At 62.9% G+C, this 235,830-nt stretch overlaps 17 protein-coding genes and 5 long non-coding RNA genes across 69 annotated transcripts; 9 read left to right on the plus strand and 13 right to left on the minus strand.

Annotated features, from left to right (window-relative positions):
• Positions 1–984: 984 nt before the first annotated feature.
• Positions 985–2,068, minus strand: LOC112663748 (interferon-induced transmembrane protein 1-like). The gene is made up of 2 exons (XM_049096414.1): positions 1,740–2,068; positions 985–1,304 (listed from the first exon to the last, which is right to left on the minus strand). Exons 1-2 carry the CDS (start codon positions 1,923–1,925, stop codon positions 1,110–1,112), a joined length of 381 nt encoding a protein of 126 aa, XP_048952371.1. The 5' UTR covers positions 1,926–2,068; the 3' UTR covers positions 985–1,109.
• Positions 2,069–25,888: 23,820 nt separating this feature from the next.
• On the plus strand, positions 25,889–26,759 carry LOC125752888 (uncharacterized). Its single transcript, XM_049096288.1, has 2 exons — positions 25,889–26,470; positions 26,559–26,759. Exons 1-2 carry the CDS (start codon positions 25,889–25,891, stop codon positions 26,757–26,759), a joined length of 783 nt encoding a protein of 260 aa, XP_048952245.1.
• B4GALNT4 (beta-1,4-N-acetyl-galactosaminyltransferase 4) lies at positions 26,487–38,166 on the plus strand. 2 transcript variants are annotated; one of them, XM_025452615.3, is made up of 20 exons: positions 26,487–26,940; positions 29,700–29,803; positions 30,161–30,256; positions 30,339–30,434; positions 30,531–30,621; positions 30,698–30,798; positions 30,978–31,045; positions 31,232–31,310; positions 32,401–32,467; positions 32,585–32,719; positions 32,810–32,919; positions 32,992–33,092; positions 33,167–33,267; positions 33,358–34,204; positions 35,780–36,093; positions 36,390–36,543; positions 36,654–36,726; positions 36,823–36,976; positions 37,271–37,397; positions 37,740–38,166. In XM_025452615.3, the coding sequence occupies exons 1-20, from the start codon at positions 26,790–26,792 to the stop codon at positions 37,861–37,863; spliced, it is 3,093 nt and encodes a 1,030-aa protein (XP_025308400.3). In that variant the 5' UTR covers positions 26,487–26,789; the 3' UTR covers positions 37,864–38,166. The 2 variants fall into 2 exon arrangements, with proteins under 2 accessions (XP_025308400.3, XP_048952539.1); XM_049096582.1 differs by having other exon boundaries at positions 29,700–29,800.
• Positions 38,167–44,944: 6,778 nt separating this feature from the next.
• PKP3 (plakophilin 3) lies at positions 44,945–54,181 on the plus strand. Of its 2 annotated transcripts, XM_049096360.1 has the most exons (15): positions 44,945–45,093; positions 45,217–45,316; positions 46,477–46,672; positions 48,266–48,342; positions 48,453–49,072; positions 49,152–49,275; positions 50,822–51,026; positions 51,329–51,503; positions 51,894–52,011; positions 52,083–52,253; positions 52,335–52,520; positions 52,775–52,928; positions 53,139–53,331; positions 53,477–53,564; positions 53,836–54,181. In XM_049096360.1, exons 2-15 carry the CDS (start codon positions 45,299–45,301, stop codon positions 53,869–53,871), a joined length of 2,361 nt encoding a protein of 786 aa, XP_048952317.1. In that variant the 5' UTR covers positions 44,945–45,093; positions 45,217–45,298; the 3' UTR covers positions 53,872–54,181. The 2 variants fall into 2 exon arrangements, with proteins under 2 accessions (XP_048952317.1, XP_025308390.3); XM_025452605.3 differs by lacking the exon at positions 45,217–45,316 and having other exon boundaries at positions 44,976–45,093.
• Positions 54,182–54,997: 816 nt separating this feature from the next.
• SIGIRR (single Ig and TIR domain containing) lies at positions 54,998–59,025 on the minus strand. 3 transcript variants are annotated; one of them, XM_025452613.3, is made up of 9 exons: positions 58,882–59,025; positions 57,782–57,980; positions 57,245–57,378; positions 56,987–57,139; positions 56,732–56,875; positions 56,231–56,333; positions 56,016–56,166; positions 55,607–55,796; positions 54,998–55,314 (listed from the first exon to the last, which is right to left on the minus strand). In XM_025452613.3, exons 1-9 carry the CDS (start codon positions 58,886–58,888, stop codon positions 55,151–55,153), a joined length of 1,245 nt encoding a protein of 414 aa, XP_025308398.1. In that variant the 5' UTR covers positions 58,889–59,025; the 3' UTR covers positions 54,998–55,150. The 3 variants fall into 3 exon arrangements, with proteins under 3 accessions (XP_025308398.1, XP_025308399.1, XP_025308397.1); XM_025452614.3 differs by having other exon boundaries at positions 56,987–57,127; positions 57,782–57,983; XM_025452612.3 differs by having other exon boundaries at positions 57,782–57,983.
• Positions 59,026–63,135: 4,110 nt separating this feature from the next.
• ANO9 (anoctamin 9) lies at positions 63,136–77,133 on the minus strand. 4 transcript variants are annotated; one of them, XM_025452611.3, is made up of 24 exons: positions 77,072–77,133; positions 73,093–73,165; positions 72,882–73,007; positions 72,552–72,697; positions 71,502–71,548; positions 71,360–71,418; positions 71,200–71,273; positions 70,942–71,076; positions 70,642–70,738; positions 70,440–70,500; positions 70,269–70,351; positions 69,444–69,548; positions 69,203–69,364; positions 69,081–69,117; positions 68,819–68,930; positions 66,134–66,191; positions 65,955–66,052; positions 65,671–65,810; positions 65,389–65,541; positions 64,551–64,698; positions 63,975–64,076; positions 63,796–63,889; positions 63,577–63,689; positions 63,318–63,485 (listed from the first exon to the last, which is right to left on the minus strand). In XM_025452611.3, the coding sequence occupies exons 2-24, from the start codon at positions 73,141–73,143 to the stop codon at positions 63,458–63,460; spliced, it is 2,229 nt and encodes a 742-aa protein (XP_025308396.3). In that variant the 5' UTR covers positions 73,144–73,165; positions 77,072–77,133; the 3' UTR covers positions 63,318–63,457. The 4 variants fall into 4 exon arrangements, with proteins under 4 accessions (XP_048952316.1, XP_048952315.1, XP_048952314.1 ...); XM_049096359.1 differs by lacking the exon at positions 63,577–63,689 and having other exon boundaries at positions 63,136–63,485; XM_049096358.1 differs by lacking the exons at positions 63,577–63,689; positions 69,081–69,117 and having other exon boundaries at positions 63,136–63,485; positions 66,134–66,255.
• A 5,512-nt stretch (positions 77,134–82,645) lies between these two features.
• On the minus strand, positions 82,646–90,560 carry LOC112663540 (uncharacterized). 9 transcript variants are annotated; one of them, XR_007403602.1, is made up of 8 exons: positions 90,195–90,209; positions 90,133–90,163; positions 89,757–90,101; positions 86,142–86,286; positions 85,048–85,252; positions 84,792–84,885; positions 83,725–83,839; positions 82,646–83,046 (listed from the first exon to the last, which is right to left on the minus strand). It is a non-coding gene; the product is annotated as an uncharacterized LOC112663540 (long non-coding RNA). The 9 variants fall into 9 exon arrangements; XR_003139325.3 differs by lacking the exons at positions 90,133–90,163; positions 90,195–90,209 and adding an exon at positions 90,311–90,560 and having other exon boundaries at positions 89,757–89,904; XR_003139322.3 differs by lacking the exons at positions 90,133–90,163; positions 90,195–90,209 and adding an exon at positions 90,311–90,558 and having other exon boundaries at positions 89,757–89,856.
• Positions 90,561–90,849: 289 nt separating this feature from the next.
• On the plus strand, positions 90,850–111,737 carry PTDSS2 (phosphatidylserine synthase 2). Of its 2 annotated transcripts, none has more exons than XM_025452597.3 (12): positions 90,850–91,040; positions 98,424–98,525; positions 104,806–104,888; positions 107,622–107,689; positions 109,006–109,140; positions 109,417–109,467; positions 109,634–109,747; positions 109,837–109,955; positions 110,214–110,328; positions 110,402–110,547; positions 110,646–110,831; positions 110,938–111,737. In XM_025452597.3, exons 1-12 carry the CDS (start codon positions 90,865–90,867, stop codon positions 111,095–111,097), a joined length of 1,455 nt encoding a protein of 484 aa, XP_025308382.1. In that variant the 5' UTR covers positions 90,850–90,864; the 3' UTR covers positions 111,098–111,737. The 2 variants fall into 2 exon arrangements, with proteins under 2 accessions (XP_025308382.1, XP_025308383.1); XM_025452598.3 differs by lacking the exon at positions 90,850–91,040 and adding an exon at positions 92,058–94,845.
• On the minus strand, positions 111,688–121,416 carry RNH1 (ribonuclease/angiogenin inhibitor 1). 5 transcript variants are annotated; one of them, XM_049096316.1, is made up of 10 exons: positions 121,309–121,416; positions 116,234–116,351; positions 114,843–115,013; positions 114,256–114,426; positions 113,603–113,773; positions 113,280–113,450; positions 113,020–113,190; positions 112,773–112,943; positions 112,058–112,228; positions 111,688–111,893 (listed from the first exon to the last, which is right to left on the minus strand). In XM_049096316.1, exons 2-10 carry the CDS (start codon positions 116,317–116,319, stop codon positions 111,806–111,808), a joined length of 1,371 nt encoding a protein of 456 aa, XP_048952273.1. In that variant the 5' UTR covers positions 116,320–116,351; positions 121,309–121,416; the 3' UTR covers positions 111,688–111,805. The 5 variants fall into 5 exon arrangements, with proteins under 5 accessions (XP_048952273.1, XP_035557327.2, XP_048952271.1 ...); XM_035701434.2 differs by lacking the exon at positions 121,309–121,416 and adding an exon at positions 120,565–120,586; XM_049096314.1 differs by lacking the exon at positions 121,309–121,416 and adding an exon at positions 117,616–117,757.
• A 669-nt stretch (positions 121,417–122,085) lies between these two features.
• On the plus strand, positions 122,086–128,571 carry LOC125752931 (uncharacterized). The gene is made up of 2 exons (XR_007403561.1): positions 122,086–122,375; positions 127,198–128,571. It is a non-coding gene; the product is annotated as an uncharacterized LOC125752931 (long non-coding RNA).
• On the minus strand, positions 122,499–138,419 carry LOC112663537 (uncharacterized). Its single transcript, XR_003139320.3, has 4 exons — positions 137,650–138,419; positions 126,622–126,815; positions 124,636–124,747; positions 122,499–123,111 (listed from the first exon to the last, which is right to left on the minus strand). It is a non-coding gene; the product is annotated as an uncharacterized LOC112663537 (long non-coding RNA).
• An 88-nt stretch (positions 138,420–138,507) lies between these two features.
• On the plus strand, positions 138,508–149,647 carry LOC112663535 (USP6 N-terminal-like protein). 10 transcript variants are annotated; one of them, XM_025452583.2, is made up of 13 exons: positions 138,508–138,562; positions 139,157–139,240; positions 139,554–139,623; positions 141,589–141,628; positions 141,890–141,970; positions 142,305–142,382; positions 142,783–142,892; positions 145,558–145,675; positions 146,314–146,465; positions 146,651–146,716; positions 147,236–147,335; positions 147,602–149,407; positions 149,515–149,647. In XM_025452583.2, exons 3-9 carry the CDS (start codon positions 139,558–139,560, stop codon positions 146,433–146,435), a joined length of 615 nt encoding a protein of 204 aa, XP_025308368.1. In that variant the 5' UTR covers positions 138,508–138,562; positions 139,157–139,240; positions 139,554–139,557; the 3' UTR covers positions 146,436–146,465; positions 146,651–146,716; positions 147,236–147,335; positions 147,602–149,407; positions 149,515–149,647. The 10 variants fall into 10 exon arrangements, with proteins under 10 accessions (XP_025308368.1, XP_025308372.1, XP_025308371.1 ...); XM_025452587.2 differs by having other exon boundaries at positions 146,352–146,465; XM_025452586.2 differs by lacking the exon at positions 146,651–146,716.
• Positions 149,534–152,463, minus strand: HRAS (HRas proto-oncogene, GTPase). 3 transcript variants are annotated; one of them, XM_049096581.1, is made up of 6 exons: positions 152,227–152,278; positions 151,242–151,402; positions 150,885–151,063; positions 150,602–150,761; positions 150,425–150,506; positions 149,824–149,966 (listed from the first exon to the last, which is right to left on the minus strand). In XM_049096581.1, exons 2-5 carry the CDS (start codon positions 151,350–151,352, stop codon positions 150,444–150,446), a joined length of 513 nt encoding a protein of 170 aa, XP_048952538.1. In that variant the 5' UTR covers positions 151,353–151,402; positions 152,227–152,278; the 3' UTR covers positions 149,824–149,966; positions 150,425–150,443. The 3 variants fall into 3 exon arrangements, with proteins under 3 accessions (XP_025308378.1, XP_025308379.1, XP_048952538.1); XM_025452593.3 differs by lacking the exons at positions 150,425–150,506; positions 152,227–152,278 and adding an exon at positions 152,332–152,463 and having other exon boundaries at positions 149,534–149,966; XM_025452594.3 differs by lacking the exon at positions 150,425–150,506 and having other exon boundaries at positions 149,534–149,966; positions 152,227–152,271.
• Positions 152,464–153,665: 1,202 nt separating this feature from the next.
• On the plus strand, positions 153,666–169,202 carry LRRC56 (leucine rich repeat containing 56). Of its 8 annotated transcripts, XM_025452576.3 has the most exons (14): positions 153,693–153,824; positions 154,225–154,320; positions 155,916–156,154; positions 156,543–156,730; positions 158,277–158,364; positions 159,120–159,180; positions 164,736–164,832; positions 164,905–165,105; positions 165,803–165,986; positions 166,354–166,530; positions 166,611–166,675; positions 166,881–167,026; positions 167,208–167,326; positions 168,383–169,202. In XM_025452576.3, exons 4-14 carry the CDS (start codon positions 156,554–156,556, stop codon positions 168,718–168,720), a joined length of 1,653 nt encoding a protein of 550 aa, XP_025308361.1. In that variant the 5' UTR covers positions 153,693–153,824; positions 154,225–154,320; positions 155,916–156,154; positions 156,543–156,553; the 3' UTR covers positions 168,721–169,202. The 8 variants fall into 8 exon arrangements, with proteins under 8 accessions (XP_048952522.1, XP_025308364.1, XP_025308360.1 ...); XM_025452579.3 differs by lacking the exon at positions 154,225–154,320 and having other exon boundaries at positions 153,667–153,824; positions 156,540–156,730; XM_025452575.3 differs by lacking the exon at positions 154,225–154,320 and having other exon boundaries at positions 153,667–153,824.
• LOC118351344 (uncharacterized) lies at positions 159,607–163,074 on the minus strand. Its single transcript, XR_007403548.1, has 2 exons — positions 161,734–163,074; positions 159,607–161,307 (listed from the first exon to the last, which is right to left on the minus strand). It is a non-coding gene; the product is annotated as an uncharacterized LOC118351344 (long non-coding RNA).
• Positions 169,203–169,251: 49 nt separating the features above from the next.
• Positions 169,252–174,109, minus strand: LMNTD2 (lamin tail domain containing 2). 2 transcript variants are annotated; one of them, XM_025452568.3, is made up of 15 exons: positions 173,993–174,109; positions 173,531–173,738; positions 173,300–173,452; positions 172,802–172,889; positions 172,512–172,667; positions 172,180–172,251; positions 172,011–172,099; positions 171,467–171,762; positions 170,961–171,072; positions 170,657–170,846; positions 170,467–170,571; positions 170,183–170,379; positions 169,864–170,033; positions 169,695–169,747; positions 169,252–169,445 (listed from the first exon to the last, which is right to left on the minus strand). In XM_025452568.3, the coding sequence occupies exons 1-15, from the start codon at positions 174,030–174,032 to the stop codon at positions 169,314–169,316; spliced, it is 2,061 nt and encodes a 686-aa protein (XP_025308353.3). In that variant the 5' UTR covers positions 174,033–174,109; the 3' UTR covers positions 169,252–169,313. The 2 variants fall into 2 exon arrangements, with proteins under 2 accessions (XP_025308353.3, XP_025308356.3); XM_025452571.3 differs by lacking the exon at positions 173,993–174,109 and having other exon boundaries at positions 173,531–173,775.
• A 1,538-nt stretch (positions 174,110–175,647) lies between these two features.
• On the plus strand, positions 175,648–178,044 carry RASSF7 (Ras association domain family member 7). Its single transcript, XM_049096619.1, is given in 7 exon segments — positions 175,648–175,844; positions 176,086–176,211; positions 176,399–177,108; positions 177,189–177,317; positions 177,393–177,432; positions 177,435–177,474; positions 177,557–178,044. Coding segments are annotated over 6 exon segments (1,230 nt in total). The 5' UTR covers positions 175,648–175,844; positions 176,086–176,087; the 3' UTR covers positions 177,744–178,044.
• A 1,629-nt stretch (positions 178,045–179,673) lies between these two features.
• LOC112663747 (uncharacterized) lies at positions 179,674–181,133 on the minus strand. The gene is made up of 2 exons (XR_003139350.3): positions 181,064–181,133; positions 179,674–180,623 (listed from the first exon to the last, which is right to left on the minus strand). It is a non-coding gene; the product is annotated as an uncharacterized LOC112663747 (long non-coding RNA).
• A 4,226-nt stretch (positions 181,134–185,359) lies between these two features.
• PHRF1 (PHD and ring finger domains 1) lies at positions 185,360–214,060 on the plus strand. 3 transcript variants are annotated; one of them, XM_049096311.1, is made up of 19 exons: positions 185,360–185,475; positions 185,771–185,897; positions 188,524–188,639; positions 189,516–189,602; positions 193,699–193,922; positions 196,508–196,591; positions 198,142–198,260; positions 201,407–201,504; positions 201,621–201,796; positions 202,419–202,545; positions 205,768–205,895; positions 207,299–207,480; positions 207,883–208,002; positions 208,522–208,676; positions 209,643–212,237; positions 212,481–212,638; positions 212,792–213,052; positions 213,142–213,270; positions 213,679–214,060. In XM_049096311.1, the coding sequence occupies exons 3-19, from the start codon at positions 188,546–188,548 to the stop codon at positions 213,820–213,822; spliced, it is 4,881 nt and encodes a 1,626-aa protein (XP_048952268.1). In that variant the 5' UTR covers positions 185,360–185,475; positions 185,771–185,897; positions 188,524–188,545; the 3' UTR covers positions 213,823–214,060. The 3 variants fall into 3 exon arrangements, with proteins under 3 accessions (XP_048952268.1, XP_048952269.1, XP_025308348.3); XM_049096312.1 differs by having other exon boundaries at positions 207,886–208,002; XM_025452563.3 differs by lacking the exon at positions 185,771–185,897.
• A 506-nt stretch (positions 214,061–214,566) lies between these two features.
• IRF7 (interferon regulatory factor 7) lies at positions 214,567–217,464 on the minus strand. Of its 2 annotated transcripts, none has more exons than XM_035701438.2 (9): positions 217,070–217,464; positions 216,832–216,994; positions 216,553–216,757; positions 216,205–216,260; positions 215,899–215,977; positions 215,633–215,728; positions 215,054–215,554; positions 214,850–214,968; positions 214,567–214,765 (listed from the first exon to the last, which is right to left on the minus strand). In XM_035701438.2, the coding sequence occupies exons 1-9, from the start codon at positions 217,087–217,089 to the stop codon at positions 214,610–214,612; spliced, it is 1,395 nt and encodes a 464-aa protein (XP_035557331.1). In that variant the 5' UTR covers positions 217,090–217,464; the 3' UTR covers positions 214,567–214,609. The 2 variants fall into 2 exon arrangements, with proteins under 2 accessions (XP_035557331.1, XP_035557330.1); XM_035701437.2 differs by having other exon boundaries at positions 215,899–216,106.
• A 1,096-nt stretch (positions 217,465–218,560) lies between these two features.
• On the minus strand, positions 218,561–224,719 carry CDHR5 (cadherin related family member 5). Of its 6 annotated transcripts, none has more exons than XM_049096706.1 (15): positions 224,580–224,719; positions 224,308–224,483; positions 223,975–224,025; positions 222,732–222,824; positions 222,518–222,619; positions 222,297–222,407; positions 222,052–222,222; positions 221,611–221,701; positions 221,381–221,478; positions 221,103–221,303; positions 220,916–221,029; positions 220,755–220,842; positions 220,333–220,422; positions 219,661–219,824; positions 218,561–219,441 (listed from the first exon to the last, which is right to left on the minus strand). In XM_049096706.1, exons 1-15 carry the CDS (start codon positions 224,632–224,634, stop codon positions 219,022–219,024), a joined length of 2,025 nt encoding a protein of 674 aa, XP_048952663.1. In that variant the 5' UTR covers positions 224,635–224,719; the 3' UTR covers positions 218,561–219,021. The 6 variants fall into 6 exon arrangements, with proteins under 6 accessions (XP_048952663.1, XP_048952662.1, XP_048952661.1 ...); XM_049096705.1 differs by having other exon boundaries at positions 219,661–219,827; XM_049096704.1 differs by having other exon boundaries at positions 220,333–220,659.
• Positions 224,720–225,820: 1,101 nt separating this feature from the next.
• On the minus strand, positions 225,821–226,873 carry SCT (secretin; the record flags this gene model as incomplete). The annotated part of the gene is made up of 4 exons (XM_025452807.2): positions 225,821–226,064; positions 226,162–226,254; positions 226,361–226,462; positions 226,824–226,873. Coding segments are annotated over 4 exons (369 nt in total), but the record flags the coding sequence as incomplete, so codon positions are not given.
• Positions 226,874–235,830: the final 8,957 nt, after the last annotated feature.

Genomic DNA, 235,830 nt, shown 5'->3' on the forward strand with positions numbered 1-235,830 from the left:
GAGGAGCCACCCCAGGCAGCCGCCCCCACACACCCAGACCAGCCTGGCAGCGCCCAGAGCATGTCCCTCCTCCTCCCCACCAGGCAGGAGGCGCACTGCTGGGCTCCCGGAATTGGCCCGGGATCCCAGGCAGCCGGCAGCCCAGGGCCCTGCACCAGGGAGGTTGACACAGGGGGGTGGGCCTTGCCAGGTCCCTCCTCCGGGTACAGGTACGGAGGGAGCACAGAACCAGGCCTGGAGGCTGCTGAGGGAGGGAGCCGGGCCGGGGCTGCCCCACTGTGGACCTGGCAGCCTGGACATCCCAGGCAAGGCGCCTGACAGGGTCCCACCCGGACACCCGCCTGCGGCCCCCCCACTCCCGCACCTTCTGCAGGCTGCCTGTAGACCGGGCCCAGCACCCACCCCCTCTGGGGCCTCCCACACCACTGCCTTAGCCAAGCGCCTGCTGCCCGGGGCAAGGAGCCGAGGACGGACCCACACACCACGCCCACACCCCATGTGTGGCCCAGGCTCTGGCCTCAGCTCACACCCAAACCCCACGACCCCCAGTGGCCTGGAGACCCTTGGCGGGGCCCTGGGCAGCCGCTGCATCCTGCGGGGCCGGGCCACAGTGGGGCGACAGGTCCCTCCTCTCAGGCTTCCTGTCCACGGGCTTAGTCGCCGGGTGTGGTTGTCGCTTCTGCCGTCAGCGCACAGGGGAGAGCTCTGTGCCCCCCCAGCCCAGCCCCGCGGCTCCCACACACCTGGGAGGCAGAGCCTCACCCTCAGGACCCAGGCTGTGCTGGATTCACGGCGTCCTTGGGTCGGGGACCCCCCAGGACCCCAGCAAGGCCTTGCTCCTCACAGGCGGCCAGCAGCCAGCCCAGCCTGAGGACGTGCCCACTCCCTGGAGCCCCACACTGGGCAGGGGGCCGGTGTGCTCAGGCCCAGGGCACAGGGGGCTCCCCGCACACACCCCCACTCCGGGAGGGAGGTCACAGCGAGTCACACACATGGCACTTTATTGAAGTCGGCTGCACACAGGCCGGTCTGTACACCCGGAGCAGAGGGCTGGGCGTTGGGGCCCAGCCGGCGGGCGAGGAGGGGCCCGGGGCGTCCTGCTGGGGCGCCTAGTGGTAGCGACTCCTCTCCTGCATGACCTGTAACAGGGCCCAGTAGGCCGCGCCAAAGGCTATTCTCAGAAGGACAATGGATATGATGCCCAGGATGATGCCCACGACCAAGGCCGAGATGTTGAGGCACCTGGCGGTGGAGGCGAAGCTCTGCGCCCCGGTCAGGTCGCCCACCATCTTCCGGTCCCTGGCCTGGGGACGACACGCGGACATGGGGTGAGGGGCGGGTCCTCCCAGACCAGGGACTCAGGGGCGCCCTGGCAGGCCCTGCCCTTCACCCCTACCCGGGACCCCGTCCCCCTCCCTGGAGCCTGAGCAGGTCGGGGCCCCAGGGCCTGTCCCTCCTGGGGCCTCCACGTCCTTCCTCGGCCCTCGGCTCCCCCTGGACACCCCGGGGTCGCCCCTGCCCGGCTCTGGCCCCTCCCTGGCCTCAGTTTCCCCCGAGGTCCTTTCTTCTTCCTGTGGGGGCTTGGGGCCACACGGAAGCCCAGGGATGTGGTTTCTAGTATCGGTCAGTAGGGGAACCTGTGGGACCCTGGGCGCAGGGCTGCTGCAGCTTCCCTGCAGGTACAGGCGCCCCCACCCCCGCCCCGCACCCCAGGGACTCCCCCTCCCACCCCCACCCACCTTCACGGAGTAGGCGAAGGCCACGATGCCCAGGCAACACCAGTTCATGAAGACAGTGTTGAACAGGGACCAGACGATGTGGTCGGGCACGACCGTGTCACTGCGGATGTTGATCACGGTGGTCGTCACGGGAACCATGCTCTGGGGGGCTCCAGTTTCAGGAACCTTGTACTGGTCTTGGTCCATGTTTGAGTTTTGGGGATGTTTGTGTGTGGTTGCCAGGCAAGAGGAGCTGGGAAGTGCTGCTAGGTGGCCAGAGCCTTGACCATTATGGGGTGAAGCCTGGGTGCAGGAGGTGGGCCCTGGAAGAGCTCGGCCCCACCTTCTGGTCCCCTGTCCCCATCTCAGCTTCCTTCTGCTTTCTCAGAAATTCCTCTTTCCTACTGTTTTGTAACTGGGTGACTGGGCTGGCAGGAGGTAGACCCAAGGACTCACTATCAGCATACACCTGTGCTGGGCAGGTGCCTGGCGGGTGCTGGCGGGTGCTGGGTGGGTGCTGGGCTGGTGCTGGCAGGTGCTGGGCTGGTGCTGGCAGGTGCTGGGTGGGTGCTGGGCTGGTGCTGGCGGGTGCTGGGTGGGTGCTGGGCTGGTGCTGGCAGGTGCTGGGTGGGTGCTGGCAGGTGCTCGCGGGTCAAGGGCTGAGGTCTCTGGGGGGTTCCCTGTCCCAGGCTCTCTATCAGGTGCTGTCCCCGCTGCCCCACCTCCTCATCCAGGGCTCAGGGTGGCCCCAGGACCTCTCGTGGCCTGTGAGGCTCCCCCCTCGCCCCCATCCAGACTCCAGGTGCTGCAGGGTCCCCACAGCTCACAGCAGGCCCCTCAGGCCCCACACAGAGAGCCCCCAGTTCCCCAGGCCGCATCCCAGGGGTCGCAGTCCTCCTGTCTGGAATCTTCCCCTTCCTGCCCTGGAGTCCGTGGTGGGGAGGGGGTGGGGTGTTGTGCATGCCCAGGTCAGGACCCAGCAGGCGGAAGGGGCATCCAGCTTGTGTCAAGGGTCCATGTGGCGGCCCCGGGGGCACAGGCCAGCAAGGTCACGCACCCCGCCCCCATCGCATCAGGGGAAGTGTTGGGGAAACACACAGGGGTGGCTCTCGGAAGGGGCTTGCCCCACTCCCAGCCCTTCCTGAACTTACAATGTTTCTTCTTCCTCAACAATCCCCTCCTCCCCCAGCAAGATGGGTCAGCAGAGCAAGAGAAAGGTCTTGCTTGCGGTGAGCGACGCTGTGTCACCGCCATCCACCTCCGTGACCACTGCACCAGCCCCTTCACCGCAAGGAGCTGTGACGGAGGCCTGGCCCTGCTCCGGCCGGTGGTGTTCAATGGCAGCATCCCTCCAGGTCCCCTGCTCCCCTCCTGGACCGGGTCAGGATCCATCCGGACACCCCGGGCTCTTCCAGGACCCCGGTGCCTCCTCCCTGTCCTGCTGTGCGGCCCTGCCCTCCTCACCGCCCCTGCCCCTCGGTGTCCTCCGGGTGGGTTCCCAGTCCCCTGGGACTTCCCGGCTGGCTGAGTCCGTGGCCTCCCCATGGCCACGCTTGAGTCCCAAAGGAGAAGAGCAGTAAGTGTAAAACACCAGTAGTTTCGAAGACTTGATGAGAAAAAAAAAAATTTGGTAAGGTGTAATGTATTTCATTGATGATATTTTTTACTGTTTTTTTTTTTTTTTTTTGAGATGCATTTTGGATTTTGGCTCAAATAAAATAGATCATTAAACTAAGTCTTACTCATTTCCTTTTGCTTTTTTTTTTTTAATGTGATTGATTGATGAGAGACACAGAGACACAGAGAGAGGCAGAGACCCAGGCAGAGGGAGAAGCAGGCCCCCTGCAGGGAGCCGATGCGGGACTCCATCCCGGGACCCCGGGACCCCCACGTGCTTTCCCAGCGGAATTCCACAGGCGCGAGCCCTTCCCATCACTACCTTCTGTTGGCCGCTACCTGAGACACCCGGGTCCGGGTCCGGGGTATTGGGGGCACCCTGTTGGCCGCTGCTCACTGTGACATTCAGCGCACACTCAGCAGAGTGCGTTAGCGGAGGCCTGACAGCCCCGAGGGTGCAGGAGCCTGGGAAGCTAGCTACCACCTGCCCCCCAGCACCCGCCCTCCCTGGACTTTCCGGGGGCCCGTCCTTGCCTCTCCTCCAAGTGCTAAGCCCTGTACGCCCCAAGCGTAGGTCACACAGAGGCTCGGTGAGCTCAGGCCTGCCCTGGACACCGCAGCTCGATTCTGCCTGCTTGAGCTGGCACAGAGGAAGGCCCTGGTCCCTTCGCTCGGGGTCCCGTCGGGAGTCTCGCCCCTGTGGGGCCGCCCGCTCGTGCTCCTTTCCATGCTGCGCTGCCCGCACCCGCGCGCGGCTCCTCTGTGCCCTGCACCCCGGGCCTTGCCCCCGCCTGCAGGCACCTCTCCTGCCTGTGGATCTGCGTTTCTGCTGGGTGCACGCTGGGTCACAGGGACGGGCCTTTGGAGTGGAGGTGGGGCCCTGAGCCCACGGCCAGGGAAGAATCCGTGAGACGTCTCAGGTGCAAAACGGTGGTCATGCTAAAGTACCGGGACAGGGGCCGTGGGCTGAGAGGGCTGCCCTGGGTCCTGAGAGGGCACTGGTCACATACGTGTGGGGTGGGGGAGGCGAGGACACGGGGGCGTCAGAAGGACCTTCGTGTGCTGCAGACGACTCTCGGGATCCCGGAGGCCCGGCTACTGTCAAGCTAACAGGCCTGTCCCTCAGCGAACGAGAAGGCCCCCGGTGTGGAGGGGATGGCACAGCTGCAGGAAGCGGAGACTAGGGGTCTCTGCAGTTGGACACTTGACCCCAGGGACGCGAGTTCCCGAAATCTCGTGGGCTGGGCCAGGCTGCAGCCCGCAGCAGCACGCAGGGCCCCCAAAGCCCCTCTCCCAGCAGCTTCCCTGTGCGGGTCCTGTGTTGCTGGAGAACCAGAGTCCCCGGCTGTGGGCGACAGGCGGGCTTGGCAGGGAGGGGCCGGCAGGGGCCCCAGAGCTCAGGGAGCGCCCCAGACCTCCCCACGACCACCACGGTGCCCGAACCCCAACCAGGAGGGAAGCCGGTGGGATGTCCTCGCCCAAACCAGGACAGTGCGAGGATGATGATGTCACAAGCTCCCGGGCCAGGTCTAAGGAAGAGACTGTCGGGGGACCCCTGTCGCCCCGAGAGCTCTGGCTCCTGCTCCATACACTGCCGTCGCTCTCCTCACTCCCCCTTGTCCCCGAGATTCCTTCTTTGGCTTCATGAGCCCAGAGCCCAGCACTCCCGCCTCAAGGCCTCTGACAAGCCTCCGTGGCCTCCATCACTGCGGTCAGCTACGGGGGGCGGGGAGTCAGCTACGGGGGGATGGGGGTCAGCTACGGGGGGCGGGGGTCAGCTACGGGAGGCGGGGGGTCAGCTACGGGGGATGGGGGTCAGCTACAGGAGGCAGGGGGTCAGCTACGGGGGGCAGGGGGTCAGCTACGGGAGGCAGGGGGTCAGCTATGGGGGCAGGGGGTCAGCTATGGGGGTCGGGGGGTCAGCTACGGGGGATGGGAGTCAGCTACAGGGGGTGGGGGGTCAGCTATGGGGGATGGGGGGTCAGCTATGGGGGAGGGGCAGTCAGCTACAGGGGGAGACCATGAGCTACGGGGGGGTCAGCTACGGGAGGAGGTGACAACTCCTCTGTCACTCAGGGTTTGTACTGTTTAGGAGGCTCTTTGCCCATGACGTGCTTGAACTCACAACCTTTGGCCCAGGGGTCACGCACTTTTGGGAGCCCGCCACGTGCCCTGTGTCCTGACGCCATGCCGGGGTCCCCACCGAGGCCTAAGTCCCGACCGGCCTCCCCGTCCCGCTGATCGGTGTGCAGGAGGCAGGGGCCAGGCCCGGTCCAGCCCTTGCTGGGGGAGGGCACCGGGGCCCCTCGGCTTCCGTGCAGGACTGTGTGCCCGCGAACCTCCCAGACTTCCCCTGACCCTGTGGCATCTCCGCTTCGGCTGATGTTCATTATCGTGTCTTTTCCCGTCTTCACCTGAGAGCCCGGGGAGTCCACGCTCTTCCTAACCTCTTACCGGTTGCTTCATATATTACAACATGACTCCGGTTTCTGAGGACCTGAGGCCAGTAGGTGCTTCCACCCACTTGACACACGAGGACACCGAGGACCCCGGAATGACAGCGACCTCCCTCCTGATTACGCATCGTTGCTGTGCTCTTTGAAATTTCCTAACACACCGGGTTGTGTCACCGTTCGGTGTGGCTGATACTCACTTCCTACTGACCACACGCAGCGGTGCTCACCCTCCGTCCCCGCCGCTGCTGCATCCACACTGCCGACTCCCGAGCCGCCGGCTCGCCTGACGCTGACCCAAGCCCCTCCGTTTCAGTTTCCCCGGAAATATCTTCGCTTTGCCTTCTGTTTTTTTTTTTTTTTTTTTTTTTTTAATTTATTTATCTGACATAGAGCGAGAGCATGTGTGGCGGGGGCAGAGGGAGGCGCAGCCTGCCTGCGGGGAGCCCGGTGCGCCCCGTCCCGACCAGGGTCACGCCCTGGGCCCACGCTCCACCGCCGAGCCGCGGGCGCCCCGCTGTCTGTCTTGAGTATTTCCACTTGGTAGAGGTTTAGGTCGGCACCGAAGACACCGGCCCACGGGCTTCTCAGCTGCAACGTTAACTTTTACCCCTTACTAGAAAACCTGGCTTATTGTAATCAGGCTGCTTATGATTTATTTTGTCTGTCTTTGGTGTTCTGCAGTTTTGCTCCAACGCGCTGAGTGGCGTCATTTCTATTTATCCTACTACAGACTTTTGGGTTTCTTAAACCCGGAGCTGAAAGTCTTCCAACTGTTTTGGAAAGTTCTCACCCATTAAGTATTGAAATAATGGTCCCCCCACCCCCACCCCGTTCTTCATCCTTCTCATCCTGGAACTCGGATTAACACAACGTGGGTCGCTCTCACTCTGTCCTCGGTGTCTCCCATGCACCGTGGCTATGGCCCCGTCTGGACTGTCCCTTCCTCTGTCCCCTCGAGACGATGCCCTGGAACCGCAGCATCCACCCCAACAAGCTCCCAGGGCCTGGCATCACCTGAGCTCGGCAAACCCACACATGAGTTCTTCATTCTGGTTACTGCACCTTCTGATTCTAGAACTTCTAGTTAGTTCTTGTCCACGTTTGCAATGTCACTCTTTATGGTTTTTTTTCCCTAAAGATTTTATTTATTAAAGATTTTATTTATTTATTCATGAGAGACACAGAGAGAGGCAGAGACACAGGCAGAGGGAGAAGCAGGCTCCGTGCAGGGAGCCTGACGTGGGACTCGATCCCAGGTCCCAGGGTCACGACCTGAGGTGAAGGGAGACGTTCAACTGATGAGCCCCACAGGCGTCCTAGAATTAAACTTTTTTTTTTTTTTAAAAAAAAGATTTTATCTATTTATTAGATAGAGAGAGAGACAGAGAGAGGCAGAGGGAGAAACAGGCCCCATGCAGGGAGCCTGACAGAGGACTCGATTCCAGGACCCCGGGGTCACAACCTGAGCCAAAGGCAGATGCTTCATCAACCGAGCCCCCCAGGCACCCCTCTTTTGATCTTTTTTTTTTTCTTTTTTTTAAATTGGAGTTCAATTTGCCAACATAGAGCCTATCACCCAGTGCTCATCTCATCCAGTGCCCCCCTCAGTGCCCGTCACCCAGTCACCCCCACCCCCCACCCACCTCCCCTTCCACCACCCCTAGTTCGTTTCCCAGAGTTAGGAGTCTCTCATGTGCTGTCTCCCTTTCTGATATTTCCCACTCATTTTTTCTCCTTTCCCCTTTATTCCCTTTCACTCTTTTTTATATTCCCCAAATGAATGAGACCATATAATGTTTGTCCTTTTCCGATTGACTCACTTCACTCAGTATCATACCCTCCAGTTCCATCCACGTTGAAGCACATGGTGGGTATTTGTCGTTTCTTTTTTTTTTTTTTTTTTTTGTATTTGTCGTTTCTAATGGCTGAGGCATATCCCACTGTATACACAGACCACAGCTTCTCTATCCATCATCTGTCGATGGACACCAAGGCTCCTTCCACAGTGTAGCTGTTGTGGACATTGCTGCTAGAAACATCGGGGTGCAGGTGTCCTGGCGTTTCATTGCATCTGTATCTTTGGGGTAAATCCCCAGCAGTGCAATTGCTGGGTCGTAGGGCAGATCTATTGTTAACTCTTTGAGGAACCTCAAACCTTGGAGGCTTTTTTATTTTTCTTTTTCGTCTTCCTCCCTTGATAGAAGCGCGAGCCCTTTTGTGTGTAGCGCGCCAGCTGTTCCCTCTTTAAATCTCAGGCCGAGTCCGTAGGTTTACAGGAGGGTTGAAAGTCACCCAGGGAAGGTGGTGGGGACAGGTGACCGGGGATCCTACTCTTCCACCATCTTGCCCCACCCCCCCTTTTGATCTTTTTGACAGACTTTCCAAAATACATATTCTGGCTACAGTCTTTTTGACCTTGAACTAACTTTTAGTCTTACCGGAGGGTCCCTGAAATATCTAAAGATTTGTTCTCTGTCCCTACAGAGAGGAGATCCTAACTAACTTGGCTTAGCTGATGCGGCAGATCACGCGGGAAACGCTGTCCAGGAAGAAGTAATGCTAAGCCGTCCTCGTGTTATGTCTGCACAGGTCGCTTTACATTATGAATGTTCCAGAAATCACGTGAAAGTTCTGGATCTCTGACCTGTCCTGATATAACGCCATTAGTCATAATTTTAAAATGTCTCACAGGCGGCGCCTGGGGGCTCAGCGGGTGAAGTGTCTGCCTCAGCTAAGGTGGTGGTCCCAGGTCCTGGGGCTCAGGCCCCGCGTGGGCTCCCGTTCCGGGGAGCCTGCTCCTCCCTCCACCCCTGCCCCTCCTCCTCCTACTTGGGCTCTCTCTCAAATACAGAAGTAAAATCTTAAAAAAAAATGTGGGGTTCCCCGGGGGGCTCAGCGGTTCAGAGCTGCCTTCAGCCCAGGGCGTAACCCCAGGGTCCCGGGATTGAGTCCCACGCCAGGCTCCCTGCGTGGAGCCTGCTTCCCTCTGCCTGTGTCTCTGCCTCTCTCTCTCTCTCTCTCTCTCTGTGTCTCTCATGAATCAATCAATCAATCAATCAATCTTAAAAAAAAATGTCGCAGAAATAGGCAAACCCCGTTGTCAGCCGGGTCCCAGTGAGTCCCCATCAGATCTGCGATGACGGGCGTGTGGGCCTTTTGTCCCCTGCGACCACCACTGTTTTACTGCGATGCTTTTGCCCAAGGCTCCTGCGGGGAGACGTCCTCAGCGCCGCTCGGGCACCCTGGGGACCCGGAACCACAGCAGCGAGTTGGATGCAAAGGCACTACTTCCCTCAAGCTATTTGTGCTGTAGGACGATTCCGGAAGGCTCTGTGGAAGCTAGAAGACCAGTCCCTCTTCCCCGACCGGCCCTCCAGGATGCGGCCCTTGAGTACTTTGTCTTGCTGTGATACACTCGTTCCGCCGCACATGGGCAACAGCCACCCGTGGTCCTTGTGGGTGGGCCACCGCCTCGAAGGCTCAGGTCCTAGCTGCCCCCCAACCCTTGAGCTTCCTGGCTCTGGGGGAACCCACTCTGCTGGTTGGCATGCACCCCCCTCAGTCCTCAGGGCTAGTCGTCCCGAATGGCACCATTTAGACTCAAGTGGCCGCATTCAGGGGGAGCCTCCAGACGCCCCAGCCCAGGCACCATCACAAGTCCCCGATCCCGGGTTCACCCCTTGGAGGTCAGAGCTCGCACCGGGCGGTGCAGCTTGGGGGGGCACATGCCCCCAGCGCAGCTGCTGCCACCCTTAGTAATCAAGGGACCCGGGCTTTACCATGGCTTGGGCCTGATTGCTTCTGCTGGAAAGGAGCACGCTGGCGGCGCCTGGGGGGCTCCATCGGGGAAGCTGCTGGCTCTTTGATTTCGGCTCAGGTCGTGAGCTCGGGGTCCTGGGCTTGAGCCCCGCATCGGGCTCTGCACTCAGCAGAGGCTGCTGGAGACTCGGCCTCTGTCTCCCCTCTCCCGCTGCTCACACGCGTTCATGCTCTCTCTAAACTAAATAAATACGATCTTTTTTTTTTTTTTAAAGAAATAACCATGCTTTAAGGAAACAATCCTTTTGCAGACACAGAGATGTTAGGCCTCACATCTAACAACCCAGAGACGCCGTTGCTGGAAACGACAGTTCGTCCAAAACGCTCTTCAGCCGGCTGCAAAGTCCTCTCCCAGGTGCCGCTCCTTGTCTTATTTCCTCTTTTTCTTGGGAGGATGGTGCTCCTGCCCTCACTTCCCGATCTACGAATCGCAAAAAGGGAAAGGCTTTCCTGCAGTTGGCCCCATTATCAGAGGCTCCGATCTGGTCAGCCTCCGAGACCTTTGGTCTAACCCGCAGCTAATTTACCTTTAGTCTCAAAGGCCACTGCTGATTATCCCCGTGAGCCCGGACGGTGCCCACCGGCGAGGCCACGCCAGGGTTCCCGAACTCTGTTCCGGCTTCTCACCAGCGCCCCCATGCCACTCGGCCAGGTCCCTCCCTCCGCCCATGGGCCGCCTTCGCCCCCCACCCCGAGTTCTTTCCGTAGCTAAGCATGATCTCTGTCCCCACGCCCAGGGCAAATGCAAATTAATGTATGCCTCTCTGCCAGGCTTTCAGAAAAGCCCCCTTGAGGAGGAGATGGCGCCCCAGAGCGTCACCCAGACTTCTCCGACCCACAGCTCGAAAGGGGCAGTTGGGAAATTGTGGCTAATGAGTCAGGAACGAGGTCTGGGCTGGAGGCCTCCGCACGCCATCTCGTGTGGTCTTTGCCTGCAGTGGACGGCATCTCCTGGGAGTCCGTGGAGACCTAGGTGGCCAGCCAGTTGGAGGTCACCACTCATGGGACACTTAACCATCCCGTGAACAGCCGTGATAAACCAGGCACAGGGCCCCTGGGTTTGCCTGCAGAGGGAGCCTGTCCTGCAGGCTTGGGCCAAGCAGAACGCCACCCTGGCTTCGGAGGACCAGCCGGAGCCAGCGGCGCAGCCCACGGCAGCAGGCCCGCTGGCAAGGGAGCTGCAGCCACTCCGCAGTCCTGCTGGCCCGCTGCATGGGCCCGCTGCATGGGCAGGCTTCCCCTGATGTGCAGATAATCGCCTCTGGGGAGGGAGCATCGCACTCACCGGGGCCACAGCAAACCCGCTGAGGCTCCATCCCCGTGGCCGCCCTTCCCTGTCTGGGCTCCCAGCCCGAGCCGCACCAACCGGGCTTGTCCTACTACTGAACCATGACCGTTCCTGAGCCTCATGCCAGCTGGGAACCCCACACACCGGGTGGCGACGCACTCCCACGGCCCCTCCGGCTCACTCCGAGCCCCCGTGCTGCTGGCTCGCCCACCCGAGTCCCGGGATCTGTTGCACAGCTGACCTACTTGCTCTGAGACGCAGAGCGAGGCGACGAGGCCTGGAGGACCAGCCTCCCTGGGATGGTCCAGCTGGGGCATCGCCACACCGGCCGCCGAGCCTGCTCCTGCTGCTGGCCGCCCTCCCTCTGCCGCCCTCTGGGGCCACGGGGCTCTCGGGCGTCGCTCGCCCTCCTTCGGGCTGCCAGCTTCCGGGACAAGCAACCCTTCCTTTCCCACCATCGCTTCTCTCCATGTTGATTTTGAGCCGCGAGCCGCTGAACCCGAGTTCGGATCCGGCTCCCGCCCGGTGCCTGGAAAGGCAGCCTGTGGCGGGAGAGCCTGAGGTGGGCCTCCGACCTGTCCTCGCGCCCCACAGGGCCTGGATGTGCGGCCCTGTCCCTGTGACACAGGACCTGGCGGCCGGGACCCGTCAGCGATGCTCCCAGGAGAGCTGCTGACCAAGGGGAACCAAGGAAATAACTGAAGGGGACCTCAGGGAACCCATGTGGAGTCAGGGGGGCCGAGGCCCTCCCCCGGGCAGGAGCACGAACACAGCATCCTGACGAGCTCATCTCCCCGAGGGTCTCCCCGCGACGACCCCACGCCGCCTCGGGGCCAGGGACACACTCAGCCTCCGACTGACCATCCTCAGTGAGCGGCTCCTGCCCACGGCGACCCCAGCGCAGGCCTGGATCCGCAGGTGCGGCCGCCTGGTAGGAAGGTGACTGGTGACCTCACGGACCGGCTGGACGCGCCCAGGCTCCAACCCGCTTCGCTGCCATCCCCTGTTCCCGGCGCCTTGTCCCCATAATTACGTCAACACGCTTTTCTTCCTGTGACGGGATCCCACGGATTCCTTTGAATGTGGTCAGCTGGCCAATCTCCTTAGGTCCCCCCAGCCCGGCTGTGAGGCCCCGCTGCCCGTCCCTGGGGGCGGCTGTCCTCCAGCCTCGGCAGCTCCACAGGGGACAGCAGGGGGACAGCGGGGGACGGTGGGAGGTCAGCGGGGGGACAGCCGGGGGCTCAGCACGGTGACACCAGGTGACGGAGGCCTGGAGTCCCAAGCGCCCCGTTTCTACAACGTGGGCTTCACTCCGTAGTAAAGCAGGCCCAGGATTCCAGGGGACGTTTCCTGGCCTGGTTGCGTGGCCTCTGCGTGGCAAGGACGGGGGAGCAGCACGGTGAGGGGGAGGGGGGAGGCGGGAAGCTACGGACCAGCCGCGGGGGCTCTCGGCTCTCAGCGCTTGCAGCTTGTGTTGAAGTTGCCACGCAGTGACTTCTGTCCTGAAAGGTGGTCCTCGAGCCGTCGTCGCGTCTGAAGAAGCTCACAGTTTGCTGCCAAAGCCCCTCTGCTCCACTGGGGGGGGGGGCCTGGGGGTGGTCAGCAGGTGCAGGTCTCCAGGCTGAGCAACCCCTGACCAGCTTAGGAACACAGGCCCCTGTTGACGCGAGTTACTCCATCTTGCTCTTCGACTTCGTCTGAACCAAGCACGGGTTCCCTTCCTTCCCCCTGGGTGTCCCCAGTCCCTGCTCCTGGAGAGCCCTGGGTGCCCCCACCCCCAGACCTGGGAAAGCCGGAAGGCCCAGAAAGATCTGGAAGCGGAGAAGGTCTCCCACAGCGTGTGTGGGCGGGTCTGATGCAAGGACCCCACCTCTCCCAGTGCCCTTTCATAGGACAGACACTCCGGGGTGCTGCCCCTCCCACTGGGCGCTGAGGGGCCCACAGCTGCCCTCCCTCCCTGCCCTCCGTCCTAACCCCCCAGCCCCCAGCTGCCTTCCTTTTCCCCTCCCTCCCCTCCCGGGCCCCCCCCAGCCTCCGGTGGGTGCGACGGGGGAACACAGGGCTAGCCCAGGACAAGGCAGGAGCTGACCAGGCCTGGACACAGGCAGGGGCCCTTCCTCTAGGGACTCTGCTGCCTCCATGTTCATACTGTGCTGAGCGCAGGAGGCCAGCCCAGCCCAGCCCCAGGAGCCTGTGACTCAGCTTTAACATGTAAAACTCCCTTTAGAAATGTCCTTTGTGGGAACCCCGGTGCCTCAGAGGTTGAGCATCTGCCTTCGGCTCCAGGCATGACCCCGGGGTCCCGGGATCAAGTCCTGCATCGGGCTCCCTGCAGAGACCCTGCTTCTCCCGCTGCCTGGGTCCCTGCCTCTCTCAATCTGTGTCTCTCAGGAATAAATTAATAAAATATTAAAAAAAAAAAAAAAGAAAAAGAAATGTCCTTTCTCTCTACCCCCTGAGATCCGTGTTGGCGATCACCCCCAGCACGTGGCCCACGATGCACATCTGCAGGGTCTCATGACTCAGGTTTTATTAGACGGTAATCAGTGCCCTTTTCCCAACAACAGCTCGTAGCCCCTTCCAGGTCCTGGAGACCTTGCTCCCAACATTCTTCAGAGGGCACGCTGTCCCCAAGCCCCCCCAACTCCCAGGTACATCGTCAGCTTCCCGCCCCCGCGTCCCGTCCCCGGGGCTTTCATAAAACCACCACTTTGCACCACAGACGCCTCAAGAACTGTTTCCCGGTCCTGGCCCCGGACCTCACCTATACTCCAGATCTTCATCAGGTGGGGCCATAAAGAGAGAAAGATTTAAAATCAAAGAGGCTCAGGACTGTTAGGGCGGAAGCAAAGCTCAGGCCCCGAGCCTGCACCCAAGGCTCACTGCAAACATGCAGACTCCCTGTGTCAAGGTGGGGGGAGGGCGGGTCTCGGGCCGGGGAGCCCTCCCTGCGCTGCCAGCCCAGCACCCACCCTGGGAACCCACCAGGCGGCCCGGGCAGAGCAGGGAAAATGCCTGGGTGGTGACCGGGACCAACAGCAACAGAACTCCTTGATTTTGGCCACTAACTCCCGTTCCTCCCCACGTCTGGGGCCGTTCTCCTCCTGAGTACTTGAACCCTGTGGACTTGAACTTAGGGATTTCAGTTCAATCTCCGAGGCTCAGCTTACTGGGGGATAGGATTAATTCCTGAATAATAATTTCTCTTGGGTACTGGATATTGGAAAAGGGTTTATATTCAAATTGGGGCATCTTGATGCTGCGACGACAGAACCCGAGCTTCTGCGTGCTCTCCTTCTGGTCTCGGTGTCGTGGGTGACAGAGGAGGAGCCCCGCGGGGGCCCGACGCAGCCGCAGCCCCTCAGATCTCCAGGCAGCGCCAGCGAACACAAACCGCGCTCAAACTCAAGGCCAGTGCAGCGGCCCCGCAGGCTGAGCACCTGAGCCCGGGGCTCCCCCCGTCTGTGCACTTTGCGTGGACAGCAAGGTGGCAAAGGACGCGTGGGGTGGGAAACACGGGGGGCACTGGGGCCCACGTGCGCCACGGTGCTGAGCACAGGAAGGGACACCAGGCCACCAGCAGCAGGGAGGGTCTCCACGGGGCAGCAGCCCCCCATGGGCCTGTTCTGGGTCTGCCGATGGGGAGCACAGCGCAGGCACGGGGACGTGGGAGGGGCTCTGGGGAGGGTGGCAGCTGATCGTGCGGGAGCCGGGGCTCTGGGTTGCCCTCTTTGGAGCAGGCGGGGAATTCTGTGTGGACAACGGGTCTGGGGACTCCTCGCCTCCCAGATGAAGCCGCGGGTTTCAGAGGGTGGGGGCCTGGGTCAGAGCAGAAGGCGGTCGGCTCCCACAGCAAGCGCAGCGGCCGGTGTCACGCCTGAGGCCTGGCGAAGGCAGAGGACATCGGGGGCTCCCGGAGGGGACTCCTGGGCACGGAGAGCCTGACGCGTCCACATGGGCTGCGATGAGGCTACACAACACACAGGGCCACCCCTGCTCCGGCGAGTGCTCCCGGACTGTCCGGGGGAGGATGTCCTCAGAAGGACAGTGTGGAACCAGGGGACAAGCCGCGGCCAGGGTCTCGCAGGCCTTGCCGCTGCCCCAGGCCAGGGGCCAGGCCTCGTTCCACAGGCAGGTCTGGGGCCGGCCTCTCCCGCAGCAAGTTTGAGGGGGCTGCCCTCTGACTGTGGGGCTCAGGGGACAGTCTCCCCAGGGCTCAGACCCGAGGGGCACGGGAGCCCCACCTCTAGCCGCTCCTCTAGGCCGGGCTCCCTGTGCAGCAGCGGTCACAGGCTGCAGCACAGGTGCGTCCCGTGCCTGCCTCCCCCTGCACAAGGCCACACCCCTTGTGTCTCAAGGCGCTCAGGTTCTCCTCCCACAGTCGGGCTCATCCTCCCTCGGGCACATCCCAGATCTCCTGGTCCCGGGGTACCCACGCCCTGACCCATCCCACGCAGCCCCGCAGGAGCCCGCCCCCCACTTCAGGCAAACGGAGAAGCCGGGAGTGATGTGAGAGACAAAGAGAGAAATTATCGAGTGTCCTTACTGCTCAGAGCCCACGGACGAGTCCTTGCCACGGCAGTGACCTTCCTCTAGGGACTCAGTGGTCCCCGTGTGGACACTTTGCAGAGGGCAGAAGGCAACCTTAGCCTGACCCTCACAACCCTGTGACTCTGCTTTAACGTATAAAAGTCCCTTTGGAAACTTCCTTTGTTCCTACCCCCCAAGATGGTGTTGGCGATCACCCCCCAGCACATGGCCCTCGATGTCCATCTAAAGGGGCTCGTGACGAGCTTACTAAACACGATGACTGACCTGTCCTAACAGCAGCTAGCCCCTCAGCATCCGCGAACCTTGTTTCCACAGCCTCGGAGGCTGGTGCTCTCCTTCACCCCTCCTACCTTGAAAGCACGTAAGGGACCCCTCAGGACCCAGTGCAGCTCTTTTGTCCTCAAGCTCCAATAAAACCACCTTTGTGCACCAAAGACTCTCAAGAATCCTTTCCTAGAACTCAGCTTCGAACCCTAACGTCTTTCCTACATCAGGGAGGATCCAATGGAGCAACTTTGGGCCACCCCAGTCCCCGTGGTCACCCCAGTCCCGCTGCCACCCCAGTCCACAAGGTCGTCCCAGTCCCCACGGTCATCCCAGGTCCCCTGCCCTCACCCCAGTGCCACTGCCACCCCAGTCTCCACAGCCACCCCACTCCCCATGGTTACCCCAGTCTCCATGGTCACCCTAGTCCCCACAGTCACCCCAGTCCCCACAGCCACTCCAGTCCCCGTGGTCACCCCAGTCCCTGTGGTCACCCCAGTCCCCACAGTCACCCCAGTCTCCACGGCCACCCCAGTCCCCATGGTCACCCCAGTCCCTGCCCCCATCCCAGCCCCCGCACTGCCCACCCTGACCCTCCCACAAGCTCCTGCACACATCCTCAGCCCCCATCTGCCCCTGCCCCAGCCCCAGGCATCCCCACTCTGAGTCCCTTTCGGTCCTCTGCCCCCTCCTGTGGTCTGGAGGGATGACAATACACTTGGGGCTCCCTAGGAGCCCTCTGGACAACCACACCCCAGCTGGTGACCCCCAGCCACAGAGTCTTATTGGGAGCATCACGTGCCCTCCACCACCCACCCACCCCACCCTACCCCACCCCCGAGCGCCAGGAAACGTGCTGCCGCCTCCCGACACACCACTGGAGCCACTCGCTTGACCGTAGGCCACCTGGGTTCCTGCAGGGTGCAGACCCTCACCTTGGCTGGGCACCCACCCTTCCCCATGTCACCCCTCTGGAAGGAGGAGCCCAGGACCTGACACCTGACACTGCAGATGAGCCTGCGACACCACCTGGTGGGCACCTGGGCAAAATGCGGCCACAGGGAGTACAGAGAGGGGCAAGGAGTATGCTTAGAGAGGAGGGTCCACCCAGAGACCTAGTCCCTCAAGCCCAAGGAGAATCTGGAATCCCAGAGGTCTTGGCGCCAACGTAACACTAATTCTGGTCCTGATTGATCTCCATCGCAGTTCTGTTTTGTTGTGCTTTTTAAAGATTTTATTTATTGGGCAGCCCTGGTGGCTCAGCAGTTTAGCGCCACCTTCAGCCCAGGGCCAGATCCTGGAGACCCGGGATTAAGTCCCACCTCGGGCTCTCTGCATGGAGCCCGCTTCTCCCTCTGCCTGTGTTTCTGCCTCTGTGTGTGTGTGTGTGTGTGTCTCAAGATTAAATAAAATCTTTAAAAATAAATAAAAATAAAAGGAAGAAGAATCTAAAATGCTTTTTTTAAAAAAAATATTTTATTTATTTGACAGAGCATGAGCAACAGAGGGAGGGGGAGGAGCGAGGGAGAGGGAGAAGCAGGAGGAGGGAGAAGCAGGCTCTGCTGAGCAAGGAGCCCACTGACTCAATCTTGGGACTCCAGGATCATGACCTGAGCTGAAGGTCGATGCTCAACCACTGAGCCACCCAGGTTCCCCCCTCCCCATCAAATTTCTGACTAGACTAAAGCCCAAATTAGGACCTGCTTTAACCAGGGAGCTGGGAGCAAAGGCTTTGGACCCAAACATGAGGGTTCTCATTTTAACCTGCAGCCATCAAGTTGGCCCCGAGCAGATGGAGACCGAGGCACAGGGATGGCAGGAATAACATGTGACTGGGCATTAAATTCTATAAAAAGTCCCAGGAGAAATTGTAAAAATAACTTGAACTAAGTTAAAATGAAAACACAACTTACCAAAATTTGTGAGATGTAGCAAAAGCAGTGCTTAGAGGGGACTCCATAGAATCAAAGGTATATTCAGAAAGAAGAAAGACCTAAAACCTCAATCTTAGGAAGCTAGAGAAAGAAGAAGCAATATAAGGCCAAAAAGAGAAGAAAATAAACAATAAAAATTAGAGCAGAAATCAATAAAATTGAAAATAGCACTCATTAGGGGAAAAAAATCAACAAAACCAAAAGCTGGTTATTTGGGAGACAAGTCAATAAAATTAGTAAACTGCTACACAGGATAACAAAATTAAAAGGAGAAAATAATTACTACAATGAGAAATGGAAAAGGAGCCATCACTACAGATCCCATGGACATTAAAAGGATAATAAAGGAATACGATGAACAACCACACTAACAAATTTGATAACTTAGATGAAATGGACCAATTCCTTGAAATACATAGACTATCAAAACTCACATAAGGAGAAATAGGTAAACTAAATAGGCCTATATTTATCAATGAAATTGAATCAATAATTAATAATTTCTTGCCAAACAAGAAAGCACCAGGTACAGATGGCTTCATGGGTAAATTGTACCATTTATTTAAGGGGAAAAATAATGCCAATTCTTTGCAATTTTCTCCAGAAAATAGAAACAAAGAATGCCTCTTAATTCATCCTGAGGCAGCATTACCCCCAATAAAACCACAACCAGATAGACATAAAGGAATATTGTAGCTCAATATCTCTCATGAGCATAAAGGCAAAAATCCTTAACAAAGTATTAGCAAGTCCAATCCAGCAAGGAATTATACATCACAAAAACATCTGTTCCCGTAACCAAGTGGGATTTATTCTAGGTCTGCAAGGCTCCCTGCTCAGCCTGACACAGGGCTCGATCCCAGGTCCCCAGGATCACAACCTGAGCCAAAGGCAGATGCTTAACCCATTCAGCCACCCAGTGCCCCCCAAATAATATGATCTTATCTACTGATGTTGAAAAAGCATTTGACAAAATCCAATACTCACTCATGATTAAAACTTTCAAGTAACTAAGAATAGAGGGGGATTTCTTCACTTGATTAAGGATCGTCTATCAAAAAATGTATAGTTAACACATTTCCTAATTATAAGGAACTAGGTACTTTGCCCTTAAGATCAGGAACAAGGCAGCGTAGCTGGGTGGCTCAGTAGGTTGCACATCCAACTCTTGATTTTGGCTCAGGCCATGATCTCCAGGTTGTGAGATTGAGCCCCGTGTAGTGTTGGGATCCACACTCAACAGAAGGTCTGCTTCTCTCCCTGTCCCTCTCCCTCTGCTCCTCCTCCTGCTTGGGCACTTGCTCCCTCTCTCTGTCTGGAATAAATAAATAAATCTTTAACAAAAAAAAAATCAGGAACAAGGCAAGAATGTCCCCTCTTACCACTGCCATTGAACATTGTACTGAGAATCTAGGATGTGACATAAATAAAATATGTACAGATTGGGAAGGAAAAAATAAAACTATCTTTGTTCACAGATGATATAGTTGCTTATGTAGAAAACCCAAAATATTATCAACAACAGAAGTCCTAGAATTGATAAGCAATTATTATGAGGTTGCAGGATACAAGGTTAATATACAAAAATCCATTGCTTCTCTATACACCAGCCATGAACTGTAGATATTTGACATTTAAAACACAATGCCAGGGGTACCTGGGTGGCTCAGTCAAGTAAGCAGTTAAATGTCTGTCTTAGGCTGGGGTCATGATCCCAGGGTGCTGGGATCGAATCCTATCTGAGGCTCCCTGCTCAGCGGGGAGCCTGCTTTTCCTCCCTCTGCCGCTCCCCCTGCTTGTGCTCATGCTCGCTCGCTCGATCTCTCATAAATAAATAAATAAATAAATAAATAAAATCTTTTTTTAAAACCACACAAGGGCATCCTAGGTGGCTTAATGGTTTAGCGCTGCCTTCGGCCCAGGGTATGATCCTGGAGACCCGGGATCGAGTCCCACGTCGGGCTCCCTGCGTGGAGCCTGCTTCTCCCTCTGCCTGGGTCTCTGCCTCTCTCTCTCTCTATGTCTCTCATGAATAAATAAATTAAAAAAAAAACACACAATATCATTTACATTAGCACTATAGAAATGAAATACTTAGGTGTAAATCTAACAAAATATGTATAGGACCTACAACGAGGAAACTATAAAATGTTGATGAAAGAAATTAAAGTTCTAAATAAATGGAGAGATACAGCATGCTTATTGATAGGACCTCAACATTTCTAAGAGGTCAGTTCTTCCCTGCTTGATCTATAGATTCCGTGTCATTCCAATGTACGCACCCTAAGAAGTTATTTTGTAGACGTTGTGAAACTGATGCTAAAGCTTATATGAAAGGGCAAATAGGGGCATCTGGGTGGCTCAGTCGGTTGAGCATCCGACTCTTGGTTTTGGCTCAGGTCAGATCTCAGGGTCATGGAATCAAGCCCCCAGTCGGGCTCCACACTCTGCTGGGAGTGTGCTTGAGGTTCTTTCCACCCACCCATGTACTCTCTCTCTCCAGAATAAATAAACAAATCTAAAAGAAAAAAAAAGAAAGGAAAGAAGGAAGGAAGGAAGGAAGGAAGGAAGGAAGGAAGGAAGGAAGGAAGGAAGGAAGGAAAGGCAAACACTTGGAATTGACAACACCATGCTGAAAAGAACACCAAGACTGCAGGGCTGGTACTACAGGACTTCCTAGAAAGCTACAGGAATCAAGACGACCTGGTACCGACAAAAGACCAGACAAATACACCAACGGAACATAACAGGGAGCCCAGAAATAGATCTGCACACATATAGATCCTTGAAAAAGGAGCAAAGGCAACACACTCAAGTCTGTCTTTTCACAAATGGTGCTGGAACAACTGAACATCTGTAAGCAGAAAGTGAGTCTACACACAGACTAGAATTAACTAAAAAGTTGGTCATAGACCTAAATATAAACTGCAAAGTTTAAGACTTCTAGGAGAGAACAGGAGAAGATCTAAGTGAGCTTGGATACGGCAATGATTTTTTTTTAAAGATTTTATTTATTTATTCATGAGAGACACAGAGAGAGAGAGGCAGAGACACAGGCAGAGGGAGAAGCAGGCTCCATGTAGGGAGCCCGATGTGGGACTCAATCCCGAGACTCCAGGATCAGGCCCTGGGCCGAAGGCAGCGCTAAACCCCTGAGCCACCCAGGGACCCCCTGGCAATAATTTTTTTAGATAAAAAGTCATTATGAATGAAAAATGGTTAAGTTGGACTTCATTAAAACTTTAAAATTCTGCTCTGCTAAATATACTGGTATCACAGAAAAAAGATAAGCCACAGATTAGAAGAAACTATTTATAAAACATATACCCAATATAGGCCTGTATCTAAATTCACAAGGAACTCACAGCAATCAACAATAAGAGAACAACTTAAAAATGGGCAAAACTGGGGATCCCTGGGTGGCTCAGCGGTTTGGCGCCTGCCTTTGGCCCAGGGCCTGATCCTGGAGTCCCAGGATCTAGTCCTGCATCGGTCCTCCTGCATGGAGCCTGCGTCTCCCTCTGCCTGTGTCTCTGCCTCTCTCTCTCTCTATCATGAATAAATAAATAAAAATCTTTTTAAAAAGTGGGCAAAAGATCTGAACAGACACCTCACCCAAGAAGATGTACAGATGGCAGATAAGAATTTGAAAAGATGCTCCACATCATGTATCATTAGGGAGTTACAAATAAATAACATTTAATAAGAAATAAATAGTAAGATTTCAACACAATGACTAAAATACAAAGAAATCTGACAATACCAAATGCTGGCAAAGATGTGGGGCAATAGGGCCTCTCATTCATTGCTGGAGGGAATGCAAAAAATTTTTTGAGATTTTATTTATTTGCTCCTGAGAGACACAGAGAGAGGCAGAGACACAGGCAGAGGGAGGAGCAGGCTCCCTGCAGGGAGCCCGACGTGGGACTCGATCCCAGGCCCCCGAGGTCACGCCAGGGCCCAAGGCAGACGCTCACCCGCTGGGGCCCCAGGTGTCCCTGGAAGGAGTGCAAATGGATGCAGCCAAGTTAGAAGACATCCAGCAGTGTCTTCCAAAGCTAAGCATAGTCTTAGTACACGATCCCCTCACGGCAACACTCGGGTATTTATCCAATTGAATTGAAAACTTTGTTCACAAATATTTGTAGCAGCTTTATTCATGATCACCAAAAACTGGGAGCAACCAGGATGTCTTTTAAAGGTGAATGAACAGGGCAGCCCAGGGCGTGACCCTGGGGTCCCGGGATCGAGTCCTGCGTCGGGCTCCCTGCATGGAGCCTGCTTCTCCCTCTGCCTGTGTCTCTGCCTCTATCTCTGTCTCATGAATAAATAGATAAAATCTTTTTTTAAAAAAGTGGTGTTGCATTATAAACCAAAGTATAAAATAAGCATCCACGAGTCCACGCTGATGTCAATAAATGGTGGAACACATTAAGTGGGAGGGAAGAGACAAACCTCCCACTGAAGCGTGTGGCTACGCAGAGGGGGAGGCACTGCCCAGCAGCCCTTTAGCGCGGGCTGCGCAGAGGGCCCTCCTCCCAAAGAGCACGGGATGGAAGAGGGGGCGGTGAGCAGCGTCACGCAAGAGGCCCCGACGAGCACGCACAGCCAGGCCATCCAGGGCGGCACCACTTGCTGAGTCACGGCGACGTGCACACCTGTGACACGATGTGATGCAAGTGGCACTTGGCTTCTGCGCACATCCTCCCAAACCCCACAAACCCAGCCTAATGGGGAGAAAAACCGCCGACACATTGCAATACCGCAACCTCCTACAGCATACCCGACCCGGCCTCCTCCAGACTGACAAGGTCATCAAAACCCGAAAGCATGAGAAGCTGTCACAGCCCAGAGGGACCTCGGGAGACACGAGGACTGAACGTCATGTGGGGTCCTGGGTGAGGTCTTGGAATAGGAAGAGGACATTAGGGGGAAACTGAGGAAATCCGAATAGAGTGTGGACTTCAGTTAATAATGATGCATCAATATTGGGTCATTAATTGTGAGAAATGGACCCCACTGATGCACGATATTAACAGGGAAACTGGGATTGGCAGCCTATGGGGACTCTGTGCTGACACCCGCTCACTATTTCTGTAAACCTAAAATTGTTAAAGAAGTAAAGTATTCTGTTTAATGCCGCATGAGTGGTCGTTTGTATCTGCTCTTCCCTCCTAGCTGCGCCCCTGGGGTGACCCAGAGGACCCTCCTCCTTTCCACCGCAGAGAGAGGGGAGCTTCCCCGAGGAGCTCTGTGGGCCAGGAGGCACCTCGGGAACCACTGCCCGAGATGGGGTTTCTGAGGACATTGGTGTGGCAGGGCCAAGGGCACCCCCAAGCCCCAGAGACCGGGGGTGCGGTCACTGTGGGGCCAACGCACAGCCCGGATGCTTGACCTGCAGAAATCCTGGAAACCCTGGGGCTGAGTGTCCCTTGATGGTAGAAGCAGAAAAGCTCTCGACATGACACGGGAAGTACAAGCGAATGAAATGCCATGGGCCACGGCACCTGGTGACAGGGGTGTTTGCTCCGTTCCGGAGGCTGGATGTCCCCGGCCGGGGTGCCGGCGCTGGGGTTCTGGCGCGAGCTGTCGGGCTCCACGCTGTCGGGTGCCAGCACCTCGCCACACACGGCCTCTCCTAGGTGCGTGTGCGTGTGCGTGGAGGGAGAGCGAGGAGCCTTCCATCTCTTCCTATTAGCACATGATCCCCTAAGGCCAAAGCTCCCCCGTCACGACCTCCTCTGATCCTAACCACCTCCCCCAATCCCATCTCCAAACGCCGTCACACTGGGGATTAGGGCTTCAACACATGGACCTAGGGGATGCCAGCATCCGGTCCACACGAAAGGTTGTACTTGAATCGCTGTGATCCAAAGCCCTGGGCTCCCACCAACTCCCGGGTTTATGCCAGTGCACAGACCCCAAGCCCCCGGATGCGGAGCCACTTACCACGGGGCTGTGATGGGAAAGAAGAAATCCCAGGCTTTTCGGGGACACTGGCTCTGAGCCGACGTTGATTCCTGAGACCCATAATGGCCCCGTGAGCACCAGTGAGGGCAGAGGCTTCCAGAGGGTAGGTGACCCATGGTGCTCTGGTCACGTCCATCTCACCGTGGGTCCAGAGGGTCCCTGACCCTACCTGGCTAGCACCCCATTGCCGAATACATAACTGGCGGCTAGCAGAAGCCCACGCTGGTTTCCTGGCCCCTGGGATGGGGGTGGTTATGGGGGGAAGGCCACTGCAACCTCAGAACCGCCCCTACCGGGGAAAGTCATCCAGCAAGAGCAGTGAGGCACCTGCAGGGCGAGTGCAGAGATCAGTGCCACTGAGGAGAACGGGAAACAAGCGGGGTGGCGACTCCCCCCTTCCTATTGGAGGCCAACAGTGCACCGTGAGCCTGGCCAGGCGGGGCCTCCAAGCATCCGCTGCTCCTGCCCCGGTTTCACTACCCAGGGCTGCCCCTGGGGACCTGGACGGCTTTTCCTCTCCACGGACCTCACGCTGGCCCGTTACACAGGTGACGTCACACGGACTGAAGCGCGGAGCAGAAAGCAACTGTCCTCTGCCCCTCACGTGTGTGCCAGACAGTGAAAAATAAATTCCATATCAAGTGCAGGGCTTTCGGCCTCTGAAACATGTCGGGGCCCAGCAGCCTGGCAGCGCCTGGACGTTCCTTCCTGGAGAGCAAGTGGCTGCCTCCAGTCCCTTGTACCAAGAAGCAGACAGGTGACCGGTCCACCTTGCTTCCTGGGACACAAGCTGCCTCACCTGGCCGAGCTATTGCAGCGCCTCGGCCGGCAAAGCCCGGGCGCCAGCAGGTTCTGCGGTCGGTCCAGGCCGCCTCATGGTCCAGGCCGCATGCATCCGTCCCTGCAGCCCTGGCCGGCCCCATGCGAGCAACAGCACCCGCGCCGCGGCCCTGCTGCCTCCCGAAGGCCGCTCGCCTGCCAGTGGGCATGGACACACGCGGTTTGGAGAAGAGCCGAGAAACGTAGCTCACTGATGCTGATGTTCACAACATGGGCGATTTGGTCTGTTTAATGTGTGCAGATAAATCTGAAAAGTGGACTGGAAGAGGGCAGGACAGGAACAGGGCGGGGGGTGACGAGGTTTGAAGGGCAGCATCATCCACAGCATCGGGGACAGGATGCCGGGACGGTGGGATGTGGTCTGCTTGATTCTAGGTCCTGCAGCTAACAGGGAAGGACACAAGAACAGTGCAGCATGTCACAGCCAGACTGCAACCTCCTGCACAATGTGTCCAGGACGCAGTGGGGTCCACATCCCTCCTCCGAAACCTGGGTGGCGCGTGACAGCCTGTGGCATAACCGGCGGGCGGGGACCCAACAGGCGCTTTGCCCTCGGGGCTCCAGAGGCCGCATGCGGGCGCCCTGGGTGACCTGCGGTTTGAGCACCTCACAAGAATGCAGCCGCCCCGGCTCTGCCGGCAGGGTCACGGCAGGGTCACGGCGGCATCTATTCCTTCCCCCTGAGGCCGACCACATCATAAAGCAGGGACAGGCTGTGGGGCCCTAACACCCTGACCCACAGAATCCACGGACACCAGCAGCTGCCTCACAGCACTCACGCTGGGCTGCTGTGGTTCGCAGTGACGTGAAGCTGGGACACACAGAGGAAGCAATAAAGGGAGAAGGTTGAGGCTGGCGGCTGGTGGGGACAGAGGGAGGAAGGGGCAAAGCCCATCATCCACCCACAGGGCCTCCCACCCCCAGCCCTGCGGCAGCCGCACCCCAGAGCCCAGCCCTCACGTCCCAAGTGGAAGTGGAAGAGATTTGCTGTGCACCCCCCTTGCGTCCTGCCCGGCCACCTGCACAGCTGCTCTCCACCTCGACTCCGCTGTCACTGGAGGCCACCCCCTTGCCCTCTGCTGCCCATCCACCTGGGCCAGGAAAGGCCTGGCCCCCCAGGATGAAGCCATGTGCTTCTGAGAGCCTCCCATTTCTCACTCCCTCGCAAGCCCCCCACCTCTCCTGCCCACTCACCCACCACCATCACCTACCACCTGTGTCTCCCCAAAACTCCCTTCCCCTTTCCAGCCCTTTGAGCCCCAGTCCTTCGGGGTTGCTCTATTTTCCAGAGCCTTGCTTCGACTCCAAGACCAGGCTGCAGCCTTCGGCCAGCTTTCCCCCCATCCCCTGAGGCCCTGGTGTCCCCTGCTTCCTCTCTGGAGTCCTCTGCTCCCTGTGTCCCCACCCCATAACCAGTGCTTCCATCCCCACATGCCCGCTCCCCCAGGCCTCTGCAGCTCCACTTCCCCCGCGTGCCCCTGGGGGGACTCTGCACCCACGGCCAGCCACCAGGTCCGGTCCTCTGCCCCTCCCGTCCCCACGCCCGACCCCCTGCACCCCTGGCCTCCGCCCCTGGGTCCCCGGGTCCCCGCGCCCCCGGACTCCCGCGCCCCTGCACCCTCGAGTCCCCGCGCCCCCGCGCCCCCCGGGGCCCCGCCCCCCTGCGCTCCCCTGCGCTCCCCTGCGCCCCCGGACCCCCCGCGCACCCCCGACCCCTACGCCCCCGCGCCCCCGACCCCCTGCGCCCCCGGACCCTGTGCCCCCGGGTCCCCGCGCCCCCGCGCCCCCAGACCCCTGCGCCCCAGGACCCCCAGACCCCCGCGCCCCCGCCCCCCTGCACCCCCGCGCCCCCGGACCCCCAGGTCCCCGCGCCCCCGCGCCCCCCGCGCCCCCGCGCCGCGCGCCCAGGTGGATGCGCGCGCGTTGCGTGGAGACGAGCGGCGGGCACACCCTACCCCGGCGGCCCCGCCCCCCGCGCCGCGGATTGGCTCCCCGCGGGCTGCCCGGGCCCCGGTTGGCTGGCGCCGCGCGGCGGCCGGGCCCGTTTCACGGTGGGTAGCACCGCAGCGTGGATGCTGCTCGGTCCCGCCGCGGCCCCCAGGAGCGTGGAGCCAAGCGGCCGGGCGGGGCCGGGCGGGGGCACCGCCGGAGCCGCTCCGCCGCCCACCCCGGGCCCGCGGCCGAGGGCAGCCCGGGGTCGCGGCCGCGCCGAGTGGCCGCGGGCGGCGGACAAAGGGCCATGCGGGGCCGGGAGCCGCGGCGCGGGGCGCGCGGGAACCGGGGGCCGCAGCGGCGCCGCTGAGCACGCCCGAGGCGGGGCGGGGACGGCGCGATGCCGTGGTTCCCGGTGAAGAAGGTCCGCAAGCAGATCAAGCTGCTGCTGCTGCTGCTGCTGCTCACCTGCGCCGCGTGGCTCACGTACGTGCACCTGAGCCTGGTGCGCCAGGGCCGCGCGCTGCGCCAGCGGCTGGGCTACGGGCGAGGTAGGGAGGGGGCGCCGGGGGGGGCGGGGGGCGCGGCTCGGCCGGGCCAGGAGCCCAGTGACGTCAGCAGTGACGCGCGCGACCCTCCCGGGGAGCGTCCCCCCACCTAGGCAGACTCGGGCATCCGACCCGGAGCCAGGAGCGACGGGGTTTCCCGAGGGCTCTGGGAGGCCCCGCCCCCAGGCCCCGCAGGCTGGGATTTTCGAGAAGGCCTGGCAGGTCCGCCCCTCGCCCCCTTAGCGGAGCCTCAGTCTACCCATCTGCCCGGGAGAGGGCCGGGTGGGTGGGGAGGGGCTTGGAGGGAGCTGACTGGCGCTGTAGGGCCGTCCTGGCCGGGATGCCCCAGGCAAACCTCTCACAGGGGCCTGAGATGCTTTTGTGCGGAGGGGAAGCAGGGAAAGGGGGATCCAGCCTGGGGACCCCTCAACTGCCTGGAGTGAACTTTCCCAGGCTCCTCCAGCTCACACTCCAGTGGGGACAGTGAACCCACAAAACAAGTCAGGCCCTGGGGAGTGTTGGGAGAGACAGCAGGGGAGGGTCGGGCTCCTGGGCTCCTGCAGTTCAGGGGATGCCTCCAGGGATGCGATGGCCTCTTGAAGGTGGTGACACACCTGGAGGAACGGGACTGAAAAGCCGGTGGGGAGAGGAGAAGCAGAGAGCCTGGAACCTGGGCGGGGTGGGGGGGACAGGAGAGGGAAGGACCTCGGGGCAGGCGTGACCCCCCACACACATCCCGGGGCAGACTGCCCCGACCCTTAAGGAGGCAGGGTGCTGTGTGTCCTTGTGATGGGAGGCAGGGAGACAGAGTCTTGCTTCCTAAAGACTCAGGCCCATGACCGTGGCTCACAGCAGCAGGGCGCTCTCCACCCAGGAGTCCAAGCCTTCCTGTTCCCACTCCTGCCTCCCAGCTGCCGAAGCCACGGCCACCTCTCCTGTGCCTAGACATCGGGCCCCCCAGATCTTCCAGGCCCAGAGCTTGGAGCTTGTCCCAACCCCCTGAGTCTACACACCTCACAGCCACCACACTCTTGAGAGGCTGAGTCCCTAAAAGAGGCCCCCCTCCCCCAGCTATCAGCAAACAAGGCAAGACCCCAGAGCGTGACCCAGTGACACAGAACAAGACCGGCCTCCCTTCCCCAGCCACCTCTGTGGCTTCTCAAGCGACCACAGTCCTCCCCAACTTGACTTCCTGAGCAGCTGGGGAGTCTAGCTCAGCAACCGGGAGGGGGTGGGGGTGTGGGAACCCCATTTCTGAGTCCCTGTCTGCCCTCAGCTCCCCCAGCAGAGAGGCTGGGACACTGGCCAGACTGCCCTTGCTGCTCCTGGGTGAGCAGGAGCCGCTCCGGGTCCTGGAAGGTCAGACTCCCACGTGGCACCTTCCAGGAACAGCCGGCGCCCTCGGGTCTCGGCTCTGGCCAGCCCCACCTCGGGCCAGCCTTGGGCTCCCCCGGGGGCAGGGCTTGTGAGAAGCCGAGCAGCTAGACGTGCCCGGGGCCTTTTCAAGTGTTGGGGTCAGTGCTATGTTCACTGACAACTGGGAGGCAGCGTCGGAGAGGGGCAGGGGGGCTACTTCCCTGGTGTCCCGCAGGGCGCCTGTGTGGCAGGTGGCCCTGTGTCCCTGCAGGACGGTGGCGGCAGCCTGGGCTGGGACCGCACTGCCGAAGGCCCCTAATACCCATGGACTGAGCTTGGTGGGCAGGGAGCATCGGGGCCAGGCTGTGGGGATTTGGCCCTGAGCCTCTTAGGGGCTCATCTCCCAGCTGGACAGAGGGCGGCGAGGGAGGAACCCAGGAAGAGCAGGTGGGCAGGCACCACGGGCACCCACAGGCCAGAGACCAAGGGCAGCTGCCCTGTCCCGGAGAGGGGGCTCAGGCCATGTGTCCACACAGGAATTCAGCTCCCGGGGCTGGCTCGAAGGAAGGCCAGGGGGGTTGAAACCAGGCTTGCCCTGGAGCAGAGGCTGGGCTCCTGGATGGGGGAGCCCTGGGTGGGAACACCAGGAGAGGCAGAGGTGGGGTACAGTAAAGCCTCCCTTCAGAGCCTCAGGTCCCGGGGTGTGGCACCCACCCCCACCACCCAGGGGACAGCACGGGACGTTCAGGTCCACAGCTCGGGCAAGAGGTCCAGGAATCTGAGGGAGTTGGGGGCCTGGACGTGGTCTGCTGCAGGCTAGGGCGTGGGGGGTACACAGACAGACCTAGGAAGGGGTCCCCCGGGGGACAGTCTCCCTCCAGAGTCCCGATGGCCCAGGCCTCCACAGCCAGACCAGCGTGTGCAACCCCCTTCTGTCCAGACTGGTCAGGGCTCCTTTGGTCCCGAACCCCCACTCAAGGGCGGCCCGTGGCACCTGTGCCATGAGCCGGGCCCGGCCTCACCTTATGGCACAAGCGCCGGCTGTCCCAACAGCAAGGCCCGGCACTGACCCTTGGCACACGGTGGGGGGGGGGGGCAGGGGAGCACAAAACCCCATGAGGGACAAGAGCTGAGGGTGCAGCGCGGTAGAGCTGGGGGCCTTGCTGGGGACACAGCCCGGTGGGGCGGCCAGGTGAGTGTGGACCTGTGGACCTGGCGTGGGCTTGACGGGGGCTGCCTGCCCGCAGAGGTGTGGAGGGGGCCCGGCAGGGAGCAACTGCACAGCAACGGGGCGGTGGGTACCGGGAGCAGCTGACGCGGAGGGGCCGCAGCGGGAGGCGCCAGTGCCCCCGGCGGACCCCGGCAGCGGGGGCTGTGCCCCATGATGCCCCACGTGCTGCCCACAGACGGTGAGAAGCTGAGCGGAGTGACCGAGGGCAGGGGCGTCCGCGCTGCGCTGTCCACGCACAGGGCGGAGGACTCCAGCGAAAGCCGAGAGGAGGAGCAGGTGGTGAGCGGGGCCGCGGGCAAGAACATGCTGCGCCGTGCCCAGGCCCCGAGGCCACGCAGGGGCCGGTGTGTGGATGCAGGGGTGCGGCTGGCTGGCACCCGCGTGGCCTGGCCCGAGTTCCATCCGTGCGGACGCAGGTGGTGCCTCGCGGGCTGGCCCAGGGTGCGGCTGGCAGGCGTGACAGGGCCGTCGGGACGTGTCACCTGGGGGACGGTGGACTTGGGGCTTTCCAGCTGGTGGCGTGCAGGGCAGTCCTTGTGCGGTTTGTGTCGGGCTGTGTGTGCTTGTGTGACCCCTCCCTGCCCTCCGTGTCTCAGCGTTGACCCCGTTGACCCCGGTGCCTTTTCTCTCCTGGAGCCTGAAGGCCGGGACCCAAACCTGCCGTTCCCTGCGGGGGCCAGAAAGCCGCCCCCCGTGAACCTCACTCGTCAGGTGCCCCCGTGGTGGGAAGAGGTGAGCGCTGCTTGGCTTGCGGGGCTGCGGGGGCACGCTGGGGGGGACTTTGCCCAAGGTAAGGCCCCCTCCCGCCCCTCAGTACAAGGGGCAGGCGAACCTGCACGTCTTTGAGGACTGGTGTGGAGGCGCCGTGGGCCATCTGAGGAGGAACCTGCACTTCCCGCTCTTCCCCCACGTGAGTGCTGGGGGCAGGGCGCGCCCCCTTGTGGGGAGGGCATGCGGGGTGCGGAGGGCGTGCGGGTGCTTTGACGTCACAGGCCCCTGCCCCTAGACCCGCACCACCGTCAAGAAGTTGGCCGTGTCCCCCAAGTGGAAGAACTACGGACTACGGATTTTCGGCTTCATCCACCCGGCGAGAGATGGTGCGAGGGTGGGGGTGTGCCGGGGAGGGAGTCAGAAGGGCCGCACGCCCCCCTGAGTCCTTGTCCTGTGGCTTAGGAGACGTCCAGTTCTCTGTGGCTTCAGATGACAACTCTGAGTTCTGGCTGAGCCCAGACGAGAGCCCGGCGGGCGCCCAGCTGGTGGCCTACGTGGGCAAGGTACCCTGGACCCCACAGCGCGCCCGCCCCGGCCCTGCACCCACACGCCCGTCTGTCTTCAGCGGGCCTCCTGCCGCCTCCGTCACCTCCAGCTTCTGAGGGACGGGGACTGGATGAGGCTGGTGCCCCCAAGGAGAGGGTGAACCCCCACCCCCCACCCCCTCTGTATCGCTCCCCAGACTGGCTCAGAGTGGACGGCACCTGGAGAATTCACCAAGTTCAGCTCCCAGGTGTCCAAACCCAAGCGGTGAGTGCCTGGGCGGGGCGTGCGCATGAGTGAGCACACGTTAGCACACACAGCACACCTGAAACCACTGCCCTCATCCTGTCCTGGCCAGACAGCGCTGGGGGCCATCCCGGAGCGCCCCATCTCTGGGCTCCCTGTTCTTGGGGCACGGTGGCCACATGTCCCCCTGACTCCTCATGTCCCCAGGCTCATGGCCTCCCGGAGGTACTACTTCGAGCTGCTGCACAAACAGGACGACCGAGGCTCGGACCATGTGGAAGTGGGCGTGAGTGTGACTTGCCCTCCGTGGCCTCCTAGAGCATCGCCTCCCTGCCCCTGCCCTCCCTGCTCCTAGCAGTCCCCGAAGGGCAGTGGTGCGGACCCTCCCGCCCCCCCACCACCGTGTTCCCGTCCAGTTGGCAAAGCAGACCCCCAGGGACGGCCCCCGCCTGCTTGGAGAGGCTTCGTGGAGGAAGTGGGGCTTGAGTAGTCTTGAGAGATGACACGTTCATGGGGGGATGTCCTCTTCAGGAGAGAATTTGGGACGGGCTGCATGGGGTGAATTCCAGATCTCAGGAAGGCAGAGGATGGCAACACCCAGCATTCCTCCAGAACTCCAGGGGGTAGGGGGTGGGGACAGCTCTGGCTTTGTCCTGAGGACGGTGGTTATTGGGTTTACATTCCAGGAAAACCCCTTCAGCCCTGGAGCCTGGGGGAGGGATGTCTTGTGCAGTCCCTGAACCAGGGAGGTGGGAAAGGAGGGGGGGCAGGGGTGCACAGGACAGAGGGCCCGACCGGGCTGCGCATGGGGTGATGACTAGAGTGGGATGGGGGTGCTCAGCGCAGCCCGTGGGAGGTCGCCTGTGTCCAGCATATGTGACAGGCATCACCCCAGCCCAGCTGGCACGGAGTGGGGTGACCTCGTGGAAGCTGAGGACGAGCTGGGAAGGGAAGAGGCCCTGGAACAGCTCCTGGGAAGTCCAGCCTGGGAGGAGGGCAGAGGGACAGAGCCTGCGGAGGAGACTGGGAGACAGAGGGGGACCCTGGTCTCGTGAGGGGGGGGTATGCGAGCCCTGGGAGGGTCCGCAGTGACCTCCAGGAGAGCCGCGGCTGCAGAATGGGGAAGCAGGCCGCAGGGGGGTGCCCAGGACTGGGGAAGCAGGCCGCAGGGGGGTGCCCAGGACGTCAGGAGGGGCCTGGAGGGAGCAAGGGGAGGGGGTCCTTACCTGCCTCCCATCCACCCTCCAGATTCCCTGCACCCTTGAAGGGGCTGTCCCGACTAGGTCCCATGCCCACATCAGAGAAGACCTGTTCCTTTGAAGCTGTTCCTGTCCTCACCCCACACCTTGGTCCTGACTGCTCTCTCCCTCCCCCAGTGGCGAGCCTTCTTGCCAGGCCTGAAGTTTGAGGTCATCGGCTCTGCTCACATCTCCCTGTACACAGGTGAGGGGCCCAGTGCCTCGGTGGGGAGGGGGGCTCTGGATGCGGATGCGGGTGCGGAGAGCTGAGGAGTGGTCTCTGGGCACTCCTGGGGTCCCCCGTGCCTCTCTGTGCCCCCAGATGAATCATCCCTGAAGATGGACCATGTGGCACACGTGCCCCAGTCTCCAGCTAGCCACGTGGGGGGGCACCTGCCGCAGGAGGAGCCCAGAGCTGACATGCTGCGCCCAGACCCCCGAGACACCTTCTTCCTCAGTGAGCCGGGACCCCCCAGCCGCGGGGGCGGGGCTTGGGAGGTGGGGCAGGGCGCTGCCTGCCACTCACGCTGTGGCCACGCCCCCACAGCACCCCGGGTGGAGCCTTCCAGCCTGGAGAATGTGCTGGAGCCCTGCGCCTACGCCCCCACCTATGTGGTCAAGGACTTTCCCATTGCGAGATACCAGGGCCTGCAGTTTGTAAGTGCCCGCGAGCCCCCCGGGACCCAGGCCGCCTCCCGGGGTCCCCTGAGCCCTGCGCCCCGCCCGCAGGTGTACCTGTCCTTCGTCTACCCCAACGACCACACGCGCCTCACTCACATGGAGACTGAAAACAAATGCTTCTACCGGGAGTCGCCGCTGTACCTGGAGAGGTGGGTGGGGAGGGTGGGGGGCGCACTGGCGGGGCGGGGGGCGGGGTCCGCGCTGATGCCCCGCCCCCCCGCAGGTTCGGGTTCTATAAGTACATGAAGATGGACAAGGAGGAGGGCGAGGAGGACGAGGAGGACGACGTGCAGCGCCGGGCCTTCCTCTTTCTCAACCCCGATGGTGAGGCAGGCGCCCCGGTGCCCCCAGCCTGCGGCCTACCCCCCCCCCCCCCCCCCCCCGGGGCCGGCGGCTCACTCGTGCCTCCCGCAGACCTCCTGGACGACGAGGACGAGGGGGAGCTGCTGGATAGTCTGGAGCCCACGGAGGCGTCCCCCCCGCGCGGCGGCCGCCTCCCCTCGACCACGGCCCCCACCCCGCCGAGCCCCAGGCGCTCCCGGGCGCTGAGCTGGGCCGCGCGCCCCCCGCCCCTCCTGCTGGGCCGCGCCCCGCGCCCCCGAGCCGCGCCCGCGCCGCCCAAGGTGTACGTGACCCGCGTGCGCCCCGGGCCGCGCGCGCCCCCTCGGGCCCTGGCGCCCCTGGGCCCGCGCAGCCCCCCGCGGCCGCCCTTCCCCGGCGTCTTCCTCCGCCCCCGGCCGCTCCCCCGCATGCAGCTGCGGGCGCCCCCCCGGCTGCCCCGGCCTCCAGGCCACAGGACCGGCCGCCCCCAGGCCGTGCAGCCGCGGACCCCTGCCCGGGCTCAGGCCACGCAGGGCAGCCGGGAGGCCCAGGCGCGCGTGCCCGCCCTCGCCGCGGCCACCGCGGGCTTGAACTCGTCGTCGGAAGCACAGCCCGTGACTTCCTTCCTGAGCTTGTCCCAGGTGTCCGGGCCGCAGCCGCCTGGGGAGGACGAGCAGGAGGAGGAGGAGGAGGCGGACGAGGACAGGGCCCCGGGCGCGGAGGACAGCGACGAGGCGGCGGGGCCCCCGCGGGGCCGCTGGCGCGAGGACGCCATTGACTGGCAGCGCACGTTCAGCGTGGGCGCCGTGGACTTCGAGCTGCTGCGCTCCGACTGGAACGACCTGCGCTGCAACGTGTCGGGGAACCTGCAGCTGCCCGAGGCCGAGGCCGTGGACGTGGTGGCTCAGTACATGGAGCGGCTGAACGCGCGCCACGGCGGGTGAGGGGGAGGGGGCGAGGGGGTGCAGGGGAGGGGAGGCCCTTGTGGGTATGCAGAGAGGGGGCACAGGGGAGGGCAGGCCCTGGTCTCTGGAAGCCTGCAAACCGGGGGTGATGGGCTCCGGGAGTGGCGAACACGCTCCCTGGGGGAGAGTCTTATATGCCTGTCTCCTCTGGGGCTGCTTATGGTGCAAGTTCCCTGTCCACTGTTAGAAGCCTGACCCCCACACACACCCGGGACCGGCTCCCCTGTCCTGCACCTCCAGACCCCACCCTCACCTTGGGCCTGAACCCAAGAACGAATCTGAGCCAGCCGGGTCTGTCCTCAAGGGACAGACACAGCCAAAGGTCAAGCCCAGAGTCCCCGGCTCCCTCCTCTCCTGGCACCATGCCACTGGGTCTTCCAAGCGGGAAGACTCCAGGGAAGGACCCAGCGCTCCTGCCTGTTGCTGCCTCTGGTCTCCCCCAGGCCGGGAGATTCCAGGCCTGTCTCCACTCCCACCCCCACTCCCTCATAGGTAGTGCTGTGGAGAGTGGGAGGCCCCGTCTGGGCCCCCAGGAGAGCCTGGAAAGTTCTGAGCCGTGTGAGCCCTGAAGGAGGAGCAGGATCTGCCCAGCTAGCCACGGCACGCAAAGGCAGGGTGCCCGCTGTGGGCCTCGAGCAACCTGCCTAGCACCCCTCTTTCTTGCTTGCAGTACAAGGTTCTGGGCAGGACAGGGGTTCGACTTGTTTGGGTTGGAGAACGGCGTCTCCCCTCCTTGGAGAGGAGTAAACAGGATGGGAAGCCCAGAGGAGCCACGAGTGACAGGCTGTGATGGGACGGACGGCATGGCGGGCGGGGGTGGGCTTCTGGGGGGCCCTCAGCTTCCCGAGAGCGGCAGATGGGTGGCCCCAGGACCAAGGATGTGGGTAGACCCAGGGCGTCTGCAGCAGAACGTCCATGATGCTGGGGAGAACTCGCGGGGAGGGCAGGGTGGACAGGAGGGGTGGGCACCCCTCGGGGGTCACACAGGTAGGCGCCACGGTGAGGGGCGCTGCCCGCGCAGGGAGGACAGGCGGGAGGGAGCAGCAGGGCAGGAGCCCGTTTTCCCGGGATGACCAGCCTCTGCTTGAAGACAGGGCAGGGGACAAAGGACACTCAGCGGGGCAGGGGCAGGGGCAGGCCCAGGCACGTCCTCAGGGCCTCCGAGCGGCAGGCGAGCGCCGGAAGCCGGTTGGAGGCTCCGCGCAGAGGCGGGCGCCAGGAAGGGGGCTCAGCCCACATAAGGGCACGTGGAGGGCAACTTAGGATCTGCTTGCGGCCCTCCGAGGCCACCTGAAGACCTCGACCTCGTCCTGCGGCCGCTGGGGGCCCTGAAGTCCCCTGAGCGCGTTCTAGAGGAGCGCATCCACTGGGGAGGCCCGGTGGCGGGGAGGGCGGACGGGGCTGCCCCCCGCAGGACGGAGGCGCTCCGCGTGGCCTGCCTTCTCCAGCTCCCGGGAAGCCTGGCCCTCTGGGGGGGGGGGTCACCGAGCAGAGGGGGGACCGCCCGTGCCCAGGCCAAGGGCGCTGACCCAGGCCGCTCGGCTTACCAGGCGCTTCGCGCTCCTGCGCATCGTGAACGTGGAGAAGCGCCGAGACTCGGCCCGCGGCAGCCGCTTCCTGCTGGAGCTGGAGCTGCAGGAGCGCGGGGGCGGCCGCTGGCGCCTGTCGGAGTACGTGTTCCTGCGGCTGCCCAGGGCGCACGCTGGGGACGGGGACGCAGACGCCGAGTCCGACGCGGAGCCCGACGCGCCGAGCCCTGAGCCTGCCCCCGTCGCCTCCACGCGCCCCGATGGCCGCCCCGAGCTCTGCCGGCCGCTGCACCTGGCCTGGCGCCAGGATGTGACGGTGCACTTCATCGTGCCAGGTGCGGGGGGGGGGGGGGGGGGGGGGGGGGGGGGGGGGGCTGGTGAGGGAGCCCAGGGGCGGGGGGCGGGGGTCCTGGTGAGGGAGCCCAAGTGGGTGACGGGAGGGGGGGCTGGTGAGGGAGCCCAGGGGTGGGGGGGTGGGCCTGGTGAGGGAGCCCAGGTGCGGGGGTGGGTGCTGGTGAGGGAGCCCAGGTGCGGGGGGGGGGGGGGGGGGGGGGGGGGCGGCCGCCTCCAGGACGGGGTAGCTCTGGTGAGCAGAGGCCGCTTGGGATGGACTCAGGCCCGTCTCCCCCAGTGAAGAACCAGGCGCGCTGGGTGGCACAGTTCCTGGCGGACATGGCCACGCTGCACGCCCGCACCGGGGACTCGCACTTCAGCGTCATCCTGGTGGACTTCGAGAGCGAGGACATGGATGTGGAGCGGGCCCTGCGCGCTGCCCACCTGCCCCGGTAACCGCGCCCGCACCCCCGCCTCCTGGGGGCCGCGGGGTTCCCCCTGCACGCCGGGGCTGCGCCTGTGACTTCCCGCCCGCTCTTCCTCGCCCCTTCAACCCCCCCAGGTACCAGTACCTAAGGCGAACCGGAAACTTCGAGCGCTCCGCGGGCTTGCAAGCTGGCGTGGACGCCGTGGAGGTGCGTGGGAGGGAGCGAGGGCAGGAAGCCGAGGGAGGGCTGGGCCTAGGGGGACGGTGCCGGGACCTCCATGATCTCCGTGATCTCCACCTCCAGGACGCCAGCAGCATCGTCTTTCTGTGCGACCTGCACATCCACTTCCCGCCCAACATCCTGGACAGCATCCGCAAGCACTGTGTGGAGGGCAAGCTGGCCTTCGCGCCCGTGGTCATGCGCCTGGGCTGTGGAAGCTCGCCGGGGGACCCGCACGGTAATGCCTTGGGCGGCCCCAGAGCGCTAGAGCTGCCGCCTGCGCCAGGGTAAAATCAAGGCCCCGGAGGCAGGCCTGGGCCTGTCGGTGCCCCTCCTGGTGCCCAGGTCCCCCCAGAACCTCCAGGGTCATGCCTGACCCCCAGGAGCCTTCTCCAGCACGCTAGTCACGAGCTCCGCAAATGGGTGCCCCCCCGGGAGCCGCTCCAACGTGGGACCCCGTCCCAGACCCACTCCTGCAGCTGGGGAGGAAGGCTCGCGGGGCCAGGGGTCTGAGGGGCACCTTCCTGCCCAGGTTACTGGGAGGTGAATGGCTTCGGCCTCTTCGGGATCTACAAGTCAGACTTTGACCGGGTCGGAGGCATGAACACCGAGGAGTTCCGCGACCAGTGGGGGGGCGAGGACTGGGAGCTCCTGGACAGGTGAGCGCCTCCCCAGCCCTCAGGGAGACCAAGGACGCTTCCATAGCTTCCCTTGAGTGGGGAGGGTGAAGCCCAGGGGATCCTCCCGGCTGCGGGGACTGTGTCCTCCTGCTTGGTCTCTGCCCGAGGAGAGACCCTTTGACTCCACCCCAAGTCCCCAAGCCCCTTCTTACTTCCAGGGCCCTACAGACTCTGTCCCCAGACCGCGCCGCCCCCGTGGTGCCCCTGGGCCCCCATTGCCACCAGGTCCCAAAGCAGTGGGAGCCCTGACCCCCCAGATCCTACAGGCTCTGGGGCAGCGCTGCCACCCCGCCCTGGCTCCTGACACCCCTTTCTGCCCAGGGTCCTGCAGGCAGGGCTGGAGGTGGAACGGCTCCGACTGAGGAATTTCTACCACCACTACCACTCCAAGCGGGGCATGTGGGGCACGCGCAGCCGGAAGGGCTCCCGCGGGGGGAGCCCGTGACCAGGCCGCCCGCCCGGCTGCGCCCTGAGGTGGCGGCTGGGGGCCAGGCCCCGGGCCTGGTCCCGGGTGACACGGGGCGCCTCGCAGGGCACCGCCACCACCGTGCCTGGCCCTCGCGGCCACCCCGCGCCCCTCGCCGCAAGGCAGCCTTCACAGCTGCGTGGGGCGCACCGGTCTCCACACCCTGTGCGATGATTTCTGTGAAATTTTGCCGTAGCGACGACATTGTTTTCAGGATTTCCAAGAGTTATGTCTGTTCCGTTTTTTATTCAGAATGAAATGAAATATTTTTTTTAGTTCTGACTTGTCCTCTGCCTGGTTGTGTCGGGAGGGCAGAAACGGTGCCCGGCGACAGCAGGGAGCCCGCCGGCCTTGGGTACCCGGAGCCCCTGCCCCGAGGGCCTGCTCATGGCTGCAGCCGCCACACCGCCCCCTGTGCCCCTTGCCACGCTCGGGAGCCTCGGCTCCGGAGGTGGGCTGACCTCCTTCCCACCCCCCCACCCCCGGTGCGGTGGAGGCACGCAGCCTTGGGCAGGGGCACTGCCTTGGCACCTGCCGGGAAGGAGCAATTGGCCATCGCACTGCCTTCCCTTTTGAAAACAGAACTTGGGTGTCAGTCCCGACCCCGTCGTCCCAGGAGGGGAAGGTGAACGGGCAGGGCCCTAGGACCACGCTGGGGGCAGCACTTAGCTGAGCTGCCAGAAGCAGAAAACCCCCCTCAAGCTGGTTGACACTGTGATGGGGGGAGGGGAGCTGGGAGCTGATCTGACTTCTGTTCACGTAAGTGGGAGTTCAGGCTCTGGGCGCTCCGGGTGAGTACTGACAGATGAAGATGCTCTCGAGGCCTGGCTCCTCCTGGGGGTGTCAGCGGTCGGAAGCTGGGTCCCAGCCCCAGGAGGGAGGCTGGTGCTCTGCCTGTGGGAGATCTCTGTGGCCGGCACAGACAGCGGAGAACATCTCATAGTTCTGGGGGTCTGAGGTCCTAAAGCCAAGGTCTCTACAGGCTCGAGCTCCTGGAGGCTTTAAGATCAAACCGGCTTCACCGTCGGCACACTGAGAGGCTGCTTGGGTTCTGGGCTCAGGGCTTCTTCCTCTGCCCTCAAGCCAGCAGCTTGCTGTTTTCACAACAGCCACTCCGGAGCTCCCGGCGTCTCCCCTCTGCTTCCATTGTTGCATCTTTCCTCGACCCTCCTAACTCTGTCCCGTGAGGACACCTATGACTACGCATTCACCAGGATAATCTCTCATCTCGATCAGTATTCTTTATGTAACCACATCTGCAGAGTTCTTCTTGCCACGTAAGGTGTCGGTCACAGGTTTCAGGGATTGGGGCCTGGATGCCTTTGGGGCCGTGATTCTTCCTCGTTCACATTCAGTGGGAAGGCCGTCCAACCCAGCAGCCCAAACAGTCCTCGTGAGGTTGACCCAAGGTGTCATCTCAGGTTGTACCTCGCCATGAACACGGGGCAGCAGGAACCATCCCAGGGAGAGAAGAACCAGATGGACACCACCCTCTGGCCCTGAGAAGATTCTAGAAATGACCTTGCTGGAAGGGACATTCAGCCCTGCCACCGCTGAGCAGAGTGGCCAGCAGATGCTTGTGGACACTAAGTCACCTGTGACCAGCTTCACAACAGGTGCTGCTGGTCCAGAGAGCACAAGTGCCTACAGGGCAGGGGTAGCAGCTCACCCGCCTCATCTCTGCTCGGAAGCTACCAGGGCCCTTCGTTCATGCTGCCCTCCTCTCCCCCAGTGTGAGCTCAGATGGCATTTTCTCTTTTTCATAACAAGAAAACTAGTGCTGGATGCAGAAATACATTCTCCAAAAGGGAGAGGAGGAGAGAAGAGAAACATCAACAACAGGCAGGTGAAGCAAACACCTCAGAGAAATTATGTCAGGAAGCAGGAGGAGATTTCAAGCGAAACCCCATGTAATCTGAATTATACATATGCCATAATTTATTAACCCATTTTAATAATTATTTATTGAGCACACAGTACATGTTGAGCAGTTAAGCATGAAGGGAAAAGAAGTGAACACGAGAGACAAGAATTGGCCCTCTTGGAACTTTACCTTCCGGCGAAGGGTGAGGGGAGCAGACAATAGACACAACACAGAAAATGTCTAGTATGTTAGCTGGTGGCAGCTGTTGTAGAAAATAATTAAGCCCTCTCCCCCAAAAAAGAAAAAGAAGATAATTAAACCCTGAAAGAGAACAGTAAGTTTGAGCAAGCCCGCAGTTGTAAACAGTGCTCAGAAAAAGCAAGCCTGAGAAGCAGATGTCCCAGAGAACACCTGCAGGCTGTACAGTGGCTACGGTCAGAGGTGGCACTTGAAATTGTTTTTTTCTAATTAGTGATTAACGCCTGTCACCACTCCTCAATGTCATACTGGAAGTACAGTTGACCCTTGAACAATACAGAGGGGTTAGGGCAGCAACCCCCTGCATAGTCAAAAATCCCTATATAACTTTTGCCCCCAAAACCTGGCTGCTAAGAGCCTACTGGTGATGGGAAGCCTCACCAATAACACAAAACTGTCAGTTGACACATATTTTGTTATTATTGTTTATTTTTTTATTTTTTGACACATTTTATATGAATTATGTACTTTTTTAAAAATAAGCTGGAAAAAAGAAAATGTTAAGAGAATCACAAGGAAGAGAAACTACACTTAGGGTACTGCACTGTATCAAAAAAAAAAAATCCACAAATAGGTGGACCTGCACCATTCAAACACATGCTGTTCAAGAGTCAACCACATTAGCTAATGCAATAAGACAAGAAAAGGAAATAAGTTAGACATATGGGAAATTAAAGGGATGCACGCATAAAGGGCTTTGTTTGCAGATGATCAGCTATGTAAGAAATCCAAAAGAATCAGCGAAATAACAACAAACCATCCTGGAACTAATAAGCAATTGCAGCAAAGTTGCAGGATATAAAGTTAATACACCAAAGTCACTTGCTTTCCTATAGATCAGCAATGAATAATTAGAACTTGAAATTTAGGGGCACCTGGGAGGTTCAGAGGTTGAGCATCTCCCTTTGGCTCAGGGCGTGACCCCAGGGGTCTTGGGATCGAGTCCCACATCGGGCTCCCCGCAGGGAGCCTGCTCCTCCCTCTGCCTGTGTGTATTTTATTACTTTATACTTTATTTAAGTATTTTATTTATTTTTTTGAGAGAGAGAGTACAAACAGGGGAAGAAGCAGGCTCCCTGCAGGGAGCCAGATGCAGGGCTCAACCCCAGGGTCCAGGATCATGGCCCGAAAGGAAGGCAAACACTTCACCACCTGAGCCACTCAGGTGCCCCAGAACTTGAGATTCAAAACACAATACCATTTACATTAACCAAAAAAAAAAAAAAAAAGCTTATGTATAAAATAACAAAATACACCAAAGATCTATATGAGGAAAACTGCAAAAACTCATGAACGACCTCGAAGAAAAGTTAAATAAATGGAGAAATGTCCTGTGTTCATGAACAGGAAGACCCTGTATTACCAGGATTCCTGCTCTTCCCAACTTGATGTGTAGAGTCCGTGCAATCCCAACCACGATTGCAGCAGGTGATTTTGTGGATGTCAACAAATTGATTTGAAAGTTTATGTGAAGAGACCAAAAAGACCCAGAAAAGCCAACACGATATTGAAGGAGAAGAACAAAGTTGGAGGGCGCTGCCCGGCTTCAAGGCTGGCTGGGGAGAGACAGCGATCAACACCACATACAGATGAAAGTAGACAGATCAAGGGAACAGAATAGAGAAGTCAACCCCACACGGGCACCTGGGAGGCTCTGTCAGGGAAGCACCCGCCTTTGACGCAGGTTGTGATCTCAGGGTCCTGGGGTCGAGCTCCGGGTCGGCCTCCCAGCTCCTTGGGGAGCCTCCTTCTCCCTCTCCCTCCGCTGCAGCTCCCCCTTCTATGCTCTCTTGCTCTGTTAAATAAATAAATAAAACCTAGAAAAGAAAGAAAGAAGCCACATACGTGTGGCCAACTGATCTTTGACAAAGAAGCAAAGGCGGGCAGCCCGGGTGGCTCAGCGGTTATCGCCGCCTTCAGCCCAGGGTGTGATCCTGGAGACCCCAGGATGGAGTCCCACTTCGGGCTCCCTGCACGGAGCCTGCTTCTCCCTCTGCCCGTGTCTCTGCCTCTCTCTCTGTGTCTCTGTCTGTCTCTCATGAATAAATAAATAAAATCTTTAAAAATAAAAAAATTTAAAAAATGGTCCCGAGACCTTAATGGGCACCTCACTGAACAGGATGCACAGATGGCAAACAAGCACATGCAAAGTTGCTCCACATACGACCCACGAGGGAAATGAGAGCATCAAGACACCGATCCCTCCGCACGCCTGCTAAACAGCCCGGATCTGGGACATGACGTCACACGCTGACGACACACGGAGCGGCGGCGGGCATGCAGGGTGCGCAGCCGCTTCGGAAGACGCTTGCCGGCTTCTCACAGAACCAAACCACTTCTTCCCGGAATCCAGCACTCACGCTCCTGGATAGTTACCCCGATGAGGTGAAAACTTGTGTCCGCACAAAACCTGCGCACGGGGGGTCACAGCAGCTTTGCTCATAATTGCCCCAAACTGGAAGCAGCCAGCATGCCCTTCAGTCGGCGATGGTAACCTGCGGTTCTGTGCAGACCACAGAATGGTATTCGGCACCCACAGCAGAACACACACACACACACGCACACACACCCCTAAATGCTTATCGCCAAGTGAAAGAAGCCGCTCTGAAGAGGTTGCGTGCTGTGTGGCTCCATCCAGGACGTTCTCGTAAAGGCAAACCTACAAGACCAGACAAAGGCCAGTGGGAACCAGGGGTCAGGCAAGACTGGGGGTGGAGAGGCAGGCGGAGGGCTTCAGGGCAGGGAAGCCGCTCCGTGCCATACTCTGGCACATCCGTGTCATCACCTGTGAGCCCAGGCCCACGGCGCACAGCCCCACCCCCAGCCTGAGGCACACCGTGGGCGTGGTGGGGCCTGTGGGGCTGTGCAGGCTCGCTGAGCAACCCGCCAGGTGGGAGATGCCGGGGCGGGGGCGGGGGCAGGGGTAGGGGCTGGGGCAGGGGCTGGGGCAGGCACAGGGGCAGGGGGCAGGGGCAGGGGGCGGGGGCGGGGGAGGGGAAGTTTCTGCACCTGCCTCTTGGTTTTGCTGTAGACCTAAAACTGCTCTGAAAATTAAGTCTGCTTTAAAAATCAACATTAAGGGACTCCAGGGCGGCTCAGCGTGGAGCATCCGCCTTCGGCCCAGGGCGTGGCCCCGGGGTCCCAGGATCCAGTCCCACATCGGGCTCCCTGCAGGGAGCCTGCTTCTCCCTCTGCCTGTGTCTCTGCGTCTCTCTGCGTCTCTCAGAACAAATAAAATCTTTAAAAAATAATTTTAAAAAATCAACAATAAAAACAAAGAAAATCAAACTCTGACAACACTCGGAGAGCAAATGGAAGAGAAAAAGGAAACCGTTACAGGAATAAAGGCCACCTTAGGAATTTCAGAAGCTAAGAGCAGCTGCCACTTTGAAAGCCCAGCGAGGAAGCCAAGTCGTGGACCCGGAGGAAATGGAATGGGGAGGATGGAGCTGCCCGCGGTTCCTGGGAAGACAGGACGTGGGACAAGACGAGAGACACGGGTGAAGGGTTGAGCAGGGGGAGACCCTCCCGGAGCAGACACAGACAGGCCACCATCTGGCGCTCGGGTGCCCACCCGCCGAGCACCGGCGCACCGAGTCGGGGGCAGCGGGGTGGCCGCAGGGGTCAGGTCAGCGCCCTGGTCACACCGCCTTCCCCTGCGGCACCCAGTGCGCACAGGTCCTGGAGCAGGTGGGCGGCCCGTGGGGGTGCACGCGAGGTGCCGGGGCCGCGGGGCACCTATGCACTCAGCCCAGGCGCAGGAAGGAGGTGGGGGCGCGGCGGGTGCCAGGTCCCAAGAGTGCCACACGGGATCCCCGGGGGCTGGGCGTGGGGGCCACCGGCCCACAGGCTCAGGCAGTGGCGCCGCGGCGGGTCCAGGATGGACTGTGGAGGAGTCCAGGCCGTGGGAGGCTGGGAGGTGCAGGCGGGACACAGCCAGAGGAGGTGGGCGGGCGCCGGGGGGGGCCCTCTGTGGGCTTGCCCCCTCATGGCCACCTGCAGGCCCCACCCCCCGGGCTGTAACGTCTTGGCGCTTTCCTGTCTCCTGCTCCTTAGGCCCCAGCGCCCAGCTCCCGGACCCTGAGGCCAGGTGAGGGGTCCTCCCTCCATTCCAGGTCTTCGTCCCTCGCCCACCTTCAGAGACCTTTCTGGGAGCGGGATCCCCAGGGGCTGGCGGGCGGGCGACCTCCCAGGATCCAGGTCCCCTGGCCCAGGCGGGTAGAGGAGTGCGAAGTCCCGGCCCCCCCGCTAGGAGCCGATCTCGGGCCCTGGCCCTGCCACATAGACGGCTCCGCTCTCTGCCTTCTTCCTTCCCTGGTGGATCTTCCTTGGTCACAGACCCACCTCCTCCAGGAAGCCCTCCTCAAGCCTAAGCGTGAATTCTCCTGCGCCCCCTCCCCAAGCACTGGCTCCAGGGAAAGAGAGCTCTGGGGCGGACAGAAGGCGGGCGGCCGGGGCCACGGGGCTCCCAGCCTGGGGCTGAGTGGTGGTAGCAGGTCCAGGCCAGGACCAGAGCCCCCCGCCCTGCAGGGGTCAGAAGGAGTGCACCCAAGACCCGAGGATTTCAGAAACAGGGAGCTGCAGAGGTCAGAGGTCAGGGAGGCCCCACTCAGCTTTGGGGCAGGGAAGGCCGCCTGGCCGTGCCCCCCAGCACGGCTCCTCCATCCTCTGTGGCTCCGGCCTGCCGCCCGGGGCCGCCCCGCAAGCCCTTTGAGACCCCACCTGCGGCCTGGAGGCTGCCAGGCCTGGCCTCTGCGGGGCCCCAGTGGGCCCGGGGAGCCCCCAGATGCAGGGCGGGCCCCAGCCCCGTGCCAGGCGTGTGCCTCGAGGTGCACTCGGCGCCGCACAAACTTGTCTCCCAGGATTTTTCCACACAAAACACGTCTCCCAGGAAAGCAACCGGTCTGATGAGCTGGGCGTGCAGGCGTTCCCACCCCGCCCTCCAGGGCCCCCACAGGACCATCCTGCAGTGAGAGGCCGCCCCTGTCGGACGCGCTGGGCCTGGGATGGAGACCGGGACCCCTTGGCCCACAGCCGTGGCCTCCGGGACGAGCCACGGGGCCAGCAGCATCCGGACCACCGGCACGGTAGGTCTCCCACCTGCACACCACCATCCCCCGGCCCAGAAGCCCCACCCCCAGCCTCACCTCGGCCTTCTTGGGGACCCTCCCCTCCCCTCCATCCTAACCCACCTGGCCCTTCCTCTCCAGCGCTGACCACTCCTAGGACCCCCAAGCACCATTCCCACCAGGGACCACATCTCCTGAAAAGGCCCATCATGGATTAAGGCAAATGTCGTCAGGGCCCAGGGTAAGGGCCTCCCGCAGAGAGAGTGGGCCCCACAGGGACTTCTCGGGAGGCCCAGGAGGTACCTGAGGTCACCCACCCCCACCCTGCCACCCCTCCAGCACTGGGCGGCTCAGCCCCCACCCCCCTCGTCCACCAGGGCCCCATGCTGGGCTCAGTCCAGGCCTACCCAGGACGCCCGGCAGGTGCTGGTCCAGCTGGGTGGGAGCACGCAGGGAAACCTGGGGGCAAGCCCCGCCAAGCCTGGCCCCGCTCCCCACCCCCGGGGCCGACCCCTCACCCCTCTCTGGCAGGCCCCTGGGTTCTTCCTCCCCCAACACACAGCCCAGCTCCCGCACCCCCAGACCGGGCGGGAGGCTCCTCTGAGTCAGTGCCCTGCAGCAGTCCTGTGGAGCTGAGCCCCAACTCGAGCTGAGCCCTGACTCATGTGTAGGGAATGGCCTTGTGCTGCATGGCCGGGGGGCAGGAGCCGGGAGGGTGCCAGAGAGGCCCGAGCCAGCGCTTTGGAGGCCTCTGCAGAAGCTGGGGGTCGGGCCAACTGCTGGAGTCCACAGGCCGGAGACCTGGAGGGTCATGAGCCCGGGGCTGTGCCAGCCTAACCGTGTGCTTCTGGGGTCTCTTGGGCATGGGGTGAAGGTCCACAGGGCCCTCCTCTACCCCAAAACTCCACCCAACCCCCACCCTGAGCGCCACCCCGGGACCCTTGTGCCCCTGATGCCGACCCCTGCCTCGCTCAGGACTGGCCCCAGACCCCCTCCCCTCCGGACTCCCGGAGGTGCCAGAGGCTCCCCAGGGGCCTGGCCTGGGCCTTCCCAGGATCGGGAGGGCACCTGCCCCAAGGGCCCGGACCCCTGCGGCTCTGTCCCAGGATGTGGGGAAGGAATGGGAGGGAGGACAGTGACGTGGGCCTGTTCTTCCGCCCAAATTCCACCTTAAGCAAGCGGTGGCCCCTCCCTCTCACCTGGCCCAGGTGTCCCCGCCCCTGCCGCGCCGGGGCTGGGCCGCGTCTGTCTCCGGCGGCTCTGGGCGAGGCCAGTGGGGAGGGGACTCCGACAGGCCGGTTGGTGAAGACGCTTCAGGCCCAGGAGGCCCCGGCGGCCCCGCGGACCCAGGGCGCACCTGCCGCCATGCAGGACGGTAACTTCCTGCTGTCGGCCCTGCAGCCCGAGGCCGGCGTGTGCTCCCTGGCGCTGCCCTCCGACCTGCAGCTGGACCGGCGCGGCGCCCCGGGGCCCGAGGCTGAGCGGCTGCGCGCCGCCCGAGTCCAGGAGCAGGTCCGGGCCCGCCTCCTGCAGCTGGGCCAGCAGGGCCGCCACAACGGGGCCGCGGAGCCCGAGGGGGCCCCCGAGGCGCCCAGAGGTAAGCGGACGCCCGGGGTGGGCACCGGGCGGTGGGCACGGCTGCGAGGGGCCGCGGCGGGTGTGGCGGCGCGAGGGCCAGAGGCCGCAGGGCTGGCGCCGGGGCTCAGCGCCCTGACTCACAGAGGCCTCGCCCTGAGTCACCGCCCCGCCCCACCGGGTGTGGGAGCAGCCCTGGGCGCGGCCTCCCAGCAGCGGGGACCCCGGGCCCCCCGGCAAGCCCGCCCGGAGCGCCACCGGCACATGGCAGGCCCGCCAGGCCTCGCTGCCAGCCAACCCGGGACACGCGCGTCAGGGCCGCGTAGCGCGGCTCTCACACGGCCTCAGAGGCGCGACACACACGTCCATCCACGGGGACGCGGACACCCAGACTCGGGAAGCACACAGACCTGGGAGGGGGCGGGTCCGGGACACCTGGACCAGGGACACCTGGACGTGACCCAGATGCTCTCGATGGGAACGCAGGAGGGGGTGCTCCTCAGTGCCAGGCAGGCCGCGTGGGTGCGCGGGGTGGGCGGACGCGCGTTAAGGGGCCTCCCACACGGCGCGCTCGGGCAGCTGTTCTGGAGACACCGTCTCTACCTTTGCCAAACTGCAGCGACAGTGACAGAGGGTAGATGGTGAGACGCACGTCCCAGGAGGTCGGGAGCCCGGCCCCGGCGCTCCGTGCTTTTCCCACCACCTCTGGAGGGTCCCTTCCCACACAGCGTCAGGGTGCTGGCCAGCTGGGGGCAGGGTCACCCGAGCAGCCGGGGTTCCCGGGCCCCCCCACACCCCAGCCTGGGCCCCAGCCTTCTGTCGGCTAAGTAGTCGGGTGCCCAGGGGTCATGGGGTGGAGGAGGGAGGAGGGAAGGGTTAATTACCACCCTGGCTACCCTACCAATTAGGGGGGGAGTATAATTTGGAGGTGGGAGTAAGGTCCCCCCAGGCTGAGGTTCACCAGCGTCAAAGGGTTAATAGCCCCTGCCCAGAAGCCTCATTAACCTGGGCGGGTCTGGGGAGCGCACTGGGAGGGGAGCCCCCCGAGGCCGGCTCCACAGCCTGAGGCCCTCCAGGAGGTCACCCCGAATGGCAGGGGGACGCGCGACCCCAGCAGGGACCCTACGGGGCGGATCTGCCCTCTGTCCAGAGACCCTGGAGCCCACCCAACCCCGTGCTGTGTCCGCCTGATTTTCTACCCCAGCAGCCACCCACCTGTCCACCGCCCCTCTCTCCTCCCTGTCGCCCCTCCCCCCTTCCCCCACTGCCCACCCCGTCTGTCTGTCCACTCACCACAGTCAGGCTGGCGCCAGCACCCCCAGCTTCCAAGCAGCCGGAGGGGCAGGCGTGGCTCCTCCAGGTGGGAGAGGGACACTCCTGTGTGTCCGCAGCCCAGGCCGGAGCGCACAGGAGGTCAGCGTGGCTTCCTGAAGGCGGGGGCCGGGAGTGCGCGCTGGCCGGCCCGGAGAGCTGACGCTGTCCCTGGCACACTTCCCAGGCAACCAGGCAGCCGGGGGGGTCCAGCTGGTCGGGAGGGGGCTCCGGAGAGGTCCGGCCAAGGCTGAGGCTGGAGGAGGCCCTCCGGCTCAGCCCCGACACGCCGTCCCGTCGGCAGGCCCGGCCCGCGGTCACTACCACACCCTGCAGGCTGGCTTCAGCTCCCGCTCCCAGGGCCTCGGAGGGGACCCCTCGGTGAGTGACGCTCTCTCCATCCTCAGGGGTCTCTGGGGGACGAGGGTGGCTCCAGGGTCGGGCGGGAGCAGGGCGCCCCGACGCCCCCTCACTGCCGACCCCCCCCACAGACTTTCTGGCCCATCGCCAAGCCCACCTACAGCCCTGCCTCCTGGTCGTCCCGCTCGGCCGTGGATCTGAGCTGCAGCCGCAGGCTGAGCTCTGCCCACAACGGCGGCAGCACCCTCGGGGGTGCGGGGTACGGGGGCCCCCAGCCTGCGGCGCCTGCCCGGCCCGTATCCTTCCACGAGCGCGCCGGGCCGGGTGGCCGGGCCGACTACGACACCCTGTCCCTGCGCTCACTGCGGCTGGGGGCCGCAGGCCTGGACGACCGCTACAGCGTCGTGTCCGAGCAGCTGGAGCCCCCGGCCGCCTCCGCCTACAGGGCCCTCGCCTACGAGCGCCAGGCCGCCTGCGGCCGCATGCAAGGCCCCGACTGGCCGGACGCCAGCGAGGGGCCGCCCGGCCGCCCCATCCGCGCACCGGCCATGCGGACCCTGCAGCGGTTCCAGAGCAGCCACCGCAGCCGTGGCACAGCCGGGGTGGCGCCAGGGGCGGCCCTGGAGCCTGTGGCCCGAGCACCCTCCGTGCGCAGCCTCAGCCTGAGTCTGGCCGACTCTGGCCACCTGCCGGATGTGCGAGGACTGGACAGCTACGGCGGCCACCGCAGCCTGCAGAGGCTCAGCAGCGGGTGAGCGGGCCGGCTTGGGAGGGACCGTGCCCGGCCTGGCCCCCCGGGCCCCCGCTGACCCCCACCCCCACCTCCCTAGATTTGATGACATCGACCTGCCCTCAGCGGTCAAGTACCTCATGGCCTCGGACCCCAACCTCCAGGTGCTGGGCGCAGCCTATATCCAACACAAATGCTACAGCGACGCAGCGGCCAAGAAGCAGGTGACGGCCCCCTTGCCGACCCCTCCCCGCCCCCGCAGCTGTCAGGCTTCTGCAGACGCGTGTTGACATGTGCAAGTGTGTGCAGGGGCACAGACATGTGCAGAGATGGACATGCAGACCCCTCCCCAGGTCCCCGAGCACCTCTCACCCGCCCCCACGCTGACTGGGCACACGCCGGGTGGACTCCCCGGCAGACAGCGGGGAGGAGCGTGTGACGTGCATACACACAGCACCCCTGCTCACTCTGCACGTGTCCATGCCCCTACACATACCTACACACCCCTACACACCTCTGCACATGTCCGTGCCCCTGCACATGCCTGCACACGCCTGCACACCTCAGCACGTGTCCATGCCCCTGTACACGCCTGCACACCCCTGCATGTGTCTGTGCCCTTGCACATGTCTGTACACTTTTGCACATGCCTGTACACCTCTGCACATCCGTGCCCCTGCACACATCTGTACACCTCTGCACATGCCTGCACATGCCTATACATCTCTGCACACCTCTGCATGTGTCTGTGCGTCTGTACACGTCTGCACACGCCTGGACACCTCTGCACGTGTCCACCCCCCTGCACACGTCTGTACACCTCTGCACATGCCTGCACACCTCTGCATGTATCTGTGCTCCTGCACACGTCTGTACAACTCTGTCCATGCCTGCACATGTTTGTACACCTCTGCACGTGTCTGTGCCTTTGCACACATCTGCACACGCCTTCTGCATGTGTCTGTGCCCTTGCACACGCCTGCACACCCCTGCATGTCTGTGCCCCTGCACACGCCTGCACACCCCTGCACACTTCTGCACGTGTCTGTGCCCTTGCACATGCCTGCACACCTCTGCATGTGTCTGTGCCCTTGCACATGTCTGTACACCTCTGCACACGCCTGTACACCTCTGCACATGCCAGCACATGCTTGTACACCTCTGCACGTGTCCACTCCCCTGCACACGTCTGGACACCTCTGCACACGCCTGCACATGCCTATACATCTCTGCACACCTCTGCACGTGTTTGTGCGTCTGTACACCTCTGCACACGCCTGCATACCTCTGCACGTGTCCACCCCCCTGCACACGTCTGGACACCTCTGCACATGCCTGCACACCTCTGCATGTGTCTATGCTCCTGCACAGTCTGTACACCTCTGCACATGCCTGTACACTTCTGCATGTCTGTGCCCCTGCACACATCTGTACAACTCTGCACATGCCTGCACATGCTTGTACACCTCTGCACGTGTCTGTGCCTTTGCACACGTCTGTATACCTCTGCACATGCCTACACACGCCTTCTGCATGTGTCTGTGCCCTTGCACACGTCTGTACACCTCTGCACACACCTGTCCACCTCTGCACATGTCTGTGCCCCTGCACACGCTTGCACATGTCAACACGCGTCTGCAGAAGCCTGCACACACGTACACACCTGCGTCTGTCTCCATCACCAGCACCGCCCTCATGTCCTCGCGTATGTCTACATACGCCCGTGCGACATGCACACGTGTGCTGACAGCCACGCGGCTGTGTGTGCAGGCCCGCAGCCTTCAGGCTGTGCCCCGGCTGGTGAAGCTCTTCAACCACGCCAACCAGGAGGTGCAGCGCCACGCCACAGGCGCCATGCGCAACCTCATCTATGACAACGCAGACAACAAGCTGGCCCTGGTGGAGGAGAACGGCATCTTCGAGCTGCTGCGGACGCTGCGCGAGCAGGACGATGAGCTGCGCAAGAACGTCACAGGTGGGCCTGCCCGCCCACAGCCCCGGGCCAACGCCGCTGCCCCCTGCCTTTCTGCCCCGTCCTCTCTTCCTCGTCCCCACACCCCCTCGACCCCCACTCCTCTTTGGCACATCCCTGCCCCCGAGTGTTGTGCTCTCCATGGTGTCACCGCCCCACGACCTGCAGGTCCCACGTAGGCTTTCTCATGGGGCTGTTGGGTGAAGCTCCCAAGGCCAGCGGGAGCGTCGGCCCCAGTCCCCCTGGAGGGCCGGGCGGGGCCCAGCAGGCTGTCGCTGACCACGGCTGCGGCACCCCCGCCGCAGGCATCCTGTGGAATCTGTCCTCCAGCGACCATCTCAAGGACCGCCTGGCCCGGGACACCCTGGAGCAGCTCACGGACCTGGTGCTGAGCCCCCTCTCAGGGGCCGGGGGGCCACCCCTCATCCAACAGAACGCTTCTGAGGCCGAAATCTTCTATAATGCCACCGGGTTCCTCAGGTGGGCCGGGGAGGGGACGGTGAGCGGGTACAGGCCGTGCTGGCAGCCAGGGGCAGAGGGCTGGGTGCCTGGAGCAGGGACCCTCGGCTCTGAGGTCGGGATGGTCGGGCGGAGCTGGCCAGGGGCTGGCGAAACGAGGCACAGGTGCCGACACAGGCGGGACGGGAAGCTGACAGTGGCTGGCGTGTCAGGTGTCGAAGCTCTGGGGGCTGCGGGCTCATCTGACCCTATAACCCCACTCTGGACACTCGGACGGGCGACTGGGCGATGGGCACACAGAGGCACCAGGGCCAGCAGCGCCCGCTCAGGGGACGGAGGGGGCCTTGGGCCCAGGGGCACAGCCCTTGGTCGGTTCCCGCTGGGGGGCCTCTGACCTTCCTCCGCCTGCAGGAACCTCAGTTCGGCTTCCCAGGCTACTCGCCAGAAGATGCGCGAGTGCCACGGGCTCGTGGATGCCCTGGTCACCTACATCAACCACGCCCTGGACGTGGGCAAGTGTGAGGACAAGGTGAGAGGCGGCCGCGGCCTCAGGGCCCGGGGGGCTCCCAGCCCACTCTGACCAGGGTCTGCCCTCTGCAGAGCGTGGAGAACGCCGTGTGCGTGCTGCGGAACCTGTCCTACCGACTGTACGACGAGATGCCGCCCTCGGCCCTGCAGCGGCTGGAGGGCAGGGGCCGCAGGGACGTGGCGGGGGCGCCCCCCGGCGAGGTGGTGGGCTGCTTCACGCCTCAGAGCCGGCGGCTGCGAGAGGTGGGCACGGGCGGGGCCGCGGGGAAGGGGAGGGGAGCGGGGCCTGGGCCCGCCCGGCTGACCCTCCGCGCCTGCCCCCAGCTGCCCCTCACGGCCGACGCGCTCACCTTCGCCGAGGTGTCTAAGGACCCCAAGGGTCTCGAGTGGCTGTGGAGCCCCCAGATCGTGGGGCTGTACAACCGGCTGCTGCAGCGCTGCGAGCTCAACCCGCACACGACCGAGGCGGCCGCGGGGGCGCTGCAGAACATCACCGCAGGCGACCGCCGGGTGAGGGGCGCCGAGCAGGGATGGCAGGGGGTCTCGGGGGTTGGCAGGAGCCGAGACACCAGCGGGAGGGACAGGATGTGCGGCCGGAGGAACAGGGCGGGGGGCAGCCCGCAGAGGCGCGGCCGAGGATTCGGGTACACACTGGCCGTAGGCGCAGGCCGAGCCAGGTCACGCGGGGAGGCTCCGCGGGGGACAGAGGGACGGACAAGAGCCGGCCTGGCCGGCCGCCCTCACTGCTGCCCTTGCACCCGCAGTGGGCGGGCGTGCTGAGCCGCCTGGCCCTGGAGCAGGAGCGCATCCTGAACCCGCTGCTCGACAGGGTTCGCACCGCCGACCACCACCAGCTGCGCTCGCTGACCGGCCTCATCCGAAACCTGTCTCGGAACGCCAGAAACAAGGACGAGATGTGTGAGTGGGGCCGGCGCCCAATCTGCCCTCACCCTGCCCGCCCTGCCCTCACCCTGCCGGGTCACAGGCTCACGCCTGCACTTCCTGGGCTGGCCTCTGGGAGGCGGCGGCGCTGGGGAAGCCGTGGGGGGTGGGGGGGACCGGAGCGCTAAGGCGGCCAGGAGTGCAGGTGGAGGCTGGCTTCCCGACCTCCCGACCTCCTCCCGGCAGCCACCAAGGTGGTGAGTCACCTGATTGAGAAGCTTCCTGGCAGCGTGGGCGAGAAGTGTCCGCCGGCCGACGTGCTGGTCAACATCATAGCTGTGCTGAACAACCTGGTGGTGGCCAGTCCCATCGCCGCCCGGGACTTGCTCTACTTCGACGGGCTCCGAAAGCTGGTCTTCATCAAGAAGAAGTGGGACAGGTGAGCCCCCCACCATCCATACCTGCCTCATGGCTGGCACGTCCCCCCACCGTCTGCACCTGCCTCGTGGCTGTCCCGTCCCCCCACCGTCCACACCTCCCTCGTGGCCGCCTGTCCCCTGCTGACTCCTTTCCCCCCCACCAAGCCCCGACAGTGAGAAGTCCTCCAGAGCGGCCTCCAGCCTCCTCGCCAACCTGTGGCAGTACAGCAAGCTCCACCGGGACTTCCGGGCGGTATGTCCCAGCGATCCAGGGCAGGCAGGGCCACCGGTGTTGGACCTGGGAGCAGGACCTGGGTGCAGAACACTGGGGTGAGGGGGAGCTGAGCAGGAGGGGGTGGACACGGGAAGTCCTGCGGAACACGCAGACTCAGGAAGTGGGCAACACAGGACACCAGAGACCCAGAGAGAGGGGTCCAGGCCCAGCGGACCAGGAAGGGTGGGGCCTGGGGAGAGCAGGGCCCAGCAGGCAGGCACCCTCACTCTGGGCCTCCTCTCCACTGCAGAAGGGATATCGGAAGGAGGACTTCCTGGGCCCATAGCGAGGCCTTCCTGGAGGAGGAGGATGCAATGTAGCCCGGCCTACAGGAGACAGGCTCAGCTCCGCACTGCTCGCTGGCCAGCCCAGCGGAGGAGGCTGACGGCCTGGGGCCTCTCGCTGGAGCCCCGTGTGCAACTCTGAAGGGCCCAGGACACCAGGGAGGGGCTGGGGGCTGGTTGTAGGGACTTGGCTTCTATAGGGCAGGGGGTAGGGCAGGGCTTGAGGCTGCTCTGGTGCATGGGGTGGTGACCAGGTCATAGGGGCAGAGGTGGGAGCTGCCAGTGCTGGGAATAAAGGTGGCCATGAACACAGCCCTGCAGTTTTCTTCAGCGGGCCCGACCCAGGGACACAGCAGCGTCCCTGAGCACAACCAGGCCTGACCCTGGGGATACTCACCCCCTGAGCACCCCCAGAAGCTTCTCCAGGTCAGGATGCCCAGGACAAGGAGGAGAGAGCATCCAGCGGGGAATGCTGGCAAGAACGGAGGCAATGGGGCAGACAGCAGGGTGAGCCTTGATGCCAGCCGAGGCCCAGTCACAGCAGAGCTGGGGACTTTGTGCAGAGAGGGCCGACCGGTCCCTGCAGAGCCACGAGCTCCCCAGGCTGCCCTGCTGCCCCGTTGCGCTGTACTCATGTGGCCCAGCACCTCCCTCCGCCCTGCCTCACTGGGCCTGGGGTCCTGGCTGGGGAGTCACTCTGTCCAGCTGAGTCCCGGGATCCCATCTCGCCAAACCAGGCCATTTGGTGGAGAAGCTCCCACTCCTATTTTTACAAGCAGAGGCTTCTTCCTTAAAGCTCAGAGCCTGAAGACCAAGGGGCGTGCCCACCACCACCCCACCACCCTGCCACCCCGGGGACGTGGCTGGATCAGAACGGGGCTGGGGGCGCTCAGACCCCCAAGCAGACAGACCCAAAGAGGCTACTACAAGAGATGTCCCTGAGCTGGCTCAGGCTGGAAGATGGAAGTTAGGACTGCATGGACGACCAGATTTGTGACCAAGGGGACATGGGCATGAGAGAGGGGAGGGGCCGAGGGCCACGGACAGCCTGAGACAGAAGTGAGGGGTGCCCCGCCCAGGGGCTGCATACCCTCTTCCTGCCCCGGAGAGGAGAGGCTGAGGCCCAGGCAGGATCTAAAAGGACTTTATTGTCTGGAGGCACAGTGGAGCAGCTCCCCTTCCCTGAGTGTCTCAGGGCTGGTGGTCCTGCTAAGAGGAGAGAAACCCCACCCACCCCGCACCCAGCTGTCCTTGAGATCTTGCTGTTCCGGCCGGCGGGGGCTACACATCCTCCTCAGACACCAGGCAGTAGAAGTCTGTGCGGGCGCTGTAGTTGCGGGAGCCGAGGTCGGAGACGTCCACCTCGCTGCCCCGGCCCTCTCCAAGCGAAACCCCACTTGCATGCGGTGGAGCTAATGGCTCCCCAAAGATAGGCCCTCGGACACCTGGGGAGAAGGGCCAGGCCTGAGGCTGTGCTGCCCACAGCCATGGGTCCCTCCCTGCTCGCCCTCTTGCATGGTGGCGTCTGAGGTCCTGGACGTTCCCAGGCTGGCCTTGGGCCCAAGCGCCTCCAGGACAGAGGGTGTGCTGGGGAGCCAGGCCCACCTCTGGGCTGCAGGGAGGAGTCCCCTCCACCTGGACCCCCCTCTGCCTCTGGGTTCCTCAGCCCTGCGGACCACCACGCCCCCAGTCCAGGCCAAGCTTCTCAGGGCCAGGGGTGGGGCCAGGTGAACATACCCAAGTCCCCCTCGGGGTCAGGGTCCAGCTCCAGGTGCAGGGTCCGACCCGCTGGGAGGTGGCCTTGTACAATAAGCATGGGGTCCTTGTCATCCTGCAGCCGGGTCTGGGGGTCTCCCTCCGTTGCTCTGTACCGCACCTTTCGCGGGAGCGCCAGCTGTAGCTCTTTCCAAAAATCTGAAGAAGGCGCCTGGGGGCCAGGATGGAGCCGTTGGCCTGGCCACCCTGGCCTCAAAGAGCACCCCTGCAGGCACGTGCTCACCGGGCTCCAGGGACCTCAAAGGAAGCCCTTCCCCCGGGTGCAGGCCACAGAGCCCTCACCCACGGGGCCCGGGCCCACGGAGGAGCCCCTCTCCGGAGCCGAGTACCACCCATCCGTATTTCGGGGGCCCCCCACCCCTCTCCGCACCACGGAGCCGGGCCTCCAGAGCAGGAGAGTAACCAGGTGGCGGTGCTGGCGCAGCAGGTGGAGCGCGGGGTGCATGGGGTCGCGCCTTTGGCCCTCGAAGGTGATGAAGATGGGTCTGCGCGTGAGCTCCAGCAGCCGGCACAGGCCCTCCCTGCGGGGGCGGGACCGTCAGGGGGGCGCGGCCGCGGGCCCACCCACCCCGGCGCGGGACCCACCGGAAGCTGTGGCTGCACCAGGCCCTGCCCAGGAAGGCTTCCGACAGCACCACGATGAGGCGCCGGCAGCGGCTCAGGTTCACCAGGAGGTCCGCGGAAGGCTCTGCGGGAACCGGGCGTCGGCGGGGCCGCGGAGGGCGGGGCGGGGCCTGGGCGGGGCCTGGGCGGGGGGCGGGGGGCGGGGCCCGGAGCGAGACGGGGGCGGGGCCTGGGTGGGGGCGGGGCCGCGGAGGGCGGGGCGGGGTCTGGGTGGGGGCGGGGCCGAGGAGGGCGGGGCCGGGCCTGGGTGGGCGCGGAGGCCGGGCCAAGACGGGGCGGGGCTCGGAGCGAGATGGGGCGGGGCCCGGGGCGAGAGTGGGCGGGAGCTTGGGTGGGGGGCGAGGAGGGCGGGGCCAGGGCCTGGGTGGGTGCGGGGGCCGGGGCGAGACGGGGCGGGGCCCGGAGCGAGATGGGGCGGGGCCGAGGGGCGGGGCCCGGGAGCGGGGGCGGGGCCCGCGGTACCCGCGCGCGGCAGGAGGTCGCGGTCGTCCAGGAAGAGCTTGTAGCCCCGACGCCGCTCGAGCTGCGGCTTCAGGATGAAGTTCACGAATTTCCGGTCCTCGGGGCTGTCGCTGTAGGAGACGTAGGCATCGTAGAGCTTCCCGTCTGCGGACGGTGGCGGGTGAGCGCTCGGCCACCGCCGGCTCCTCTGACCCCCCTCCAGCCTGCACGGGACCTGAGCCTAGGGCGGCCCGTAGCCGACGCGGCCCCACGCACCGTTCACCTCCACCTCCCCGTAGGCGTCTTGGTACCAGAGCAGCACATTGAGTCGACACTTCACGTAGAGCAGGGCGGCCAGGAGCAGGGCCAGCAGGACCAGGAGTGAGGCCAGCACCGCAGCCACGTGGCCTGCTGGGCCTGGGGACAGAGCTAGAGCCTGAGTCACTGCTGCCCCCGCCCAGCCTTCTCCAAGCCTCCGAGTTCCCGGTGCCCCTAGGCTCCCCTTCTACCTCCCGCCCAGTGTACCCCACTCACCAGCTCTCCAAAGAGTGAAGGGGGAGGAGCTGACATTCCGGATGGCGCAGGTAAAGGTCCCATAGTCCTCAGCATGGGTCAGGTTGACCCCCAGAACACTGGACACAAGCACCTCTGATAGGTTGTCCTTGACCCTGGGGGGATCAACGCAACCCTGTCACCTGGGGCCTGAGAGCATCAGTGGCTGCCCCTGGGTCCCGCCTGTCCGACTGAACCCCAGAGGCTACAGATGTGGGCCCCGAGCAGTGGGTCCACGAGCTGAGAGACGTGGCCACAACCTGGTGGGGGAGGGTCTGTTTGGGTTTACCGACCCTGATCCGGGGTCTGGGTTTTGGGGGTGAATGCCTAATTCAGGCCATAGGATTGTGCTGGCACAAGGTGCACATCCGAGGGGGCCACCTGTCCCTGCAGTCACTAACCCTTCGTCTGTGCCAAGAGTGGCACTCTTCCCAGGTCCAGGTGGTTATAGAGCAGCATCTAGGTGGCCATGGGTATGACCAGGGTAGTCACCTGACCCTCGACAGTTCTGTCTCTTACCAGGAGTCTTCATGGAGGCTGTAGTGGCTCCCATTGCCCAGCGGCAGCCTGTCTTTCAGCCACTGGACGGAGGGCAGGGGACAGTGGGGCCCAGAAACCACCCAGGCTGTGCAGTTCAGAGCCACTACACTGCCAAGGGCGGGCCCCAGGGCCTGGTTTCCAGTCGGGGAGAGGAAGTCAGGGGCCCTGTCACAGACACCTACTGAGAGAGGACCCAGTGGTTAGCCCTGCCTGGGAGGCCGGGGTCCCACCAACCACAGACGGCCTGTGGGCCAGGAAAAACACAAGATGCTCAGTGGTGTGTGTTGCTTGGTGGCCACATGATGTCCCTGCACAAGGCCCCCGGGGGACACGGCTTGGCACTCAGCAGGTCTCCCGCCAGCAGTGGCTGGGTCTGGGCTGTTCTGCCCGCCGTCCAGGTGGCTGCTCTGTCCTCAGAGGGGACCCCAGAAGGCAGCAGCCAGAGTCATAGCTGAGCCGACCCACCCAGTGGGGCCCACCTGGCTGCCCGTCCCCCAGGACATGAGCCCAGCTCCCACACGTTCTGTGTACGTCTGCTGCCCACGGCTGCAGTGTCCACCCTGTGCGTGGCCAGGCTCCTCGACCTGCCTGGAGGTGCTGTGCGCAGGGAGCAGTGGCAAGCGTGAACTCTGGTGGTTTGGGGGCTCAGGCAATGAGTATGTCAGCACCTTCCTCCTGGGATGGGAGCGCGGGATTGCAGGGCCTGATACTCCTGGCCACCGGCAAGCTTTCTCCCTGAGACCTAAATTTTCTGATTTTTAAATCAGGGTAAAGAGTCCTGGTGACCATAAATCATCTCAGTGGCCCACATCTACCCACCTTGCCCCTGGGGCCCCCCCAGCAGCTCCCACTCCTAGTGTCCCTGGGCTTTACTGACCCCATGACCATGGTCTGGAGGCTCTGGGCCTGTCCTAATCGTGGGGTCATGACCTCGGACTATGTGGGAGGTGCGAGCATAAGCCTTTGTACCCTCGGCTGGAGGCCAGGCTGAGAGCCCAGGCAACCTGGCAGTGTGGAGCCAGCCTGAGGGACAGGAGGTAGGAGTGGGGCCCGTGCCTGTCCCTCTCTGACCCGTCTACCTGCCATGGTCTGGCCGGGGCCTCCTCGAGGCAGGCTGGGCACTGGTGCCACCCCCCGGTTCCACGGGGCTCCTTGGCTGAGCAGACTGGTCCCCCAGGGGGTGGGCAAGACTCACTCTCTGTCTTTGCGGCCGGTCAGTCAGGGCGCCAGGACGGGTCAGAGGCTGCTGCCATCCCAAAGGAGAAAGTTAAACAAGAACAACACGAGTTAACATGTAACTTTGCAGCAGCCACCTCGTGGCTGCTGGTGACACCAGCACAGCGTCACTTGGGGCAGGTTACACGTGGCTGGAGTGGGCAAGGCCCGGGTGGCTGGGAGGGCCTCAGACTGAACCTCACGAGTTCCCGGGTCACCGCAACGGCCCATGGACGGACCAGGGGTGCACAGCCCTGCACCGCTCATGAGGCTGGAGGTGGCTGCGTTCCCACTATGTCCTGGGACAGGGACGTTGCATACCAGGAGGGCCGCTGGGCAGGCCCTGAGGGTCAGAGGTCACGTGAAGCTTGCCCACCAGCAGTAGGTGGTGTAGGTGTGGGCTGCCGGACTCTGAGCCACAGTCCCACTGGAGCGGTTTGTCCCGTGTGCACGTGCGTGTGCGACACAGCATCGCCCGAGGCTGAGCCGGGCCGCAGTCAGCAGCAGGAGCGGGAAGCGGGGGGCCTGCTGGCCTGAGTCTGCGCAGGCCTCGAGCGGCCCACCCCCGCGGGCTCCCACAACGGCGTCCCCCTACCCGTCTGTCATTTCCCAAACCAAAGACTTCTGTCCACTTTGTGGGTGGCCACAGGTGGCCCTTCCACGTCTTCAAGATCAGAAGAGCTTTTACCCCTGGAAAGGCAGCCTCAGGCCTTCCTGGAGGTTAAGGCCAAACTACACAAGCAGGGACAGGTGTCCTCACCCTGCACACCCCCCTGCACACCGTCCCCTGTGTAGCCTGTTTTGCACACCCCATGCACACACAGCCCTCTCTGCGCACACACCTGCCTTAAATTCCTGTCTCAGTCTGTGTGCCGACATGCACACTCCCCCCACCTCCGGCACTCTCCTGGCCTCATGCACACTCGCAACAGCTCCCCCGGGGTGCAGAGCCACGAGCACCTGCACAAAACCTGCACCTCACACCTACCCTAGCTGCCGGTGCGAACGGACAGCCTCCTGTCGCCCCTGCTCTTAGAGACACACACACACGTGCCCACACATGCTCCAGGCCTCCTCTCAGCCAAGCCTGACTCTGAGGACCAGCCTCAGGCCACAACGGTGTCCACGATAAGGACAGGCTCACGCGGAGCCGCGTGGGAGTACACAAAGTCACCTGGTTCCGGCTCTTTCCTCCTGGGGGGAAATGTCGGTCATCGAGGTCATTGACGAGTGTTTGGGAGCAAACTCTTTGCTCAGCTGGGCCCCCAGCCCGGTCCGCGGCACCACAGCCCCAGGACACATCGCCAAGCACCACAAGGACCTGTCTTTTGTTTGTGTGTGTGTGTGTTTTAATCAGAACTTTCCCTGTAGCTTCCTGGCTTTGCAGTCACATCCTCTCCTAGACCCAAACCCCACCCAGGCAGCCTCCCCCATCCCAGGCAGGCGGGCAGCTGGTGGTTCTCGCCCCGCCTGCCCGGCCTGCATCACTTCTTCCTGTAACTCTGAGTCAGGCGGCTCCTTCCTCTGGGGCCCACCCCAGGCCACGCCCGCCCCATACTTCCCGAGGCCAAGCCCGGGGGGTGGAGGGGAGCTTGTAGAGGGCCTGGCATGATGCGGGGGCTCCTAAGGAGGCTGCTCGTCAGGGCCATGCTGTGCACACACGAGGAGAGCGGGCTGGGCACTGTGGCCTGCTTCAGGGCACTGACTAGGATGTGACACTCGGGACGGCGGGGGCCTTCGGGCTGCTCCCTCGGGCCCAAGTAAGCCCCCAGTGTGCATCTGGCCTGTGACCTGCTGCGGGGAGGGGGTGGGTCCGGTGGAAATTCCTGCTACTAACTGGGCCTTGGGCAGAGCTCTTGGGCCCCCTCCCTATCCACTTCCCCCATAGAGTCCCCAAACTCTGAGCAGCTAAAGGGAGGCTATGGTATCACGTGGACCCTCCCTTCAGGGTGGGATGTGAGGACAGTCCCCCTCTTTTCCAGATTAGGGACAGAGAAAGTCCTGGACAGAGGCTCCTGGGCCCCGAGCCCAGGTTGGGGGCAGCCGGCATCTCCTCACACCACAGACTTCCCGGCCCAGACGGACTTGGGACTCGAGGCCCAGCAACAATGGCTGGTATCACTCCCCATAGAAATCGGGCACTGGGCCCCTTCAGGCCGCGTCCCTGACCTCACCTACCCAGGCTCAGGGGCCGGCCAGTGGGCCATCTTCAGTACTGGCTTTCCCCCGTCCCAGCCCCGCTCTTCACCCCCCGCCCCCCCACCCCCAGGCCCGCGAGACCCTTGGGTGATGGTGCATCCTGGGCTCGGAGCCCACGGAGCTGTAGGAAGTCCTGACTGCACCCTGGCCCCACTGAGCCTCGGTCTCCGGGATGTGCCTGAGCCACCGTGCCAGCCCCTCCTGGAGGGAGCCCTGTGGGCCCAATGCCCAGGCTGGCTCCCACAGCAGCCGGTGAACTGCCTCCAGCACCCAGGCAGGAAGCGGAGGCCCCAGCAGCCTTGCGGCCTCTCCAAGCCCCCGATGGCAGCCTCTGCTCTGTTTCTGCAGCTAGAGCCTGCCCTGACCCCGACCCTGACCCCAGGCCCATGCTCCAGGGTGGACGCAACAAGCCCACGGGGCCTTGCACGGGCACAGGCCGCCCTTCGGAATCCCCCCCACACCCAGTTCCTAGAAAGCTCCAGCTCCGTGCGCAAGCGGCAGGAGGCGACCCCCGACCCCCCGCCTCCCCCCCCCCCCCCCCCCGCCGTCTGATCTGCTGCTGAGCACCCAGAGCCTCGCGTGTCCGCTCCCCCCGCGCCCCGCTCGCTGCGCCCCCGCCGTGTCTCAAGGAAGGGGCTGCGCTGAGGCTGTGCCCGCGGCCACAACCGGCTCCCGTCCTCTCCACTGCCCGAGGGGACCCACACGTCGTGGTGCCCCGCCCTCCGGGGGCAGAGACAGGCGAGTCGCGGGCGGGCGCACTGGGCGGGGACTCGGCTGCGGGAGAGGCGCGTGCGGAGGCCCGGGCGCGCCCAGGGGGCGGGTGGGCGGGGCGCGGGGGAGAGGGAACCTGGGGACAGGTGGCGGTGCGCGCGGGGGCGGGGGCGGGCCCAGGGGGCAGGGGGGGACCTGGTGACAGGTGGCGGCGCGCGCGGAGGGCGGACGGGGACGGGGGCGCGCGCGGGGACCCGGTGACAGGTGGCGGCGCGCGCGGGTGGCGGGGGCGCGCAGGACGGAGGCTCCGCCCGGCCAGGCCCTCGGTGCGTCCCTGAGCCGCGGGGCCCTGGGGCCGGGGTCCGAGCTGCGGGCTGACCCCGGGCCCGCGCCTCGGCTCCCCCACATCGTCCTGGGGAAGGTCGCGGGGAAGCCCCTGCCCCCGCCGGGCGGAGGGGCAAAGCGGCCCTAGCGCCCCCGCCCCGCCGCCAGGCCCCAGGGGCCGCGACGGGGACACACTCAGGCTTCCGGGCGACGAGGGCGGCCGGCCCGGCTCGGAGCCACTTCCTGCGGGACCCGCCCGGCGCGGCCCCGGGCCCTTCGGGGCAAGCCTCCGTTCCCACCCCGCAAGCTGCAAGCGTAGCCCCGGCTCCCGGGAGCCAGCGACCTCCACCCCGCCGTGGGCCTGGGCCACTCACCTGCTGCTGGGACCTGGGGCTCGCGCGAGCGCGGGGGCGGGACGTTTCACCTGGGCCAGGTGCGCAGCGGCGACAAGCCCGGCGGCGGCGGCAGGTGCAGCCCCGCCCAGCAGCCAGGCCCGGAGGGCGGACCCGAGAGTCCCGCGGGGCGCCCACGTCTGTCCCGCCGGCGCCTCGGGCGCAACCACCCGGCCTGGGGGCAGAGGGCAAACCGGCCCAACCAGCCCGGAGAGTCGGGACCTCGGGGACTCCTCAGAGCTTCCACCGTCCCCAGGGGCACCTTGGGTGGTCTACCCCTCCCCCATCTCTTCCTCCAGGAAGCCTGCCAGTGCCTCCTGCCCCTAAACCCCCAGGGCGGAGAGGGCAGGACCTGAACCAGGCACCCCTCACCTGGAAGCCCAACAGGAGGGGAGGACGACCAGGACGCCACCACATTCCAGGCCTTTCCCCATCAGGGCTTCCGTGCCTCATCCAGTCCTGAGCACAGACACAACCCACCGGAGCCCCACAATCGACACACACACAAGTTTTATTTTAAGAAAGTTCTGCAGGCCGGGGGTGGGGTGGGGACCCCTGGGTCCCACCACGCAGAGGGAGGCTCAGCAAACAGGCCGCTCCTCCTGTGGTGTGTGCTGAGAGGCAAACCCCCCTCGCCCAGCTCTGTGGGTGGGGGGCCAGAATTCAAGTCGGGGCTGAGCCCTCACAGACCACAGGGTGCCGCTCACAACACCCCGCGGCCCCCACACACAGAGCTCCGGGGACCCCCACGTCCGCTGCGAGTGGGGTGGCAGGTGGCGGGTGGTTCTCAGCCTCTTGGGCAGCTCGGCGTCTCTTACACGTCTGTGCTCTTGGAGCTGGAGCTGCAGGCGCAAGTGTCCAGTGTCGGGGATCAGGCCCCGGGCGCTGCGGCCCCAGCCCCCCACCCCCCGCACCCCGCCTTGCCTCCCCTACCACATCTTGTCCCGGAGTGCCCGGTACTTCTCCTCCAGAACCTTGTTCTTTACGGACTGAGGGACATCAGGCACGAACCAGGCAGCGATGAGCTTGATGCACAAGGCCACGTGCTGGGGGCAGGGGCAGGGGACGGTTGGGAGGTCCTGGGGCCCCAGCAGGGGCGAGGGAGGGGGCCAGAGCCGCCGTGCCCCCCGACCCTCCCCGGGGCCCACCCACCTCGAAGAGGATGAGGAACAGCAGGCGGATGGCCAGCAGGACCCAGAACTGCTCCGACAAGCTGTAGTCCTGGGTGTCGCGGTAGTCGCGGTACCTGGGGTGGGGCCAGGGGTCAGGGGCGTCAGGGGTGTCAGGGGTGTCAGAGGTGGGCACCCAGGATGGGGGGGCGCGGTCCACACCTGCACTCGGTGATGTTCTCTGAGCCTTCTGCCTGGACGGGGTCCTGGAAGTCCTTGGTGTAGAACACAGACAGGCTGTGGTTGACGTAGCCCGTGAGGCAGCTGCCGGCAGGAGAGGCCCCGGGCTGTGAGGGTCGCAGGCCAAGGCCTCTCGGGGGCTGGGGGCTACGAGGGTGGGGCTGCACAGGACCGTGGGGTGACTGAGGGGCCGCGGGGTGCCACCGCCTACATTCCCTGCGGGGGAGACCCTGAGACCCCGTCTGTGGGTACGCAGGGCCCCTGGAGGGCCAGAGGCGCAGAGAAGGAGTGTTCTGGCCTCTCCTGCGGAGCAGCCCCAAAGGGTCTGACCTTGGGAGAGTCATTCGGGTGGACCCCAATTCCCCCACGAGGGTCCTGACACTCCTGGGGTCAGCAGGCTGGCATGGGGGCAGCCCCCCCCCATGCCCACACTCGTGTCAGCCACAGACAGTACAGGCAGCATCAGGCCCTTCCCCTGCACTCCCCGAGGGGCTGGGCTGTGGCCGCGCTGATTCCCCAGGGGCCCTGGACAGTCTGAGGTTCCCCCCCCCCACTTACTCCACTGCAGGCTGGGCCCCCAGTCGGCAGGGGCCATAATGGTACTTGTACACCACTCGGGGGATGAACTCAGAAGTGAAGGCGATGACCATCCCGTTGGCGATGACTGCCAGCACCCCAATGGTCTCCAGCACCTGCAGCCAGGTCCCTGGGCCACCGCAGTGGGGAGGCATCGGGTTGTCAAGCCCTGACCGCTGGCACCGCCCGTCCCCCCTCCAGCCGCCACTCTCAGGGCCGGGAGCTTGGATGGTCCCGGGGCCTGGTCACCTCTGCCCCTGCCACAGCTCGTGGTGGCGACGTAGACCAGGAGTGGCTCAGGCCTCCTCTGACCCCCATCTTCTGCCCGAACCCCTCAGCTGCACCCAAGCTCACTCCTCTCTGGGCTCAGAACCCCTAACCTGCCTAAGACTGGGGCTCCCTCCCACTCATACTTACCTCTCCCTCTGCCCACGTCCAGCTCCCCATCCCCTCTGTTCCTCCCTGACCCTCGGCCTTCCAGCAAGGACAGTCTGGGCGACTGAGGCCACATCATAGTCCCTGTCCCCAGCTGCGGGAGCCCCCACTTGGGCTCCCTGCTCTCCGAGCCCAGCTCTTCTGCCTGGGTCCCCAGGGGGCCCCGTCCCTTCTGTTGGATCCCGGGGTGAGCGTCAGCCCTGCCTCTTCCTGCCGGGGCGCCACCTGTCATCCTCGGCAGGGCCTGAGACAGGGCTGGGGGCTCTCTGTGGGGTGAGGGAGCTTGACCTGAAGGGGTTATTTCCAGGGAACTGGCATGACCTGGTCCCAGCAACCCCCCTCACGGAGGTGCCTGTGCTCCTTGCCACCCAGTTGGGCCCCTGACCGATGTCCTTGGCCTTGCGGGGCACCAGGCGCCGCTGCAGCCTGACCATCTTGATGGCGTCCAGGCGGATCTCCACGAGGTTGCTGATGAGCGCGAGCAGCGGGGCGAGAGGGAAGGCGGCCACGAAGATGGTTGTGAAGCCATACTGGATCACTGTGGGGGTGCAGCTGTCACCCTTCTCCGCGGGCGCCCCACTCATCAGAGTTCCCGCCCCCGGTCCCCACCGCCTCCTGCCCCAGAACTGCGGCCTGTGGGGCCTGCGCCCCTGACCACCTCGCGTACTCATCTCCATGAACTCGTCAAAGAGGCTGAAGGTGTTGACTGGGTTCAGGAGGTAGTTGTGCTGCATGTCCCTGAGCTCGGGGTCCCCAGATGCACGGCCCAGCTTGAAGCGCATCAAGCGACATTTGTAAGCCAGCCACCTGGGGGGTGATGAGAACGGCGGGGGGGGGGGGGGGGGAGTCAGGGAGGGATGCGGGGGCCCTCAGAAGCCCTGGCTCGGGAGATATGCAGGCAGGAGGGGGTGTTTGCGTGGAGGGCTCCCTGGGGCAAGGGGTGGTCCTCACGGGCCCAGGTACTCCGCACAGTTGCTGAGCGTTTGCTTCAGACCCATGATGATGGCCATCTGCAGGAACAGGTCCATCATGCAGCCGCTGAGATGGCACTGTGGGGTTGGAGGGACGTCAGGCAGGGGAGGCAGCGTCAGGGGGGATTGCCCGGGAGGCAGGCATTCGGGCAGACTGACCTCCTCCAGCTTCCACAGCCCCGCCAGGCGCACAGACTTCCCGGGGTGACCGTTGATCCTGGGAAGGACAGTCAGGCTGGAGGAGGTGGCGCGACCTTCCCGAGTGGGGGTGGAGCGGAGGACTGTAGGGGGACGGGGGGAAGCGACACAAAGAAAGCCCTGCTGCGGGGACAGGGGCTGGATGCTGGGTGCCCGGCCTACAGCAGACACGCCTCGGGCACACGTCCTCACACGCATGCCCGGCCGCCCACAGGCTCACACGGGTTCTACACAGGGCCCATTTCCCCCACTGAAACTATGCACATAGTTTAAAATCATGTACTTTCCATTACATGATAAAATATAGAAACTCGAGGGACGCCTGGGGGCTCAGCGGTTGAGCATCTGCCCTCCACTCAGGGCATGACCCCGGGGTCCCAGGATCGAGTCCCGCATCGGGCTCCCCGCAGGGAGCCTGCTTCTCCCTTTCCCTGTGTCTCTGCCTCTCTGTGTCTCTCATGAATAAATAAATAAAATCTTTTTTAAAAAATACAAATTCTATTAAACCCAAAGTCAGGCTCGGGCTCAATGGTCAGGAAGACAGAGGCTCGGTTCTAGGGGGTTGAACCACCAAACAGTCGGGCTGCAGGGTTGAGCCAGTGGCTCCCGAGAGCCCGCACTGTCGCTTCCCCAGCTGAGCTCTGACCAACGTGACAAGCGTCCTTCCACCTCGAAGGACGAACAGGGCAAGAGGTCGTCACGCGAGAGATGTGGCCCAGACCAGAGCCACCGGCACACGCCTTTCTCGATTACGGACAGTGACCAAGAATTGAGGCCCTCTAGGGAAAGCCTATAACGCCAAAATCAGAAACCAATTAGAGAAAGAGCATAAATGAAACTTGGAAGGACGAGAAGTATTACCAGACCAGAAGGGGGAAAAAAGAGGCAAGATCCCAGACAAGAAAAGCCACGGCCTCCCGGTGGCGCGAAGACCAGGCTGTGAAGGGACTGTCCAACAAGGCGCCCCGAACTGAAGAGCGTGAGCAGAAGGAAGATATTCAAGCCAAGGGTTGAAAAGCAGTTGAGAAAAACTCCCAGAATCTGGAACAAAAGTGGGAGGGAAAAAAAAAAGCAAAGAAAATTAGATGGTCAGTTGAGAAGGTCCAATTTCCAAACAAAAGGCGTTCCAGAGAGGGGAGCAGAGGGCACAGAAGGCGGATGCGTGAAGGTCTCTCAGATAGGGAGGCCCTGAGGCTCCAGGCCCAGCAGACACAGACGCTAACACCCCCCCCCCCAGTGCAGGGCGCCAGAGGGGAAGGAGGTCTGGGGGACCCAGGCTCTGGCTGAGCAGCAGGACGGCAGAGCTGCCGTGCGCAGGGGGAGACCAGGCCATGGGAAGGTACAGGGGCCTGCGGGGCCCCTGAGGGAATGGGAGAGGCAGCTGGACCTGCAGGAGGAGAGGTGGGGCCTCACTGGCGTGTGGGGATGTGCTTGGGGTGGCCCCTCTAGTCACGGAGCAGACAGCAGGGCCTTGTGACCTTCAGAGGTCGGGAGAAGAGGAGAAGCCAGCGTCCAGGAGGGGGGGGCAGGAGGGGGGAAGGGGGACCAGCCATTGGGCGCGGTGGGGAGCGCATCACCTGAAAGGAATGGGCCGGGGTACTCGGGGTACTGTGTGGGGTGGGATGACCAGGGGAGGCAGGGGTGACAGTGAACTGCTCAAGCAAGTCCGGTGACAAAGATGGCCCGAGGCAGCTCGAGGCAGGCTTGGTGAGATCAGTCGGGAGACGTCTACCTCCAGGCGCTCCATCCGGCCCAGTAAGGGCGTCTGGTTTCCTACGTCCCCTTCCTCGGGACGCCCCTGGAAGCTGGGCAGGGGTCCCACACTGCGGACAGTGAGGGTGAACAGGTGCGCCCGAGGGGGTCAGACGTCTAGAGGGCGTCTCCAAGCACAGCCAGGGGCCGGGGACTGCCTGATGTCTTTGAACACACTTGGAGGACCTGGGTTTTTGGTTAAGTTCCTCTGCAGTTCGGGACTGATTGGCGATACGTGTGCGTGTCACGCGGGACTGATTGGCGATACGTGTGCATGTCACGCAACGTAAGCAAACGCACAGAACAAATGCAGCAATGATTTTCTTCAGAACAAAATTCAGTACATTGATTGAACCAAAAAAATGTTCATTTCACTAACAAGAAAGGGGCGAGGAAGCGCACGTGTGTCTTATGCAACACGCACCGCAGCCTCGTAAAGCTCAACGGTGGAAATCATCTCAACGGTGGAAATCATCCGGATGTCACCAGCGGAGCTGGTAGGGGGAAACTCCGGCCCGGCCCGCACGCCAGGGCTCCTGCGGTGGTTTTAAACGCGGCCTCACCGTCTGTGCGTGTGAGGGAGATGCCCAGAGCGCATTTCAGCACAGAGAGAAGATAAAATTATTCACAGGACAAAACCACGTATGTCCACAGGGGATGTGTGTGTGCACTTGACTGTGTGCAAAATTCGGGAAGAGCCACATGGTGGTGGGGGGTGGCCTCTGGAGGTGGGGAGTATGGGGCTGGGGGTGCACCGCGGGCTTCCCTACGTGTTTTTATATTGGGTGTCCACCCGTTCTGAGCACGAGTTATTTGAAAAATAAAGTCGAGCAGGTACGTCCACTGTACAGGGGGGCTGGGGGGTGGATGAGGTGGGGGCAGGGCCACCCTTACCTGCCCAGGATGAAGGCAATGTAGATGAGGGATGAGAAGTGGGCAAAGAACTGCAGAGTGAAGAACTTCGTGGTGAACTTGCTCTCACGCTCCGAGAAGGTCCTGGGCTTCTCTGGAAGGAGACGGGGCGCCATCCATCGCCCATCCCTCACCTGTCCCCATCCTACAAGTCACCTGTCTGCCCTCCCCTGCCTGGGGATCCAAGGCCCCAGCCCTACATGGGGCAGGAGCTGCGCCACCCCACCCAGGTCCCTCCTCTCACCAAAGTCACAAAGCTTCAGCGCCACACACTTGTTGACCTGCGGGAGGGGCGCCCAGAGGGTTTACTTTGGGCTCAGGGGAGACGCTCCCTCGCCCGCCCTCCCTCCACCGCCGCCCAGTCACCTTGGTCATGATGAGGATGACCACATAGTGGAACAGGGCGCCGGTCACCACCACAGCCGTGGTCACCTGCTCTTCCTGGAACAGCAGGGTGGAGTTGAAGAGGGCGGCGGCCAGGACCCGGTAGACCACCAGCAGGTGGGCCATGCCGATCATGAGGCAGATCTGGGGGGGCGGGCAGGGGGCCTCAGGCCGGGCGGGCCCAGGTCTCCAGCCCCCCACCGCTCTGGGCTCTCAGCGGTACCATGAGCACAGACAGGATGAGGATGACGCTGCTCCTCAGGTAGGAGTGCTGGTGCGGCCGCAGCTGGTAGTCGCGGTGGTTGATGAGCTGAAGCGCCATCTCCTCCTGCGGAGGGCACCAGGCCGCTCACACGCGGGGCGGGGGGGGGGGGGGGGGGGGGGGGGGGGGGGGGGGGGGCCGGCAGGGGGACTGGGGCGCGCGGGAGGCTGGGGACGCGTGGGGGGCTGGGGCGCGCGGGGGAGCTGGGGACGCGCGGGGGGCTGGGGACATGCGGGAGGCTGGGGCTGCGCGGGGGGCTGGGGACACGCGGGGAGGCTGGGGACGTGCAGGGGGCTGAGGCGCGAGGGGGGCTGAGGACGCGCGGGGGGCTGGGGCGCGCGGTGGGCTGGGGACGCGCGGGGAACTGGGACGCGCGGGGGGGCTGGAGACGCGCGGGGGGCTGAGGACGCGCGGGGAACTGGGGACGGGCCGGGGACTGGGGACGCGCAGGAGACTGGGGCGCGCGGGGGACTGGGGACGCGCGGGGGGCTGGGGACGCGCGGGGGGCTGAGGACGCGCGGGGGGCTAGGGCGCGCGGGGGGCTGGGGACGCGCGGGGGGCTGGGGTGCGCGGGGGACTGGGGACGCGCGGGGACTGGGGCGCGCGGGGGGGCTGGGGACGCGCGGGGGGCTGAGGACGCGCGGGGGGGCTAGGGCGCGCGGGGGGCTGGGGACGCGCGGGGGGCTGGGGTGCGTGGGGGACTGGGGACGCGCGGGGACTGGGGCGCGCGGGGGGGCTGGGGACGCTCGGGGGGCTGAGGACGCGCGGGCCCAGCGGCCTCCTCACCTGGTCCTCGTCCCAGCCGTACAGGTCCCAGTGCAGGACCACACGGGCCCGCTGCCGCTTCCAGATCTCCAGGAACACGGTGGCTGCGGACGGGAGCAGAGAGGGGGCGCGGGGTTCCGGGGCTGGCGGCCCCGGGGCTCAGGCTGCCCGCCGGTGCCCGCCGACACTCACCCCACAGAGCCATGAAGATGGCGAAGACCACGGTGCCCTCGTTGTCGAAGAGGTGCGTGAGCTGCGGGCAGGGCGCACGGGCTGGGCCGGCCTCCCGCCGCCGGGAGGGGCGCGCAGCTCCGCAGGGGCAGCCCGCGGCTTCCCGCCCCCGGGAGGCCGGCTGGAGCTCACCCCCACCCCCACCCCCACCCCGGGGGCAGACCTTGGCGAAGGTGCAGGTGTCCGAGAGCTGCTGGTACCTGCGGCTGTGGTCGCCGCGAGGGCACAGGAGGATGTCGTGGGCCTCGCAGATCTCCTTGCTGAGGGTGCAGGGAGCGGGCTGAGGGCGGCTCTCCGTGCGGGGGAGGTGGGTGCGGGTGGGGGGCGGGTGCCGGCGCTCCTCCCGCGCCGACTCCGCCCCGCCCCATTCGAGTCAGCCCCGCCCCCTCTGGTTCAGCCACGCTCCTCCCCCCGCCGACTCAGCCCCGCCCCCTCTGGGTCGGCCCCGCCCCCTCGCCCGCACCTGATCTGGCTGGCGTTGAACAGGGCGAAGCCGCTGAGGAAGACGAGGAGGCCCACGGCGGCGGCGGGTACCAGCATGTAGGTGTACCAGCCGAGCCAGGCGAAGTACAGGGCCACCTTCTCGCCGAAGTAGTCCCTGCGGGCACAGCCGCCCGGTGAGGCCGCACCCAGGGCCGCGGGGGGGGGGCGGGCAGGCCGGGGCCCAGGGGCGCAGACACTCCGCCGCGGGGGGCTCGGGGATTCCCTCGGGACAGTCCACCTGATGTCGTCGATCGGCTGCGGGCGGAGCACGCGCCTCCACTGCGCCCACTCCTTCCTGAGGTCGTCCTGCCCCTGGGCGCCAGGACAGGCGGTGAGGCTCGGCCCGGCCCGCCCACCCCGCCCGCCCCGGCCGCCCCTGCCAGCCCACCGCCGCTCACCTTGTGCAGCACGAATCTGGTCTCAAACACCCCACTCTTCACCAAGTCGTCCAGGGTGTCTGGTGGTCACAGGAGCGTCGGGTCACACGGAACAGGGGCGAGGGGGAACCGTGCCCTGCCCTCCCCGCCCACCAGTCCTTACCACCAGCGGCCGTCGTGTTGTTTAGTACAAAGTTGACAATTCGGATTCTGGAACGCAAGCCCTGGTCAGCATGGCCTGAGCTCAGCCCGCCTCCCTAAGTCCCCCTGCTGCCTGGCCACCCTGTGGCTCCAGGATGGGTCTCCCCTGGGCAGGCCTCCCCTGCCGAGGCCCAGTGCCCCAATGTCCCCTCCCAGATACGGGGCCTAGCTCCCCCCATCACACCTGCACCTGCAGCCCTGCACAGCCAGGGCACACCCTATGCCTGCACATGCACGGATCCTCCTTGTGCCCTCTGAGCCCCCTCCCTATGGGGACACCAAGGCTCAGAGAGGTTGGGTAACCTGCCCAAGGCCACAGCGCCAGGAACGGGCACAGCTGGACGCTTGGGCGCAGAGCCACACTCCTCCAGAACACCTTCTGGTAAGACGTGGTCCCCGGGGCGCCCAGGGCACGCCCCCAGCCTGCTCCTCTACTCAGCCATCATCCCCTGGCACCTCCCGGAGACCAGCCAGCTCTCCTGCGTTCACAGGAGGCTCGTATCCAAACCCCAGGCATCCCAAATACCAGTCCCCAACCCACCAGGCCCCGGCTGAGCTCAGAGGGGCCCCGGGCTGAGGGGAGGCGGGTGATGGAGGAGGGGCGTGGGGAGGCGTGGGCGGAGGATCAGCAGAGAGAAGGTGCTTGGAGAGAAGAGGCTTGGGTGCCTGTGAGGCTGGGGACAGATGTCCAGGAAGGGGCATTTGGTCTGGAGATGGGACCCACATCCCAGGTCTTGGGGAGATGGCCTCAAAGCTAGGAGGGATGGCTGGGAGGGCCCTCCTGGTCCTGCCCAAATCCTGCCCACCCTTCAGGGAACACAGTCACATGGAACCTTCAAAACACGCCGAGAAGTGACAACTGTCTTTATCCCTTATCACAGACAGATATGGAAACTGAGGCATGGGGCTCTGCCCCTGGGACCTGGGACCTAACCATGCCTGGAAACCTGACTGGACCAGCAGCATGGCAGGTGGGGGTCCTCCTGGCCCTGGTTACTGGCCAGCCTCTCACCTGGTGCTGGCTGGGATGGGGGCTGGCCCGGCGGGCTGCGTCCTGGAGCCAGGACCCTCGGACTCCATGAGGAGTGTGCGGTACAGGTCAAAGATCCTGCTCTCTGCTCGGATCCCAAAGAACACCTTCTCGCCGTCTTCCATCATCTGGGGGTGGGAGGCGCTGGGGGACCCGCACTCCACTTTGTCTACAGCCACTGGCCTGTCCCTTCTGCTCCAGGCACAAGGCCCTGGCCACATCTCCAGACCCCTCCCCAGGACACGCTGTGCCCCACGACCCCAACGCCCGGGCTGCCACGCCCCACACCAGCCAGGCGCTCAGCCAGCCCACCTTGTAACGGAAGCCCTTTCTCTTGAGCTCCTCCAGGAACTGCAGCTGCCGGTGGGCCTGCCGGGTAGCTCTCTGGCCTCGGCGGTCGGCCACGAGGACGTAATCCCACGGCTCAGAGGCCTCGGGCTGGAGGGAGGAGGTGCGGGGCTGGGCTGGCACCAGGCACAGGGCAAGGGCGGGACCAGCCTGAGGGGCCCCCGTGGAGACTCACGTCACCGGTGTTGACCTCCATCAGCGGGAAGCTGTCCCCTTCCGTCCCCATCGGTCTGGAGGCTGTCCTCACCCTGGGGGTAGAGGGTAGACAGAGGCATAGGGCTCAATCCTGGCCCGGGTGCTCCAGCACGGAGGGGGCCAGTGTTAAGCTGGGGGTGAACAAGCATGTGGTTCCAGGCAGGGCTCAGCGCCAGGAGCACAGCCAGCGGGGCACTGCGTGGGGAGGCTCTGGGTGACACCAGCAAAGGTCCATTTGGAAATAGAAGCACAGAGCTGCTGAAATCCTCAAGAGAGGACGAGCAGCAGACCAGGATCTCACAGACGAGCACGCAGAGGGGAGGGCGCAGAGGCCGCGGGCAGGCGGGAGAGCACGGGTCAGGTGCCCAGACCGCCTCCTGCCACCCTTGCCGATGCAGGTCGGCATGGAGGTCAGGAGTTCCCCGGGCAGGAATGGGGGAAGCAAAATCAAACACCCTGGACGGTACAGCCCGGCCCAGCCAGCCCCAAAACCCAGAGAGAGGATGCTCCCAGAGGCTATTTCACATAAAACTCATGCAAAGAATCCAAACTCCCATCAGCGTGTGGACGGTCGAGGGCTCGGTGCCATCCCGGATGGCGGCAGACCACGCGGCAGGAACGTGGTTGGGCTGCTGCCACGTGGGGGGCCCGGGGACCACCTGGCATGGCTCTGAGGTGGGTAGAGGTCAGTCCAGGGAGCATCCGCACCCAGGACAGATGGACAAAGCTCGGGGCGAGACTCTTTGGGAGAAACGGCGGCCTCGGGGCCCCTCCGACTGTCCCCGAGCTACTGTGGCGGCACAGCCGCGGTTACAGGATCTCTCTTCCTCCCCCACCCCCTCCCTTGTAGACTTGACACAGGAAGTAAGTGTGGGAAGGGGACAGCGAGAGCCCCAGAAGACAGCCCCCAGCCCGGGTGACGAAGCCCTAGGTCGCAGTGATGGCTGTGGCCCCCCGACACAGTCGGGATGTTATGGGGGGGCCCTAAAGCAGATGGTCCTGTCTCCGCCCCAGAAAACAGCAGCCTCTCTGCGGAGCCTGGGCAACTGGCCGTGGAGAAGCTGGACGGCGGCACCAGCACAGACAGGAGGCCCGAGGGCAGGGGAGGTGACGTGCCCCGTGGGACCCTGCGCAGCCGCGGGCACTGAGAGGGACACGGGGGAAAGCTGGCGACGTCCGAGTCCAGGCGGCACCGTCGATTGGATGGGTGCTCAGGCGATGGGGCTGCGGCAGTGTCGGGGAGCCCCCCCCGCTGTCTCCACGCCCTGTGGGGGTGTCCGTGCAGGTGCTAACGCTGCACAGGGGGGGCGTGTGGTCAGGCCCCCCCGCGGCTGCAGAGGGCAGCAGGCTGTGGCTGGCCAGAGGCCATGGGGCTGCAGGATGTGGCGACAGGGACAGTGAGAGCAGGTCACACGCCGGCTTTGGTGCCCAGAGCCCGGGCTGCCAACACTGTCCCCTGGTGAGACCGCCTGTGACCGTCCACCTGGCTGCAGGCAGCGCTGAGAGGGTCCCCAGCTCACTGTCCCGGGAGGCGCAGGGATGCTGCATGTCTCAGGGTGAAGGTGCGGGCGAGACCCCGGGGGCCCCACTGGGACGCCCCACCTCTCCCCTGCCAGGCTGGCATGTCGGGGCGCTGCCCCAGGGGGACCCGGCCTCCTCCTGGCTGAGGAGCTCCGTGTGGCCCTGGCCGTCTGCCCCCGCAGGGCATCGTCCTCCCCAGCCGCCCGCTGCCAGCCGCCACCCGGCCCCCCACGACCCATGGCTCTGGCCTCAGGATGGCCCCCTCCCTGCCCGGCCCAGCCAGCCTCCCTGGAGCACCGCCCAGGGAACTCCGAGCCACGCAGCATGTCTGAATCCGAGCGCAAGTGTCCCAGTTCCTGTGTGGGACGCACTTGCACTGAACAAGAGCCTTTCATGCAGAGCTCAACTTCACTGGGAACTTGTTCTTTAGTCACTTCAAACCCTGCAACCCTAGTCCAGCCCCCCAATGCCACGCGTGGGCGCGGGGAACCGGCCCACGCCGGGCCTGGGCCTGCCTACTGTCTCCCCTCTGCCCCAGGCACAGAAGCCAGAAAACGGCGTCACATCCCCTGCCCGCCCCCCCCACGCCACTGCTCTCGGACTTCGGAAGCCAGCGTCTCGTGCCCCACGACACCGCCTCTGTGCCCCGGAGCCCCTGGCACTCAGGGGTGGGCTACGGCCTCCCAGAACCACCCTGGGCCAGAGGAGAGCCCGCTCTTCGCAGACTTGCAGGGCAGGGAGGGCCTCGGGGCTGGGTGCGTGCATCTCAGGGACGAGAGGTCCTAAGTGGATGGTCTGCCCCTCCCTGCCTCCGTCCCCCATCCCTCCCCCTGCGCAGCTGTCAGACCACTGTGTCCCCAATCCACTCGTGACCCCCCAGGCCCTCACGGGTGATACGGCCTGCTCTGTGTGCAGCCCTCGCGGGCGGTACGGGCTATCGGGGGACACGGAGCCTGCCTGGAGTGTGACCTTGGCCCAAGGCCACGAAGGGGGTGCAGCTTTCCTGGTAGAGGAAACATGTATGGACAGGCTCTGGGGGCCACGTGCAATCAGTGTCCAGGGGCTGGGTGCTTAGTACTCCCAGGGACTCAGGACTCAGCACCTCCAAGGACATGGTAGTTAATACTCCCAAGGACTCAGGACTCAGCACCCCCAAGGATGTGGTAGTACTCCCAGGGACTCAGGACTCAGCACCCCCAAGGACGTGGTACTTAGTACCCCCAGGGACTCAGGACTCAGCACCCCTAAGGACGTGGTACTTAGTACCCCCAGGGACTCAGGACTCAGCACTCCCAAGGACGTGGTAGTTAGTACCCCCAGGGACTCAGGACTCAGCACCTCCAAGGACATGGTAGTTAGTACCCCCAGGGACTCAGGACTCAGCACCTCCAAGGACGTGGTACTTAGTACTCCCAGGGACTCAGGATTCAGCACCCCCAATGACGTGGTACTTAGTACCCCCAGGGACTCAGGACTCAGCACCTGAGCTTGGCAGAAACATCAAGAGGAGAAGGGAGCTGCCAGTGTTGGCAGAAGCGGGGCCCTCACGGAGGCGGCTCGGGCACCGGGGCACTCAGTCAGCTGGGGGCATGGGAGCCACGGAAGGGCCTGCCTGGGGACGGCCTGCTCCCATCCTGCTGGGGGTGGGCCGCGGGGTGCCCCCTGCGCTCTGCACCCACATCCACCCGCGCCCTTTGGAAGCACTGATTCCTGCCTCAGCCGGGGGGGGGCGGGGGGGCGGCCAGAGCCTCTCCCTCCCCTGCGGGCGCCGGCAAAAGTCGGGCAGGGGTGTGCCCCTGTGCTCGCCCAGGCAGCGAGGTGCCAGAGCCGGCTCTGGAAGGGCTGAGAGGCCCTGGGCGGAGGTGGAGCGCGAGGCCACCTGCTCGGCCCACACCTGGGAGGGCCCCGGGAGGCTGTGGGAGGCTGGTTTCGCTCCCCACCTCGGCACTGTCCCCTCCCAGGGCCACCCAGGCTCTGTGCCTGCCTGGATGGCCTCTGCCCTGGCAGAGGGGGGAAGCTGTCTCACCTCCCCGGGGCTCCTCGGCCTCCTGCTCTGACCCCAGAAGCAGAAGCCAACAGCCCGCAGCAAGCCCCGAAGGCCGGCCGGGGGCCGAAGTCCCGGGCAGGGCAGCAGAGTGCCCGGCGGGCCCCATCCCCTCCGGGGCTCGGGTCAGCCCCTCCTGGAGGCCAGAGCCCCTTCCCCTCTGTGGGGCAGAGCTGCACGCGGGGACAGACACGCTGTCCTGTCGAGGGGTCATGCGCGTTCTAGGGGCCCGGCCCTGGGGTCCCCAGCTTCCCCCGCGGGGCAGGAGGAGAGCTGCCCTCTGTCTGGCGCCGCCCGGGGGCCATCCCCGTGGCGTTCAGGCTGCAGGGATCTGGCAGGCGAGGGCCCCCCGCGGGCGTGGCCGGCCTCAGGTGTGCACTGCGCGGGGACTCACCTGCTCGCTGGCCGTGGGGTCAGGGCTGGCAGAAGCCGGCAGGCCCGAGTGTGGCAGCGGGCAGCAGGCGAGCCCTACCCGACTTCCGCGTGGGCCTCACCCCTCCCTCCCTGGTCTCTCCTGCCTCACTCCTCCTGCCCCTCCTCCTGCCCGGGCTGATCCTCCTGCAGCCACGCCCCAGGCTGGAAGGAACACCCCTCCCTGTCCTGGGGACCCCTCGGCCCCCTGAGGGCTCGCCCTCCCCTGTGGGAGGGGCTCCCTGGGGAGATGGAGTGAGAGTGGCATCTGGGGGTGGAGCGTGGGAGGGCCCAGGAGCACCCCGGGGCCGGCTCCCGTGCACCTGCCTCTTCAGGTGGCAGGACACGCCCTCTGCAGGGTCCCTGCAGGGCCTGTGGCCTGGACTCCCTGCCCGCACCGCTGTTGGTTCCCTTAGGGGAGAAGCGGGGCTGAGTTGAGGACACCCCAAGGAGACACTCCCACCCGAGCCCCTGCGCTGTGGACCTCACCTAGGGGGCCGGGGCCCTTGGGGTCCTGAGGACCCTCGCTGCCCGGGCCGCCAGCCAGCAGAGCGCCCCAACAGCGACGTGGGGTTCCCAGGCTCCAGAAGCTGCTCGGAAGCTCAGGACAGCAGGCGGGGTACCCGGGGCATGGCACGGGGACACGGAGCAGAAACAGGGGCACCCCCCACCCCACCCCTCCTGGCATGGAGGGCAGGGGTGCGCACGGTGTCAGCCCGCCCCGGGCAACCCCGAGTCTGCACCCAGCATGGGCATCTACCCTGCCCCGGGGTCCCCCCGCTTGTGTGGAGGACCCCATGGCAGGCTGTGGGGCGGCCATGACCAGGCCGGAACTGGGACCAGCAGAGATGGCAGAGGGACCTGCGTGACTCCCCCGGAGCGACTCTGGACTCAGCCTTAGGGCTGGTTCCCGGGGAGCCCGGCTCCGGAGGTGGACGCGTAGACTCACTGCCTTCCCCACGGATGGGGGCCGGGGGCCAGGCCAGCACCAGTGGGGATTTTTGAGGCTAATTTTTATTGTATTAAAATTAAATAACTGAATTGTATTAAAATTGAATAATTGAATAAATGAGCATATAATGTATCCTGGTGCCACAGGCAGAGGCCAGCGATTGATCGGCGCCGACCCCCAGTGACCCCGTCCCCCCACTGCCCTCCCTCCAGCAGCCCCCAGTGTGTTTCCCAGAGTGAAGAGTCTCTTACGGTGTGTTTCCCTCTCTGATACCGTCTTTATTTTTCCTTCCCTTCCCTTGATCCTCTGTTGTGTTCCTTAGATCCCTTGTGTGAAGGAGACCGGATGGGCACCGTCCTTCTCTGATGCACGTATGTCATCCAGCGTCGCACCCTCTAGTCCGTCCATGTCCCTGCAGGTGGCACGATCTCAGTTGCTGGATGCTCAGCGACCCCACCTTCCTTACCCGCTGCCCGCCTGCCGATGGGCGTCTGAGCCCCTCCCGCAGTGTGGCTACCGTGGACACCGCTGCTGTGAACGTGGGGCGCGGGGGCCCCTTCGGGTCACTACGTTCGTGTCTTTGGGGTAAATTCCCAGCAGTGCACCTGCTGGGGCGTCGGGTAGCTCTGTCTTCAACTCCTTGAGGACCTCCATGCTGTTCTGCAGAATGGCTGCTCCAGCCTGCGTCCCCCGACAGTGCACGAGGCTCCCCTCTCCCCGCAGCCTTGCCGACACCTGTTGTTTGCTGACTTGCTCGGCTCAGCCGTCCTCGCCAGTGTAAACCGGACTTAATTATTAAACTTACTTCATGATGACCGGTATCTCGCTGTGGTTTTGATTGCCGTGTCCAGGACCGGTGTGAACGTCCCCCGTCATTCTGCCCCCTTAAACACCTGGCCCCACCACACGGCTCAAAACGGCTGCTCAACCTCCAGACATCACACCCATGCTCCTGCTCACGCCGGCAGGAGGAGGAAGGGGGGGGAGGGACGCTCCATGGGGCACGGTGGGTCACAGGGCCCCAGCTTCCTGCAGGGAAGTCTGCGAGCTGTGATCCCGCTTCCCAAGGAAGGAGGCAGAAGGACGCCCGGCCAGCGGCCATGCACATGGGCCAGCAGGCCTCAGAGGCCCTGTTTGAGTTCGGGAAACAGTCAGCGAGGGATTCGGAGCATGGGTAATTCGAACTCCGGGTCCGTGTTGCCAGCCGCTCCCGGCCCCTCCGGGTGGCCACGTCCACCTGCCCGGGGTGTCTGCGTCTACGCTTGCGTTGTGTTAAAGCCGCCCGTGGACGGGCTTCCCCTGACGTGGGCGTCCCTGCAAGTGTCTACAAGGCTGTGGGAGCTCCGTGTCCCTACCCGGCACTCCTGTCTATAGGGCCGCAGAAGCACTGCTGCTCTTCCCCGCCATCCAAGGCCCCGAGGGAACTCAAGTGACATCCAGACCCCGCTGCTCCAGAGCCGGGCCCGGGGCCCCTTGGGGCAAACATAGCGTCTCCAGCCTGGGGTGGGGAGCACTGGCCTGGCCCCGCAGGAGACGGTGCCCTACCCTCAGTGCGGGGTGCGCAACAGGGACAGAGCCCATCCAGTCCCACCCGGAGGAAAACCAGGTACAGCCCGTTGGGAAAGCAGTTCAGCAAAAAAGAATCAGAAGCCTCAAAAGGGTTTACGGCTTGGTGCATTGGATTGCCTTTTTACAAACCATCTTAAGGAGAAAAACAATAATAATAATGAACACGTGTATAAATATGTCCCGTGAGGCAAAAATTATGAACCACTCAGATGCTCGACAATAGGGAAATGTCCTAGCAGACGTGCTGTGTGCCCACGCAGGCTGAGCAGCCGTAAAAACCACGCGTTCAGAGCGGCGAGTCTGCAGGAAACGCTCATGTCATGCTAAGCACAGACGCGCAGTTTGCAGACGTGTATGGGCTTTGTCGCCTCAACTAGGTTAAAATGTGTTGAGATATGGGAGGGTGGATTTGCTGTTCGTGCTCATCTCTGCTTAAAGATGTGCGCCTGGGCTGGGGACATCACGCTTTTCCTCCTCCCGTCTGCTTTCTTCAAAGGCTCTGCAACACACGCATCCCTTCTACGGACTTAATTATTAAACTTACTTCATGATGACGCTAAAATCCACTATTACACACTTAATTTCCCCCAGACTCGGCCTCGCTCCCTTGGCCTTGGTCTTGAACTCAGGCATCGCCTGAAGAAGCCGCAGGACAGGGGACCAGCCCCTTGCAGGCCGGGTGGCCACCTGGCGGCTGGCAGCACTGATCCGACCCAGGCCTGGGCCTCCTGCTGCCCCCGGGGACCGCAGACCCAGCTCCTCTTCCCTCCTCTGCCGAGCTCCCTGCTCGCGTGGCCTCTTCCGTCTGAGGGGCCGAAGTGCAGCAGGAGGCCTGCTGCCTCCGAGGCCACCCTGACCCCTAACCGGGGGGCCGGTGGCCATGCCGTGGAGGAAGCCAGGACGGCAGGGCCCCCGGAGGGCCCCCGGCCGAGTCCTGCGAGCAGGAGCGAGCGCTGCTTGTCCTCACCTCGGGCCTCTGCCCTCCCAACCCCACGGGCCCACGTGTGATGTAGTTTGGGGACGTCGGTGAGCTTCGTGGGGTCCAGAGCCCACGGCCCGGAGTCCCGGAGGCGTCTGCGGTGCAACACGGAGGTTTTACTAAAGCAGGAGGAGCTGCTCCCTGCCGGCCTGGGGTGGTGGGGGCAAGGGACTGTACACCTCGGGGGGGGGGGCAGTGGGGACGAGGGTCGCTCGCGAGGGCGTTGACATGTGAGGAAGACCCAGAATCCTGGAGGGATGGTGCCGCGGCGCCTCCCCAGTACCTGCCAGGGGCCGCAGGTTCCAGGACCAGTTACCCTCATCCACGGCTCCCTCTGCCCGTGGCCCCGTCAGGTGCGGCCCAAAGGCCCTGGGAGTGTCCCTGAGGATCCTTCTCCAAGGCTAGCAGCCTCGGCAGCTGCAGCCGGCCTCCCAGGCCCCCTCTGGCCTCTGGCCCACAGCACCTGTGTGGGGCCCTGCGGGGAGGACCCCCTTCCCAGGCCGGGCCCCTGCCCCCCGGGTCTGCCGGCCACTGGTGCCTCCTGTCGCCCCAGAGCTTCAGGGTGGGGCCCCCAGCACCTGCTGTCCTCGCCCCAGGGACAGTTCTGTCCTCCTAGTGCCGCCCCCAAACGCCTCTGGGCCTTCAGGCTCCCCAGCTCCTGGCTTGCGCCCGAAGGAGCGGAGAGCCGTCCCTGCCTGAGCCCAGGGCGCAGCGCCCCATCCCGCCGCCAGCCCTGGGGGACCGCGGGTGGCACAGGCCGCGCTTCACTCTCCTTTGCACAGTTGCTGCTCCTTCCTTGCCCACAGCGCCCTCCCCCTTGCCACAGGGACACTGTAGGGGAGCACTCTGTCGATACTCGATACTCGGTGTCTACACCGAGAGTGAGTGGAGAGTGAGTCCTGCAGCCGGGGAAGCCGCCCTCTGCGCTCCCTTCAAGGACCAGCGGAGTTTGAGGAAGGCCGGGGGGGCGGGGGGGCTGCCTTGCAGCCCTGCTGCCCGGGGCTCGAGGCCATCACCTCTGAGCCCCCGGCCCTTCTCCACGCGGGGCAAGTCCCGCTGCCTCCCGCCGAGCCGCAAGCCCAAGGCACCAGGCGACGGCCCCGGGCCCCGCTGTCTGAAGGGACTACTCGGCCCAGGCTGCCGCAGCCAGAGGACAGTGGTCAGGACGGGGACCCGGGGACCCGGTGCCACTGAGACCGTAAGAGCAGACTCGGGGGCAAAGCTGCAGGACGGTCGAGCATCAAGGGTCCTGCGGGGAGAAGGCGCCGAGGCACAGGGCGGGGCGAGGGCGTCCCAGACCATCTGCTGCTTCAGTGTCTCCATCTCTCAGCCAGAGATTAAAATAGAGCCCAAGGGGGCGTAGAGATCACAAGAGTGAGCAGTTGTAAGCGTCGGGAGCCCTCCTGGCGCGAGGCCAGAGCCTGGTGGCAGTTAACTACCACGTGGATGCGCTCAGGGCAGAGGGCACCCCTGGGGCCCTGGCCCAGCCCCTGCGCAGTTCTACCCCGGCCCCACCCACAACGGGCCCTAGCCCGCTCCCCCCACCCCTCGGCAGGCCTTGGCTCCTGGGATCCGGCCCGCCCCTGGCCGGCCCTGCCAAGGTGGGGGCCCTGTCCGTGCAGGAAGGGGGTGGCTCCCAGCACAGTTTGGGACAAACACCCCTACCCAGGAAGCAACCGCGGAGCACGGCCCTGGAAATGTGCCACCAGCTGGGGTGGAGAAGAGAGGTCCTGAAGGATGGCTCTGGGCCCCCGGGGCAGGATGATGACCTGCTGGACAGGAGGGGGGCGGGAGCTGGCCTCTGGGGGCCCGCGTCAGTCTGTGAAGGCCAGTGCAGGGGGGAGCAGGGTCCTGGCTCACCCGCTGTGCAAACAGGTGGCCCTGACCTCATCTGGCCTCCCTGCGGCCGTCAGGACAGAGCAAAGGGGGCTCCCTGGCCATCCTCTCCGGTCTCCTCGCCCTCACTTGCACATGTACTTAGGGGGGCCAGGTTGGGGGGGTCAGGGCCGGGGCCAGGCGGAGGGCAGCGACCGGGCCCCAGAAATCAAACTGTTGGGTGTTTTACCAGCAGAATGACTTTACTTGGGAAGAGCAGACGGTCACCGTCTGGGACAGGCAAGTCTCTGGAGCCGCAGAGAGCAAAGTCTCCCGGAGAAAGGGGCCGCTGTAAATGCGAGTCCACAGAGTGCCCCGGGAGCTGGCCGGGGCGGGGCTGTCGTCTCCTCCTCTCAGGCTGTAAAGCAGCGTCCACCTGTGAGCCGTGTCTCCTCCTGTTGGCTCTGCAGCTGACAAGCAGGGTGGGCCCCGACACCATCCTACACAGGGTCCCTGGCACCGGCCCATGGCCCCGAGTGCACCTCCCGCGCTGCGTTTCCTGGCACAGCTGCCGACGCCTGGCCTCCCAGGAGGCTGACGGATCCCGCAGGTGGGCGGTGGGCGGGGAGCCAGGAATGCACAGCTGACAGAGAGACATGTTGAAGACAAGAGGGAGGCTCCCAACGTGGAGGAGGCCAGTGGAGGAGGGACGGGCTCCTCCATCCCCGACAGCACAGCCCTGGGAGCGCAGCCTGTCCATGGGGAGCATAGCCTATCCAGGGGGAGCACAGCCCGTCCAAAGAGAGCACAGCCCAACCAGGGGGAGCACAGCCCAACCAGGGAGAGCACAGCCCATCCAGGGAGAGAAAAGCCCGTCCAGAGGGAGCACAGCCCGTCCAGGGGGAGCATAGCCCGTTCAGAGGGAGCACAGCCCGTCCACGGGAGCACAGCCCGTCCAGAGGGAGCACATCCCATCCAGGTAATGTACAGTCCATCCAGGGAGAGCACAGCCCATCCAGGGGGAGCATAGCCCAACCAGGGAGAGCACAGCACCCCCACCCCTGACAGACAGTGGCAGGCTAACCAATGAGAAGCCACGACACTCCCAACTCCCAGGTGACTCCAGGACTTCTCCTTTACAACAGCCCCTCCCATCCCCCGTACCCCAATCTATAAAGGAGCATCTCTCTCCTCTGTCCTCTGGACATGCCTACGGTTTTGTCATAGCTTGCTTGTTCCAAACTACAATTTTCCACTCTCCTGAATAAACCCATTTTGTTGGTAAAATAGCTGGCAGTGTTATTTTTAAGGAAAACTTTACCTGGTGTCAGAAGTGGGACGCAGGCAGCTACCTCCAGCGGCTCTGAGGCTGGTGAGCACACACACAGGTGCCGGTCCCCACAGACCTGGTCAGGTTTGCTGCTCTCTTGCCGGCCCTGGGGTTTGAGAATAAGTCGTCTCCTAGACGTGAGCTTCATTCTCTGTTCTGAGCTCTCCAGCCTTTATTCAGGACCTGTTTTAAGGCTTTGTCCTTCCTGAGAGTACTCGTTTGGCCTTTGGTCTGACTCCTTTCTAGAGCTAGGCTGTTCCTACTGGAACTGTGCCATTTAGACATTGTTCTCTTCCCTCTAGAGAAAAGCCTCTGGGAAGTGGGATCCCAGCGATCAAAATGCTGTGAGGACGGCCTTGCCCCCACACTTCTGGGACCTCAGCCAGTTCTAGGTTTCAGAATGGTGGCCCCTCCTCGTGTGCATTCTTAACTAAATGGACTGACTCAACCAAAAGGCATTCACAACCTCAACAGCCATCGTGGGGAACTTCCCATCTCCCCAAATTGACTTTTCTCACAATGGAATTGGACAGCCATGGCTGGACACTTGTCAACACTGAATTGGATGCTTATTTTAATTGGTACCTCGAGGCTTCCAAACATTTTTAGGATTCAAAGTTTGTTCGCCTCAGTTAATTTAGAAATAGTATTTTGCAAAGAGACAAACAACCGTAAGAAGTCAACGGGGCTTCTGAGGCCTCTTCCCCTTCCCATCCTCTTTGTCTCCAGACAGGTGGGGCCACCTTATACTCGGGCCCTGCCTCTGGAGCCTTTTCACTCTTCCTTTGGCACTGGCCCTCCCCTCCCCTATACCCATTCCTCCTTCTAATCCTTTCACTGAGCTTCCCTTTACCTCCAAACCTCTCCCCACCCCTCCTCTCCTGACCCTATTAACACCTACCCCTCTAAAGTAAACTCTGCTGGAGGTCCAAATGAATGCCAAATGGCTTATGCTGCCCGGACTAAGGCTGAATTTGGAGCTGTACTGAAACAATTTCCCAAAGTGACTGAGGACCCTATATGTTTGCTGAAGATTTAACACAGTTATTCAAACTTACTGATCTGATTTCTCAGATTTGTATCAATTGGTCCACATGCTTGCTGCTGAGGGTCAGACCAAATGCTGGATGAAACCAGCTCAATGGGAGCACCCTGAAAGGGATTGAGAGAAACAGATGCCTAAGTTTTGGCAAAGTGCTAGAACTCGCTAGAAATCTCCACCAAAGGATTACAGTACCTCTTCCTAAGCCTGCTGACTGGACAGGATTCAAGCTTACACAGAAAAGCCTGATGAAAATGTTCATGACTATCTACCTGACTCTACACTGTCTTCAAAGGCCACCCTGGTCTCCCTGTGGATGCTGAATCCAACCCGGCAGCATCGTGTCCGTGTTTACTAGCAGGCTGCACCGGGATCGTTCTCTCGCCGCTAACAGGACCAAGGTGGAACAGGAAACTATGTCCACTCCGGACTTAGGGATTATGGCAAACCAGCTTGTGGGCACCCTCGGTGAGTCACCTGAAAGAAAGACCACCCCATTCTCAATTTTCTACTCTCGCAAATACCAGCCCCTGATAGCATTATCGCCCCTATACGGCATTACATTCTGGGGACATTGACCATTTGTCCCTGTTAGATCAGTGACCGTCTTCCTTATTTGCGAAATCTTCCACTGATATAGTCAGAATCCACAGAGCGCCTCCCAGAAAGACTGAAATAGATTCCTCTAAAACCCCTCTCAGAATTAATGAACATCCTATAGATAAGGAAACCCTTCAAGGGCTTACAGAGGCTCGGGGCCTCATTATGTCCCGTAACAGGCCAACAGGTTCACCCCTCGGGAAACCCTACCACTGAAGATGGAGGCTCGTCCAGGACCTGTGAGCAGTAAACGGCCTTGTCACCTCTCCATCCCCCCGTTGTCCCGAACCCTCACATTCCCCTGACATCAAGGTGCCCCGCGAGGGACCTTGCTGAGCATCTCTTGGAATTCCGGCAGACGGGGCTGACCCGGGCGGCGTCCTGCCCTCCTGGGCAGAGCGACACGCCTGGACCCACAGCCCCGAGTCCCCGAGTCCCTCTGACTGAAGCGGATTCAGATGATGGAGTGTTTCCTTCAGGCTCTAAGAGTATTTCCTTCTCTGCCCCCCGCCACCCAAAACCTCTCCGTAGGAAACAGCATCTACCTGTCACACCTTCTGGCCTTAAAGGGATTTGGTCTCCGAAGACAAACCCCCAGGTTAGATATTCCTGTGATCCCACCTCAAAAACGGGGACTGCATCTGGATCCAGATGAAAGCCCTCCCGACCGCTTAATGCTCACAGATCCCTGTTGACTCCTTGGGGCGACATAGAGGGAATTCCTCCAACCAATGCAGACTTTCCGTGGTTTCCTGGTGCTTCTCACCTAAGGGATGAAAATGGTAGAGATCGTGTTGGGTACGTGACTGCGACTCCCGCTTGGAGTCACCGAGGCGGCACCTTTCCTCCGGCTACTTCGGCCAACAGCCTACATGAGACACCGGCACGTTTTGAGGGGGTAGGTCACGATTCTGGAATATCACAGGAATATCACGAACGTGAATTCGTGAATATCACAGGAATATCACAGGCAAGGCACCCTTGCCTCCAATGGAGCTAAAATTTCAATGGCTCCTCCGTGCAGTTTATTAAATGCCGTACTTTTGCCAGTGGCTCTGCTTATGTTTAGGGTTCCTGGGCATTCCAGGCTCAACTCCCTGGGGGCTGAGGAACTGCCTCACTGACATTTACACACACACACACACACACACACACAAATAAAACCCCAAGAAAGGGCAGCCTGGGTGGCGCAGCGGTTTAGCGCCTGCCTTCGGCCCGGGGTGTGATCCTGGAGACCCGGGATCGAATCCTGCGTCGGGCTCCCTGCATGGAGCCTGCTTCTCCCTCTGCCTGTGTCTCTGCCTCTCTCTGTCTCTATCATGAATAAATAAAATAAAATCTTTCTTAAAAAAAAAAAAAAAAAAAAACACAAGATCCTGCTCTCAAAGAGACCAATAGCCAAACCTCTGGTCCAAAGGACGTCCTTCCACACAATAATGTGGAAAAATTGACCAGGGATGCCCAACCGTTGATCCCAGAAGGGGGAAACATAATACTGGAAATCCAATAATTGTTGGTTTGATAGGAGGAGAGAACTCTGGTTTGGACCAAATAATAATCCAACCGCACCAGCGATTCTAAGCTTCCCACCACTTCCCACCGTGCAAGCATCTAACCCACGGGCAAGACGACCGCATCCGTGAGCCGGCGTTGGTGGGGACGACCAATAAGGCCACCAGCCGGTGGGGAAGACCAGTAAGGCCACCAGCCCGCCAGCGCCGGCCAGCTGGTCGGGCCTGTGCGGAGTGCGGCCCACGGAACCCCCATCCATGCCAGCGGATGTCATATCTGTCTCGGGTCGTAAATATGTTTGGGTCGCGGTTGGTGTGTTTTCCCTCCGGACCCGGGTGGCCGCGGCGTGTGCTGCGGCTCACCTGCCGGGAAGGGTCAGCCCTGCCTGGCGCCCGTCTCGAGCCACAGCGGCCAGGGGCCCGCTCCGTCCACGGTGCACACGCCCAGGCCTCAGGCCCGTGAGGCACAAAGGGCACGATTGCGACTCAGCTGGCACAGTTGGTAGAGACCCCCAGCAGCTTGGCCCAGAGAACCGGCATTGGTCCAACTAAACCGGAGACCCGCCTGGGGATCCCCCCTCGCTGTCCCCCCAGGCAGCCTCCGCGCCCCAGTGTCCCCGTGCGCTTGCCTTGCCTCCTCTGCCCCACGCGAGGCCATGTCGCTGAGGCCTGCTTGCTTCTACTCGAAGTAGCTGCGCTTTGGCGGAGCAATCCTTCCACCGTGTGCCTCGCGTAATGCAACCTGAGATTTCATTGACGAGAAGACACCCCAGGAAGACGCTCTGGAAAGGCCCTTGTCAGGAACTTTGAGCCAACCCTTGCGCAGCTAACTCCCAGGGAAGAGCTCTTGGAGTCACCTGAGCACCTGAAGGAAGCGCCAGCCCCTGCCTAGCCCCGCAAAGCCCCCGGTGACCTGAAAGTAAAAGGTTTCCTGGGGGGCCTGGGGGCTCGGCTCCTGATCTCAGGGTCCTGGGATCCAGGCCCGCCTTGTGCTCCCTGCTCAAGGGGGAGTCTGTTCACCCCTCTCCCTCCCCGCCTCCCCATCCCGTGCTCTCTCTCAAATAAATAAAATCTTAAAAAATAAAAAGATTTCCTGGCGGGGCAGTAGACGACCTCTGACCAGATGCTTCCCCAGGTGTCTGGAGGCCTACGTACCTGTCTCACTGCTGCTGCGTCTCTCGCCTGGAAAGACAGTGTCCTTGGCTGCGTTTCCCAAACCCTTGAGACGTGGAAAATCTTTTTTGATTATGGACTTTTGGAAACAGTCTCATCATGATCCTGTGACAAATTGATCTTTTCAAGTTGTTTTTTCTGAAGGGTTACGATTTCAGAATTCACAAGTCTTTCTCTCATCCGGACTAGCGTCCGGCTCTGGATTCCCACCCGAAATTCCTGGCCTCTGAATTTCCAAACTTCCAGACTGTCCTATTGGATAGCATTCATTTCCATACAGTTCTTTCGAGAGAACAACACTTTTTTTTTTAAAGATTTTATTTATTCATGAGAGATACAAAGAGAGAGGCAGAGGCACAGGCAGAGGGAGAAGCAGGGTCCCCGCAGGGAGCCCGGTGTGGGACTCGATCCCAGGACCCCTGGGTCAGGCCCTGAGCTGAAGGAGACGCTCCACCGCTGAGCCAGCCAGGTGGCCCAACAACACTGTTTTAATAAATCTTTGAAGTTTTGCTATTTTTGCAAGAAAGTTCATCCACTATTGCTTCGTGTTGACACCTGCACCGTATCTCCCCAAATGCACCTGATTCCCTCCGCGTGCTCCTGCTGTATTCACCATTCTCCTCTCGTGGCTGCTTCAAGTGGGGACTTCCAGGAGGCATGGGTGACTCCCAGTTTGCCTCCGTGGGGAGAACCCTTCCGCCCTAAGGCAGAGTAAGTGCCAACAAATATAAGTCGGCTACTTTCAGACCGAGGGTCCTAGCTCAGCACCATCACACAATTTGGAATTGCAGTGTTACTCCTCCTGCTTCGTGTGATTAAGTTTTGCATTTTGTTGCCTGTCCAACTTTTGTAAAAATGATGTACTTGACACATGATCTCCAATTCTTAGGACTTGGTAAATACGGACTAGAGATGGGAAGTGCGTGAGGGGTCTCCCTCCTGACCGTCCTCACTACTTGAATGTGGCCTGAAATGCTTTCCAAGTGCTGTGCACCCCCCGCCCCCCACATGGAACATGACAATCGGAAAAGGTCCTGCCTGGCACCGAGGAACAAAAGCATCACGCTTGATCAAGATGCTTTCAAAGAATGATCTGATCCAAAGAGAGAAATGCGAAAATTAACAAGTGTAGAACGGAGGCAGGAGGCCGGCAGGGGGAGTGCTCCTGCCTACCGGGGCGCTTGGCCACTGCAGAGCCAGCAGGTGGCTACTCCTCAGACCCCGCAGGAGGAAGGAGGCTTTTCTCTTCCTGGGGCAACAGCCCAGCCCACGAGAAGCCACTGTACCCCAACTCTCAGCCCACTGCAGCGGGCTTTCCCTCTATAACAGCTCTCCCCCGTCCTCTAGAAAAGAGTGAACCTCCCTCCTGTCCCCAGGACTCGCCTTGGTTTTCTTGCAGCCAGTTTGTCCTAGGTTGCAATTTTATTCCAGAATAAACCCATTTTGCTTGCAAAATAACGGGCAGTTTTATTTTTAGGATCAACAATATCTACACATGCATACATATTAATAACAGCTTTTTTGACATATAATTCACATACCATATAATTGACTAATTTAAAATGTAGAGGTCGGTAGATTTTAATATATTCACAGATAGTCACTATGGTCAATGTCAGAATATTTTCAGTTTGGAAAAGACTGTGAAACCCAGTCTTCAGCAATCACCCCTTCCCCACCCCGTTCCCTTTCCTTACCTTTCTGCCTCTACTGGTATTTTGTCTAGACAGATCATATGATGTGCCATCTTTTATGACTGGCTCCTTCCACTGAGCATCATGTTTTCAAGGTTCACCCCTATTGTAGCACGTGTCAGAACTTCATTCCATTTTTAGGGCCAAATACCTTTCCATTGTATGGTAGACATTTTGTGTATTCATTTAGTACTTGGGGGAATTAGGTTGTTCCCCCCTTTGTTTCTGATGAGGGATGCTGCTCTGCACAGCCAGATGTGCTCTGAGAGGTCATCATCTCCCCACTGGGTGTATCCCTGGGATGGGGCGCTGGGTCACCTGGTATCCCTGGGAGGGGTGCTGGGTCACCTGGTATCCCTGGGACGGGGTGCTGGGTCACCTGGTATCCCTGGAACGGGGTGCTGGGTCACCTGGTATCCCTGGGACGGGGTGCTGGGTCACCTGGTATCCCTGGGAGGGGTGCTGGGTCAGGTCCCCCCAAGCCTCCGAGGAGCCTCCACTGTGTTTCCCAGTGGCTGGGAGCTAACTGTGTGTGCGTGGGGGGCTGGTTCCGTTACCACTTGAGTGAACCCGAACGCTCCAGGCGACGCCCTTCTGCCCCTGGAGACCCCAGGGGGGACCCGCTGGCTGCCGGCGACCCTGCAGCGCGGAGTCCGCAGCGGCCGGGCCGGGGCTCGCCCGGGGGTAGAAGGCGGGGAGGCGCCCCAGAGGGAGCCGGGCTCGCGGCGGCAGGACGCTCCAGGGCAGCGCGGACGGGCTCGGGGGCCGGACCGGGGGCGACGCCCCGCCGCCCCGCCGCCCCGCCACCCCGCCAGCCGGCTCCGGTTTCCTAGCAACCAGGCGGCATCCTTCCCAGCGAGCACTGCTTCGGAGCCGCGGCGTCGGAGACTACGAGGCCCAGCGTGCCCCGCGGCCCGGGCGCGCGGACTACAAGCCCCACAATGCCCCGCCCCCCGTCTCCGAGCCGCCCCCTGCCCGCGCTCTCCCGAGACCCCGCCGAGGCCGCGCCGCGACCCCTTCCCGGCGCTCCCCGCGCCGAGCGCCGCGCGCCCTCGCGGTGACCCGCGGTGCGTGGGGTCAAGGCGCGGGGCGGAGCGGCTGGGCGGGCGCCATGCGGAGGGGCGAGCGCAGAGGCGCCGGGGGTCCGCGGCCGGGGTCGCCGGTGCCGGCGGGCAAGGCCTCGCTGGAGGAGCCGCCGGACGGCGCGGGCGCGGGCGCGGAGCGGGGGGGCGGCCGCCGCAGCACCGAGTCCGAGGTGTACGACGACGGCACCAACACCTTCTTCTGGTAAGGGCGGCCGGGGGCGCGAGGGCTGGGGGGCGCCGCGACCCCGCCCGACCCCGGAGGCCCCGCCTCCCCCTCCCCCCGGCCGCGCGTTCCCGGCGCTGCTCGGAGCCCAGCGCGGGCGCCGAGGGCGCGACCCCTCGCGCGGGGCAGGCGGGGCGCATGCGCAGAGAGCCCGTGACCTTGGGGCGGCCCGGCTCCCGCCCCGTCGGAGAGCGTCCCACGTGCTGGGAAGCCCGCTCGGCGAGGGTCGGGTCGGGCTTTCCTTGGCCGCACGCGCGGGTCCTGCGCAGCCGGCGGAGCACCCCGCCGTGGGGTGGTTACGGAGGCCTGATGAGGGGCCGCGAGCCTCGGGCGAAGACCGCAGGAGGCCGGCGTGGGCGGGGGTGCAGCCTGCACCTGGATGACATGGGTGACATCGGTGTCTTCCCCGGGGGTGCCCGCAGCCGCTGCCCTCCCTGCCCTGCCTCGGGAACCCAAGGCGTCCGGCGGCCGCCGAGTCGTGGACGGGACAGGGTCAGGTCTCCGCCGCCGCAGGCCCCGCCGACCTCAGGAGGAAGGCCCTCCTGGACCGCACCCGGCTTGCTGCTGTTTCCCCAGCTGGGTGCCGGCCACCGGATTGCAGCAGAGAGCTGAACAAGCTTAGATCCCGGCAGAAGACTGGAGCCTCAGGAGTCAAGTGCCCTGGCTGGAGCGGCGCTGAGGGGCGCGGAGCACACATATCACCCGGTCCAGGGAAAGGCTCCTGCTCGTTGCTTTAGAAGCCAGGGCCCTCCCCACGAGGCTGCTTGGTCGCCGGGAGTTGGACACACAGATGCCTGCTGTAGCTGAGCTCACCTACGAGGAGGGTTGATGGGACCAGGAGGCGGTGCGACGGGCGGGCAGGTGGTACCTGCCTGGTGGGCCTCCCGGTGCGTGGCTCCTGCCTGCCCCCGCTGCGGTGAGCTGTGCTGCGCCCTGGCGCTGGGTCTTGCTGTGGTCTGTGCTCTAGGCCCTGCTGCATCCCAGGCCTTCCCCTCACCTGTGGAGGGGACGGAGCTTCACGTTTCCCCAAGGCAGGTAACCAGATGCCTGCCTGGTAAGAGTTACTTATTCTTACCTGCAGAGCTTAGCCAGTTGCCAGCTCCCAAAGTTCCTCTCGCTGACTTGTGTTGGTGTTCTAAAGGCTTTTATTTTATGTTTTAGAGGACTTTAATAATGAAACAACCCGCATGAAGACTAAAAGCATGTGTTTATCGAAATGATTTTATGTCCCAAGACTACTCAGTTTTCTAAAAGGTGCCCATGCTGGGGGTTGTGCTGGGCCACGTAGGAGGACTCGGAGTGTCTGTTACCACTTGTTGGCCACAGGGTATATAAGTAGGGTCAGGGTTTGCCTGCACCTTGGAGCTGGAGGCCGGGCTGCCCTCCCAAGAGGGGGCGTGAGCACTACTGGGTCTGCCAGTGGCAAGAACACCACCCCATCTACCGGTTGTGCCGGTCTCCAGGGTGGAACATCTGGGGCCACATAGCACCAGACTCGGGAATGGCACACAGCTGTCTTGACTCTCATTTTCTAAAGATCATCTGGGAGACACTAGGGGACCTGATGTCCTGAAGAGGTGCTACCGAACGTTGCCGTCTGGAGATGGACATTGGGTGAATTGCAACGGGATAGCACGCTTCCTGACCAGCTCCCAAGGCAGGAGGCAAGGGATGGTTGTGACACTTCAGGGGAGCGCACCTGGTGACCCCAGGCCTTGAGCCAGCACCTCAGTGACCCTCGAGACTGCTGTGCGCAGTGTGTCAGCGCAGCCGCGAGAGCCCCAGGTTTTTGAAAATGCTTTTCTCAGTCATCATGGGCCAGGGCTTTGCCAGCTTTGCCCACAACTGGAAAGCTCAACTCCACAGCTGATACCTATGTGGTCCTATCGGTCAGCAGGCCGGAGGATCAGTGGCATGACCACGGGCACCTCTTGCATGCCTGGGGCAGGCCCTCTGGCCCTGGCCCTTCCTGGCGGAGGCTTCCTTATGCTCTGCGTGCCAGCCACACCTTCGTGTTTCCTCTAATTGGTTTGGCGGGCCTGCCTTTCTGCCTACTTGGCATAATGAGTATGGTCGTCTTTAGAGAGGGACTGACATTTGGGTGTTTCCACTGAGAGTGGCCGGGAGGCAGGTGTCCTGTCCTCATGCCCTCGCCCTTGCTGAGTGACTGGAGAGTCACAGGATTTACGGCCGCTCCGGTCCTGGGCCTGGATCACTGGACCCAAATCTCCCCTGAGTTATCTATTAGCCACTAAACCAAAGGATGCTCTTGTCTTCCTCGGGTGTCAGGGGTGGAGCAAGGAGGCGTCTGGGAGGGACGGGGAGGTCTGCCTGTGGAGCGTTGGGTCTGTACCTCCTCGCGTGTGGAGATGGTGCTGCATGTAAGACACGGGAGTTGGTTTTGTTTTGGCTAAACTTGCTAGGTAATACTTTTATTTTCTACAGTTATTTGCAAGTCAGTATTTCAATTCTCAGTTTGAAGATGGGGAAATTAAACCTGAAAGAGGAAGTGGCTCAAGACCTCAAGTGTACTGAGAGGCAAAGTTGGTAATAAAATCTGCACTTTTCCCACGATGTCCCTTGTCTTTTTCCAAGGAAAAATGTCAACGCAGGAAATTCAGACTTTACAGTGAGAAACGGAAGTGGAGCACAGGCCATGGATTGAGCAATGGTCAGAAAATCAGAATTAATGGAGCTCTGTCTCCCCTGGATGCAGTCCTGGGACTTCTCCTTATTGCCACAAGCTGCCTGTTGAAAGTGCTCTGTCGGGGTCGAGCCCTGACCACGCGAACATCGTGATGGCCGGGAGTCTGCGGCTTTTTTCTGCCCTTAAACAACTGGGCTGATGTTGTTTCCTCGCCAAAATGCTGTAATGCTGAATATGTTGAAAGTGCTCAGAACCACAGATGAACCACCTGTTAAACATCACTATTGGTCAGCACAGGAAATTTATAAAGTGATTCAGCAAAGGGAATTTCTTTTTTTAAATCAAGAAGGCAACCTCATTATTTTCCCACCTGCAACCATCAGCCTGTTCTCTCTGAGTTTGGTTTCTCTGTGTTGTTTTGAGAGTGCATGTGCGAGCTGGGGTGGGGGAGGCAGGGGGAGAGAATCAGGCAGGCCCCGTGCTCCACGTGGAGCCCGACACGACGCGAGGCTCAATCCCACGACCCTGACATTGCGACCTGAGCCAAAATCAAGATTCGGACACCCAGCCAGCTGAGCCGCTCGGGCTCCTCTAGGAGTTTGGTCTTGTGTTTAGGTTCCACCTGTAAGAGAGATGACCGGGTGTTTGTCATTCCTTGTGTGACTTGTCTCAGCACGATGCCCTCAGCTTCCACCTGTGTTGCAGACGTCAAGGTTTCTCTCCTATTTGTGGCGAAGTAATATTCCGTCGTATAAATACGCACGTGACAGCCCGTTGGGGTGCTTCCCTGCTGGGCTCCTGCTCGTGACGCTGCAGTAACGGACAACGTGGTGGTTTGCTTCCTTCCAGTACCCTGCGGTGGAATCACTGGATCCTGCAGCGATCCTGTGTTACCCTCTTGAGGACCCTCCGCACGTTTCCACGGTGGCCACGCCAGCCTGCGTTCCCGCCCGCAGCGTGGGGGGCTCCCCTTTCTCCGCGTCCTCCCCACCACGTGTTGCTTCCTGATGGTGCGAGGTGGTGTCCCACCGTAGCTTTGATGTGTATTTCCCCGATGCCAGTGCCGAGTGAGGTGGAGCATCTTTTCCTGTGTCCGTTTGCCACCTGGGTGTCCTCTTTGGAAAAGCGTCTGTTCAGGTCTTCCGCCCATTTTGTGGTCAGGTTTGGGGTTTTGCTGTGAGGGGTGTGAGTCCGTCATGGATTTTGGATATGAGCTTCTTATCAGACATATGATTTGCAAATATTTTCTTCCTTTCGGTTGGTTGTCTTTGCATTTTGTTGTGCAGAAATGGGGAGTGTTTTAAAGGTGGATTTCATCATAATTTAATATAAATATTTTATTTTGTATTAGCAATTGATTTTAGCAGTTCTGAAGTTTGTTCTGCTGTGAGACTGTGGTCCCCTGTCCTCTCCTCTGGGTCCTTGACTGTTTCGTTCCCTCTTCAGAGCAGAGCAGAGGAAGGCCTACTTAGCACCAATTCTTCCTGAGAACGTTAATCCCGACGGACAAATAGTTTTTCTTTTTCAGGGAATCCTTGTTTTGGGGAGGATGGAAACCATATATGACCAGAGCTGCCCTGGGCTCCTCAGGGAATATGTTTTAGCCCAAAGAAACGACAGGAAGCTTAGTGTGTTGGTGGGAAGTAATGTGAAAGAAACCAGAGGGTTGAGGTCAGGTTTTAAGTCCCAGGACAGGGCAGGGGCGCCTGGGTGGCTCAATCAAGTCTCTTAATCTCAGGGTCCTGAGTTCAGGCCCTGGGTTGGGCTCCACATGGAGCCTGCTTTAAAAAAAAAAAAGATCCAGGACAAAAGGCTTTCACATCTTCACGATGGCTTCTGTGCCCCAGAGTGAGGACCCCAGGGGGGGGGGGGGGGGGGGCAGCAACCTCCATTAGCTGTCGTGCGCAGCCCCTTGGCGAGCTGGTGGCCCTGAGGCAGCGTAGGCGGGTCCTGGGCCACACGGTGGCCGTGAGGTGTTCCCTTGGCCTTGCGGAACTTGTCACCTTCCCTCTTTTCCTTTTGAGTCTGATGCCGGTTTGTGGGCTGTTCGCTATCTTTCTGTCGGTTCTCCCAAGGCTGGGGCGAAGGAGCCCCTGTTCCCTCATAGACCCCTGCCCTGCCAGGAGCCCCCTGGGGCCACGGCCCCATCTCTTCCCTGGGTGGATGCCTGCACAGGTGCTTCTGTGCACCTGCGTCCGGCGGTCAGCCTGCTGGGGGCGCTTTGCCCACCCGGAGCCCCTGGGACCTGAGCCTCCTTAGAGCCCTGTGGGGGGGAAGGCCCATGGGGGACGCGGTCCGCAGCCCTCCGCGCTTCCTCTCTGCGGAGGCCCACTGAGGAATGTGTGCCCTGCAGAGAAGCCTGTGGTTCCTCCAAACTGCTGGGGATGGGAATTTGGCCCCAGAGATTCCTGCTCGGTGCCGGTCTCTGGGTGGTGCCTTCCCAGAGGTGCGTGGCCGGGCACGCTGCCTCACGCGCCTGCTCACCGCGCAGGGCGCTCCTGCACGCTTGCCTGGACCCTCGCCTTGTGCCAGGAATGGTCGATCCGTAACAACTGAGAGATCTTTATTTATTTTCCTCCATAAAGTACCTACAGTAAATCTGACTTTGTAGAATCCTCCGTCCCATGAGCATCAGTGCAGCAGTCGTCACAGGCAGAGCATGGAGTGCCTGGTCTCGGCCACCATGTGGCCCTTGGACGATGCCACGTAAACAGGGCCAGGTGGCCCCGAGTGCTGGGGACCGGCTTTGCCTGCGTGCCCGAGCCCCCCGAGCTCCCCGACGGCTATGCGGCGCTGCATGTGTACCAGCCTCCGTTGTCTAGCTGTCCCCATAGGTAGCTCACGCCCAGTTACTGACACGTTCACGTCTGCCATTCTGTCCCTCTCCCTGTTTCTTTTTCTTTTTTTTTTTAATTTATTTTTTATTGGTGTTCAATTTACTAACATACAGAATAACCCCCAGTGCCCGTCACCCATTCACTCCCACCCCCCGCCTTTCTCCCCTTCTACCACCCCTAGTTCATTTCCCAGAGTTAGCAGTCTTTACGTTCTGTTTCCCTTTCTGATATTTCCCACACATTTCTTCTCCCTTCCCTTATGTTCCCTTTCACTATTATTTATATTCCCCAAATGAATGAGAACATGTAATGTTTGTCCTTCTCCGACTGACTTACTTCACTCAGCATACCTTCCAGTTCCATCCACGTTGAAGCAAATGGTGGGTATTTGTCATTTCTAATAGCTGAGTAGTATTCCATTGTATACATAAACCACATCTTCTTTATCCATTCATCTTTCGTTGGACACCGAGGCTCCTTCCACAGTTTGGCTATCGTGGCCATTGCTGCTATAAACCTTGGGGTGCAGGTGTCCCGGTGTTTCATTGCATTTGTATCTTTGGGGTAAATCCCCAACAGTGCAATTGCTGGGTCGTAGGGCAGGTATATTTTTAACTGTTTGAGGAACCTCCACACAGTTTTCCAGAGTGGCTGCACCAGTTCACATTCCCACCAACAGTGTAAGAGGGTTCCCTTTTCTCCGCATCCTCTCCAACATTTGTTGTTTCCTGCCTTGTTAATTTGCCCCATTCTCGCTGGTGCCTCTCCCTGTTTCTGTTCCCCTCTCACGCCGGGGTTGGTGGGGTTGGTTGCATGCTCCACCTCCGAGCAAGTGATGGATCAGGTTACGTCTCCGGTGTCGCCCTGGAAGGCTGTGAGTCCTCCCCAGCCTTCGCTGTCTTGGCCCCCGGCTCCGCCACACCGGGTCCGCGCTGACCCTCTCAGCCTCTCCTCGGAGCATCTCAGAGAACGTGCTGCGGTGGCTGCCTCCAATAGTTAGGCGCCTGGAGCGCCCGGTGAGGACGGTGCACATCACTAGCAAGTGCCGCTTCTATTGCCGTTTCTTGGTTCCCGGCGGCCTGGTTTCTGTCCGAGGACTTGGGGAGCGGTCCTCTTAGAGCGGGCCTGCTGCTCTCCTTCCCCTTGTTCCTGCCCAGACGGTGTTCGGTTCGCTCCTGGAGGGCGTGTTTGCTGGACACAATCGCCCAAGGTTGGAAGCATTCTCACTCAGAGATCAGGACCCTGAGGCTCCAGGGGGCTGCGTCCCCTCCAGGGACGTGCTCTGCTCGCGTGGGGTCTGGGTCCGCGACTCCCGCTGTAAGCAGCTGTTAGGGTGCAGAGGGTCCAGGTGGTGTGTGACGTGGGGCGTGGCGTACCTGAGTGGCGGCGGCCGCGTCCAGGGCAGGTGCCCGCTGGCTGCCAGAGAGCTGAGGCCCAGGTCTCCCGAGTAAACGGCACTGCTGGGGGCCGCGCCTCCTCATTTCGAGTCCTGGTCACCCTTTCTCTCACCTCTTCGGGTCTTGGGCTGTTGTTTCGAGCCTCTTAGACGCGGCGCTTCACAAATCCTGAGGCTGCTCCTATCTGCTCAGTGAAAACCACCACATTTACCTGCACCTCCTCTCTCTCCGCGATGGCCACGTGCTGCGGACACCACCAGCAGACGTTCCCTCCTGCCCCACGCAGAGCCGGGCACGTCCCAGGATGCCGTCGGCTCTCCCGGCAGCTTGGCGCTCTTGACTGATGGGCTGACACAGCAAAGGCAGACCCAGCTAGGAGCCACCCCGCCAGTGACTGAAGGCTGAGCTCTGCCTCCGCTGCCGGGCACAGGTGTCGTCCTGCTTTGTGCGCTGACACATTCTCTGTGTGTTTGGATTTCAGGCGAGCCCACACCCTGACTGTGCTCTTCATCCTCACCTGTGTGCTTGGCTACGTGACTCTGCTGGAGGAGACGCCCCGGGACACAGCTTATAACACCAAGAGGTAACCACGCCTCCGGTCGGGGGGTGCAGGCACCTGGCCCGCTGGGGTGTGGGTCCTTGCTCTCCCCAGGCTGGCCAGTGGCTCAGGGGCCCAGACTCGTCACTCAGAGGCTGGCTGGCTTCCCAGCCTCCCCGTTGCACGTGCCTGAGGCATCTCTCGCAGCTGCCTCTTGGAGCTGTTGAGGTTTCTAGCCCCCCTGCACCTGCCCCAGGACCCTCGAGGGGCCCATCTCTCATGGGATCTGCAGCCCGTGTGGGGTTTGCACAGAATGTGCTGCGGTACCACCAGAGATGGAGCCCAGAAAGGGGTTCTGCTCACCAGTTCTGATGGGAGGGATGGTTTCCCCACACACCCCACCAGCAGGGCCCTGGCACCACTTAGAGTTAGCTCCGTCCTGACACCTTCTGCACAAGGGCACAGCAGGTGGCACGGGCCAGGGTTCATTTTTATCAGACTGTCCCTGGACCCTCGTCACCAATCCAGGGCCCAGCCACCAGCCGGGGCCGCACCTGTGCTCTGACCACGTGGGGCCACCGGAGCCCTCCGTGACCTCTTGGTTGTACTGATTCGCAAGAGCGGCCCACGGAGTCGGGAGATGTTCTCCTTCCCGCGTCCCCAGCAGCTCATGAAAGGACGCGGGTTGGGAGCAGCCAGATGGAAGAGATGCCAGGGCCAGGGGTGGGGAGACATCCACGGCCATTCCAGGCACAGCACTGTCCCCATGTCAGCCCGTGGTCCCCAAGCCAGAGGTTCAGAACCTCGCCCTTAGGGTTCCACGGAGGCTTTGTCATTCAGCCAGCACTGACTCAGTCGTCAGCCTTTGGGGACTGAACTCAGCCTTGAGCCCTGCGGCCATTCCCAGGGGTCATCCCCAGGATCCGGGCTGGGAGAGAACCAGCCCTCTGCCTGGTGCTTGGCTCTCTTGGTAGTCAGGGAAGCCGCCTCATTAACATAACAAAAACCCCTTGATCACTAGAGAAATTCCCAAGGCTTTAGGTGTTCTGTGCCAAAAATGGGATGAAGAAAAGTATATGTCTTATAAGTCACAGTATCACAATATGTCAACGGGCAAAGCATCATCCTGGCCCCTTTCTGATGGGGTGCAATGGGCCCAAGGCGTCTGGCGGCCCCTGGTTTGTGTCCCCCCAAGTTTATATGTCTTATAAATCATGATCACAGAGCCTGTGAGTGGGCGTCTGGGGCGTACAGGCTTTGGTGGTGGTCAGGGACGAGCCTCCCATCGGCCAGCACCGTTCTTGAGCTTTGTTGATAATAATGCTTTCTGAAAATTGTAAACGAGCTTTCTTGTGGAAAGCCTGTTATCCTGCAGGTCAGGAAGTGGACAGACTCCCTTTCAGGGTTCTCTGCAGAATGGACTAGCTGGTGGGTGCTTCTTTGCTGGAATCCCACGGATACTGAGGCCACCCTCAAGCATGTGCAGGCGATGCACTGGCTGTAGAGCTGAGTGCTGTGAGGTCTCTGCGCGGGGGGGCTCCTCAGGCCGCTGAAGCCCCCGTTGCTCCTCTGACCCACTGGCTCTGGTGGGACGGGGTGCCAGGGCCGAGACGGGCAGAGGGCAGCGCCAGAAGACCACGGGTCAGACTTGGTCATTGGGGCCGGGACTTGTAAAGTGGGGGTGTCAGCATCGGCCTGGGAGGGTGCCGTGAGCACCAGCGTGTGCTCTGTGGGTGCCGGGGCTCCCTGGCAGCCCGTGTGTGCGGCACCTCACAGCCCCCATCTGGTCCTGAGGCTGCATCTCCGCCAGGGCCCACGCCTTGTCCCCAGCTGGGAGGCGCCCTGGCTCCTGGTTGCAGGCTCTGCAGGTTTTCCTCCCGCCTCTGCCACCTGTCTGCCAGGTGGTTTTGCTGCGCCTTCCTCTTTTTTTCTGAGCCCTGGGTGTCAGGCTCCAGGTCTAATGCATCTCTGCACTGCCTGTCGCTCGGTGCCGCCCTGGCACAGGGGGAGCCTCTTGGTGCACCGTGCATGGGTCACAGAGTCCAGAGGTAGAGGAGGGAGCTTGGCCCCCCTGTGGCCCGAGGCTGCTCTCGCTGCGCTGGGCTCTGCACCAGGGACTCTGAGCCTGAGGATGCAGCAGACAGGGAGGCCGTGGTGGGAGCCTGAGTTTGCTTAGTGGGTATTTGCTAGTAGAACGTGGCCTTCTCTGTGGGTTTGCCCGTGAGTACCCGCTGGGCACGGGTGGGCAGGGGGCAGCAGGAAGCAGGACTCGTCACACTGAAGAGGTGTCCCCGGGGCTGTGAAGTTAGACCGATGACGGGCAGTTCCAGGCCAGAGTCGTCACAGAGCAGGACCCCAGCCCCCATGGGCCCACGTGGGGCATCCAGACAGTGCCCTCCCAGGGTGGGGCAGCGGTTCCCACTAGAGCCTGTCGGGGCCCTGCAGTCCGAGCGCTGAGGTAGTAGTGGTCGACCCTGTGGGCCTGTCCCACCTGTTCACCGGTGCTCACCGCAGCCACCCTGGAGCAAGCTCCCTGCGGGGGGACTCGGGGGGGTTGGGGCTTGGAGGCCCCTAGACTCCTGCTCTGAGGTTGTGTGCGCCGAGGACACTGGAACCTCCGTGGCCAGTCCCTGTCCCTCCTGGGTGAGCCTGGGACCTGTGACGCTTCACACACACACACACACACACACACACACACCGTCTGTGGCTCTGCTGCTGCCTCCAGGGCGGCTCTGGCCCCAGGGCCCCAGCCCAGCCCCTTCACCTCCTGTCAGAGCTTTGATGCCGCAGGCTGGTGTGTCCTGGAAACAAAGTGCTTCTAAAAATTAGGCTTATTGTTAAAAAGAAAAAAATAATGTTTGCATTGTTTAAGATGTAGGAAATTGGTTTGTTTTCCTTAAGTTCTCGATTTCAGCTTCTAGGTCATTCTTTTCATGGATCTGGGAAATTGTTTTATTTTGGGGGAGTAGGTTTTTTCTTCTGAGGTTAACTTGATTGACCAGGGATCTCATACAACACTTGTCCGATTAGAGCCTACAGCTCAGCGAGTGTCACAGACTGCATGTGTGCAGGTGCGGCCCGGAGTCCTCATGTGCCGGAGGGCTCACGTACGCGGAGTCACCGACCGGCACGCCGCTCCGTTGCTGGCAAGTGTTCTGTGGGGTGGGCCGTGCTTTACTGACCCACCATCCCACAGGGCACACCTGGGATGTGTACGCACACATGTGCTGCGTACGTTCGGGTACAAAGATAAGCGAGTGTGCGTAAACCGTGAACGTGTTCTGGGAACACGGGGGAGAGCAGGGCTGCAGGGATGACCTGGCCCCGCTGACAGGCGGCAGGGATGAGGCCGGTGGGTCGGCACGGCGGCCAGTGCAGCAGACCAGGGCGCCTGCGGGCAGAGGAGCAGAGGCAGTTCGGGGCCGCGAGTCTTTCCCGCACACGGAGCTGGAGCAGCTGGACGTTTACACCCACGGCAAGGAAGCCGTCAGACTGTGCGCTTTTCACAGTCACTGACAATAGGTTACAGACCTAAACGTAAGATAAGAAACAAGACTTCTGGTAGAAACAGTTCAGAAGCTGGTGACCTTGGATTTGGTGGCGACTACTTATTTTTAAGATTTTATTGGAGTGAGAGCGCACGTATGAGCAGGGGAGGGGGGCGGAGGGAGATGCAGGCTCCACGCGGAGCAGGGGCCACGCGGGACTCGATCCCAGGACCCTGGGACCATGACCTGAGACCCCAGGCGCCCAAGGGGACCTCTTGGGTAGGACACCGGAATTCCAGGGTCTGTGGCGGAACTAGACTGGTTCCTACCACGTGATCCAGTAATCAGGCTCCAAGGAGTCCATCCCAGGGAAGGGAAGACTCCAGTCTACACAAACCCCTGCACATGGATGTCGGAGCCGCTGTATCCGTAACGGCCCGGACGTGGAGCAGTAGCTCCGCCTTGAGCGGGCGGACGGACCAACAAACCAGGTACATCCAGACGCTGTGGTTAACCAGCGCAGGGAACTGGGCTACGAGCCGTTAAATGATAAAAGTCTGCGAGCAGGTGCAAAGATGCAGTTGGCTTCTGGTGACTCGTGGCTGGATGGTGTCCCGTCCTGTGTGTCCCGTCTCCCCCCCCCCCCCCCCCCGCAACAGGAGGCGCTCCGCGAGCTGCGGGGAAGGACAGTTGGTGACCACAGGACTGTGGCCCTATGGACATCAGGAGCAGAGAAGGGAGCGGAGGGGGTCCGTGGGGTTACCTGCCTTGTGCTGGCGTCTGGTCCCGCGCTGACTGGTTAACGGTGGGTGGGGTGGGTGTTGCCACACGACGAAGATGAGGCTGACACTGAGGAGCAGCTTAGAATGTGGAAGAGCCGTGTGGAAGGCCTGTGCGTGTACCTGTCCGTGCTGGCGAAGGTGGTGGGAGGCGTGGTGCTGGGGCGAGTGGCTGAGCGGGGGTGGGGGCTGACGCCGCCCTGCCTGGCGCTGTCCTGGTGGACTTGGCAGCGCACAGATGACGGCAAGCCCCGGGAGACCTAATGTGCACCAGGGACAGAGTGAGTGGCTCCTGTTGGGGCCGCGGCCCCCCACCCTGGGCTCGAGGCAGAGCAGATGCCCCCGGCCCTGGGCTCTGCTGGACGTGGGGGCTTCCCGCGGGGTGTCCCGTTCACGGCTTTGCCACCGCCGCCCACATGGCCCGGGTCAGAGGGAGCCGCTCAGTGGCCGGTGGAGGCGGGAACCGGGTGTGTCCCTGGGGGGAGGGTGTCCACGGGATGAGGGTGGGAGCTGGGGACGCTGGCCTCGTGTGGACACGGCGGCGACTCGGGGAGCATTGCAGGCTCACCTGGAGGTGCGGTGAGGCCGCAAGGCTCTGTCAGCCGAGGGGCCCAGAAGCTCCGACGCCCCTGTGGCAAGGAGACCGTCCTCCAGTGGAGGAACCAGGGCTCCTGGAGGGAGGGTGGATTCCCAGGCTGGGTCTGGGGGTCTCCAGCGCCCGGAAGGAAGCGCTCAGAAAATACTGAGGCCTGGAGGATGGGGTCATGTCAAAGCTCTGACACCGGGCACAGCTGAAAACAGGACAGTGAGCAATAGAGACGGGGCTGCAGGCTGTCCTGGGGGGGTTCTGGGCTGCAGGCTCTCCTGGGCGGTGTCCTGGGGGGTTCTGGGCCGCAGGCTGTCCTGGGCAGTGTCCTGGGGGGTCCTGGGCTGCAGGCTGTTCTGGGGGGTCCTGGGCTGCAGGCTGTCCCGGGGGGGTCCTGGGCTGCAGGCTGTCCTGGGCGGTGTCCTGGGGGTGTCCTGGGCTGCAGGCTGTTCTGGGGCAGAAGGGGGCTTCACATGAACAGTGGGGAGCTAGAGTGGGGGGGAAACAGTGGGGAGCTGGGCACGTGGGTGATGTACCAGCACAGACTGGAGACCTGTGGCCACGGCCAAGCCTGGGGTGCCGACAGGGCCCTGGGTTGGGGTGGGGTTCCGGTGTCTGCCTGCCCGGCAAGGCCTGCTGAGCTGCCATGAGCTGCAGAGCCCAAGTGGGTGCCGTGAAGCTGACCCGGGGAGGCGGGAGGTGGCCTGGCACCCTGGGGGCCCAGAGGCCTCGCCTCCCTCGTTCTGTCTGCGTGGTGACCCCCCTGCGGCTCACCCGTGGCTCCAGAGCTGTGTTGTGGTAGCACCAGGAGGGGCGTCTCTCGGGGTGGAGGGTGTCACCCGGGGGGCGGCCAAGGGGGGTCCCTGTGCTGCTCCAGGCAGCTGTGTGCACTTCCTCCCCCAGCCCACACCGACCAGGGTGCGTCCTTGGCGGGTGGGTACCCCATGGGCCCTCCGTGCGGCTCCTGTGCTGGGGCGCGGGTCCCGGCCTGCTGAGCACGGGGGCCAGTGTCCAGCTGTCCCTCTGGGCCTCCTGCATCGGCGGGGAGCAAGGCTGCGGTGAGCTGGTTCAGACCACGCGGAGGCTCGTGTCCTACGGGGGCCGGGCAGCCCCCCCCCCCCCGCAGCCGCCCCCAACGCCCAAGGGCACTAGCGGGCAGCGGGGTGAGGTGTCGGGTAGAGAGCCTGGGCTGGCGCCTCTGGACCCCCGGGAACCAGCAGCGCGCACCCTTGCCCATGCTGGCCAGTGGGGAGGCCAGGCCTGCGGGGTGGGTGGGGTCGGGGTAGTGGGGGGGCAGCCGGGGGCGGCGTCGCCCGAGGAGCAGGAGGCCGTGTGGCCCCGCCCCTAGGAGACCCTGGCTGCGAAATTGGGACACTCCAGGGGAGCCCGACCCGGACACGTGGGGCCGTGTCCCCCCGGGCCCCTCCCCGCCGGAGGCACGCACTGAGGGGCTGTCTGTTCTTTATTTGCAGAGGTATTGTGGCCAGTATTTTGGTTTTCTTATGTTTTGGAGTCACACAAGCTAAAGACGGGCCGTTTTCCAGACCACATCCAGGTAACCCGCCCCTCTGTCCGCATGCGCCCACCTGCCGGTTCTGTCCTGAGTGTTCACCCCACGTTGCGCTGCCGGGTGCATGTCCTGTCCCCCAGCCCCGCCGGCCAGGCCGCTGTCAGTCAAGGAGGGTGAGGGGAGGATCCCGGATGTCCCTCCTGTCTCAGGACCCCCCCCATCGCTCTGCTCCTCACCCTGACCCGGGCCCTCCTGCTCCCCCTCCTCCCGCTCCATCCTGGGGGTTCGCTCTGCACAGCAAGGTACCCGGCTGCCCGCCATCGAGGTGCTCGCCGCGTGCCACCTGCAATGAGTCCTCCTGTCTCTGGTCCCCGACCCCCACGTTGGGGAGTTCCAGCAGCCCCGGGGCCTCGCTGCAGAGCGTTGCTCGGGCAGCTCCTGTCCTGTCCCCAGCCCTGTCCTTCGTCCCATCCCTGCCCCCCATCCTGTTCTCCTGTCCCGTCCTCTGTCCTGTCCCATCCCATTCCCGCACCCCCCCATCCTATCCACCTGTCCTGTCCCTGGTCCTGTTCCTGGTCCTGTCCCTCATCCTATCGCCTTGTCCCGTCTCCTTTTATCCCATCCCGTCCTCCTGTCCTGTCCCTCGTCCCATCCCTGCTCCTCCATCCTATCCCCTTGTCCTGCCCCCCCCCATCTGTCTTCTGTCCTGCCCCCTGCCCCATCCTGTCACTGGTCCTCCCTCAGCCTCAGGATGTCTGGGGCTCCAGCCTCGTTTAGGAGCTGCCCCTGGGGGCACATGGTCAGTTTTCCCGAGGTCTTAGAGCTTTAGTAACAGGTGTCTTTTCTGTGTGGATGGGCGTGTCATCCGACAAATACAAGAGATACTTCGTAACAAACAAAGCCTGCTCACCACAAGTAACCACCGAACAAGTAACCAAGTAACCACCGAAGTGTCTGTGTTTCTTTACGGGGCCTCCCGTGCGGGGCTTTATGTCCTGAAGCTGCGTCCTGGCTCCAGGTTCACACAGACGTCTTCCTAGTGTCTCATTGACAACCAGGTGTTTACCGGCGGCCTGTCCGGCCGTCTAGGGACGTGGGGACTCTGCACGCGGTCTGTGCGTCTGCCCCAGGCCGGGCCGGTGGGGCCTGCACGGCCCGATCGCCAGCACGCTGCCCCCCCTCGGGGCCTGCTGGTGACGGCGGTCGGGGCCTTGGGGGCCTGGACTCGCTGTGGGCTGCAGACGAGAGGGCACGGGGTACAGGCCACAGAAACGGCAGACGTGAGGTCCGGCGCGTGCCCGTTGGGCTGAGGGGGAAGAGTGGGCAGTCCCCGCAGTGCCTTGGGGGCCCAGGCCCCGCCCGGTGGGGACGGCGAGGCAGCTGTGGGGCCTGGCGGTCGCGGTGCCCCGCGGGGCTGTGCCAGAGCGGCCGCGGGGCCTGTCCTGCAGCACCTGCTCGCCTCGGCTGGCAGGAGGCCTCCGACTGCTCAGCGCCCCGCGGCTCACCGTGGGCAGCGGCGGGAAGGGCCATCGGGGCCAGGGGGTGGTGCTCGGGGCCAGGGGTCGCTGTCTGCGATGGACTTTGCTGGGAAACTGGCCTGTTCAAGAGGCGCCCTTCAGGATTTTTACTGCCGGCGGGGCCCCCAGGCTGGCACACGGGGCGGTGCCAGGGCTGCCGCTGGCGCGGGGTCAGGTGGGAACGTCGGAGGAGCACCCGCTGTGGCTTGGGGATGGCGGGTCTGGGTCCTGGGGGCTCCGCAGGTGGGGGGAGACAGGCAGCCACTGAGCAGGGGCAGCGGTCAGGGAGGGGACAGGAAGGTGCCGTCGCATGTGCTGGGGCGCGCCCTGGGGTGGGGGCGGCCCCGCGTGGCTTCACCACGGCCCGCTTAGCTCCGGCCGCACCCCTGCCAGGGCGAGCGTGCAGGCCTCTCCCAGAGTCCAGGACAGCGGGGCTGCTGTGTCGGGTGCTCTCCGTCCCTGTCCCAGGAGGACCTGAGAGCTGTCCACCTTCACACCCCCTGCCTGCGCAGGCCCTGGTGGGCTTGGAGCCCCTGTGAGCGTGTATGGACACCCTCCCCCCCCCCCCCCCCCCCCCCCCCCCCCGTGGCCCTGGTTTCCCAGGCTGGGCGCGGTCTCTTCCTCCTCCGCCAGCACCACCTTGTTCCCTCGAGGGGACCGAGCAGGCTGCTGGTTTTCTTCAACAGTCACGAGCCAGAGGAAGGGCAGTTCGAGGCCTTTATTCCCCGGGATTGTCAGGATTTGGGAGGAGAAAGCACCTGTGCTCTAGGCTGCGGGCTCCCCCTCCCGTTGGCTGCTCGCTCCTGGGGAGAAGCGGGCGGAGGTCGGGCCCTGGCGAATCACAGGGTCCGAGGGACGCGTGTCCTCAGCTTCCCTGAGACGTAACTGCCCTGAGCGTGTGGGTCCAGAGGAGGGACGCACACGGGGTCGGCCACGGGGTTGTTGGGGGCGCGGAGGTCCCTAAGCAGGTCGTGGCGCCCGGGTTGGTGCTCCCCACCATCCAGGTGGTCAAGTCCCCACACGTGCCGTGTATTCCTCACGGTGTTGGGGGTGGTGACGCGAGGGAGGAGGAAGGGGATTTCCTGCCCTTTCATGGGGAAACCCGTTCTGGCCTCGGGTTTCCTTACCCTGGACACAAGGTTCCTGCAGACTTGCTGAGCGACAGAGGTCAGGGGTCACGCCCAGACGGGCCGCGCTGACACCAGGCAAGAGCGGGAGGGGGCGGCGTGGGGCCCTCCTGACACCCGTGCTGTCTTTGCAGCCTACTGGCGGTTCTGGCTGTGCGTCAGCGTTGTCTACGAGCTGTTCCTCATCTTCATCCTCTTCCAGGTGAGCAAGCAGGTGGCGGTGCGGCCCCAGGAGCTTTGGGGGGAAGCGAGGGGGATCCCGGGGAGGTGGGCACAGGGGGGAAGGACCCGGCGGGGGAGGAGGGGCCTGCCCAGTCAGCCTGCGCGGGGAGCGCGGGGACACTGCCGGGGCCCAGGCCTGGGGGCCAGCTCGCCTGCTGCCGCACGGCACCCAGCACCCCACACTCGGCACTGAGGGTGGCCCGGCCACTCAACCCTCCGGGCACAGGGGTGCTGGCACCTGTGCCTGTTGTGTCATCATCCGTTTACTTCGTGCGGTGGACGTGCTGCTGGTGTGCGGGGTCCGTAGTAGCAGCTTGCTCTCACCCGCCCGGCTGCAGGTGCTGGCCCTCACGTCCATGCTCATGCAGGGAATTCTGTGCACGGCAACACCATGTGTGACCCTGCAGGTCCGCCTACCGCCCGCCCTCCTCCCCCTGGGCCCCTGAAGGCGTCCGGGCCATGCGCCCGTGTCCCCCCGGGGGCATCGGGGGTGTGGACCTGCCATGTCGCCTGTGCTGCCTGTGTAAGGCACCGCCAGACTGCTCCTGCCACACCTGGCCTGTCGGGATCTTTCTTGGGGCCGTCGAGCCGTGCACCACTTGTCCTGCTTGTTTGCATCTCTGGACTGCCCGCCCCAGTGGGCCCTCGCGCTGTGCACTTTTCAGCCTTCAGACATTGTGGAAGGGGTCCCTGCTCAGCCTTCAGCGGCGCCTTGCCGTTTGCACACCTGTCACCTTGTGGGTGGAGCCCGTGAGTCCGGGCTGCTGCTGAGCTGACACAGGGACACAGCATGTCCACTCTCAGGTCCCACGGTTCCCAAGCTCACGGGGTGACTTTGGTTGTGTGATGTCACCGTCCTAGTGTCATTTCCATAGACCCCGGCTGGGCTCCGGGTCCACTTGCAGGACAGGGCCATGCGTCTGTGTAGCACAGGTGGCCTGGGTCACGTGACATGCAGGTGTGCACATGCTCTACCCGCCGGCCCTAGACACCTGTCACCCCCTCACTCTCGTCCCCACTTCGTCCCTCGGCTGGTACTCGGGGCAGTAACAAGGGGACAAGGCTGACGGCGGGTGTCCTGCGGCCCCTCTGGTGGGCTTGGGGCCCAGCTGGTGGCTGGACGGGCCGCGGGGGTGGGAGGGAGCCCGGCCTGCTGGCGGGCAGCGTTGGCGCCCGTGTCTGGGGGGCGTCCTGAAGCCATGCTCCCGTGAGGGGACATGGGGAGGCCAGTGGCAAGCCCCCCGGCCTGGGGCCCCCGCATCCATCTGCCTGCCCCGCTCACTGCTGGCTTCGCAGACCGTGCAGGACGGCCGCCAGTTCCTGAAGTACGTGGACCCCAAGCTGGGCGTGCCGCTGCCCGAGAGGGACTACGGGGGAAACTGCCTCATCTACGACGCGCACAACGCGAGCGACCCCTTCCACAATGTCTGGGTAGGGTGGGCTCTGGGGCTCCCCGCTGCCGGCCGGCCCTGTTCTGGAGCCCCCGTCTGCACAGGGGCCCCCTGACGGGTACCCGCTCCCCCTGGGGTCAGGCCTGGCTGCAGGTGCCCACTGCTCTGTGCCCCAGGGCCGGCCAGCGCTGCTCCGGGGGGGGGGGGGGGGGTCCCAGCAGCCCTGGGCGCGGGCGGGAGCGGGGCCCGTGGTGCCCGCAGGGAGCGAGGGGCCGCTGGCTGTGGGCTGGGTGCGAGGCAGGTGTCTTGCCCACAGGACAAGCTGGACGGCTTTGTGCCCGCGCACTTCCTCGGCTGGTACCTGAAGGTAAGGCGGCCTGGCCTGGCTGTCCGAAGGACACGGTGGTTCTGGGCTCTGCCCTGCGCTCTGAGCCCGACCCGGCCTCCTGCTGCCGCTCAGGGTGTGGGTGTGGGTGTGGTGGGTGAGGCCGCGGGGTCGCCCTGCATGGCCTGATGTGGTGCCTGGCCCCCAGACCCTGATGATCCGGGACTGGTGGATGTGCACGATCGTGAGCGTGATGTTTGAGTTCCTGGAGTACAGCCTGGAGCACCAGCTGCCCAACTTCAGCGAGTGCTGGTGGGATCACGTAGGTGCCGGCAGCCGCCCTGGGGGTCGCAGGGCGCAGAGGCTGTCCACGGGGCAGGACCGCTGCTCACCTCCGGCCTCTGCCCCCAGTGGATCATGGACGTGCTCGTCTGCAACGGGCTGGGCATCTACTGCGGCATGAAAACCCTCGAGTGGTTGTCGATGAAAACGTACAAGTGGCAGGGCCTGTGGAACATCCCCACCTACAAGTGCGTCCCCAGCCTCCTGCTGGGGGGTCCCCGGGGGCCTGAGGTGGCGCTGGGGCACCTTCTGGGAGGGGTCGTGGACCAAGATTGCCCCGGGAGCCCCCCAGGCCGTTCTCCGGCTCCCCTCTCCCCGGGCCACCCGCCTCAGGGGTACGGGCAGCGCTCGGAGGGCACTGGGGGGGGGGCACGGGGCACGAGCGGCTGGCACGGCCGCGGGTGGGGCAGGTGCTCCCCCCGGGTGACAGCTCGCTCTGCCCCCAGAGGCAAGATGAAGAGGATCGCATTCCAGTTCACGCCCTACAGCTGGGTCCGCTTTGAGTGGAAGCCCGCCTCCAGCCTGCGCCGCTGGCTGGCCGTGTGCGGCATCATCCTGGTGGTAAGGCTGGCAGGTCCCGCGGGTGCGCCCGCCGGACAGCCCGGGCCCCCGCCCACCCTCCTCTGGCCCCCAGTTTCTGTTGGCAGAGCTGAACACGTTCTACCTGAAGTTCGTGCTGTGGCTGCCCCCGGAGCACTACCTGGTCCTGCTGCGGCTGGTCTTCTTCGTCAACGTGGGCGGTGTGGCCATGCGGGAGATCTACGACTTCATGGATGACCCGTGAGGGCCCTGGGGTGGGCGGGGCAGGCCTGGGCACGCGTGGTGCTGCCGACCCCAGGGCCTGGCAGCGGCGCCCTCAGCCGGTGCCCTCCCCGCAGGAAGCTCCACAAGAAGCTGGGCCAGCAGGCCTGGCTGGTGGCAGCCATCACGGCCACGGAGCTGCTCATCGTGGTGAAATACGATCCACACACGCTCACGCTGTCCCTGCCCTTCTACATCTCCCAGTGCTGGACGCTCGGCTCTGTGCTCGTGCTCACCTGGACCATCTGGCGCTTCTTCCTGCGGTGAGTGTGGGGCGCCCAGGGGAGCCGCGTGGGCCGTCGGCCCCTCCTGGTGACAGGCGCGTCCCTGCAACGGTGGGGACGGTGACGTGGCTCCTGCGGACCCTAGGGACATCACCCTGAGGTACAAGGAGACCCGGCGACAGAAGCAGCAGAGCAGGGGCGACCCGGGCAGAGCCGTTGGCACCGCAGACGGGCACCTGCCTGAGCCAGGAGACCCCCCAGGGCCCACGGAGGCCGAGGCGGAGGGGGCACCGGCCCCAAGCTGACGCACCGCAGGACCGGCTCCCGAGGGGCCCTGCCCCGTCCCCTGTGCACAGCGGGGCCCTGCAGCGCGGGCTTGTGTGCGTGTGTGGTGTGTGCACGGGCGTGGACCGTGTGTGGCTGCGGCCCCCCGGGGCTGACCTTGGGCAGCCACTCCCCTCTGCCCTGGCGGCCCAGCCCAGGCATCCCGGTGCCTGTCCCTGCTCCCCGGGCCTACGGCCACTGGGAGGCCCTGACTGCCCCGCGGCCCGCTGCCCCTGCTCGTCCAGGAACACCCGAGCAGCCGAGAGAGCAGGTCTGAGCATGCGGGCCCCGACGCCCCTCGAGGAGCACAGGCGCGGAGCGGTGGGCGGGCAGCAGGGGCCGGGCTCTCCTGCTGGGCGGAGGGTCGTCTTCACGAGCAAACCGAACAAGTGAAGCAGCGGGGCGTGGTCCGCACTGGCTCCCGGGGGACGGGCCGCCGTGTGCAGGGGGTGGGGCCGGGAGCTGTGCCCGCTGGGGGCGGCCGCGGTCCTGGGCGCGTGCGCATGCACACACCTGTGAACACGTGTGACGCCACGCCCAGTGTGCCCCCCACAGAAAGGACAGGCACCTCTTCTGCCAAAAAAAGTGCTTTAATAAAGTGTCTAAAACTTTGTTGCAGAACTGAGTTGATTAGAGCATTTCTGTGTACTCCAAGCCAGGACGTGGGGGGGGCAGAGTGGGGGGGCTGCTCAGGAGATGATCTTCAGGCTGGGCTTCCGTTCCTCCAGGGCCCGCAGGCTGTCCTCAATGTCCTGGGACCAGTAGATGTCGTAGAGGCTGCGCAGGCAGCGGGGCGCAGGGTCAGGGCCGGGTGGGGGAGCGCCACCCCTCCCCCCCGCAGCCCCGCCCGCACTCACACCAGCTGCTCCCCCGAAGCCCCGCCCGCATTCACACCAGCTGCTCCAGCGCCAGTCCCGCCCCCGAGACCCGCCCGCACTCACACCAGCTGCTCCAGCGCGCAGCCTGGCTGCTCCACACTCTCCATGAGCCGCCGGATACCCTGGTCGTTCATTCGGTTGTTGCTGAGGTCCAGCTCCCGCAGGCTGCGGTTGGCCAGCAGGAGCGAGGCCAGGCTGGCGCAGCCATCGTTGGCCACGTCGCAGTCCCCCAGGCTGGGCGGAGAGCGGGGCACAGGTCAGGCCACAGGACGTGGAGCAGCCCCGCACCACGAGGTCCGCTGGGCCTCGGGCGCGCTGAGCCCCAGGGTCATGGCTGTTCCCAACGAGACCCGGCAGGGCGCGCTGAGCCCCAGGGTCATGGCTGTTCCCAACGAGACCCGGCAGGCGGCCCCACCCGAGGCCAGACGTGCACGCAGCTCCCCTGCAGGTGCAGCGGCCACTCGGCCGGGACACCCGGAGAAGGGCAGGCCCGGCCCCTCCCACCCCGCACGGCCGGGCAGCCCCGAGCCCCAAGCGGAACTCCATGCAGAAAACAGACAAAACACGGCGCGGGCAGCCCAATTCGGGCCCCGCGGGCGCCACGGAGGAAACGAGGTCAGGAGAGCCGCAGAGGCCCCCACACTGGGCACGAGCCAGCGGCCAGTCCAGCGAAGGAGCCGGGACCCCGCAGGCGAAGGACGTGCGGAACGGACCCGCAGGAGCGGGGCAGAGGGCCCGGGCCCCGCGCACCAGCACGCGCACAGGGAGGCGCGCTCACCAGAGCACCTGCAGCGCGGTCCCCGACTGGCCCAGCGCCTGGCACAGCTCCCGGACGCCGGAGTCCCCCAGCTTGTTGTTGCTCAGCTGCAGCTCCACCAGGCGCTTGTTCTGGGTCAGCATCGTGCCGAAGTGGTGGCAGCATGCGGCCGTGAAGTTGCAGGACTTCACCCTGAGGCACACAGACACGTGGTCAGGGCCCTGTGGACGGAGCACAGCTCCGCCCCCCCCCCCCCCACTGCGCTCACCACAGGGACTGCAGCCGGCTGCCGGGCTCCAGCAGGCTCTCGCACAGCAGCTGCGCGCCCTCGTCCCCCAGCGCGTTGCACGCCAGGCTCAGCTCCTCCAGGCTCTCCTTGGTGCTGACCACGTGGCACAAGTCCCTGCAGCCCGTAGCGGTGACGTCACACTCCCAGAGCCTGCGGGGGCGGGACAGTCACCTCCTGACACTGCCCAGGCCTCGGCCCTCAGGGCACAACGGGGCGGGCACGGGGCGGAGCCGACTCACCACAGGACCCTGATCTGGCAGCTGGGGTGCAGCAGGCTGGGGCACAGCACCGCAATGCCCTGGTCACCCAGCTTGTTGTCCCCCAGGTCCAGCTCCCGCAGTGAGGTCTTGGAGGCCACCACAGCGCGCAGGTCCTCGCAGCTGGCCGGCGTCAGGCCACAGTTCTCCAGCCTGGGGGCACGGGAGGCCTGGCTGGGCGGGGGGCCCTGCAGCCCCCCCGCAGCCCCCTCCCCAACCAATCCATCCGCAGCCCCCTCCCCACCCCATCCATCCACAGCCCCCCCCCCCCCCCGCAGCCCCCCTGCAGCCCCACCGTGGCTTACTTGAGTGTCTCCAGCTGACAGGCTGACTCCACCAGGCCCTGGCACAGCACCCGCACGCCGGCCTCACCGATCTCGTTGTTGCTCACCGCCAGCTCCTTGAAGTGCTGCTTGTTCCTGAGCGCCGAGGCCAGGGACTCGCAGCTGGCGGCGGTCAGGTTGCAATACTCCAGCCTGGGGACGGGCAGGTGTCAGGAACTCCAGCCGCCGGGCACTGTCCGGGTCTCCTCTCCTGCCCCGGGCCATGCGGGGGCCCTGAGACCGGAGGGCTGCTCGGCGGGGACAGCACAGCCATGGCTAAGGGCCACTTCCTTGAGCCTCCTGGAGGCCAGCCACCCCCACGAGCCCCCCGCCAAGCCTGCGATCCGCTGGAGCAGTGTCCGGAGCTGGATCTGGCTTCCTTCTCCTTCGCTGAGCCCGTCCACACTCGCGGTGGCCAGTCCGCCCCACACCTGATGTGGGGGTTCCAGGCCGGCTTCCAGCTTGGGGCTCCCACGTCAGAGGAGGAATCTGCAGGTCCCGGAGCGCCCCTGCCTCGGAGCTCCCTGCAGCCAATGTGCTGGGGCAGGGGCTGCCTGGGGCAGGGGCTCGGCCAAAACCACAGGGACAGGTGGGTGCGGGGCTAGGGGTGGCCCGTGTGGCGGGTACACACTCACTGGAGCTTCTCCAGGTGGCACTGGGGGTCCAGGAGCCCTTCGCACAGCAGCTGCAAGCCTGCGTCCTCCAGCGGGTTGTCACTGAGGTGCAGCTCCCGCAAGGTGGGCATGGAGCGCAGCACGGCAGGCAGGACCCCGCAGCCAGTCTTCGTCAGGCAGCAGTTCTGGAGGCTGGAGCACCCAGCCGCCCATCAGCAGGGTCCCCACGAGCCAGCAGGCCCCCATCAGCTGTGGCCCCCGCACAAGTCGCCCTTCTGTCCTCAGGAGCCACCATTGCCCCTGCCGCCCCTGCCCACAGGAGGCCCCCAAGCCTGGCCCTGGAAGAAGGCACGCCCCTCCTCTCCCCCAGGCCGAGGACGGAGAGCACGAGGGGCTGCTCACGTGCACCTCAGGCCCCAGGGAGGCTGGGCAGGGAGCCCAGCAATGACAGGCGGGCTGGGTGGTGTGCACACCCCGAGGGACAAGACCCCTCCCCTAGGACCTGTGGCTGAAGCCCCGTGCTGCCTCCTGCCCAGCCGCAGCCGCCGTTCGGACCTGAGCCTGCACTGGGCTGAGCACCTGGGACCGTGTGGCTCCTACGGGCTCACCTGAGCTTCTGGATCTTGCAGGTGGGGCTCTGCAGGCCCTGGAGCACCAGGTGCACACCGGCATCACCCAGCTCATTGGTGCAAAGGCTCAGCTCAGTCAGGGACGGGTTGGCCTGGAGGGCAGAGCTGATATCCTTGCACCGTACCTCTGTGAGGCCACAGTCGTCCAGCCTGTGGAAGGGACATTGGTCACTTCACACGGCGGGTCCCGGCCCATTCGTGGGCCAAGAACTCCACACGGTAGATCACAACCAAGACGTTTAAAAATGAAACAGGGCGGCCGGCGGGCTCAGGCGGACTCGACCTCGAGACAGTGAGTTCACGCCCCACGCTGCGTGTGGAGCCCACTTTAAATGAATAAATAACAGAAAAGCATAGGGATCGTCTTGGAAAGCTTGTCAAAGACCCTGGCACGTGCGCAGATCCACGTCGGGGCACCTACTCTGCTCGCTTTGGGAGGCGGTGAGCAAGTGAAAGCTCTGGTCGAGCTCGAGGGGAAAACTGACCGCAGGAGCGCTAGATAGAGGACAAAACCGGAGGGTCTCGCCGAGACGGGCGTGCAACCCGGGGCCAAGTGAAAACCTCGACACGCACAGGTGGGAGGAGAGCCAGCTCTTGCCCACAAAAGAACGGCAACAGGTAAGAGTGGAAGGGACGAGGAAATCAAAGATCCCAACTAAGCAAAGGCCCAGCAACCACCATTCTCCGAGACCCCCATGACCAGCACGAGAGCTCTCAAGGCCTCGCGTCCAACGTGTGTACCCGTCACCAGGACACGGGGGCGCCGGGGTGCAGAGGCGGTCAAGGTGCCCGCAGGGGCGAACCCATGGCGCCCCAGGGGCCGCCAGTACCCCCTGCCCCAGCCCGGAGGGGGCGGAGACAGGGAGCAGCCGCACGTCGCAGGTGGGCGGGCGAGGACAGTGAGGTGCCACCCTCTGCACCCGCAGGCCCGGCCCTGGGGGACACAACAAGCAGAAGAGCTGGTGATGGGGCGGCCGGGCGGCTCCGCGGTTTAGCGCCGTCTCGGCCCAGGGCGTAACCGGTCCCGGATGGAGTCCCCCATCGCGCTCCCTACAGGGAGCCCGCTTCCCCCCGCGGCCGGTGTCCCCGCCTCCTCTCTGGGTTTCTCTTCAATAAACAAAGAAAATCTTTAAAAAAAATTAAAGCAGAGCTGGTGACATCCCCGTCCAGGCGGCGGGGGGGCCCTGTTTCGCCATCCCTGTGGCTCTTCCGTAAACCTACGCACTCGGGTAGGTGGAGGGAAGGCGGCGGCCCCCGGCTCCCGCCTGCCAAGCCCGGGGAAGGCGCGGCGGGCGGCTGGGGGCGGCCCCACACCCAGCAGGAGGGGACTGCACCCCCTCCCGTGGGGCCCGGCGCCAGGCTGCGCCTACCTGACCACCTCGTACTGCTGGATCAGGGGCAGGAGCTCCGTCCACCGGGCGTCACTCAGCTGCTGACACTGAATGCTCAGGCTCATGGCTCGAGGTGGAGTGGGTCCTGGACTGGGTCCTGGACGGGAGGGGGGTGACACCTTAGCAGGGCCCCCGGGGTCTGACCACCGCAGCCCTCCTAGGACCCACGGGTGCTGCTGTTTCGGAAGCCACAGCCTCCCCCTTGGCCCCGTTCCCGCTTGGTCTCCTGCCTTCGGTGGCGCGGACCCCCTGGGGGACCCAGTGTCAGGGCGCTGGGTGGGCGCCCCCGCCCGAAGGAAGGAGGGGCTGGAGGAAGGGGAGGCCTCGCTGCAGAAGGGCGGAGGGGACCGGGGTCCATTCGAGGGCAACAGAAAGCCCGGGACGTGTCACACCTGAAACAACACCGCTCCCAGCCCTTCGCAGAGGGACAAACAGGGACTCAGGCCCGCGGGCGGCTGCGCCTGGGACACCGGGTGGAGGAACGTGGCCTGAGCCTGGCTGGGCGGGTGCTGGGGGGTGCGGCCGCGAGTTCAGAGCCCGTGGGCGGGGAGGAGCAGGGGGGGGTCGGCCCTGGCGCCCGCAGCCCGCACACAGGGGCCCCGGGCGTGCCCAGCCCGCTGCCCCCGGGAGCGAACCCCACACGCGCCCGCGGGCCCAGGGTGTGGTCCGCAAATCCGCGACCCGGAGCCCTTAGTCATCACTGGGGAAGGGCCTGAGGACCGGGACCGGAGGGACCCTCTCTCCCAGGCCAGCCCGACACCAGGGGCCTGGGGTCCCCGGGGGTTCCGCGTGGGAGGAGCCAGCACCCCACCGACGGGCCCCGGGGAACCTCCGGGTTGGGCCTGGGGACTAGGGGCACTTCTAGGGGTCACGGATCCCTCGGTGGCCCCCATGAAAACCCGTCTCGCCCCGCAAAGACGCCGTGTCCCGCGGGTTCTCCCGGGATCGGGGCGGCAGCTGGGCTGCGCCCTGGGGCCCCAACGGGACGCGGACGGCTTTCCCGTGTGACAACTGGCCGGGCGCCCTCGGCCTGAGCCACCCCCCCCCCCCGGGCCGCACGGCGTCCAGGGGGCGTCCAGGGCCCGCGGAGCCCCAGGCCCGGCAGCGCGGTTACCTGCGCGGGGCGCGGGGGAAGGCCGGGGGCGCGCCGGGGTCCGCGCGAGGTCGCCCACGGCCGCCACCAACTTCCGCGCGCGCCGGACGCTGCGCAGGTGTCCGGGCCCACGTGGGCCGCGGTGCGAGGAAGCGGCCGCTCTGGTCGCCCGCAGCACCCCCCGCCCCCCACCTGCGACCCCGCGCCCCCCCCCGCTCCCCCCTGCAACCCCGCTGCCCCCTGCGACCCCCCGCCCCCCGCCGCTCACCCGCCGCCGGCCGCCGCTTCCGCTGGGCAGGGGTGCGGGCGCAGCACGTCGCGGGGCGGGGCGGGGCGGGGCGGGAGGCAGGAGCTGCCCAGCGGGGTCGGCGACAAACAGCCCCGGGCCGCGCCGCCGCCAGGACAGCCGCTCCCGCGTGGAGGGGCCGACGCAGCGGGGGAACCCGGACGCCCCGGGGGCGCTGTCCTGCGCACGGATGGCGGCGGCTCGCGGCCCGGGCCCGTGGGGCGGGGACCCCGGCTGCGGGCGCATCACGCGGGCACTCAGCGCGGCCCTCGCGGCTCCCCGGCCCCACGGAGCCCACGGCCCGCGCGCGCGGAGTGCAGGAAGCCACGTAACAGCGCCGGGGGACCCCGGCTTAGCGCCGCCTGCAGGCCAGGGCGCGACCCCGGGTCCCGGGATCGAGTCCCGCGTGGGGCTCCCCGCGGGGAGCCTGCTCCTCCCTCTGCCTGGGTCTCCGCCTCCCTCCGTGTGTCTCTCATGAATAAATAAAATCTTTAAAAACTATATTAACAGCGCCGATGACGGGGATGTAGCAGGCGGGGGCGGCCGTGGGAGGGCGAGCCCGGGTGCGAGCGGAGAGGGCGCCCCACGCACGCCCGGCACCATCTTTGTGATCACGGGGCGGGGCGGGGAGCGCGTTCTTTGCGGAAATGAGGGTTGGGTTACTCAATCTGGGAGGCTATTTGGCTGAGTCAGTCCTGGCTGGGCGCCAACCGACGGGAGGCCTGGGCCACGAGTATGGGGCGGGCGGAGAGCAGCCTGGATGCAGAGAGCGGGCAGAGGCCAGCTCCCCAGGCCCCCCACGAGCTCCCTCAGAGCAGGCCAAGTTGCCAGGGGCCCCCCCGAGGCCCCCTCCACCCTCACGCAGGAAAGGGACGGTGCCCGGTTTGTGCAGAAGCCACTGAAGCCTGAGGCTGCTGGAGAACGGAGCGAAGCAGTGGGCGCGGGTGGAAGGTGCCTCGGGTGGAGGGGGCCTCCGCTGCAGCGCAGCTCCAGCCAGCTTTCACGTGGCTTTGTTTTCTTCAGGCAAATACCCAGAAGGGGCACCTGGGTGGCTCAGTCAGTGAAGCACCTGCCTCTGGCTCAGGTCATGATGTTAGGGTCCTGGGATGGAGCCCAGCAGCAGCTCCCTGCTCCCTGGAGAGCCCGCTCCTCCCCCTCCCTCTGCTGCTCACCCTGCTCTCACTCTCTGTCAAATAAAATCCTCAAAAAAACAAAAACAAAAACAAAAAAAATAGGATTACTAGACTGTATGGTGCACTACCTTCCACAGTGGCTGCACCAATTTTCACCCCCACCAACACCGCATAAGCATTCCCTTTGCTCCACATCCTCACCAATACTTGTCATGTTGAGTTTTGCCATTCTGACAGGTGAGAGGTGGGAACACACTGTGGTTTTGATTTGCATTTCCCTGACGGTGAGTGAGAAGCATCTCTCCATGTGTCTGCTGGCCATCTAGGTGTCTTGTTTGGAGGAACGTCTGTACAGATCCTCACTCATTTTTTTTAAATATTTATATTAGAGAGAGCAAGCGAGCACAGGGGTTGGGTGTTGGGCAGAGAGAATGTCAAGGAGAGTTCACAAAGAATGCAGGCCTGAGCTGGGGCTCAATCCTGTGACCTAGATCATGACCTGAGCCAAAACCGAGAGTTTGGCACTTGACTGAACCACCCAGGCACCCCCTTGACCCATTTTTAATTAGATTATTTGTTTGGGGTTTTTTGTTTTGTTTTGTTTTTTAGTGTTAAGCTCTTCATATATTTCAGACGTTAACCCCTCATCAGGTATGTCATTTGCAAATACCTCTCCCATTCCATAGGTTGCCCTCTCAACCTTTGTTGATGATGGTTTCCTTTGCTATAAAACATGATTTTTATCACATAAGCACTATGTACCCTTTATAGGAAAACCAGAAGACAGAAATAAGAAAATAAAAGGCCCTAGCTTGCCTGCCTTCCAGAAACACAAAGGCTCTGACATCTATGTATGAGCTCCTGCTCCTCTGTATGCACAATACACATTTAAGAAAAATAATAATAGGGGATCCCTGGGTGGCTCAGCGGTTTAGCACCTGCCTTTGGCCCAGGGCATGGTCCTGGAGTCCCAGGATCGAGTCCCACATCGGGCTCCTGGCATGGAGCCTGCTTCTCCCTCCTCCTGTGTCTCTGCCTCTATCTCTCTATCATAAATAAATAAATAAATCTAAAATAATAATAATAATAATAATAATAATAAGCTACTAGTAATGGTAGGCAGAATAATGATCAAAGATGATTACATCCAAATCCCTACTTTACATGGCAAAAGGGTCTTTCCAGAGGTAGCTAAGTTAAGGGTTTTGAGATGGAGGGATCATTTGGATTACTTGGGTATGCCCAAAGCAGCCACGAGGGTCCTTATAGAATGGAGGCAAAAAGGTGAAAATCCGAGAGCTGTGAGCATGGAGGCAGATGTCCTTGTGGCGTGGCTAAGCTGGAAAAGGCCAAGAAGCAGATGATGACCTGGAAAACCTGGAGGGAATCAGGCCTTTGGATGCTTTGACTTGTCCCTCTAGCACCCACGTCCCACTTCTGATCTAGAGAACTGTAAGAGAAGAAATCCTGTGACGGCAGCAGGAGGACACTGATGCAGCAGGAGCCGCTGTATTTTCCACCAAAGAAGAGAAATGTATACAATGTATACACAAATATACAGGCACACTAATCCACATGTAACAGTCTAACCTTTTTTTTTTTTTTTTTTTTTTTTGACATTCTGTGTGTCTGAGAAAGAGAGCAGGAGCAGGGATCCCCGGGCAGGACTCCGGGATGGGGATGGGATGGTGCCCTGAGCCGTAGGCCTCCACCCCCGCGCCCCGGGCGCCCCAGCAGGCCTAACTTTAACGACCACACCGTGCATCCACGTCGCTCAACCATTTCTGCAGGCTGGCACCTGGATTTTCAGGCCGGAGGCTTCTCAGCAGGCCCCCGGGACACCGTCCTAGAGGGGCCGCCCGGGCTCCTCGGTGCCGTCCCACTTGCGCTCCCGTCCTCCGCACCGACTCGCCCCCAGCTCTCGGCAGGGCTCCCGCGGGACCGGACGGGGCCGGGATGCTGGGGGGGGGAGGGGCGGCCACGCCCAAGGCCCAGCATCCCGCGCGGCGACCCGGGAGGGTCCTCCCTGGGGGTGGGGGGTCCTTGGGGAGTAGGCGGCGAGTTACCCAACTTGGGGGAAATGTGGGCTGAGCCAGCCCTCGCGCCGCCTGCCGGGCGACCACACACAGGGGTCAGGCCGCACCTCGAGAAGGCAGAGGGGAACCCCCGAGGCGCAGACCACGCATGCGCGCGCCCCGGACCCGGGACTCCCAGCGTGCCCCGGGAGGCAGGCCGGCGGCAGGTGCGCACGCGCAGGGGCGCTCTTGGACGCCCTGACGTCACCGCGGCGCCCCGACAGCCGCGAGGCCCCGCCCGCCCCGTCCCCCAGCCCGGCGCGCGCCCCCAGCCCCCGCCGCACCCCGATCCCTCTCCCGGCACTCGTTTCTCCGGCACCCCGCCCCCCGGTGTCGCTCCAAGAGCGCTTCAAGTCTGTCCTGGGCAGCATGGCCACAGCAGTGCCTGGCGCGCGTCCACAGACGACCCGGCCAAGGTCGGCGCCGTTTAGAGCGGACCCCGGGCACGGACCGCGGCAGTGACTGACCTCCAGAAGACGGACCGCGAGGAGCGGCGGGCTACCGGCGGGGGCGGGGCCTGACAGGGCGCGGCCTCGCTGCTGCGTCGGGGCAGGGGGCGGGGCCTGGGCGATGGGCGGGGCTTTGCGTGGGCGGGCGCGGGCTCGCGGGGCGGGGCCTGAGCGGCGGGGGCGGGGCTTTGCGTGGGGCGGGGCCTGAGCGGCGGGAGCGGGGCCTGGGACCCGGGCTGTGCATGAGGAGGGTGCCGGCTGGCGGGGCGGGGCCTGGGGTCGCGGGGGCGGAGTCAAGGGGCGGGGCCTCGCAGGGGGCGGGGCCTCCGTGGCCGGAGTTGGGGTCTCGCTGCTCCCACTTGGCGGCCGGGCGGAGCGGTGGTCCCAGCGCCGCCCTCCCCGCGTCCCGCCCGGGCAGGTGTCCTCGGACGCCCGGCCCAGGCAGTGACATGAAGGTCACCGGGCTGGGGGCTGGGCTGGGAGACGTGGAGCAAGGTGCAGGCCGGACGCTGCACGGCGGTCCGCTGCGGAGCCCCGACTCGGTGGTGCCGGGCTGGACAGACGCAAGGGTGGTTTTGTGAGATTCGTTGGAGCAACGTTTGTCATCTTTGGGCGCTGTTCCATTTATCTAACGGCAGAAACTCTGAATAATCCTGTGTCTTCAAATGCATTCGTGCAATAAACACTTGTCTGAGCCCTTTGTGCGCGGCTGTGCTTCGGTGCTCGAGGTTCAGCACTGGGCCGGGCCGGGGCGGGGGGTGGGGGGGGTGGGGGGGGTGCGCGCCCCCAGGGGAGTCAGCGGCCTGTGAGGAGACGGCGCCAGAGCGCCCCCAGCCCGGGAGCGCCCGTGTCCGCTGCGGCAGGAGGGAGCACCGGGTGCTCAAGGAAAACTGGCTTTTCCTGAGAACTGACTTCTCGAAGCGCTAGAATGTGGCCAATTTTAATAGAAATTGTTTATACTATTCACTTTCCTGTACCCTAGACCTAGTATACTGACCGTGATCAACTTCTAGACTTGATGTCAGCGCCCTTTGGCCTCCTGTGGCCAGCAGCACTGCAGGTGCCTCAAGGAGGAAGGGCGGCAGGTGGGCGCTGCGGAGGGCGGCCGGAGTCACAGGGGCCCGGCAGGCATTACAGGGGCCCGGCAGCAATTTTTTTTTTAATTTATCTATTCATTTATCAGAGAGAGAGAGAGAGAGAGAGGCAGGGACACAGGCAGAGGGAGAAGCAGGCTCCATGCAGGGAGCCCGGCGGGGGACTCGATCCTGGGACTCCAGGATCACGCCCTGGGCCAAAGGCAGGCACCAAACCACTGAGCCACCCAGGGATTCCCCCAGCAGCAATTGTTTTGCTGAAATGTGGTGCTGCTCGCGTGGTGCTGCTGCCACGTGTTCCCTGGCTCGCTGTCCCCGTTTCCTGCGTCGTTTCGGGTATAGGGGCCATATTGGTCAGAGGTTGCTGGGCCCATGCCCAGAGTGAATAAACAAGCACAGCACCGGTTGGAAATGTTCTTAGACGAATAAACAGCACGGACCCTGGTACATAAACGTTCGGACCAACGTCGTGGGTGCAGGCGGGAGGGCAGGCCGTGGGCTACCCCAGTGGTCAGAGCTGACATTCTGGGGGATGACGTCTGCAAACGGGACTGCGTGCCAGGGCCAATCACCGGCTGCATTAAACTGCTCTCCCGCTGGTCTTTAAAGGAGATGCTGGACCCAGCTGACCCGGGGTTTCAGGGGCACACCCTTTGTGCGTCTAGGCTTGGTCGTCTTCATCGGGACACTAGTACCACCATGTCCCTGGCTCCGAGCGATCAGGGCTCTGCGACATAATGCAGGTAAATCCTCGCACACCTGGGCTCTAAATATTGTTGATGCAAGTGTGTGCTGCACGCACGAGGCACTCTGAGGTAGAATCTGGGTTAGGGTTAGGATCCATCACCGGACACCAGCAGCGCCCTCCTGGGCTGACTCTGGGACTGGCTCCCCTCCCTCCCGCAAGAGTTACACTTTTGGAAAGCTGCTAAAATGATGTACTTTCATTTTGTTCTTTTCTATGCCATAAGCTCTTAGATCTGTTTCCTGAGATTCTTGTTAAGGATAAAGAAAACTATTTACAATAAGTGGCCCTGAGGCTGTCAGGTCACACTTGTGATGACCCATAGGGACACGAGAACCTGTGAGGAACGTGGAGGGATGTGCTTCGAGACGCCCCGTGAGGCGCAGCATGAGGGTTAGCACCCTACGTGTGGCTGCAGCCCCTCCTGCATGGGACACGGCCCCTGGGCCACGAGGATTCACGGGAACTAGGTCTTTATCTTCAATCTCACCTGATTCTCCCAGTTATGTCTTTGTCTTTTTATTTATTTACTCACTTATTTTAAAGATTTTATTTATTCATTCGTGAGAGACAGAGGCAGAAGGAACCTGGGATCACACCCTGAGCCGAAGGCAGACGCTCTACCGCTGAGCCCTCCAGGCGCCCCCACCCCGTGCTCTTTCTGACCTTCATGTAGGAAGCCAATTAAACATACACTCGACCTTTGCACTCTATCCCACGCATGAGTCTCTTACACTCTTTACTAGATGTTCGATCCTTTTGACTCTCTGTCTCGGTCCAGGTAATTTCTTTTGACCAGCCTTCCAGTTCACCAATTCTCTCTTTATCTGTGTGGGATCTCTTGTCAACCCCATCCTTAGGTTTAGTTATTTTATTTTTTTTCTTTTGGAATTTCCATTTATTTATTTTTGTTTCCAAGTCTCTCCCTAACCAAATTAGGTACTCTTGTCTTTGACAATGTACTTAACTGAGTACCTTAAGTACAATTATTCTGAAGTCCCTGTCTGATAATGGCATTATCTGCATCTCTGTGGGGTCAACTGTTCTTCATCTCGTCTTACTTCCTGGTATGCCAGATTACTTTTTTTTTTTTTTTTTGCCAGATTACTTTTGATCGAGTGTTGCATATTTGTGATTAAAGAAATTGTAGGGGATCCCTGGGTGGCTCAGCAGTTTAGCGCCTGCCTTTGGCCCAGGGCGCGATCCTGGAGTCCTGGGATCGAGTCCCATGTCGGGCTCCTGGCATGGAGCCTGCTTCTCCCTCCTCCTGTCTCTCTCTCTCTCTCTCTCTAGGTCTATCATAAATTTTAAAAATCTTAAAAAAAAAAAAAAGAAATTGTAGAGAATTGGGCGACTGGACGGTACTGGGTGATACTGTCCCCTGTTGGAGCGACTGCTAGGCCAGGAGCACCAGCAGTCACCAGGTAACCTCAATCCCGACGGTGGGTTTGGATCCCTTGCCACTGAGCTTCCGTTCATACTGGGGCTGGTCTCCTTTCTGCTTACCTTGATCTGTGGTGTAGATCTTCCAGGATCCAACCAATAGCCTGGAGAATTTACTGCGGCCCATCTTCCTAAGCACAGTTCCTGAAGCTCGTTCTTATCTCCCATCCCTGGGCTGCGGGAGAAAGTGCTGGGCAGCCTCCCGGCTGTTGCCCTCTGAGTCAGCAGAGCGAGCTCATGGGCTGAGCCTTCCTCGCTGCCTGGCTTGGTCACGACACACAGGTGTGTGTATTTTGTCCTAACCCAGGGCTGGCTCTAATTCCCAGCCGGGGGTTGACCTGAGCCTCTGTTCACCATCTCAGGATACGGGGCCACCTTCCTCTTTTCAAGATCACAAAATGCAACCTGTGCTTGGGATTATGCTCCAAGGCCTTGGGGGGCCCAGAAATAGACATTTCTGAGAAACAGATATGATTCACATAATCTGTGCCTTTGGGAGTGAGTTATTGACTTGGGGGTAGCAAGCTGGAGTCGCCACCGGGTACCCAGGCTGATGTGGGCCGCTCCCCAGCCTCTTGGGGAGGAGCCCAGAAAGGGGAACAGATTTTCTGTCCAGGACACAGGCATTTTCTGGGGGCACTCATGCCACCAGGGAACTTCACACTGATTATGGCCGCAGCCGACCTCAGTGCTGCTCTGAGCCGCCCCTGCCTGAGTGTCAGGGCCGAGGTGTAGACCACCCCCACCCCCCGCAGGGGCAGCATCTCTGTGATGAAGTTCAGAGGACCTCAGGAAGCCATGGGGGGATCATGGCCGTCCCCCACTTAGGATGAGGAGGAAGAGGGGATGGAGGCAGAGCGAAGTGTGGCACCCTGGTTAGGCCTGGTTGGGGTGGATGCTGGGGCTCCCTCCACAGGCTCCCCCTCAGGGCCCTCATAGGCTTCTGAGGCACAGGCCCTTCTTCTTGGAGCCCCCCACTTCCCCTTAAATGCCCCCATTTCCCTGGACCCCCTTCATCCCCTGGAAGCCAACCTACCCCCCCAGAGCCCTCCTTGCTCCCCAAGAGCTCCTCCTCCCTCTAGGAGCCCGACATCTCCTGGGAGCTCCTGCCCAAAGCCCCATCATCCTTGTGGAGCCCATGTCCTCCTGGAGCCCCACCCACCACCCAGGAGCGCCCACATCCCCCAGGAGCCCCCATCCCCTGGAGCCCCTCTGTCAGCTGGGAGGCCCTCCATCAAAGTCCCCCGCCAAGTGTCTTGTTCCCTGGGAGCCCCAGGGCCCAGCAAGGGGAGACGTGGACCTGCAGGTTGTGCAGACTGTCTCTCGGGCCCCGATACACAGGGTCTCTGAGAGCCGGGGATCCCTCGGACGTGAAGGGCATGGAGGTGTGGCCCAGGACGTCCAGGGGGATTTGGAGGCGCAGTGAGTGATGGTGGGGACGGGCTGGCTCTCAGGGAAGAGGAAGGGAGACCCCAGGCGTCAGCCCCAGGGCCTGAGGACGTCGTTGGGCTGGTCACCGGTGGAGAGGACCGAGCAGAACCCCCTCGAGGTGGGTAGATGTACTGGCAGTAATTGGGGGATGCCCCGAGACACCTGGGGATTTGGCTACCAGCGTAGTGGGGAGGATCACACCTGGTGCACATTTACTACCGTGGGGAGGGGGTCCAGCCGCCCCCCTGGGCTCACCAGGGCCTCACTGTCAACCAGGGAAGGCAAAGGCCATCACGGGTCAGGCCAGTGGCTGGGGGCCCAGGGAGGCCAGCAGAGGGGTGGACTCGCACGAAGCCAGTGGGGCTCGACACCCCTCACTGTGCCGGCCCCTCCAGGGCACAGGACTCCCGCGGCAGGGGGTGCGTCGTCACAGGCTGCACAACCGTGCGACAAGAGCATCCTCACTGAGGCAGCGTCTTCCCTCCAGCATCTCCTCTCTTCTGCCCACCCCCCCCCCCGGTTCCCACAGCACTGTGGGACCAGCTCCCCTGGGCAGGGGAAGGCCGCCGGGCCGCGGGCGCCACCTGTGCCGGCGTAATCAGGGCATTCACCGCTTACCGATGACACCATGACTACCTGCCGCGCCTGCAACAGTCAGGGCGTGGGGGGCGCAGCGGCGGAGAGTCGGCCTGTGGCTCAGGGCGCGACCCCGGGTCCCGGAATCGAGTCCCACATCGGGCTTCCTGCGCCGAGCTGCTTCTCCCTCTGCCTGTGTCTCTCCTCTCTCTGGGTCTCTCAGGAATAAATAAAATCTTTAAAAAAAAAAAAAAAAGGAAGTCCTAAACACCAAAAAAGATGATTTGGGGGGCAGTCACCCACCTGTGGGGACAGAAGGGTCTTATGGGGACCAGCTCCTCCTCTGGGGATGGCACACACGGCTGTGTGACAGATGAGCCCCCAGGGCCCACTCGGAGGCTACATGTCTGGGGAGCTTGGACCTAGTCACATGAGGTCCTGGGCCCCACTGTGTGAGGTGACCCTGCACACGCGACTCCGCTATGGGGCCGTGGCTTCCGGTTACTGCAGTTAGAGGCGGGGAGAGGCCAGCCCTGGACTCACATGGATTCCTGAGACCCGGGCTGCGGTTAATGCCTCCCATCACCTTACCTGCCTCCCCCTTTCTTCTTCACCCAGGAGGCCAAAGGTAGAGCTAGAGAGCCTGGGGCAGATCCAGAGCCTCGCATCAAACCTTCCGTCAATATGACACATCTACACAGCAGGATCTGTGCATCTGGTAGTAAGACTGAAGCGATCCGCACCGACCGCGCTGGAGTCATAACCAGAAAACCCGAGGGCCGAGGCCCAGCAGGTTGCAGCCCCCCTCCACGGGGTCCGCGTGTCTGAGCACAGAACCCGAGGGCCGCAGGGCCCCTGAACCTCTCCAGCAGGTGTGAGCCTCTGCGGAGACACCGTCCTGTTCCAGCTGCAGGGCCCCCCTTCTTCCCTCCGTGGGCCCCCGTCCTGCTCCGTCTGCAGGGACCCCGTCCTGTTCCCTCTGCGGGGAGCATCCCCCCTCCCCCGTCCTTCCGCACGGGTCTACACTCGGGCCTGGATGGGAGTTGTCTGATGTCTTGGTCTTGTTTCTGCCATCAGAGGACAACCCACTGAGGTTTGCGCCCCCAGTGCCCCTGCTTCCCTCCGCGGGCTCTTCCACTGAGGGGGAGTCCTCCTTTCCGCCTGTCCATCTGTCTGTACTTCCAGGAGGACAGCACTGAGTGGACGACTCTGTGCAGGCCCCACGAGCGGCCTCGCCTGCGTGTTCCCACTGCTGCGCTTCTGTCCCGGACGTGTGCGCCCCCGAGGCCCCGACCCCGACCTCGGCCCCGACCCCCGACCCCACCCGGGTCTGTCCCCGCGGCCGCCCCTCGTGCACCCGCACCTGCCTTCCCTTCGGCTTCCTCTGTCCGTGAGCCTGGGCATGAGCAAGAGCGCCCAGCCCCCACCTGCCTCTGTGCCACCCCCTCCCGGGGCACCGCACCCTCGGGGGCGCACACGTGCCAGGCTCCCGTTCCTTCCCGTGGAGTAATACTCGTGGTGTAGACGCCGGGGTGCTTCCTCCGCTCGGCAGCCACCCCGGGGGTGCCGCAGGAAGAGGGCCGTGTGGACCGGCTCATGTTCTCGTCTTCCGTGGGCAGCCAGCCAGCAGGGGCCTTGCGGTCGCCCGGGAGCTCAGCCGTTCCTCCAAGGCCGGGCGGCCACCTTATCTCCGCAGAGAACCATATGTGGTTCCAGAAGAATCCGCCAAACTGACTCCAGCGCCCCCAGCAGCAGGGAGTGAGCGGCCTGGTGGCTCAGGCCTGGTGGCTCAGCGGACAGACAGCCTGCAGACAGACAGCGTGCAGGGGCATCGCAGTCCTTCCCCGGCCACCTGGGGACCTGAGCTCTCTCCACGCTTCCCGGCGTCCACGCAGCTTCCCGGAGGAGGTGCGCATCCAGTGTCTCCCTTGGCTGGCCTGATGTGGGAAACCATGAGACGTGCCTCCTTAAATAAATGCATTTATTTAAGAATGGCGAGAAAATTCAAATTTAAAAAATCATGCTAACCTGAGACAAAGGCAGTGGAGGTAAGGGATGCAGCCAGTAGAAACGACTCCATCATCAACCAGAGGTTTACTCAAACCTCCTGTGCCCTCGTCAGAAGGGAATTGCAGGAGGAGGAGACGGACAGCGCGGGCGGCCGCGCGGGTTGCACAGATGCACCAAGTGCACAGCATGTCATGTGGGCACGTTGGGGACGGGGGTGATTTCATGCTGGCCTGACGGTGGCACACAAGCTGTGACGCAGCTGCGTGGAGACCCCACAGACACGGGGTGGTGCTCCCAAGTGCCCCAAGCACGGGAGGACACCTGACAAACTGGCCACAAACTCGCAGGCTTTGACCGTCACGCTCCCGGGGAAGCTGGGAGGACCGTCGCCCCGCCGGCAGCAGCGTGAAGGATTCCGTGGGCCCCGCTGGAGGAGGGACGGGATGGGTGGCCCGCTCAGCACCCAGCAGCCTTCCTCACCCGCCCATCCCCAGTGGCAGAGCCAGTGCCCTGCGTGACCCTCCCGGTGCGGGGTCACATCACCCTCCCGTGAAATGGTTGGACGGGGACTTCGTCATCATCGCGCCCTGGGGATGTGGGTGCCAAGGGCAGCTGAAGCAGCAGGCGGGCGGCTGCCTTCTTGGGCACGGGTGGGGGGTCCTGGCGGCCCAGCGGCTGTGCAGGAGGATGGCGAGACTCTCCTGGGTGGGGGTGCCTGCGCACGCACAACATGGTGTAGGACCCTGTCCTCACCCTGTGGGGCACGACCTGGGGTAAGAGGGGTCAGGACACGAAGCCGCCCCCAGCCCTGGAAGCGCACGGTAGAGGCTGTGGGCACTGGGGCCGGGACCCCCTGAAGGCGCCTCCGGCACCAGCATCGCACCCCCCACCCCAGCTGCAGGACTCGCCAGCTCCGTCTTCTGCTCTCAGGCTGGCGGCCTCCTTGTGGACAGGAGCCGGGGGGCAGAAGCTGGGGTGCAACCCGTGTGCCCAACATCAGCAAGTCTCAGGACCCAGCCCAGAACATTGCCCTGAGCTCACCTGATCCTGGAAACAGCAGGAACCACAATGACACCATGTGTCCCACCACCTAACGGGCCATAGCCTGGGTGGGAAGGGGAGCTTTAGTGACCTGGCCGAGCTAGGGCCTCGTCCCGGGTGATGACTTGAGTCCGGGTGCTGGTGTGAGAGGAGTGCTGGACACCTGCAGCGGCGATGCCTGCTCGGGCCCGACCCTCCGGGAGCCACAGTACATCACTCAAGGATGCACGTGCTAGGAGCAACCCGTAGGCAACATCTACACACAACAGAAGGAAAAGACCCGCAATCCAAGGCTCAGGCAGCACGCTCCTAAGGCCTGGTGTTTCCATACGTCCGTGGAATGCAGACGGACATACGTGGAACGCAGACGTGCAGACATGCTATGTGATCGAGGCTTTCGTTTAGATCCACAGTGATTTTCAGACAATGAACCCCAGGACCGACTCCGACCTCAGAAAACGATGGGAGCCCCTGGGAGACCTGGCCAGTCCCACCAGCTGGGACCGTGGAGGTAGCTTCCAGCCTGATCCGCGTCTGTTACCCCACGTGGACCTTCAGTCACACACGTCCGCATTCCCGAGGACACAGAGCCACTCGGTATGTTGTGAACCGGGTAGAAACGGTCCCCGGTGCTCGTCCTTCCCCACGTTGCTTTTTATCAGCACATTGATTAACCTCCAGCAAGACAGAGAGAATCAAAGAAAGACCTAATTTCCCAACATTAGGAAGGAGAGGATATGAATACAACCCAGGTAAATATGGAAAGGGTAAGAAGGGAAACACAGACAGCGCTACGCACCGAAGTTCGACAACCCAGACGAGGTGGAACAACTCTCAAAACCACACACGTGCCAACTCCCTGTAGATGAACTAAAGAACTGGAGGAGTTCCTGCAGTGTGTGCGTGCACATGTCTCCACATTAGCGAGGAATTAACCCAGTTCTCATGCACTGACCGGCGTCCCAGCAGGTGAACCCCGTTCCAGTCTAGAGAGCACTGCGGGTGAGGGACGCACTCCCACAAGACAGCCCCCAGTTCAGACACCAACCAGCTTGTCTCCTGTGCTTCCGACTGACCGGCTATGGAGTCGGGTCCTCAGGGTCATCTCTGGTTTCGTTCATTTGCTGGAGCAGCTCACAGACCTCAGGAGACCAGCTGACCAAGTGGATCGCAGTTTTATTGACTGAATGAGAGGCCAGGTGGAGAGATACGTGGGGTGAGGTCTGCAGGGGTCCCTGGTCCCTTCTGCCTCCTGGAGTTCGGGGCCCAGGGGCCTGGGCAGGCAGTTCACTGACCTGGAAGCCCTCTGACCCCTCCCCCTCCTTGAGTTTTGATGGAGGCTCCAACCCTCCAATCACAGTTGGTTGGCCCTGGCCTCCAGCCCCCATCCTTAGGGCCTTCCCAAAGTCCCCTCATGAACATACACCCAGCTGTGGTGGGTAGGGGCTGGGTACGTAAGACGGGATGCCCACCTTACCTCCACAGCTCTGGGGGATCTCCGGAACTGAGGATAAGAGACCAGCCACAGTCACAAGAGATGTGCCCTTTGCTCTTAGAAATTCCAAGCGTTTAGGGATGAAGATCAAAAACGTATTTATTATAAATCACAATATCACAGCCCTATAACAATTTTTAAGAATTGAATTTGTGGACAGCCCAGGTGGCTCAGCTGTTTAGTGCCACCTTCAGCCCAGGGCCTGATCCTGGAGACCCAGGATCGAGTCCCACATCTGGCTCCCTGCATGGAGCCTGCTCCCTCTGCCTGTATCTCTGCCTCTCTCTCTCTCTCTCTCTCTCTCTCTCTCTGTGTCTCATGAATAAATAAATAAAATCTTAAAAAAAAAAAGAATTGAATTTGTAGTTACCCCCAGTGAAAAATCTCCAGGCCTCCAGATGATTTCAATGACAAATTTTGACAGACATTTAAAGAAGAAAGAATGCCAATCATATGCAGTCTTCTCCAGAACAGGAGAGAATATGTCCCAAATTATGTTAAGGACAGCATTTCCCTGGTACCCTGACTTAAGAGTATAAAAGAAAGAAAGAAAAAAGAATAGAGGAAGGGAAGAAGGAAGGAAGGAAGGAAGGAAGGAAGGAAGGAAGGAAGGAAGGAAGGAAGGAAGGAAGAAAGGAAGGAAATAAAGGGCAAACACGGTCAAATATCCCTATGAGCTGCATTAAAATCTTCAATAAAAATATAGTGGATTCAGGGATCCCTGGGTGGCGCAGCGGTTTGGCGCCTGCCTTTGGCCCAGGGCGCGATCCTGGAGACCCGGGATCGAATCCCACATCGGGCTCCCAGTGCATAGAGCCTGCTTCTCCCTCTGCCTGTGTCTCTGCCTCTCTCTCTCTCTCTCTGTGACTATCATAAATAAAATAAAAAAAATATATATATAGTGGATTCAAATGCTGTAATATATAAAAACAATAATGCAGCACAACCAAGTGGCATTTATCCTGAAAATACAAGATCGGTTCATCAGCTGAGAATGTATCATTATAATCTGTCAGATTAATGATCTAAAGAAAAAAGCTCACACATCCTATCAGTTGATACAGAAAGCATTTAACAAAACCCAACACCTATTCATGATTTAAAAAAAACTTCCAACAAAATAGGAAGAGAGGGGAACTTCCTCAACCAGTACGCGGCATCTACAGAAACATAGAGCAACTTACGTGACACGTAATGGTGAAGCACTAGATGCTCTCGCTGAAACCAGGAATAAGACAAAGAAATCTACTCTTATGAGTCTCATTCAACATCATACTGAGAGTCAAGGCACTCCAATGAAAAATTAATAAATGTACCCAACGTGAGAAAGAAAGAAATGAAACTGTGTATTCACAGATGACACGATTAGAAAATCCCAAAGAATCTATGAGAAAAATTTGGAGAACCAATACATAACTTTGGTGAGGTCTTGGGATGCACGATCGCAACAGAAAAACCACATTTAGACAGCAGAAATTTAAAATTAAAATTTTAATCTTTATTTTTAAAAGACAGCTATCTACAATAGCTCCAAAATAGATCAAATACTCAGGTAGACATCTACAGAAAACCTGCACTGGATCTATATGTTGAAAACTGCAAAATTTTGAAGACACGTTAAATGACTTAAATAAATGGGGAGACATACCATGTTCAGGGATTGAGAGATTTGACATAGTAAAGACATCAGTTCTCTTTAAATGATCTGTAGATTAATCACAGTCCCACTCGAAACCCAGCAAGACTTCCTGTAGATACAGGTAAGCTATTCTCAAACTTAGGCACAAAGATGGAAAATCTGGAACAGCTTAAAGAATTTTGAAGAAAAGTGAAGGTGTGAGCATCACATTACCTTATTTTATTTTTTTATTTTTTTAAAGATTTTATTTATTTATTCATGATAGACGTAGAGAGAGAGAGAAAGACAGGCAGAGGGAGAAGCAGGCTCCATGCAGGGAGCCCGACACGGAGCTCGATCCCAGGACTCCAGGACCATGCCCTGGGCCAAGGGCAGGCGCTGAACCGCTGAGCCACCCGGGGATCCCACATTACCTTATTTTAAAACTGACTCTGAAGTGGTAGCGATGGAGCCAGTGTGGCATAGGTGAAGGAGAGACACATAGACCCATGGGACAGACCCCAGAGCCCAGAATAAACCAAGAGCAATAAAGGTAACTCCATTTTTTTTTTTTTTTTTTTTTACAAAGGGAGAAAGACCATTCACTAGAGAAAGGATAGTGTTTTCAACAAATAGTATTGGAGCAAATGGGTATTTTCGTGCAAAACAAAAACAAAAAAAAACAAAGAATCTTGGTCTGAATTGCATAATTTCTGCAAAGATTAACTCAAAATGAATCATAGGTCTAAATATAAAACTTTTAAGGTAGCCCTGGTGGCGCAGCGGTTTAGCGCCGCCTGCAGCCCGGGGTGTGATCCTGGAGACCCGGGATCGAGTCCCACATCGGGCTTCCTGCATGGAGCCTGCTTCTCCCTCTGCCTGTGTCTCTGCCTCTCTCTCGCTCTCTCTGAATGAATAAATAAATAAATCTTTAAAAATAAATAAATAAATAAATAAATAAACAAACAAATAAATAAATAAATAAATACAAAACTTTTAAATAGGGACACCTGCATGGCTCCATGGTCGGGCATCTGCCTTTGGCCAGGGGCCCCGGGATCAAGTCCCACATCAGGCTCCCTGCATGGAGCCTGCTTCTCCCTCTGCCTGTGTCTCTGCCTCTCTCTGTGTGTCTCTCATGAATAAATAAATAAAATCTTGAAAAAAAAGGAAATGGATGTATTCCCAGAAATATATAAACCACCAAAACTGAAACAGGAAGAAGTAAAAAAAAAAAAACCTGAATAGACCCATAACCAGCAAGGAAATTGAAGCAGTCATCAAAAATCTCCCAAAAAACAAGAGCCCAGGGTGGGACGGCTTCCCAGGGCAATTCTAACAGACATTTAAAGAAGAATTTAAAAAATTAAAAAAAAATAAAGAAGAATTAATACCTATTCTTCTGAAGCTCTTTCAATAAATACAAATGGAAGAAAAACTTCCAAACTTTCTATGAGGCCAGCAATAATATGATCCTCAAACCAAAGACTCCACCAAAAAGGAGAATTACAGACCAATATCCCTGACGAGCACGGATGCAAAAATACTCACCAAGATACTAGCCAATAGGATCCAACAATACGGTAAAAGGGTTACTCACCACGGCCAAATTGGATTTATTCCTGGGCTGCGAGGGCGGTTCAACATTTCAAATCGATTAGCATGAAACACCACATAAATAAAAGAAAGGACGAGAGCAAAATGATCCTCTCAATTGACGCAGAAATTACATTTGACAAATACAGCATCCTTTCTTGATTAAATCTCTCCACAATGGAGGGATAGAAGGAACATTCCTCAGCATCTACGAAAAGCCCACAGCAAATATCCTTCTCAATGGGGAAACACTGGGAGCCTTTCCCCTAAGATCAGGACCACGACAGGGATGTCCACTCTCACCACTGCTAGTCAACATAGTCCTAGAAGTCCTAGCCTCAGCAATCGGGCAACACAAAGAAATAAAAGGCATTCAATTGTCAAAAAAGAAGTCAAACCCTCCCTCTTAGCAGATGACATGATACTGTACATAGGAAACCCAAAGGACTCCACCCCAAGATTGCTAGACCTCACACAGCCATTCGGCAGTGCGGCAGGAGGCACCATCAATGCCCAGAAGTCGGTGGCATCTCTACACACTAACAACGAGACTGAAAAAGAGGAACTAAGGTGTCAATCCCATTTACGGTTGCACCAAAAGCCATGAGATGCCTAGGAGTAAACCTAACCAGAGAGGCAAAGGATTAGTACTCTGAACACTATACAACATTCATGAAAGAAATGGAGGAAGACACAGAGAAATGGGAAAATGTTCTGTGATCATGGACTGGAAGAACAAATATTGTGAAAATGTCTACGCTCCCCAGGGCACCCCTGAGTGCAATCCCTGCCAAGATGCCATCAACATTTTCCACCGCGCTGGAACAAACAGTCCTAAGATTGGCGTGGAGCCAGAAGAGACCCTGCAACAACGGCAGGAGAAACAGGGGCAAAAATGAACTATTGGGGCTTCATCGTGACAAAAAAGCTTCTGCAGCAAAGGAAACACTCAACAGAACCAAAAGGCAACCAAGAAAATGGGAGAAGATGTTTGCAAGCATCTTATCATGCAGAGGGCTGGTATCCAAGGTCTGTAAGGAACTTCTCAAACTCAACACCCAGAGAAGAAATAATCGAGTCAAGAAATGGGCAGAAGGCACGCGCAGACATTTCCCCGAAGAGGACATACAAATGGCCAACAGACCCAGGAAAAGATGCTCCTCCTCCCTCGGCCTCAGGGGAACACGGGTCAGATCGACACCAGGTCAGCACGTCACACCTCCAGGATGGGCTGACATGAACGGGACAGGAGGCAGCAGGTGTAGGAGAGGATGAGGAGGAAGGGGAGCCCTACACTGCGGGCGGGAACACGGGCTGGCGGGCGCCCCAGAGAGCGCTGCGGAGGGTCCTCAAGGAGTGACAAACAGCTGCCCCCCCGAGCGGCAGTGGCACTGCTGGGCATTTACCCCAAAGACACGGATGCCTCCTAAGGGGCACCTGCCCCCCAGTGTCCACGGCAGCTGGGTCCACTGTAGCCACGCTGTGGGAGGAGCCTCGGTGTCCTCGGGCAGATGATGGATAAAGAGGATGGAGATGGATGATAGATGATGGACGGACGGACGGACAGATCGATTGGAATGTCACTCGGCTATCAAAGAGAAGGAAACCTTGCCATTTGCAATGACGCGGACAGAACTAGAGGGATCGTGTTAAGTGAAATAAGTCAGTCGGGAAAGAAAATGACCGTGTGGTGTCACTCATACGTGGAATTAAAGAAGCAAAACAGAAGAACATCTGAGAACGGAAGGAAAAATAAATAACATGGAAACAGAGAGGGAGGAAAAAGAGACTCAATCATAGGAAACAAACTGAGGGTCGCCGGAGGGGAGAGGAGCCGGGGGATGGGGTAACGGGGGACGGGCACGTGATGTCACGAGCACTGGTGTTCTCTCCAACTGAATCCCTCAATTCCACCTCTGAAGCTAATATTACACTCTACGTCAATTAATTGGATTTAAATTAAATTTTTAAAAAAGATCACTGACCACATCAGAGCGCATTCCCTCCGGGCTCTGGATCCTGCTCCTTCAGCTGATGCCGGAACCACCCCCCGTGGGTCTGGTTTGTTTAAGTAGGCCCCACGCCTCGTCCACAGCCCAGCCTAGGGCTAGAACTCATGACCCCCAGATCAGGACCGGGGGCGAGGTCAGGAGTCGGGTGCTTCACCCACAGAGCCAGCCGGGGCCAAGAACCGCGCTGGTTCATCCTGCATCTCTGACATCGGTTGAAATAGGAAAGTGTTGCGTCCCACTCTGTCCTGCTTCTCCAATACTGACTTGCTGTCCGGGGTCATTCATGGGGGCGGACGGATGTTAGAGGGTTAGTTTTTTTTTTTTTTTTATTTCTAAGATCTGCCACCATGACTTTGATAGGAGTGACATTGAGACTGAGGGTGGCTTCAGGAACTGCGGACATTTTCACAAGCTGAGGCCCCCGCCCCACAAGCCCAGGACGGCCTCCCAGAGCCTGGAGGGTCTCAGCGCATGAGTCTCGCGCTCCCTCGATTCAGTCTAACTACTTTGTCCTCTGTGATGCTCCCGAGAAGGGAGTCATGTCCTTAATTTCCTTCCTGAGGCTCATTGTCGGGACACAGCGAGGCTACTGAGCTCTGTAGGGTCGTTCTGTGTCCCTGAACGCTCCTGAACTCACACCTTAGTTCTAACAGGTTTTGGTGGAGGCTCTCGGGTTTCCAGTTTCTAGTGCCGCGTCTTCAGCAAATAGGGACAATGTGATGTCCCCCTTCCAGGTGTGGAACCTCTGCTGTTTCCTGTCTGTTGACTACATACATTAGGACTTCCAGCACTGAGAGGGGACCTCCTTGGCTTGTTCCTGCTCAGGGGAGACGATTTCAGGTTTTCACCCTTGAGGATAACGTCAGCTGCGGGGCTTCCTAGCGGCCTTTATTCTGTTGATAGACATTTCCTCAAAACCCATTCTGTGCTTTTTATGTTGTATTCTGTCAAATGCTTTTCCTGCAACTCTCGAGGGGATCATGTGGTTTCTGTCCTTTCTCTGGTTAATGGGATGGATCGTGCTGACTGATGGCCAGAGGGGCCGCGGGAGGCAGGTGGGCAACATGGATGAACAACAGGAAAAGCTACAAACGTCTGGTTCTAAATAAAGAAATCCCAGAAATTTAGAAAGTACAGCCTGGCAATAGAGTCAGTACTGTTGGGACAACTTTGTATGGGGACAGACGGTGATGCTGCTTCTCGTGGGGAGAGCTGAGTGAGGCACAGAACTGTCAAGTCACTAGTTGTAGCCCTGAAACTACTGTCACGTTGTGTGTCGACTGTACTTCAATACATACCAAGGAAAAGGGGTTTCTGGTAGGACTCCCAGTGGGTCCGTGAAAGGCATTTACACGGTCGTTACACATACGAAGGCACCTCTGCAGAGGGGATCAAGATGCTCACATGTCTTCATGTTAATTTTTAGAAGATTTACTTGAGAGAGAGTGCAGTGGGGGGGGCCGGGGGAGAGGGGGAACCTGGAGCGGACTCCTCACCCACCAGAGCCCGAGCCCCACGCGAGGCTCCACGCCACAACCTCGAGATCCTGACCTGAGCCAAACTAAAGAGTCGACGTGGAACCGACGGAACCACCCAGGAGCCCCTCAAATGTTCCTAACTGCAACCCCATGCTGTGAACCCTGGGGGGCGGGGGAGCATCGTGACCCCCAGTCTGCCTTGAAGGGTGGGAGGCCTGCAGGGCCCGAGAATGGGAACTGAGGATGTGGGAGGGTGCCTGCATCCCCTTCCCACCCGGCGTGGGGACAGGACCCTTCCCCGGGACCCTCGGCCTTCAGGGTGAAGGGCTAAGTGCTGATTGGACCCCGCCTGCCCACAGTCATGATGCGGAACTCCACTGTGGGCAGAACTGTGCTGCCCCCGGGTTCCACCGCTGCCTGGTGCCCACTCTGTGTCCGCAGACCTTCGGAGGCACTCGTGCTCCGGATCTGGCTTGCAGCGACCCGACTCTCCTGCTCTCCCCAGTAGCCCAGTACTCCTCTCCCCTCAGTACCCCAACTCTCCCGCTCTCCCCAGTACCCCGGTACTCCCACTCTCCCCAGTACCCCAACCCTCCCACTCTCCTCAGTACCCCCACTCTCCCACTCTCCCCAATACCCCCACCCTCCCACTCTCCCCAGTACCCCCACCCTCCCACTCTCCCTAGTACCCCAGTGCATAAAGAGGAGGCGCTCACACAGTGACAGGTCACGGGTGAGTGGCAGCTGATCCCCGCTCCCCGTGGGCCACTGTGGGACCTGTGGGGCCGGGTGGGGGCACTGGCTTCCCGGGCTGGGGTCCACAACACCCCAACCCACCATGCAATGACCGTGAGCAGCTCCTGCAGCCCTTCCACAGCCCCACGGGAGCGGCCCCCTTTTGCCGCCGTCTAGGAAGGAGGCTGGGGTTGGAGCCAGGCAGCTCCCCCGGATCCCCCGCTCCCCTGTAAGCCCTGTGCTGTGCAGGGACCCAAGCCATGACCTTTCCAGCCCGTCCTAGATGCATGGACCCCGACAGGGGTGACACCCCCCCGCCCCGCCCTGTGGTCAGGGGAGGACAGTCAGGGCCCGCTGGGTCCCCCTGGCTCATGAGCAGGCTTGCTCTTCACTCACTGGAACGTGGAGTCCCTCGTGCTCCCCTAGGCCCCCCTCAGGCTATTCACACATCGCTGCCCTCAGGGTGGGGAGTTTGGTCGCACTCTTGCTGGCATTAGGTTTTAATTTTGATGAGTCCAGTCCATCGCTTTCTCCCCTTGGTCGTGTGCTCGTGGAATCTAAGAGAAACCTTCGATCCCCGCCCCTCCCCAAGCCCGCAGGGACACTCGCTGGCCGGCCCACCCGCCACCATCTCTGCGCCGGCCCCGGGCTGGGAGACGTCACCCCCGAGCATCAGGTGGGCAGTTCCCCGGAGCCCCTGGGTCCCCCGCCCGTGTGCTCCTGATACCGGGGTGGGAGCGCTCTGTGACCCCCGCGTGACGGCATGTCCTAGGACAGTGGCTAGGAAGGTGGACTGTAGGTGGGCGAGGGACAGACAGGCAGCGAGGGCCCGTGTGTGATGCTTCAGCCCAGCCTGTGCCCCTCGGGGCTACGGGGTTGTCTCTGGCTCCGGTCAGACGGAGGGGCACCTGCCCACGGGGAGCACCCGGACGCATGTGTCCTCGGAAGGTTCTCACGCACCGTCATTCTTGGATGTGTTTGGATTGCAGCACCATGCAGGAGGACTCAGAGACCCTGCTGGCCTTGCAAAGGCCCAATATCGTGGCCCAGTACCATCAGGTGAGGCCCAGAAGGGACCATAGACACTACACACCCACGACAGGGGGGACCATACCTGCAAGAGCAGGTGAGGCTCAAGAGGGGATCAGAGCCAAGGATGAGCCAGGTCAGCCCAGACAAGGACCGTAGTCACCAGGAACAAGTGAGACCCTGGGGATGGTCCCGGTGTCAGTAGCAAGTAAGGGTCCATCCTGGAAGCTAGTCATTGGTAGCTGAGGAGCCCAGTCACCAGGTACAGGTGAGGCCCAGGTGGGGACCACAGTCACCAGGTCCAGATGAAGACCACAGCTACCAGGCCCAGGTGAGCCCAGGTGGGGACCACAGTCACCAGGTCCAGGTGAGGCCCACGTGGGGACCACAGTCACCAGGTCAGGGTGAGGCCTAGGTGGGGACCACAGTCACCAGGTCCAGGTGAGCCCAGGTGGGGACCAGAGTCACCAGGTCCAGGTGAGCCCAGGTGGGGACAAGAGTCACCAGCTCCAGGTAAGGCTCAGGTGGGGACCACAGTCACCAGGTCAGGTCAGGCCCAGGTGGGGATCGTCACTGATAGATAGAAGCAGGTGAGGCTGTCAGGCTGTGCCCACCAGGCAGACAGGCCCTTCCTCTGGTGCCCGGCCAATCTCAGAGGGTCGGCGCTCCCTCAGGATTCAGGGGAGGGAGGATCCCTTCTGCTCCCTTCTGTTCCCATTTCCCTGCTCTGATCGGACCCCACCACGGAGCCCCCTCTGTTGCAGGCACACCAAGCAGGGTCTCCGCAGGACCTGTCACTGTACAAGGTCACCGACCACCAGGGCTTTCTGCAGTCCCCTGGATACCCCTCATCCATCTCAGGGTGGGTGGCGTTTGCAGGAACACCTCTCTGGAGGCTGACCCCCCCCCCAGGTCGGGACCTCGTCCCCTGGAGCCCTCTGAGGGCCATCTCTGCGCTGGGCTGCAGCTGAGACACCCCAGAGGCCGACCCGGGATGTGGGCAGGAAGGGAGCTGGGCCCGGGGGAGGCCCCTGGACACTCAGAGGAGGGGCCCCCACGCCTGCTTCAGGCAGGCCCAGGTGTCTGCCTCCTGCATCCGGGGCGGGGGGGCAGGCAGGGAGGGGTCCAGTCCCTTCAGCAGGGGCTCCCGCAGGTGAGGGGCTCTGGGGCCGGGGCGTGCTCTCCGTAGGGTGATGGCCTGGTCTGGGGCGAGTCCGCAGGGGTGCTCTCACCCACACCCCCCAGCCAGGGCCCCCACAGTCCCGAAGGCTTCTGCGGGGCTGCAGGTAGATGCCGGGGACCAGGCCAGGGCAGGGAGGTGGGGGGCCGCAGAGGAAAGGCCCGACCAGGCAGGAGGAGGGAAGAGGAGGAGGGGGCTACCCTGGGCGAGAACGAGGAAGGGGACAGTCCAGTGGCCTAGGTCGCAGGGGACGAGGCTGATGGGCCAACAGCCCCACGAGAACCTGACGGACACTGGAGACTCCAGGTGGAGCCCCCTCAGCCCTGCTCACGGCCCAGTGGCTGCTGGGATGGCTCAGGGGTGGTCGTGCTCAGGGGCTCCGACAGGACAGGAGGTGAAATGGGCCAGAGGCAGAGGGGACAGCAGAGAAGGGAGTCAGGGGACAGCAGGGGGATGGCCAGGGGGCAGGGGGAGGCCGGCTGGACGCTGGGCAGTCAGGCCCTGGGGAGGCAGGGGACCTCAGCGGGACGGTCACAGGGCACCCGGGCCACGCTGACAGCTCTCGGGCTGGTCCATCGAGAAGGGGGCAGGTCACCCCCTGGGGGCGCCGAGGGGTCCCCGCCCAGCCCACCCCCGGCAAACACCTTTCTCAGACCCCCCAAAACGCCGCCCCCACCCGCCCTCAGGCCACTGGCAGCCCCTGCCCTCCCTGGAGAAGCCCTGCCCTCCCCAGGCCCCTGGGTGCAGACGGGGGTGGGGGGGGTGCGGTGGCTGTGGGGCCGGGGCCTCAGGGCTCTGCGTCTCTTGCCTTCCAGGGACAAGGAGCTGCCCAGCCCCAGCCCCCGCGAGGCCAAGGTGAGAGCCAGTCCTGGGCCCCGGGCAGGATGTGGGGGGGGCTGGGGCCAGCTGTCTGCACCCCGTCCCCCACATCTCCCCAGTCCCCCGTCCCAGCGCTGCACGGGCTGCCGGGAACGCACCCCAGACCCGGAGCCGCGGTCCACGGGGGGCCCTGTGCCTTCCTGGCTCCTCCGGGTCCCGCGGGGGACTGGACGCGGCCTGAGCGCCCACCTCCCGCGGCTGGAGCCTCACCTGCGGCCCCCACTTGTCCTCTTCCAGAAACTCCGCCAGGAGACCCGGTGCACGGACAAATAGATAAAAATGCTCAAGCGATGGGACCACTACCTCCCCAGCGAGAAGGTGGGGTGCTGGGTGCCCCCGAGGGCTCTCCGTCCTGACGGGGCTGGGGGGCCGCCCTCAGTGTCCTCCTGCCCCGTCCTCGGGGGAGCCCCCTGCTTGGGGAGAGTCTGCTGGGAGCCCGAGCCTCCCCAGGCTCCGGGACGGCAGTGGGGGAGCGTCAGGTCGGGGCCATGGTCCCTGCTCCTCGTGGGGGACGGGGCCCAGCTCCAGGGAGACCCAGCCTCTCCGCAGACACCGTGGAGCCGAAGCCTGAATCTTCTAGATACCTCGCGCTCCCTGGGCTCCAAGGGGCCGCCCTGGGCCCCTCTCACCAGCACTGTCTTCCTCCCCGCAGCTGCGGTGCTGGGTCTACAAGGGGGTCCTGCCCCAGGTGCGGGGACAGGTGTGGCTGCGATTGCTGAACGTCGACCAGGTTAAGGCCAGGAATGCCAGGAAATACCAGGTGGGGCCCGTCCACTTCCCGTGGACCCTCAGTCCCCTCCCCACCAGGGCTGACCCCCCATGTCTCCTCCCCACCCGGGCTGAACCCCCATGTCCCCTCCCCACCAGGGCTGATCCTCCATGTCCCCTCCCCACCCAAGGCTAACCCTCAGTCCCCTCCCCGCCCACGACAACTGGGCACAAGCCCTCACGCAGGCCCCGCGGGCACGGTGGGCACTCCTGCCGTCCCCGGCCTCCCAGGGGAAGGGTGGAGGTTCCTGCAGGACACACTCCCTTGGGGGCCCCAGGGCTCCCTGCCCAGGACAGCAGCTGCTGACAGGTCGGGGTCTGTGTCCCTGACGCCGGCTCCTCCTTCCGGGGTCTCCCCGCAGGAAATGAAGGAGGCAGCCCTGGCCTCTTCCCGGGACATCATGCAGATCGACCTGGACGTCAACCGGACGTTCCGCAGTCACACCATGTTCTGGGACCGCTACGGGGTTGGGTTAGGCTGCTGGGCCTGCGGGATTCGGGGGCCTGGGAGAGGCCCGGGGGCTTCTGTGCAGGGGCCATGGGGTCTCCAAGGCCGGGGGGAGCGATGGCAGCAAACACACTGCCACATGGTAGGGTGCTGGGGATGACCCCTGTGCCCCCACCCCCGGGGTCTTGGGGATGGGGAGGCTCCAGGACGGGGCCTCCAGGGGTCACCGTCTGAGCTGAACCCCAAGGGGGTGAGGAGCAGCCCCGTGAAGAGCAGGGGGCCGGGGTGGGGGCATGGGGGGCAGTAAGGGGACCTGGGGGCCAGGGTGCATGGCCGCGGCTGGACCCGGACACATGGACCCGACGAGGGTCAGACAGCTCAGGGTGACACCCACCCTCGGTGCTTTATGTACTTCTGAATTCTGGGCATTTTATTTTAGACAATTTGCAGTTGGTGAGCACACATAGCATGATGACCCCCAGATGCCGCCCCCGGTCCAGGCAGGCCCTGCACTGAGCACACGGGGCCCCAGGAGCAGGGGCAGGGGTCACAGCAAACCCCAGACTGGGGTCGCCTTTATCTGTAGACGTCTCCGTGTGCACCTTAGAGAAGGGGGTGCCCTGTGTCCGCAGGCCCCCGACGCCATCCCCCTCAACCACCGCCCCCACGCCATCCCCCTACATCACCCCCCACACCACCAGACCCCCCACACCCCCAGACCCCCCACCCCTATACTATCGGTCCCGCCACCCCCACAAGGACACGTGCAGCTGCCCCCTGTGGGACATGCTCAGCCTCCCCGGCTACCTTGGGGTTCTCTGGACGGCCTGCTCCCGTCAGAAGCCCGGGTGTCCCGTAGAGTCCCCAGGGGCCGCGGGGAGGTGGGGAAGGCAAGGAGCCCCCGACAGGGGGGTGCAGGTGGGTGGAGCAGAGGGTGCAGCTCCCTCTGTGTGCAGCGGGCAGGGTGTGTGGGAGCCTGGGACCCCAGGGGTGACCTGCAGGGGCACCAGGGACGGGGCTGAGGAGCCGCCAGGCAAGGGTGGCTGGGCTTCCTGGGGGGCCGCTCGGACTATCTCCCCAAGAGAACTCGGTGCTCCTCCCTGCAGGGAACCTGCTGCCCCCCGGGGCCCCCGCGGCCCTCAGAGCGCAGCCGGGTCAGGCTGACCTGTGACCGGGCCCGGGGGCCACGGAGCCGGGGTGCAGACTCAGGCCGCTGTGCGGGGGGCATCGGGCAGCTCCTGGCAGCGCTGAGGGGGCCGCACCCCATACCCCCCCCGCGCTCAGATAGTGACCCCAGGGGTTTGCAGCCTGTATCGGGGTCACACCTGCACGATGTTCCCTGCTCTCCTCACGGCGGCTCAGACCTGGAGCCCCGAGATGCTCTGGGATGGGCGGGCCCGGGGTTCCCCACACAGAGGCCAGCCCAGGGACACCTGGGAAGGCCTGGGGGTGCGCTCAGGGCCACGGATGCCCCGGCTGCGTGGGCTCGGGCAGGGGCCACGTGGGGCTGGTGGTGTTCCCGGGACACAGGGCCAGGCCAGGACAGGGGAGGAGAGGCGTCAGGGGCTGCGGGGACCGGGGCAGGGGGAGCGCTGGCTCCCAGCGGGCGTGCAGGGGGGGCCGCTCCAGGGCTGGAGGGGGCGCTGGTGGCGCTGGGGGAGCCCGGAGCTGCACACACCACGGAGGGAGCCACTCGGAGGCATTGGACACCCCACGGTGCACTTAACCCCTGGCACGCTGCACGTGTGAGGTCGCCGCCTGTCCCCGTGCGCAGACCTGACCCCAGAGATCGGCCCCCGCGGAGGGGCCCTGCGGGCCATGGGGCCTGCGGGGCGGGTGTCTGCACCTTGGCGGCCTCGCTGGGCGGGGGCTGACTGAGCAGAGCCCCCCGCTGTCCCCCCTCCTAGGCAGCGAGCCCTGTTCCATGTGCTGGCGGCCTACTCGGTGTATGACACCGTGAGTGTCCCTGCCCCCGCCTCCTGCCCCGCCGGCGGCCTTGTCCTGAGTGCTGGTGACCAGCGGGACTCACAGTCAGGGGCCCAGCTCCACGGCCCCCAGATGCCGGGGAGGGTCTCTCTCCTCCGGGACGGGCAGGGGGCGGGGTGCAGGCCTCCCAGGGGAGGTAGGGCCTGCGTGCCCGAGGGCCGGGGCTGCCAGGGGCCCCCAAGTGCACCGCGGCCGTCCTAGAGCTCGGGTCTGGACTCTGACAGACGGCACTACTGATGAGAACCCGGGCGGGGAAGGCTCCCACTCCCCTGAAGGGCACGAGGCCGAGGCGTCCAAGAGGCCGCCCCCTTCCACGGCGCATTCCAGAAGGGTCCCCAAGGACCCCAGCTCACACGCTCCCCGGCCCCGCGGGGTGTCCTGGCCCTGCTCCCCTCGTGGGACCTCCCAGGGGCCACAGTCAGGCCCCCGACCTGCCCTCCGGTGGGTCTCCAGACCTGGCGGGTCCCCTGCAGCCTGGCATAGCTCACGGAGGCCCCTCCTGCTGGTCTGAGGACGGGGGCCCTGGCACGGTGGCCACAGGGCTCGGTAGCTGGTCCTGGTGGCCCTCACTTACCCCCCTGCCCTCTGGGAGCCCCCTCCGGGAGCCCGGGCTGTGAGGGAGCCAGGGGAGCCTGACACCCGCGGGGAGGGATCAGAAAAGGCCTCGGGGTGCACGCCCTCCGTGGGGCTCTGGCTCTTGCAGGAGGTGGGCTACTGCCAGGGCATGAGCGAGATCGCGGCCATCGTCCTCATGTTCCTGCCCGAGAACGCCTTCTGGGCGCTGGCCCAGCTGATGACAGACGACAGGCATGCCATGCACGGTAGGGGCCCACCGGGCCGCCGGGCGGGAGAGGAGCTTAGGAGGGCCTCCCTGCAGGCTGCTGCACCTGGGGGCAGGCGGGGACCCCCCCAGCCCGCCCCCTCCACGGGCAAGAGCCCCGCCTCCCCGGTGGCCTCCGGGTCCCGGAGCCACGGCCACCCACCCCACCGTCTGCAGGCCAGGCTCGCAGTCCCGCTGCTCCCCCAGCCTCCCGCCCGGCTGCCTGCCCCCCAGGCCCCCCTGCCAGCCCACAGCCACACGGGGCCCAGGGGGCAGCATCTCCCCCTCCCGGGGGCCCCCAGCCTCACTCCCAAGCCCCACAGAGGGCCATGCACGCCCATCACCCTCCCCATGGCCTACACCCGCTGCCCCTCGGGGCTGGGGACCCGCCTGTCCCCGCGGCGGCCCCTGCAGGAGAGAGGGTGCTGGGTCAGCCGGGCCTGGTCCTCAGCCCCCAGCCCACGCCCCGCGGGGTCTCTGTGAGGACGAGGGTCCCCGGCCCCACACCCCCGGCTTGAGAGGCAGCCCTGCCCTCTGGGAAGAGCCGGTCCAGTCAGGGCTCCGAGGGCGGTGGGCACATGGGGGTCAGGGCGTGGGGGTAGGCCCCTGCCCCGACACCCCTCACCCCACCTGGTGCAGGAGGAGGCCCTGATCGTGGGGGCCTGGGGCCTTCTCAGGCTTCTTCGTCCCAGGCTTCCAGAAGCTCCTCAGGTTCCAGGCTCATCACCAGCGCGTCCTCCAAAGAGCTCTCCCCGACCTGAGGAAGCACATGGCACATGGGAGCTCCTGAGGTTCCGTCCCCGGGGTCCGGGGCAGGGGGTGGGGGGCACGGCCCTCCGAGCTGCCCAGAGTTGGGGTCACGTTCCTCCCCTGGGGCCCAGGGGCACCCTCGGGGCTGGGCAGGGCTGTGGGGAGCGCAACAACGGGCTCCAGGGGCTGCGGTGTGGGGCCTGAGCACCTCCTGCCCTCCCGCAAGGACGAGGAGCAGATGTCCACCGGCATCTATACCCCAAAGTGGTTCCTGCAGTGCTTCCTCAGCCGAGTGAGGCCCCCCAGGAACCCCGCTCCCGGACCTGCCCCCTGCCCCCGGGGAGGGCCAGCTCAGCCCCACCCTCCAGACGAGCCAGGCCGGACCCCGGGGCCCTGAGGCTGAGGCTCGCAGCCCAGCCCGTCCTGGAGAAGCCCAGAGGGTCCCTGGACGAGGTTCCGGGGGGCGGGCCGTCTCTGCCTCAGCTCCCCTGGGGGAGGCCAAGTCAGCCCGGGGTGTAGACGGGCCCTCGGCCCATCGGGCGGCCAGCCTGGGGTCCTCTCGAGGCGTGGTGTCGTCAAGTGCAGGCAGAGTCTGTGCCCCCAGGGGTGCGGGAGGTGCTGGCCGGGGTCAGAACCCGGAGCGGCCGGGAGTCCTGATCTCCCTGGGAGGAGGGCACGCACTGGGGGGGGGGGGGTGCTGTGGTGCCTCGTTGGAGGCAGCCGGGGGGGCAAATGGCAGGCCTAGCTTAGCCCCAGCCAAGCCCCCCAGGGGCCCTGCTCAGGCCGCTCCTCCCACCCCGCTGTCCCCTAGACCCCCTTCTCACTCACCCTGAAGCTGTGGGATGTTTACATACTGGATGGGGAGCGGGTGCTCACGGCCCTGGCCTACACCATCCTCAAGGTGCACACAAGTAAGTGAGCCCCTGGGAGCCCAGAGGTGGGGAGGGGGCAGGGGCGGTGACCCTGTGCTCTGAGCAGCACCCAGACCTGGGGCGGGGGGGACGGCGGGGCAGGCGGGTGCAGTGGGGCTCCCTGAGAGGAGCAGCGGGCAGGGGCCACCCCGGCCAGCGCACTGCCCACGGCGCTCCTGGACACAGCGGGACCCCAGCCGCTGGACTGGGGGCACTAGGGGCCCCAGGGCAGGGCCTTCTGGGTCTGACTCTCACCCACTGCCCAGAGAGCCTCCTGAAGCTGCCCCTGGAAGGGCTCCGGGAGTTCCTCCAGGACTCTCCGGCCCAGCCCTGGGCCCTGGAGGACGAGGCGGTGCTCAGACACCTTCGGGCCTCCATGACCCAGCTCCGGAGGATGCGGTGCGACCTGCCCCCACCCAGGTGGGCTCAGGGCCCCGGCCCCTCCCGACTCGGCCTGCTGGGGCCACCCAAAGGGGACAGAGCCCCCGTCCTCATCTCTGGGGCTCTCCTCTTCTGCTCTAGCCTTGGGGACTCCAGGCTAGGGCTGGGCGGGCAGGCACCCACTGCAGGGCCCGGGCACCAGTGTGGGGGGCTGAGCACAGGGTCAGGCGGGGGGGCCACAAGGGAGCTGAGGACCCCCGGGGCCCCCAGCGGGGAACACATAGCCTGCTGGAGACGCTGACCCCGTCAGCCTCTTTCCAGCGGGACCTGGAGTTCCCCACGAGGCCCCTCGGCCTGAAGCGAGTGTCCCCGGCGCCCAGGCCTCTCCTCCCTTCTCCGGCCTCTGAGCCACCGCCCAGGGTGGAGGAGCAGGCCTCCCCGGGCCCAGCCACCCAGCCTGAGCCGCCCGGACCCCCTCCCGGCCAGGCCATCGTCCAACTTCCCCCCCAGCGATGGAACTCCCTCCCCACCCTCCCAGTGTAACAAGACGGTGCGGGCAGGTGGCCCCCGGACACGGTGGGCTTGAAGACAAAAAACGGGGTCCCCTTCCCTTCGGCACCTGCCTGGGCCACCCCAGAGGCCCCGCGACGGACCAGGCCCTGGAGCACCCCCGGGACTCCCATCACGGGGTCCCCCCAGCCCCCTAGGGACGACGCTGTCGGGCCCAGGACACCCTTCCTGCCCCGCGGCCACTGCAGCTCATGCCTCTCGCTGGGCAGTGACGGGCACAGCCAGGGCAGAGCCAGGGCGGCGCTGAGCCCGCTGCCCCGAGGCCCCGCACAGGCCCGGGACCCTCTGCCCTCTGCGTCCACAGAGCAGCTCAATGCTCGCGGGCAGAGCGTGGTGGTGAGTGCGGGGGCCCAGAGGCTCTGGCCCGCCGTCACCGTGCCCTGCCTCATCTTGCTGTCCCTCCCGGAGGGCGGCACCCCCCGCACAGGACACCAACCCCTGACCCAGAGGGACCTGGGCTGGCCTGGCCCCAGGCTCTGTGGGGGCAGGGGCGACTCGAGAACTGCCCCCCAGGCCCAGCACTAATGGGATCCAGTGCTCCGGGGCCCTGGCCAGGCCTGCGTTCTGGCCCCGGGCTGAGCGAGCCCTCTCAGAGCCGGATGTGGCCTCCTGGGCCCTGGGCGTGCCCCACAGATCCAGGTCACTGACCTAGGGCAGCCCTGGGGATCCCGGGACACCCCAGGGCAGGGCAGCAGGGGCAGGCCCGTGGGCCCCACCCGCACCCACACCAGGAGGCAGGCTCCTCCACGTGCTGGGGCTCCAGCAGTCAGTCACCCGGCCCCAGTGGGCCCGAGGCCGGGGTCCAGCTGCCCTGCGGGGACCTAGAGCAGGAGCCCATGGGCCGCAGGTCCAGGCCAGCTCTGCTGTCCCCAGAACCGCCTCTCAACACCCCAACCTCAGGACACACACCCCCACCCGGAGTCCGCACAGGCTCCAAAGTGGGCGACTCCAGCACCCGTACCCCCGTGGGATTCCCGCTTTCCTCTAAGGACAGGAAGGTCTCCCAGGGGAAGGCGCACACCCTCGGCTCTGAGCCCGTTTGCTGTTGCAAGTTCAATAAGGTGTTGTGTGAAAATGCACGGCCGGCTCGTTTCTGCGTCTCCCGGAGCTCTGTGCACGGGGTGCGGAGACACCCCCAGAGAGGAGGAGGGGGGACCTCCCGGCCCCGACCAGCCCCTGCAGGGGCGCCGCCAGGCACACACAGCTGACGTCCCCACGTGCCTTGCAGGTGCGGCCATACGCCAGGGTCAAGACCATCAAATAATTTACTGCGACTCAGCCTTTGCCCCGCGGGCAAGGACGGGACTGGGGGAGAGTGACAGCCGGGGGGGCCCGTGGCCTCAGTTCACGACAGTCTGTGCAAAGCGCCCTGGGAGGTCCGTGCTCCCCCTGTCCAGGGGGCCTGGGCTGGCCGGGCCCCGGGGGCGCTTCCTTCCTTCCTCGCCCTCCTCCTTCCTCCTTCCGCGCCTCCTCCCAGCTTCCGGCACCTCCTCGCCCCGAGCCTGTGCGCCTGGGGCACAGAGGACCAGCGGGGCTGCCAACGTGGCCCTGGAGGGGACGTCAGGACAGCAGGCACTTGCAGCTCATGCAGCCTGGGCCTCCCTCGTCGGGCGGGCTCAGCTTGCGCACCTTGTGCTGTCGAATCTCTCGCACCAGCGTGTAGAAGGCATCCTCCACGCCCTGGGAAGACGGGGCTGGCTGAGCGTGCGGCTCGGCCCGGGGGCCTGGCAGCGCAGGGGACCGAGGGACCCCAGCGTCAAGCTCATGCATCATCCCAGCTCCCCCTGGCCTCTCCCCACCCCGCCCCCACACAGGCAGCCCCAGGGCTCCCCCCATCAGGCGGCTTGGCCCTCAGGAGCTCCCCCACAGGGCAGCCCCGAGGTCTGGCTCCCAGCTCTAACATCCAGGGTCCCGCTCCTGTCTGACCTACCACCCTGGTCCCCCACAGCCCATTAAAGAGGGCAGGGCCTACACGGGCCCATGGGGCTTTCTGCGGGCAGGGGCCAGGGCCCCAGGGTCACCACTCGGCCTGGCTCAGGGCAGCTCTCTCTGGGGACCTCTGCCTCTCCCTGGAGCTGTGTCAGCCCAAACCCTGGGCCCCGGCCTCCCTCGCTGCCCTGCCGTCCGGGGACACTTACAGCGCTAGGGGCCGCTGGGTCACGGGGGTCCCGGAGGGTCCCAGAGGGTCCCGGAGCTGGAGCCAGAGCCAGACCGGCTGCCCTGTGTCGGGGGAGAGGGGGCAATAAGCACTGCTCCCTGGCAGGGGCGGGGCGGGGCGGGTCCCCAGCTAGCTGCGGGGTGGGGAGCCGGCTCACCTGGCGCGTCTTGGCTGACGTCTCGATGTAGGGGATGCCGTAGCTGCGGGCGAGGTCCTGCGCCTGCCGGGACTCCACGGTGCGAGCAGCCAGGTCACACTTGTTCCCCACCAGCACCATGGGCACGTCGTCAGAGTCCTTCACTCGCTTGATCTGCTCCCTACAAGAAGGAAGGTGGGAGCCAGTCGGTAGGCTGCAGGCACGGCTGCATCCGAGACCCTGACAGAGAAACGCGATGAGAGGCAGAGGAACAGGTGGCTCTGAGGGCCGGCCGGAGGCTCACCTGTACTGGTGGATGTCCTCAAAGGACTTGGTGTTGTTGATGGCAAATACACAGAGAAAGCCCTCCCCCGTGCGCATGTACTGGTCCCGCATGGCGCTGTACTCCTCCTGGCCCGCTGTGTCCAGGATGTCCAGCAGGCACGTCTCCCCGTCGATGACCACTTGCTTCCGATAGGAGTCCTGCGGCAGGCCAGTGCTTCAGAACGCCCAGCCCCACACCTCCGAGGACGGGGCCACCCAGCCACCAGCCCCTCCTAGGTCCCCAGGTGCCACCCCCAGGTCCCACGAGCAGGGGCCGCCCTCCTGCGGAGCCCACAGCAGACATGCCCACAGCAGGCTCAGGGCTGGGCGAGCTCACCTCGATGGTGGGGTCGTACTCATCCACGAAGTGGTTCTGGATGAGCTGGATGGTCAGGGCGCTCTTGCCCACGCCTCCAGCGCCCACCACCACCAGCTTATACTCCGTCATGGCTCCTCACGGGACGCAGCACAGGACGCCAACGAGGTCTCCTGTCCCACCTGCTGAGGAAGCTGCTCTCAGCCCTGAGCCAGCCCCGTGGGGCAGACCACCCCGGCCCCGACCCGGTCCCCAGGCCCCACACAACCAGGGAACCGGGCGCAGCCGCCCACCTGTGGCACCTCCAGCGGGGGGGGCGGCGGGGGGGTGGGTAGGCACCTCGCCGGCGCTCATGGCTGCGAGAGAGCAGGGAGAGCTGACAGCTGAGAGCATCTCCCAACCACGCACCCAAATTAGAAGTTGCTGGGTAGGCAGAAATCGTGCACTGGAGGGACCCGGAGGCCCTGCAGGCTGAGATTACCGCCCCTCCCCGCAGAAACAGGTCCTGCCACAGCGGAGTGCAGCAGCGTGCCCGGGCAGGCCAGAGCCCCGCCGCGCCTCGCTGCACCGGACTAGCATCTGCGGAGCGCCCGCGGCCGCCAGCTGCTGCTCCGGGGGCGAGGCCCGGGCCCTCCTGTCCCGGGGGGAGCCCCAGGCCCGCGGCCGCTCGAGCTTCGCAGGAGAGCAGCGGCGGGCTGCGGGGATGGCGGCCCCGGGAGCAGGCCGGCGGGGTAGGCGCGGGGACGGCGCTGGGCCGCGGCCTCCGGCCCGGCTCCCGGTCTGGGAGGTTTCGGGACGCGGTGCCCGGGGCTCCGGTGCGAACGCCCGGCTCGCCCGCTGTGCATCGCGGAGGCCGCCCGCCGCCCGGGCCTCGGGGGCGCGCCTGGCGACCTGGGGGCCCCGCACGCGGCCCGCGGAGGAGAGGGCGCGGACGCCGCCGCCCGGGGCGCCCCCGCACCCCGCACCTCGCACCCCGCACCCGCCGCAGCGCCCGCCCGCGGCTCACCTGCGCCCCCGCGCGCCCCGCCGCCGCCGCCGCCTCCACCGCCCGGCGCCGCAGCCCCGGCCGCCCCCGCCCCGCCCCGCCGCCCGCCGCCCCCGCCGCACTCACCGCTCACTGGCGCGACTGCCCCCGGGGCCGGGGCCGGGGCCGGGGCGGGGGCGGGGAAGGGGGCCGGGGCCGGGGCGCGCGGCTCGCCCAGCGCATGGGCTCTGTCCGCGGAGGGTGCGGCTCGGGCTGCGGGCTGCGGGCGCGGGCGGGCGGACACTCGGGGGGGAGGGCGCGCACGCCCCGCCCCGCGCCCGTCCGTCACGCAGGCGCGGCTCGCCATTGGCCTCGGCCGTCGGGCCACGCCCCCGCCCCGCCCCGGCCCGCCCCGCCCCGCGCCGGTTGGCCGGCCCGCCCGCCCGTCACGGGCCGCGGCCGGGCGGGGCTTCCGGGAAGCGGCGCGGAGGGCGGTGCCCGGCCCCGGAGGCCCTCGTGGGCCGCGGCCTGGGGGGGCTGGGCTGCGCCCGCGGGCGCTCGGCGGGAGCGCGAGAGGCGCGGGCCGGGGCGGCGGCCTCCGCGGGGAGCTGCCCGACAGGACCGCGGGCGGCGGTGCACCGGGGCGGGGGCGCTGCAGACCGGCGGGAGCCCGTGTCCCGCGGTGGGGGGCTCCCAGCGCCGCGAGGCCCAGCGGAGGGGTCAGGCCGGGAGACGAGGCTCGAGGAGGGTCAGGGTCGGCGCGCCGGGCGGACGGCCGGGACGGGAGGCGGGCGCCGGGGCAGGCCGGGCCGCGCCCCGAGCTCTGGGGCCTCATGGCCGGGGCTCGGTGCCCTACACCCCCGTTCCCATCAGGTGGCTCCGGAACGGGCGCCTGGCACCTCGGCTTCGTCGTGCGCGCGGCACCCGGGGCGCCCAGGCCACAAGGGGCAGCGCGGCGCGGAGCATCGTTTGATCCCGCCCCAGGGGTCTCGCTGGGCCGCAGCCTCGCCCCTCTCCTCAGCCTCCCCCTGCAGGCCGGCCCGCCCAGCCCCCTAGCCCGGAGGCTCCGGCCCTGCAGACGCTTGCGCGGGGCCCAGTTAACGATGGGCCCTCTGCAAACCAGCCCGAAAGCTGCCCGAGGGCTGCGTGCCGACGGCTCCCCCATCCGGAGCGCGAACACGCACACCCCGCATCTTTTCCAGACTTTCAAAAAAGACGTGGTTTCGACATTTTATTTTAAATTTCAAAGTAGTGCATCAACACACCGTGCTTGTTTACAAAAAGGAAGAACGGTGCAGCCCGCAGGAGGCCCAGGCTGGCCCCGCTCTGGCGGCCCTGCCCGCCCTCCCGTCCTGCCCCCTCCGGTGCCGGCGCGCGCTGTTCTCGTGGAGCCCCTCCCACTGCAGGCCGTGACCTTGGCGGGCCCCTCGGGGGGGGGGGGGGGGCTGCCCCGCCCGCACACATCGCCTACAGCACGTGCCGAGGCCGTGGCCGGTTGGCCGGCCCGTGCACTGCGCGGTGGCTAGGACAGAGCCCGGCGCCCGCTGACGCGCACAGACGCGGAGTCAAGGAGCGGCAGTGAAAGCGAGTGGCGGCGTCCCCCGAGAGCGCGGACACCCCAAACCCCTCCCGGTGTCCAGGTCTGCATTTCCCTCGTCTTCGGGGGCGCTTTCCTTTTGTTTTGGCATCGCCACCCTTAGAGGAGGGGGTCCCTCCCGCAGGGCCAGGGCCGGGAAAGGTGGGCGCTGGGCTCCGCCTGATAACCGCCTTCGCGGGCGCTGACACCCGGCCGGTCCGCGCTGGTCCCCCCGCCCGGTGGGGCCTCACCTCCGCCCCGGCTCCCTCCCAGCCCACGGGAGCCCACGACGTGGGGCCCTACCCTCCGGGCCCCGAATGCGCCCGCGGTCGCCCCGCCCCCGGCCTGCCCTAGCAGCCGTTGCTAAGGGGCGTGGCTCGACCGCGGAGCCTCGGAGAGTCCCGCGGCCTCATGAATATTTGAGCATTCAAATAATGCCCCGGCCCCGTTGCCATGGCGCCCAGGGCCGCAACCCCGCCACCGGAAGAACGACCCCGAGTCGGAAGGCGCGCCCCGCGGCGGAGGGCGCCCGGCCCGTGGCACCGAGACCGACCCCTTTGGTGAGAGCCCAGCACACCTTTGGGCCTGGGGCCTCAGGCCTCGCTGCACCTCCCCCGTGCCTGGGGGGAAACTGAGGCCGATGGCTGCTCCAGGATGAAGCAGCAAAGCCAGTGGGGGCTCAGCGGTACCCCCAGATGTCCAATCTGGTCTCCAGGGGCTCAGCCCACGACCGGTAGCCGGGCTCCGAAGAGTTCCCAGGCCCCAGGGTAGGAGGGACCCCAGGCTCTGCCCCTGCAGGAGAGGAGGAGGTGGCGACCCAGACTCCCTTAGTGGGGACCTAGGAGAGACTAGGCCCTGCCCGCAGCGCCCCTCCCTCTGCAGCGAAGGGGGGAGGCGTGGAGTGGACCCAGATTGCTGCTGAGCCAGGCCAAGGGCTGGCATTAGCCTGGGCCACGGAGGCAGAGAGGCCACCCGAGTGGCAGGCAGGGTGGCCGCAGGGCCCCGCGCAGCATGGACAGGTCCAGCCAGTGCATGCACGTGAGGGGACAGTGCACGTGCAAGCTGCAGCCAGCGACCCAGGCCCTGCTCCTTGGACCCGAGACTTTTGGGGCCGGATGGGACCGTCCGCTGGGCCCAGTCCAGGGTAGGACCGCTGGTCGGCTGCTGTGAGGCACAGAAGGAAAGGGCGGCGGGCTTGGCCCTTCATGCTGCCCACAGGCCTCCTGGGGCTGCAGCCAGACCAGCCCCTGCACTCCCCACACCCCAAGGCTGGCAGGCCTGGGATGGGAGCGGGCAGCGTAGTCCCAGGAGGCACGTGCTGAGGTCCCCAGCCAGGCTTGGGGCTTTTCGCCCACTGGAGAAAGGCAGACGGCAGAGGAAGCTTCTGGAAAGAAATCCTGGCTGGAGACCCGATGAGTCTGTATGGTGGGGCTCACCTGCATGGCCTTCACCTCCTTGGATCCCCGGTGTATGGGTCACCTTCCAGATGAGGCCACTGAGGCACACAGAGCCCGCGCAGCACCCCTCCAGCGCCTCTGTCAAGGCCCAGCTGGCCACCCCCCAGCCCAGGCACGATGGAGAGGGTGCGGCTTGAGTGTCTGCAGGGCCCGAGAGATGAGAGCAGCACTGGCGTGGGCACGCGCCACACAATCCCTTCGGAGAATCGGGGGGAGCCTCTCTCCCGTGCGTTGCGGGCGCAGGAAGTGAGCATCCTGCCTGCCCGGGCCCCGCAGCCTGGGGCTCGCTCAGCGGAACGCGTCGTAAAACACAGAGGACCCCAGAAGGAGTCAGACTTAGGCGGAAAGTCAATCCAGGAAGGGCAGGAGGGGATACAGGGCAGGAGTCAGTGAGGCCTCAACCCACACTGGGGGGCGTTCCCAGAACATTCCAGGCGGACTTCCGGCTCTACCCCTGGACATGATTCTGGGATCTGGGGTCAGGCCAGGCATCTGCATCTTTAAGGAGCAGTACCAGGTGAGCCTGGCGCAGGTGTCCAGGGACACGGGCTCCCGTGGAGCCTGAGGGTGAGGGGGCTTGGGAAGGACAGGGTGCTAGGCGGCCAGCCCATGAGAGTCCAGAGAGGCAGACCTGGGACCCCTTTTGCAGAGAGGATGGTCAGTCACCACCCGACTGTCTTCCTCATCAACCCGTCCAGGTGCCCCATCAGGATGATCCAAAGGACCTGAGGGCTGGTGCCTACACTGACAGCCCCAAGCACCTCCACACCTGCCCACTTCTGCCCTGTGACCTCCTCCCTGCCTGTCCCAAGTCCCCTGGGCACAGCGACCTGGCCAGGAGGCCACGCCAACTCCCTCCTGCAGGTGCCACCTGGAGACACATGCTGCCTCCATGCCTGGATGTTTGACCCATGGTGGGAAGAGGCAGTGCCTCCAGGTGAGGGGGCTCAGTGGGTGGAGGGGTGGGGTGCTTGGGAGCCTGGTCCCAGGCCCCCAGGTGTGGAGACACACACACAGGGCCTGAGCCAGTGGCTTGTTGCCGGCCGCGGCTGACGGAGCGAACGTGACCTGGGTCCAAGTGGCCCCCTCAGGCCTACAGCCTAGGCAGGACCTCCGAGAGGGGAGCCTGGGCCCAGCACCCCCGCTGCGGACCTTGGAGGATGGGGTGCCCCCAAGCCCGCGGGCAGGCTGAGACTGAGAGGCTGAGAGGCCATCAGAGCCAGGCAGGAGGAACCCCACGGGCTTGCCGTGCGGGGTCACCGCCAGGCCGCGAGTGCGAGCAAGAGCCGAGGCTTCGTAGCTCTGCCCTCGGCCTCTCCCAGCAGGTTGCATGTGAATGGACCAGGCCTGCAACAGAGCCCACGGGCCGTGGCCTGGCACAGCCGCTGTTCGAGTGCGGGAGCTGGGCTGGCAAGGACCGTACAACCCTCGGCCACAGAGCAAGGACCCGGGCAGCCGTAGGGACAGCCATGGCGAGCGGCTGGTACAGGAGTACCTGTCACCTGCCCGACTGGTGAGCGCTGGGGGGCTGGGGCTCAGGCCGCAGGGGTCTGCATGGGGCACCACTGTTCCAGGCCCGATGTCCAGCCAGCCCTCTGGCCTGGATGAACGCTCTCAGCCCTGCGGCGTCCTCAGGGCCGCCCCAGGCATCGGGGACAGCGAGGCAGGGAGGCTGGCAGGCATCGCCCAGTGCACCCGTGGGCCAGGCATCAGCAGCCGCTCCGCGAACCGCTCCGGGAGCCAGGGAAGCCCCTAGTTGGAGCAGCTGCTGCTCTGGGGGGAGGCCGGGCGGCAGACCGTCCAGGTGCGGGGCGCACAGCAGGTGCAAGCTGCCAGGGCTCCCTGAAACCGCGGGCTAAGTAGGGCACCCTGCACCCAGGGCAGGCTGTGTAAGTGGGCTCCACCGCGGGGTCCTGCTCGCTGACGGGGGCAGCTGGTGAGGCTTTCTCCCAAAGCCCCCGCTCCCACCCTGGGGCCACCAGGACACGCGGAGCCTCGTGACTCCGGTTCCCACCCGCAACCTCTCCGGGCAAGTCGGCGCCTCACGCGGTGGGGGCCACGCTAAGGGGCCCCCCAGGTACAGCCCCCCCCCCACATGCGGAGGGAAGCCTGGCTGCCCGGGGTCTCTGCCCCACCCACCCCCAACGGCTCTCAGAAGCCTCCGCACAGCCTCATCAGTGAAGGTGGAAGCAACTCGGGCCCGGCCCCTGCCCCACAATGCAAGCTGGCTCCTGCACGGGCGGCCCTCCCGTGGGCCTGCAGGCCCAGGGCTCCCCGCTGTCTTGGGCCAGCGCGGACCCCACCGGGACGCCTCCCAGCCGCTCCTCAGCAGCCCTGCTCCCACCCCAGGGCACAGGTTCGCCGCTGCAGGCCACCTCTCTCCCACCTGCCCTGGGGCCCTGTGTCCCCCGCACATGTGAGGCCTGGGTTCAGACAGCCTGGGTGGGCTCATGGGAGGGCCAGCATGCCCGGAACTTGGGGGATGCTCCCGTCTTGGGCCATCCTGGAGCCACAGGGAGACCAGGCTGCAGTGACAACAGCCTGACTCTGAGAGGGCACCCGGGGCACTGGCCCACCTGTGCATGGAGCGGGCTGGGGACGGCGCTCCCTGCCGGGGACAGTGGGACAGGGAGGGTCCAGCCTGGCCACACAGGGAGGGCCAGGGGCAGGGCACCGGGAGGGCAGTGAGCCCCGCCACACCCTGGCTGGACCTGGAGGTGGACCCAGCCTCGCCACCCAGCCGGTGGCTCCACACACCAGGAGCTGCGGTAGCCGCGGACATTCCAGGTGTTCACATGCGTCTCTGTGTTTCGTTTCCTTTTCATTTTGTGTTCATTCACGGTGGGGGGGGGCAGGGCCCAACGGGGGGCACTGCAGGAGTAAGCAGCACTCACGTCCCCCCAACCCGGTGCTAAACCCACCGTTCCACCGTTGAGTTGTTTTGTTGTGGGACCTGTTGGAACAGCATCTGGGCAGCCCCACAGCTGGAGGCAGAGGCAACCCTGGGAGGGAGTGACCACTGTCCGGTTCCAGGGCTCAGTCCTCATCGATTTCTGCAGCGGGCCCTGGCCCAGGTAGATGACCTTGGACTGGTGAACATGCTGGAGATGTGTGTCAACACCCGTGAGAACAGCCTGGGGAACTTTGGTGAGAGCCCCTCCCTGTCCACACCCTGCTGCTGGCGAGTTCAGACTTCTGTGCGAGGTCCCGTCCACTTGAATGCTGCCAGAGAAGCTCTGGTCTTTGGACCACTGCCCTCCATGGGCCTGCCCTGCACCCCACAGGCACGCCCTGCACCCCACGAGCCTGCCCTCCACCCCACAGGCACGCTGTGCACCCCACGAGCCTGTCCTGCACCCCACAGGCCCATCCTACACCCCACAGGCATGCCCTCTACCCTACGAACCTGCCCTGCACCCCAAAGTCCCATCCTACACCCCACGAGTCTGCCTTGCACCCCACAGGCCCATCCTACACCCCACAGGCATGCCCTATACCCTACGAGCCTGCCCTGTACCCCACAGGCCCATCCTACACCCCACAAGCCTGCCCTACACCCCATGAGACTGCCTTGCATCCTACAGGTCTGCCCTGCACCCAACAGGCCCGTCCTACACCCCACAGCTGTGCACCCCATGAGCCTGTCCTGAACCCTGCAGGTCTGCCCTGCATCCAACAGGCCCATCCTACACCCTCTGCAGGCACGTCCTGGGCCCACAGGCCCCCCTGCACCCCTCTTTCCAGGGATCAGGACTGTCCCGCAGGGTCAGTGCCCTGTTCTTCACAGGAGCCGCTGCTGGGGCTCCGACAGCCATGGAGCACAGAGGCAAGGGCCACCGATGCCCCGGGGGGTGCAGGGAAGGGAGGGGAATAAGGCCTTGCCACCCGCCTGTGGCCCACAGGGAAGCACCTGCCCAAGCTCAGCCAGCTGAAGCTGAACGGCAGCTGCCTGGGCTCCGTGAGGTGAGTGCCCCTCTCGGGCCTGGGGGCGGGGAGGGTCCCCACGAAGAGGCTCCCGGGTGACCTGCCGTCTCCGCCTCCCGGCCCTCGTGCCCACCCTGCCAGCCTGATCCCGGGACATGTAGCTCGTGTGACCGACCCCCCTGTTGGGCGGAGGCACCTGCTGAGGGCGACACAGGCCACCCAGGGCCCGCGGTCAGCGTCAGGCCGGTCACCCCAGGCTGTGCGGCCGACAGGGTCTCCAAGGACCCACTGTGGGGTGCCTGGAAGGTGCCCCCGACCTTCAGCAAAAGGTCCCCAACCAGCAAGGGGTGTGTGGTGGGGGCCCCCACACCGCCGAGCCTTCAGGGGTGGGCATCCCCACGCCGGGGGGGCAGGAGCCGGGGCGTGCTGGGGCCCATCAGCCCCGCGGGTGAGCACGGCCTCGCGTACAACCCAACAGCATTTTAATGATCAACTTGAAAGATAAAATTCGAAACTAAGGACCGATGAACGTCCTCCGTGTACCTCACTGGCTGGAAAGAACAAAGCGGAAGCACAGTGGGGCCGTTTTAGGTGTTCAGGCAAAGCAGGCCGCACGGAAACACGGCTGGTTTGGGGCGCCTGGCGGGAGCAGTCAGCGCAGCGTCCGCCTCTCGGTTTCAGCTCAGGTCATGATGTCAGGGTCCTGGGATCGAGTCCCGTGTCCGGCTCCGCGCTCAGCGCAGGATCCTGTCTCCGTCTGCCTCTGCCCCTCCTGCTAGTGCGCTCGCTCTCCTGCTCTCGCTCGCTCTCTCCAATAAACATAAATCTAAAGAACAAAGCGGGCAAGCAAGCACTGCTGGTTCTATGTAGCCAGGGCCAGCCAGCATGAGGCGGGGGATTCCAGTCGGAGTTCTAGAAAGTTCTCCAGGTGTTGTAAATGGGCTCCAGGCACCCAGTCCCGTCCAGGTGAAGCCGTAAAGATCCTTATCAAGCAACCTCAAAACTGCCCTCTCGATCCTCCTCACGGACGCTGCTACCTATCAGATAAGCATCGAGGAGAATTTAACAGGACACTTAAGGATCTGGAAATGGAAGCAAAGAAAACTGGAAGGCCACCTGTCCCTCGGTGTGTGGCCCCAAGACCCAGAGCGGGAAGCAGCGCTGCCGCCCCCCAAGGGTCTAGATGCGGGCATCTGAGGCACACCGTGCTCGCGCAGGGAGGCCGCGGCCTCACGGACGGGGCGACACCTTTCTGGGCTAACGACGACGGAAAATCGCATTTATTCCTTCCCCGTTAAGGCACAGATTCGCTCGGAGGAGAACAAAGTCCGTAAAGAGCATATGACACGAGGATGAAGGTCACGAAGGCCCGTGGACGGTGTCATAGAAGCAGGAAATACGACACACCATTTGTGACGACACAAAATAGTCAATTCCAAGAACGGTGACTCGATGGTAAATGGCAAGGACACGCGCTCTGCCCCTGGCCGGCAACAGCGAGAAACGCAGCGAGCCCTGCAGTTCTTTCTGTTCTCAAATCCCGAAGCTCGGCCGCGGGATGTTTGCAAACGTCCACGGGTTGAACGTGGACAACAGTTCGGAAGAGGGAGCTGCTTGGACGTAACGGTCCCGCGGACTGAGCTCAGGACTAGCCTGTGACGCTCCAGACGTTAGGGCGCCTGTCTCGTGGTTTCTGGGCCCTCAGCCAGTCTCCCCAGCAGGTGCCCCTCTATCCTCATGTTCCCCCGCCCCGGGCCTGACGGCTTCTGCAGCCGCAGGCCCTGGCACGGGGGGCCGCAGGGGGCGGGCGGCCTGAGCTGCAGACACTTACTCTTGCCTGGTTGTGAGGTGGACGTCGAGACCCAGGCGGGCAGCGCTGGCTCCCCCCGCATTGTGGGTGGGAACCCCCTTTCCTCTCGCCCCGTGGGGCTTTGCGGGCGATTTCCACGTTCCTGGGCTTGTAGAGTGACCCGCCCAAACTCTGCCTTTGCGATCGCAGGGCATTGGCGCCGTGTGTATCTGCGTCCACGTGTCCCCTTCTGAGGACACCAGTACCCACCCCACCATGAGCACCCACCTGAGCTCCCGATAGGGTCTCGTGCTGGACGGCTGGCGGTTAGGACGGCTGCATGTGCGTTTGGTGGGGCTGTGGGCGACACGATTCACCTGTAACAGGGGAAGTGCCCTCCTGTGAACCCGTAGGAACAAGCGGGTTCCCAGCACTCCTCCTGCGTCGGTGTGGGCAGGTGGTCGCGGGTGTACACTGTCCTACACCAGCCACCGGGAAGAGGATGGCATGGGGACGCGCCTCCCCACCCACCCCACTGCCGCCCGGCCCCGGGCAGGACCCCAGCCCCCTGTGAAACCGGGGATCCCTGACACCAGGAATTCCCACGTTTATAGTGTCTTTATGATCACGAATGAGGTCCCGTTCCTGTTGTGTTTTCTGGGTGATTATCACAGATGCAGACAAGCATCCTGTGGATGGAGACATTCTGCAAATCAGCGAAACCTCACGGAGCCTTACACACGGGTCTTATATCTGCCAACATCGTGTCTTTATTTTGTCCCTAGAAATACCGCCAAACTCACATTGATTCGAGGAGTCTGTTAACTCCATTGGGGTTTCAGTGAGTTAGGAGGCTTGCCTTTCACTTCCCGGCCCTGCTCCTTTTCCTTACTTTCTGGCGCCAAGGGTGGATGACAGGCAGCTCGTGCTCGGCCTTTTATCCCCAGGGCTGCGTGCATGAGCAACTCTGCACGGCGGCGACAGGGCCAGAAAATGGTACTGTCCCTTCCGGCCATCAGTGCGCAGGCTCCGGGGCCACCGCCACCTCCCACGCCAGCAGCAGCGCTACCCGGGTCACCGCAGCACCTGATACCCTTTGCTGGCAGTGATTGCCTGGGTGCTCAGGGACGCCCCTCAGAGCCCCGGCGCCGTGCTCCTCGCGTTCTGGGATCCAGGCCAACTCCTAGGCTGTTTCTCCCTCTGCTTGTTCTTTTCGGCTGCTCTAACCTTGAAACTTTTTTTTTTTTAAGATTTTATTTATTTATTCATTTATTCATTCATAAGAGGCAGAGACACAGGCAGAGGGAGAAGCAGGCTCCCCGCAAGGAGCCCGACGTGGGACTCGATCCCAGGTCTCCAGGATCACGGCCCAAGGCATATGCTCAACCACTGGGCCACCCAGGTGCCCCTCTCCTTGTTCTTTTTGCAGTTTGCTTCTGTCCTTTTTCCAGCTCCTTGAGCTAAATGCTCAGCTTAACTGTTGTCATCCTTCCAGGTTTTTTTTGATAAATGTTTCGAAAGATATAAAATTGTCTTCAGGTACAGCCCCGGGCAGGGTCCACAAATTTGGCACGCTTTGTTTTTTGTCATCACTTCTAAGTATTTGGTAATTTTCCTACTTAATCTGAGAAGAGCCGGAACCTGTTATTCCCAATCTTTATTCTTCTATAAAAACGGAGCGCCCCACTCTCAGCCGGGCTCGCAGCCGCCCAGCCTCCCCCGCCGCCGGGTCCGGCCGCGTGCCTTGGGTGCGAACCACAGACTCTGAAAACAAAGGGAATGAAACCACGGTCACCAGCTAGGAAATGAAGACAGACAAGAGGAATACTGCAGGAAACCCAGTCAAGGAGAGATTGCACAGGAAGGCAGGAAGGACCGCGACGAGCACAGGCCGCCGCCGTCCACGCTTGTGACTGTGACCGTTGCAGGAGGAAACCGGGGTTGTAGAACAGAACAAATACTCAAGGATCAAAGGAAACTCATCAGACATAAACGAAACCTTTCAACTACAGACGGAAAGAAGAGAATGAAAAGCGGGCTGCCAGCGGTCCCTAATACAGCTACCCGGGTCTTTACCCCGGAGAGGTAAAATTCGGAGGCGGCCAAGGAAAGAGACCATGTCTTCTTCTTCTTTTTTTTTTTTTTTTAAGATGTATTTATTTATGATAGACATAGAGAGAGAGAGAGAGAGAGAGAGGCAGAGACACAGGCAGAGGGAGAAGCAGGCTCCATGCAGGGAGCCCGACGTGGGACTTAATCCCGGGACTCCAGGATCGCACCCTGGGCCAAAGGCAGGTGCTAAACCGCTGGCCACCCAGTGATCCCCAAGACCATGTCTTCTTTTAAGAGGAAGAGGAAGGAAGTCTTCCTTGGGCTCCTCCACGGACACGCGCACAGCAGAAGATGGGACCGTGGGAAGGAGGCCTGACCCCAGACTTCAAGGCCCAGCCAGCGTTTCTGAATGAGTTAGAGACCCGGAGTGGTTTGATTAGCACCCGCCCCCTTGAAGGGGTTGCTGGACACGATGTCAGCCAATTAAAAGATGATGGGAAAACCCACTCACGGCAACAGGCTGGGGCACACGCGAAGTGTCCCGAACTGAACGGCAGAGGCCAAGCTGGCCAGGTGAGGGGTGTGCGCGCTGGGCTGGGGTCTGAGGGCATCATTGCATGTCTCAAGGAGGGGGCAGGGGACGAGCACGGGCACATGGGAGCGGGGCCATGAGGAGGAACGTGGGGAGACCATGCGGCAGGGACAGGAGAGACCGCGGGCCAGGGCCTGGGAGCCATGCTCGGCTCCACCCCCAGCGACTGCCCCCCACCGGCTCCTCCCTGGGGCGGGGAAGCCCCAGCCAGGGCCCCCAGGGACCTGCTCTTCCAAGCTGGGCTCCACACCCTCCTTCCCAGTCCGAATGCCCGAGAAGCTACTGCGAGGATAGTCAGAAACCTTGGGGTACCCGCGGCACGGAAGGGAAAAGGCAAAACACGGTCCCAGAGGAGCGCGGACCACCCAGGGAAGGGAGTCAAGCTTCCAAATGTCATCGTCCGAGATGAGACACGGGAGATGTGGCTTCTTGGTATCTTGCAAACAATCGCAGGCCCAAGGAAAGATGCGAGATCCTGAAGGCGCTGCGGCGCGGACGCGTGAGGGCCACGAACCGGCCACGTACAGTGGCAGAGCAGTGCCGGAAGGAGAAGGAGGCCCCAACACCTCCTCCAGGACGGGCACACCAGCGGCAGAGCTCCGGGCCTCAGCCTGGGGACGCAGGCGCAGTGCAAAGCACACACCCTCGAGAACATCCCAGAAGCCGGCGGGAAGGAAAGGGACACAGAGGACAAGAGGAGCCTGCGGGGCGGGGCCGGGGGGGGTGGTGTGGCAGGGACAAGGCCACGACAGGGGCCCGGGCGAGGGTCTTGCAGGCACAGCTGGCTGCAGGAGGGCTGCAACAGGAGGAAGCCATCCAAGAAAGGCCAGAGGGAGGGGGGAGGGAGGGAGAAGCCCCCCAGGGTGGACCCCATGGGCAAGGGCCACAGGCAGCAGGTGCGGCCCCAAGTCATCCAGCACCAGGGCAGCACCACCCACCCCGCCCCGCCCTCCCCGCTGCGGCAAGGAGGGAAGGCAGGGGGGCAGCGGCTCTGGGGCCCCTAAGCCTGCAGGCGGCCTCCCACGGCCACGGGTCACCGGCACCCTGCAGGTGGACAGGGCCACGCGTGGGGGGTGGATGGGCGCGGAGGGTCTGGGCCTTCACGGACAGGCGTGGCCTCCAGCCCAGGACGGTGCTGACCAGCTGACCTGCCCTCTGCAGAGACCTGGGCACCTCCCTGGGCTGCCTGCAGGTGCTGTGGCTGGCTCGCTGTGGCCTGACTGACCTGGACGGCGTTGGCTCCTTCCTGGCCCTGAAGGTGGGTTTGGGGTGCCCCGGGCTGGGGAGACGGTGCCAGGCCCTGCCCTGGCTGAGCCCCCTGCTGTCCCAGGAGCTCTACGTCTCCTACAACAACATCTCAGACCTGAGCCCGCTGTGCCTGCTCGAGGAGCTAGAGGTGCTGGACCTGGAAGGCAACAGCGTGGACGACCTGGGACAGGTGCGCTACCTGCAGCTGTGCCCGCGGCTGGCCACACTCACTCTGGAAGGCAACCTGGTGTGCCTGCGGCCAGGGCCCAGCCCTTCCAGCAAGGTGTGTGTGCCGGGCACCCCAGCAGCGTATGCACAGTACGGGGAGGCACCCTGCGCCCCCCCCCACGGCCCCAGGGGCCTCTCTGCCCACCTGCACCCCGTGACTTGTTCACCATCAGCTCATTCTCTTCTATCGCTGGAGAACTTCTGGGCCAGGACCAGACCCCACAGGGCCCCCCACAGGGCCCCGCAGGGCCCCGCGCACACCCGCCATGCCCCCCAGCCCATACGGCACCCCCATGAAGTGCATGCACGTGACACATGAAGCCATGCATGTCTGCGCAGAGAATCACACACCCACCCCTGTACAGGCCCAGTCCAACGGCCCCTCCATCCCCCACACGCCCCCGTGTGCCCTATGTGGAAATGCACTCCTTCCTCCTGGGCCCGTGCACACCTGGAGCTCACACTTGCTACCCTCCTGGCCTCGGCTGGATGGTGCCAGCGCACAAAGCTGCCCAACCCCTGGACCCTGGCTGTGAGCCAGAGAGTGAGATCACACTGGGGGAGAGCGCGGGGTTCCCACAGTCCCCCCTGGGAGCCAAGAGTGACCCAGGCCAGCCCTGGGAGGGTGGGGCAGCATCACCAACCCTTGCTCCCCGGCCTCGCCCTACGGAGGTCTGGGGAAAGCAGCCACAGGACAAAGCTGGCCTGAAGGCCCCCCGGACCCAGGCCTGCCCGACCCGTCCACCCTGCAGGTGCCCCGGGGCTACAACTATCGGGCAGAGGTGAGGAAGCTCATCCCCCAGCTGCAGGTCCTGGATGAGGTGCCGGCCGCACACACTGGCCTGCCGGCCTCCTGGAAGCTGGACCAGGACTGGCTCATGGTGAAGGAGGCCATCAAGGAGGCCGGTGTCTTCGATGGCCTGCTCCCTGGGCTGGGTATGCCAGCCATCCACCCGCCCTCTGGCAAGGGCCACCCCCCCAGCCTGGAGACCTTACCAACGGAGCCCCAGAAGAGGGGGCACCCCCACCACCCCCAGGGAGAGAGCTCTGTACCCTGGCTCCCCCAGGCCTCCCGAGATGGACGGCCACATTTCCTGCCCCTTCCAGGCTTTACCCTTGGGCTCCCAGAGCCCGGGATAACCTCCCCGTGAGCAGCACCTGGGGGGCGTGTGGGCCTCCAGACACACAGATGTTGGGTGGCAGGGCTCCCTGTCTGTGGACAGTCTTGGCCGCGGGTGGGGTGGTTCTTGGGTGGGCCAGTTCGCGGGGGTTTCAGTGACCTCTGATTTTGACCCCCGGACAGATCATCCCCATGGAGCCAACATTCAGAGACTCAGCTCCGAGCTGTTCTTGCCCGACACCCAGCCTCGGGCCCCCAGGCCGTGGCCCCTCTCCCTACTGGTCCCTGGGGGTCCCCTGCCTGAAAGCCTGCTTCCCAGGGACCCAGCTCCAGAGGATGACAGCAGCAACCTCACCCACGGTAACTCACCGCCCTCGGCACAAAGCTGACCCTGCAGCCCCTCAATGCCAAACCAGACCCAGCCACACCCTCGTCTGTAGGTGCTGGCCGGGTCCTCTGCGGGAACCCCACCAAAGGCCTGCGGGAGCGCCGACACCAGTGCCAGGTATGCCCTGCCACCCGCAAGTGGGTCAGGACTGCAGTGCTACCCCAGGGGCCCAGCGTCCTGGCCTGGCGGTACCCTGCCTGCAGGCACTGCTGGCCACATGCCCCCGCTCTCCCACAGCCAGAGACGTCCTTCCATCTGCAGGGTACTCCCCACCCGGCCCCCTTGAAGACTGTGCCCCCAAACCAGCCCTCTGTCTCCCCAGGCCTGGGCAGCACCGGAGCCGCTGCCCCCACACAGGCTGGAGGACTCGGCTATGAGTGCCTCTATCCCAGGGCCTGACCAGACAGACAGCAGCGGCGACCTCCTGGCCTTGGCTAGGCTTCCGGCCCACAGGGAGCTGGGCCTGTGGTGGGTGCATGTCCTGGCTGCTGGGAGGTCATGGCTGGGGCTGCCTTGGTACCCAGGTTGGCTGGAGGAGCTGGCCATGGGGGCCTGAGGCCGGGGGATCGTCCCAGGGGCACACTCATTTGGGATGAGCTCTAAGGGCAGGGCGGCAGCCCTCTCTCCCCTCTAACCCCCTCTCTGGTAGGTCCCTGGAGTCCCAGCAGGAAGGTGCCACGGCCTCCGGGGGTCCACGGAGGAGCCCTGAAGAGCAAGAGGACAAGCCTAGGCCCAAGACTCCCTCCGGCCCCCCGTGCCTGGCCCCAGGTATTGAGAATGATCCCACACACGGCCCCAGACCAGCGTTCATCAGCTGGGGCCCCATCCTCAGCTGGACTCGGCGAGGGGCTGTAACAGGGAGGTCCTCTCCTGGGGGGCTGCTTACAGGCGAGGGGTTCCAATCCCTGAGCCCATGGGATCAAAGGCCACAGCAGCTGGACGGAGGGGTGTGAGCAGGGAGTCTGGACTGAAACAGAGGGCAGGCCCACTGGGCAGGGAGCAGGGCACAGGCCCACAGAGGGGAGAGGGCACCAGACAGGCCAGGAGACCGAGGCAGGGAGGTGGCTACGCTTACTCTGCACAGAGGCCTGTGCCAGGCTCAGGACACCGGCTGCAGAGTGACCACGGCTGAGTGGAAGACCCCTCACCCAGCAGAGCCCAGGGAGGCTTCCTGGAGGAAGGGTCTGAGTTGACTGGTAGAACCCAGTGGGCAAGCCTGGGAAGGGGCAAGCAGGGGCGGCAGGTGCACAGGCTTAAAGGGGGGCTGAGTGGCCCTCCTGTGGCTGGGGAGTAAAAGGGCCAGGAGGGAACAGGGGCACGGCAGGCAAAGCATCTGGCCTTCCCCGCGCTGGCCAGTGCAGGGAGGGGCTGGAGGGGGGTCCTGGGGGGTGGGGGGAGAACAGGCAGGGCAGCGGGGTGGAGCAGTGACAGACAGTGGGAACTCAGGAAACAAGGGGTACCGGAGCCTCCCACCCCAGGCCAGGGCCAGGTGAGACGTCCGGTTTGCACCGATGGGGGTGCCAGGGGCTCACTCGACGCAGAGGTTTAGGACCTGGCCCAGGGCGGCCACCCTTGGTGATGGGACCCAGTGACCCAGAGCCAGAGCCCAGGCCAGAGGTGGGTCTGGCCCCAGCAGCAGCCCAAAGTCATGGGGCTGTAGAGCCACACTTCCCAGGGGAACCCAGGAATGCAAGAGAGGGCTGCTGCCTTGGGGTAGGGGCAGTGAAGGGCTGGGGGAGAGACCACAGTGGGCACTGCCAGCTTGCCTGTGGTGACCCCCACCCTCTGGGGCCCCTCGTCTGACAGGCTATCTTTGTTTTCCAGAGCCTTTCAGGACCTTGGGCTGTAACCTGATCCCCTGTCCCCCCAAGATGCCTTCTGATTCTAGCCACAGCTCCTGGGGGGCCACAGGCCTGCAGTTCCAGAGGCGCAGGCTCAGAGCTCTGTGCAGCTTAGGGCCTGGCCTGGGCCAGGGAGCTGGCCTGGGGCAGGGGCTGGCTGCAGGGACGGCTCTGAGAGCCCTGGAGGTGACCTCAGGCCCAAGCCCTCGAGCCCAGGGATGTCCAGGCCCAAAGGCAGCACCAGATTCAGCAGCCAGAGTCCCTGGCCTGCGGCGCATGCTGCACCTGAACCCTATCACCCCAGCCCAGGCCCCCCCCTAGTGTAGCCCCCACCCCCCCACACTGCCAAGCTGCCGGGGACCCCATGTGAACTCTGACTTCAGGGAGCCCGGGGCTTCTTGGGGAGTGTGTGGGACTGGGTAATGGCTTGACACAGGAGAGACCCTTCTTGGTGGAGGGGAGTCGGGCATAAGAAAAGAGGCCAGGCTGAGCGGGTCAGCTGCCCACTCCTCCCACGGGGCCTGGCTTCCCAGGAGGAAGGGGCAGGGGAAGGCCTGGAAGACAGGCTGGGCCCGCGCCCGGGGGGTGGGGGTGGGGGGGCGGTGGTGGCGGGCCCCAGCAGCGCCCTGGCAGGCCCTCTGGAGGCCAGGGTGCAGCCAGGCCTCCCATCCCCGGGCACCGGTGCGGCTCCTCGCCCACGCGGGACGGGCGGCCAGCTCCCTTCCCTTGGGGGGAGGGACCCCAAAACCAAGCGAATCCTTTTTGACTCCGGTGTACATAAACGCGGTTTACTTCGTTGGTGACGTTGGTTCAATATATGATGCAGCTGGCACGGCCTGCCTCCCACGACTCTCCCCCAGCGCCGCCCCTCGGTCCGGGCACCCAACCTCCGTGCCTCGCACCCCCCGCACCCGCTACACCCGTACGTTAGGGCCCGCGGTGACCGGCGGGCAGGGCAGGAAGCGGAAGCCGAATCTGCTTTCAGCCGTGCTCTGCACCGAGAGCGCCACCATCGGGCAGCTCCGGTCCACGGTTTTCCTGCACACCTGCGGGCGCCGGGGGTGCGGGGCGGGAGGAGGGCGTGGTCGCGAGGGGCGGGGCATGCGGGAGGGCGTGGTCAAGAGTGAGTGGGGGCGGGGCCAGGGCAAGGGGCGGGGGCAGGAAGGGCGTATAGGGGCGAGGCGCAGAGGGGGCGGGGCAGAGGAGGGCGTGGGGGTTCGGAGTGCAGGGGGGGGCCGTGGAGGGGCGCGGGGGGGGCGGGGCTCCGGGCACAGCCCGCGCACTCGCGCACTCACCAGGACCCTGGGCTCCTTCCTGGCCTGGCGGTCCTCGAGGCACAGCCCGGTCTCTGCGAGGGGCAGTGACCGATGGGGTTGGCCGGCCTCCCCCTCCCCCTCCCCCTCCCCCTCCCCCTCCCCCTCCCCCTCCCTGCCGGCCGCCGGCCCTCCGCGTCCGCGTCCTCACCGGGGATGGCGGGCAGACGTTCCGGCGCGCGGGTCCCGGTGGCCTCGGGCGGGCGGAAGAGCTTGCTGGCGCTCTGCCGCGGGAAGGGGCCCCGCGTCCCGGTGGGGCGAGGGCGTCGTGACACGCGGAGCCCGCCCCCCGAGGGAAGGGCGGTCCTGGACGGAAGGGGCCTGGGGGGGCAGGGCGGAGGCCTGGAGGTGGTCTTGAGTTACGGGGTGGGGGGCGGCCCCAAGGGGACTGGAGCTGAGGCTGGGGAGTGGTCCTTCGCAGGGACTCTGCGGAGGCCGTTTTTGCAGGGGGGAGGCTGGGAGGTGCTCACCGGGGCCTCCGCTGTCTGGCCCGGGGCTCCCGCGCCCTGCCCGCACGCGAGTGCTGGGTCCCGGGCATCTGCTCCAAGGTGGCGGAGGCAGGCGCGGCCTCTGGGAGCGGGAAGCGGTCAATGGACAAGTCGGCGTTGTCCACGAAGATCCTTGAGCCGCGGGACACGCCGTGGGGGGCCTGATACTCACTCAGGACCTGTGGGGCAGCCGGGAGGGGCACGAAGGTCACCCCCACGACGCGGGGCTCGCCCCCACCCCGCCCCCGACTGAGATGCATACTCACCTCGCCCTTGGGGTTCAGGAGGAGAGTCACGCATCCTCGGTTGAAGTGGAATCCCAAGGACGAAGGCAACTGCTTCTTCGTGCTGCGGGGCCCCTCACCCCAAACCTGGTGCACGCGGCAGGGGGGTGGCAGGGTTAGGAGGGAGGGGGTCCCAGCGGCGCTGCGAGGGTTCGCAGGCAGCGGGGCGCACCGTGACGTGGTGCCGAGGCGCCAGCAGCGTGCCCGGGGGAAAGCGGTACATGCACACAGGGAAGTCTTGCACAAGCTGCTGCAGCGTGAGGCCACTCAGGTCCACGGTCTCCTCCAGCGACTGGTTGAGGACACGTACAAACCTGTCCCGGCGGCTAACAGCAATGATCTTCAGGCAGGAACCCGTCGGGCTGGGCAGGGAGCAGGGAGGGTAGGGGCACTGCAGACAGGCTCGGGCACTCTCCCCTGGCCGCCCCCGGTAGCAGACCCCCTCCTGCTGTGGCCTTGCGGGGTCACCCCCTCACCTCCAGCGGCGCCTGGGAGGCCCGTGCTCTGGACCTGCACAGGGCTCCCCCGTCAGGACAGTCTTGCCAGGCTGGTCCTGATGGGCTTTCCGGAGATCCGGGGAAAGGAGACCTGTTGGAAGGGGCACCTCCAAATGGAGCATCCACTGGGGACATGTCATGCGAGGCCAGACTGACCTGCAGCACGCTGAGGGTGGACTGGGGAGAAGAACAGCTCCGGGGGTCCGATCCAGAGCAGGAGGGATGGCGGGACCCTGGAGGCTGAGGGAAGCAGGGGGATAACTCCAAGAACCAGGGGCAGGGGGTGGTACTCCCGTGAGGGTGCCTCCGCAGCAGCAAGCATCACCTGAGACCCCCCTGGCCCCAGGAGTGAGACCAGAGAGGCCCCAGCGGCCTTGCCCCAGGCTGCTGTGAAGGTCAAGCTGTTGGGGGACGCTGTGTAGGGCTTTGGGCCGAGATTATGGCCCTGCGGGGGGGGGGGGGGTCATGGGGGAGACCCACTCCACCTTCAGTCTGTGTCTGCATTTCCCTGCTGAAGATCCTCGAGTGGGCCTCGGTGGGCTCAGAAGACTTGCGGCCCGGCGAGCGAGGCGGGCGTCCTGTCACCTTCCGCACTCGGCATCGCGCAGCCAGCTGGCCACTGCTGGAGCCAGAGTCCGTGCCCCCTGAGCTGCTAGTACCCACCAAGGGCAGGGTACTCCACTCGACACTCTTGAGACGCTGTTCCATGTGTCGTCTACGCAGCTCCGAGCCCCACTCACCTGACAGTGAGGCCTCTGGGGGTGACAGGGGCCGTGGGTGCCTGTGGGCCACGGTCGGCTGATCTGCTCGTTGCCCGCTGGCTTCTAGCCCCCCCAAGGTGGGTGGGGCAGCCAGGGGCCCCGCCTGGGGAAGAGCCTCAGGAGCCCTTTCCCTTCACCATGAACCTCGCCCTCTGCAGGTGGGAGAGCTGCCCTGGAAGGTGTAGGGGACTTGGGCCAGGACACCTGGGGTAGACCTTGGGGTCCACCCTCCCCGCGCCCCTAGGGACTGCCTGACTGGCACAGTTACTTTTGGTCTGAGCTGCACTCAATGTTGGTGAAGAGGTTAGGATACCGCTGGGCAATGCTGTTCCAGTCCACATCCTCCAGCCGGAAACCCTGGCCGGGAAGCAACAGGCATGTGGCCCTCCCTTCCCAAGGGGCTCCAGTTGTGAAAGCTCGTGGGGAGCCTTGCTCACCTCCCCGGCGGAGGGGCCCTGGTCGCTCTCAGGGAGGTCGCTGAGTTCCAGCAGGGTTTCTGCGGTTACCACCTGCCAGAGGGGAGTGGAGGCCAGTGGGCAGGCACCACGGGAAGGAGCCTCTCCCCTCTGACCTCACCGCTCCTGAGGCCACACTTGCCCTGCGTTCTTCCCAACGGCCCTGGGGGTGGGGCGGGGCTGGGGTCGGGGGACAGGCTTCCCAGGCAGGCCAGGGCTAAAGCACCTGGAGGGGAGACCCTGGCTGTCCAGGGGAAGTCCGAGGACTGGGGAGGGGACGCGGGAGGCAGGGCGGTGGGCTGAGGGGAGCTTACCTCCACACTGCCTGTGGAAGATCGCAGTATGCGACCCACCCAGGAGGAGCGGGCCAGCTGCAGGAGGCAGGACTTCTGGAAGGCCTGCAGCTCAGCCTCCAGCTGCTGTATGGTGGTCGCGGTCTGCAGCAGACGTTCCTCCAGCTGGGACTTCTCCTGTTCCAGGAGAGCGCAGAGGTGTGCACAGTCTTTTCCAGGCACCGACCCCCACGGCCAACCCCTGCCTGGGCCCTGATCCTCACCCCAGCTTGTGTCCCCCGCCCAACTCCCTGATCCCACCTGCCCCTCACCAGCTGGGCCTGTTCCTTCTGCTTTTTCAACTCCAGAGTCAGCTTCTGAACCTTGTTCTGCAGGAACCTTTCCTGATTGCGTGCACCCCTGGGGGAAGGGGCGATCTCAGCAGCTCCCACCTTGAGGTCAGCAGCCAAGGAGGGGGGATGGAGGGGCTCCCCTTCACTGACATTGGGGGCCCAAGGGCCCAGAGTTCCACTGGGCCAGGCCAAGTCCAGCTCTGGGAGGTCTGGCTTGTAGGTGGGGGTCTAGGTCCAGTGGCTGTAAATGTGTTCAGAGTTAGGGTCTGGGTACATTCAGAGCATATTCGCTTTTTCAGGGTTAGGGTGGGGGGTGAGGGTCCAGGTGAGGGTTAAGGCTAGAGGTACGGTCAGGATAAGAATTAAATTGGAGTGCTGGTCAGGCCCAGGGGTTGGGGATAGGGTCAGGCGAAAACCAGGAGCTCCGGCCAAGACCGAGGCTGGGTGGGGCTGCGGGCCCAGCACTCTGCTGCGCACCTCTCAGGTGGGATCCCAGCCACCTCCTGCAGGACATGGCAGTGCCGGGCATCCGGGCGGTTCTGGATGGCCCACCTCAGAGCCTGGATCTCTAGTTCCCGTTGACCCCAGAGCAGCCGCAGGGCGCGAGGGTCCAGGGACTCAGGGGTCAACCTGCAATGCCAGTGATCAGGCCCTGCACTCTGGCTGACCAGACCCATGTGGCTGACCACCCCTCCCTCCCTCCCTTACTGCAGGTTGGTGGAGAAGACCACCCGTGAAGAGCTGGGCTTCGTGTCCTGTGGGCACTTGGGAGCCACTGGGTCTTGGAGTGTGCCAGCCGGACGCTCCCGGGGGCCATTGACCAGTGCTTGGCCCACAAGGGATAAGGGGGCCTCTTTCTTGGCTTCTTCAGCCTCTTGGCAAGACTCAGGGGCCATTCCTGATGTTCCTGGGGGAGCTGAGAGGATGATGTGGCTGTCGTCCTCGTGTCCCATGTGTGGATACCCCTGTGGGGCTCTCCTTATGTGGCTGCGAGTGTGTGCCCACGTCTGACAGCCCCAGACAGCACCACTTCAAAGAGGCACATGTGTGCAGGTGTGCACACGCACCCCACGGGACACTGAACTGCTGGTCATGTGTACACCCGTGTCTGTGTATTTCTGACCAGGACAAGGCAGCAGGTCACCCCCTCGCCGCCCCGCAATGTGTCACCTGGGCGTTTGCACATTTCCTGTTGTCCTCCCCCTATCATCCTTGCCTTCTAGGACCCGAGGTCCTGGTCCTTTGCCTGTGATGCCCCCAGGCCCAGGCCTTACCCCCAACACTCACCTGAGGCCTGAAATCCAAACAGACCTAGGGAAAGAAAGGCTCTATAGTGTTGCCATGGATACCAGCACCTAGAAGGGGAGGGGCTCTTTGTTACCAGGAGCTTCCAGGGAGACCCCAGAGCAGGGCCCTACGACCTGGGCCCACCTCCTGACCCAGCCTGAAGGAGAAACTCTGAGAGGCGGGGTTGTTGCCCAGCTGGCCTTAGCAGGCCCGGGGGCCCAGAGTGACCAGCAGGGCCTGCCATAGTCACACACAGTGTGCCACCCCAACCAGCCTTGGGGAGGCTCCCACAGCCTGACTATGGCAGCGGCGGGGGCATTGCTGCCCGTGTATGGGGGCTTGCCGGGCCCTCACCTGCTGCGACCCCCCTCCTGAGTGCTTCCCGCAGCCTCTCGGCACTCAGAGGCGGATGCCCACCTACGTAACCCCCAAGCCAGGAGCCTCCCCCTCCCCAGTCCATCTCCACCACCTCGGGGAGCTCTAGGGACTCTCAGAACCACAACAGTTCCCTCTGCCCAGAACAGAAATGAGGCGCCAGACCTGACACAGACCGACGCCTTCCAGCCTCACCCCGCCCCGCGCTCATTCACCCCCGCTTTTCTGTAGGACTTCCTGTGCTGGGGAGCAGGCGGGCAGGAGGACCCCCAGGGCCCAGCGTGCGGGAGCGGAGCAGGCTCGGAAGGCCTGGTCCCGGACAGCACTGAGGTGTCCTGGGCTCGGCCTCCCCAGGGCACGGGGTGCGGATGTACCCGTCTCCAGGGGCTGCGGGCAGGAAGGGGGGAGCTCAAGGTCTTTGTCTGGCCGGCCCGGCCCTTGAGGGCGGCCTTCTCCCCAGCAGGGCGGTCGGCAGGGCTGCAGCCGGAGAGGCCAGCGCGCGCCAGCCTCCCGCGGGGCTCACCGCTCCCCGACCCGCGAGGCCCGCGCACCCGCCCCGATGGAGGCGGGGCGGTGGGACCCCAGCCCTGGGCCCCCGGCGGCCCCTCCGGGTGCAGAGGCTGCGGGGTCCACGCCGGAGCCCCTCCCTGGGCAAGAGACTCATCGGGCCCGAGGCCCCCGAGGGAGGCGGCCCGGGACACCTGTCCCACGCGCCGCCGCGGGCCGGGGACGCGCTTCCGCGTGCTTCGCGGTCCTGGGGCGTGCGTGGACCAGGCTCGGCCCGCCCCTCCGCCCCGCCGAGCTCCGCCCACACCTGGGCGCCGCCGGGGGCGGGGCGGGCGGGGAGCCAATGGGAGGGGCGGGGCGCAGGCGGGGGAGCCAATGGGCGCCGGCGCAGGGCGGGCGGGGCGGCGGCGGGAGCCAATGGGGCGGCGCGGGGCGGGGCGCTCGGGCTGCGGGCCAATGGAGTGGCGAGCCGGGGCTCGCCCGCGGCGCTAGAGGCGGCAGGTTGCGGCGGCGCCGGGCGCCGGGCGGCAGCCCGCGGAGTGTGGGTCCCCGCGGCAGGCGGGCGCCCAGGTGAGCCGCGCGGGCCCCAGGTCCTCCCGCGTGCGGGCCGCGGCCTCGGGAGGCAGCCCCGACGAGAGGGCGCGGGCTGGGCGGCCGTGGGGGCCGCGCCGCACCTGCAGCGGCCCGGGGGCGAGCGCGGCGGCTGGCGGGAGCGGGAAGGGGCCCCGGGAGCCGCCGCGTGAGCCGCGGGGGAGGGGGCGTTCCCATGGCAGCGGGGAGCCGCGTTCGCTGCGGGTGCCCTGCGGTGCCCGAGGACGGCGTCCCGCGGGAGGGGCCGTGCCCTCGGAGCCAGGTGAGCGGGGAGGCAGGAAGTCCTGGACCTGGTTAATGGTTCGCCTTGTTCCGGTAGTGGGGCGGGGCGAGAGCGGCCTGCGGAGCGGGGAGCTTCCAAGTGCTGCTGGAGGGGCAGTGGCTGGCGGCCGGGGGGCTGGTCTCACTACGTCCACCCCGACAACGGGCACGGGAGAGCCGGCCGGACGAGCTGGGGGCAGGCGGGGCCTGACCCTGAAGCCTCTGTCCTCCCTGCCGGACAGGGATGCTCTTGGGGCTGGCAGCCATGGAGCTGAAGGTGTGGGTGGACGGCATACAGCGCGTGGTCTGTGGGGTCTCGGAGCACACCACCTGTCAGGAAGTGGTCATCGCACTAGCGCAAGCCATAGGTGAGTCCTTCCAGGCACGGTGGGCCGACAGGTGGGCCTGAGGTGGGCCTGGACCCGGCCCCTGCCCCCGGGAGGGTGGGGCTGGCTGCTGATCCCCCTGCCCTCCCCCAACTCCTCAAGCCAGGTGGACGGAGGGTGTGTGCCATCGGGGGAGGGACTTAGGCTGATCCGTGTTCTCCTACCCCAGGCCAGACGGGCCGCTTTGTGCTTGTGCAGCGTCTCAGAGAAAAGGAGCGGCAGCTGCTGCCTCAGGAGTGTCCGGTGGGTGCCCAGGCTACCTGTGGACAGTTTGCCAGTGATGTCCAGTTTGTCCTGAGGCGGACAGGGCCCAGCCTCGCTGGGAGGCCTTCCTCAGACAGCTGCCCCCCTCCCGAGCGCTGCTCAGTCCGTGCCAGCCTCCCCTCGAAGTCCCGGCCGGCGCTGGGCCAGGAGCAGCGCAAGGCACTGACCCTCAGCCTCGGGTGCCCTGGGCTGACCAGCCCCGCGCTGCCGGAGCCTGTGGCCCCCGTATCACCGATGCCAGGCTCCTGCGCGGACCTGCAGGGCCTGGAGCGCAGGGTGCGGAGGAACGCGGTGGAGCTGGGTCAGGAGGCCTTCTGGGAGCAGGAGCTGCGGCGGGAGCAGGCGCGGGAGCGTGAGGGGCAGGCGCGCCTGCAAGCCCTGAGCGCCGCCACCGCCGAGCATGCCGCCCGGCTACAGGCCCTGGATGCCCAGGCCCGTGCCCTGGAAGCTGAACTGCATCTGGCCTCGGAGGCCCCTGGGCCATCCTCGCCCACAGCGTCGGCCACTGAACGCCTGCGCCAGGACCTGGCTGCCCAGGAGCGGCAGAGTGCGGAGGTGCAAGGCAGCCTGGCCCTGGTGAGCAGGGCCCTGGAGGCAGCCGAGCATGCCCTGCAGGTAAGCCCACGGGCCCCCGAGCCCCTGCCCATGTTGGGGTTGGGCTCAAGGTCGGTCCCCTGAGGATCCATGTGCCCCAGGCCCAAGCCCAGGAACTCGAGGAGCTGAACCGGGAGCTCCGTCAGTGTAACCTGCAGCAGTTCATCCAGCAGACGGGGGCTGCGCTGCCACCACCCCCGCGGCCAGACAGGGGCCCCCCCAGCACACAGGTCAGAGTGGTCCTGGAGGGAGGCCGGTGGGGGGGAGGCCCGGCCAAGCTCCAAGCTGACCTACTCTCCCCGTAGGACCTTCTGCCTCCGGCCAGAGAAGAGCCCCTCGCGAGAACCGCCCAGAATCCCACTCTAGTGTCCAGCCTGAGCCCAGAGAGTACGTCTGCCTTCCTCCCTTCGGGCGGGACAAGGTCTTCCTGGGGCCTCCCCAGGCCCCTCAGCCTATGTCCTTCCCACAGTTGCCCCAATGAGGGAGAACTCCTGGAGGTAGTGGCTCCTGCCCCGGAATGGACGTCCACTGCCAGCCCCACCCCAGGCTCCCATGACATGAGCGAGGACAAGGCCAGCCCGGCCCGGACAAGAGAGTGGGCGGCCCCAGAGGTCTCATTCCCCGTGCAGTGGGGTGCCCTGGCGCCCTGGGCCTGAGACAGAATGCCCCCGAGCCTGGGGTTTCCGCTGTGGGGAGCAGGGGGAGGCTGAGGACACCTGCCCTGGCCCTTGCCAAGCCCACCAAGCCCCCTGGAGAAGGGGGGACATTCAAAATTCGTTACGCCTCAAGGGCCATGGCTCCTTCCTGGGGTGGAAGATGTGTAGACACTGCTCCACCGGTGGGTGTGTGCTCGCGTGGGGGGGGGGGACCCTTCACCATGCCCATGCACATGCACAGGACAGGTGTGCTGCCTCCCCTCCCCCAACCTTAAAACCTCAATAAATTGCCCCAAATGGCTTGAGTGTGTCCTGAGGCTGCACTGGACAGAGTCTGTGGGGCCAACACTTGAGACCAGCCAGGGTCACAGGGAGTCCCCCAAACTATCTGGGGCTGGCCACAGCCAGGGCTCTTGAGAAGGAGGTCTCTCAGGGACCACTGGTCAGTGGGGTCCAAAGCTGGGTCTTGTAGGGCCTCAGATTTCAGCTCCTGCGCCTATCCATCCCCAGGGGCTCTCCTTGGCCGCCCAAGCCTGGGTTGGAGGTTGGACAGTGTGGGCCTTACAGCAGCCTCAGCCCTGCCTGGGCGTCTGTGTGGACCCTCTCTAATCTGCTTCCCTGCCTCTGGCCTACTCCAGGAGCAAGAACTGCCACCCCATTGGGGTGGCTCCTGGATGTGAGGACTCAAGGACGTGCCAGACCTGCCTATCAGGTTTACTGAGGTTTACTGCGAGCTTGTGGGGGCGGGTCCCCAGACTCCTGGTTGGCCAGGACCAAGGAGCTTTGCCCAGAGGAGTTTTGTAGGTCCCTCCGCTTCCCAGGTGGGTGTGTAGGCCCTGCTGTGTTCCTGCAGCCTTGAAACTAGGGCAGAGAGATGTCCAAGTCATGGTGCTCATCCTGATCCCGGGTGACTGCGGGTGGGGTGGGCTGCGGGTCCCACCTGTGAGCACTGCAGCTAGTGATGGTTAGAACCCACAGGCTCGGAGCAACCACTGGGGAACAGGTGGAGGCACCCTAGATGATGGCGGTCTTTGTGCTGAACTTTGGGAGTGACCGAGCCCTCTGGAGTGGCTCCTGAGCTGGGCCTGGTGTTCCCTACTTTTTTTGGGGCCAACTGTAGGGGACATGAAGTCCCGAGTAAGGAGCAAGGAAGCCACCCAGAGCACAGCTGGTGGGGGCAAGGGGGTAACTAGGAATGGATACTTCCCGCCCCAGATGGGACGGGAGAGGGAGCCACTGGACAGGCCAGGCAGCAGGAGGGGGCTTCTGGCCCAGACTCCTCACTCCAAGGCCCTCAACCCTGCTTGGCTCCTACCTCGGGTCCCACCTGAGCCCACCATCTACCTCACAGCAGCCCATGACTGACGGGGCCAAATGCCAGGTCACATGGGCGTGTAGCCTGGACTGCAAATGCTGATTGTGTCGTGCCCCGGGTGGGCGAGCTAGGGCTAGGGCAGTCGCCACCAGGTCCAAGGGGCCTGCTCTCCCCACTCACAACCCTCACCTGTGCTCAGGAAGGTTGGGTGTACCTTGGGGCACCTGCCCTGAGCCCCAACACAGGGTCATCTCCGCAGCTGAGCGCATTGGCCAGCACAGGGCAGAGCCAGTGCTCGCTGGGGATGAGCCCGTGCCCTCCGGTGTCTTGGGCTTTCCCACTCCCAAAAGGAAGCAGTCCCGTTGCTGGCAGAGCTTGTGCACCCCTGGTCTCCTGTGTCTGTTTTCAGGGAACACCTGTTCCTTGTGAAGACCTCACCAGGGACCTGTCCCTGGGCTCCTGCTTGTTGAAGAAGCCTTGGAGAGGTCCTCAGTGGCTGCTGCGCTCCAAGGTGGGGAATGCAGAACCTTCCTCCTCTGTGGCTGTTGCAGGTGGCCCAAATCCCACATCCCAAAAATATTGCCAGAAGTGCTTCAAATCACTAAGCAAACGCTGGAGTTGCTGAAAAGTTTACTTTGGAGCTTTAAACTGCACTCTGAAAACAATCTGCGAGCTACGCGGTGCTGAGAGGCCTGGCTCCCCGCCCCCGGCTCCCGGCACACACACACACACACACACACACACACACACACACACATCATTCCGGGGCAGGGCAGGACCAAGCCAGGTCAGGCCAGTTCCCCAGCAAGGTGAGACAGGACCCCGCTCGGTGCCACCGTCACTCTGCAGGGCCAGGCCAGGTTGGGGATGGCACTGGAGCCCCTCCCGACCGCAAAGTTCCCGCACGACCCCCCCTGTAAAATACCCTGTGGGCTGGCTGAGAACACTGGGGCTCACGGGGCCAAGGCCACCCACAAGCTCCCCGTCACCTGCGGAACCTGGCCCTGCCAGGCCTGCTGGGTGTGACCCCCAGTACACCCACAGTGACCTTCAGGACACCGTCTCTCCACAGGTGAGTGAAGTCCATGTAAGGTCTCACCTAAGCCCGCCTCTCCCTCCAGCTGCTCTGACAAGTGCAGGCCCAGCTCCAGCCATCACCCCCCACCGTCTGGGAGGAGCCCAGCGCTGCAGGCCTCCTGGTCCCAGCATGCCTGGACGCTCCTCTGGGCGGGCTCTCGAGTGGCAGATCTTCACAGTGGACAGAGAACCCCCCACAGACAGGCTGGCGTCTCTGGCAGGTGCCCCCCACCTGTGGGAGGGACATGTCACTGGGCACCACAAGTGGGTCCTTGTCACTCCGACTCCTTTAGCGGCCTTGCTGAAGTGGCAGTGACGCACCGAAAAGCCAAATCCGTCACCATCTTCCTTAAGAAGGTTCCTCGAGGTGGTCCTCAAGAGGCTGATAGTAGGGGCTCCAGGCCTGGGGGCCCCGGGGTCTGCCCAGGGCCGCCTCAGCTCGGCAGCAGTGCGAGGGCCATCCCGCAACTCTGCACGTCCCGCGGCCCCTGAGACACACAAGGAATGAAAGTTCCCTCCAAGGGCGCAGCTGGCGCAACGTGAGCCCCGCGAGTGGAGGGCTGCGCAGCCCCACGAGGCTACCCCTTCCTCCCCACCCCTGCTGAGCGCAGCCAAGCGGACCGGGCCTCGGCGGCGCCCTGGCCTCCGCCCGCCTGGGCGCTCGCCCTCCCACCTGGGCTGGCTGTCCCGGCCCGACAGAGCAGGGTCCCAGGGGGGCCGAGGCGGTCGCGCTGCCCAGGGACAGATCAGCCGCTGTCACACGCACAGTGGGTCCGGAGCAGCGCAGTGTGCGATGGGCAGTGGCTGCCCTGCGCCTGGAGGGACCCCGGGTGGACGGAGGAGCCGGCCCCCACCCCCGGCCCCTCCTTCCCCTCCAACTTGTGCGTCCGAGCCCCCGCCCGCCGGCCCGGGACCCCTCGCGCGTCACCTGCAGCCGCGGAGCCGGGCCGTCGCCGGCGCTCAGCTCAAATCCGGCGGCGGCCGCGGGCCCCCCGGCGCCCCCGCGCGCCCCCCGCCCGCTCCGCGCCCGGCGCCCGCCCGCCCCCCCGCGCCCCGCCCATATGCAAATGTGAGGGTCTCGCAGCCAATGGCCGGCCGGGTCGGGCCCGCCCCGCTGCGCCCCAGCCAGTGGGCGCGAGGAGGGGGCGGGGCGCCACGCCCACCGCCGCGCGGCCCCTCGCGGGCGCGGCCGGCGCGTTCCTTTCCGCACGTCGGCCTCGGGGCGGGGCCGCCACCTGCCGGGCGGGGCCTGCCGGCGCCCGGCTGCGGCGGTGCGGGCGGCTCCCCCGCGGCCCGGGCGGGTGGTACGGCCCGAGGCGCTCCTGCCCCCCGCCCTCGCGGCCGGCCTGCAGCTCCGGGACGCGTGGGGCTCGGGCGCACGTAGCCGGCCGCGCCCTCGGGACGCACGTGGAGCGCGGGGCTGCGGCGGCGGCTCCGGGGCCCTCGGGCGGGGCGCGTCGGCCTGGAGGGCGCCGAGTCCGCAGGGCCCGCGGCGCAGCGCCCCCGCGCTCCGGCCCGTCCTGTCTAGGCTTCGAAAAAGTGTGAGGCCGGAGGAAGGACTGCTTCAGACCTGGGGCCCTGCGCCCTGGGTGGGCCGGGGAGGCTTGGCCCTGCCGCCCGCGCCTGCACGGCCCCTCCCGCCTCCGTGGCCGAGGGGACCCCCGGGCGGAGTCCAACGGGCTGCAGAGATGCTTGCTCCCCTTTTGTTCCTGCCGCAGGAGTCCTCCTAAGCCCTCTGTGCCCCTGCCCAGGAAGCCGGAGCCCCCCACCCTCCCTCCCTCCGGGTGCCGCACGTGTCAGACCCCTGCCCTCCCTGGAGGACTCGACTCCGGCCCTAGGCAGGTTCGGAGGAGCCCTCCGCCCGCCCTTAATTGCCCCAGGCCGCCGTGCTCCTCAGCCTCAGCCCTCTGGTCCCTGGGGGTCCACCTGTGCACCCCCCCCCCCCCCCCGCCCTCTACACCATGTGTTCCTGGCTCTGCGTTCCTCCAGCCATGTCCCTGCGTCCCACATGTGCTGGAGCCCAGGGCCGCCCCAAACCCAGGACAGACCCTCCTGCACCACCCGCATCATCATGGCCACGTTATTTCTTCCTTTGAAAGCGCTGCTTGAGTGGCTAAGTGCTGAGGTTCCAGGGACGTGTGGGCCTTGCCCTGGACGTCAGCAGCCCAGAGCCCGGGGATAGAAATTCGAGGACAGGATGCCATGGATGTGGTCACCTGTGGCTGGAGGAAGAGCACAGAGGCCCCAGGAGCTGGCTCAGTTGTACCAGGGGTCAGAAGTGGAGGGGTCAGCAAAGCTTGGATCATGTGGTCTGGAAGGAACCCCTTGGAATCTGCAGGATCCCTGCGGAGGCAGGGTAGAGGTTTGGAGGAAAGAAACCTCTGTGTTTCAGGGTCACAGCAAAACCAGAAGTCAGGTGACTGTGAGTTCCTGTCTTGCCTTTCCTGTCTTGGACACCCTCCAGCTGTGGCCCCAAGTCCTGCTGCTTCCAAATGCACCCCTTACCACCCTCTGGGGTGGGTTGAATAGTGTCCCCTCGAAAAAATGTCTGTATCCTAATGCCTAGACCATGTGAATGCTACCTTACTTGGAAAAAGGGTCTCTGCAGCTATAATTAAGAGTTCTGAAGTAGAACCATCCAGGTTTCCCTGGATGTGCCCTAAGTCCAATGACAAATGCACTTATATGAGATAAATGAGAGATACAGACACACAGGAAGTAAGGCTACCTGAAGACAGGCAAAGTCTGGGGTGACGTGGCCACAAGCCAAGGAAGCCTGGAACACCAAAAGCCAGAAGCAAGAAAGGATTTCCTGCAGATTTCTTTCTTTCTTTTTTTTTTTTTTAAGATTTTATTTATTTATTTATTCATGAAAGACTGAGAGACAGAGAGAGCCAGAAACAAAGGCAGAGGGAGAAGCAGGCTCCATGCACCGGGAGCCCGATGTGGGATTCGATCCCAGGTCTCCAGGATCGCGCCCTGGGCCAAAGGCAGGCGCTAAACCGCTGCGCCACCCAGGGATCCCTCCTGCAGATTTCTAAGGGAGCACAGCTGCCTTGGGTTCTGGATTTGTGACTTCTGGGGCTGCTGTATTAAGTTACCCAGCCGGTGGTCATTGGTTAGGGCAGTCCTGGGACACTAGTCTGCCCCCCTTCCCAAGTCGGGGAACACCGCTGTACCTGTCTCCTCCCCTGGCTCTGGCCCTGTATTTGCGAGCAGGCCTGACAGCGCTGGACAGAACCAAGGTAGCCCCCAGCCATGTGTCCCCTGCCTGTATAGGAAGGAAGTGTGCATCCCTGTGTGTTCCTGCCTGTGCCCTGCAGGGCGGGACAGGGCATACTAGCACACACTGCATGCCCAGCCAGGGGTGCAGAGTGTGGGTCTGCGAGGCGCAGGGCACAGGGCTTGGAAGGAGCACATGAGAGGGACAGGGGAGTGGCTAGTCAGTGTGCAGCGGACGTCAGTACCGATGCGGGTACACAGTGAGAGTACCCACATGCTTGTGAGGGGGCATCGCTACTTGGGAGGTATAGGTATGTGCCTGTGCTCTCAAGGGGTACCACCCATGTTCAATTTGGGCCCAGACCAATGGCTCTGGGAAGTTCCCTGGGGCACATCTCACATCTGAGCAGAGGCTGACGTGGCTGGGTAGGCTGTGCGCTGCCTGAGGATGCCTGCTGAGTTTCTCTACATGTCATTGGTGCATGTGTTTATTATGACAATTTTCCAGGAGCCCCCAGGAAGAACCGCAGGTGAAGGTAGGAAGGGCTGCCCCTCTCCAGGGGGACTCCAAGTTGGCTACAAGGTGATAGCCCAACTCCTTCACAGGAGGAGGTGCCCCAATACGCCATGTGAGAACCTCTGCGGGGTAGCGTCCTTCTGTCCAATGGTCTTCAGCAGGTAGGGCCAGCGCCCGCCAAGCTCCAAGCGGAGAGGAAGGGGGAGGTGCCTGGCACAGGGTAGTCGCAGTACCTGTGCTGGACCCCAATTCTCACCCAGCCAGCCCTCGACCTCCCTGTTTTACAGCCAAGGATGGGGAGGCACAGAGAGGTCCAGAAGCTCTGCTCATGGGTAAACGACTGATACACTGGTTCAAGCACCTGGCCTGGGGGACACCCAGGGCCACCCCTCTCCAGACCCCACCCCTGTGGCCCGCGGAGAGAATTTGCTCCACGGTCTTCCGCATCTCTGACGCCTTCCATTGTCCCTTTTGGCAGAGTCCGTTTCGGAGTCTGAACTAGCAGTTATTTCTCCGGTGGAGCAGAAAACGCAGCCCTCCCTTGGCGGGCCCCACTCTTCCTTCCTGTCGCAGTAGAGCCACTTGCAAGAGTTGGGGCGCTGGCTACTCTCCCCCCCCCGCCCTCCGGGCTGCTGCGCAGGGTGTCAGGGACCCCGCCTCACTGTACCCTGGGCCTGGCTGCTGTCGTCCTCGCCTGGCTTCCGGATGCCCCTCTCCCGGGCTCCCCTGGGTCAACTCCGCACATCCCTCAGCAAATCCCTTTTCTTCAGAATCTTCCTGCACCTGAGCCCCAGCCCCGCCGCTCCCCGGGTCCGCCCTGCCCCGCCCCCGTGCAGACCTTGAGGGCCTGACTCCTTCCCAGGTGGGGCCCCCACGAGCTTGCCCGGTGCACCCTCATCGCCGGAGTAACACTGGCCGGGCCTGCCCGAGGCTCCTCGAGCCCGGATCCTACCCCGCAGCGCCAGTCGGCTGCTCACAACCGCGCGCGGGGCGGTGCCGGGCGGCGCCCGTGCTTTCCCGCTTCTGGACCCGACGGGACTGGGGCTGGGGTCCCCCCAGGCCGTGCCCTGCACCTGGAGGAAGCCGCGGCGGCAGAGCGGCGGGCCCCGCGGGGCTGGGGGCGTGGCCGACGGAGGGAGGGCGGGGCCTCCGCGTGGGGGCGTGCCCGGGGGCGGGGTCTCAGGGGCGGACGACGGCCGCTTCCATTCGGCCCGGGCGGGGGGCGGGGCCCGGACTGTATCATTCCCGGCGGGGGAGGCCGACGCGGAGCAGCCTACAGGCGGGGGCCCAGACACCACGAGTTGCCCAGGACGCTGGTCTTCCCGGGAGGCGGGCGGCCTCAGGAGGTGCCTTCGAGGTCTCGAGGCCCCTGGCCGCGGCGAGGGCGCCCTCCGCCACTTCAGGCTCATCTCCATCCCCCCGTCCCAGTGGTTCCCGCCTACGGGCGGGGCGGGGAGGGAGGGCCCCGGAAGCCGGGTCCGTGCACTTCCGGGTCGGGGAGCGCGCGGCGGCGGCGGTGGCAGCGGCGGCCTAGTCGAGGCGGGCTCTCGGGCGGCGGCGGCCGGCTCCGGGGGTCTGCCGGAGGGGCTCCAGGCTCTCGGGTACGTGCGGGGCCCGCGGCGGTCTCGGGGTCCCGGCCGCGCCCCGGCCGCGAGGGCCGTGCCCGAGTGCCGCGCGCTTTGTCTGCGGCCTGCCCCGCGGGGCGAGGCCTGCGCTGCGCTGGCTCCCGGCGGGCGGCGGGCGGCGGGGAGGGCGGGCCCCGGGCGGCGGGGGGCGGGGCGGGCGGGCCCCGGGCGGGCGGGGGCCCTTCGGGCCGCCGCCTGGGCGCCCCAGCCGCCCGCGCTGTCGCCCTCCCCGGTGTGGGCGGCGTGTGACCGTGTGCCCACTCGTTTCCAGCTCCTGGTAGTCCCTGCTCGCAGCGGCCTCGTCGCGGTCCCGGCGGTCCCGGCGGTCCCGGCGGCCGAGCGTTCGCGGGATGCATTGCTGCTAGCTCCCGCCGTCCTCACAGCACGCCCGGGAGGAGGTACTGCCCTTCTGCCCTGCACGGGGTCCGTCGGAGCTCGGACTCCTGCTCCGCGCTGTTTGCAGCGGCGCTCGTGCCTCAGCTTGCGGCTTAGGAGGCTGTAGCACCTGCCGTTCTAGGGAGCAGGTGCTAACCCGTGCGCGAGCCTCCGCCGGGCCGGGGGTCCCGCCGAGCCCCTGGCTGCGGTTGAGGCCTCCCGGGACCGCCGGCGGTCTGCCTTGAAGTTGGAGGAAGTGCCTGGCACCTTCCAGTGCGTTCTCCGCGCCAGGCGGGTGGCTGGGGGCCTCTCCGCAGCTGCCCAGCCTGGACTCTCGCTGGCCGGGTCAGCCCCGTGCAGACCTTGAGGGCCTGACTTCTTCACTCCTATTGCAGTTCACAGTTTCTAGGTCTCCCTCCGTGTGGGCAGACCGCTAGTACAGGACGACGGTCCTGGCCGGGTGTGACCTGCTGGACCTGGCCCAGGTGCCAGTTACCACCAGAAGTCCTTTATGCTTCCTTAGTAACGGTTGGAATCGTAGGTGCTTTGGGTCCTTGCGTTTGGAGGTTTAATTATTTCCTCTAAACCCCCCTGAATCTGGAGGTAGAGCGGGAGAGCCACAGAGCACTGCCAGCACTGGCCTGTGGTCTGGAACATGTCAGCGGAGGTGGGGATGGTGGATGTGGGCAGGCACGTCTGAGCTGGGCTGCAGGTGGGGCCAGTAGGTCCTAGGCTGGGGTCCCGGTTAACACAGTTCTGACTGCAGACGTCCAGACAGGGAAAGGGCTGCTGAGGGGTCTCTAGTCGTGGCCTCTTCCTCGGTGTTTGCACAGGTGCTTGCTCTGGGAAATACTTTCAGAGGCTACCTGGGATCTTGGCTAGTGGTTCCCTGTCATGTGGTGATGGAGGGACAGACAGTGATCAGCCTCCTAGTTGACACTCTGCTGCTGCCCTCACCAGCTGTGGTGGAGGAGCACCGGGCCCACGGGACCTAACCCCACAGGTGCAGGGACTCGGGGGCTGGTATTTCTGGCAAGCCCCTGTTGTGCCAGACCTCACCGTGGCCTTGTTGACCTTTTCAGGCAGCCCTCTGAGGCAGGTCCTGCCACTGCCCGTCCCGGGTGGACCTAGGTCTTAGTGCACTAGGGGAGAAGCCAGGGGCTGTTCATTCATAGTTTTGACTTTGTGCTTGTGTAACACATTATCAAGATAAGGATCTGCACCCTAGAAACCACCCTTGGCTGTGCTCTGTCCTCTCTTGGGTGGCCTCAGGGGGTCACGTTTTCTGGTGTCTGAAGTGTCCCTGGTAGGTTTTCGTGTGTTAGTACTGTCAACCCTTGAGCAGCACCAGGATTTAGGGCTGCTGATCACCATGCAGTGGAAAATCCGAGTAGATCTTTTGATGATGGTGTACTGTTGAGCGGAAGCCTCACTGATAACACAGACAGTTGATAAACGCGTGTTTTGTGTGGTTATGTAGCGTATCCTAACAAAGTAAGCTAGAGGGGAAAATGCTACGAAGAAAATTGTAAGGAAGGAAAACACACTTATAGTAACTGTACTCATCCAAAAAATTTGCACGGAGTGGATCTGAGTGGGTTTGTGCAGTTCAAACCTGTGTTTTTCAAGGGCCAACTGTATTCACCTCTGTTGTAGGGCAGGAAAGGTGCTCATACTTCCGGGGCTGGTTAGGTATTGGAGCAGGTGTTCAAGTACCACTGTGTGGAGTCCAGTTGTGGGAATGGTGGTGACACCTGGAAGGGCTGTGGCGCTGTCCTGCCCTGTGGTCTGTACACCTCCAGCAGGTTGCCTGGGTCCCAACAGTGTTGCTGAGCCACCAAACAGGGTGCACACCCTTAGTTGAGTGGGACCGTGGCTCATTTTCTTAACTGTTAAACATTAAGTAGAAGAAAAGTGGAAGCTTTAAGGGGTTGGTAATTGTACAAAAGCACCTCGTAGTATGCTATTTCCAGGTACAAACGATATGAGGAAGTTGATAGTTTCCTCAGATTAACATGCCCTCGCTATGTTAGGAAACATCATCCTAGAATCTGGGGCTTTGTAAGGGAAGTTAGGCACTTCAGAATCTGAATCTGGCTTTGGCCCCACCGGGAGGTGATTGTCTGGGAGCATCTGTACAGAGGTGGTGGTGACGGCCCCTGGGAGAGAAGCCTGCCTGTGGGATCCACGACGAGAGCCTTACCTGGCTGGACCCACCTTCCCCCGCCCTTGCCTTGCCTCGCCTCTCTGCCTTCTGGTCTTTTTTGTGACCCCTTTCCTCTGACCTCAGACTTGGCCCCGCTACATTGAAATCCCTGCTTTGCCGCAGCTCAGGATAAGCCGTTTCATTCACCCTAGTGTCGGGATCTCTCAGGAGCGCTGAGGTGCTGTAGGTACCTGACTGGACGGAGCTAAATCATGTTCGTTATAAGTTGGTATTTCACTTTGAACGTCGGGAATCAGTGTCTTTTTTTTCTCTGTAGGCACAGTTTTGTGGTTCGAAATGCTTTGTCTTCTGTCTCCTGGCTTGGCCTCCCTGTCCTAGAGAGGCACACGTCACCCGGTCGCGGTGTGTAGCGAGTGACTGTCGGGCTTTCAGGAGAGCGCTGCATCTGGGGACGGGAACTTTTTGACTCTGGTTTGTTTCAGAGCCGAACGCCAATGTCCAGTGATGGATGACGACAGCTTGGATGAGCTTGTGGACCGAAGCCCAGGGCCAGATGGACACCGTCGACTCAGCCCTGCTGCCCTGGCCAGCAATGCTGGTGAGCCAGCCTCCCACCCCTTCCACCGAGAGCTGGGCAAGCATGGGCTTGCGGCTGGCACCTCTCAGAAGCAGGAGGGCCACCTCGTGTTTTCTCCAAGTTATTGGCTCTAGGAAAAGCAGAGTTTCCTTTTTTTTTTTTTTTTTAAGACTTTATTTATTCATGAGAGAGACAAAGAGAAAGGCAGAGACACAGGCAGAGGGAGAAGCAGGATCCCTGCAGGGAGCCCGAGGTGGGACTCCATCCCGGGTCTCCAAGACCACACTCTGGACCTTGGTGGCGCCAAGCCGCTGAGCCCCCCAGGCTGCCCCAGAGTTCCCAAAAGAGTCATCTACGTGTGTTGACTTTCAACTTTTAATCTTTTTTTTTTTTAATTTTTTTAAATTTTTTAATTTATTTTTATTTTTTTTTAACTTTTAATTTTTTTTAAAAAAGTTATTCTTTGCTTCTTTTTTTTTAAAGATTTTTTTAAATTTTTATTTATTTATGATAGTCACACACAGAGAGAGAGAGAGAGAGGCAGAGAGAGACACAGGCAGAGGAAGAAGCAGGCTCCATGCACCGGGAGCCCGACGTGGGATTCGATCCCGGGTCTCCAGGATCGGGCCCTGGGCCAAAGGCAGGCGCCAAACCGCTGCGCCACCCAGGGATCCCTTATTCTTTGCTTCTAATTGTGCGAGTGGTACATGTATTTATCTTATTCATTTAAGTAGTAAGATGTAAACAGACAAAGGGAGGTGTTTTTCCTACACCTGTTCCCATGTGGACAGCCACTCGTAGTGCCTCTGGCAGGCACATCTGTGAACCAGCCCTAGCTCTTTGCTGCCTTGGTTGTGACCTTTTCTCAAGGCCTGTGTTTTCACCTCTTTACTTTAGAAGAAAGCAGTGATGGCACCAGCGAGGGCTCTGAGGACGACACGGGCAGTGAGCGCAGCTACAGCACTGATGGAGAGGACCAGTCTGGTGAGAAGGCCGACATTTGGGCGGCCTCCTGATACTTTCTCTCGCTGTCGACAGGGACCCCGAGGTTTTACAAAACATTGTTGGTGGAATTGATGCCTTGAGCACACTGGCCAGCTGAGGGCTGTGAGGAACGGGGGAGCAGGCCTCCCCTGGCAGTCCCCTGCTGCGAGCCCTCACCTCCCACTGGGGCAGCGGCTTGCTGTCGATGTGATCCTTTGTTTCAGAGTTCTCTGTGACAGCACAACTTCATTAAAGTGGAGCCACATAACCAAGGTCTTCGCAGGGTGAGCACGGCAGAGTGGATTTTCTGGCATAAGGAATAGACGGCTCTTGGTGACCTGTGCTCCCCGACCCACCTAGGTCCAGGGAAGGTCTAGCATGAGCACAGGTTTGCTGTGGCCCAAGGCTGCCTGGCCAGGACTCTTCACAGGCCAGGTTGGTGGAGCCATTCCGGGCTTACTCTCACTCCTCTGACAAGAGCCCCTGAGATAACCTGGCAAATGCAGGGAATGACTTTATTAAGGAATTCCCTGCACATTTACACTGGTTGACACTCATGCCCTTGAATTTCTGCACAGGGAACATTGCCTTAAGGGACTCTGGTTGGGCACCACCTCCTGGCCACCCTGGCTGGTGCATGGCCTACACGGTGCCCAGGCCGGGCCACCCTATCTGAGGCCAGCTGTGCTCGCCTTCCTCGGAGGGAGGGCACCCTGGGCTCTGCTCATAGAATGCTGGATGTTGGGGGTTTGGCAAACTGCTACTTTCCTTCTGGCATAGTCAGCAAGCCTGGAGAAGCATGGTTCTAAAGCAGATACCATGACCTGTGGATCTCAGGCTCTGTGGTTATCCTTGTTAGAATGTTACAGAAGGGTAGCTTCCTATGTGTGGGACTGCAGTAGCATGAGCCAGTGTGAGTTTGCAACTTTGTGTGTATTGGTGACATACTTGTGAATCCTGTACACAAGGACATGAACTCTGTCCTGAGTTTGCTGGTCACAAATACGGTTCTAGTGCTAGTTCCCCCAGGATTGAGTTAGGACGTTGGGCTTACCTGCGTCAGGTCTTGGGCATAGCATCGGCAGGGCTGAAGGCAGAAAATGTTGGTTCATCCCTTGAGCAAAGGTTTAAAGAGCTGCTGGATGCCAGAGAATCTGGGTGGGGCCGGGACAGAGTGCAGAAGCCAGCTCAGCGGGGGTTCCTGCTGTTCCTCAGCTCAGCTCTTAGCGGCAAAGACAGTGACATGAAGCAGCAGTTACAAGGGTGATAAATGCCAAGGGTAGGTGTGCAGGGGCATCGCCAGAAGAGGGGTTCTGTGGACCTGGAGTGAAGCTTCCAGAGAGACCCGTCTGAGCTGTGATGTGAAGGACAGGAGGAGGTGGCCGGGCAGTAGTGGACAGAGTGCTGCTGTGCAGGGCCATGTGGCACAGAGCTCAGTGCCCAGGAGGGAGGGGGGGGTGGGTGCAGGGCCTGCAGGTGCTATGGGGAGGGAGGGCCCTGAGGCCCTGGTCCTGGCTGGCAGGCCAGTGCCCTTTGTTCCTCCAGCCCCAGCCTTGGGAATGAGAGATGTGACTGACTCCTTAGCAAGTGGGAAGTGTCATCAGACCTTGAGAAGGGCGTTTCCTGTATCCCAATGGGCTGGCCCTTCCCAGAGCAGCTCCTTATGCTTGTTGTTCTTCTTGCCCTAGTATTTATATCCCTGAAAATCACTTGCTTGATTGCTTTGTGGAGTTTCCAACTCTTTTTTTTTTTTTCCCTCAAGATTTTTATTTATTTGAGGTAGAGCGTGAGCGGTGGGGAGGCAGAAGGAAAGGGAGAAGCAGATTCTCCCCTGAGCAGGGAGCCTGACCCCAGGACCCCAGGACCCCAGGACTATGATCTGAGCCAAGGGCAGGTGCTTAAAGTTTCCAGCTTTAAGTATTCTCTGCTTAAGGGGCGCCTGGGTGGCTCAGTTGGATGAGTGTTCGACTCTTAATTTCAGCTCAGGCCATGCATGGTGGGGGGGGTGTGTGTGTGTGTCTGTGCTCAGCAGGGAGTCTGCTTAAGATTCTCTCCCCCTCCCTCTGCCCCTCCCCCTGCTTGCACACACATGCATTGCACGCACACGTTCTCTCTTTAAAATAAATAAATTTTTAAAAAAGATTTTATTTATTTATTTGACAGAGCACAGTCAGGGAAAAGGAGAAGCATACTCCCTGCTGACCAGGGAGCCCGATGTAGGGCTCAACCCCAAGACCTTGAGATTATGACCTGAGCTGATACAGATACTTTACTGATTGGCCATCCAGGCGCCCCTAAAATTAATAAATCTTTAAAAAATAATATATATATATATATATATATATATATATATATATATATATATATATAACGTTCTTAAGGCTTACCACAAAAACTGAGAACTCAGGCCTCTGATCTGTAGCCTCACCAGCTCCCCAGGCCACACGTGCATGTGCTCCACAGGGAGCTGTGATGACCATGGGACCGTGAGTCACTGTGGTCTACTGAGGGCACAGCTCCGTGGCACCCCCATCTCTGGCTCCAGCCTGGGCCGTGTTCTTGGGGACCCTGCACTTGTCCACACTGGGGTTTTCAAGCCCGCTGCCAGGCCAGGCCTGCACGCTCCCCTGCACCTTCCTCGGTGTGACCCCTTGTCGAGCTGGGGCCGTCCCCGGCAGCCCCTGAGAGGGGGTGGGTGGGGGTAGACGGCTCTGCCTCATGTGCCTGCACAGATCTTTAGCACCCTCGTCATTGCTGGTCACCATCCCTCAGAGGCTTCAGAAACGTTGCTCCATGTGCCCAGACGCTGTGCAGGGGCCACGGGGCCCTCAGATGGCCAATTCTGCCTTTCAGAATTCCGTGGGAAGAGTGATCATCTGGCCTCAATGTACTTGTGCTCACTTGACCCTTAGTGAAGCGGGGAAGCTGAGAGAAGCCCATTCTCCGTAGCTTCCCACCTGCCCTTTTCCAAAATGTTTGCGTATCAGTTTCATTAGTGTTTTTCTCTGGCTGCCCAGGACGGTGTGCTGACCATCTCCGGGGTTCCAGGCTCAGCAGCCCCTGTGTGGTTACTGGTCCTTTGCTCAGGTCTCAGCTGCTGACCTCAGGAGTCCCTGGGCCACGGTTCCCATCCGAGGCTCAGGGTCCTCCTCCAAGGTCGGCTGGTTGGCAGAGTTGAGGTCTCGAGGGAGTAGGGCTGAGGTCCTAACCCCTGGCTGGCCGTCGGCCGGGGTCTCCGCTCGTGGAGGCCGGCCCCTTGGTCGGCGGCAGTTCACAGCTGCTCGCTTCTACACCTGCAGGAGCACGTTGCTCTGTGACCCGCCGGAGAGAACGGCTTCTGAAGGATTCACCTGATTAGGTTGAGCCGCCAGGGATTACTTCCCTCTGCCTCGCAGCGGCCGCCGCAGGGACTAGGTGATGACAGCCCATCGAGGCACTGGCTCTGTCCTCCCCTGAAGGGATTGGGTACGGTTGAGTCCTAGGCCTTGTGAGGACCTTGCCTGCCACACCGCTGGTGCAGGTGAACTCGTGGGAGGGAAAACGAAACGCATATGTTGACTGCTGTGTTGAGCTGAAAGCGTCTCCCTTTCTGCTGGTCAAGCCCCAGCCCCAGAGCCTCTCACAGATTGATCAGAACTGTTGTAGCCAAACTGCCTAGTTAGGACTCTGTGGTCCCTCCATCTCCTAGGAGAGAACAACACCTGTAAGGAAGGTGTCAGCTGGAGGCAGATAATTTGTTAACGCCATCTGCTTTGAGACGGTTCTGGAGTGTGTCGCCACCATTTGGAGGCTGCTGTGTCGAGCAGGGGCAGTTTTTGGGGGCGGGCCCCTGGGAGCTGCTCTGGTGGTGAGGGTTCTGATTGTGCCCTCATCGAGATGGGGGCTTGCAGAGCTGGTGTGGCCCCCTCGGCCAGTGCCCCGTCCTCTTAGCTTGGGAGCTGCTTCTGGTGAGGTGCCCAGGGATGGTCACACCTGGCAGGGCTGCAGGAAGGGGGTCTGTCTCTTGAGTGTGGATTTGGAAGTGTGCCTTCCTGAGAGCAGCTGTAGCCTGCTCCTGGTGCTCCAGCTCACAAAGTGGTGTTTCTTCTTTCTCAAGGGTCCGAAGATTCTGAAGAAGGAGGAAGAGGAGAAGAGGACATGGAGGCGTTAGTAGCTGTGGTGGACACTCAGGGGAAGCTGGAAGACAACGGTGCATTTAATTCTGATGATGATGCCGAGAGCTGCCCAATTTGTCTCAATACTTTCCGGGACCAGGCTGTGGGGACACCCGAGAACTGTGCCCATTATTTCTGTCTGGACTGTATCGTGGAATGGTCCAAGGTGAGTGAGGCCACTTCTCTCTGGGGTGCTTCCTTCCTTCAGGATGACCTCTATCCATTGAAAGTGACCCTGCCGGCTGCCAGCCACTTGCTGGGTGGTGGTCTCTGTTCTGCAGTAAAATTGGGGCCAGATGGGTCCTAGCTTGGTCATTGCTTTGGTTGGTGTGCTGTTGGCTCTGGGGATTACCAGTAAAGCTCACTGTGGGGTGATGTGCTCGTGGAGTGTGGGATGAAGAGGCAGGAGAGAGGAGGGTTATTTCTGGGTCAGTGTCCCTTGAGGACCTGCCTGCAGAAATCATGAGTGACGTAGAGGCAGTCTGTGGCCAGCAGAGTCAGCCCAGTGTGCTGTGGCCCCGCAGGGTGGGATCGTCTCATAGATGCAGAGGAAGCGTGAGATGCAACTTGGGACTGAGTAATAATAACCAGCAGTGAAGGGAGCCAGCCTTAAAACAGATGAAGGGAATTTACCAAAAAATACACGGTATATTTCAAACTTTTTATTGTAAAAACTTTCAAAGAAGTAGTCTAGGACAGGAGGAGTGATGTGTGCCCCCACCTGCTGCTCGTCTCTGCCTTCAAGAACTGTTAAGTCTGCTCTCCGTGTTTTCTCTCCTCTCCCCAGCCTGGAACTTCCCCGGCATGGTCGGTGTGTGCAGATAGCCCACCTCCATGCCCCACCTCCCCCAGCGACATTAGCAATAACCCCGTGGCCAGCCCTGCTCCCCGTTCTTCCAGAGAGCTCAGAAGCATCTCTGTGGGAGTCTGTTTGAACCTCGGCCATGTTCCTGCCAGCCCCGTGGCCACACGGCTGCTGGCTGCTGGCTCCCGGCTCCCGGCTCCCAGTGGTGTTGAGGGTTTCCTTGCCCCTGGCACTACTTGTTTCTGTTCCACGGCAGTGGATCCATGGCACAGGTTAGGTTAAGGTTTAGGGGCAAAGCCTTATACACTGAGGAACACGACATGGTGCTGGCTGTTTGTCTTCTAATCAATATGCTGGATTAATGGAAGCAAAAAAAGATAGAAATGTCACATAGGAAAAGGTGTTCTTTGCAAATAATGTTTGTCAACATAGATGTTTTACAAACAATTAGAATATGAAATTCAGCAATATTGTTGGACACAAGATTAACAAAGATTAAGAGACTCAGAAGTGAGTCATAAAAAGACATGCGCGACCTTGAAAGAGTTTTTCTAAAACTGTTGAGATCAATGAAGAAGGAGCACTTTCTGGAGAAGTCCCGGCTCTGAGATCCCTCATCTCATCCCCACCCTGACCAAGCGTCCAGAGCCTCGAAGTGCTGTGAAATTCATAGAGGAGGGAAAGAAAATACCAAGAGTCACCCGTCCTTTTGAACTAGGGAGAAGTCACCCATTGGATACTAAGACTTATAAAAGTATGACTACGCCAGGATCCGTCCAGATGTGGGGACCTGAAAAGCACCGTCACCCACGGCGGCCAGCAGGTGGCATCTCACGAGGAGAGCGGGTCTCTGTAAACGAGTGTGGGATGGGGAGGAGGGCTCCGCTCACAGCGCACACAGAGCGCCCCCTGGAGCCAAGATGGGAAGTTAGCGAGCCGTGCTCTGAAGCCTTCAGAAGAAAATGCGGGGCAGCTGTGGGGACAGACCTCTAACCCTGGGCAGCAGCTGCCAGGAGACTTTACACAAGGGCAGCGCATGCAGGAGTTGGGAGTGGGTTCCACCGTGAGGTCTCGCCACAGGTGCCGGAAGGTCAGACCAGAGACCATGGGAGGATGGGAGCCCCTGTACCTCTCAGATCGGAGGGAGTGTAACTCGTGAGCCCTGGGGCTCATGCACTGGTAGCCGTGAGCTGGCGAGGAGACACCAGTCTGCACCACTGTCCTCGGGTGTGCAGGCAACCTGTTTACCCACCCACGCTGGAAACAGCACATGAACCGGCCACCGTCGGGCCGCCTGCTGGTCCCCAGCAGTGTGTGCAGCCACAGCCCTGTCCTGAGGACGGATGTCCGGGACCCCAGGGAAGCACACAGCCTGGAGGGAGGGGAGGGGGCTGAGGGTTTGGGTGGTGACTCCGTGGATGAAATTTATCAGAGCTCATCGAAATACACATTTAAAAAGAATATGTATGATACACCCGATAAAGGTATTTTAAAACAAGGAACTTCCGTGCATCCAAACCATATTGATAAGAAGCATCCAGAACGTGTATCTGATGCATAGTCACACTGTGTAAGGAAATACCAGAATTTACTAGGAAAGAGATGTCAAACAGCCTTGTGCGTGGGAACACGGGTAAAGGCTTTGCCCACAGGCCGCAGAGGAGGGGCCCGATGGCCAGCGACTGGGCTGTCCCTGCTGGAGGCCGGCCTGGGACCCCCACTCTTCTGCTTGTTGAGCATTCAGCAGTGATGGGTAACGTGTGTGGGCTCACAGCTGGCTTTCCTTCCCTCGCCCCTGCGACTTAGCACAGGGCACATAGGTGTGCAGTGAAGATTTGATGATCAATGTTAAACAAGTTCGTGATTTTTGAGGGAGTTCTTTGAGTATGGCTGGTATTAATGGTGAAAATCCTCTGGGATCCTGATACAATTTTAATTTCTTACAGAATGCCAATTCCTGTCCCGTCGATCGAACTATATTTAAATGTATTTGTATTCGAGCCCGGTTTGGTGGTAAAATCCTGAAGAAGGTAAGTGTGGCTGCTGTGGAGAAGCGCCCCTGCCCCCCATGCCTCCTGACATTGGTCCAGGTCTGATGGGAGAAGGTGCTTTCAGGAGTTGATTGGCTTTCCTTTTTTTTATTTTTAAAGATTTTATTTATTCATTCATGAAAAACAGAGAGAGAGGCAGAGACACAGACAGAGGGAGAAGCAGGCTCCATGCAGGGAGGCCAATGTGGGACTCAATCCTGGGTCTCCAGGATCACATCCTGGGCTGAATGCGGTGCTAAACCGCTGAGCCACCTGGGCTACCCTGATTAGCTTTCCTAAAGTGAGCAAATTTTGGTTAAGTGCGCTTTAGAAACCCACTAAAATGTCGTTTGCAGCATGAGGGTGAAGTGGGTTGATGGTTCTGGGTGGGAAGGCAGTTTCTCAGACTTCCTCCTCCCACCTCCCGCGTGTCTTTTCTCCGGCTCACAGCCACGGGGGAGAGGGAAAGTGAGGGTAGAGCCTGGGCTCCCCGGGGACCACACCCCCGACAGCGCTGGGCCCCGTCATGTGTGAGAGGGCGGGGAAGGAGGAGCTCCCTTTGCTCTCCAGTGCATGCGTTTGCTTGTGTGCTTTGCAGAGCTCGAAGGGCCTATATGAGTCTCCTGTTGTCAGGGAGGAGCATCACGGAGACTCGGACACACGCCTTAGACATGCCTCTTACAACCGTAGACCCGCTGTTTTATTTACAAAGGGCCCAAGGCCGTAGATGCATGGGGACTTTGGTGCTGGGCGTGCAGGTTTCTCGTGGGCTCAGTGCTGCGCTGGCTCAGGTTTGTGCGCAGGTGGCAGCTCTGGCTTTGCTGACTCTGGCCCCTGACCCAGACGCACTGCTCTCCTTCCCTGGAACCTGGGCCTGTCCCCGCATCACGTAGGCAGCCTTCATTTACCTGGAGCTTCTGCCAAAGGAGCATGTGGACGCTGAGCTCGTCCTGTGTGTGCCGAGAGGCATGGGGGTGCAAAGTCCGGGAGCGCACGAGCTAGCCCAACTGGAGAGCATCGGAGAGTGACAGGCAGTGCAGCAGGTTAGGGAGGACCCTAAGTCCCCCCCCCCCCCCCCCCCCCCCCGGGCTCTGGAAGAAGGGTGGGATGAGTGCTGACACCGGTGGAGGGAGAGCGGGACGGGCTGTGGCCACAGCGAGGAGGACGGAGGTGGCATCCCATGTGAAGGGAGCGTGTCCACGACCCTCACACATGGGGTGGCTCAGAAAACGGAAGCCCAGAGTCCCGCGCCTCCGAGCCTGCGTGGGGAGGGCGTGCTCCATGCGTGCCCGTGACTGCCACCGTGTTGCTGCGCGTCTGCCTGCCCTTGCTGGGGCCTAGGACAGTTCTCGAGAGGATAAAGGCCTGCTGCTTTTATTCTGCTTCTCTCTTGCCGTTTGCGGTGACCGTGTCCTGGCTGGTCCCCACCTGCCCGCTCTGGGGCCTTCCCACGGGAGAAGCTGCTCCGTCCGCTACGCGTGAGCAGAATTGCTGACTCTGGGGATCAGGCTCCACTTGCTGTGTGACCGGCAGGGCTTTTCTGCTCTCAGATTCCAGTGGAGAATGCCAGAGCCGGAGAAGAGGAGGAGGAGGACCCGACCTTCTGTGAGGTGTGCGGCCGGAGTGACCGGGAGGACCGTCTGCTCCTCTGTGACGGCTGCGACGCCGGGTGAGCCTGGGGCCCCTCACAGCAGCTCCGGGAGCAGAGGAGCTGCTTCTGCTGTCCCGATCCCTGACCAGCAGGACGTCACATAGGGCTGCTGCTCCGTGCGTCATGCTGTGTGCTGTGGCCGCTGAGGCCAGGCCCCTGTGTCGGGAGCACCTGAGTCCCAGGCCACTGGTTGGTAGCCGGCAGGGCTCACAGGCTCTTCCCACCGCTTATACCCCTGCTCTTCCCCCAGAGATTCTGAGACTGCTTAGCAGAGGTGCACATAAGGCTACAGGATGGAGAAGAGCCGAGGGGAACCTGAGAAATGGGGGCCGGGAGCCCAGACGTAGGTCACGTACAGGACCCCGCCTTCTACGAGGTCAAGTGACCCGTGTCTAGCAGACTCTGGCTCCTGGGAGCCTTTCCCCGGCCTCCTTGCATCACTCTTCCTTTCTCGGGGGTTTTTCTGCTGTGAGCTCGTGCTGAGGGGGTTGTGGCAGCCTCTTGAGAGACACGAGTGGTGGTAGGAGGAGCCCGTGGGGCTGTCAGGTCCGCAACTTCGTCTTGTAGGTAGCCCTTCTGAGGGTTGGGCTGAGAAGCAGCAGGCGGCCAGCAGTCTCGAGCCCTGGTGGCCCAGAGCTGGCCCTAGAGGCCCCCCGGTTGCAGACTGGCCCAGGCTTTGACCCCTGACCAGGGCCTGCCTCCCCAGTGCCTCCTGCGTGGAGCTCAGTTGGCCACGTGCTCGCTCCCCAGATGATTGCCACATGCTGTGCGTTTATCCTCCCTAGGCACCTCCACTCGCACGGTCTGTCCAGGCTCCCTTCTCACGAGTGGCTGCTTGTGTGTGGGTGCTCCCGTTAGAGGTCCCAGCTGTGTCTGATTGCCCCCTGCTCACTGCTTGCTGTGAGGACAGGAGAGGGCTGGCTGCCGTGGGTGTCCTGTGAACCCTCGAGGCCAGTCCCTGCTCTTGCCAGCCCTGTGCCTCGTTTACTGACTTGACTGTGTGTGAGCAGGAAGCTGAGGAAGTATGGTCTTGTGAGGCCCTGGGGCCGAGCGGGCAGCTCAGCACTCAGAGCTCAGCTCACGCAAAACCAGTCCTTTCCACGTGCTTGTGGCCACTGTGGGCCTGGCACAGCTGGAGGGTGCAGGAGAGGCCATTAGAGGTAGGAGGGACTGCCTGTGGCCCTCGTCGCTGGCCTCACCTCTGCAGCCCGGGATCCCAGCTGGATGCCAGACGTGGGTGCCTTCTGGTGGCCTTGAAGGCAGCGGGGAGCCCAGGTGAGGCTGTTGGAACTCCTGCTCACTAGGCCTCGTTGTTTTCCTGCAGCTTCTGAATCAAGCCCACGGTGCTCAGCTCCTTCGTCACAGTCTGTTCTTAATCCTACTAACTTGGCGGTGACACGTAGGGATATCTCACAACTCTATTTACTATCCTAAACTGTGTTCATAAATGTAACGTGTCAACATGTCTTACGTGCTTGGGTTATTTAGCAGATAACTCAAGTACATAAAACTCCTAATGAATCTAGAGCGTTCAGATGGATGAGCATAGTGATCTGTCTCCAAGCATCCTCACACTTAACGTTTCCCACCTGCTAAATCCTCCTGTGAGATGCTGTCGTTACCAAGTACGAAATGACTCAGTTGTTCTTTTAGAGATGGAAGCACAAGGCCGTAGATACACAAACGTGTAGCAGATCTCTTCACTTACAGGAAGCAAGGTTCACATTATCTCTGATGCTTAAAAAAAATTTGCAATTAAATGTAAAGGTGTCCAGTCACTAGGGAAACCTCCGAGGACATCATGGTGCCGCATCACTGTGGCATCCTGGCGGGCAGGGGGGGCGGTTCTGGGCGGCTGCAGTGGCGGGGCCCTCTGTCAGTGTGAGTCCAAGCAGCCTGGCCTGTGGACTCACCAGCAGCCTCCACTCGAGGTCCTGGAGCTTGGCATGAGGAGAAAACCGGGTGGACCATGTCGGAGCCTTGAAATGCTTTGTGAGAAGCAACGCTGTTACTGATCCTACCCCTGAAAAAGCACGTGGGGTGGCTTCTGAGGCTGGTGTCCACTGCGGGTGCTGCCCAGGACTTGATGCTGGCCTGGGCTTGCTGGCTTGCATTCCGGGAGGAACCTCTCAGCCCTCACTTCCATTCTTGTGGTTCTCATGTGAGGTCCCAGCGGGAGGGTCACGTGGTGAGGGTTTCCACCTGTCCTGGCTCCCTGGATCCCCACGGTCCAGCGTGGTGAGCTGTCCGTGGTTCTTAATCTGGGCTCAGGTCGCCCGGGATTTGTCCGGGTCTTGGGCTGGAGAAGTTTGGGCCAGCTTGGAGAAGGCTGGCACGGGCAGCCCGCGTCAGCAGTGACTCTTCTAAACCGCTGTCCTTGAAGGTTGGATAGAAGGAACTGGATGACCGTGGTCAGGCCACGCCTCCATTCACTCAGCAGACAAAGCCTTTCTTTCTGTATTAGCTCCTCAGACTGGATTGTGAAGTGTGAGGTGCCAGCATTTGAAACTCTTGGGACTGCTGAATGATGCTGGGGGGGCGGGGGGCGAGCAAGGACAAACCGAGGTCTCAACCAACCACAGACAAGCCTCCAGGTGCAGGACATCTGCCACGGTCAGCTGCAAGTCCCCCACGGGACAGAGCTGCCCTGGATCACATGGCCACCTAACTCAGTCCCTCCATGTAGGACACCTCCCGTGGAGGCTTCGGGGACCGTGGGGCCCCCTTTGGAGGGCAGAGCTGCCCAGCATCCCTGTGGGAAGGACGTGGGAACACTTGGAGCCTGATGTGTCCCGTGTGATGCACACGGAGCCCACGCCATGTCCTCAGGGTCAGGTCTGGAGAGACGCTCTGGGCTGCCAGCAGCGCCTTCCTGCTGTGTGCTCGTGGCCTTTTCTCTGCCAGGAGACGGAGCACTGGGTGCCTCCGTCTCCTAAGGACCCCACTCTGTGGGTCAGGGCCCCACCCTCACGACCTCTTGTAACCTCAGCCCCCAGCGATCCCATCTCCAAATGCAGCCACTTCAGGTGTCCGGGCTTCCACCTGGGCTTGGAGACACGAATCTGTCTGCAGCCAGGTGTGTCACGCTCCTGTGACCCACGGGCATGGCCGTCGGTGGCCCTGGGTCGTACAGTGACCCTGTGTGTGCCCTCTGGCTCCCGTAGGTACCACATGGAGTGTTTAGACCCTCCTCTCCAGGAGGTACCGGTGGATGAGTGGTTCTGTCCAGAATGTGCTGCGCCTGGAGCTGCTGCCGACGCCGGTAAGGCCCACCTCAGTCCCAGGCAGGGAGCACTCAGCAGAGTTCTCGCGGGAGACCCCGTAAGGCTGTGTGGGTGTGGCGGGCGCTCCTCAGTCCAGGACCTTTGTCCTTTGCAGATGCAGGTCCTGTGAGTGAGGAAGAGGTGGCCCTGCTCTTGGCTGACGTGGTGCCCACCACCAGCCGGCTTCGGCCGCACGCAGGGAGGACCCGAGCTATTGCCAGGACGAGGCAGAGCGAGAGGGTCCGCGCGACCGTGAACCGGAATCGGATCTCCACCGCCAGGAGGATCCAGGTGGGTGCGCTGTGGCCGCCAGCCCAGCTGTAGAGCCGCCCAGGGGCTCTGGGGAGGGGGGCGGTCAGCAGGGGGCGGTGTGCGAGGGCAGCCGTGTGCGCAGTCGAGCCCCACGTCCTGGCTGCTGTGAAGGGAACCGGGCCCAGCTTGCCCCACACCAGCCTGCCGGCCCCCCGTGGGCCTGCACCGCCCGTGCGCTGCTTCCGGTAGCAGCACGGGCTGCTGTCAGCACTGGGAGGGCGCTCGCCAGGGGAAGGCGCAGAGCACGGAGCACCTGGCTGGGGGGCTCGGACCCCGTGGACCCCGTGTCCATCTCCCTGCGTGGCCCTGCTCCGCACCGGCACGGTGCCCTGGCCCTGCAGCTGGCTCCTCGCGGCCTGCCTGGCCCTCTTCCGCGTACCCGCCCTAAATGTGTTGTTGGGGGGCCCTCCCAGGCCTTGAGCGCCCTCAGGAAGCCTGCTGCGGTTTGTCTTTGAGAAGCGAGAAGGGGACACCCGCTAAGCCTGCTGGCAGCCCGAGGGTATCTGGCCCCCATGGGTGGCCTGGTGGGGGCCAGTGTGGGGTCCCTCAAGGCTCTGGGGGGGGGCGCTGCCCCGCCAACGGCACCCTCCTTGCCATGCAGCATGTCCCGCGGTACCTCATGTCTTCTCTGCTGGATGAGACCATCGAGGCGGTCGCTGCGGGTCTGAGCACTGCCGTGTACCAGCGCCCCGTGACGCCCCGGGCCCCCAAGCGCAGGAGGAGAACAGGTAAGCCCAGGTGTGGCCCGGCCCCCAGGAGCTTCACCCCAGAGCCCCTGCAGGTTCTGCAGGCTGGTGTTTTCAGGGGTCAGAAGGGCCGCGCGGGTCTGGTCTGTGCACGTGTGAACGTTGCTGCAGGCCTTGAGGTCTCTGCAGCCACAGCCCTGCAGGCGCGTCAGGGCGACTCGGCCACCCCGACCTTGGTTAGGGACCGTGAGACTTTGTGGCCAAACTGCCTTTTTCCCTCTACACGCAGCAGTGCGGCGGGAGGACCCTGGTTCTGGGCTTTTGTGCGCGGGTGCTGTCCAGGTGATGAATTGGCTGCTTACTTGTCCTTTTCCTGGCTTAGTTCCTGTATGTCCCGTCCTTGCCTCGTGTCCGTGGGTGCCTCCTGGGGAGAGGCCTGGGGTGGCGTGGGTCCAGTTGCTCACACAGGTGCCCGCTCGAGCTCGGCGGCGGCCTGGAGCATGAGGCGGGAGCTCTGATCGTCATCTGGAGATGCTCTTGCCTTGGGGGGCCCTGCCCCTCCCTCGCTGACCCCGGGGAGGTCACTGTGGCCTTGTGCTCGCCTGTTTGGTGGGTGATGATCTGAGGTGTTACAGCGACGGCGGTACAGATCCAGGCTTAATGGCGATGACGCTTGCCCCGCCTGGCCTGCACCCTGGCCCCGGCCCCCTGGCCCCCCGGCCGCCACCCTTCTTCACACTGGATGTTAGCTTCGCCTGTTTTCAGCCTTCACGTGGTGAGACATTCATAGGACCTTGGATGCGCGGGTTTGCTCAGCGCGGTGGTTTTGGACTCTGTGGTTGTGTCTCTGTGATGGACGGACTTCGTGTATCGTTGAGGAATATCCGCGTTACGCGCACAGCACAATTTGCTGCTCCAGTTTCCCTCGAGGGTCGTTTGGGCTGTTACTGGGTGGCTGCGAATGTTCGGGGTGTGGATGTACCAGGGTCTTGCGGGCAGGCGTCGGAGAAGACCACACCGTGGGCTCGGAGGCTCAAGGCATGCTTCAGGCTGCGTGGCTGTCTGCCCCAGTGGCCCGAGAGCCGCGGGGCCCCCGGCACCGGGAGTGGTCAGTGCTGGTCCCCGTGCCCTGCATCCCCTGCCACTGCTGCCGAGCCCTGGGTGCCGTCCGGCCCTGTTGCTGGTGGGGTGCCGGCGCGGGCAGCCTGCGCCCATGTTTCCGTCCGTGGGACTGTGCTGTGCGTGCTCTTTGCCGCTGGTTGGCCGTCCCATGTGGTGTGAAGGGCATAAGAAGGGCCTTCCTTCCTGTCTCTCACACTGTTCCCCTCGTCTCGGCTCAGGAGTGCCAGGTCTCCGTGCTGGCACGTGTCTGCTCACTGCACCTCCATCGCACAGAGACGGCCCCAGGCCATCCGCTTCAGGCGATGCCAGTGCTGTGGTTCGAGGTGGGACCGGAAGGTTTTCCTTTTGTCCCTAAGATGTACCCAGCGAGGACCGGCCGCACCCGTTACCTGTGCTCGGGCAGCTGAGCATCATTCTGTCCCGGTCACGCCTTCATCTTGCCCGGTGGGGTTTTTGGTTTGGGCTTTGGTTTGGTTTGAGGTTCTTTTGGTTTTTCTTTAAAAAAAAAAAAAAAAAAAAAATTATTTATTTATTTTTTTTATTTATTTTTTTATTTATTTGTGATAGTCACAGAGAGAGAGAGAGAGAATGAGGCAGAGACACAGGCAGAGGGAGAAGCAGGCTCCATGCACCGGGAGCCCGATGTGGGATTCGATCCCGGGTCTCCAGGATCGCGCCCTGGGCCAAAGGCAGGCGCCAAACCGCTGCGCCACCCAGGGATCCCTATTTATTTCTTTATGAGAGACACAGGCAGAGGGAGAAGCAGGCTCCATGCAGGGATCCCGACGTGGGACTCAATCCCAGGACCCCGGGGTCACGCCCTGGGCTGAAGGCAGGCGCTGAACCGCTGAGCCACCCAGGGATTCCCTTTTTTGGCTTTTCTAGTGAATTTTTAATTGTTTTTACAGACCCCTGTCAACCCTGGGAGGCCTGGGAGAAACGAGTAGTGAACCTGCACCCAGCCGCCCTGCCCTGGCCCGGCCTCGCTGCCACCCCGCCCTGCCCCGCGTTGGTCCGAAGCCCGTCCTTGGCGCCTGCGTCCTTTCACCTGTCGGCGTGTTCCGATGTGTTTCTAAAGGAGGCGATCTTCCTCCCTTCCCCCTAAGCCCAGTACCCCCGCGGCCCCCGACAAGGAGAATAGGAATTCCTGAGCGCCGTGAGATAGCCTCTCAGTGTTGAAAGTTCTAAATGTGTCATAAATGTGATAGAATCTTTAGAAATAGTTTATTTGAATCCAGAGCCGAACGAGATCCCTGTTGCGCTGGCAGCGGTGCCTGGCAAGTGTCTCCGTGTGACTTGGCTGTGCAGGGAACCAGGTCGCCATGGGCGCCCCTCCCAGCCCTGCAGCCTGCGAGGGGGTGCGGCACCTGCTGGTCTCCCTGCTTGTGAGCCGGCGCCCCGGGGACTCGGGCAGGGCAAGGGGAGGCTTTCCTCTTGTGCTGGCTGCCGCCCAGGCCTCGGGGGCTTTGGACTACGTCTAGTCGAGTCCTCGTGCAGAGCTCCCGAGCTCTGGCGGGGTTAGGAATTCGAGGACTTTGCTACACGCGTTGTGTCGATGGCGTCCCGAGGGTGGATCACCGGGGCTCCGTGGAACCCCTCCTTCCAGGCTGAAGTGCCTGTGGGCGCCCAGGGGCTGTGGGAGCGTCCTGGGAGGAGGAGCCCCTTGAGCCACCCGTGTCTCTGAGCCCAGGGGTTTGTGCGTCCCCCCCTTCGGGACATGTTCCTGGAGATGCGCAGCAACCGTTTCCCCTCTGCTGGGGGCTCCTCTGTGGTTAGACCGAGAGGGCGCGGGCCTGGGGCCGGTGGTTTCATTTTACTCTGGGTTGTCGCGGTTTGTTTTTTATTTAATTTTGTTACGTGACCACGTGAAACACTAGTTTACTAGTTACGGAGGTCAGGTCTGTAATCCGTGGCCTCCGGAGGCGCCCTGTGTCCTCTGCACTGCCTGCCCTCTCTCGCTCCTCCACGGGAAGCACGGAGCTTTAGGTGATGGTTTATTTCTCCATGTAAAACCCCGGGCCAGTACGCACAGCCGTCTACGCGCCAGGGCCCGGCGGGTGCGGCACGTGCGTGAGTGGGACGTGCAGGGGCGGGGGCCTCCGGTTCCCGGCGAAGCACAGACTCCCAGGGTGCTCTTTGCAGGAAGACGGAAGAAAGCATCAGGAAGAAGGAAAGCGCAGCCCAGGTCATCTGTGAAGAGCAGGAGCTCTGGGGCGAGGTCTAAGAAACGCCAGGGCCGCGTGAAGAAGAGAAAGGGGAACAAGTCAAAGGTAGGCTCGGACGGCGTTGTTGCTATGGCTGTCGTTCCCGTGCGTAGCAGGTGCTGGGACTCAGAAACACCCACCTTTCTGAAAAATGAACATTTCTGCAGCACAGATTAAAGCTGGGGCTAGCCAAGAGGTCGTCCAGGAACCTTTCCAGCAGCTTGATGGCCCGGGGCTTGTGTACAACTCCTGGAACCCCAGGGTGGGCCCTGTGGGGCACAGAGGGCAGGCCGCCCAGGGGGTGTGAGGGCGGCAGGGCCGGGGCCACCAGCTGGCTGGGGAGGCCAGTGGATTGTTAGCTGGAGTGTGGAGCCGCTGGGAGCTGGGGGCTTCGAGAGGGGAACGCCGGCTGGGTGTGCGGCCGGGTTTTCGGCCAGACCAGTCTTGTCCTGGCCGAGGTGACTCGAGTGGGTCACCCGTGGGCTCCTTGTCCTCTAGTTCCTCACAAGCAGGCTTTGAGAGCGGGCCCCTCTGTGTGCGTGCAGCCCGCGCTGCGTGTCCCTGCTCTGAAGGATTGTCCTCCCTGCAACTACCGGGCTGGACGCTGACATCACTTTAGTACACGAAACCTAAGATACTCTGTTGTGGCCGTCATTCAGGTGCTTGCTGCGTCTGTACGTGGATTCACGCTCAGATCATTGCCGTTGGCTGATGAACGTACTGTACGCTTACGGAAACCTGTACTCAGGTTTTGTCTTGTTTTTTTTTAAGGATTTCTGTTTGAGAGAGCGAGTGAGAGCTCACGGGAGTAGGGGGAGGGACACAGGCACAGGGAGAAGCAGAGAACCCGACGTGGGGCTCGATCCCAGGACCCCCAAGATCATGACCTGGGCCGAAGCCAAGACGCAGGCACTAACCACGCAGGCGCCCCTCCCTGTGTCTAAATGGAGCATGTGAACAGCTGCTCTGGTGGTTCATTCAGTCGGACTTCCTGGAGGGACAAGAAGCCAAAGCTGTGGCCACACGTGGGTGTGGGTGGCACACTGGCCACGTCCCGCTGTGTGGACCCTTCATGCCCGAGCCTGATCCTGGGCTTGGCTGTGTGTCGCCATTTCCCCTGCCAGGGTGTCCAGGGACTATGGCCCCGAGCGCACACATGTGGGAGTGCTGTCCCCTCAGCCCTGCCCCTCGGGTGGTTTTTAAAACACCTGTCAAATCAGTCATCCCTTGAATGGTTTGTTCGCTGCTTGTGAATTTTTGTAGAAAACAGACCACCTGGTAACAAAAAGTTCCTGCAGGTGGTGGTGTGCTGCGCGGGGGGATGTTGGACTGTATAAGGACCCGTGGAGTGTCATCGTTGCTACAGGCCAAGCCCTGCGGCTCTGGTGTGGCATTTACTCAGCCGTGTTTCTAGAGCCTTCAGGTCCCGTCTTTCTTATCATTCCTTTCCTTTTATGACTTTGGTTCAGAATGAAGCCACAGCTCGCTCCCGTATCGCACGGACACTGGGCCTCCGGGGTCCGGCCTGCGGAGGCTGCATCCCCTCTGTGCACAAGCCGGCGGAGCCCTCTCTGGGGCTGATGCGTGCGGACATCGGAGCGGCCTCTCTGTCGCTCTTTGGAGACCCTTATGAGCTGGACCCCTTTGACAGGTAACGGAGACTGCCCTGCAGGGGGACTCCCCTCCCTCCTCTCCCCTTCCCTCCCTCTCCCCTTTCTTCCCCCCTTCCCTCCCTCCTTCCTTCCTTCCCTCCCTCCTTCCTTCATGGGCAGTGGGCCTCAGATATTGTATTTATAAAATGAGGGGAAGGACTCGACTCCTTTTCAGATTCCTTCAGGTGGGGTGAGGAGGGAACTCTCCACACCTGCCAACGTGGAGAAGCCCTGTTGTGCACATCCGCCCGCCCTTGCCCTGCGCCCACTCAGAGGCTTGGGTAGAAGCCGTGTTGGGCTAGGGCACAAGTGCTGCCCCGAGTAGAGCTGAGGAGGGGCCGGGGTCTCCCTGGGCCTCCACTGTGGGGTCACCGTTCCTGTGGGCTCTGTGCTTTCTCCAGCAGTGAGGACCAGTCTACAAACCCTGCTTCCCCTTTGAGCGCCAAGAGGAGGGTTCTGTCCCAGTCAGCACTGCGTTCTCACCGGCCCGTGGCCAGGCCTGTGGCCATGGGGCTCTCCAGGTATGTGCTGGCGGGGACCATGGTCCTGGGGTGGAGCCAGCGGGGCTCCATATGGGCCTGGCACCCTGCGTGTTCACCCTGCCTGTTCTGGGGCGTGTGCTGAAGTCCAGGGCACCAGGATGCATGGCCAGCCAGAGCCTGCCTGGGCTGAGCTGGGGGCCAGTGGCCGTAGGTGCTTGGGCCACCTCCATGTGCCCACCTTGGCCACAGAGCTGCTGTCCGTGCTGCCGCCCCAGGCTGGACTGTTTTCTTCTGTTCACCCATCCAACAAAACAAACCAATGGAACTGGTCAATAGGGTGCCTGTTGGTGGCAGTTGGGGCCAGAAGCATCGGATGACTTCATCTCCAAACACCCTGCTTTTCTTTTCTTTTTTAGAGCTGCTGGGTGGGTCTGATGTCCTCTGCATGCAGGGCCCCGGCAGGCTGCCTCTTCCACGTGTGGCAGCTGGGGGGAGGGTGCACCTGCCTGGCTTGAGGGTCCTGGGCATGGGGAGGCAGCCATGGGTCTGTACCCACAGGAGGAGTGTTCCTGCTGCGGCGCCTGAGCCAGAAGTGGATGAGGCCCCGGTCCCTGACCTGGTGGGGAGTATCCTTTCGGGCCAGAGCCTCCTCATGATGAACGGCGCCGACATCATCATCCATCGGGACGGCTCTCTCAGCGCCAAGAGAGCAGGTGAGGTGGCCATTGCACGGAGCCAGCAGTGTCCACGGGGAGCCCTCTGTGCCTTGGCGCTCTGGGAACTGAGAGGGTCACGTGACCCTTTGGTTCTCCTTGTGTCTGAGCAAGCGGTGGATGAGACCGTTGCAGAGCTAAGATGAATCCTCTGCTCAAAACGTACGTGAAGGGGCAGGATTTTCTCAGTTCTTTGTTAGTTTTCCATCCTCTTCTGAACAGAGGTTGCAGGGTGATGGTTTAGGTGATGGTGAGGTCCCTGCGCCCGCCGGCGGACCTGACACGGAGGGCGGGCAGGCTGTGCCCCTTTGTGACAAGCGTCTGTAAGTGGCGGGGGTGTTTTGCATGGCCATAGGGCATGGCTGTGAGGCTAAGAGAAAGTAAAAACCCCCACGGTGTCATGTGAGACTGCCTGCAGGTGAGACCTGAGTGCTGCCCCCAGGTGCTCAGAGGTCTAGCTCAAAGAGCAAGTGGAAATGGGCATTTGTTTACTTTTTTTTTTTTTTTTTTTTTAAGATTTTATTCATTCATTCATGAGACACAGAGAAAGAGGCAGAGACACAGAGGGAGAAGCAGGCCCCATGCAGGGAGCCCGATGTGGGACTTGATTCCAGGACCGCAGGGCCATGCCCTGGGCCGAGGGCAGACGCTCAACCACTGAGCCACCCGGGTGTCCCTATAGCTTTTCTTCTTAAGATTTTATTTATTTGAGAGAGAATGTACATATGAGCAGGGAGAGGGGGCAGGGGGGAGGGAGAGCAGAAGCACACTCACTGCTGAGCAGGGAGCCCAACAGGGGGCTTGAGGTCATGACCCGAGCTAAAGTAGATGCTCCACACACACACAGCCACCCAGGCACCCCGGGAATAAGCAGGAGAAGGCCATTGTGATCTGGGCCGAACCACGGACTGTGTGTCATAAAGGAGCCGGTGGGGACTGATGGCCACTCACCCTTTTGTCTTTCAGCACCTGTTTCGTTCCCGCGGAGCGCAGGCAAGAGCACAGGCGGCTCATCGCAAGGGGGCAAGCACCCTGGGCCCAGGGCCTGCCTGCAGCCTAGAGCCCCGTGCGCGGGAAGCGGGTTGCAGAGCATGGGGCTGAGCTGTCGCAGTGGGCCCGCACCTTCCCGTGTCCCTGTGCTCTCAACAGGGGCGACCGTGAAACTGGACTCGTCGGTAACCCCTCCGTCAAGTCAGGCTCAGAACCCATCAGGCGTGCGTGGGCCTGGCCTAAAGCAGAGGGACGACCCCCGATGTGATGGCGACAGGCCCACTCTGCCCGCCAGCGCCACACCCTCCAAGATCTCTGGTAGCTGCTCTCACTTGCCGCCGGCTGGTGCGCTGCTGGGCCAGGCCCTGAAGCCAGCTCCCAGGAGGCCTGACATATCTGAGCTACCCAGAATACCAAAGGTCAGAAGGGAGGACTGTGGCGGCAGACGGTCGGATGCGGCCCCCACCAGTGAGCAGCGCGTCGAGATCCCCAGCTCCTGCATCAGCCGCCTCACGGGCAGGGAGGGCCCTGGCCAGCCTGGCCATGGTGCCCGAGCAGAGGGCGAGCCCAGCAGCAGGGGCCCACAAGAGCCCCGGCCACACTCAGGGGGCGGCTCCCAGTCCCCCGCCTCCCTGGGGCCCTCGAAGGGGAAGGGTGTCAGCTCGACGTTCGAGAGCTTCAGGATCAATATTCCTGGGAACACCGCGCATTCCGGGAGACTCTCCAACCCTGGCTTTTGTAACACATTCCGGCCTGTCGACAACAAGGTGCAGAGGAAAGAGAACCCCTCGCCCCTCTTCTCCATCAGGAAGACCAAACAGCTCAAGAGTGAGATCTACGACCCTTTTGACCCTACAGGCTCCGACTCCAGTTCTGCCGGCAGCAGCCCCGAGCGCCTGGGCTCTGGTCTCCTACCCTCCGAGATCACTCGCACCATCTCCATCAACAGCCCAAAGGCCCCAACATTGCAGACTGTGCGCTGTGTAACCTCCTACACAGTGGAGACAGTCTTCGGGGCCGAGCCCGAGCCCCCGAGGAGGCCTTCTTCCGGTGTGCTCGAGCTCCGGGGCGAGGGGGCTCCCGAGGAGGCCTCCGACCTGAAGCGAGAGGGGCTGGGCCAGGGGGCTGCTGAGGGCCGGGGCTCGGCCTCCCGGGCGCAGAGGCCGTCCCCATCCGAGCCGTGGGAGGACAAGGACCAGCTACCCTGCAGTACTTTCTTTGGCTCCGAGGAGCGGACAGTGACCTGCGTGACTGTGGCAGAGCCAGAGGCCCCACCCAGCCCGGACGCGCCACAGACAACCACCCACAGAATCGTGGAGCTCAGGTCCCCGTCTTGCTCCCGCTCCACGTCCAGCTCCCGTGGCAGGAAGAAAGCCAAGAGGAAGCGGGCCTCTGCCAGGGAGCACCGGAGGACCCGCTCGGGCTCCCACTCGGGCTCCCGCTCTGGGGACAGGAGCTCACGGTCCGTGTCTCCACCGGTGGGGGAGGACCACCCCAAGAGGCAGCAGACCAAGTCCCGGGGCCGGAGGTCTTCTAGTGACCACTCCAGCAGCCACGAGCGAGCTAAGCGGAAGAAGGCGAAGGAGGAGGGCAGGAGGAGGAAGAGGGACTCCTGGGGTCACGGCCGGCGGAGGTCCAGGTCCCGCTCAGGCAGCCCGGGGAGCTCGTCCCATGAACGCAGGGAGAGCAGGAGAAGGAAGCGGAGGCGGTCGGGGTCCAGGTCTCGGGGGAGGGAGTGCTCACCCGCCAGCAGCCTGGACAGAGCCCGGAGACACCGGCACCCGAGGGAGAGGAGCCGGGAGCGGCCCCGCATCAGGTGGGGCTCCCACGAGAGGAGGAAGCGGAGGTCCAGGTCACCGAGGTCGCCAAGCACGGAGCACAGGTCCCGGGAGCACCAGCGGCCTCGTTCCCATGAGAAGCGGCCAAGGCCTCGTTCCCCGGAGAGGAAGTTGGCAGCTGCTCCCCAGGAGGAGCAGAAGCCTGACAGGGAGCAGCCAGCCAGGCCACCGGCCTCAGTGGGAGCAGATGCCTCACCGGCGGGGGCTGAGACTCACAAGGTGGCTGTGGAGGTCCCAGCTGAGTGTCCGCCCGAGGACCTTGATTACGGTGACTCTGTGGAGGCGGGGCACATCTTTGAGGATTTTTCAAGCGAAGTCTTCCTCATGCAGCTTGATGACATGAGCTCCCCGCCCTCCCCGGAGAGCACGGACTCCTCCCCAGAGCGAGACTTCCCACCCAACCCTGCCGTGCCGCCCGCCAGCCAGCAGCAGGACGCCAGCCTGGCCGTGGCTGTCATCCGACGGGAGGTGTCCCTGATCCATGGCGAAGATGCCGCACAGCCCCCGCCCCAGGCGCAGGGCCCCGACGAGAAGCCCCTGCTCCAGCAGGATGCAGCTGGGGCCGGCTCAGTGCCCAGCGCCCTGGGGAGCCAGGCTGTGGGCGGGGTGCCCGTGGGAAAGGAGGAAGGCCCCTCGCAGACCCCCTTGCTGCGGGCCAAAGCCCTGGTGAAGAGAGTCACCTGGAACCTCCAGGACGCGGAGAGCAGCGCCCCTGCCGAGGACCGAGGCCTGCGTGAGTAGGGGGCTACGGCGGGCACTTGGGGGGCCAGTGGACTGGGGGGGTGTGAGGATGGCCCCAGGTGACCGCTGGGGGGTCTTCTCTCTGGGAGGTAGCGTAGGCCGTGAGGCAGGGTAGTGGCTGCAGCCTGGCCTGTGGTCCTTGCTGCTGGGATGCTCCTCTGGAATTTTCAGCCAGGAAGCAGCTTCTGGCCCAGAGTGGCCACAGAGCACCCACCTCCCCTGTGTTGGCCCTCAGGGACGCCGCTTCACAGGCCTCAGAAGCCCCGGGAAGGGGTCTGGGAAGCAGAGGACATGGGCCCCTCGGTGGGCTTCCAGCAGACATCCTTCTCTGAGCCCCCTCCCCCCGGCTATGCGCTTCCAGAGTCTGGCTTCCCTGACGCTGAGCCCTCTCAGGTGGGTGCCTGGGCTGGAGGGACGTGGTCTGGCGCCCGGCCACACGGGCTGTGCCAGGCTGGGGCTGAGGGACTTTCCTCTCTGGCCAGGGCTGCTCCTGCTGTGGGGCCGGGAGCGGGAGCGCCGCCCTAAGCTGTCTGTGTTTTTGTCCAGGTTTATACGTCCAACCTGCCTCCCGCCCCAGCTCTGCCCGTGAGCCTCCCACCCTACGCACCGGCCAGCCAGCCCACAGTGCAGTTCATCCTGCAGGGGAGCCTGCCCCTGGCCAGCTGTGGGGTTGCACAGAGCCCGGCCCCCGTGCCCACCTCCCTGGCCACGGCCTCGGAGCCAGCCGGCCACTCCACTGGTGCCAGCAACTCCGAGGAGAGGACGGCCGCTCCCAGGCCTGCCGCAGAGAAGGCCAAGAATGAGGAGGTGAGTCCAGGCCCTCCCCGCTCGGGGCCAGGCCGTGTGCAGCCCTGTGTGCAGGCGGGGCGGTCACACACGTGTGTCCTTGCTCTCAGTACATGAAGAAGCTGCACATGCAGGAGCGGGCAGTGGAGGAAGTGAAGCTGGCCATCAAGCCCTTCTACCAGAAGAGGGAGGTGACGAAGGACGAGTACAAGGACATCCTCCGCAAGGCGGTACAGAAGGTGGGTGTGGGTGGGCAGGGCGGGGGCCGGGGCATCATGGTCACGTCCTGGCTGCAGCCAGAGGCCACTTCTGTCTTCCTGTCCCAGTAGCTCATAGGTGCTCGGGAAAGGTAAGCACTGGAGTTTGGGAGGGGACGGGACCGCGCTTTGTTGCTTGTTCTGTGGGCGAAGTAACAGAAGGTACGTAACGCACCATGCTTGCAGGTGGGAAAGCAGGAGCCCGAGACACCGACGGTTCTCAGGCCCAGGGCGTCAGGGCCAAATCCATGGCTCGTGGGCCACAGTCTCCAGCTGGGAGACGAACCCTCAGCCGCTGTGCGAGGCAGGCACAGCGGGGGATGTCGGGCTCTGTGCCCTGTGGTCCCTGTGGGGATGTGTGGGTCATCTGTGCCTCTCCTCTCCCCCCAGATATGCCACAGCAAGAGCGGGGAGATCAACCCCGTGAAGGTGGGCAACCTGGTCAAGGCCTATGTGGACAAATACAGACACATGCGCAGGCACCGCAGGGCCGAGGCTGGCGAGGAGGCGCCCGCCCAGGGCCCTGAGAGCTGAGGGCAGGGAGAGCGGGGGGCGATGGCCCCCGTCCCCAAGCAATTCTGTTGGGAGTGGCAGAAGCAGAAAACTCTGAAGACACCCAGCCAGCACTCCTGCATTCAGGGTTCTGTGATCACACGTGCTCTGTGCACTGGGCCTGCTCACAGTTTAAAACTGGACTTTTTTATATGTATATTATAGATACACACTGTTTCCATTGTGTTCTAATTTATCAAAAATGGATTATCTTTAGAAACTTGTTGATTGACTCAGTACTTGAAAGGTGAAGCCTCTGGCGATCGGGAGGGGCCTGGGGGGTGGAAGGAGCCCCCGACTCCCCTCACAGGTGCCCGATGTCTTGCCCTGTGTAATAAGGGAAGGCCACTCCCGGCTTCGCTGTCGTGGCTGTAAAGAACGCTCGTGTGTGCTGCCTCCCAGCAGGCAGCGCAGTGCTTGGATTGGAAGGCGGGGCCCTGCGCACAGCTGGGTCGGCCGCTTGTGGTGCCCACCCCCCAGCACACCTGCCAGGAGCAAACACCTGCTGTCCCCAGAGCGTTTTGTATTCTTTGAGTAGAGTTTGTTGGCTCTAAAGCGTGTGGCCTGTTTCTTCATGGTGAAGACAGAGGAGAGCGGGTTGCACGGGAGGCCTGAGTGGGAGTGCATGCAAGTGTGGTGGCGTCCCTCCCCGGGCCCCAGGGAAGTAGGGTGAGCCTCAGTCTGTGCTGCCCTCTGAGCGCCCACCCCTGGTCAGGACACCACGCATCGGTTCAAGTCCTTTTTATTGGCTGGGAGAGCGGCCCGGCGCTCAGGCAGGTGGCTCTACCTCCATGAGGAAGTGTTCCAGGTCCTCGTAGAGGCTGTTGGAGCTGGACAGGCAGAGGCCGAGGCTGCTGCTGTCCAGGGAGGACACCCCTTCTCGCTGCACGTACTCCAGGTGCGCCCGGCACAGCCGTGGCTCCAGCTGGGGGGGGGGGAGTGGGGGGGAGGTTGTCGGCAGGCTGGCTGGGCACTGCGCACAGCCTTCCCACAGGACCCCATGCCTCACCTTCACCAGGACCAGGCTCTTCTCCTTGGGCCTTCCAGCCGACAGGTCCTGCCCAAAGCCCAGGTAGATGGTGTAGTATGGGGAGCCCCGACGCCGGCGAGCCCGGAACTCGGCCATCTCTGCAGGACAGGACCTGGTGAGCAGGGCCCGGTGGGACGGGAGGGGGTGGGGCAGCATCGGCCCCCGGATAGGCACGTCACTGACCTCGGAAGAACGTGCTGAAGTCGAAGATGGGGGTGTCCTGGTTCCTCTGCAGCAGGCGGGGGGCTGTGGAGGGGCTGGCCGAGCCCAGGGGCCCTCCCACCTCCCAGTAGACCTTGCATTTGCCCAGGCGCCGGGCCCATAGCCCCGGCCCCCGTAACTCCAGCTGCAGGCCAGGGGCCACGTGCTGCAGCAGCTTCTCTGTGTAGTGAAGCTGCTTCTGGTCCGCGAGCTTGGCCGGGCTTGGGAAGGCCACGCAGTGGGGCTCAGTGGCCCTGGTGGCCAGGCTGGGGGGCCCGTACAGGAGCACAAAGCTTGGATGCCACACCACCTCTTGCAGCACCGTGCGGCCCTTGTACATGATGGTCACATCCAGGGCCCTGAGCTCTGCCTGCAGTCCTGGCTGTGAGCAGCCGGGCCTGGCCAGGACCTGCTCCCCTGCCACTGGGGCGCAAGGCTCCACCTCTTGGGGGGGCTGCCACGGCTCCGAGGCTGGGCCTGTATCTGGAAGGAAAGGAGGGCTTGACTGGCACCTGGCCCCCCAAGCCCTCCGTCCTTCACACTCCCATGGGCTCCTCTCACCTGTCATCCGGGCCTGGTGCAGGACCTGGGGCTCAGGGCTTGGGGCCATCTCTGCTGCCCGTGGCTGGTATGGCTCCATGTCAGGGAGCTCTGGGCCTGAGCAGCACGACAATGGGCACAGCTGTGGCTCGCACCACCTCTACTGCACATCCTCCTCCCTCTCCACGAGGACCGTGCTGTCCTCCCTGCTCCTCCCCCCCCCCGCCCCCCCCCCCCCCACACACAGAGCCCTGCAAGGCAGAGCATCCCCATCTGGCCGGCCTCACCAGGAGTGCCTGGAGTGATTGCATCCACTCCCCATGCAGCTTCCAGCAAATGGTCCTCCAGGCAGCTCTGCTGTAGGGCCTGGAGCAAGAGATCCTCGGCATTGCCAGCTTGGCCCAAAGGGGCGCATGGGGCACAGGGCTCAGGGCTCAGACTGTGCCCCAGCCTCTGGCCAGCATCTCCTCCCAGGCATGGCCTAGGGAGCCCACCCTGCAGGGAAGACAGGGCCAGCATAAGCAGCTCCCCAGCCCAGGAAGGAGGGCAGCCCCCACCTGGGAACACGAGCACCGGGGGCAGAACCGGCTTACCATCAGTGGTGGGGTGTCTTCACCCGCCTTCTCCCCATGGTTAATCGCCGCAGCTCCTGAGGGAGAATGGGGTGAGACTGCAGTGGACATGATGTGTCCTTGGGTAGGCCCTCAGAGCAGGGTGGCTCCACCACTAATCCACCCCAGCAGGCCCAGTCAGCTCCCCCCCCCCCCCCCCCCCCCCGTCCCCAACCACCTGGCACCTGCCTCTCTCAGGTCTGTCTCAAAACCCCGAGCCTGCCCCAGGGATGTGCTCCGGTACAGGGCGAGGTCCCAGCGCCCTCGCCGCACCGTGTCGGGCCTGTGCGCCCGGCTCCCCTACGGCGGCCCTGCCGTGGGGTTCCTCACCTCTGCACCCCGGCTCGGAGCTCAGTGCGTACACTTTATGTGGGTCAGTGGGGTCCCCGGAGTTGTCTTGGAGCATCACAAAGCGCTGGGTGCTGCGCAGGGCACAGCGGAAGTTGGTTTTCCAGCCGGCGCGGAGTGCGGCCTCGCAGGCCAGCTGGTCACGGCCGCCGCCGGGCGGCCACCTGCCTCGGGCCACCGCCCAGGCCTGGGGAGGGGTGGAAGGTGTGAGCCTGGGGCCCGCCCGGCCGCAGCCCCCCTGCCCGCCGGGCCGCGGCCCACCTTGAAGATGAGGGCGTCGGCCTCCCCCAGGTCCTTGCGCGCGAAGTGCTTCCAGGGCACGCGGAAGCGGGTGCGGCCGGCGTCCAGCCACCGCAGGCCCTCGTAGCGGCCGCTGCTCACCTCCCCCAGGAGCCAGTCTGCGAAGAGCGGGCGCGGGGCCCCCCTGCGGGCGGCGGCCGGCAGTCAGGGTGCGGGCGAGGCCGGTGGCCACGCACCCCGGCGGCGGGCGGGCGCTCACCTGTCCGCGGGCACGGCCATGGCCCGGGCGGCGGGCGGCGGGCGGCGGGCTGCTGCGGGTGTGCGGTTCCGGCCGCGGCGGCGCTGCTGTGAGCACAGGTGCGGGCGGCGCGGCCCGGGCGGGAGGGCGCTGGCGGGGCCCGCGGGGACCACAGCGGCACCGACGCCTGCGCGGGCGTGCCCGGGGGCGGGAAAGCGAAACCGCGCGCGCCCGGGAAAGCGAAACCTAAGCCGCGGGGAGGCCTCCGCGCTCGCGCCCCGGGGCCCCGGCGCTGCGACCCCTGTCCTCGGGCCCGCCCCGGCTCCGCGGGCCCGTCGCCGCCCGGGCTGCTCCCGCGCTGCACGCGCCGGGCCTCCGAGCACCTGCGCGGCGGGGCTCCGGGCGGGGAGGTGCGTCTCGCCGTGGGGCTGGGGACCCGCGCCTTTATGAGGCCGGCGGGGGGCGGGCCGGGGGTGGGGCGGGGGCGAGCCGGGGGCGGGCCGCGGCCGCCGGTGCAGCCGACTAGCGCTGCGGCGGAAGGTTCCCACGTGTGTTGACGGCAGCGCAGGCTGCGGAGTGCGGGCCGGGCCGGGCGGTGCAGGGGCGGCGGGAGGGCCTCAAGGAGCACCCCGCCCCCACAGAGGCGGGACGGGGCAGGGGGCCCCTGGCAACCAACCCGGGCCTCAGCTGAAGACCCCACACAGAACCAGGCTCTTCCTTTTTCCCAGGAAAGTGGGTGTTGAAGGAGGGCGTGGGGCAAGTGGCAGCCCTATAGTTCAGGTTCTCTTTTAGTGTTAAGTAGAGGGGGCCCAGAGTGGAGCCCACTGGCCGGTCCACAGACGGGAGTGCCCCGGACTCCGGGCGTGACCCCGGGGCCCGGAATCGAGTCCCGCATCGGGCTCCCCGCGGGGAGCCTGCTTCTCCTCCTGCCCATGTCTCTGCGTCTTTCTGGGTCTCTGATGAATTAAAAAAAAAAAAAAAAAGAAAAAAACAGCTGAGATCAGAGTGGGATGCTCAACCAACTCGGCCATCTAGGCCGCCTCTTGGGGTTTTTTTTGATTATTTTTTTAAGACATTTATTTGAAAGACAGCTGCAGACTGGGGGGCGGGGGCAGGCAGAGGGAGAGGGTCCCCTAGAAGACTTCCCGCTGAGTGCGGACCCCACCCCCACCCCCACCCCGGCTGGATCCTGGGACCCTGACATCACGACCTGAGCAGAAATCCACTGTCCCCAGGGAACCGAAGAACCAGCCAGGCGCCCCCCCCACTCGGTGGCTTTTCGATTTTTTAAGATTTTATTTATTTATTCATAGAGACACAAAGAGAGGCAGAGACACAGGCAGAGGGAGAAGCAGGCTCCATGCGGGGAGCCCGATGTGGGACTCGATCCCGGGTCTCCATGGTCACGCCCTGGGCTGCAGGCGGCGCTAAACCGCTGCGCCACGGGGGCTGCCCAGCTTTTGGATTCTTAATGAGAATTATCCAGACAAGAACATTCACATGTCCCTAAGAATAAGACATTTGGAACGGCATTGGGGATGCCTTTTCATCAGGAAAAGCGCGGAGGGCCCACGAGGGTCAGGGAGGTCCCCCCCTGAGGAGGCCCCCAGAGGGGTTCTGTCCCCGCTGCGGCCGCTGCGCCCCGCAGGCCCGGGACCTCGCCCTCCAGAGTAGTGTTCCCGAGGGGGGCCCCTCAGCCCCCAGGCAAAGAAGGGGTGCCCCCGCCGCGCAGGGTGCGGCCGCGGTCACACCGGGAGAGGAACTTGGGCCGCCAGCTGGCTCCAGCCCGGGAAGCCCCGAGGCGGCAGGTGGTTTACGGGAAGCGGGACGCAGAGCTGCGGGGGGCGGGGGGAGGGGCGGGGGAGGGGACGCATAGGCCACGCCTTCCCCTCCGGCGGCGGCTCTGGGCACCCTGGCGCAGCAGAGCTTGGACACCGTGCCTTTATTTTGCGCGGGGGGCGGGGGGCGCCGGGCTAGACGTAGGTGGAGCCCCCGCCGGGCTCCCCGTCCTCGTCGTCCCCGTCGCCGCTGTGCTCGCTGCCCGAGTCGGGGGCGCGGGCCGCGTCGGGGGCGGGCGCGTTGAGGACCACCACGTCGGCCTCGGCCCCGATGTCCTCCCCGAACCACACGGCCTTGTAGCCGCCCTCGTCGGGCCGCCGCTCCTTGGTCAGGATGGACCTCACGGCGGCGGGGCTGCCTCCATCCCGGGCCGCCTCGGGGGCGCCGGGGGCAGGGCCCGCGGCTGCGGAGCCAGAGGCCTCTTGGGGCGTGGGCTCGGGGGGCTCGGGGGGCCCCGCCCGCGTGGGGCCGGGGGAGGCGCGCGGAGCCGGCGCCCAGTTGGCCTCTTGGGGGTCCGAGAAGGCCTGGTTGTCGAAGGCGAGCGCCTGGTGGTCCTGGCGGGGAGACGGGACGATCAGGGCATCACCCAGGCCCCGGCCCGGCTGGGGCTGGGACTGTCCCCGGAGCCGTCCTGGGGGACAGGGCCGCGGGCTGGTCCTTCCTTTCCTTGCCGTGTCCGCCTCCACACTCCGTGGGCTGGGACGACCGCCCGGCCCCCCCTCCTGCCCTCCCCCGTGGGCCCTCGGTGCTGCCCCCACCCGCTCAGGCCTCACCAGGGCTTTTCTGGAGCAGCACTTGAGCCGCCTGCCGAACTGCTTGTGGCCCAGGATAACGAGGGCGATCAGAGCCAGGAGCAGCAGCGCGCCCAGCACCCCGCCCAGGGCCGCCATGTCCACCGCAGAGAAGCGCCGGTCCTCAGCTTGGCTCTGGGCCGGTCCTGCTGGCAAGGCCACCGGCTACTGCGGGCACCCGGCACCCCCACCACCCACCCCAGGCTCTGCACCCCCTGACGTGACAGCTGAGGCTCCGGGGAAGGGCACTACTCACCCCCCGACCGAGGAGCTGGCTGCTCCCAGGGGCCGTCGGGGAGGCCGTGCTGCAGGAGGCAGGGCGGGCGGGCGGGCGTCAGTGCCCACCAGCTCCCAGTGGAAGCCAGGGGTCCGGCACCCTGGAAGGCCATGAAGGCAGTGCTGGGGCCGGTACACAGAAGGCCTGGAATCGCGGGGTCCCCCGGACCCCGAATCTGGCTCCTGCCCCATGCTCCGGACACCTTCCCCGGCCTGCCTAGTCAGGGGCACCCGGGGCCTGTGCCTGCCCGGCCCAGAGCAGGCTGTCTCAGGATTTCACGGTCAGCGTGGTCGTGCTGGGCCACCCCAGGCAGACTCTGCCCTACCAGGACCCCCAGGACCACCCCGAGGGCGACTAGGGCAAGTGGGAGGTGCTACCTGAGGGCTGGGGGGTCCTGCTGGGGTCAGGGGCCAGCGGCTGAGAGGTTCCTGGCTCCAGTGTTGGTGTTGAGCCCCCGCTGGGTGAGGCTGATGGGAGGGAGGTGCTGGTTCCCACACTGGGGGGCCCCCCGGGCGTAGATGAGGCTGGTGGCCTCAGAGTTGTGGTTGTGGGGGGATGTGGGCCAGCGCCCCCCCCAGAGCTGGTCGTAGAGGGTCCCTGGGAGGGCCCCGGGGGCCTGGGGGCTTCTGAGGCAGTGCTGCTCGAGAGGCTGGTGGTTCCTCCAGCCCCTGGGGGTGTGGGGGTTTCTGGGGGCCCTGATGAACCTGGGGGGCCAGGGACAGGATCCGGGCTTGCCTCTGTCCAGCGCGCCCGCCCCGGGGAGCCCCCGCCCCCCGCCGGGGTGAGCAGCCGGGCTCACCTGTGGGGGCGGGTCCCTGCGGCTCCAGCACCTGTATCTCCAGCACCGAGCGGGCGGTGCCTGCGGTCACGGTGTTCATGGCCTCAACCTGGAGCAGAAGCGGGGCTGGTCCCTCACAGGCCCCGCCGTCGTCCCCCCTTGGGGGTGCCCCCCACCCTTACCTCTGCATAGGAGACCCCCTCTTGGGTCAGCTGGGCGGCGGTCCGCACGATCTCGCCATCCATCCGGAAGTCGGTGTTATTGGTGATGCGATACGTGATGGCGGAGTTGAGGTCCTGGACACTGCGCAGTGAGCCCTGGGCCCAGGCTGCCCCCCGACTCCCCCCCCACAGAGGGCCTGGTGCCTACCGGAAAGTCGGGGTCCTGAGCCGAGACCCTCAGAGGCAGGGAGGGGCTGGCTGTGTCTCGGACCTCCACGCCCACTGCAGAGTTGAGCGCCACGGTGCCATAGTAGCGGCTCTGCAGGAACTGGGGCACGCTGCCAGTGGCACTTCGGGCCTCGATCGTGACCCAGGTCACCGAGTAGCGGGCGCCGTCTGACTGCTCACCCTGGGGGTGGGGGAGGCCTCAGCGACAAGCAGGTCCTCAAAGCCCCGGCCCCATGGAGGCCTGGCCAGGGCGCCCACCTTGACCAGCAGCGTGAAGGTCTTTGGGCTGGGGACGCTCCTGGTCATGGTGAGGTTGCCCGAGTTGGCGTCGATGGCAAATGTGCCGTCGTCTTGTCCTGCGAAGATGGGGGGAGGTGAGGCCTCTCGCTCCGTCCAGGGGTCTGAGGTCTGGGGCCCCCGCTGGCTCTGCCCACGGGCAAGTCCCCCCAGGTCCAGGATGCAGAGGCAGGGCTCCAGCGTGCACTCACCTGTCACGATGCTGTAGAGGACACGCTGGTTGACGCCCCGATCCCCGTCCACGGCATAGATGGGCCCGGGACGCAGGACAAGGGGGGCTGGCTGCAGGAGCAGGGACAGGGGAGACACCTGGGGCCGCTGAGCGGGGCCCAGCGCAGCCCCCGTTCCCCACACGGCTGCTGAGCACGCCCCGTGGGGGTGAATTTGTGCAAAGACCTCGGATTGATCTGAGCGATGGCGGCCCCAGGAGGGACAGGGAGCAGTCACACCGAGGCTGCACTCGGTACACGTGCTCGGTACCATGGGGGCCTAGAGCCCGCGTCTGCCCCGCTGCCCCCGGCGCCTTGGGGTGCCTCTTGTGGCGGGCGGCCCACTTCAGCGGGTCCCCAGGGGTTCTGGCCCGGCCGCAGGGCCCCAAGCCCACACACCCCCCGCCCCCCCACCCCCAGTACCAGTCTGTGGCCTGTGGGGATGGCCCCCTGGTACTCGGCGTTGATGCAGACGTAAAGGTCTGAATAGGCGCAGGGCAGGAACCAGGGGGGCCGGAGGTCGGCGGGCCGCACGTCCAGGACCAGGGTGGCCGTGGCTGTGTGGCTGGGCTGGGCGTTCTCCTCCTGTGTGTCCTGTGGGAGCGCAGCGGGGGTCAGGCCTGCGAGCGGGGGCTGGGGGCAGCGGGGGGGTGTCCCGGCCTGCTCACCCGCACCAGCAGCAGGAGGCTCATGTTCTGCCACTTGTAGAAGTCCAGGGGCCGGTCCAGCCGCAGGGCGGGCAGGTTGGTGCCCAGCAAGGAGAAGAAGCTACCAGCACCCTGGGGAGGCGGGGGGGGCGGGTGCGACTCAGCCTGAGACCCTGGGGAACATGGAGAGGGGCTGCCCGACGGGAGGGTTCAGAGTTGGCGTGGGGGTCGGGGACACTGACCGGGGTCACCTCTTGGAGGGTGTAGAACAAGACGTCATCCTTGTCGGGATCTTGAGCCTCCAGTTCCGTCTCAGGGATGACAGTGGTGTTCACTTTACTGTCCTGGGGATGGAGGGGAGTGGTGTCTACACCCTCGACCCCTGGTCCCCCAGGCCAAGGCCCAGGCCACTAGCCCTGCTCTCCGGCCCCTCGCCCCCCACCCCCCGGCTCTCACCTCAGGCACGTCCTCCACCCGGAGTTTAAAGGGGAACTTGGGTGGGTTGTCGTTGACGTCCAGCACAAACACAATCACCCTCAGCTGGGTCACCTGCGGGGACACGGCCTGAGCACCCTGCATCACACACGGGCCGCCGCGAGCCCGGGGACGGCAGGTGCCCGGGCGAAGGACTTGGCTACCGGCCGGGCTGGGGCACCGCCAATCCCAGGTGAGAACCACGGCGAAATGAGCAAATCGCTTCAAAAATAATTCTCGAGGAGAAAGGAAGAGAGGAAAGGGAACCCATATGTTGAAAGAGGCTCGGGAGGGGCACCCGGCTGGCTCAGTGGGAGGAGGGGGCGACTCTTGATCTCGGGGTGGGAGTTCAGGCCCACGTTGAGGGGAGAGATTGCTTCAATAAACACACTAGAGAGGAAGGGCCGGAGGGGCAGATGCTAGAGAGAAGTAGCCGGCGGCCTCGCTGGGTGGGCCTTGCTGGCGGCTCCGTGACTGTGGGGAGGGCGGGCATCGGGGGTCACATGATGCCCACGAGTCCCTTTGCAGATAATGACAAAATCGGAAGGACCGGGGACCGTGGGCAAGCCGACAGGTGCGTGGGGGCCGGGCTTGCAGCTCAGGACAGAGTGGTCAGGGGCCCCTTGAGAAGGTGGTCCTGGAGCGAAGGCCGAGGGGCGACAGCGGGAGGCAGGTGCGCGTCTGGGGAGAGGGCTCAAGGGCAGCTGGAGCGGCCTCGGGCTGGGGCACCTGGCGCTGCCCGCTGCCCGGGGCATTCAGCCTTGCCTCTGAGCGGGAGAGCAGCCGGGGCGCCGGGCGGGGATGCGCCGCTGGCTGGGCCCGATGGTCCTGCCACACTGAGACTGGACTGGCTGAGGCCGGGAGGGGAGCAAGCAGCCAGCTCCAAGTTTCCGGAAGGGAGATGCTGGTGGCCAAGGCCCTGGTTGGTCTGGAGTCCAGCTTCAGGCAGAGCTCACGGACTTGCCGATGGAGAGAGGTGTGGGGTGGGGGCGAGGGAACCGGCTGAGCAAGGTGCCTCTGTGCTGGGGGGTCTGCACCTCGGGGCAGTCTGGGCGGGAGGAAGTGGGGGCGCCAGCCCAGGAGCGACACTTGTAAACCGCACAGGGTGAGGTCCCCAGGGCGGGGCCCTGGACCAGTCAGAACAGAGTGCAGAGGTCCAAGCCCAAGAGCTGTGATGTCATAGGGTGGGGGCGGCGACCCAGAGGCAGGGGATGGGGGTACTCACCACGGTGTTGCCACTCTTGCACTCCAGGTGCGCCTCCAGCAGGGTGTTCTCCTGGGGGGCAGACGGGGGCCGGGTGGTCACCAGGGTCCCCAGCGTCCACGCTAAGTCCAGGGGCAGCTCCAGCCCCTAATGGCCCTATGCCCCTTGGGGCCAGGGCATCACCAAGCCTGGAGGCCCCAGAGGGGTCCGTGGATGATGCGGGGGCGGGGCGGCCAGCGAAGCGCAGACGGACCCCGAGCAGACGGACCCCGAGCCTGGGACAGCCCCGGTCCGAGGAGCGCGCCCGCCACTCAGCTGCCCTGTGTGGGGCCCCACCCGGCCCCCCGTCTGCACCTCATAGTCAGGAGTCACGTTGAGAAACAGCTCAGTCCCCTGGATCCGAAAGGCGAAGGGAGTGGACGACGACCCGAGGGTCACCTGCTGGCCCGCGGGGACGTCGATGTGAGCCAGGGGCCCGCTCTGAATCGTGTTCTCCTGGACCTCGAAGATGTTGTTGCTCACGGCGCAGACTGGAGAGCAGGAAGGGAAGGCTCAGTGCCCCCCACCCCCCCCGCCCCTGCACCCCCCCCCCGCCGCCCCAACTGCCCCCGCCGCCCCGCAGCTACCCTGGGCCCGTGCCGTGGCCACCAGCAGCGGCAGCAGCAGGGCCCAAGCCCCCATCTCCGTGGGCCGCGCTGCTCGACCCTGTGCGCAGCTGGCTGCCGGGTGGCGGCTCAGCGGGCGACCTTTGCCCCGCCAGGCACCGCCCCACAGTGTGATCCTTTACAGGCCTCGGCCTCCAGCAGGGGGGCTTTCGCCGGCCGCCACCCAGGCCTGGCCAGCTGCCTGGAGGGGGCGTCCCGTGGTTGCCCACCAGCCCTGGGCCACGTGCGGGGGCCATGGCCACGGGGGCTCCCGGCTCAGGGCTCCATGGGCCTGCGCAGGGCCCGGGTCGTGCTGGGTGGGCGCAGCCGGGGCAGGGGTTGGGGGCCCAGGCCTGGCTCCCGTGTCTGCTGTACCCACCCGTCCCCCTAGCCCCGGCCGCCCCTTCGCTGGGCTCTCCTTCCAGAATCATCTTGGAGCCAAGTCAGACCCCGGGTGTTCCCTCCAAGCCCACCTCCCCTCCCTGCACAGTCTGTGTCCTGGGGTCGCCCCTGCCTGTGCTGGAAACACCCCACTTCCTCCAAGGGCAGGGGTGGGGGCGGCAGTGTTTCTGGAGGCTGCTGGGAGCTCGGGGCGGGGGGAGCCCGGGTCTTCAGGGGTCCCTGGCAGGCTCCTGGGCCCTGGCCCCTGCCGCCCTACCCCAAGGGCCCCCAAGCCCAAGGCAGCAGGGGAGAGGCCCCCCCCCACGCAGGGACAGTAGGGGGTGTGGCCCTTCTGCTTCCTCGCCCTTGGCTCCTGGCCTCATCCCTTCCTGTGTCAGCACCGCCTCCGTGGCTCCCCTGGGGTGTCATCCCCCTCTGCACAGGCTCAGACCACACAGCCGGGAGCAGGAGCCAGGCTCACAGCCTCCCCCTGGGGTGCACTCCTGGGCCCCTGGTGGCACCCATGCCCGTCACCTCTTCCTGCCCGGCCTGAGCCTCCTTGCCCCCCAGGTCCTCCCACCGGCTGGCACCGTGACAAGGGGCCTCCAGGGCAGGTGTCCTGTGCCCCCCCAGAGCCCCTGAATGTTTGCTGAGTAGCTGGCAGGGATCCGGATGGGTCTCTGGGGAGCTCAGGTGACAGGACAGGAGACAGAAGGGAGGTGAGGCGCCCCACAGGCTCCCAGGTGTAAAGGGCACTGGGTGTGGCCACAGTCCTGGAGCCTGTGGTCGCCTGGTGCCGCCAGCCCCGCCCTGGGGGACGGCGCAGAGGGAGCTCAGAGGGCCACCGTCTGAATTCCTCTTTATTGGTGACAGTTACAACCCGTCCCCTGCCCCCTCCCGTCCAGGCCCCAGTCGGCTCCGGGCGGCGGCCGTGGCGGCTGCCGCGGCAGGTCCCTTCTTCCTCAAGGCCTCCTCCGTGTCACCTGGGCAGCAGGGATGGCCGGCTCCGAAAACGAGGCCCCAGACCCGGTTCCGGGAGGCGGCTGGGGAGCCCAGGCCTGATCCAGGGGGTCCCTCAGGGGCACCCTGTGGACACAGCGGGTGAGGCGGGAGCGAGAAGCTGGCCTCCGGGTCACCAGCGCCCCTCACCTCCGCGCCCCCCGGGCCCAGGGCCGGTGCTCACCAGGCGCGCAGGGCGGGCGAGTCGGGCCAGCGCAGGCACAGGCGGCCGTCGGGGGCCGTGGTCCAGCTCGTGCTGTTCTCTGCGTCCTGCTCGCTGCCCCCCGCCCCGACCAGCGTTAGTCCTGGGGCTGCCCCAGCCAGGCGCCCTCCGACCCGGTCCCAGCACCACCCCCCCCGCCCCGTCCCCGCCCCGCCCTCACCTGCGCTTCCCCACCAGCCCCTGGAGCAGCCGCTGCAGCCGGGCGCTCTCCCGCAGGCGGCTGAGCTCGCTGGTGAACGTGCCGTCCGAGTGCCGCGGGGCCCTGCGGAGGGACGGAGGGGCGAGGGGCGGAGGGGCGAGGGGCGGAGGGGTGAAGGGGCGGAGGGGCGAAGGGGAGGAGGGGCGAGGGGCGGAGGGGAGGAGGGGCGGAGGGGAGGAGGGGCGAGGGGCGGAGGGACGAGGGGCGAGGGGAGGAGGGGCGAGGGGCGGAGGGGCGAGGGGAGGAGGGACGGAGGGGCGCGGGGCGGAGGGACGGAGGAGCGAGATGCGAGGGGCGGAGGGGCGAGAGGTGCAGGGGCGAGGGGCGGAGGGGCAGAGGGGCGAGGGGCGGTCAGGGCCGTCGGGGCCGGGCGGGGGCGGGGGCGGGGCGGGGCGAGGCGGGGCGGGTCCGGCCCGGGGCTCACCTGCGGGGCGCGGGGAGCGCGGCGGGGCCCCGGGGCAGCAGCGCCAGCAGCAGCAGCAGCAGCGGCGGGGCCGGGAGGGCCATGGTGGGCGGCGGTGGGCGCGGGGAGCGGAGGCGGCGGCGCCCGGAGCGAGCGCGGCCCCTTTATAGCGCCCGGGGTAGGGGGGAGCACCGCCCCGGCTCCCCGCCCGGCTCCCCCGCCCCGGCTCCGCGCGGCCAGGCCGCGCCGCATCGATCGCCGGGAAGGTCAGGGCCGCCCCCGCAGCTGTCGGCCCGGCTGGCCTCCCGCCCGCACCGCCGCGTCGGCGCCCCTCGGGGCTGGGGGCTGGGGGCCCGCGGGGGTCGGGGAGGGCGCCTGGAGCCGAGGGCCCGCGGGGACAGGAGCGCGTGGGGAGACAGCGGCGGGCGGGGCGCGGGCTGGGTCCGCGTGCTTACTTTCTGTACTTCCTGATCAATGTTTCCGTGACCCTAAAACTGCTCTTTAAGGAAAGTCTACTAATTATTTTTATTTTTTTAATTTAAGAGAGAGACAGAGAGAGCGGGGGCGCACAGGCAGGGGGAGCATCGGGCGGAAGGAGAGGGAGGAGAGGCTCCTGGCTGAGCAGGGAGGCGGCTGTGGGGCTGCACCCCAGGCCCCCGACATCCCACCCGAGCCGCTCAGGCGTCCCACTGACTATTTGTAAATGAATGTAAAGTTTGGGGCGCCCGGCGGGCTGGGTGGATAGGACGTGGGATTCCTGATCCCCGGGTTGGGTGTCGAGATGACTTAAATGAATGAATAGATAAAAACTTAAATACAATCTTTTAAGAAGTAAATGTAAAGTTTAACACAAGAACTGGTTTATTTCAATTTTATTTTTTATTTTTATTTTTTTATTTTTTTTAAGAACTACTAGTTTACAACTTCATTTACTAGTTCGCACTTTCTGGTCAAGAATTTCATCAGTACTGGTTTTTAAAAGCCTGACCTGACCCCGGATCGATCAAGCAGGAGTGACTCAGGGCGCAGGCTCAGGCCTCCAGCCTCGGGAAGGAGGCTCAGGCCTCCAGCTGTGCCCGCGCCTCCCCTCCTGGCCCCCCCTCCTTCCCGCTCCCCTGCGGGGAACCCACTGAGCCACCGAGGCGCCCCTGGGTACTAGACTCTTATCACATACGTGATTTGTAAATATTTTCTCCCATTCTGTGAGTTTTCTTTTCGCTCTCTTGATAGTGACCTTTGATGCACAAAAGATTTTTTTTTTTTAAGATTTTATTTATTTATTCATGGGAGACAGAGAGGCAGTGACACAGGCAGCGGGAGAAGCAGGTTCCCTGCGGGGAACTCCATGTGGGACTCATCCGGGACCGGGTCACGCCCTGGGCCACAGTTAGCGGCTCCACCACTGAGCCACCCAGGCCCCCCTGTGCTAAGTTTTTAAATCAGGAGCTGTGAGTCCTACAACTTTGTTTTTCTTTTTCAAGATTGTTTTATTTGTGGTTCCTTACGTACACTTCCATACGAACTTAGGGTTGGCTTTAACATTTCTTAAAAAAAAAAAAAAAGAGGCCAACGGGGTTTTGAAAGGCCATCGTAACAATATGAAGTCTTTCAAGCCATGAACATCGTCGGCTTTAATCTTCCCCAGCAATGTTTCGTAGCTTTCAGTGTACATGACTCACATTCTTGGTTAAATTTCTTTCTTTTTTTTCAGATTTATTTATTTATTTGAGAGAGAGAGAGAGACAGCACAAGTCGGAGGGGCAGAGGGAAAGGGAGAGAGAATCCCAAGCAGACTCTGAGCTGAGTATAAAGCCCAGCTTGGGGCAGCCCCGGTGGCACAGTGGTTTAGCACCGCCTGCAGCCTGGGGTGTGATCCTGGAGACCCGGGATCTAGTCCCGCATCAGGCTCCCTGCCTGGAGCCTGTCTCTCTCTATCTGAATAAACAAATAAATAAATCTTAAAAAAAAAAAAAAAAAAAGCCCAGCTTGGGGGCTTCATCACATGACCCTGAGATCATGACCCGAGCTGAAAGCCAGAGCTGGACTCCCAATTGACTGTGCCACCCAGATGCCCCGCTTAAATTTATTTCTGAGTATTTTAATTAATTACTTTTTTGGTGGGCAGCAAAGAAAATTTATTGAATGATAGTAAAGTTTGAGTGATACTACAGAGCTCCCGAAGACAGAGGGGACCCTAGAGGGTTATCTTCTGAGTATTTTATTCTTTTTGATACTGTTACAAATGAATTATTTTCTTAATTTCTTTTTTATTATATTTATTTATTCATGAGAAACACAGAGACACAGAGAGAGAGGCAGAGACCCAGGCAGAGGGAGAAGCAGGCTCCATGCAGGAAGCCCGACACGGGACTCGATCCCGGGACTCCAGGATCACGCCCTGGGCCGAAGGCGGCGCTAAACCGTTGGGCCACTGGGCTGCCCTCTTAATTTCATTTCTGGATTGTTCATTACTACTGTAGAGAAATACAGTGATCTCATATCCTGCAACTTTGCTGAATGTATTTATTAGCTGTAGTAGGGTTTTGTTTTGTTGGATTTTCTATGCCTTAGACCATGTCATCTGCAAATAGAAATAGCTTACTTATCCCCTTCCAATTCTGGGTACCTTTTATTTCTTTTTCTTGCCTAATTATTCTAGCTAGAACTTCCAGCACATGATGAAGAGAAGCAGCAAAACTGGGTATTCTTGTCTTTGTCTTGATCTTAGGGAAAAAAAGCTTTCAGTCTCCCAACTATTGAGTGTGGTGTTTGCTGTGGGTTTTTGATAGATGTCCTTTACCATGTTGAGGAAGTTTCTTTCTTTTCATAGTTTATTGAGTCTTTTTTATTATAAAAGGGTATTGGATTTCATCAAATGCTTTTTCTGCACCTATTGAGTTGATTAAATGGGTTTTCCCCTCTTTCTAGTAATGTGATGTATTACATTGATTGAATTTTGTTTGTTGAATTACCCTTGCATTCCTGGAATAAATCCCCAGTTAGTCATAGTCATAGTGCATAATCCTTTAAAAAAAATGCTGCTGGATTTGGTTTGTTCATAGTTTGTTGAAGAGTTTCGTATATATATTTATAAGGGATATTGATCTGGAGTTTTCTTTGTTGTGATGTAATTGTTGAGCTCTGAGAGTTCTTTATATATGTTGCGTACAAGTCATTTGCTGAAAATGTGATTTGCTGATATTTTCTCCCATTCTATGAGGGGAAAACATTTTTGACTTTTATTTTTTTTTAACTTATAGTTTTATTTATTTTTTTAAAAGATTTTATTTATTTATTTATGAGACATACAGAGAGAGAGAGAGAGAGAGAGAGAGAGAGAGGCAGAGACACAGACAGAGGAAGGAGCAGGTTCCATGCAGGGAGCCCGACATGGGACTCGATCCGGAGACTCAAGGATCACGCCCTGAGCTGAAGGCAGACACTCAACTGCTGAGCCACCCAGGTGTCCCAATTTTTAGCCTTTTAAAAAATTTGAGAGAGAGAGAGTGCACACGCATGTGCACATAAGGTGGGGGAGAGGCAGAGGGAGAAGAAGCAGACCCCTCACTGAGCAAGGAGCCCCACGTGGGGCTCCATCCCAGGCCCCTGGGACCACGCCCTGAGCCTAAGGCAGACGCCTCCCCGACTGAGCCACCCAGGTACCCTGACCCTGTACATGTTTTGTCAGATGTCTATATATTTCATGTGTTATTACAGCTGTTGTAAATGGTGTTGTGTTTTACTTTTTACTTTTGGCTTCCAGTTATTCACTGCTGGGCTTTATCGTCAACTTTGTATCCTGCTCTCCCACTAAGCTGACTTACTAGTTTGAGGAGCTTTCGTAGTTTCCTTGGGGTTTTACTTAGACGGTCATGTTGTCTGTGAACAGGGGCGGTTTCCTCCTCCCTGTCCAATCTGGGTGTCTATTATTACATGTTGCCTATTGCTCGCTCGCACTGGCTAGGGCTGGCTAGGGCGATAGGAGCACAGAGCTGAATGGGGCGGAGAGAGCCCCCCCCGCCCCCCCCCCCCCCCGCCTTGTTCCGGAGTTCAGGTGGAAGGCACTCAGCCTTGCATCTTGAAGCATCGTGCCGACTGCGGGGTTTCATCGTGCTTCCTCGGGTTGAGGAAGTTCCTCCTATTTCTAGATTGCTAAGCACTTTTATCACGAGTGCATGTTGAATGTTGTCAGGTGTTTTTTTCTGCATCAGTCAATAGGATCGTGCGGTATTTCTTCTTTGGATCTACTTTGCATTAATTTGAGACCATCCTCCTTTTCAAATTAAGTAAAGTAGTTAATCCGTGAATTTTCCTGAGTATAGCTTTAGCTCCAACCCTTAAATTTTGACATGACGGGGACACCTGGGTGGCTCAGTTGGTGAACACTCTGCCCTCGGCTCGGCTCAGGTCATGATCTCAGGGTCTGGGATTGAGTCCCATATCAAACTCCCTGCTCCATGAGGAGCCTGCTTCTCCCTCTCCCTCTGCCCAGCACCACCCCTCCTTGCCGGCACAGTCTCTCTGTCAAATAAATAAATAAAAATCTTTTAAAAAAATTGTGATATGAAAAAAAAATTGTGATATGATGTATTTTCATTTTCCAAAATATTTTCCAACTTCTCCTTTGACCCACAGATTATCTCTAAGCTTGTGTTAATTCCAAAATTTTTGGAGATTTCCCTGTTAGCTTTCTGTTTGTTTCTCTTTTTTAAAAAAAGATTTTAGCTATTTATTCATCAGAGACAGAAAGAGAGAGCGAGAGAGAGGCAGAGACACAGGCAGAGGGAGAAGCAGGCTCTGTGCAGGGAACCCGATGTGGGACTCGATTCCAGGACCCTGGGGTCACACCCTGAACCTGAGGCAGATGCTCAGCCGCCAAGCCACCTGGGGACCCCTTTCTGTTTGTTCCTAATTTAATTCTTTTGTGATCGGAGAACATACTTTTTATGATTTCCATTCTTTTAAAAACTGTGTTAAGCTTTCTTTTCTGATGCAGGATATGGTCTGTCTTGCTGAATGCTCTGTATCTATCTGAAAAGAATGGGTATTTCCCTGTCGTGGGATGGACGGTGCCACAAATGTCATGTATCTCCTTGAATGATGGTTGTTCAGAATCTTCTACAGCGGGACCCTGGGTGACTCGGTGGTTGGGCGTCTGCCTTTGGCTCAGGGCATGATCCCGGGTCCGGGGATCGAGTCCCACGTCGGGCTCCCTGCATGGAGCCTGCTACTCCCTCTGCCTGTGTCTCTGTGTCTCTCATGAATAAATAAATAAAATCTTGAAAAAAAAAAGAAACTTCTACAGCTTTGCTGATATTGTCTTCTTGTTTTGTTGACTAAGGAGAGATTCTTAGGCTATTGAACGACTCTTGCAAGCCAAATAAATAGTGTGTTAAGTGTTCCACACACCCCATAAAACCCTACAGGAAATGGTCACAAAACAGCTCCAACACCTGCGTCACCTGTGTCAGCATGAGGGTGATGGCTCCAGCTTCTGTCCTATTCTGGAGGGTCGTGGACATCCTCATCAGTCCCAGGAGGACGGAGTGCTCCTCAAGGCTGCACATCCCAGCTTTTAACGGCCAGAGGCTCTGGCCGGGATTCGGGGACCCTTGTGTCAGGCTGAGCTGCCCAGCTCTGCATCCTTTATTGAGCATCACCAAAGCCTTTGTCTTCAAACCTGGGATCACATTTTTGTGAAGTTTAGGTTACTACTTATGTCTACTCTTTACGATGCCTGGTTCTACGAATTTTAAAAAATACATCCCCGAGGATGCCTGGCTGGCTTAGGGGAGCATGAGATTCTTGGTCTCGGGGTCATGGGTTTAAGCCCCACAGTAGGTGTGGAGCTTACTAAAAAAAGTAGACTTAAAAAACAAAATGTTGTATTCAACTGTGTAGCCCCACCAGTGCCATCGCCCCTAATTCCCTCGCTTGCCTTTAGCGGAGCCTGGACTCTGGGCCTGTGGCCTACGGAGCCGTCGGCAGAGCCATGCGGCCAGAAGTGAGCGGAGAGACACAGCCTACGACCCCGGAGGCTTCAACACTCGCTCTCTCGCTCTCGTCCTGTCGCTGTCGCTCTCCTGCTCTCTCGCGCTCTCTCTCTCTCTCTCTCTCCTTCGCTCTCTCGCTGTCTCTTGCTGTCGCTAGTCACTCTCGCTCTCTCTCATTCTCTTTCCCTCTCGCTCTCTCTGTCCTTCTCGCTCTCTTTTGCTCTCTGTCTCGCTCTCTCTCTCTCTCTCTCTCACTCTCCCTTGGTCTCGCTCTCCCTCACTCTCGCTCTCTCCCTTTCTCGCTTTCTCTCTCGTGCTGTCGCTGTCGCCCTCTATCCCTCTCTCTCTCTCACTCTGTCTCTGTCTCTCACTCTCGCTCTTGCTGAAATAATAAATACAATCTCTTTTGAAGGGTCCCTAACGGAATATAAAGCCCTCGGGCCGGGCAGCCCCAGTGGCACAGCGGTTTAGCGCCGCCTGCAGCCCAGGGCATTACCCTGGAGACCCAGGATCAAGTCCCACATTAGGCTCCCTGCATGGAGCCTGCTTCTCCCTCTGCCTGTGTCTCTGCCTCTCTGTGTGTGTCTCTCATGAATAAATAAATAAAATCTAAAAAAAAAAAAAAAAAGCCCTTGGGCCCCAAGGCCAAGGTCCTGGAGGACCCGCGCCTGCGAGGACGGCCGCCCAACCCGGCCCAAGACCGAGCACCAGGATCTGGTGACAGGTCGCCGGCTCCCAGGCTGCGTGGGTTCCACTCCGACCTGCGTGGGAGCGACCCAGAGGGAGCCGCCGCTGCTCCCCCCCCCCCCCCGCAGCCGCCCCGTGGACGGGGCAGGCCCTGGGGCCCAGGAGCCCGCGGCGCCATCTGCCAGTGGAGTCCAGCCCGCAGCGGCCGCAGGGGAGACACCGGCCGCGTCCGGCAGACGATGCGACACCTGCTCAGGCCCGGCCTCTCAGGAACCCAAGGATGGAATTCCCTGAACCCAAGGAGGAAGGGAAACCCACAGCTGCCAGGGCCCTCGGTGCTGAGACCGAAGTTTCCCCAAAAGCGGAGAACGGGGCGGAGATGTTGGCGCTCGGTGCTCCAGCGACATCATGTTCAGTTCCGGTTGCTGAAATAAGGGGGACAGAGGGAGGGAGGGAGGGAAGGAGGGGGGAGGGAGGGGGGCATCCAGATAAGAAAAGGAGAAATAAAGTGGTTTCTACTCATAAGGTAATCGTCCATGTAGAAATTCTGAAAAAAACTAAAAAAAGAAAAATCCTTGCATTAACGGGTTTTAGCAACAACAAAGGACATGAGGTCAACACCCCAAGACTGTATTTCTACACGTTAGCAGTGAACAACTGGAAATGACGTTTCCTTTTCTTTTTTTTGTTTTTTTTAAAGAGTTTATTTATTTGACAGAGAGAGGAAGAGAGAGGGAGCGTGACCAAGGGGCACAGCAGAGGCGGGGGGAGAAGCAGGCAGCCCGACGTGGGACTCGACCCCAGGACCCCGGGATCACGCCCTGGGCGGAGGGCAGACGCCCAACCGACTGGGCCGCCCAGGGATCCCGGAAATGACGTTTCTCCGAAGAACCATTTACCGCCTCTAGAATCCCGAACTCCTAGGCTGCGCGGCCCGTAGGCTGGAGACGATGGACGCGATGTGAGACCTCAGAGGGAGATACGTGCTCACAGATGGGGGGCTCGGTGTCCCCGGGTGTCACTTTGCCCTAAACTCGTTGCACAGATTCAGCGCGATCCAAGTCACATGCCCAGCAGGCGGGTCGTGCCGGAGTCAGGGGCTCCGGGCCAGGCTCACAGACAAGGCACGAGGGCGACCAGGACAGTCCTGTGGGAAGGAGGCTCGGGCCCCAGAGCCTGAGTTCCCACTGGCCGCGAGGCTGCAGGAGTCACGGCTGCGGGTCACTCTGCAAGGACTGACGTTAGACGTGTGGCTCACGGAACACAGGCAAGGGTTAAAAAAAAAGAGCCCCACACAAAGACGATCCAGTGATTTTTGGGGGCAGAAACTGAAAAGTGAGCCAACGGAGACACAGTCTTTTCAACAAACAGTGCTCAGGCGACTGGCCCGCCGGGCAGGGAACGGAAAGCGCCCCGACTCACAGCTTGGGGGGAGGGGGTCGGATCCGCTGTCAAGGAGGAAGTGACAAGGTCCCAGCTGGGAGAAGGCATTTTCACATCACATATGTGACTCCTTCCATCTTAGTACATGGAGGTGAGTCGCCGTGAGTTGTGTTGCCATTTCCCCGATGACAGGGTGTCGAGCTGTCCCTCCCTGCTTACTGGCCCCTGGAGCCCTCCGTCTACTAATGTGCCTCTGCAGGACCTTTGCCTTCGTTAAAAACTGGACTGTCTTTTCTTGATGACTTGATGGAGCTCTTTGTATATTGTGGACCTGCATCCTTTGTCAGAGGTCTACACTGCACACATCCCATCCCGGTCCACACTGCCCGTTCCCGCTTAGTGGTGGCCGACATCTGGGGACAGAGAGGAAACTGCAAGCGGGTCAGAGGCTAGGCTACAGTCACTGCTTGGCATGTAACCCAAGGTCAGGGCACCAGCCCTGCCTTGGGTCTGTCCTGCGAGGGTACCATCCCCTCCCCTGTCCCGCACCGGTCTGCATCACAGGGAAGGAGGCGTTGGATGCACCTCGGAGCTAGATGCCCCTGGACACGCACCTGTCCTGCATCAGACCCGAGGGACTTTGCCCCTTGTGACCCTCATTATGGTATTTTGGGGTCAGAATCCTTGTTTTCTCTTTAAGATTTTATTTATTTATTTGAGAGGGAGCCTTGGGCGCAGAGGGCGATCTCCCGAGAGCACTTGCTTCCATATGCACCCCGGCGGCTCACCGGGGGGTGGCCGGTGTCCCCTGCTGTCTCTGAAGGCTCCTGGGGTCCTGGCAACAGCTCTGCGCTCCCCCCGCCCGCGGCCCCGCTGCCCCCTAGTGCCCAGAGCACGGGGCTACATGCGCGGCGGGTGGGCCCCGACGGGGACAGGCTCCCGCGCCCCGGAGCCACCGAGGCCAT

This window comes from Canis lupus, chromosome 18 (assembly GCF_003254725.2).
Source record: "Canis lupus dingo isolate Sandy chromosome 18, ASM325472v2, whole genome shotgun sequence".
Taxonomy (NCBI): domain Eukaryota; kingdom Metazoa; phylum Chordata; class Mammalia; order Carnivora; family Canidae; genus Canis; species Canis lupus.

What these genes read in the sequence shown, in the direction of transcription:
- LOC112663748 (XM_049096414.1), bottom strand. Translation starts at nt 1,925, where the DNA reads ATGGACCAAGACCAGTACAAGGTTCCTGAAACTGGAGCCCCCCAGAGC. An exon ending in CCTTCGCCTACTCCGTGAAG is followed by an intron (nt 1,305 to 1,739) that starts GTGGGTGGGGGT and finishes TGTCGTCCCCAG; the next exon opens with GCCAGGGACCGGAAGATGGT.
- LOC125752888 (XM_049096288.1), top strand. Translation starts at nt 25,889, where the DNA reads ATGCCCGCTCCCCCAGGCCTCTGCAGCTCCACTTCCCCCGCGTGCCCC. An exon ending in CGCGGGCTGCCCGGGCCCCG is followed by an intron (nt 26,471 to 26,558) that starts GTTGGCTGGCGC and finishes CGCGGCCCCCAG; the next exon opens with GAGCGTGGAGCCAAGCGGCC.
- B4GALNT4 (XM_025452615.3), top strand. Translation starts at nt 26,790, where the DNA reads ATGCCGTGGTTCCCGGTGAAGAAGGTCCGCAAGCAGATCAAGCTGCTG. An exon ending in GCCGAGAGGAGGAGCAGGTG is followed by an intron (nt 29,804 to 30,160) that starts GTGAGCGGGGCC and finishes TCTCTCCTGGAG; the next exon opens with CCTGAAGGCCGGGACCCAAA. An exon ending in CGCGCTGCCCACCTGCCCCG is followed by an intron (nt 36,544 to 36,653) that starts GTAACCGCGCCC and finishes CAACCCCCCCAG; the next exon opens with GTACCAGTACCTAAGGCGAA.
- PKP3 (XM_025452605.3), top strand. Translation starts at nt 45,013, where the DNA reads ATGGAGACCGGGACCCCTTGGCCCACAGCCGTGGCCTCCGGGACGAGC. An exon ending in GGCCCCCGAGGCGCCCAGAG is followed by an intron (nt 46,673 to 48,265) that starts GTAAGCGGACGC and finishes TCCCGTCGGCAG; the next exon opens with GCCCGGCCCGCGGTCACTAC. An exon ending in ATCAAGAAGAAGTGGGACAG is followed by an intron (nt 53,332 to 53,476) that starts GTGAGCCCCCCA and finishes CCCCCCACCAAG; the next exon opens with CCCCGACAGTGAGAAGTCCT.
- SIGIRR (XM_025452612.3), bottom strand. An exon ending in CGACCTCCTGCCGCGCGCGG is followed by an intron (nt 56,334 to 56,731) that starts GTACCGCGGGCC and finishes CGGTTCCCGCAG; the next exon opens with AGCCTTCCGCGGACCTCCTG. An exon ending in TGACCCCGAGGGGGACTTGG is followed by an intron (nt 55,315 to 55,606) that starts GTATGTTCACCT and finishes CCTTCTCCCCAG; the next exon opens with GTGTCCGAGGGCCTATCTTT.
- ANO9 (XM_049096357.1), bottom strand. Translation starts at nt 73,143, where the DNA reads ATGGGGACGGAAGGGGACAGCTTCCCGCTGATGGAGGTCAACACCGGT. An exon ending in GAAAGGGCTTCCGTTACAAG is followed by an intron (nt 72,698 to 72,881) that starts GTGGGCTGGCTG and finishes TCCCACCCCCAG; the next exon opens with ATGATGGAAGACGGCGAGAA. An exon ending in CCGCAAGGCCAAGGACATCG is followed by an intron (nt 64,699 to 65,388) that starts GTCAGGGGCCCA and finishes GCGGTGGCCCAG; the next exon opens with GGACCTGGCTGCAGGTGCTG.
- PTDSS2 (XM_025452597.3), top strand. Translation starts at nt 90,865, where the DNA reads ATGCGGAGGGGCGAGCGCAGAGGCGCCGGGGGTCCGCGGCCGGGGTCG. An exon ending in ACAGCTTATAACACCAAGAG is followed by an intron (nt 98,526 to 104,805) that starts GTAACCACGCCT and finishes CTTTATTTGCAG; the next exon opens with AGGTATTGTGGCCAGTATTT. An exon ending in TCATCTTCATCCTCTTCCAG is followed by an intron (nt 107,690 to 109,005) that starts GTGAGCAAGCAG and finishes CTGGCTTCGCAG; the next exon opens with ACCGTGCAGGACGGCCGCCA.
- RNH1 (XM_049096316.1), bottom strand. Translation starts at nt 116,319, where the DNA reads ATGAGCCTGAGCATTCAGTGTCAGCAGCTGAGTGACGCCCGGTGGACG. An exon ending in CAGCAGTACGAGGTGGTCAG is followed by an intron (nt 115,014 to 116,233) that starts GTAGGCGCAGCC and finishes TCCCTTCCACAG; the next exon opens with GCTGGACGACTGTGGCCTCA. An exon ending in TGTCAGCTGGAGACACTCAA is followed by an intron (nt 113,451 to 113,602) that starts GTAAGCCACGGT and finishes CCGTGCCCCCAG; the next exon opens with GCTGGAGAACTGTGGCCTGA.
- LOC112663535 (XM_025452583.2), top strand. Translation starts at nt 139,558, where the DNA reads ATGCAGGAGGACTCAGAGACCCTGCTGGCCTTGCAAAGGCCCAATATC. An exon ending in CCAGCCCCCGCGAGGCCAAG is followed by an intron (nt 141,629 to 141,889) that starts GTGAGAGCCAGT and finishes GTCCTCTTCCAG; the next exon opens with AAACTCCGCCAGGAGACCCG. An exon ending in TGGGACCGCTACGGGGTTGG is followed by an intron (nt 142,893 to 145,557) that starts GTTAGGCTGCTG and finishes TGGCTCTTGCAG; the next exon opens with GAGGTGGGCTACTGCCAGGG.
- HRAS (XM_025452593.3), bottom strand. Translation starts at nt 151,352, where the DNA reads ATGACGGAGTATAAGCTGGTGGTGGTGGGCGCTGGAGGCGTGGGCAAG. An exon ending in GAGGACATCCACCAGTACAG is followed by an intron (nt 150,762 to 150,884) that starts GTGAGCCTCCGG and finishes TCCTTCTTGTAG; the next exon opens with GGAGCAGATCAAGCGAGTGA. An exon ending in CGTCAGCCAAGACGCGCCAG is followed by an intron (nt 149,967 to 150,601) that starts GTGAGCCGGCTC and finishes CCGTCTTCCCAG; the next exon opens with GGCGTGGAGGATGCCTTCTA.
- LRRC56 (XM_025452579.3), top strand. Translation starts at nt 156,554, where the DNA reads ATGGACCAGGCCTGCAACAGAGCCCACGGGCCGTGGCCTGGCACAGCC. An exon ending in CAGCAGCAACCTCACCCACG is followed by an intron (nt 166,531 to 166,610) that starts GTAACTCACCGC and finishes CCTCGTCTGTAG; the next exon opens with GTGCTGGCCGGGTCCTCTGC. An exon ending in AGCGCCGACACCAGTGCCAG is followed by an intron (nt 166,676 to 166,880) that starts GTATGCCCTGCC and finishes CTGTCTCCCCAG; the next exon opens with GCCTGGGCAGCACCGGAGCC.
- LMNTD2 (XM_025452568.3), bottom strand. Translation starts at nt 174,032, where the DNA reads ATGATAGGGGGAGGACAACAGGAAATGTGCAAACGCCCAG. An exon ending in GGAAATGTGCAAACGCCCAG is followed by an intron (nt 173,739 to 173,992) that starts GTGACACATTGC and finishes TCATCCTCTCAG; the next exon opens with CTCCCCCAGGAACATCAGGA. An exon ending in CGCCTCGGCACCACGTCACG is followed by an intron (nt 170,572 to 170,656) that starts GTGCGCCCCGCT and finishes CGCGTGCACCAG; the next exon opens with GTTTGGGGTGAGGGGCCCCG.
- PHRF1 (XM_049096311.1), top strand. Translation starts at nt 188,546, where the DNA reads ATGGATGACGACAGCTTGGATGAGCTTGTGGACCGAAGCCCAGGGCCA. An exon ending in GTATCGTGGAATGGTCCAAG is followed by an intron (nt 193,923 to 196,507) that starts GTGAGTGAGGCC and finishes AATTTCTTACAG; the next exon opens with AATGCCAATTCCTGTCCCGT. An exon ending in CAAGCGCAGGAGGAGAACAG is followed by an intron (nt 202,546 to 205,767) that starts GTAAGCCCAGGT and finishes TGCTCTTTGCAG; the next exon opens with GAAGACGGAAGAAAGCATCA.
- IRF7 (XM_035701437.2), bottom strand. Translation starts at nt 217,089, where the DNA reads ATGGCCGTGCCCGCGGACAG. An exon ending in CCGACGCCCTCATCTTCAAG is followed by an intron (nt 216,758 to 216,831) that starts GTGGGCCGCGGC and finishes ACCCCTCCCCAG; the next exon opens with GCCTGGGCGGTGGCCCGAGG. An exon ending in CTTCAGCACGTTCTTCCGAG is followed by an intron (nt 214,969 to 215,053) that starts GTCAGTGACGTG and finishes CCTGTCCTGCAG; the next exon opens with AGATGGCCGAGTTCCGGGCT.
- CDHR5 (XM_049096703.1), bottom strand. Translation starts at nt 224,634, where the DNA reads ATGGGGGCTTGGGCCCTGCTGCTGCCGCTGCTGGTGGCCACGGCACGG. An exon ending in ACGTGACTCCTGACTATGAG is followed by an intron (nt 224,026 to 224,307) that starts GTGCAGACGGGG and finishes TCTGCCCCCCAG; the next exon opens with GAGAACACCCTGCTGGAGGC. An exon ending in CCTCTACAGCATCGTGACAG is followed by an intron (nt 221,479 to 221,610) that starts GTGAGTGCACGC and finishes CCATCTTCGCAG; the next exon opens with GACAAGACGACGGCACATTT.